A 288,358-nucleotide genomic window follows, 5' to 3' on the forward strand; every position below is an offset into this window, starting at 1 on the left:
AGATCCCAATGGAGAGGTGGCAAGATGTTCCACACTAATCTGAAAAGAGAAATTCTGAGGGAGCATGACCATATAATAGTCTGTGAAATTGTTCCCAACCAATACCTGGGCTCCCATATCTAGGAGACATCTACCCTATTTAAAGATTTCTATGAAAATGGTAGGGGAGTTTGTTAAATATAAGGATTTTTGTATTTTTTAAATTTGATAACAACTTTACAAAAAAAAGTTACTTGTTGGAAGGTATTTATTGAAAAAGAACAATTTTTTTCGATAAAATTTCTTTTCTATGGGGACATATCTTTATTTTTATTGTATTATCTCCTATCTAAGAGACATCTGTTTAATTTAAAAAATTCTTTGAAAAAGGTTGAAAAATTTTAATAAATGTAAAGATTTGAAATTTTTTTCTCTCTAAATTTGCTGACAACCTTATATAAAAAATAAAACTTAGATCTCAGGAAGGAATTTATTTAAAAAAATAATTCAAATTTTTTTCTGCTATGGTGACCTTATCTTTATTTTCATTATGTAATCACATACTTAAGAGAAATCTGTGTAATTTTAAAATCATTCTTGGAAAAAGGTTAGGAAATTTTGATAAATGCAAGAGCTTCTGTAATTTTTTTTTTTTTAATTTTTTGATGATCTTATAAAAAAATGAAATTTAAATTTCTCGAAGAAATTTATTTAAAAAGAAATTAAATTTTTTTTATCTGGTAAAAATTTGTTTCTATGGTGACTTTATTTTTATTGCATAGCATAAGAAATATTAAAAGTGATTGAAATAGTTTTATTAAGCACACTTTAAACGAATTTGTTTAGAAATACTTTTACAAAAGTATAATTTCTATGCTCTATTGATATTAATAGTATGGATGTGAATATGTTTCCTGATTGAAATTTCCTTTTTTCCATCTTCTGACATAATAAAATCTTATAGTTTTTCAGCTTCTGGCTTCCTTTTCACCTTTTTTTACACCACTAATTGCTAGTAGTTACATTTTACAAATGATACTCGTATTACTTTCTTGTCAAATGATATTACTTCAAATTTAAATACATTTTCTCGAATTATACAAGGTGCCTCGTGATTCCTACTGGGATTAAATGGTTTATTCGAATTTCATTCAAATTCATCCGAATTATAAGAGATGTATCATTTAATGGTAATTTTGATCATGCTTTTTTCTCAGAGCAGTAATGGGAAAAAACTGGCAGTAAAACTACTTAATATACAGGTATTTAAAAAATTTTTTAGTGGACATGTTTGCGAAAAATGCAGAAAATAAAAAGCTCTTCGGTAAAAATTACAGAGTTTTTTGCTGTACCCATAAAACTAGAAACACTGTAAATTTTAACATTCTCTGGTAGTTTTAACCATGCTTTTTTTCCCAGAGCAGTAATGAGAAAAAACTGACAGTAAAACTATTTAATATACAGCTGGTTTAAGAGAGTAATAAAATACTCGTGATTACCATGGCCTATTAATCGATACATTTCATAATTGTAGCAAAATACTTTATTCTCGGATGGTTTTCCTGTTGGTAAAACAAAAGAAAAAAAAAGAAATTAATAGGTTGTACTGTCTTTCGAACGCGAGATGCGCCCTCGTCCTCACTGAAAGCAACTTTATCAAGAGCTCATCTCGTTGTTACTAAACAGTACTACCACTTTTTTCTCCTTTTCTCATTTCCAGATAACGTCAAGTCAATAGGTGCGTTCTGTATCTAAGATAAAAAAAAAAATTGACAGGTATTTATGTGTAAATGTCATACTGCTTTGCATGTTTTTTACTATCTTGATAGCCAAAGAGATGAACAACACAATTTAATGCAGTTGTAAAACATAAATAAAATTATTTTCATGAAATTTTGATTTTGTAATTTGAGATTTTGTGGTAGTTTAAATATTCGTAATATTGTAAAAAGAACGTTTTACTCTTTGTGATAAATGTTCATTGCCATAATTATATTTTATTTTATTTTATATCCGTCGCTGAGCAGCCGGAGTTTACAATTATCAATGTCCAACTACGTGGCCTTGTGATTTTGAACTCAACCCCGAAGACAAGGGAACTCCTGGTTCAAGTATTGGGCAAAGTAGCCTTCGCGAAAGACTTTTCTGATGGAACTAACCATGCGTTACATGCAGAGAAAAGTCACAAAAACATTCCACGGTTAGCATGATGGCAAGAAACTCAAACCCATGATCCGTCTACTATCGAGGATATTTTGCGTTAGCACTGTGGTCAGTGCTAGCCGGGTGCAGAATTTATATTGACCTCGCCGGGATTCGAATCTGGGTCACGTCGTTGGGAGGTGAGCTCCCTATCTCGTGAGCCACTGCGACTCCTAGTATTACATCAATAATTTAGAGATTCGGCAATAGTTTACGCATTTGCCACTAATTTATAAGGCTTATCATAAGAGACATCTATAAGATCAACATCACCCTATCTTAGGCATTTAAGCAATTTTCGATCTTCGCTCTTCAAGGGTTAACAAGATACGTTTATAATTAAAATAATATTAGAGCTAGAAACTAAATAGTTGCAAAATTTTTGTTGTAAAATGTCCTGATCAACATCAATATAAATGCTATCAAATCAATACGTACAACGACTTACGTTCGTTTAAATAACTTAGAATGAAGCTACCTAATCACAATTCATATAGTTCAATAGTTGCTCTGCAAGTAGTAAGGCCTTGTTTTAAGGCATACTAAATAAATCAGAACATGGGGGAAAGTGAGAAATTGATTACTTTATGTAAGATATTTACCCCCCTATTCCGCTAAAGCACACCTCTGTTACCTCAGAGGGTATAAAAGGTGGGTAACCCGGGAATATTTGATAACCGGAACACCTCTATTAGACACTACAATCCAACCCTTATCTGTCAAGTTCTGAGACCCCCATATATCAAGACAATTGGAAAAGCCTTGATGTTCCAGTAAAATTTAGGAGAACATTTCATTACTTTTGAGGAAAGATATTTTATAAGCGTTTTTAAAAGGTTGTGATTCATTTTTTATGAGCGAGATTGGACATGTAGATGATGGTTTGAAATAACAGTTATAAAATATTTAATTCGTTAGAAAATAGGTTTAGTATAATTGAAATGATCGGGGCAACGTAATGATAAGCCACATTTTCAAACTGCAGAGGAGAGCGTTGTTTTTGGAAAACACTACCATTTCGATGATGGCAGTAAAATGTTTACGTATATTGTGGTGATATCTATAGAAGAAGTTCCGGAAACTTGTAAAGTACTTGCCTGGAAACAATATTAAGGAATAATTCGATATTAATAAAATGTTATTTTCTTAGAAAATATAACTAACACAATTGGAGCGCTTAAGATTTAAAAAAAAAAAAAAACAAACATTGTTTTTAAACTGTTCTAAGATTGCGTTTTTATTTTTGATAAATATTATACTTTAATGCAAAAATACCATCTTAGGAAGAAAAAAAAGTGTGGTTTATTATTATTACATCAATCCTTTCAGTTTAATTGTACATATTTACATCGTTTTAATGTGAATAGTATTTTCATTAACCATTGGTAGTGGCAATAGTATCTAAATATCTATCACTGTCTTGTGCTGTTATTTAAGAGAAATTGTTTAAAATCCGAATGAACCTTTCTGGAAACAATTCTAAGGAACAGTTTAGCATTTAAAAAATTGTTTTCGTAGAAAATATAATTGTAAAAATTAAAGGGCAAAAAGGCACGGGTTTTAAAACTTTAGAGGAGAATTTAATTTTAAAAGAGGAGCATTAGTAGAAGTTGAACTCTTTCTTTTTCTGTTTTTGTGTTCTAATTTAGTAGAAATTCTGTAAACTCATAAAATATCTACATGGAAACAAAGGAAATCATTTATTCTTTGAAAAAAGTGTCAAAAAAAGTCATAATTTTGTTATTTAACTCAAAGGGGGGTCGGGTCAAGCCTGTAAGAGCGAGTCGTCTATATATTATGGCTGCTGGATTGAGAAGTAGAAAGAAGGATTTGACCTTGCAGGCAGTTTTATATCTTTTTGGACAAATTATTTAAATATAAATAGATCTTAGTAACGTAGGACAGATCAATTTCTCAGGATACTAAGAACAGATTATCCTATTTTCCAAGATAATTACATCAAAATTATTACTTTTTTGTGGGAAAGGTTTCAATTGATTGCGCGTTAGATAGTAGCTTTATATATATATATTATAATTAGAATTAAATTACTAGTTAGAATTACTATAACTAATTACTTATATAACTAATTACTTATATAACTAATAATTATACCTAATTTATTGTAATTGAAATTTTAATTAATTTGTTATTTAAATCCTTATTGGTATGGGAAAAAATTTAATATTGTAAGTAAATTGTTAAAAATTATATTTTTTATAGGTTTATAAAATTTTGGACACAAAAATTATGTTTCAAATTGCAAGTCTCATATGTCAGCGACTTTATTTTCTTTTATATATCGTTACGTTATTTTTTTTTATTTCCATTACTTATCTTCTTTTCCTAAGAAGAGCCGATGCAATCATAAAACATCGCACGTCGTCTTTAATTACGATGGTGGCTGTTTTATGTTATGTTCTCCATTCACACAAATTAACAAGATAAAAAGAAAAGAAAAGAAGGAAAAAACAAATTCGTAAACTGCTTTGGCCAATCGTACATAAAAAATTAGAAGAGAGAAGAAAAAAAGAATAAACAAACAAGTAAAAAATTCGAACAAATTCGCCAAAACGAGTGTTTTTGATTCGCCTAGTTTTTATCACACTAAATCTAATTAGTTAATTTAATTATGTGACGAATTTCTTCAATCGTGAAGGGATCGTATTTAAAGGCAATTAAAAACATGTCGTCTGCAGCATTTAAACTATTTTTTGGTCTGCTTAAACTAATTTTTTTTTTCTCTTGCTTTCATAACAATATTTATGAATAAAGTTTCTTCTTAAAATAAATCTGTAATGAATTAAAATATGATGTTATTTATTTGCTGCTTTGGTTGCGCGTGTTTATTGCAATTGAAATTTAATCTAGTTATTAAACTATAATAAATAAATAAATATTTATGTGCCGCACGTATTTAATTTTTTTTATACTATGGTGTATAAAGAAAAATAAATGATTAAGTATGTTGAACACATAAATAATGTTTATTTATTTATAATAGTTTAATAAATAGATAGAGCGTTTGCCTCATAGTGAGGTGAATCAGGTTCGAATCACAGCGGTGGCTAGTTGGTACGAATTCTGTTCCCGGCTCAGACTAACTGCAGTGCTGACGTAGAAATATCCTCAGTGGTAGATGAATCATGGGTTAAAACCTTTTTCCGTTGAACTAACCGTGGGGGGTTTCCGTGGATTACCTCTCCATGTCACGCAAATGCAAGTTAGTTTGTTCAAGAAGTTCTCCGAAAAGGCCAGTTTGTCCCAATGCTTGATACAGGAGTTCCCTTGTCTTCTGGATTGGGTTCAAAATTAAAAGGCTAAGGAGTTGAGCGTTAATAGTATACTCAGAATTAGGTCGGCTGAATTGATTATAAAATAAAATAAAATACACTATTGTTTAATAGATGAAATATTTCTTAATAAGAGATGTATAATTGCACTAAAATTTAAATATGCAAAAAACTAAAACTAAAATTTCTTGCGCTATTTTTTTTAAATTTATGTTTTATAATTTACGCTTAATGCACTGTATATTCAATTTTTATACTTTGAATTGTATATTTATTACTTAACATTTAACAGAATAAAAATTTTAATTTACTTACTTTGCACTATGCATGTGAGGCTTTCTAATTATTATACTTTAAGTATTAACATGAATACATACTTTATATTAAGCACGTCATAATGGAAAATATTCGTTTTATAGTGGAGAATAATATAAATTAGTATTTGATTAAAAAAAACTAAAACTAAGACAGGGAAAAAAATTATCGAAATTTAATATTATATTTTTGAAATTACATGCACTGATGGGTAAAACTTGTTATAAAACATTTATAAAAGACGTGACTTTTCAATTATCTATGAACAATTACATATTTTATGTTTGTTTATTAAATAAATTATACCTAAAACTTGAATTTATGAAGCTCAACAAAACAATTTTTTTAAAAAAAATTGTGTTGTACTTTTTATAAGAAATATGGCGTGCATGTTACATGGTTACTATACGTTACGTAGTGCTTTGTTACATAGGGTATATAAAATAATTATGTTAGAGAATGAATTTAAATATATTTTTCCTCTTTCAGACATAAAGTAAAAATTGTTTTGAAGGGAACATTTAATTTTTTAAAGAATTTATTAACACAAAAATATCATCCGTAATTTTTAAAGTTCGGCACAACTAACTCGACGAAACTCGATTTCAGACCAACTCGAACTTTTATAAACGAAAGAACCCCTAAAAGTAAGTATGAATTCATCTGTAGTTTATGTATGTATAACAGCTAAATCTCGAAAGCAGTTTACATGCACATCACTTAGATAATCTGCAGATTATACCGTTTATTAATCCGTTAAAATACTAAATCCGTTAAAAAACTAGATTAATCCGTTAAAATGCTAAATTAATCCGTGCGGAATCAAATTCTTTACCCAATTTACCTATGTAATGTGCTCATCATCTATTTCCGTATCATTAAAGTCAAAAAGCTCGTTTCTTTCATTCAATCAATTAATTTGGTGACTGTTTGATTGTATTTAACTTGATTCTTTAGACATTGGAAATTAAATAAATAACATCAAATAATGTTTCAGACCATTTGATTCTTTGTATTATAGTTTTTAAGGGGATTGATGATTGATTATATCAACTAATGTAATGACTGTTTGAATGTAGTAATGTGATTTTCAGACAGAAAAAATGTGTTTCAGACAGAAGCATTATGTTAGTTTAAGCCTTCAGAAACGATTCTGTTGTTTTAGAGAAAAATATTATTTTAACTTTAACAAATTACTAATGGGTAATGTACAGATTATCTAGGGAGTTTGCAGATTATTTTGATAATTTGAGAAATGAAACAATTTTCTGACATTTGACGGTATTTCAGAATGGTTTAGTGTAAAATGATGCAACGAAAAAAATTATCATAATTTAATGACAATCAAATTTAATAATGAAAAGCAATAAAAGCAAACATTAATGATGGTGTGACATTTTCTTGGCTTCCCAATAAGTCTTCCATTCCTATCGGTTGACTATCATACAAATGATGCATGATCAGCATTGTTGTGAATAATTACAGAGCCCCCTGTTGGTCAGACAGAAAATCTGAACACGCAGATCAACCTGTTTAACTAAATGATCTGTAGAATAATTGCTTTCTACACTTTAACGGTACTACTATATGTTCTAAAATTTTTTTACTGAATTCAACTACTATGTTATTCTTCCCCTGAATCTTTAAATACTTGAAGAAATAAATCTCCATGCAAGTTGCACTTTGTTCCAATACGTTTTCATATTTGTCATTCAATCACAATCATTATTTGAATCAACAATTCATTGGAGTACTATTCTAGTGAAAAAATCCTGACCCGGAAACAGTTCTGTTTTCTCACATTGAAACAGAGATCCTCTGAGAGGCCCAAAAAAGCAATTACCACTCATAAACAAGAATATACACATTCAACTAACGAGTACCCGATAACCCCGTGACATTATAAACATCAGATTGTTCCACTAGATTTGACGTTTAGTACCTTGCCAACATTTTTACTACCAATTAAATAAACTAAAAAACGAAAAAAGGAAACGCACCGGCACACACAGGGAACTCCCGGTTTATGATCGCGATGACAAATTCACTGTTTGGACACTTGGCTTTCTCATGCTTTCAGAACATGCTTCCCACACGAGTTCTATTATTCGAAACAAAAGAGACTGTCTTCCATCACGTTCTCGAATGTGATGCGCTTTTTGCAAGCCGTCCTCCGACACCAGTTTTAAAAGGCTTCTGATGGATGAAAGGAAGTTGTCAAGGAAGAAATAACGCCATTTTGTTTTTATTGTCGGCAGAGGAAAGTGATGTGGATTAAAAATAGATACGATACGGAAGGATGACAAATCCGAGGTACAAATGACAATGCCGTATTCCATTGTAGTTTTCTTTAATTTTCAATTTCATAAATTAATTTTCAGTTTTCATAAATTTATTTAAATTTATTTATGCGATTCCGTGACGCATGTCTCGAGGATTGTCAGCGGTTCCCGAAATGTTTTTCGCGGAGCCCTAGTATTCCGTGGAAAGAGTTCTAAAAGTTCGAATATTTTCTTACCAGTAATAACAGTATTCATATCCAATTCATAATTCTTAATTTATTTAATATTTTGCTTGTTTACATGAGCTTTTTCATGTAAAAGGCGAATGAAAAAAGCAGCAAAATTTGAAGCTTATATATGGGTCATTCTCATGAAAACTGCCATTTTTCAGTTTATAAAATCCCCAAAAAGTAAAGTGAATAAAAAGCTCTGAAACTTTTTATATTAATGGAAATATGTAATGGCATTATAAAGAAAGTATATATCCTATAAATTATACTTAATATTTAAAAAAATTAATTAATGTCCCTGTTTAAAAAGTGAGGGAATGATATTTTATTTTAATACATGTTTTTCTCTAAGTTACAGCTACCTCAAGTTTGAAAATGATAACATACTAAGTATATCTAACATTTGTTATAATTTAGCTTTATATACTTAATAGTTTTTAAAGGTTTGGGAAATAAAATTGGCTGGCACGATTGATCAAAAATTTTTTTTATAATATACTCATCTTGAATCATTCCCTCACTTTATACACTAGTGAGGGAATGACAAATTTAATAAAATTTAAAAATAACAGTTAGGCCTAATTAATTTCTGAAATCAATCACATACCATTACATTCATACAAGAAAGCAACATATAATTATCCACTTTCTCGATGAAGTTGTATTTTATTTTACTCTAAAAAACGACACGAGGGAATGACAAATGTAAAAAATTTTACCTGGTTTGATTCATTCAAATTTATTCCACATCAAAGCTTCTTTAAGTTGAAGATGGAAACATACTGCAATTTTGTTCTATGATGCCAATTTTTAACTGCTAAAGTTTTTATTAAAATATTTTTATTCTAAGAAGATTGCAGGTGATAAGAACATTGTTGTGAGGGAATGACGCGAAACACTAGGGACAAAGTTTAAAATAGTACTGTGTTAATATTTTTATCAGAAATTAAATTTAAAATTGATTTTCTGAATTCTATATTTCAATAGTCTGAAATAAAAAACACGAATTTGTAAATTTTTTATTTTTATTTCAGAAACAATTTTTTCTTTTTTTAAATCAACAGTGAGGGCAAGTGAGGAAATGACATATTGGTATATTTTAATTACCTAAAATAAATAAAAAACAAAAATTGATAATTTTATTTTTATTCTTTTGTTAGCCTGCATTCTGAAGGACACTTTCCCTGAATTTTTTTTTTTTCGTAAGTTGTAAAACAAACATAAAATATACTGGGTCATGAAAATGACTGTTTTTGTGAGAATGACCCATATATATTTCTTTCTATAATAATGTATTGAATTAATTATGAAAAGATTGCACATTTGTAAAAATTTCATAAGTCTTTTTCATTGAGCTTTTTAATCAAAATAAAATAACTAAATTTAAGAATGAATAATTACGCTTTTCAGATAACTATTCTCATCGTTTATAAAAGTTCTATTTTAAAAATCGTAATTTAGCATAGTTCATTCACTTACAGCATATGCATACACCAAGAAAAAATTAATAATATTAAATATTCTACTCATTAAATAGTTTGAAAATAATTAAAAGTCCTTTTTTTTTAGTTAGTATATTCACAGCTGCTAATGAACTTTTTGTATTATAAAGTTGGGAGTTAAGCCAAAAGAAGCTCGATTATTTTGGATTCCATAAATGAAACAAAATTGAGAAATGCTGTTATAGATACTTGAATATCGAGGATTTTACTTTTATACTTAAATATCTGTTCTTGAGAGATAATGTTCATCGTATAGGTTCTTAAATATTGAATCTCTTCAAAGAAAAAAGCTCAATCTGTAGATTCTTGTATAGAAAATGTCCTCGAGGAAGAAGCTCTACAGATTCTCATATGTAGAATGCCCTCGAAACCACGTTCTTTATATTAAATAAATAATTCCAGGAAACTGAAGCGGTAAAATATTATGTAATTAAAAAAACTTCATTCTTTTAAAAATACATGAAAAGGAAATAACAGTGGTCATGTCTTAAGCTCTTCAAAAATAGGTGCCCATTTTCAAGATTTGTAATATTTAAGCAGTAGAAAAACTAATTAGAAATATGCTTGATACTTTAAGCCAATTATTTGATACTTAATTTTTAAGAAACTCAAATCTAACTTTTTTCATTAGTTGCCAAATACGATTCACTAAAGAAATTTTTTTTAAAAAAATTATTGTGCATGGGTAGTATAAAAGAACTTCCTTAAAAACTTATATCTTGAGATATTTTAACGAATTTTTTTAAAAACTTTAAATAAATAATTGGGTAATTAATTTTAAAATACTCCATTTTTTAATTTTTTTATATATAAAGTTATAGAAAAAAATATAAAGCAAAAAAAAATAGCTTTTTATAAAAATGTCCATATCTCTATAAATATTTATTCTAGGTTTAAGAAATTTTATGCGGTTATTAAAAATAACAGCTTAAGTAATCGATACAAGTTAAATCGTGTTGCTTGATTTTTTTAGCATAGGGTGCTCAAAAATACTTATTTTCTTTCGTAATTTATTGTCGGTCTCCCAAACCTCGATCAGCAAACCTGAAAGCTGAAATTTTCTTTGCTAAGTATGAAAAATTGCATAAACTACACTTAATTATTGTCATAAAATAAACATTTAAGCATAGAGAAATTTAGAAAAATGTCAAAATCTCAAACCGTCTCTTCCATTATCGTAGGATAGTTTGTATGCATATATATGTATTAAAGATGGACATGTTATTCTGATTTTCTCCAATTATATAACATTAATCGTACTAATGCCTAGTTACATTATGATATATTTCTTCCATAGTTGTTGTAAATTGTACATGATTTACATATTATAGGCCATTTTTTTCCGCTTTCTATTGTACAAAAACATTTATATAGTATTACCAACGTTAGTTAACTTAGTTAGTGCTTAACAAATTATACACCATCATTTAGTTAGCAAGTTATTTTTCTTTGTAAGGCCTCATTGAAAACTAAAGCAAACTAAATGAATGAATACAAATTATATTCCTCATTCAACTTTAACGCACTAATATTTAACTTAAGATAGACTATCATTTATTTTATCCTCCTTTGCATCATCGTTTCTTTGTGAGAATTCATATTTTACTGCTTGAAAAATTTATCAAAAGTGCTCATTAGCGAAAACTATATAGATTTTCCATTAAATTTCAATATCCCATTCACGCAATTTTCTTTTATTAAGAAAAGAACTGATAATTAACAAGAAAATAAATTAACGTAAAAAATGATAAGGATAATTAATGGTACGACGAAAGAGAATTATTTGGCGCTTTTGATCAGAAGCATTTTTTTTTCTTTTACCAAGGCTTCTATGATTTCTATTTGGCTTAAGATTACTTGATGAAAGGAGAGAAGATTATATAATATATTTTCTAGGTGTTGATTAATTGTTTTACAGAGCAAAATTAAGCTGAATTCATATTTTTATTAATTAATTTCATCCTTCTATTCTCGCCAGCGGAGACGGTTTTAATTAGAAAGCAATAATGTTATAAATTTCTTCTAATGTTTTAAGTTCTTGTTCTATAATTTCAAAATATAGAGTTGAAATATTATCCCTTAAATTGATACTGCTAAGAAATATGTATCCCAATTTATGATTTATTGTATACTCTTTTATTGTTCAAAAATAAAAACTTAAACTTAAAAACAACTAGAAACTTTTTCTGAGGAACTTTAAATTTAAAAATGGGGTTTCCAGATAAAACTTTATTTTTTCAAATTTTAAAAATAGGTAAGCGTTTTATTTAAATCTTTTCCGTGCATATGGTAGGATCAGAATCAAGAATTTTGCAAAAATGGGGATACTTGTGTCCATGTTAAATCCTGCATAATTTTATTAACGGAAGTTGTATAGCCGTAATATTTTCCCCGAAATGGAATTGCATTACCCCTTATTGGTAGCCTGACGATCTGTGCATGATCCGCACTTTGCGGTAGAATAGTTCAACGAGGACTGATACCGTGCACCGTCGGTCTCTTCGCAGACTGACCTAATTGGTCATTTACCTTGTCACTTACAGCAGTCAGTGATGCTTGACTTCGATGATCTGAGCCATGCCCTTCAATCAGTCAACTGTAGACGGAATTAGGTTTTATCATACGCTGATATAATCCAAAAAAATTTATACCAATTGAACATTTATAATTTATTTAGATTTTTGGCGTAACGCTTATGCAAGTAAGAAATATTACTGAATCGAACGGAAAAAAATGGGTTATTTGGGTTTTTCCGCTTAGTTGGTTTTAAATGATTTTACATGCATCATCATTTCATACTGATAGTAAATCAGGTTAGATATTTCTAGGATAATTGGTGCCTTATACTGAGAAGCGCTGACTTTAGGCCGCTGGGATGGATATCGAATGCGGCATGTGAAGTAGAAACAATGTAACTCAAGAGCATCAAAAACATGGGTAGGGTCTGGAAACCTGATTGGCCATCCACCTTCTAGAAAATCCTAAACAAGACAAGTTCACGTAGACGTTCACGTTGCTCATTACAAAGAATTGCATCTCTTACGTAGCAAAAATAGGGCTCGATGAACAATTAAATTTCCATATTCAGTGACAGTGAATCTTCAGACTTCCTACTGCTATTCAACACAACAACCGCCCCAAGCCATCATCCTCACTTATAAGTCAATTTCTTGGACATGAGGAGAAGCTAGTCTCTGGTTTACTCCTGGTTTATATTATACATGGAAAGAAATCAGATAACCATCTAGGGTCTGGTGATAGCATTCTTGAAAAAGTGAAACTAGTTACCACCGAAGCACAAAAACTCTCTTGATGAAGTCTCAAAATTCTCTTATTTTGAACCTCAGAGTATTTTTCTTAAGTTTGGTATACAGATACATAAAGTTGTCTTACTTTAATCTTTTAAAATTAAATCTAAGAAACTGAAAGTTAGAGTAGTAGAGGAACCTTAATAAAAAGAATCTGTAAATGCTTTCAAGTTTATTCATAAAAAGATGATCTTAACATCATATTGGCATAATTTAGTGGCAAGTAATAACTTTTACAAAGAATTAAACATTAGGAAAAAAGAAATATTTTGGTGATGACAATTTTTCTGATTTTTAAGTCCCAACAACTGTATAAATCATTTCTCGCTCACTCAATAACATTATAGAAAGGTATTTTTTCTTCTTTTTATCGATTTAGGATCTAACTAGTGATAAGAAAGATGTGAGCTTGAATGAATATCATTGGATTGTAAACAAGTGGCATTTAGTAATTTTCAATATTGTTTAGATCATTTGTTCAAAAAAAATTTTTTTTAATCAAAGACAACTTATAATGAATGAGTAAAATTATAAATGAAAAAGGGAATAAATGTGAGATCGAAACAATAAAGGAATGATTGAAAGAGTGAGTTATTGAAGAAGTGAGAAAATCAGAATTGAATGGAACAAACTAATCTATGAATGGGTAAATTTAATTGACCTGTTAGTAAATCAGCTAGTCATTGAATGTATGAAAAAATAGATATGAGGGTCAGTAAATATTTTAATCAATGAATAGACGGATCTGTTTAAAAGTAAGGAAAGAAAAAACTATCCGTTCTATGACGAATAAGTTGTTGAAATAATAAATAGAAAAGTGAATGATTGAGTTAGGGAAATAATTAAAAATAGGAATTGATTGAATAAGTAAGCATATAAAAGAGTGAGTGAATGAATGAGCTATCGGAGAAGTGAATGAATGGAATAAAAGAGATGAAAAAGACAAACTAATTTGTGAGTGACTGAGTTGAATTAGTCTCTTAGTAAATCATTGAATATATGAAGAAATAAATATGAGCGTTAGCAAATATTTTAAGGAATGAATATACGAGGAATTGTCTAATGATAAATAAATAAAAAGTATCTATTCTATTATGAATGAGTGAGTGAAATAATAAAAAGAAAAGTGAACGACAGAGAGAGGGAAATAATTAGGAAAAAAGTGTATAATTGAGTGAGTGAGCGTATAAAAGAGTGAGTGAATGAGTGAATTATAGGAGAAGTGAATGGGTGGAATTAGAGATGAAAGAAGCAAACTAATTTGTGAATTTGAATTTGTGGATAAATTGATATAGCATATTAGTAAATCAGCTAATCATTGAATACATGAGAAAGTAAATGGAAGGTTTAGTAAATGTTCTAACCAATGAATACGCGCATCCATCTAAAAATGAACAAATAAAAAACTATCTATTCTTTAATGAATGAGTGAGTGAAATAATAAATAGAAAAGTGGATGATTGAGTGAATAAACTCATAAAAAAAATCGTTCAGTGAAATGAGAAGTGAATTAATGAATGAGTGAGTGAATTTGTTCTACAACAATCGAAGATCGTAATTTTTTTTCTGGTTAATTTGATCAACACCTTTTTATGAGGCACCTTCTGTATTAAGTTACATTTAAACTGAAAACATGATACAGTAATGAAGGAAATATGCTTACTTGTTATGGAATAACCTTAATGTATCACTATTTGGTAGTTCTTATAACAAATAAAAAAAGGAAGCATCAGCATAATAATGAAAGATATTTCTTTAAGAAATTACTTGGCGGGATTAGAGACTCGTTAATGTTCCCTCTATAGATTCACAATATCGTTTATCCATTAGTTTCAAAATATACAAGCTAACTTTCCTTCTATCTGAATATCCGGCGCATTAGTCAGCTTTTGGTTTTCGAGCCCCATTATCAGTCAAAGGAACAATAATATGGACGTTAATGCCCCCTTCTCTCATTATAAGCCAATAATCCTTTAGTCGCCACTGATTTTCGCCTAATTATCTTTGGGATCTTAAAGGCTGAGATAGGAAAAATATTATATTTGACGCAAGAATCGATTCTCATTTGTGCTATTTTCCATTTAGAATAAAACTTGCCGAAATGGCTTATTTTAATGAACTAGTTTGCATTTAAAATAAGATATTGTATTGACTTTTATGGCAAGTTATTCATTATATTAGAATTTTACTGAGTGCATTGAATCGTTGAAAAATTTATTTTCCTGTTTAAGCATAAAATTACATTAATTGTACAAAATGATGGGTTGGTAATTATAAAGAAAATTTAAATGTGAGTTTACAATCGTTTAACACTAAGTGCAAATTGCAACGTCATTTATTCCAAAACAAACAAGGAGCTGACACGACGCGTATCGGTGTATGCGAGACAGCTGTTTTGATTATCGATATTTATCGATTATGCTTAGGTAGCATTTAATCGCTTCCAAATGCAGAAACCATTTATTTCATTTTTCATTTTGCACAATCATAGCAAATAAGCTTTTCCATCCGTTATGGTAATCCAAGCATTATTTTAATTGGTTCAAAGCATATTTCGAGTAATTATTCGATTGCCAAAAGGTATTAAATGAAAGTTTAAATTCGAAAGTTGCCTTTTGCATGCATAATGGGATATATTAATTTTCCTAGAGATAGTTCAACGTCGCCTTCGAAAATGTGTTTCGCTTAAGGTTTAAAGATGAAGTTCTAATCAAATGAAAGAACACATTGAAATATGTTAATTATATCTGCATGTAATCTTTCAATCATATTTGATAGCATATGATTTCAATCTGTGTTTTAAAACATCGTTAGTTTTTAAATAAAAAAAATTTTGTATTAAATTTTTACGATTTTTTATTCTTTGATCGTCGAATTCGGTTTTAATGAATTTGAAATTTCATAATTCGAAAAGAAAGGCGTGTGTTCTTAGATATTTGTATTTCTCAGTGCATTTGACAGCATCTATAATTTTCGATACCCTGTAGACGAGTTTTACAGACGAGATGTAAAATTATTACGAGAGATGTAAAATTATATTCATAATTTGTATTGAATAAAACATATTTATAATCAAAAACTTGGTTATTAAATGATTTAAGAAAAGACGTTATTATTATTATTACTAATCTTTTAACGTTTTTTACAAACAAAAATTTTAAAATTTAAGCGTTGGTTATTATTTATTATTTTTATCAACAATCATACTTGCGTAATAAGATTTAATGTGATCGATGTCTCTGTGATTACAGCTTTACAGTGTTCACTTTCATCACAATATCCATTTTCAAGTCATGTTTTTTTCATAATTAATTAATTTTTTATGAGTATTCATCTGAAGGTCTGGACTTCATAGATTTTATAATTTTAATTCCAGATTCTTTTCGTTTTACAACATATTTCTTCATGATTTTATAACTTTAATTTCGGAAAATCAGTGGTGAGCTGGTTAGTAGAGGTAGTAGAATAGGGGTAGAGGGCCACAGGGTTACATGCATCCAACCAAAAGAGAACATCTATTTGACCCCTTGACCACTAAGGTCATTAAAGTTTCAAATCTATTACAATAATCGCAATTATGGAATTAAATTTTTAGCTCATAAATCTTTGACTTAATCAAAATATTTTAGTAATAAGAAACTATGGTGTTCAAATAAATTTAACAGTGACGTTTTAGGTCTTTAAAATTTAAATATTCTTTACATTGAAGAAAAAGTTAAAAATACTCTGTCAGAAATTGAAATATTTCTTACCCTGGAAGAATTTTCATCGTTACATAGTTGCACACAATAGATTTAATTTTCAAGAATAAATATCTTTCCATGTTTTATTTTTTAATATTCTTTTTCCTCTTTTCACCCCCACTCTTAATGATAACTATTTTTAGGGACATCTAATCGAAGAATGGCCCCCGGCCAACCCAACACACCTCTGCACGTCTCTGTAGAAAAAAGTTTGCAAATATATCTTCCTCCTAAACGAGTGAGCATGCCCAGTTGCAAATCATTGTAAGTTAAGAGTGAGATTCTGAAGAAGTTAATAAATTCCGAAGAAAATCATGAAAGGAAATATATTTTGAAATCGTTGTTACATTATAAAAAAGAATCCTATAAAATTACGGTCAAAAAAGGCATTCATGGTGATCGTAATTTTTACCGTAAAATTTACTAAATCACTATAATTCAGTAAATATTACTGTAAAAATTACGGTATAAAATTTTACGTTAAAAATGGTTCTTATGGTAAACTCTAAACATTACTGTACTTTAAACATCTTTAAGAGAGTAACTAGACTGCACATTAAAAAGTTTGGAGAAGAAAGCTAAAAGTTGCTATTTAGTTCAAAGTGAGCTGCACAGAATTAGGATGAGGGCCGCAAGTAGTCGTGGAAAATAAGTTGCTATAACCCTATCGAGATGCCGTTTCGTAAATTTCAACAAAACCTTTTTCATTTTTAAGTGATATAAATCATAAAAACAAAAACAAACACTGCTAAAAAAAATTTTTTTTTTACCTAATTAATCAGTATCATGATCTTGACGCTACATCCCTTGTTGCGGCCTGGTCTCTTTTAGGATTTTGGATCATCTTTTCTGTTGGTGGCATTTTTCTCGTAGTTGGTAATTTTGAAAAGTTTCAGATCTTTTTAGGATGTATTTAAACTATCGAATTCTCTTTGTTCTTATATATGCAAAAATGCTTAGTTGGAATGAGAATAATTTGAAAACAATTGAACATTGAAGGCTATATGGGTATTCAGGTGAATATATCTGGTAAACAAAAACTCACCTGGTTCATCTTCATCGGTAATTACAAACACTTGTTTACTTACAGGTATGAGGATTTACCTGTAATATAAAGTCTATAAATAAAAGTTTAAAACAGGACAACAGTTTAAGGAAGAAGCTAAAGCGTTAAAAATAAAGAGACGAACTTTTGGACTTTTAGAGAAAATAACTGTTAATTATAAGTTTAACAATAGAAAACTACTCTGTAAAAAAATCCGTATAAGATATCGGTGTAAAAGTACTTTTTACCTTAATTTTTTTTTTTACCGAATCATATTACAGAGTTAAAAAAACTGGTAAACCTTAATTTTACAGTAATAATTACCATAAAATTACGGTGTAATATTTTACGGATGATGCACCCAAAGTGCCTGTACTTTATACCGTAATTTTATGCAGATTTTTTTACTGTGTAGTTTCAATAACTAAATAAAGTAGTTTCAATACTACAGAGAACAAAAATATAAATAGAATCATTTAAATAAATGGTTGCACTGCAGAAAGAAAGGTGTACTAGTTAATATACTCAGACGCTTTAAATTAATAATGTAAAAGAATTATGTTGTGACTCTAATTATTCGAACTAATAAGGTTTACTTAAACGCAATTTTCAATATTTATTTCTAAGTACAAAATTTAACATTATTTTCATAAAGTAAAATTTATTATAATGTGAGTATAAATTAATGAAATATAAAGTATGCAAACATTGCCTTAACACGATCTGTCTCCATTAAGAAGAAAACCCATTCTTGCCTCGGGCGCATCCTCTTAATTCCTTCGAAAAGTTTAATTAATAAAATTTAAGCGTTCTTGAATAATAGCCGAGAAATATCGGATAAAAGATGATAAAATTGAAGCAGCAATTAGTTATTAGAGTAATGATATTGATTTTGGTAAATTCATAATGAAATAGTATTTGATTGTGGTTAGGTTTGTTAATCAGATATGCTTTTGTCTTATTATATAAATATATTATTTAGATAAATATTTACGTTTCTAAAGGTAAAAATCAATGTAACATTAGTAGTGAATAAAGCGACAATGAAAGCATGAAATGTGATTCATTACAACGTTAATAACCAAAATTATAGTAGTAATAGTATAGTAATTTTTGTGCTGTGTGCGTGATGTTATATTAACGTAAATAAAGTACAAATAAAGGCACAGAAGAGGACATACTATAGTTTTGGTTGCAAAAGCAAGAATCTTCTTCAGCATCGAAACCTAAAAGTTTGTTTCGATATACTTTTCCCCTTGTTTGTGTTTCTTCCCTGAGTATAGTTCTAGTTTTTATAAGCGAAACTATAGTATGTCCATTGGATCTTTATTCCATTGGATCTATTCAATATGTTTCCGACTAATAATTTTTTATATAATAATTTTAATGAAATTTTAATAAAATTTTCAATAATGTTGAATACTTTCAAGAGGCGACAAGTAATTTTTTTAAAAATCTGGAAAGTAATGGTTTTCCTTTTAATTTTCGTTATATTGAATTTAAAATTAAAGAAATAATTAAAAATTATTAGTTTTATTTTCTTTTAATACGGTAAGATCGAGTCTTAGATGAGTTACCCCAGTTAAGCATTACTGCTAACGATGGCAAATGCTTTCTTGCTCCTTTTCTTTTCTATTTTCCTCCCTCTGCGTATTAAATTAAGGGGCGTTGTTTTTTCGTTAATTTCAATTTAGTTGAGGATTTGTAATGTGTTGTGTTCCTTGGTTTTGGGATTTATTAGTTTCAAGTAAGTTTTCGAACATTGTTTTCTGTTGTGTTAGTTTAAATATTATACTTTTGTACTTGTATTTTGTATTATTTTCTCTCTACCTGGACTTCTTGCAAAATCTTTTGGGTACAGAAAGAGCAACATAGGCATTTGTCGTGCTCTCTTGATAGAAAAGGTTTTGCATTTATGACTTATGGGACTGGTACCCCCTGACGACGTCTGCTTCGGTTCTCATATTTATATTTTTTCATTGTTTTCTTCTTTAAAATTTTCTCTTGGTTTCAATTTTCTTATGGAATTTCTGCTGCATAGCGCAATTTTCCACTGGAAGTGTAGTTTTTAATTGCTTTCTTAATAATTTGAATTCAATTCTTATTTTAAGACAACATTGATTATTACAAAAATTATTTTGTTGTGATTAAATTCTATATGCCATTGATGCCTATGCCATTATATGCATATTCATAAGACCAATTTACCAAGTCTCAGTAAATAAAGGCACTGAGCTGTCATTGTGAATGACTGAGGTTCGTTTCTCAGCTGTGGCTTAAAGCCCACCCAGCTTCAGATTGGTAGGTATCAACTTGTATGGGAAGTAAAGGCAGCCGATGAGAAAAGCTGGTCAAATTGCCACAATCATGCCGTTGGTCACGAAATTGTGAAGCTTAAACCTCCTTGACCCTACTGGCTGTTGTACTGACCTAACGGGCAGTTATGGCTTACTTTAAGACTGATAACAGTTATTTTGTTTATTATGCTTTTGGAAATAATTAAATTTTTCATATATTTTTTACCCATTTATTACTTTATTTTATTTATTTATAAAGTCTCTTTTTTTTAAAAAAAATAGACAGATTTGAAGTGAAGTAGAGAAATTTGCTAACTTTCAAATTTTTTTTATTAACGTTGGAAAGCAATTAAGTAAATTATAAAGTTATTTGAGTTGAATTTATTTTATAAGATTATTCATACAAGGAAATTTTATATTTCTTTTGATTGGTGGTTTTTGGTTAACTTGTATAAATAAAAAGATAAAAGATAACTTGTTATGAATAAAAAGATTACTTCAAAAAAGATAACGAGATAAAATTTTCTTTAAAAACTATTTATAAATAAATGCTTAATAAGCCTTATTGTGTTTAAACAATGAAAAAAAATGAGTGAAAAAATGTTTGAATTCTTCAATAAAACTAATGCTTGATGAATTTCTATCCTATTAAATTATTTTATCAGTTTTTTCAGTGTTTTGCATAATTCCTCATAATTCCTTATAATTTCGGCATAATTCCTTATTCTAAAGCATATTTTATGCTTTTGTAGAAGGTTTGGTATAATTATTAAAAATAAAACAACATTGAAATTAATAGGGAAAAACTTCTTTTAAAAAACGATACACAAATGAATGTTCTGAACTCATTAATAATTAAATAACGGGAAAAAATGATTGTAATAACATTTTGAATCTTTCAATACAACTAATGTCTGATAAGTCTCTTTCAAATTTAATTATTTTATCAACTTACGAAATACCAAAAATGTATTCATAAGACTACCCCACACATGGTTATTTTTTAAAACATTATTGAGTCGAATTGTTATTCGATTTGATAAAGTCTTATATTTATGGCAACAGCTGGAATCTTCAGAACTTCCAGAAATTTCCGGGCTCTGACATTTTAAGTTAATTAAATTGAAGTTCCTTTTGATCTTTGGGAACAGCTGTTATAAAATACTTTGTCTCGCTTTGTACCACGCTCCAATAATTTTAGCAGCTTTTGTGAAAGCGCCAAGCTGGCCATTTTTTGTATCAAAAGAACCATTTTAATTAGCGAATCTTTCTTTCACATTGTTGTAATATGCATGGGTACGCCTCAGATTTTCAAATGAAAAATTCAATTAAATGCGTTTTCTTATGCATACTTTTTTTTATTATAGCTTGAAATAAAATTCATTTATTTGTTAATGTAGTAGCACTTAAACAATTCGATGACCCCTTAAAAGTGCCAAATGTAATAGAAATAATATTTTTGTGGAATAATTTTAGTTAGATTAGAAAACTTCATAATGTTTTAATGTTTAAATGTTTTAAATATACATCTGAAAATAAATCATTGTGCTTGCTTTGAATAAAATATTAATTATAATATAAAAAGGAAACTTTCATTTTTAATTTTAAGAAATCAAGTTTGTATGTAAAAATAGAGGTTAAAAAATACCCTGTATATATTTGGTTAGTTTTTTTAAATATAAAACTATATGGCGTATATTCACTTATTCGTCATAAACTTTTGTGTATCAAGCCCTAGTAACAGCTAAGTTTCATTAAACATATTTCATAATAAAGCTATAATATATTCATATATGATCATTCAATAGAAATTACATATTTAAAAAAAATCATGAATAATATAAAATAACAAATAAATATAAATAAGAGAATAAATATCTGTAACAAAACAAATATAAATAATTCTAATATAAAAAATTAATTAGATGAATAATTTTCCAATTTGAGAATAATTATTTAATAATTTAAAATAAATTGGGGAATAATTTTTAAATGATTTCTTTTACTAAGAAAGGAAGAGAAAGAAAGTTAAGCAGTTTGATTGAGTTTTTTCTTAATAATAAGTTATACTTATGTTGTTTTGTTTGCATTTAAGCTTAGCTTTTGAATCATGTCATTTCATGTCTTGAAAATAAATATATCTTACCAATTAATTTGGAAATATGCTTAGTTTTTTAAAGAAATACATATTTCTAAGAAATATAATCGAATTCTTACATTGAGAAAAAAAGTGTAATCAAAACTACCAGAATATGGTAAAATTTACCGTGTTTCCGCCTCTGTGGGTACACCAAACACCTTGGAGATTTTTATAAGAGAGCTTTGATAATGATTTTGATAAAATTAGGAGTAAGGTATGATTTCATAATATCTGATAAGATTTGGAAAAATTTTATCATAATATTTTAAAGCATAGTAAGAAAATCATTTATTCGGTTGAATTTACTTTTCAATTTTGTATTCCTTACTAAATGTGAGGTAATAAGAATTTTAATTTTGAAAACCAGAATTTTTCAGCAAGCCGTTATCATAAGGGCGAAAAAATTACCAAATGAATGATTTAAATACCGTATATTTTGGTTTTATTAACCAGAAATATGTTTTTTTTTTTTTTTTAAACCAGAATTGTCATTAACATTTAGTACGAAAATTTTACTAGAATTTTGTTCCCCGAGTAAAAACAAACATTTTGACACCGAAAATAAAAAAAAAATTTTTTTTTAAAAAAATAAGTAAAATTTTAGAAAACAAACATTTTGTTCTTATAAAATGAAATGAACTAAATTTTGGAAAGCATTTTAAGAAAATAAAACTAAATTTTGGAAACAAGTTTTTTTTCTTGTTTGATTTAAAAAAAAAATTTTTTTTAAACATAGAACATCAGAAAACGAACATATTTTCCTTAAAAAGTGGGTAAATCTCTGAAAGCAATAATTTTCTTTCAAAAATGAACTAAATGTTATGAAATACAATTTTTTGAAATTAATAAATCAAATTTTAGAAAGCAAATATTATTTTTTAAAAATTTAAATAAATCTTAGTGTTAAACATAAATCTTATACCGTATTTTATAAGCTCAATGTGAAATCTAATATGTAACATTTCATAAAATATAATCTTATTCATAAAAAGTTTGATATTCCAATAAGTAGTGCAGAATCTTTTATGATCTTTTATACAAACTACCTTTAGAGATGAAATTTCATCGAAAGAATCTCGCCTTTTACGATGCTTTCAAAAAGACAGCGTATCTCGAAAATTGGATAGTCAGCTTTTTTTCTTCTTCGTATTTTAACACAGTTTATTATTTTTTTCAAGCTGTGAAAAAAAAAAGTTTTTCGCATAAAAAACTCTGAAGTCGGTGAGTTAGTCGGTCTCAAAACGACTATAAATTTGGCGGCTGTAATTGGGAATGACATTTACACTTCGTAATCCAGACAAAAAAAATCTTGCCAAGAAAAAAAGATGTCCTTACTGGTCATTCTGGGGACATAAATTTTTAAGAGAGAGAATATAGTTAGAAACGCAAGGGTTAACATTTGATTTGTCTTATAAATAAATTTTATAAGCAGAATGCTATACAAAATTTGATTCTTAATTTTTTAAACTGAAATTAAGCATATATTATTTTCAAAAATTTTTTAAAGAAACTATATTTTAGGAATTTTACAGTTGTATTGTGACACCGAAAAAATTATCGATATTTTATTTTATTGTTGATACTATCGTGGTTTTTAGCATATGATAGTATCGGTTGATATCGATAGTTTTCCTTCTGTGGTGTCGACGGATAGTATCAATACTTTCTTTTCATTTTGTAGAAAAATTTATAAATCTTATTTTTATAAAAGTATAAATATATTTCAATGAGCCTTTTCATTTACTCTCAACAATTCGTGGGGCTTTTTAAACACACAGTCCTCTGGTCTAATTTAGTTGCCAAGGACGACTAGTTGATTATGGCTCGCTGAATCTTGTACAGTGCGCGAAATAAAAAAACGTTCACGTTCTGTTCTAGGAATCAATTCTTATGTTTCGGGGGGGGGGGTGACCTCAAGTATGAAAATTTATTTGTGCAGACAGTATTTAAAGTTACGAAATTAGACACCAAAACGTGCTTTCTCGTAAAAACGTAAATAAACTTTCCATTTTCTGCCGGATTCAGATTTCGCAATCGTCGCAATCTGTGAAATATGGCCACAATAGTTTGGGAGGGAGAGGGGTCCAAAGTTTGAAACCCTGAATATTAATTTTATTCTTTACATGACATTGCAAGAAAATTTATAGCGAAGTGAAAAACTTTTTACATAATTATAAAATTCATTTATCCATAAATAATTCCATGTGTAGTAAATATTTATATTTGTTATTTTATTTAAAAATAGTCGAAAAATTTTTGAAACAAAATCAATCAATTGTTAGTCATACAATATTTACATTATTTTGAAAAAGGTAGTTTTAAAAGGCAAAATACAAAATTTGAGCCCAAATCGGTCGAATAGTTCCTGAGAAATCAAATTTTGAAAAAGTCGTATTTTTTAATTTGATTTTTCAGGAACTATTGACTGATTTCACTCAAATTTTATGATTTTTCATTTAAAAATTAATTGTACATTAACTCGTTACAATAGATCTTCTAATACAGACTTCGATTTTCGTACGGCATATATCAAAGCATTATTCATTTTTTGTTTCTTCAAAACACATATCTGATTCAACTGTAATTCCCAAAAAGCAATCGAGAGTTACTGAATTTTTTCAACACTTTAAAATAGAATTTTTTTAAAAAAAATTAAATATTGGCATTTAGTTAATAAAGCATTGCTTCTAAAAATTTAGCTGCATGCATATCATATCGTAATTTTTTAGTCAAAAATTTGTTTGCCTTTCATTCATCTGATTGCCACAAAAGTGTTAGTTTCAACTTTTAACCTGCTTACATTTCTGCATACCAAGTTCAACCCCCCCCCCCCGACGTATTTCAACCATGATTGCTTGATGATGATAACGAAATAGAATATTCTAAACAAACTTGTTCAGATAACAATGGGGAACAATTTTTTGTCGAATTTATACAAATACTTAATCTTACCCAATTCGGGTGTGGGGATTTCAAATATTAAATTAGTTTTTCTCCTAAAGCTGCAGGTTTTTTTTTAAATGACATTTTTGGCCTATTTTTGGTCGAAATGTATATGATTAAAAACGTTATAAATAACATGGAGTCACGTGATTGATGCGACAAACTCTTAAGGGAGTTAGAGCACCTCATCAGGATAAAACTTGCATTAGAAACAAAATCCGGAAAATTCATCGTGCGCCACTAAGGGCGCTTCTCGATTATGACCTATTTAGAAGCATACGAAGAAACAATTTATAGGAAAGCTATGACTTTCTCGGGATGGGTTTCTATTCCATTTCAATCCTGAATATGTGCCTCAACTCCCCCAAAGTCTCAACATTTACGTTTTCCAAGTGTTCTATATAATGCATTTAAACTTGTACATTTCGACAAAAAATAGACTAAAAATGTCATTTAAAAAAAGACACTGTAGCTTGGAGTTGTAAACCGATTGCAGATTGAAAAATCAGCGACATTAAAGTATCTGCTGAAAAATTTCATGTAGTAGAAAACAAAAAATATTTCTTCTCCAGTGTAAATTACATTTACTATAAAACAAAACCTTTTTTCTGAAAAGATCGAATGTTCACTTAAAAATTATTTGCTCTCTTTTTTTAAATCTTCCTAAGATAGACGACTGAAAACTGCTTTGTTGAAACTCACGTATGAGAAATATTTTAATATATAAGTGCTTTTTTAAAATATTTGTGTTTACATAAAGAAGGCATTGCTTTTAAACATACAGCTGTAAACATAACCACCACCCACAAATTTAGCTATTTTAGCCACTCTTCTGTTTCGTTTGCAATACACTTTCTCGCTACAATAGATCTCCTAACACAAACAAACTCCTATTTTCGCACGGCATACATCAAAGCAACATCCGTCTTTTCTGTTTCATCAAAACGTGCCTCCGATTCAGCTGATTTTCCCCAAAAAGCAATCGGGCGTTGCCAAGTTTATACCAGCCTTCATTCTGCTTATAAATGCCTTCTACAACATCTTCAAGGAATTTTCCAGTTGTTTGACAGAATGGCAGATAACAAAGCTTTTACCGAAGGCCATTAACAAAAGCCGAAATACAACATCTCAGCAGTTTCGAACGCCAGCAGTGATTACCTGGCTGCTGCAACTTGGGCTTTCGTTAAGTGAACTATCTTTGCACTCAAAACCCATCTAAACGCTGACAAACAGTTTCCGCTGAGATTGAGGAATGGTAACTTGCCAAGGGAAGAAATCCTTTTCTAAACTGAATTGAACTGGACTACAAATTTCACGCCTCATACGTTACGTTCTTCAATCTGGCGGAATGTGCCAGAGAAAAAAGAAATGGTATTTCCTTGCTTTTATTGCTGTTTCTGTTTCTAAATTTAAACCTTGTAGTTATGGCAAGATCTGCTGTTGAGATCTTTATTATGAAAAACGTGAGAGAAACTCTCAACATTACCTATTAATTGATAATTCTAATAAATACAATCTTTTCGTGACAGCTCGTTTGAATATATTCCTATTGCTTCTTTCGAAAAAAAAATTGCTTGCTTTTTTTTTTTTTTTAAATACAGTAAAGCACCAATTAGACGTTTCTCATTTATTCGTCGTTTTCATTTGTTTGTGATTTCGTCGCAGTAAAAGTTCATTCTTTATCCAAGCGATCGTTCGTATATAAAATCGTTCGTATATAATCGTTCGTATATAAAACAGAAACATTAGCATAAATAATTGGTTATACGTCAGTTTATTTCGTTTTTTTTTTTTTTTTTTTTTTTTTTTTTTTTTTTTTTTTAAGAAGGGGAAAAAAAACATAAATATTTGACTTTCATACAAGAAAAAATCTGAGTGAGGCTATAAAAATAAATTTAAACCTCAAAGATTTTTTTTGTGGCATTGATGTCGAATTGTAGAGATTTGAGTATATACAATGCCAGTTAGGTATGATTTTTTATTCACTTTTGTAGAAGATGCTTTGTTTTAAATTTTAATATCTACTATCGTTATTGTTTTCTATAACAATTAGTGGGGGAGAGTGGGGTCAATTGTAACAGGGTACGATTGTAACAGAGCAAACATTTCGAGTGTCGGGTTCTACATTTGGTCTTAGGTAGCGCACAAGGTGTATTTAATAAATCTACATGTACACCCCTGCTGGTAATCATTATTATGTACCTTTGAAAGAGTTACATCACAAAAGATATTTTCACGCTACGTAAGTACTTTTTCTGGTATTAGAATATTATATTGTAACAAAGTAATTTTGTTTAAACAAATAAAAATTATTAACCGAATATGTAAGTGGACACCTTAATTAACAGTTCATTAAGAAAAATTAGTTTTGTTAATTAACTAGCATTGTTTTTAACAAATGAAGCTGAAATGGCGTCTTGGGGACGATTGTAACAGCTGAAAATAAATAATCTTATGCTTACAAACCATTACTTAACTCTTTAAGAACCACCAATAGTTTCCTATATCATTTATATTATGTTGCATGTGCATTATTTTATTTGTCACCTTTCACAGCATAAATTAAAATTTGTAACCCCTTAAAGTTAAAAGTTTAACCCTTTAGGTCTCTGCTCATTATTATTTTTACTCCTAAAATATCACTACTATTTTGATCAATAAAAAAATATATCACAACTATGATAATATGTATAATTAACTATGTTTTACTTGAATTTATGAACTGTTGCAATTGATCCCGTAAGTGGGGACAATTGTAACAAGTGCACGACTGTCAAAAATTGTTAATAACTAGTATAATAACATTTAAAATAAGGTATTTATTTTTCTTCTAGTAGAGGATAGTCTACTTTACTCGTCTGTCAATTAATACTAATAATACATTGGATTTTTTGTTAGTTAAAAATAGTTAAGTAAAAAATGATACAATTGACCCCACTCTCCCCTACCAAATTAAAATAGTTTCTACTAATTTGTTTAATTTAAACTTAACAGCCTCTTCATTATTAAGATGATTCACAATGGTTCCCTGAAAGGAGTATATACATGCTCTACTTTATTTCATGCAACAGCTGAATTGAAGTGAGCAAAATACGAGAAAAAGCTATAACTTCAATAAAGCGAAATGAAGTAAATAAAGCCCAAATAAAAGCACAAAAATGGACATGTTCATTTTTAGATTGAGTGTTGTTTAATATCAACTAGCGCCTCTATGAAAAGGGCACAAAAATCAACGTGAAAAAAGCCTTAGTTTTAACTTGATTCAAGCTACCTTTTTTGGACTCCTAAAAAAGATACAAAAATTGAGAATTCTTTTTTTGATTTCAATAATTTTCATCTAGGTGGAAAAATATTGTCAAGCTGGAGATTTTTTAAGAATTGGCAAATATTTGACCTATTCGTACTTTTAAAGGATCAAGTGATTTTCTTTCAGCAAGATAGTATTTGTTGTTTTTGCCTTGCTTTGCTTTAAATTCAAGTGCCTCGAATTGGATTACTGCAAGTGATGTGATCGTAGGTAAATCGAGGCATTTGTCGATACATTGCCAATCAGGTTCGACACACAGACGTGACGTTGCTGAAACTTATTCAATAAAATCACATGGATCACAATCAATCTGATTTAAATCACGTGGTTGGGCATAATCGCTTCACTTCTGTTTGAACTGTAACTAACCGATTGTAACTTCCTATATTTATTTAATTATACTTATGGAAGATTTCGAAAAACGCAGGAAAAAATCACTTCGAATGTTGAAAGCAATGAAAGAAAAAAAACTGATATAAATATTGAAAAAAATATTAAAATCTGAACAGAAAAGCAAAAGGGATTTTACAAGAGTTTTCTTTCTTTTTTAAAAAAAATCTATCACTATTATCACATAAATACAAATTAAGTTGTCGAAAATCATCAGAATTTGTGGCTTAAGATATTTTCAATTTAGCATTGAAAATAAATAGTTTAATGGAACAATTAATCTGCCCACTGTTATATCACAGGAAAATTTACGTTATAAATGTTATTGCATTTCGTTATTTTTTTGGCCTCTGTTATAACATGCTTTTGGATCTGCTGTGTCCGAGAATTTTTGATTTTTAAGCAATACAAATATGTACAATTTATTGAAAAATTCACAAAGCAAAAACACTCTTATTTGCTGATTATTATTAAAAATCTGTTATAAATTAAGGATTACAAACTATCCCTTTTATTAACAAAATTAAGCTTAATGTCTCCTTCTAATGGAAAGGGAATTTTGATTCCTGCATATCAACTTACGTCATGTTAACTTCATTTATTCAGTTACCAACGAATATTTTCTTTAATTAAAACGTGTTTTATTAATCCTAGTTACCAAATTTTAAATTTCAAGATTATAAGAATTTTTAAAATTTAAACATGAAAAAAATTAAGACTTTGGAAAGTTTTAAAAATAACTAAAAATTTAAAATTTAAAATTAAATAACTTATTTTAATAGAACATATTTTAGTGAATAAAATGAAAAAAAAATTATTCAAAAATATTAATTGGTTACTTGACAAATTAGGAAATTCCGGACATATTATTTATTCTACGTAGACTAACGTAGATAAAAAAAAAATTATTGCTGAAGGAGATCCTTAAATGTTCTTGTTAAGACTTCTGTAATCAGAAACATATTCTTTACATTCACCCCTATAATAACTGATAAATTTACAAGGCATTTGTTCTAAGATTTATCAATATGGCGATTGGGATAAGAGTTTAAAGCTGATATAACCAATAAATTATAAAGCGTCCGTTTCGTCATTTTTTTTTATTAAGTAAATCTGAAGATTTTTCTTTACGCACATGTTTAATAATTGAAATTAAACTCACCAAAACTATAAATTAGACTAAACATACATTAAACTAAAATATAGAGTATCAGCTTAAATTTTAATTATTTATATTAAATAAAAAAATTATCGCATATTAGATAAAGTGAATATTTTCATGACTGATATACCAATTAAGCATGCCCAATTTAGTTATTTTGTCCATTAATTTGTTGGTGATGCCCAAGTTTTTGTTTTACTTTGACAAAAACCTATCAAGCGTTTTAAAAAAGCGTTTTCCACGATCAAAAACAGAGTTAAACATAAATTTTTTACAGTAAATTTTCTTGGAAAAATGATAAAAGTGAAACTTGGCGAATCAATACGTTTTTTTGGCAAGCTAACGTTATTTATAACTAACACACTTTAAATCTGCTGATCTGACAATCCTCAAACTCAGTTAAGCATTATATTAAAATAAATGTTTTTTTTAACCTGCACAATGCCTTCTATTGTTCTAATGCAATTTAATCACCCTGATGACACACCCATATATTAAATCTTGACCTAAACTGGTTAGTTAAAAAAAGATTGATATAGAAATTAGCTTAGGAAAACATCAATTACCTCCACCCTAAAAGGTTTCTTGGATCAAGGCCAGTAGAATACAATCAAATGATTAAATTAACAGGAAATAAAAGAACCTATATTAATGGATTAAGCGTGTTAAAAAGGTTTTTTATTGTTAGACACTTTTGTCTTTCTTTTCCTACATGGGAAGTGAGAAAACGGGGAAAAAAAGGCATTGGGAGTTTGAATTGGATGTCACAGAAAAAGTTCCGTTGATATAAAGTTAAATTTTCCTTCCTATGCTTCTTACAAATGAACTAAATACGTCAGATTTAATAAATGGTTTTTGTTTAGGCAAGTAAAATGATTTATATGTTATATTTTTTAAAAATTACGCCTGGTGTTACGCATAAATGACCCAAATAATTTGAAGAAAAAAAAAGCATCTCAAAGTAACCTAAAAAATATTACGTTGAAAATATCGAAATGCAAATGAATTAGGACAGGCTTACTTTTCTACAAATTTTTCTATGTTTTAATTATGTAAACGAAAGATAATTTGTCATGAAAGATTTCTCCCACTGTTATGGCGTCTTCATTTCACAATTTTGAAAATATTTAAAATGAAAAAGATTGATTAACATATGCATTTATGCTTGTTAGCTCCTTATATTTAAAAAAACTATAAGTTTTTCATTCATTACACTTACTATCGATTAAGAATAGCATTTATTTTTTTAAAAATTATTATAAATTACGAAAAATAAAATTAAATTGAAATAATTTTTGTTTCAATTTTAAAGGGAGCTCATGTTTGTTATTTAAAAATAATAACATTCGAAAAATTAACCTCATAAATATTCATACATGTTGCATAGATCAATTAGTTAAAGTTACTTAATCAATGTACATTGAAATTCGATTACAAAAACTCTTTGAAGTTAATAACTTTGTAATGAAAGCCTTTAAAGTAAGCTTGTAATTAAATTCTATTCATTTCGAAATCCCTACTAATTCCTCAATAATTTATTTTAATAGCTCATGTACAGCTTTACAACATATCTTGTAAAGTTGTGATAAATTCTCGAATGAGGTAACTTTCTTTATTTTAAATCCTTATCCTTATCAAATTTTAATAATGATCACCTTTCAAGCATTTAATCGACTTAGTTAGATAAAACAACTCAGAATTAGTGTTTAAACGCGGTTGTTTAAACTTTAATTCCCACTTCCTTTTAAAGATCTCATTATTTTAATTAAATTACTTTTTATTATCTAGAAAGCTTTCACTTTCCATAAATCGAAGTAAAAATAACTCAAACATTCTATTTTATGTTTAAAAGATGTATAATTAAGGAAGTACCTGATAATAGAGACATTTTAAGTTAATATGTTATGCTTTGTCATTCAGCTTATTTAAGATTATATCTAAAGCTGTAACTAAAAATTTATACAATCTATCTAAGTATTTAGTACCTAATAAATTTATCAAGCACGTAGTATAAGAATTTTAATTTTGTCTACTTATAAATATTAGAAACTGTGTTTTAAAAATAATTTAAACGATGTTTTATTAATTTTGATATATTTATAGCATTAAAAATAACATGATTTTAATGTGATTATACCATGATTTTAATGTGATAATTTCATGATTTTAATGTGTTAAACTGCGAAAAATACTGATTAAATCTTTCATTGCTTTTGAAACGGAACTTTTTCGCATAATTTTATTATAATTACTTAAATCATAACAAATTAAATTCTAGAAATTTATCTTTTTAATTTCAGATGTAGATTAAATCGTAAAAATGAATGCCACGTATTTTAGGAATTTGTCAATTCAAAATGGAACTATTTTTTTTTTTTTTTTTTTTTACCATCGAGAAATAATCAATCGAAACTAAGAAGTTCATCTTGACCATCGTAGCCATGTAATTTTGAGCCTTAATCTGAAAACAAGAAAACTCCTGATTTAAGAGTGTCTTTTAAGCCCTAAATTAAGTGACAAAATTCGAAAAATCCCTACGACAGTTGAACGATGGCCTGTTTAACTTCTTTCTGATATTTATAATGTCTGAAATATAGTTTAGAACTTTTTTATCCATAAAAAATGGTTTATCATTAAAATAAAAATTAATTCTGTCGTAGCCTCTTTGTAAACTATTGATATCTGGAATAAATTAGTCAATTGAACAGCTGCATCCCCCATTTCTGCAATATGAAAATTAAAAGTATTGAAGAATAATATATAGAGGAAACAACATAGAGACACATAACTCACACTTGAACAACACATAGATGTATCGTGATATATCAATATTTTATCAACGCGAAAACTAAAGTATGTTTCCTCGATATATTCTTAACACTACTTAAATATCGTGTGATAAATATCGTGTAAACGATAATATCACACTCAATATCGATAACGAAAATCATTGAATACGATAACATCCTGATGATTATTGTAAAACAAAAATATCGTGATAACTGTATTAGAATTTCTACCAATTTTTTTTTCTACAACAATTATTCTAATTCAATTTTGCAATCACAAATTTAATATTATATTAATTTGGTCTATTTTTAAATTTCAGAAAATTATAATTTTATAAGTAGTTGAAGTAAAAATTTTCTTACCTTCATTCAAATCGTTCTTTGTCCTTTTAAGCAAGAATAAAAGTAATTTTTATTAAAACCTACAAAAGAACATCCAAACATTGAAATATGTTTACAAAATTGTTAATTGCACATTTTTATAGCCTAATACTTTCCAAAAGAAATCGGCATTTCATCTTATATCTTGGATCTCAATAAATCATGATCTTTCCATTTCACTTTTTTTTTTATCAAAGATTTGTGAAGAACAAAAAGCATTATAAAAAGAAAAATCAAAATTTAACCGAAAATCTAAGATAGAAAGAGTTATTCAAAGTCTCTCTCATTATTTGAAATAATGGTTTTTCAGATAATAAATATTGTTCGCAACAGCTATTTCTTTTATATTATTATAATTTTATAATTATAATTATAATTTTATATTATTATAATTTTAAATTTTATTGATCTTCAACTAACTTTCTTCTTATTCAATTAGTAAAACTGGTACTAAATATCAAAAGTGAAGAAAAGCAACAATTTTGTGAAGATAAAAACATATCTAAATTACTCCACTGCCTTTTTCGACTCACAAAAATGTGCAATTTGATGTAAAATTTTCATCGAATGCATTTTCATTTTTTGTAATTCTTTGTATTAATTAGGGTCAAAATAAGAGAAATAAGGACAAGTGTGTCCTTCGGCAAGTTTGGACTGAAGGCTTACTTCCGAACAATAATTTTCCTAATGTGCACTTATTTGCAGTTATTTAGATCTAAGAGAAGCGCTAATTCATCATTAATTTACAAAATCAATTATTGATTAATTTTTGAATATGAATAAAAAAAATAAAAAATTTCGAACTACTTCTTTGGATGTTATATTTCAGTACAAATATAATTCCAATAATCTAACGAATATTTTTATTAACTATTAGACCGCTTTTTATAATTAAAAAATACCAAAATATATTTTTTCTTGTAATTAGAGGGTCAGAAAAAAATATTTATAAAAAAGACACTGGTGCCCCATCTTCTCAAAGCTTTAATTGATTTCAAATTGCAAATTATTAATTGATTGAATTGATAAAATATTTGATTTGAGAAAGTATTTGAATTGAGGAAATATTGAAATTGAGAAAATATTTGAATTGAGAAAATATTTAAAGTGAAATAATTGATAGCAATTATTGATAGAAATTTTTAAATCATTTGATACTAATTGAGTGAATTATTATTTAATTTACGTGGAAAAATCTCGACAAACTGGCTATTTTTTAAATAGATTAGTATTTTTTCTCTTAATAAAGCTGTTTGCCCTTTTTTTAAAGTCCAGAGAGATCTTTTCAATAAGCTAGTTTATATAGTTCAAAATTAAAACTTTGATTCGTGTTAAAAGCACTTAAACTGAGGCCTTCTTATTTTCCTCTCAATAGAACCTCGAAGATTTTCGACCCTTATGTCATAGATTTTTTTCAGTGTGAGTAAATTATATTTACTGTAAATCTATGAAAAAACAAACTTTAAAAAATTTTATTCTTCTTTTTCCTCTCCATCAGTCTATCGCAGATACATATCTGAAAACACTTTTGTGTCCAAAGGAAATACCTTTCAATCACTTCTTCAGTACTCTATAAAGAGGGGGGAGGGAGAATCAGAATAGAAGTAGCAAAAGAGAAAGGAAGCAAAAGACATTTTTGTGAATGTTGTTTTGAAATAGTACATTTTGAAGGGTTTGTGAAGAATGGGACTATAGTTTGACATTTCCTTCTGTTCGTAAAGTGGATCCACTTAAATCGCACCTGGAAACTCTTTTTTTACTTCAGGTGATATTCATCAGTGCTTTTGGTGTCAATCATTTGAACTTTTTCAACGAGATACATTTTTTAAACATGCTGTTGACGCATCTGTTAAGTGAATGAATGTCATTGAGGAATGAAATTCAAATATCTGATTCGTAAATGGAGGATGAAAACGTGTGTGTTGATTTCTCAGCTTGTGTGGGAATTTTATTACACCTCTTTGTGTAGATGATGTAACTGAAAATGTTCTAAAAAAGATATTGTTGTTTATTATAAAACAGCATTCCACAAAGCTCTATTGTGATTTTAACAAAAAAGACGATTCAGATATTTTTTTTTTAATTTAAATTTTTACCATGAGAATAAAAAATTATTATTTTTCTTTAAATAAACATAAGTACAATAAACACATTTTTTTAAACTTTTTATTACTATTTTATACTCATTGGTAAAAAAGAGATAGCTAAAGTATTAATTCTTTCTCATTTATAGTATTTGAAAGAAAAAAGAGCACTAATGCAGACGAACTTAACCTTGACTTAAGTTTGATTAACTTTAGTTGAGTTTCATGGCATAAGAACTGAAATAATATAATATATGGTGTTCTAAACAATACGCAATCTAATTAAGCTGAACAAACGGTGTTAAAAAACTGAATTTAAAGTAATGAAATTGGAAAAAGAAGAAAGGTTACTGGATTATCTTAGGATCATGTGTTTATCTGAAATAAGTGAATTCCATATAATTAAGTTTTTGCTTAATTTTTATAATTTTTTTCTGAATTTCAATTTTTAATATAACCTGATTTTATATTTAAATGTAATGTTTCTATTTTGAAAAGATTTTTAAAAATCTGGAAAAGAAATGCATAATGTTTTAAATAGATCCTACGGTCAAATATTTCCAAGAGAAAAAAAATGTATACATTTATTTTTTAAAAACATTAAAATACCCTATTTAAAATAAATTCCAGTTTTGCACATTTTTTGAAATAAACGTCGGATCTACATATTCACTTTTTTTAAAAAAAGAAATATCTTTGAAGTTGGTTTAGTACTGTGTTGTACTTCAAAAGCCATGAAAGCTTTAAAAAAAAATGAACATATCTTCTACCTAAAAATATTTCTGACTAAAAAAACAGATAATCTCTTTTTCGTCCCTTTTATTCTCTGAAAGTGATGTTGCCAGACGAGAGAAATAAAAAATAAAATCCGAGAACAAAAGAGAGGAGCCATATTTAAAAAAGGGCCGCCATATTTGTTGGAAAAGCGGCTGGTTGCCATTATAGTGATGACAATCTATTATTCAGTGGCCGAGAAGTAATCCATCACTTTCAGATTCGGGCCTAGAAGCTCTTCCGCATTTTGACTTATGGTAAAGGTTTGCAAAAATAAAAATGAAATTTAGGGAAAAGGGGGATAGATCAAATATTGCGAATAATTGAGTGCATCTTCCTGCTGCTTGCAAGTCTATCAATGAACTTACTTAGTTTGAACTTACATTTGAAATGAAAAAAAAAAAATTCGAATGCATGAGGGGAGTTTATTTTCTATAAATATGAATCATTTATCAGAATAAGATATTTAAACTAGTTGAGTTTTACCATACCTTAAACTTCCTTCTTTTATTCTTTCTGTTTAAGACTTTTTTTTATTGTTAAAGAAAAAAACACCTTTTATTTGTGATGGTTTAGGTGTCTCTCTTGAGTTTGAAGTAATCAGTTTAGTTGAATTTTAAAATACCTTAAACTTCTTTCTTTTATTCTTTCTGTTTAATGTTTTTTATTATTAAAGAAAAAAAAAACGCCTTTTATTTGTGATGGTTTATATGTCTCTCTTGAGTTTGAAGTAATAGTTACTCAAACCATTGTACTAAGAAGTAAGATATATGAACTATTCATATGTTTCCATACCTTACCCTCCTGCACTTTTTCTTTCTACTTATTTTATTTTATTTATTTATTTAATTTAATTTTTTTTTCATTACTATTAAAGAAAGACACCAATTGTTTATTTGTGAAAGATTCTTGTTTAGAGTTTGGAATTATAATAACTCAAACCAATGTTCTAAGGAGTTAGATAAATAAACTATTCAACTTATTCTTTTTTTCTTATCTTTTTTTTTCCTTTTATCTTTGAACACATTTTATTAATAAAGAAAGAAACCAGTTGCTTATTTGTGAAAGATCTAAATGTTTGTCTTCATTTCGGAGTTATAATTACTCATATTATTGTTCGAAGGAGTAAAATACATAAACTATTCGACTTTTTCCATATCTTACCCCTCTATCTTTTTTTTCCCTTTTTTTTATTTACTACTTTTTTTCAAAAAATTTTACATTTTTCTGCTAAAGAAAGAAATAAGTCTTTTATTTGCAAAAGGTCAGTATGTCGCTCTTACGCTTGAAGCAGTAATTAATCAAACCATTGTAATATTTACTGGAGTAAGCTGCTTAAACTGCTCGAGTTTTTCCGTATCTTACCTTTCTGTCTTTTTTTTATCCATTCTTTTTTATTCTTTTGTTTTGTTAAAGGTAGAAACCAGTCGACTATTTGCAAAAGTCTATATGTATGTCTTTAGTTTGAAGTACTTACAGCGCAAGCCATTGTTAAACATATCAAAGTAAGATATTAAAACTCTTTGAGCTTTGCTCCATCTTACCTTTCTGTCATTATTTTCTCTTTCTCTTTTTACTTCTTGATTTTGATGGCTAAGAAGAAATCTGATGGCTATTTGTGAATGCTTTTGTAGACACTGTAAAATAAAATGTGTCAAAATAGCTCAGGAACAAATAATAGTCGAATTTGAAAGTAAAATATACATTTTTGAGCAAAATATATAGTCTTAAAAGTGATGTGGTGAGAGAGATGTTCGTTAGCTGCGCACCAGGATTTCGAACCAAGAACCCCCGAGTTGGTAGTGGGATGCTCTAATCCCCATAGTTGAACCGTACACTGAAGTCCAGAGTGAGTTAGGAAGCTTTATATTGCGGCTACCATCCTGACATACATTGCATTCGCTTTAAAGTGTTTAAGATATAACAAAAGAAGTAAAGAGTGAAATTAAAATTATTGATGTCTTTGCTAAGTTATTGGGACCATATTTTCTAAATTGCAATCTCTTGTACCATTGAAATTGGAAATCAATATGCCTTGATATACCATTTCGGCGGTCACTATAATTCTTCAATATAAGTCACTATAATTCAATTCATTTCACTTCCTAATTCACCCTGGGCTCGGGTTGACTGTATAACTATGGTGGTTAGAAAATACTACTACGATCCTGAAGGTCATCCTGACGGCAGCTAACGAGCATTTCTCCTGCACATTCATCAACATTACTTTCAAGACTATGCAATTCGCTCAAAAATGAATATATGCTGTTTCAATTTTGAATACATGGGGTTTCATAAATTCGATTGCTATTTGTTTCGGTTCTATTTTGACAAATTTTTCACAATTGTTTTTACACAATATGCTTTGAGTTTGAATCAATAATTACTCAAACCTTAGTAAATTTTATGTGATTATGATAATTAAACTATTTTTGTTTTTCATATTTTTCCTTTCTGCCTGACTTAAATCCTTTTTCCTTTCTGCCTGACTTAAATCCTTTTTAAATGCCTGACTTAAATCCTTCCTTATCCTTTTTTATAAAAAGAAACTAGTCATTTTCTCGTGACAATCCTTTTGTCTGCCCTGTGTTTGAAATAATAATATCACAAATCATTGTGATATTTATCGAAATAAGATGTAAGTCAGCCAATTTCCATATTTTATTGTAGCTATGTTCACGTTTTATTGCAAGAATTTTTGCTTCCTAAATTTCATTTGAAATTATTTTCTACACCACTGCATATAAATGAAGCAAAAGTTTTAGTGAAAAGTTTTAGTAGAATTAAAGTTTCAGTTAGTCGTTAGTTATTAGTATTAATTAAAAGTTAGTAATGTCTCCAGTCTGTTCCAGATCTCTCTCGGTAAAACTTTCAAAATGTTAGCAAATTCTGATAGTTTTAGTTTTTAACTGGCTACCACTCTATAAAACATTTTGCTAAAGGCGTAGTAGTTCGCAGCCCTGAGGATGTATGAATTATTCTGAGTTTTTCCATATCTTACCATTCTCTCTTTACTCAAACTCAAACTATTACTCAAACTATTATAATATTTATGGAAATAAGACATTTAAACTATTCGAGTTGTTCAGTATCTTTTATTTCTATCTATCTTTTATTCTCTCATCTTCTGCTTTCTCCTATTGTGGAAAGAACCCTGTCGTTTATTTGAGAAATTCTATGCGTTTAACTTTAGTTAAGTAATAATGATTTAAATCGTTTTAATACTTGTCGGAATGAAGTATTTAAACTTTTCGATATTTTTCCATATCTTACCTTTCAGTCTTCTTTTCCATTTTAGTTTTATTTTTCGTTAAAGAATGAAGCCAGTCCTTGATTTTTGAAATTATTTAAGTCTGTCTTAGGTAATAATGACTCAAATCATTGTAGAAATGCATTAAATGCTGCAAACGAAAGATATTTATAACTTAGATATATAAACAACTACATTTAATGGCTGTTAAATGCTAATTTAATTTAAGCTTATTAATGCACTATTTGAATACCCTTTAAATATGAGTCAAGCAAGTGTATAACTCCTATTTAAAAAACTTTGTTTGTTGTAGAATGCAAAGACCCAAAATAAGCAAACTATTTCTCGAAAAAAAGGCAATTGAAATGAGTTTTCTAATAACTAATTTTTTAAACGTTCCAGTAGAAGAGCACGTATAGGAAAGATACACTGAAAATTCAAGATACATTTGACAAAAGCGTATATAGTTTTTACTTCAGGTTTTCTGCAGAAGAGCTTAATTATTTTTTGTATTACCAAATCTAGACCATGATTTCTCAAATGTGGGGTTTTATTTCAATAAAATTACTTAGATTATGAAAAATTTCATTAAATTAAATTAACCTAGCAAAATTTAAGTCAAGCTAATATTATTTATAGGGAACTTTTTTACCTTTCTTTTGTACCATTTAAAATTCCCTGGTTCGTTATGATTAAGACTCTTATTCTACTATAAAAGGATTTGTTTTAATCTTTTTTGATTAACTTTATATTTATGGCGGTCATTTTCCAACAGTTTTGAAAACCTTTATGTTTATATTTTCTGCCAATAGCAACATATTTAAAAATGAAATTTATTGTTATAATGAAATTGATTTATGAAATCAGATTTTTGTTGTGCATTTTTAACGTCTCATCCTACTCTTCATTTGCTGTCTTTTAACTTTATTTTAAAATAAAAGTTTTATTTCACAGGATGACTTATCCGATCCCTCCAAAAATAGCTGAAGATTGGAAGAAAGAAATAAAGACAGAAATGTATCGTTTAGGAATCCAACTCTCTTATTATCGTTAAACTTTGAAATTAGTTACAAAACCCATTAAGAGATGGCACCGCTGATTTCTGTGATGGCGAAACTGTTTTCTGTTACAAATCAGGCTATTTCAAGTGAAAAATAAGGATGTCTGTCAGTTTAGTTGTTTTTGAAAATGGTGGTAACTATGTAAACATTGTTTTATAGATTTTCTTAAAATATAAGGTTTTCTAAAACTTTTTCTACTTGAGACTTCTTTTCATACAATAAATCTTCGCTTGATCAGCGCATATCAGTTCTAATTTTGCATAATATGAGCAATAATCAAGCCTTAACTCCAAAATTTTCGTTTCGGACAAAGTACTAGAAAATTATTTTTTGCCATTTTTGATGATTAATGTTTGAAGCATAAGTTATTGAAAACATTTTTACAAATAAGTTTCTTTTTAAGTACGGTATTTTACTTTAGTTTAATAGTATATTTGTTACCGGCAAAGTATGAAACGCCGGCATTCCGTAGAATGATTAGGCATTGTATATAATTCCGGATGTTTTTTGGCAAGGTGTGAAATATGAAAAGTATTACATACTACATTTCCCTCGGCATTGTATATAATGCCTAGGCATTCTATAGAATGACAAATGCTATTTAGGCAAAGTAAGAAAAAAAACGTCCTGCTGAGATTATTATGTAAATGGCGTGCATTTCTCAAAAATAAAAATGATATTCTGAAAAAATAATAAGAGTGCCATTAAAAAAAAAGAATTTAAAAAAAATTCAAATGCCCAAAGAAGCAGTGGGAATTTCTTTTTCCGAATTCATTTCCATTTTTTTAGCTTGTATTTCGAGATAGATTTTAGAATTTATTTTTCTTTCGATAGCATTTTCAGTTTTGAAACAAATATTGCACAAAATATCCATTTCATCACCCTTACTAGCATAGCCACAGAGGATTTTATACTTTGCCAGTTTCTCATTTGGCATTCTATAGAATGCCTAGGAAATGTGTGAAATATAATTCGTTTCGTGCATTGCCGGCCAGTTTTAGACATTATATACAATGCCTAGGCATTCTATAGAGTGCCGGATTTCAAACTTTGCCGGTAACATAAACATGAAAAAGATGGGAGTGCGTTGAAATTAATGAGTGGTAGTGTAATTATCAATATATTGCTCGTATTTCTTTATTTTCCTCCTATTGCACGTAAATGAAAAAGATGAAGGAAAAAAAAATACATCAATTAGGTTATTTATACATTCAATTTTTAACAGCCCAAAGAAGCATTATTATAGAAGCGTGATTATTTTGAAAAAAATAATTAGGCTTATGATTTTTAAACTTTGTTAGAGATTGCACCGGGTTTGCACCTGTCAAGCCGGAAACATTACTTTATTTGGCTAACTTAAAAAGTTGAAGTTAAGGTTAAGGATAATTTCAATCAAAAGGCATAATTTAAAATTTACACTAGTAAATAATACTGTAATAGAGTTTTAATTTCAAAAAATAAAACGAAAAACAAGCTAACAACAATTTCAAGATATCAGATGAAAGCCTTTGCAGAATAGGATACATCCTTGATGAGATTCATTAAAACAAGAAGAACAGCTGGGATATGATTGGTAGTTTATGAGAATTTCCATTACATGGCAGATGGTCAATGTCTACAACTTGTTCGAAAGAGAATGGGGTTTCGCTTACAAAATGTCTAAAATTCAGGATAGGTAGGGTTAATTATCCTGTCACCTGAGTGGGATATTTCAGTGATTTATAGTTAAGATAGAGTGAGCATAAATGATAAAATTGCAGGCCTGAGAGCAATTTATATGTTCAACACTTTCACTCTGTAAATTACGTGAGAGTAACTGATAGCAAGATGTAATAAAACGAAATATAATTGAAACTTAACACTGCTTGTTATAATAATTGGGCAGCAATATTGGAAAAAATGGGAATTTAAATATTGAGACTTCACTATATATCCCGGTATTTTTCCAGTAAATTAATTTATATTATTTCAATATTGCAAAATTTTAATGATTTATTGTTCAGAAAGCGTTTAAATAATAAAACTGTAGGTCGGGGAGCAATTTATGTATTCAACACTTCCACCCTGTAAATTACATAGGGAATAACTAAAAGTGTAATAAAATGACACATAATTGAAACTTCACACTGTTTGTTTTAGCTAATGTTCAGTAGTGCTTAGAAATATTGAAATTTTAACATCGCGGAATATTACTTGGAAATATCTATAAATCGCGATACTTTTTATGTAAACTAATTTAAATTATTTTTATATTGGTTAATTTTTTTGGTATCCAACTCATGCAACTGAATAGCCTATTTGGTCTGTTTTATCGGTATTTTATCGGTATTCCTCACTTTATCTTTAGTATTTGATACTTATTACAATTAAAAATGCTCACATAATTAGAATTTAGCATTGTTGATAATATTGATTGTGATATTATCGTTATCAGTAATACTCCTGACATCATTGCATTCGATATTTAGCTTTGAAGATTATAATTACAATATTATCGTCTTTGGTGATTAGCATATACTTGATAGAAACACTAAAACATGATAATCATGTATTATTTGAAGATAATTCATTTTATGTATCGCTATTGCGATATTGAGAAAATATTGATTATAATTATTATAAATTATTATTAAAATAATTATTTCAATATACGTCGATATATCATCGATCTTTAGTTTTTTAGTGGTAAGTTCAGAAATCGAGATTCTATTGTTTTTTTTTATACAGAACTATAAGTAAAATTAAGTGATTATAAAATGTCATTGTAAATAGTTTTAGTGGAAAGTTTATAAAATGTCATTTATAAACTTTCCTTTAAAATATTTCTTCTTCTTTAATTTCTAAAATTTTATTTCAAAAAATTTTTTCTTTGTAAAATCAAAATTTTATTTTCTGCATTTATAATTCAAAACTCAATTCCTCTTCTGGCAGAAAAGAAATTCTGCTTCCTTAATCTTAATCTAACGAAAAATATATGAAAGTTTTTTCTTTTCTCTTTTTTATTATGAAGTAAATAATTAGTTTTAAATAAGTTTTATTTTGTAAATTCTACTTCCTTTAAGCTTATCTAATGAGAAGTATATGAAAGTAGATTTTAGAAGTAGAGTAGAAGTAAATACTTCCCAGTTAAGATTAATTTTTATATCACAAATTCTGCTTCCTTCATATTAAACTAACTATAAATAAGAAAAACACGAATGCAGTTTTTTTTAAAATTTATTGGGCAAACAATTTATAATTTAATACAATTTATAATTTAGCAATAGTAATTTTTATTTAGCAGATTCTACTTTCTTCGTGTTAACCTAACAAGAAATAATTGAATGCAATTTTCTTATATTTATTAATTAAATAAGCAATTGATAGTTAGCAGTAATTTTTGATTCTCAGATTTTAACTTCTACCATAAAAAATCTTACAATAAATATTTAAACACAGTTTAAGTAAATAGTTAACATTTTAGAGTAATTTTTTTCCTATTTAATCGTTGAAATGTGTTCTACAAAACCTTGTAATCAAATTTTGCGTATTTAAGTTGTAAATACTTTTAAATCTTTTTCTAAACTATCATAGTCGAATACATTTCTAACAATAATTATCCAAAATACATATTTTTTGGTTAACAGACGTATTTTCTACATCAGTGCAATGGGATACCTGCAAGTGACGTAGTGGGGGTATCTCGATCTGATTGGTTGTTGAAACGTGGCATTTAATTACATTAGCAATTATTCTTTCCATTCTATTTCGAGTAGGCCAAGCAAGTTAAGAATCAATTTTCTTAAGTGACACATTCTAAATTCTTTCACAAGGATTCTTTCTCAAAGATTTTAATTCCTTCACTACATATTTGCACAGAGACTTAGCACAAAGACAGGCACGAAGCCCTGTTGAACATAAGCAAACTAATTATGCATTGAAGTTGCCAGATACGCATATAAAAAATATATCACAGTTACAATAAAATGCATAAATGAATAATAAATCTAAGTTAAATAAAGGAAGTAAACGAGAAAGAAGTATATTTCAACTAATTCGATGTGCGATGCGCCACTGTATTTCATTAACTTATCGTAAATTAACATTCTAACTTATTCAGAGAAATTTAGCTCAACTTTAAGACGCCATTTTTCTGATAAAGATTATCTGGCGCTGACGTCATAGGTCACATGCGTGAGTATGGAAGATCTTCTTTTTAGAGTGCAAGTACCTAATTCTGTCTTTTGATTCTTTTTACTGCAAAACCTTCTTTTTTTTTTTTTTTAATGCAAAACTTCAATTCTCATTTTTTCCATCAAAAATTTTTTTTAACGAAGCATTACTTACTTGAAAATATACCATGGGAATTAAATATATTGTACGCATAATTGTTTTGAGGAATTTTGGAGTAAATTAGTCAATACTAGATTTTCGCTCCATTCATAACGAAAATTAAAACCTTTATGCGATGACAATAAAAATTGTTTCGAAGCAGTTAAAATAGTTCTTTGACAAGGCACAAAACGATTTTAAATATGTTAACAACTTTAACTTTACGTTAACTTTAACAACAGCTTGCCTTAAAAGAAAAGAAATTGAAAACGATGTTTTTAGAATATATTTTCTCTTAAGCTTTGTTATTGTGAATGTGCGTGTATGCTAGAAATTTAGGACCAGAAAAGAAAACCTTCCCATTTGAGCTACGTTATTTCCTTGTTTAATATAAGTAACGTACTTATAGCCTACATTTCAAGAATAATCACATATATTATTGACAGGTAAATTTTATCTTGTTCTCAATTTATATATATATATCATAATATTATAAATTTTATAACAATATATTTCGAGCTATAGTGAATGCTTGGGTAATTTTTTGCCTTTTTACATTGAGTTGACTCAGAATGATTGATCCCCCTGAATTTAAAATCTAACAGCCGAATTTATTGTTGTTTTCTGACCTTATATATTAAAATTCTCCGAAAACTTTAGTATTGCCAAACAAGTTCCAGTTTGTAGTAGAAAGCACTTTGAGCTTATATGTATTTATTCTTTTTCTTTTTGAGTTATTCTCGGGAAAAGCTTTTAAAGCCACTTTCTTCACTTTTCACTTCAAAAACCTTTTTATTGCACCATAAAACCTTCCATCATGCACAGCTGCTCAAAAACTATAAACAATACACAAATTCCATGCCAAAAATTGATCATGTCAGTCCTTTTTAACTCCCATCGCAGCGACTACAAAAAACCGTTGACACCAAAAAATTCAGAAAAAAAAAGAAAGAGAGAGAGAGAAAAATGGTTTTTACACGAACTTCACAACGCATTCTAAAAGCAGAAAACTGCCAATAACTCCGGTCCCTAACACTGATCACATCCAAAAAGCATTTCGTGGACATGAAATATTTCCCACACTGAAAAGCATTAAATTCCTCATGGAATGATTTATAATCAGTTAACCCTTCGAGTTTTCTGTAACTATAGTCCAGGATATGAAAAATGATGGCATTTTTGGATAGAAGGACCCTGGATGGAAATGGGACCTAGAAAAAGGGTTCGCAAGAGCAAGAGCATCCCCGAGAATAATTTCACATCGAAAGTTATCCATCACTGTCAAGAGGTAATTTCTTTTGCTAGCGCCTGAGAAAGGCACACGCACGACCATCTGCCGATGCCTGAATTTAAATTCTTTTTTTTTTTTTTTTTAAATAAAAAAAAAAGTGGGAACGGCTAGTCTTATGGAGAAGTTTATTTCCTCATATGCAGTTTTGGACAATTAGCTTTCATCACCAGAGTCAAGAGCTTACAAATGTAGATGAAGTTGTCAAATTCCAGATGCATAGCTTTGATTCGTATTCTAAGTTTTATTTTAACCATTTTTTTTTTCAACTGGCTCGAGTAAAACCTCTTTTATGAAGTCAAATGAAACTTGAATAAAGTTGGCACAATTCGGTTTATTGTAAAATGTGTGTATTTAAAGATAACTTTTTCGGCACGGAAAAAAAAATCTTTACGTTCTCTGCAACAATTCTATTTAAAAATAGTTTGAATTATTTTCAGTTATATCTTATTCGCAATGTCCTGAAAAGCGTCATCAATCCCAGAACTTTCAAGGTAAAATATTTTGGCATTTTCTAAAAGCTTATGCTAAGAGAAATTGGTTCAGCGTTGAATAATACCTTAATGAGGTGTTAAATTCAGTTATATTTCCGCTCAACTTGTACATAATTTCTCTAACGAAATTGACGCGATTCAACTTATTAACCTAAGATAGCAGAAAATTTTTTCAGTAATTTGGTTCAACTGTCGTTATAATTTTTAAACGTGTATGCGAAATAATGTGTTCAAGTATTTTTTCGGAATGCGAATTTTCGGAACTAGAAGCGATTCCATGAACTTTTTGCAAAAATAATTCATATTTTCTGAAAGCTTATAGTACATTCTAAAAAAATGGTTCAATGTTGAATAGTACCAAAATAAAATGTTAAGTTGAATCATTTTTCCGTAACTTGTATATAATTTCGTGTAATGAAATTTAAGATGTATGATTCAATTTAGTAACTTATTAACGTTGCAGGCAAATCTGAGCCATATTTCAATTAATACTTTTTGTAGTTTTTAAACGTGTATGTGAAATAATAAGTTTAAATGATCATACGAAATTCTAAGTTAGGGAATCAGAAACGTATTTATTCCTTGATCGTTCTAGAAAAAATATTTCGCATTTTCTGGAAGCTTATACTCAGTAAAATTGGTTCAACATTGAATAAAAATGAAGGGTTGAAATGAATTATGTTTTTGTTCAATTCATATAATTTTACGTAATGAATGTATAATTTTATGAATAATTCAACTTGTCACCCTATTAAACTTGCAGCAAATCTGAGTCATATTTGGCACAATGCGCTTTATAATTTTTTGACATATTTGTGAAATAATGTGTTCAAATGATTCTAATTTTTGGAGAAATTTTAGTGACCTATAAAAAGTTGTATAAGTTGCATTACACGCGAATCTTAAAATTTCAATTGCGTTTCACACCACTATTTTATTTTTTATAAGTTTAAAAAGTTTCACTTTTGCTCAAACCATATAAAACGATAAACTTTTTAAAAATAAAATAAACCGTAGAGATAAAAAAAAAAATACGTTACGCAATATAGAATTCAATTATGTATAATCTCATATAAACAATAAATGACATCAAATGAATGGGTTCAGCTGCTTCAATGGAATGAGATTAAAAAAAAAACCTGATTTTCTGGGAAATACTTTTGAAGTTCGAAGATTTGTATGTGTAGCATTTCACACAATACGTATTGAGCACTATAATTTTCCAAATGTTCGAATTTTGGTGAGTAATTTTCGCATTTTATTTTTCTTGAACTTTCAGAAAATGTTTACAAAAAATTGTTTTTCGGACACGTTCTGGGTGGTGTTCCCATACTATGTAGATTTCGTAGAATGCCGTTTGACTCCTTTTGCTTGCAAGCAGCCATTGAGATGTTTTGTTATCTCGAATTTCGAATCTTTAATTATTTAGAATAACTACAGTGATTTTTGATCTAAAATGTGAGAATTATTCCAGCGCTTTCTTTTTTATCAGCTTCACGATTATTTTCTTTTTAAATAATTGATCTCAAAAGGATAGACAATCTTAAAGTTTTCTTTTCTACGACAATATTTTTTTATAAATATCCTCATCCTCCCCCCCTCCCCCCAAAGTAATTTCAAAGGGCAACATTAGAGTAAGATCAAGAAAAGCTGTACATGATATGGCAACTCTTAATCCAGCTGAATAATAAATTTTAGTCACTTTAAAAGCAATTTTTATGTTCAAAAGCTACCATTCCTCTACGAAATCTTTTTTTCCATGCCTCTATCTGCATAAAAAATGTACCAGCGAACCATATAAAAGAATTTTAATAGGTTATAATTGAGAAAAATAAAAGTAAATGAAAAGTGCATGATTTTGTTTTGGCTCCTATTTTATTGAATTTTTAACATATTCCATACTCACATAGGCTCAGTTTATTCATTTTCTTTCATAACCCATTTTCAAGCTCCACCTTGATTTACAAACTACATTTTCAGCCACTTTAGTCATCTAATTACCTACTTTACAAGACGAAGAACCTATTACTTGAGTACAAACTTCGCAGAAACTAAGTTTTTGGAGCAAGAAAGATTCATTCACAGTTAAGAAACAGAGGGAAGTGGGTTTACTTTTTAGTACATCCTCCTTTTCCATGTACGCGTTAATTATGCAACCACCTGGACTTAACGGGTCTCCCATTAGGTGCATTTAGCAGTGTCAACATGGGTTCAGCTGCTCCTGAACTTCCCTTTGAACCTTTTAATTCAGAACTTGTTAAACAGAAGGCGGTATTTTTCTCACTTCTGGAAAAGTTCTTTGTGTTTTCATCTGTTGTTTACAGTAAATAATATAGGACGCAGAAAAAGGGTTTTGGAGATTAATTGCTTTTAAATTTGTATGAACATATTTAGTGTAGTTGCAGTAAGTAATATGGGACATCGAAAAGGATTTTATATTTTCGAGATTTAATGTTTTTTAACTTGTGTGAATGTATGTAGTGTAATAACAGTAAATAATGTAACTCGATTAAATGTTATATGGCACGTAGAGAATAAGCTTTTTGAGAATAAATATTTTTAAATTTATTTGAATGCTTATAGTGTATTTCGTGTAAATAATAATATTCAGTAAATACACAATGAATAATATGGGATGAAAAAGCAGATATTTGGAGAGTAAATAGTTATTAATTTGTGTGAATATATATTGTGTAAATGCAGCCAAGGTTACATACAGGACAAAATTCTTTTTAGTAAGGGGTGTCAAGTTAATAGTCTTTTCAAGCCCCTGCCTAAAAAGACTAATTTTCTTATTTTAGAATTTTTTTAAAAAATGACTTTCCAAAATGGTTTTTCTTAGATTCTTGAAATATCATTTTTCTTAAATTTACTAAAATATCCATTTACAATTTTTTTTCGTAAGAATTTTAACTAAAAACTAAATAGGTGCTGATTTACATTTTTGTTAATAAGTACTAAATGTGAGGTATTCTTTCACTTAAATTGTGGAATATTGCAAATATATATGAATACAAACAAAATGAAACTCTGTTTTCAAAAATAAATAAAAGGCATCTTTCTTCTTGAAAGGAATTTCAATTGGATCCGGCCTTAGGAATTTCAACTGTCCTGAACCCGGGGACAATGGACAATTACAGTCAATTTTTAAAAAAAAATCTTAATGCATCCTCAAATAGCCTCAAAATTCTCAGAAAACATTTTAAAACTTTTCTAAGAGTGCTATTTATGAAGTTATTTTAAAGAAAAAAACGCTTACTTTCGTTTCCGTTTGAAACGGGGAGTCACTTGCATATTTAGGAACTGACGTCACACGTGTCACACGTGACGTCACACGCCACTACATTCTTACTTTCGTCTGAATTTGTATAATTAAATCCAACTAATTTAGATGGTGAATAACTATTTGTATAATAAATTGTGCCCAAATGCAGCTTAATGAAAATGTGGGTTTAATATAGCGCATGTTATTCCATTAAATTTCAATGGTATCCACTGAAACATTGTTAATAGTGAACGAAATTTTCTAGTTCTGATTATTTAAGATTTTTTAGTTCAGTAAAAAAAGTGTTGGAAAGCGTTCTGTATGCCTGGTGAAAATGATAGGTTATAAATACAAAATAATTTTGTTCTTTCATTCTTTTTAACCACGTTATTCTTAATTTTAAAGAATATTTCAAATTCATATCAGATTTATTTTCATGTTAAGTGAATTGAAGGTTGAATCAATTTTTTTTTTATATAGAATAGTTTTAGATTTTGAAATGCAAGAAAGCTTAAGTTATTGATATTATTTATTTATTTATTCTAGCGTGAATACAAAACAGCGAATTGCCTGCAACTGTCCCTGGACCCGGGGATAGCAGTAGTCTTTTAAGAAAACTTGAGATCCCAGCAAAACTTTAAATTGAATTTTACCAAAATTTCCTAAAATTTTAAAGTTAAAAGAAAAATAATAAATATATTCCAGTAGATTTTATTTGCATTATTTAAATTGCGTTAATAATCCATGTATAAGAGTACTTGAATTCAAGCATATGCATTTACTTAGTCCTACGTTACAGAAACAGGAATTAAATTTTATAAATGCATACAAAATTAATTTTTCATCATAGCAAAGTTCCTATTTACTCAAATAATAAAAATATTGCGAAAAAAATATCGACATTACTGTCTATTTTTTAATTATTTAATAAATAATAAAGAATATGCCTTAGAATTTCTTTTCATTTTGTAAAAGTTTATTTTTTTATTATTATTCTTTAGCTTTAGTGAAACAAAAACGTCTAGCACTAAACTTATGTGGATAAATTAAGTAACATTAAGTGAAATTTTATGTCTAAGTAGATTGGGGTGTAGTATCTAAGTTGTTGCTACACATTAATTTGGACTAAAAAAAGTTAATAAGCAAAAATTAAAAAATCCTTTAAGAAATTATGCTTATGTTCTTGTGACTAATTTCATAATTAAAATTATCTACCTCACACGTTTGAGAGGAGATGAGCCGAATCTGAAAGAAGTCTTCGGGTGGGCTCGGATTCATAAAAAGTTTTCATATGCTTACTTTCTTAGCACGTTCAAATTAAACAAATATACAAAAAACTGTTAAATACAGTTATGATACAGTTAAAAAGAAAAAAATATTATTTGCTGTTAAAATTTAAGAAATATTATATTTGTAAATAAGTTAGCTCAATAATATATTTTATTTGTTCCTTGTCTTCACAAGTTTTGGATTTATATGTCTCTGTCATGCTAAATTTTGTCATATTTCAGACAAAGAAAGATTATTAGCGATCTCAAGCTTGATTAGACTAGAACACTCACAAAAAATCTACTAAGTGAACTTCTTGGAAACGGGCAAATTCAAAAAAATAAAAAATTCAAAAAAATAAATAAAAAAATAAAAAAAGAGAGAGAAAAGAAAAGAAAAAAGCCTGCTATCTTTGCTTTGAGTGACCTCGGACACCCGAAAATGAGGCTTACACGGAAATAATATCAAGGGTAATAAAAAATTTAGAAATCAAAAAACTTTTTTTTCTCTTCATAATTATAGATTTTAAGGCGTTGAAGTCAAATGTGCAATTTATTTTGAGCCTATTTGAATGTTTTCCAAGTCATTCACGAAGGGAGCTACACGAAGCAGAAAAACAAAAAGATTGCAACCACTGTGTTACCCTGATTTTTTTAAAATCATTTCTTAAAAATTATCGTTGTTTTAAACGTTTTTCGATTTGTACATTTTTTTAATATTCATGTTTATTTATTTAAAAAACTAGTTAGACCTTTAACTTTCAGGGCCTCAGAATTTTTCTTTTCGTCTTTGTTAATAATAATTTTATGATAAAACTATTATTGCCTCAAGTAAACTTCATAAATAGTGCTTTTTGAAATAAATAATAAATCTTACAAATGAATTTTTAGAAGTCTATAGATGCTTTATTAGGTACCTAGTACAAATATTTCGTTTCTTACATTATTTTCAGCATTCTCTTACAAACTCTTACTCTATCAATTAAATTCTAACACTTTATTCATAGTTTAGCTAAATTAAATTTTGAATATCTGTATGATGTATTTCCAACGAAGGCTGTAGGTTTTTAAAAATTTGGTGCTGCTCAAAATTTTTTTTTTCGATATTGTGATTAAGAATTATGCATGCCTACTATTAAATTAGGGCTCTCAAGTGGTATTATGCGCAGGGCTCCGAAATCTATATATCGGACCCTGATTGTAACATTTTAGGTATGGAAGCTTCATAAAATTTTGAAATCAGTTTACTCTCATAGATAGCGTAGTTAAGAGCTGTAATAATTAATAATAAAGCTAACACGTTTTTATTAGAAATCAGTTACTCATAATATTGAGAAAAAAATGTGCAAATCAATTTTTAACTTAGTCACCTTAAGGTTACTTAATAACTATGAGCTACATGCGGGAAAAAACTGCTGTCACATAAATGGGTAAATGAAGCGAGATTAGTTGAGAATGAATGAAATTTTCACGATTCGTCATTTATAACAAAGTCTTTGGGGGGGGGGCAGAGACAATTGTCCGGATTCCTGAACTACTGGAGACGGGTGGAAATTTGATAAAAGTTTTCTTAAAAGCAAATTTTTTTAACCTAATTTGAAAGAAAAAAAATCCACTTTTTTTTTTTGAAATACACATACCTATGTGCCAGAATTTTATAAAAGAACTTTCTATATTAGTGGTTTTAAAGTGCAGTGCTAACCAGGGTTTTTTGATAAATGCTAGGGACCGTGTGACCTCCTTGAAACGGAACACTTTGTGGTGCAATAAGAGCTAGATTTGATTTTTACTTTAACATCTAACAGGGCATCTTCGAATTCTGAGTGAAACATAGTTTTTTCCTCTAAAAACTTGTTCTTGGGAGACTGCTGTGTTCATCTTTTTACTTGTTCAAGTCAAAACACATACCAACTTTGAAGTCTGTAACATCGTTACTCTGCTAGATTCTTCATTTTTAACTCTTGAAACATCTTTATATTTATTGTAATAATTGTAAAATCATATACTTATTTGGCTTTTTTCCCCGCAGAATATAAAAAGTTTTAATAGAATATATATATATATATATATATATATATATATATATATATATATATATATATATATATATATATATATATATATATATATATATATATATATATATATATATATATATATATATATATATATATATATATATATAAAGTATAAATTAGCATATTTGACATGATGCAAAATTGTTCGTGTGATTTTCAAGTAACATTTTAGTGAGAAAAAAAAGAAAACTTTATTCCTCTACTGATAGATTAATGTGTATTTTTCTCTTAATAATTATTAAGCATTTTTTGCATGCAGTAAAAATAATTTTCATTAACCAGAAATTTTTCAATAATAAATTAAAAATTAATTTATAACCATAATAAATTTAATACAGATTTGCAAAAGTGATTGTTACTTTTACGAACAAAAAAGAGAAAACAAGCAGAAAAGCAAATTATTTGTATATGTTTGGATTTTATTGTTGTCAAACATATTTTATCGATTTATTGATAATATAAGATATATAATATGTTTTAAACATTAAATTAAAATGGGCGCTAGTTCAGAGCTCTTAAAACATATCGACTGTTACTACCTATTTATATTATTTTGAAGCTAATGAAGTTATTAGCTATAAAATGCAGATTGTTTGTATTTTTACAATTATAAATGGTAAAATTAGGAAATTTTGCAAATGGCCAGTGGTCAGTCTTAGCATTTTCATTAAAATTCGCAACATTTTCGATAGCATTTGAAGCATTTTCAGCAGCATCTTTTGAAATAATTTTAATTAAAAATTAACCACTTTAAATTGAAAATTTTAAATGATTAAAAAAAAGTTTTTAAGGCATTTCTCAAAATTCGGCAAAAAATAAGGGTTTATTTTGAAAATAAAGAAAAATTTTAGGAAACATGTGTGAAGGAAACTAATTTTCAGAATATTTTAAAATATTCATAATAATTCCATTTTCAGTAAATATAATAATATTAATATGCAAATCGAGTATATTTTTGTCGGAAAACGTAGTAATGGAGCGGAGCCTGGTCATCAATTTTTTCTAATTTCTTTATTTCTTTTTCGCGAATTGATATTCCTCTGCATTGGGAGTTTTCTAGCTCTTTTGATGTACAAGTGATTCGAAATCATGAACGAAGTAAGCAATATATGTTGAAATTTAACTAACTGAATGCACATGAGTTTAAACTTGAATCAAGCACTGGACGTTTTTGCATGACTTATTAACTAAGCATCTATGAGTAGAAGAATTTTATTAAATCTATTACATTATAGATAGTTCATCAGCTCAGGACAACCGTTTCATTTTAGCTTAATTTCTTTTTTTCTGTCTCTAACGATAAAATTAACAATTTTGCTTGTTTCTTTAGAGAAAAGTTACCATTAGCACTGCTTGAAAGACATGTAGCGCCATCTATGACTTCACTTTTTGAGAGGTACTTTGCTTTAACTGTAACTGTTTGAAAGTCCATGTCAAAATTTGTTTACATTTTTGACGTTTCCTTATTATGGTTTAAATTTCTGTGATTGCCGGGCTATTTAATGTAAGAATTTTAAAATTTGTTTGTATCTCACTTGTTTCTCGAATCTAAATCCGCTATAAAGTTTTAATAATATCGTCCATTCATCGCTATAAGTATTAGCATTTTCTTTTTCCAGTGTTTCCGTTCGACACTATGATTTTGTCTGCTTATTTTATAGCTGAAAGCTTTTCTTTTCAAAATTTATTTTTAAATTTATATATGTTTGTACATGTAAATGTTATTTAAAATGCAAAAAAGCTTATACGTTTTTTTTTTCTCTCGTTGATAAGTTTATGTTTTGTATTTTGTTAGTTTTATTCAATGCTAAGATTTGCAGCTTTGTTTAAGTTAGTTTTTTTTATATTTTAAATCTATTTATATATTTTACCTTTCATTTATCCTATTCTCCATTTTTAAATTTTTTTTCGTTCTATACTTATAGCGAAAGTCTGCTTTACAATTTGCATTGCTAACATTGTACTTCTAATGTGTGATATTTTCTTATGTTATGCCAGTATTTTATTTATAAATGTTACCTGATACATGTATATCTGATAAAATTTACACTATTAGTTACTGAAATCAATAGACGTTTTAAAAATTAATGTGTATAATGTTTTTGATTACTGTCGTAATAATGAGTTTCTTTTTTAAAATTGTCTAGTTTTAACGTTTGAGATGTTTTAAAAATTAATGTGTATAATACTTTTGATTACTGTCATAATAATAAGTTTGTTTTTTAAAATTGTCCAGCTTTTCTTCGCCTTTGAACGGGGGGAATATTTCCCTAGCGTGATCTGTGACAGAATAATTGCTAAGTTTTGGAAACTACCGGGCAGCAACCCTCGAGAAACCAAAAAAACATTGCAGAAAAATACCTACTTGAAGGTTATAACTCTTAGCCAGCCCCGGGCAAACCTCTACAGGTTTTATTTGAAAAATTTTTATGTTCAAAGTCAATCTGGCTCCTTTGCGATTGTAGTTGGCGTGGCTGATGAGGATAGGGAAATACATCCAAAATAGGTTTTGCTTAGTTTACTTAAAGGCATTATATAGAAATTTTTTCCCTTGAAACTTATTTTAATGAAACGACAGATTTTTTTAAAGCATTATATATGCAAATTTTGGTACTGCAAATATTTTTAAATATATAGTGTTATTGCTGTCATTTCATAATACATGTATATGAATATTTTTTAGGAACTTCTAAAAGCTATGCAATTAAAAATTGAATTATGTGGCTAAGTTAAATTTAGTATCTGATATAATGAGTCATATATGCTTTACTTTCATTGTTTTGAGTTATTTTATTACAATTGATAAAGAATTTATTATTATGTGCAGATATATATATTCATTAAAAATATTTTCATGTTCCTGTAAAGTCAGTTGTTTCAAAATTTATTTTCTAATAATTGATATTTGATGTAAAATTATTATAACCATCTAGATATTTAAATAGCACTAAAATGTATAATCTAGCAACAATATTAAGTGTTGGCAAACATAAGAAAATTTTTGTTAACTTTTATTAACAGGTTTTATTATTAACCTGCCGAATAAAATGTACGCGATTCACTCCCCAGTGCCACCGATTTTCGCTCAAGTGCGCTTTGTTACGCGGTGTTTTGGTAGGGTAAAAAGATGCACGCGTTGCAATTTAAAAACAGCTTACTTTCACAAGAGAAGAAAAAGGAAAGGTTAAAACTTAGATGTTATATGATAAATCCTGAAACATGGTTGGACACATAAACCAACGTCACAATCATTGCACTGATAGCGGGATTCACGACAAATATGCACGGGAAACGAAAGCGAAAGAAGAATAAACCTGACCTTACTCAAATAGAAACACACAAGCAATAAATACGGTACTTTTCCAACACATTCCTTCCCCCTCCTCCGAAATTGGTAATACATTCATTGCAAACACTTTCAAGGTCATTTTACTGCATTCTAAAGTCGTTGGTGTAGTTCTACAGTCGAACCCCGCTATAGTGAACCTGGGATATAGTGAACACTCGGATGTAGTGAACTTTTTTAGCGGTCCCGTCCGTATTCCTATTTAAATAATGTTATTTTTAACGCTTATAGTGAACAGCTTAGAACTTAGAAACTCGGTTATAGTGGACTCAAATTTCATTTCTTTAAATATCTTTTTCAGTCCTCCATCTTTAAACTTGTAGGTGTTGGGACTGAAAATGAATGCATTCCTATAAAATGTGTCATATTACTCACCTTTATGCTTATCACTTTTAACTATACTGTAATAAATGTCAAACAGATAATTTATCTTATACTCCCCCCTCCCTGAGAAGCCTCGCTTTCTCTCTTTTCCCCAAGCTTGCTCTACAACTAGTTAACTTGGCCACCTGCTGAATTTTTGGAATTTTTTTATCTGTTCAAACCATATTCTTTACAAATCACCCCTTGACAATCAAAAAGGGGAACAATTTAACTCATTCTACAGCTGCTCTCTTCATATTCTTTCATTATCTATTTGAGACAAGATTTTTATTTCAAAAGCAGTGAAAATGGCAAATTCTCTAAAGAGAAAAGCGTTTTCGATAGACGACAAAATTAAAATTGTAAAGCGTATTGATGATGGGACCAATCAATCGACACTGTGTAAGGAATTTTCCTTGTCAAAATCTACAGTTTCAAACATTTAGAAAAATCGAAGTGCAATTCTTGCGGCATACGACAAAATCATGGTTTCATCGAAAAAACTGCGTGGAGCTGAAAGAGAAAACGTAGAAGATGCTTTGTTAAGATGGTTCGAAATCTTGTTCAGAATGTAAAAATCTTGCATTCTTTGCACATTGTAGATAAGAAAATTGATGAACTCAATTTAAAATCAAATTGTGTTCAGTAAAAAATCACAATTTTTTTTCATAAAAAGTGAAAATAAAACTAATATTTAGCGACGTAATTACTTTTTCCAGCAATTTTTGCTTTATTATCTGTTAATTAGTTAATAATTTTTTAAATAACTTATGCAAAATTGCAAAGCCGATTTTCAATCATTCAACTGTCTTATGCAAAAAATATTATTCAGAAAATTTGGATATAGTGAACCATCGGTTATAGTGGACACATTACTGAGTCCGCAGACGGTTCACTATAGCGGGGTTCGACTGTATTTATAGCAGCGCAATGCCAAGCATCCTACTTTGGGAAAGCTTATATATTCGCCTGTGGCAGTTAATGCGTCGTCTGGCCAAGACATCTATATATGCCCGCGGCAGTTAAGCCGTTAACTGGTTAAATCTTATTAGCAAAAACCGGTTGACAGATTTCTTGTAGTTCTATTGCAAGAGTCTCATTGCTATCTGTTGATACAGCGACAGTAACTCTTGTAATTTCTTCTATTTTAAGATCGTGCCATAGGTTTCATGAATATTATGTATGAATCTTATTTTAAGGTTTCCACCTTACTTCATGAAAACTTCTGTTATTATCTGTAACTATTTTGATTTTTCGTTATCTACATTATCTTTATCTTATTTTTATACCCAAACATAAAAATAATCCTTTTTTAGCATTAAGATAAATATTTTTATTTCAGGTGTTATATTTAATTTGAGACATGGGTACTAGAGTTACACCATCTGCAATACATTTTGCTGATAAAGCACTTGCAGGAGTCCCACGATTGTTAGATGATCTGCAACGTCTGATTGAAGATCGAGATACTGCAGACATTGTTTTTATCGTTGGAAGAGAAGAAGTGCCAATCTATGCCCACAGACTTATTATGCGAGCAAGGTACTTTTTTTGCTTTCTTTAAACTTAAATATTTAAAATGTAATAATTTATAATTAAAGAAAAAAGTGTCTGGGTCGCGCAGTGGGTTTGTCGTCGGCCTCCTGAAGCCCAAGTCTGCGGGTTCGATCCCCGGCCCAGACACCGGATTTTCGGGAAGCAGAAAATCCTCAGCGGCCATGCCGTATGATTATGCGACATGTAAAGGATCCCTGGAGTGCCTTATTGGCTCTTGGCATTTCAACATGACCAACGATATCTCACCCATTGTGGTGGTCCTGAAATAGTGGATATCACCTCTGGAGAACGCACTAGGTCTGTTCATCGGCAAGACCGATTGTGCAGCTCATTAGAAATAAAAAAAACAAGGTTTAACTGAACGGATAAAAATACTGCTGATTTTCCATTACTTTGCCGAAATTGGATTTTGATTTGAATTATTGATAAGTCTAATTTCCAGATTAGTTTTGATCTTTTTTTTTTCACGCATTTCATTTTGGTACTTCTAAAAGACCTTTATATTTTGCAACATTGTTTCAACTTGGGAAAATTATTATTTTATTTTGCAGATAAAATTGTTTGTTATAAAATTTGAAACTTTACAATACTTTTATCAACTTAACAATATTTTGAAGTTGATTCTTATTGTTTACATGATTATTGAGTTGTGGAAAATATATGTTTAAATGTTATATTGCATAAAATTCTTGGCGGTTTGTTGATTTGAAACCAGTAAAATCTGGTTCAGACCATCATGTGATAATAATTAGTTGTCCAAATTGTTTGTAGGATTAGCAACTGATCACTATTAATCATAAAAAAAGAATAGTTGACTGATTTGGTTTGATGTTTTGGTCTGTGTTTCTCCGTTATAATTTTGAATGCTAAGCATTCTCTCTAATTTTTTTTATTGAATTTTGGTTTATTTATTTATTATTACTCATAATCAATATCATGTTCTATTTATGATAAATATGTAACTTTCAACATTTCTATTAAACAAAGTAATAAAATTTCAGTATGTGTATATAAAACTTAATTTTTAAATATTTCAAAAATTTTAAATATTGTATTTTGAAAACTTTCTTTGTTTTATAAAATTTTGAGTATAAGAAAATCTAATTAGAGCATGAGAATTGGATTAATGAAAATGTATATGTGCTTTTGAAATCTTTTTGTTACTGGTCCTTTATAGCAGCGACTCCTTATATTCTAACTTCTGTTACATATAAAATTTTATGCAAAGTTATGTTACTATTTTTTTTAAGAGATGCTCAGTTTTTATGAAGAAACAATTTTATATTAAGTATCTGTATGTTTAAATATGCTAGATTACTCTTTCACATTTTGAGTTAAGAGTTAAAAGTTAAAATTTATCAAGGCAATGTCTTTTTAATTTTACACCTAAAAATAAAAAAATCGTTCTTCTAAGTACTGTCATTTTCAGCTATTTGTCTTTTAAATTTTTTCTAACCAAAAGTTCCGATCAAATTTTTATCACCTTTGAACCAACCAGCAGGATGTTTGGTTTGCAAAAATTTTTTTCTGAAATTACACTAAGTCAAGAAGTTAACGGAGTATAATCAAGTCAGAAATAATTTAGTTTTAAATAATCAATTGTCATAAAATGTTCCAGTGAACATCAAAACTATGACATTAATAAAAGTTTATTTGTCTATATCTTAATCAGAGGTATTGTGAAGCTGAAACATGCTGATATTTTTTTGTAATTTCTTTTTTCCCCCCGCAAGAATGTTTATTTAGTCAGTAAAATGAAGGCTGTTGCATTTACAAAAAAAGAAACTGCTGAGGATGAAGTTTTAAAAATAATCAAATTTTTATTTACAATTTCTAATTTAAGTATCAGTTCCGAATCTGATGAGTTTGTTAAAAAAGGATAGGATTTCAATGACTTTCACCTATCAAGCATATACAAAATTAAGAAAAAATTTATGTTTGTCCCATCATTGTGGTAGTATAAAGTTAAGCCTAATTAATTCTTATTAACTTCTAATTTCTGTTAACTTATTCTTAACTTTATTCTTAACTTCTAAATTCTGTAATATTATTTTATTAAGTTCTCTTGCTTATGTTGTTTTGATTTCTCTGTCTTAGAATTACTTAGAATTGTCTTAGATTACTTTTAGCAATTATATTTTAAATTTCTTTGGATGTAGAAATATTGTTTAATGTTTGATAAGTTCAATGTCTGATATGAACGTTGGGTAACTGGACATATTTTTTAATTGTTAATTTCTTTTCATAAAGAATAAAATTAAAAGTTCACAAAAGATAAATGTATGATCGGATAAGGGCTAATCATGCAGCATTATTGTAATCAAAATTGGGCATCTTAATTATATGTCAATAAGTGTCATAATCTAGTAGAGCCATAACCAAGTATCAATACTTATGACATATTCTGGTGGGCACAGTTACTAATAAACAATCTAGAATAATTTATCTTTATTCAAGAATTGTTGTTTCGGCTTATCTTCCAACTGTCTGGCAAAGTCAGCCAAGATCCATTAGACCGTTAACCCTCTGAAAATCAAGAGCCAGAAGGGGAGAAGTGTGTAAGTCCTCCCTGGAAAACTTAAGCAGACCAGAATGTGTTGGGCAGAGGCCTGCTGAGCTTGACATTTAGAGCAGCGTGCAAAGATCCCCTGCCCTCAAAGAACGAGAAACTCCTCTTGTGTCTTCTTACCTATCTTGAAAATGCTGTTCGTTAGGCTCTGTTACTGTCAAGAACAAGCAAACTACCCGACATTTTGCCTATGTACCTATAGGAGCATTGAGGGGTCTTCCACTCCTTTGAAAATTCAGATTTAATCTAATTGATTAATTTTGATATTTGGTAACTATCAGAGGATGTGGATATCACCACCTAATGCAGTGAAAGGTCAAGAAGTTTTCATGACTTTGAGAATCTGAAACTGTCCAATAAAAAATCATATGATGACTACTAAATCATCTTTGAAGAATCAAAGTGAATTCTTAGGGATGTAATGTTGCACTTCAAAATTTAAAGTTAATTAGCATTAAATGAAAACTTTTCTAAAAAAATTTTTGCTTCAAAAGAGATTTTTTTCTCAAATGAAAACTTTGTACAAATTACAGTTACTGCTAGAATTCAGAAGCTTGATCAAGTATGTAAATAATAGGATGTCATCCATCCTGACACCATAAGAGATCATTAAAAGTAATATCTTTGTTTTTTACAAAATGAGGGAAATAAAATCTTGAATATTGGAAGATTATAACACTATTAATTTTCTAACTCTCCAATATGTCTGAACTTAACGGGCAAACTGATTTTTCATTTAAAAAAAAAATCTGATCTTTAAAATTATAATGGCAGTTTAACAAAAATGATTTAACTCAATGCTGCAACACAAAACATCTCTCATCCTCTGTTGAAATGGAATGAAATATCGCTCCAATGACTTCAAAAAAAAAAAAAAAAAAAAAAAAAACGATTATATACTATTAATAAATAAGCTTCTTGAGAAAAATTTTAAACAATCAAAAATTTATGACTTCTTTTCATTGTGAATAATTTCTATATTTCACATGAAATGTACAGTACTTAAATATAAAATGAGTCGTTTTTTTTAAAATATATTTTCAGTCTCTGTATTACAAACTAAACTAAACTGACAAACTAAATGTACTCTTAAACTTTGACTTAAAAGAACACAGAAGACATATCCAAGCAACACAAAAGATATATCTAAAATCAAGACATTAGCTGATCTTCTGCCCCTCTACATAGTTGAAATTCAAATCACAGGTTTGATTTTTTTTTTCTGCTAAAATCATTCAACACTGCTCTTCATCTTCTGAACTTGATTTTTGGGAGTCATTCTATATTTTGAAACATTCTTACAAATTAGTTAATGATCTTTCCTGTATTCCACCATTTTCCAATATTTGGAAATCTATTTTAGTTTAATCTGCTGCACCTTTGGGCTCCCGCCAAATCCTTCCGCACTCGTTTCTTATCTCCCTTTTTTATTTTTTTGTGCAAGCGTGTTTCTGTCCCTGTTGGTAAAATTACTTTGCGTGTGTTTGTCTTTTTGCTTTCTTTACCATCATTTGAAACTCTGAGGCATGGAGGAAGGTTTTTATTAATAGAACTGAAACTATAGTATGTTCATTTTACTTTTATTTGTGCTTTATTCATGGTTTTTGTTCACGTTTTTAGCACAAAATATATCTTATCATTCGTTGAATCGGTTAATGTTGTCAAAATCATTGTGTCCCAAAGTGATCACATTAAGCAGAGACTACTATACTGCATATTTATTTATGCCAAGTGCATATTAATATTTGTTACCTACCACTTTAGATTTCAGAAAAAAAGCATTGTGCTGTGAAATCAGAACCAAGCATAAATATTATATTATCAATGATAAAACTATGTTAGTTTTGTGAAATAAATTTAAATTTATGAAACATTTGTGCTACCATTTTATTTCTTTTTTATAAAGAAGAACTGTCCTTTCAAAAAGCTACTAGGTGCTATTGAGTTAATATTTATTTTATTTTGTTCGATGTGATTTATGGATAATAACAAAATTGCTGTTAGCCTGACTATGGTATATTGAAGGCCAAATAATAATAAATGATATCAAGTGTAAGTGAAATGCAATAATTAGTGGTAAAAAGGTTTGTTATCCTTCTTATAATTGTGCTTATGTAATTTCTGGACTCGTTTAAGAAATTCTAGTAGACTTGAAATTCACTATCAAGCAAGTTACAGACCAATTTTGAAATTAATTATGATTAAAGTTGCATTTTGTTTGCTTAGTATTAGTTGATATTATACTTTTAATATTTCAATGCACTTTTGTCACCCCAACAGATTAATGACAGTAGTTTTGTATTAGATTACACATTTATATTGTTATATAAAGTACAACTACAATTGATGTAAGTTTGAAGGTAAGGTCAAGGACCTATTATCTTATTGACAAATAGGGCCTGCACACAGTGTCTGAATAGGAACTAAATGTCTGTCATAAATATTTATTTTAACAATATGTTTTTATTCTTTCTCTTCTAATTCATCAACATTTAAGATGCATACTTCTACGTTTTTAAACATTATTTTGTTAATTGTTTTAATGAACAAAACTTTTTCAGTTTCTATGCTTAAGCTATATTTGTATCATTATATAATTAAAATTTTAAATCCTAAACTATTTTTAAAAAAAAATACTAATTAGTATTCTATGCAAGATTTATAATTTAGATTTTTTTTTACAGAGAAAGATATTTTAAAAATTAGTACAAAGTTGTGCTCTAATATTTAGAATTTTTTTTTTAAAAGAAAGTGTGACTTTCTGTTAATTGAGAATTTCTAAATTTGGAAATTAAAAATGGCACATTTCTAAAAGAAGCTCCGAACCGAAGTTCAACACCCGGGAAAGGTTTTTTCTGTGACATCTTTACTATTTATTAAAAAATATTTTTATTTCAACTTTTTTTTGCACTTAATTTCTTGAATTATGCGTTGTGTACGTGAGCATAATTGAGAGTTAATTGTTCAGCATTACTTACATTCGTGATTACACATCTATGTTAAAAACCAATATGTTTCTGGAAATAGTTTTTAATTTGTTAATAAAACTTAGAATGTTTTACAAACAAAATTTTAATACATTTTGGTGTGTATGGTTATGAAAATGAAAGATAATAAAAGTAAATACTAACACCCTAAAAGGAAAATCCGAGATTGAATGAGTTTAATTGATCTCGGATAGCGGGAAAAGCAATTTAAAAGCATCATCAAAAGCGATGAAAGGGCGTGCTCTTAAATTTATTTCTTGGCGAAAAATTATTAGATTCGATCCCATCTCCACCCAACTTTGATAAATAAACATTTTAAGCGAGTTCAATCGAATAAATATCGAATTTGTCTGCACATCAACACCGCATCATGTCTTAAGAAACGATGTTATAGATTTTTCTTCCCCGCAGGTCACCTTCAGAAGTTGAGTCCTTTGATGGTAAAGAAACCTTAATGACATTTTTGCACGTCAAAAAGTCCCCCTTTTTAAGCGATCTCCTTTCCAAAAGGCGGGAAGGAATGGCATTAGCTATTCAAGAATTGGACGTTTGAGTGGCGTCCTGTGAACAAATTGCATAATCAATATGCAGCGAGGGCTTGGATTATATGGCATTCACTTGGCGATGTCCTGTTCCAGGTCTGACAATGTAATCCTTACTTCGGGTCTTCTGCGAAATCCACGTCATGAACTTCGCAGGAACACTTCAAAAATTTATTTTTTTCATATTTTATTTCAATGTGAGATCCAGATTTAACTCGTATGCATTTTTATCTTTCTGTCCATTTATTGGAAAACGTGCACGGAGAGTCTTTGCTTGTCCGTTTTTTTCTTAAGTCTGTTCGTTTTGTGACTGGTTGATCGATAGACAAAGAGGATTAGGGCTGTTTGAAGTTGCCATTAAAGAAGTTAATAGTTTTCTTTTTTGGATCTTCTTTTGATAAGTTCGCACAAAATTGTTTCCACGGTAAGCTGTAATGTTATCTTATAATTTTAATTAATCAATAGAAAGCGAAATAAATTGGTGTCTGACAGATTACCAGGTTTTGATCAATGCGTTAAAACCATTGGTAAAAACCGGCATGGTAAAAAGCCTTTCTGTCACATTTGTGGCAGAAACTCAGAAAATGACAAGAAAATAATTATTGGCATACATTGCATAAGAAAAACAAATGTTAACCCAAGTACAGTTTGTGTATATTATTATGACCATTATTACTCAAATATTACATTGTTTCCACTCTGTAGTAGTCAATACCTAACAAAAGGCAAGATGTTGTTTGCATTTTATGATTTTTTTTATTAAAGAAATAGTTATTTACATTTATGAGTCAGTGAATCTAACCAATTATATTGCTTCGTATATACAGCAAAGATTAAGATTTTGTTAGTTTTTACATAATGGGATTGTTAACTGTTGCCACACAAATCAAAGCTTAAAACGAAAAATGTTCTGGAAGTGGCTTTAGTTACGTTAAAAGGTAACGATAATAAATTATTGAATTGTAGAGTATAATGTAATAAAAAACTTTAACTATTTTTTACAGTAAATTTTTAATTATTATATGAAGTTTTTACAATGATGAAATGGAGTTACATTTTTTAGTCTACTTAAATAAAAATGTCATTTGGTAAATTGGCATTTGGCTAGAACTGTAAAAGATGAATTTTAGTTTCTGCCCTTTTTTTTCCGTTTATAACTAGTTTCTTCCTGTTTTTCCCGGTTATAACTAGTTTCTTTCGCAAAAAGCCAACCAAGGTAGCTAATAGTATACATTCTTGATACTCTAGTAAAAAATGCTCACAAAATGGTTTAAATTGGAAGTTTCAATATGATAATATGCAGCAAGGTATAGTATTGTATTATCTAGTCAGATAATGTAATCCTTAATTTCGACTTTGGGCATCTTCTGCGAAATCTGCATCATGAACTTCACGGGAACGCTTCAATTTTATTTTAAAATACGATCCAGCTTTTACTCGTATGGATTCTCACCTGTATGTTTGTTTATTGGAAAACGTACACACACAAGTGTTTTGCGTGCTCGTTTTTACTTAAATCTTATCGTTATGTGATTGGTTGATTAATAGAAAAAGACAATTAGATCTATTTGAATTTCAATTAAAGAAATTGATGGTTTTCTTTATTGGATCTTCTCTTAATAATAATGCGCGCAATAGTTTATTTAGTTATCATGGTAATGCTATCTGGTTATTTTGATTTATCAATCGTAAATGAAATTGGTACTCTTGTAATAGGTGTTCGCAAATTAGTTTAAATTGTGTGTAAGCTGCCTCATGATAATATGCAGAAAGGTATAGAATACACTTGGCTATGTCCTATACCAGGTCTGGCAATGTGATCCTTACTTCGGGGGTTATACGGAACATACGTCATAAACTTCGCAGAAGCGCTTAAATTTTTTTTAGTGTATTTTCATTCAATTTCGAGATTTTGCTCTCATGCATTTTTGATCTTCCTGTGCATAAAAGGAGCATAGGGATGCTTTTACCGTAATGTGAGCCGTCGATCGATATCATTAACAAAGTTATATTGAAATAAATAGCTTTCCTTCTTTGATACTTTTATAGTTACGCATAAGTAGCAGTGTTTAAATGCAGTATTATTCTGCTATATTAATCAATCAGTGCAAGATTAAATTAGTAGTTAGTAGTAGGAATGTAACTAATAGTGATTTTTGGCCAAAAAAATCGACCAAATACCGAATAGCAATATTTAAAAAAAAAAAATCATTAATAGATATTTTTTTATACAGAAATAAGTTTAGTCATTATGGAAAAATAATGACTAAACTTAATCTAAATGAAAGATTTAATGCTAAAAATTTTAATTCAACTTAATCTTAATCTGAATGTTAAAAAAACATTGCTGTAGTTTTAGGAAAAAATGAGCATAAAGGAATAACGTTCATTAGTAACGTTCTTTAAAAAAAGCTGTCATGATAAAAACACTGATAAAAAGAGGAATCAGTTAAAAAATCATTAGAGAAACAGAAAAAAAAAATATTGTTCTTGGTTCTGAAATTTAACTTTAAAGTTGGGAATCACAGTATTCTATGTTACTAGTTATCTGTCTTACTGTACAAGAAAAAAAGTGATAGTGAACGAATTAAGTCTATTCGAAACACGCCGTTAACATGCTTCGCTTTAGTTAAAAAAGAAAAGAAAATGTTCTCAATTTTTTTAAACTAAGTGTTAAAAAAACGAACTGACTTGTCTGAATGCAATTAAAAATCCTATGAAGTAGTCTAATTACAATTCAACAAATTTCGCTTTTCCATGTATCTTTCAGAATATAAATTAAACAAGTTTTAGAACTTAACAAAGATGCGTAAAAAAAAACTATTTCTAATTATGTAAATTAAAAAGTACGATTTTAGATTATTCGTTACTTAATCTTTTAAAATTCCCCCCCCCCCCACCATAAAAACTTAGTAGAAAAATAATTTCCCAAATAATACTTTGAAGAATATTCGGTCAACCGAATATTCTGCAAGAGGGCCGAATATACCGAATAGTGGCCGAATATTCGTTACATCCCTAGTTAATAGTTTTCCTTAATTTATATTCTTGTACTAAGTACGTAGGAAATCAGCTAAATAGTGTATGTAAGGAGGTATCGTAAATTTTTAGTGTATTATCTGGAATCAGTTTGTTAAAGTTATATTGAATCACTCTATGGAAGTTGAAATAAATTAATTTATAGTTTTCCTTCATTTATATTTTCCCATTGAGTTTGGACTGATAAATAATTTGAATGGTAAACTGCAGTGTGATAATGAGAGGTTGTTTATCTTAAATATTTACGTTCATTTTAATTAATTAATCAAAATAATATATATTAGTTGTTGATAAGCTGCCATTCTCTGATACTCTAGTAATACGTAGGAGCAAAATAGTTTAAATAATAGGCAACTGTATGACAAGTTTTACGCTTTAAGTATTATCTGATTATTTTAATCAATCGGTAGGAAGTCAAATGAATTTTTTGGACCTCATAATGTTAATTATATTTTTTTGCGTTTTTCGGCATATCTCGAGAAATTTTCAAAAATTTGATTTCTCAGGATCTATTTAACCGATTTTGCTCAAAAATTGTATTTTGTCTTGTAAAATTGCTTACTTTAAAATGATGTAGAAAATTTTTTGTACTTTAAAATTAAAAACGTTTTTGTCTATTATTTAAAAAAAATAATAAATATTTACTAAAATTAGTTTTTGCTTGGAATTATCTTTGGATGAACGTATTTTATAATTATAGGCAAGAATGTTTAGATTCACTAAAAAAATTCTCGAGATATGACGAATTACGGTAAAAATAAAATTAACGTTATAAGGCCCAAACTTTGGATCGTTCTCCTGAACAAACTATGGAGACCATATTTCTCAAATTGCAGCTACCCTTTACATTTTCGGGGTCAGAAATCAGAATCAGTCGAAAAAAAGGCATGCTTATTCAGAATAAATCTGTTGTTGTGCCTGATTTTGCAACGTAAAATATCTTCGCTAATTAATTTGCATATTTGTGGTCACCCCCCTTACCCATTAAGATAGGCCAATAAGATGTACCAAGGCGTTTGCCCTTGTTTACATACATCACATTATACATACTCTAGTTTATTTTAACTGTCAGATGTTCCTATAAATATTACCTTATCTCTATCAATTGCTACCAAACAATAGTTCTAGTGTCACAACAAGTTTTATAAAATTTATTGTATATTGTTAAAAAGTATAAAGTGTGTTGGACAGCAGTAAGATTCAAATTTGCTTAATGTCTGGATAAGTTGAACCATATTATATTACTCTGTAAGCTTGATTGCCAGAATTTATTTTCCAGTTTGAACGAAAATATGATTCAATTTAACATCTTCATTACCTTATTTAACGCTGAATTTTTTTATATTTTTTGATGGCATCGAAGCTCTCCTATAAAGTTTGATAAATTATAACGATATTTTTTGTGACTGTTTTATTTTTTAAAAATCATACTCTCTGCCAACAACAGAAAGTGTCATGGGTTTTAGAAAATTTTTAACTGTTAAAATTGTGCATAATCGAGTAAAAGAAATAAAGGTTGTTAATATTAATTTAAAAACAAAATATTCAAAAAATGCTAAATTTTAGCTAGTGAAGAACACCCTAAAGTAGTTTTACTATGCACGAAGTGTCTGCGTTTATTTACGTAAATTTTTTTTAAGCATATCTTTTATACTCAAAGAATAAAATCGATAGTAATTTTACATTGACTTTGTGTATATGTATAAATTTATTAAATAAATTATTGATGACAATAAAAGTTAGTATAGAAAATTTTTTAGAAAAGAATCAGGCTGATATATATAAAATATATATTGTCTTGTTTTAGTAGAAATATAATGGGGTAATCGAATAGACATTAGTAACAATTAATAAATATAATGGTGGATTTTTAAAAAAATAAAATCTCGCTAATTGAAATACGTGCACACAATAAATCTCATTTCCCCCCTATTTTTTTGTAAACATTCCTTTGTACCATTATTTTTTTTAAAAATCACTAGCATATATTTTTAAAAATTATATTAATTTAATATGTATTAAAATTTTAGATTCTTCGAAAAAAATTTAATTGCAGCCTATTTTCTAAAAATCATCCTTGATAATTTTAAAAAACCAAAAAAAATCAGGTGCCAATACAAAGCAGCACTTTGCATTTTTGAAATTTTTACTGTCTTTTTCACTTCCTCCTATAATTCTAGGTAACATTTCAGTTTAATTTTTAATTAATTTAGGTTCATAAATATCAAACAAAAGTGTATTTCGTTTCTCTTCATTCGAACGTTTTTTTAATTTTATTTTGACTCTCAATTACTTTGTCTCTTAAAATCACTTGTAACATTCATCATAATAATGATATTAATTTAGGAATTATTTCCATTGTTTTAAAACAAGCGCTCTTTTTCCCGTTCAATATAAAAGTACCTTTATCAAAACATCGAGTGTAATGATAATAAAATTTTTCCATTTCATAATCAAATAAAAATATTCGGAACTTATTTTTATACTATCTTTAATGTATGTTTTATCGTTATTCGAAGAAGTAATTGGATTAAATTCATTTTTAGCAAATAGTTTCGCTTTCGGAAGACATTTAGAGCATGACTGCGTTCTTTCTAATAAAATTTATTTGAATAGCTCATTCAATACTGATATATATATATTCTGTTTATTTATAATGCACTTTCGTAAATTTATATTCTGATTTTTATATGAAATTTCCGATGTGTATTTTTCGCTTTCTTTTCGTTCTTGAAGTAATATTAAATTAGGAAATACACTTGTAAAATATAATAGTTTCTTTCATCTTTAATTGAAACTAATTTTCTGTCTGACTGATATCCAATGTCCAATTGTATTTTGTATTGTCTTTTTTTGGATTTTATAGAAAATAGAAGAAAATATATTTATTTGTAGATGAGCAAATAATATAAAATAAGAATTTATTTTAAAATAAGGAAAACGCAGAGGCAAACGAAAGTTTGCTTTAGATAAATTACATACCCTTACATTTTTGTTTTTTGAGCTATCTTATCAGCCAAGTTAAGTTCAGCTGCTAATACGTATTTTATTTGAAAAAAAAAATCAATTTCGAAATTTTTTCCTCTAAATTTTATCAGATTTAAAGAAGGGGTTGTGGCTTATCATCCAAAAGTGATACTTCTATCAGGAAAGAAGATAATTTCTGTCTCAAATATCTCAGAATTAGAGCCGATTTATGTATAACCCTTTTTCGAACTAACAATCTAAAATATTGCAAAATTTTCATCAATTATATCATATATTTGTGTGAAAAGTTTGTTGCAATAAATGATTTGCCGCATTTTTGAAACCCGGGGTTCGTAATATCGATCACGACAGCTAACAAAACAACCGGCGTATAAACAGTAAGGTTCACGTGTCGTAACTAAAAGTTTTCTTGTTGGTTGCTGTGTGGAACGTTGGAGAGAGAGGTACCAGTTCAGGCGCTACCCACGTTGTCTGACCGGGGCAAAAATTTGTGTCATTTCTGCCATTGCTGTTAAAAGATGGACGGGGCAAGGTGCTTGGCCATAGTTTGTTAGGGTGTGTATTGTACTGTAATCTAATGGAAATTCGAGGGGGACTTCCACTAGATTACAGCACGCATGATGTAAAAGCGATGCCGATGAATTCGATGTTAATATGTCTTTAAAAAACATGACTTTTCACTTTATTTCATTAAGCCAGTCCTTCACATCTAAGTAATATTTTGAAAAATCGGTTTATTACTTAAGGAGATATTTGTGCTTAAATTTGCATTTTGAAATAGTGTTGGCATTGTTAGGTGAAAAAATTGATCACCAAATAACATTAGCATTATGAACTGATAAATAGTCATGTGACATGTGCTTCTTTTAAACCTAGAAATCTATTTCTTGACAAGTAGTGAAAACAAAATAATAAAACCTGCACTCGAAATTTCTCGTTCCGGAGATGGTGAATTAAGTATCACTTAAATTTATAAACTAACTGGTAATTTTACGGTATTTTAATTTTCTACAACATCATTTTCTCGATTCGCCTTCACCATGTAGATCAAACATCGCCATAAAACTCTGCAAAATGACTGCAAACTTAATATGGAACTAAGTTTCCATTCAAGTTGTATCATAGAATCGAGAATCAAGAAGTATGATTTTTTCAATTTAGTACCATATTTAGGTTCCTGCCAATTTGATCGACATTCAGTTATGCTTCAGTGCTTTCCGAAATTTCTAATAGTGGGCTTTGGTTTTTGATAAATTAGCTCTTTTTTTCATAAATGGTCTCAGTGAATGGAATTAGCTTACTTTATTTCTGTGGTGATCATATGTAGTGCACGAAAAGCCAATATTCTCTTGTGAAAATACTCATTAGAAAAACCATTCTAAAGAGCTTGTGCAGTGAACTTCTGAGGTTTACGTTTCATCTCAACATCAGTGGCGTGATTCGATTTTCATTTCTAACTTCCACTCAGTAACTTACCCTAAAGGTAACGTATTTAGCGCCAAGGCCCAAGCTTAACGCGTGCCACTTGTCGTTCGAATGGTTTAAAGAGAAGTTACCACTAAGGTGGCACTGCCAACCAACTTCCACCAGTAACGACAGAGGCGGTGGGTAATTGGAATCATTGGCGAAAAGGGAACACAAGCAATTAGGAGGAGACCGCCCTAATGGTCTCCAGTACGCGCAGTACCTTGTACTAGGTACCTGCTTCACTAATCTCTACTTCTCCAGGTTCCACTTAGGTGGAAATCCCTTTAACGACCGGGCAAGGGAGTCTAGGAAAGTAACGATGGTCCAAAAGCGATTTCTTTTTCTTCTAGTCCACTTCTTCCTTTTGTTCGTGGGGAGAGAGGATTGCTAACGATTCTATGGCACTGGTCACAAAAGAATAAGATGGTATATTTCTCCCTTTGGCTTTAGGCCGATGAGATGTTCTTACACGCGCAAATGATTTTCTGATGACTTCTTAACGCCATCGTGACTATCTAGTTGGTTGTGTTACTGCTTTATTGGAATTAGTTACGTGTTCGTTCGTCAAAATTCTTAACTTGTGCTTTTTTTTTCTCAAAAAGAAGGCTTATAAAGTAATTAGTTTTTTCTTTTGCGCGTATTGTTTGAGTTATAGGATTTTTTAGGAATTGGTGGTTTAGAAAAAAAATATTAATAACAACTAGGGATTCGGGGAAAACGATTTGGTTGATTGAAATTGTTTTGGTTTCTTAATCCATGTTTTTGGTCCTTTTTACCTCGCAAGTGTTAGAAAGAGATTTTAAGATTTGTTAAGAGATAACGATACATTAATAAGTTAGATTTGTTACGTATATTGATAAATAATTTTCAACCTAATCCCACAATTACTTATAATAATAAGTTTATATAATGATGATATGGACTAATCTGCTATAGCCGTGCGTGTTAGGACTATGGTTGGGTTTTGTAACAAAATATGCGATTTTGGAATTGGTACGTAAAAAGTCAAGTATAAACGGAAAGTAAATGCTAGTTTAACATTTGTCTTAACTTTTTTTGATTTCAAATTTAAAAAAAAAACTTTATTATTTCTGTTCTAAAATTATTAAAAACCTTAAAACTATTAAAAATTGAGAACTTGAAAAAGAAAAACATCGATAAATTTAGTGCAATTAACTCTTTACGGGTGTATTATCCCTTCCATTTGCCCGCGTCAGTATGAAACTGTTTCATAATCTACCCAATCTGCTTCATGCAGCCACCGTCTAATATTCCATTGACCTACATTAAATTAATACCACTAAAAGCATATTTTGAATACGCTTAATATGTTTTTAAGGTTGATAGCATTTTGATTTATAATGCTTGCTATATCTCCAATTATATTGCGGTATATCACTTTAATAAGAAAATCGGAACAACTGCTTACCGACATGTAATGTGCACACTTCTCGGCACACGGTGCACCGTTCAGTGGCGTCTCTACAGTGAAGCTGACTGACGTAACGAAGAGGTTAATTTTATGTATAATTGTCTTACTAGTCGAAATTGATGCATGTTGGATGAACATAATTTGTATTACGAAATAATAATAATTTTTTAAGAAGAAAAAACGCTGTAACACAGCGCAACTTGTAAATTACTATTTTGAATTTTATATCTTCGAAGCCTATCGACTTTTGTAAATAGTCGTGTTCAATATTATAAAATCAGAAACATTTGGCATTGAGACATTTAGCAGGAGGTAATTCTTTATTATTATTATTATTATTATTATTATTATTAATCTTTTCTCCTTGATTTTTTTTAAAAAATTTATGTATGAAAAGACACCCTCTGAAAATCGTTTAAACTGAAAACTGAATTCGTTTATTTTTTTAAAAAACAAAAAATAAAATGGAATCAAAATAGAATAAAACGGATATCCAAGAAAAAAAATGACTTTTTTTGCATGTCATTAACAGAAAAACACTTGTTTTTTTCCACCTTAAAAAAATTAAACGTTTAAAAGGTTAACGAATTATTTGTATAAGTGCACTGAGCGTAAACCTTCTAATACCTGTCTGAATCTTCATTATGGATTTCTGTGCATACCAATCATTTTCATCCAAACTTTCTTAACTCTGCTATACCATTCATTATTTTATCTCAAAGACACCTTACACCGCTTCCATCAGCCCGAAGAACAAAAGACAGCCATTGATAGACTGAAGCAACCACTTGTGATTTCAGAGAGACTGGAATTGTGCATCAAGGGACAACAAAGAATCACTACTTCGGGTGCGTAAGATCGCTTTTCAAAGAGCCGGGGAAGCGGAAATAGCAAGGTACCTTTTGGACGATACATTGAATTGAAATGGGATCTTCTGGCTCCTTTGCACCTGTTTCAATGAAAGCTTATTCGGTATTCCGACGATGGAATCTCGATACAATGGTGGCCGAATGATAGATGAAATGCTTCTGTTTGGTGGCGATTTGTTGGAGGGGTGAGGATGGCAGAGGGATTCCTCTACAGCGCATTCCTCTTCGCCGAGATTGCATTAGTTACTGACCCTATGCGGGTAATCTTTCTCTCTGGAATTGATTTCGAACGACACGCTGCAATTTGAGATCCGCTTAGTCTGATTTGTTTCTGTGCAATCCCGTTTTTTGTATTCATCTCACTCACTATTTGATTATAGTTTTTGTATAAAATATAATAAAGAATTCTATGTTAATTAGAAATTAAAATTTTTTTCCTCCTTGCAGAACTTAGCCATACTATGTGCTCACATTTTTGTGCAATTCTGAGTGTTGTAGGGTGAAGAATTCTTTATTTTGCATTAGTTAATACTCATGCGGTTTAATTTTTCTCGCTGTCATTAATTTTAAATTTTTTTTTTTTTTTTGAGATCCGCTTTGACAGATTTATTTGCGTTTGACCCTTTCCGGCACAGTGTAGCCAATCAGGCAACACTAATTCAACAACTGTAACAAACCACTAGAAATGTGGAATCAATTGCTTTTAAACGTATAAGCGACCACTATTCTTTAAGAGATAGAGCTAAAGTATGTAGCGTCATTTGCGATGTACTATTTAAAGTCGCGCTTGCCTATGTCCTACCTGACTAAAATTTCAACCGAAATTTGCTGTTCCGAAAAGAGTTACAATATCCTACTGCATGAGGTGAATGTCTCATTTCGCTTTCTGTTTCAAGCTCGCACACTTTTTGATTATTATTTTTGTATAAAATGCATGACGAATTTTTGATTGGCCAGTTTAAAAAGTTTATTTTTCGCCCCATGCTATTGATGTGACAACAATGTTGGAAAATTCTGAGGGCTGATAAGGTAGTGAATCTCGAGATGGCATTAGTTATGACCTTTCTAATTTCAAAAAGATTAATAATGTTATGACCCATACTGAATTACGAGGTTTTATATCTTCGCTATTGAAGTTCTCCAAGACGATGAATTTACAATCTAGAAAATTTCTGAGTGCTGGAAAGTCAACAATTTCTAAGACTTCGCTAATTACAATCTATACAAGCATTGAAGTGTTTGCAATTTGAGATTGCATTAATTACGACCCTTTGTGCTAGATTTCTGTTTTTTGCGTGATATTTATTACTTACAGTGTTCTATTGTTATTTGTTTCAAAATTTTTTTTTGAGTGCTCCTTCACGTTATTGTATTGATATATTTTGCTATGCCTATATTGATATAATATTAGAAAGCACTCCTTTTTGCGGATATAATCGTGTGAGCTGATGAAGAGATTATATTTTTTTTACGGATTTCTATAAAAAACTTCACTTTTTATTTTTATATTTTGAACTTCATATATATAAATGAAATTTATAAATAAATATAATATGGATAGAAATGAATATGGGTGATATAAGTGTTTTATATACGACAAATTATTTATAGTCATGAAAGTTGTGATCTACGTAATTTCAGAATGGCTAATAATTTTGGCGATTGCATAAGTTACGACCCATCGCGAGTTACGAGGGTTTTTTCCACGCATTCGAAATTCGTCCAGACTATGTTGAAAAATTCTTAGTTCGGAAAGCCTAAAAATTTCTTTGTATAAAAATTAGTGTAGCACAGAATTGTAGATCCGCGTAGCACAGAATCTTAAGACGGAAGTAGGCTTAACAGAACGGAGGTGGTTAGAAATTATGCATCTTAAAATCATTTAATACAGTTCTTAGAGATTTCAAAATTAAAACATAGTTATCCTTATTACGCAATTAAATACATGTATGCATAATTTAAAGGCGAATTTCTGTTGATGAATATTAGTGTTGAAAATAAACTCTCGCCAGCTCATTCCAGATAGTAAACAAATTACTTGCGATATTCTATGAGGCGTTTCCTCAATTTTTGATGTTCAATACCCGCCAACATCGGTGTTTTCTGAAGTGAAAATAATTCTCGTATGGGGTGAAAGCATGAGATTTTAGTGTAAGATTACATTTCACCCTTTAAATCATGAAAAAACGCTCGATTTGGTGTTCAACATAATATTTACAAAAATATTACACTCTAGTTTTTACAGTGTACTTACAATGTTTTAATTACGATCTTTGAAGGATAAAAGTTTTGAAATTGTATTTGTTGTAATCTATATAAGTAATCGTTTCCACGGAAACTGATTTTGAAGATGCTTTATTTTCACATTTGCTTAGTCTGATTTGTTCTGTGGTCTATAGTTATCTCTGACTGTTGGATGTGGTGTATCCCTTTTGTATTCATCTCGCCCACTTTTATATTATAAATTCTGTATAAAAACGGAAAAAAGGTATCCTGTACTCGCCGAGTTATTGATTGGAAAGTTTAAAAAAAGATTATTTCCTCACTATTGAAGTTCGCCACGATGATGAGGTTATCATTTAGATTTCATTTTGGAAATTGATTACACGATTTATTCTGAACGTAAATACGTTCGAAACATATAAAATGTAAGCATGCACAAACAGGAGAAATGGTGCTTGTCTATTTTAGAATTCGCTTTAATGGTACTTAGTTAAACCTTTTACCAGGGGCGTAAAATGTACTAGTGAGTTTCTATTTTTAATTATGATAGCGTTGTGAAAACTAATCCCAGTATACTTCTCCTTTGATGTATTCTCAGTCGTTCGCTGTGAGCAATATCGTTCGTGCTTAAAATTTATGTGTTTGAAGCATTCTAAACGCATTTTCTCTGATTGCTTATAAAACTAATTTGTTCTTAGCTATATTGAGCTTTTATAGTACCTTTTAGTCTTCGGTATTGCAAATGTCAGCGGTTCAATTGAAATATTGACCTTTTCAGTTATTCTATTTTGAAATATTATTTTGCATACATTTTTAACACTTAAGACTTTTCAATTTTTCCCCTACTTGTATGTAATTGTCTGTGCAATAATTTCTGAATTTGAAGTATAAATTTTTTATTTTTATTTATGTATCTTTTGCATTCATGTTAGAAAATTGCAATTTCAAATTACAGTAAGTTGCCACCAGTACTGGCTTTGTAGTCTCTCAGTGGCCAAGGCAATTTTTTGTTGTTGTTCTTGAATTAAATATGTTTTTATTCTTGAAGTAAGTATGGTATTTATGGTTTATTTAAAAATTTGTTAGTAAATTATTTCAGAAAATCTTCAGTCATTATAAGTCATTTTGTGTTTGTGATTGTATTTTTCTTTTCTTTTATTATGAAAAATATTTCAATTAATCGTAAATATTAAACGTAAGCTAATTAGAATATTATTTTAAGATTTACACTCTTAAAACTTAACATTTAACTCAGGTATCTTAGAAATGCAAGAGTACTTTCACGTTGTGAGGAGCGAGCCACCTACAGAAAGGTTTATAAATTTTAAAAAAAAAAGAAGAAAAATCAAAAACATTCCCTTAAAAAAATATTAAAGTTTTTAAATGGCTACTGCAATGTGATTTTCAGTTAATTTTGTGTTTTTGCTTTTCTAGTAGTCTGTTTAATTGTAAATTCAACTGATGTTTTTCTGTTTATGAAATTTGCTTTAATTATTCATTAAGACATCAAAATAAATGTACTGTTTGTCTAAAACAAGAACTCCTCCAGACATTCGTCTGGACCTGTGGCGGTGACTAAGGTAACGAGGTATGACTATTTCAAGAAGAGGTGCGGGGTCACTGTTTTGGAGTGGTTTCAGATCGGGTCGGCGGGAGAAAGGGAATCTTTTTCTTCGGTCTATTGTATTAGTCCTAGAGTGAAGCTACCCTCCCTAAAATGCACCATTCTTGTTTCCATAGCACCAGACGGCCTCAGACTTTGTGGCGGAAGGAGTTCTTAGATTAGGCAGACTATACCTCCCTTAAAATAAGAACCATATATCTATGGTTTAACGCGAGAACAACCATACTTAGTGTCTAAAGAAAGGTTGTAATTGACTAAAAATGGAATCAAACTTTAAAGTAATTGACTGAAAATCGCTTTCCTCCTAATGCCATATCAACGAGACAATGGTAAACATAGACTTTTAATAATTTGACCAGGGTCTGTATATATATATAAAATAAAATTTCGAACTTTTCTCTTTCTGCTACCGTTTGTGTTTTGTTTTTACGTCGAATCAAACGGAAATTATAAATAAAAATAATAATAGTTTCTTTTTTACATTGAGAATGGGGCTTCTTTTTTTTTTTTTTTTTTTTTTTTTTTTTTTTTTTTTTCTCAAAATTAATTTTTCGTTTATTTTTCCTCTTGTTAAATGCTGTATCTCAAAATATTTTTGGTCAAATTTCTTCAAATTTTGCAAGAATGTCTTCTATACATATGTCTAGGGAATAGAATACGGACCAGTTGATTCAACTTTTATTTTATATTTTACAGCTAAAATAGAAATAACTAATTGCAATTTTCGGCTTTTTTTTATCAATTAAGTTCGATATTTGCTGTAGAGTATCTAATATTAATATTATATCCAATGTACGTAGTTTATTTCGTAAGTTGAGTTTTTATGAGTATTATTAAGCAAAGAAAATGAAAAAAATAATACATTTCAACAAAGCCATGTGATTTTGCAGAGAGGTTGGTCTTTGGTGATTTTGACCAGTTTTCCCCCCATTTTTCAAAAAAGAAATTTTTTTTCATTTTCATTTTTCTTGTACCTATGCCATGTTTTACTGTGTAATACCCACGTAAATTCAAAGTAAATTCGAAATGAGAAACTTTTTGCCCCCGGAGGTATTTGGGTAACTTAAGACGCGTATTGCATTGCGTGTTTAGACGCTATTTTTAATTTTTGATATTGCAGTATAAACGAGACGAAAAGAAAAGATCAGTACATAGGAAACGTGAAAGAAAATTCTCCTTACTAGCCAATAGAAAATAACTTTTGCTTTTATTCAATGTCAAGTAAAAACCGATATCGAAAGCTTGGCTGAATCATTCTAGCGTGTGCGCGTTCTATATCAGTTTTTTTTCTTTCTCACTTCTTTTTATTCTCCGTTCTTTTCGCGCGAGTACGCGGCATCGAAAACTTTAAAGTTGAAAATGAAGAAGAAAAAAAAGAAAAAGAAGAAAATAAAAAGAAGAACGACGACGGAAGAATAACACAAAAGCGGAGGAATAGATGGAACGCAACGAAGCATAGCCCTCAGATATTGGAGAAGAAAAGGGGAGTTTTGCGAAAACAGCATCAGCCAGTCTTAGAATAATAATAATAACGAAAAAAAAAGAAGTTGTAAGGAAAAAAGAAAAACGAAATCCGATACTCGAGTTTGCAATCAAAGCCCGAACGTGCAGCCACTCACGTGCGAAACTTACACCCTACAACAGTTGGAGAAGATCTGACAAGCAAGAAAGTACCAATATCTATATATTTTTCCGTTTGCTATTAAAATAAGCGAAAGGACCATGAACAAACCGAAATGATACGTCCAACGTGTCGAAACGTGTCTTTTTTGTGTCCTTCCAACCGAAAATATTCGAAGACAATGCGTTTCATATTTGGCATTCGAAGTTACTTCGATGGGATCTTTTTTGCAGGAGTCCCAATGGAAATTCGATAACGCGATGTGATGGAGATTCATTCCTCCACCCCCCCCCCACATCTGAAAGAAAAAGGGGGTGTGGAAGAACCTTCAATCTAGCCTTTAGGCCGAGCAATCGCCCTCCCTTCTTATTCAACGTGGATGGAAAAAGAAAGAATGCGCTATAGATTATTAAATTTCCAGGTGAAGTGTGGGAGGGGCTTTGACAAAGAGTGCGGCCTGCTTTACAATGTGTTCGAAGATAGCGTCCAGTGTGTTTCTTCCCTCCCTTGTCGAACACGGAGGGGGACCGATGACATATTTCGTTTTTCTGTGATTATTCCAATGGTTTATTATACTATTTTAAATATTTTTTTTTCTTTTATCGGTCTGGGCATTATTTAATTATTATTTTTGTAAATACCTTTAACACATATCCCTCTGCATGTAGAAAAAAAAATCGTCATTTCGCAATTAAACACAGCAGTCCAATGACAAAAATTCGGCATTTATATATTACAGTAAGTAACTGATTATGGAAAAAATAAAGCCTCGTCAATGACAGTACAAATAATGTCGGAGGGGCGCGTGTTAATTAACCCTAAATAACCAAACATTCGTCCAAGATCCTTGACAATTTTGCGAATTCGAGTTGTTCCTGTTACAAGATTATAATTAAAAAATAAGAGCTTTCATTTTTTTTCTTCAAAGAATCTATAGGTATGATATGGTTTTATTGCCAGTTTTGTCTTCTCTTTCCCCGGGTTTAAATAGCTTTAACATTGCAGTATATTAAGGTTACCGTAAATTTGAACGATACTTATTTTGATTGAACTTATTCCAAAATTTGTACTTCTTATACATTACTTCTAGTCCAAAAACTAATTCAGATCTATAAAAATAAATAAATGAATAGATAACATCTCTGATGCTATACCACTCCCAAATATTTACAATACTTGGCAGTTTGATGCATCCCAAACATAAATAGAATTTTTTTTAAATTAATTATTTTTTCTTATTGAAACATTTCTCATCGTTTACGATTTAGAATGAATTCAGTGAACTTCTGTCGGGTACATTAGTCTACAGACTTAGAAAATATTAGAACTCTGTGCAAACACAAAATCTCAATTAAAAAAACTTACTGCACGCATTTATTACCTCCTGAAACTAGTTTCAACTCTTTCGTCGCCACCCCATTTTGGTGAAATTCGTTTGAAAGTCACATTTTTTTCTAAAAAATATTTAATTTTTATAGAACTATGTATTGATTCATACCATCAGTTTCAGAGATAAGTTTGGTAAAAAAGAAAGTAAAAAAAAGAAGAAAAAAAACCGAAAATAGAAATCTAAAAATCCTATGTGCAAAAACGCTTTTTAAATAATTTAAAAATATCCGGAATTTGAACAAAAAAAAAGTATGTAGGAGGCATTTATCCACAGAATGTTATCAATGTTTTAATAAAAGTATCAACGCGAGATTTTATTTATTTATTTAAATAGTGTGAATATGAAACTATATGTGGAATTTTTAAACGACGTGAATATGAATCTCAACATTTAATTTTAAAAATCGCGTGAATACGAATCTTGATGTTTGATTTTACAATCTCGTGAATACGAATCTCAACTCATACGAATTTAATTTTAAAAATCGCATAAATACAAATTCTGATGTACAATTTTTAAATTACTTGAACGAGAATCATAATAGTGGCTTTTAAATCGTGTGAATACGAAACGCGATATTTAATATGAAATCTTGAAAATACGATGTTGCGATCTTAAATCGCGTCAATAGGAATCGCGATGTGTGATTTTAAGTCATGTGAATGTAATTTTAAATTGCGTTAGGATTGGTTGGACAAATCGTAAAAATTAATATTTTTTTTCTTTTCTCAAGAATTTGAAGAAAAAAAAATATGCGTTTTTTTTTTTCTTCCTTTAAGAAATAGTAAAAAATACGCGTTGGTGTATGTATATGTGTATATTATACGGATCGGATAGTCCATAGAGCATTCTTGCTTTTGTGGTGTTGATGATGTTAGTATTATATGATTACGATGTTTGACACAACTTAATAATATAATTATGCCTCTGCAGAAATGCTCTCATTTACAGTTTATGGAGTTGAAGATGAAACTTGTTTCTCAAAAGAAAAATTAACTAAAATATTTTTTGAAGGCTCGTTATACAGGGATTTTTTTCCTTTTGTTGCATTAAATTTTCATAAGCTTTGCACCGAATACCTAAAATCTAATACTTTAAGGATTTAATGTCATAACAATAAAAATAAATAAAATAAAATAAAACTGATAAACAAGATGACGCTAATAGGTATAAAAGCATTATTTCATTTATCCTTTTCTCTTTTAACCCTGTAAAAATGTCTTCCTTGTTATTCTAAGCTAGTGACAAGTAAAACTACTTTTCTCTCTTAACGTTTTGGGAAGCTCGATTATCTCGATTTTGATTTTTAATGTATGTTTTTTTTTTTAATTTTCTCGTTAATTGTTTAATTCATTTTAATTTTGAAATTTTGATATTAACTACTATTACGTGCAAAATAGAATGGTATGCAATCAAAAATTCGACCTCTCAAAAATTTGGTTGATTTTTCTATCATTTTAGAAGCCTCATCTCAAAAGAACAAAAAAAAAAAAAAATGCTTGCTAACTTGTACGGTCGTTGAAAAAGATTTTACAAAGTGGTAGTAAAACAACAATTAAGTTTGGAGGAATTATCTAAAAACAAATTTGTTAAGACATCTATAAGCATACTTAGCCAACAATTTTTAATCATTTTTTAAAATTATTTATTCGTCGTGGTAGCTTAAGATTTTTTGAAACTTCTAACTTCAAGATTTATTACGCCAAAACGCTAATCTTGCAGCCATTAAGAAAATTATTTCTCAATGGCCGTAAATATTGGCAGCTATTGAAATGACTTTTTATATGAACTTTTGAATCATTCACTAATAGTGGTAAAGAAAATAACTTAAATCAAATTTTCTAAACAAAGAATCATATGTTAAAAGGTAAAATTTGCTAGGAGAAATATTCCCCAAAGAAATAGAAAATTTCCAACCCTGTATTAGTTAACTAATTTCCATTTTAAAATTTTCGTTTAAATTGTTCCATTTTGAAATTTTCATGTTAAATGTTTAATTAATTTTAATTTCTAACTTTTCATGTTTTTTTTGCGTCTTTTTGATTAAGAAAAAGATAAAATTGTAAATTTATTTTTATTTAATTTAATTTTCCTCGTATCATCCGAACTTTTAGTAAGTAATTTAATACTGATGACCCCTTTTTTTGTTATTTTTTTTCTATATGAGGTCATTTGTTAAATTTTTCTTGTGTTTTTTTTTTTTTAGCTGTTTTACATGAAATTATATTTTAGAATCTTTACTTTCAATTTTAAAAGCAGATTTAATAAAATATATAGTAGCCGCTCTTAAAATGGAAGAGACACACCAGGCGTTATTCGAAAACTTCAAGGAATTCTTTTTGAGAAAAGGAATCATCCCCATATAATTCTGCATTCAACATTATTAGAGAGTATTTAATATAACATAACTACGCTTGCCTGTTTTGGGGATTTTGAAAAATAACTTTCACGCGTAGTTTATGTTCAAAGCATTATACGAATATGTCTCTGTAATTTTTAAATAATATGAAAGTAAGTTTTTACCAATGTAAAATCTATCAAATGTATTGTATCAAATTACTTATCGCATTATCTTATTGTTTTAAACTTTTGAGTAGAGGATTTTAAACATTTCTACTATTCTAATAAAGCATCCACTTTTGTTTTTATTTTAAAAGTGTTGCACATTCTTAACAACATGCTTGTAATGTGTTCTATCATCTGAAGTTTTTAAAAACGAAAAATACTCATCAAGAAAACGAAAATAAAAAATTAATCTAAAACTCCAAGATGTTGAGGGAGAAATCTCGTTACTTTTTATCTCCTTCCTGTCTTTCTTTTACCCCTGTAAAAATGTCTTTCTTGTTACTATATAGTAGTGGCAGTGAAACTATTTTTTTTTCGCTTGCTAAACAGTTTCTTTAAGCTCGTTTATATTCCTTATGATATTCTAAAATTTTTCTTTAGGTCAAGAATTTTTAAATTTTATTGTTCTAAATTTATTTATTAAGATAAAAATTTATTGTTTTATAATTATATATTTATAGTTACATATTTGTATTAAAATTACATATATATGTATATAATAATTATGTATATTATTATAATTATTTATATTATTATAATTATATATATTTATATTATAATTATATATATTTATATTATAATTATATATATTTATATTATAATTATATATATTTATATTATAATTATATATATTTATATTATAATTATATATATTTATATTATAATTATAAATCATGCCGTTAAGCTTTATTACTTGTCAAACCGACTGTTTCGGTGAAGAAAAGTGATATCCATAAGTGCCAAAACTCTTAATTATTTGGAATTTTGAAAAACAAAAAATTTAAAAGGCAAGAAAAATTTTAAAAGAAAAAAATTCTTAATTTTCGAAAAATCTAGCTGTTTGGTGTAGAAACTTTTAATATTTTCTAAATCTCAATTATTTCATCACATAATTATATTCGTTTATATGTTTCTAAAATTTTTATTAAAATAAAATAAAAAATTTAAAAAAATTTATTTTTATTTTTTATCTACCATATGTGAATCAATTTTAATGTACTTGTGTTAGATTAAGCCTAATTTTGTAATAATTATCTTTGTATGACTGTGTTAGAGTCGTAGCCAAATTTGAATTTCACGATTGTGCTGCAGTTTGAATCTATAAATTCTGCTACCGGTGAGAACATGAATATGTGTCACCCCAGAACTCAAAACCAGCGGTTCTCAATCTTTTTCGACTATGGAACCTTAAATGAGAGACCTTCTTTTGGTAGAACCCCGAGACTTAATGAATAAATTTGATTAGCAATTGTAGCTCTGGGTAGCCAGTAACCTGTGTCACCCCAGAACTTAAAACCAACAATTTTTTTCGATTATGGAATCCTAAATGAGCGACCTTCTTTCGGTGGAACCCCGAGTATTAATGAATAAATTTGATTAGCAATTGTAGCTCCGGTAGCAAGTAAATTCTGCTACTGGAGAGAATATGAATTTGTGTCCCTCCAGAACTCTAATCTAGCGGTTCCCAATTTTTTTTCGGCTATGGAACCCTAAATGAGTGACCTTTTGACGGAACCTTGAGATTCAATGAATAAATTTGATTAGCAATTGTGAATATATTAATCAACGATCGTCTATTAACTATTTCGAAAATATTTAATGAAGGAAAGTTTATGAATTATTTTGAAAATATTTAATGAATGTATGAAATATGAATTTTTTTTTCATCGAATCATTCTATCAATACTTGTCCTCTAATTCGGATTTTTGTCATAAAGTTGAATTTACAGGTCGGGAGCGGCATCTAGTCTAGTTCATAATTTGATTTTAATGTGTGCAATAAACTGAAAATGAAGGACAATTGCTAATTCTGAAATCTGATTTTCGTTGAAATAAATTCGTAAATTGGGGAAAATGAATCTTGAAAATGGTTATCAGCAAAACTTATTTCCTCATTGTTACTTTTATTCGATGCGAGGTACTGATGCAATTTATGATAAATTCATTCATTATTCATTCAATACAGTTATTCGAAATACCTTTTTTTAATTTTACTTTTCTTTTTTCACAAATATTGTATTTAAATAGTTTTATTAAAATAATGGAAATGTTTAATAAAATAGGAAACTTAATTAAATATAAATTTAATTACAGGTTCCGAAAATCGAGACTGATTAAATATGTTCTAACTCTCTGAACCCCTGTGACCCTTTCACGGAACCCTAAGTTTCCGCGGAACACCATTTCGAAATCGCTTCTCTAAGCATTATGATGATTTTTATTTTATTCAATTTTATAATTATAGCACAAGTGCATATGAATGCGCTCATTTTTTTTTTTGAAGAAAACCGCAATTTTAAAAAACAGAAATAAATATTTGAATAATTTGTAGTTGTGAATATATCTAATCCAAGTATAATCTAAACATCGTAACCTAGTATTTTGCCTTTTCCCCCTGATTTAATTGAAATTTCTCCCAGTTTTTGTTTATATTTTAGGAAATTCTCTTAAGTGGGAGAAAACAAATCTGTATCAACATAGATCTTTTACTTAGTTTTGCTTGATTGAGTATTCAAATAAAAGTTGCATCTAAATATCAAAAAGCAAGCCTTATTTATAGTTATCAGTTTTCTTTTTAAATATTTTTAAATTTTTAGTTTTTTTAAATTTATTTTGAACTCTCTATTTTTAAATTAATCAGAGAATATGTTATCACCTGTCTAAAATAAATCCGGCAATACTATTCAAAAATAAATTCAAAACATAGTAAATCTTTTTATTTTTAAGTCCATTTAGTGTCAATCAGTGATGGAAAAAGCTTGAATTAAATTTGCAGTTTTCAATGTAGTATTTGTTTTTGTATTTGCTACGAAAATGTTTAATGCCTGTGTTTAAAATACTTTAGGAATGTTTATCACAAAACTGATATTATTATTTAAAATTAACTGATTTTTTTTCATCTTGGCAGCTACGTGTATCTTTTTTTTTTTTTTAGACATTGACAGGGATCAAATTACAAATTTAAGAATTACGAAACTGGAATACATTTGTTTGAATAAGAAGTTTGGTCTTGTAATTCTTAATCATTATTCGTCTTAGTAATTTCATAATGATGTAATTGTTGTTGGAAATATTTAGAATTAGTTCTTGATTTTATCCAATTCATAGATTATTTATTAACACTAGTGGGCTGCGCCCCCTGATCGTTAACGCTCGCCAACCCCTGAAAATTGCTTCGCAATCTTATATTATTAATTATTAAATTTTTTCAAAAAATACGTTTGTTCTCGCTAGTCGATTTTAAGTCCATTTTATTATTCATTTTATCCTTATTTTTAATTTTTTTTTATCATTATTTAAAAAAAAACATTAAAGGACTTTAAAAGTAATAAAATTGATTTTCGTATTCGCCCTTTTCTAAAAACAATAAATATTAATCATAGTTAATTTCCAGAGTTCCTTATCAAAGTCTATTAAACATTAAAAAAATATATGAGATTAGTAAATTTAAATACTCATTAATTTTGAAGTTTACATATCAGTTAAATAATTTTTCTAACATCAGTATTATCTTTTTAACTTTTATGATTTTTATTTGATGTTGCAATTAAAACCGACATAAAAAATCGTTCATTCTACAAAAATTGAATGAAACAATTACCTAAATGCATATATTTTTCGATTTATTGAATTAAGATTTTTTTCCTCCTCTTATAAATTTTTCTTTACAAACGCTATCGACTTAAACTGAATTTTCTTTTAATCTGTGTTCTACTCAGCAAAAAAGGAAGTAAGAGAATAAATGATTTTTTTTCCTTTCAGTTTTTTTCTTTAATATAATTTAATTTCTCGTTCGTAATCTTTTCCGATATTGATTCAGGTTTGTGGAGTGGGTAAACTAAAGAGCGAAAAAAGATTAAAAAAATATAATTCTTGAAGGCACCGCACATTCTTTAAGAGGATTATTTGTGAAAGAGATGCTTTTTCCATATTTCATACCAACTCTTGCTATCCATAATCCTGTCAACGTTGAATGAAATAAGTTTTGACAGCCAAGTTCATTTTCTTGGCTGGATACGAAACCAGCGAGTTGAAATTTTCCTTATTTTTTCTTTTATTCTTTCACAGTGCATAAAGTTTTCTTGTAATGAAGAATAAATGCTTTATTTAAGCACAGGATAATTTAGTTATGCTTTAAGGATCTTGGCTTTATAATTTTTCACGTACGCATTCTATGTTTTAATTATACTATTTATGTCTGGAATATGAAATGATTTATAAAACATTGTGATTTATGATATAGTTTGTTCTTATTTCATTGTGTTTAAACAGTTAAATAATTTTTTTTTGTTTTTCTATCATTGTTTTGGGGGATTGTAAAAATAATTATGGTTAGTAATTACTTTTGGAATTTTGTTTGCTTGGAATCTTGTTAGAATTCTCTTAACATTTTTCATTATATTGCCTTAAATGAACAAAAGATTAATCTATCAAGGCAGGAAAGAAATTGAAGAAAAAAGTGTAAAGATTGCCTTTTTAAACTATGGTTGCACAAAATTGCAACACTTTTGAGTTTATTTTTGGAAGCAAACTGCATCGTCCCTATTTCAAGGTTCCTTCATTTTAATTTTATTTCACATTCTTTGTTTTTGAAATGTTTTAATAAAAAGAAGTTCAGTCATGAAAATCCCGTTCATGTAGTTCCTGAACTAACAAATATAACTGATGACGTGTGTTCGTTTTGTAAATTCATTGTTTGGAACTGTAAACAAATCTAAGAGTGACAACTACTCTGCTTGCTGTAAAAAATTTCATGAAGTGGTGGAGAATAAAATATTAAATTTTACTGCTTTCTGGTAAATTTTGATAGTACTTTAAAAGTCACCAGTCGAGAAAAAAGGAATAAAGTGGCATTTTATATATGTACGTGTAAATTACTTACATTTCGTGGTGGCCAAAATCACTTTAAATCAAGCTTACGAAATAAAAAGCCAAAGATTAATTTTGCCTCACTAGATAAGATTTTCTACAACTTGGCAATGAGATGTACCTGCAAGTGACGTAGTGTGGGTATCTCGATCCTGATTGGTTGTTAAAAGGTGGCCTTTCTATACGTTAGCAACTGTTCTTTTCCTTCTATTTCTAGTAAGCCAAGCCATTCAAGTATCAATTCCCTTAAGTGACTCATCCTAAATTCTTTCACAAAGATTCTTTCTCAAAGATTTCAATTCTTTCACTATATTCTATATATATTATATTATATATATATCTTTCTATATATTCTATATATATTATATTATCTATATCTTTCTATATATTCTATATTTGTTATATATTTTGTATATAATTCTTTCACTACACAGAGATTTAACACAAAGACAGGCACGGAGTCATGTGAAACATAAACTAACTATGCTTGTAAATTGCCAGGTACACAAGACAAAAATATATCGCGGTTATAATGAAATATATAAACGAATAATAAATCTAAGTTAAGTAAAATAAGTAGACGAGAAAGAATTATATTTCAACATATTTGATGTGCAATACGGCCCTATATATAATTAATTTATTGCTGATTAACATTCTAACTTATGTAGAGAAACTTCGCTCAACTTTAATACGCCATTTTGCTGATAAAGATTTGCTAGCGTCATGGGTCAGATGTGTTGGTATGGGAGGTCTTCTTCTTCTTGAAGTACAAGTACTCAATTCAACAAACACGCCAAGAAAAAAAAAATGGAATCTCCAAACTGAAGGAACCAGAAACCAATTTTTTCAAAAGACAAAATAAAACATCAAATATCGTTGTTCCTCAGCTTCACTGATCTCGTACTAGACTCTAAATGCTACAATCACTTGCCAACCTGCTCTCACACCGTTGATTGACTTATTACTTGATTGACTATTACGTTAACTGACTAAAACTCCTGCTGCAAATTCGTTTGTTTTATCTGATTCTTTTATTTTATACATCAGTGATTATCTTAAAGCAAAAGTTTACAATGAAGCTTGTCTTCAATTGTTATAGTCCTAACTCTTTCCTTTAATTGAGTATTTGCAATTTGAGAGGAAGTAAAGTGATTATGTCTTACCACGTGATTTAAATTAGATTTAATTGGGTATCTATAAGCAAGGTCACGTGTGTGTGTCGAACCTGATTGGCCTCTGAAGCGAAAAATGCCCCGATTTGTCTACGATGACGTCACTTGAAGGTATCCAATTGAGTTACGGAATGAAATTTATGATATCTTTCAGTTCATAGTTTCCTTTAGAAATTTTTTTTTATTCGATTAAAAGAATGTAAAAAAAGTCATTAAAGTCCCTTTATATTTTAAGTAAATTAATATGAAATTTTTTTAGGTGCTGTTAAATCTAAGTTAAATAGTTAAAAATCGGTGTAAAGAAAATGGACGTCCTATTAAGAAAATGGACGTAGCATAGTAAAATGCATGTTTGAAAAATGCTCACAGCTCAAAATGGGCGTTTTAAAAATTATCATAGGTCAAAATGTACGTTTGAAAAAGTGCACACTGTTTAAAATGCGCAATAAGGAAACTGGATATTGTATTAAATTGACCTTTTCAGTGGTCCTAAGTTATCTGTACATTACTTCTGAAAAGCGTGTTCAATAATCTGCTCAGTTTTTGTCTTTCTTTTTAAAACAATTAATAATCATTACGAATTGTGGGGTCGTTTTTTTATGAACTTCGATTGCTAAAAGTTTGTTAATGAACTGCAATAGAGTATGGTTCGGAATTTCGTCATAAAGTCTCTAAATAACACTGGTTAAAAAATGTTTTGTTGCATTTATATAAGTATCTGATCTTTTCTTAAAATTATTAAAAATATGATATTAGTTTTGCTCCTAAAGTTACTCTTTTTAAATTGTATTTTTAGTTTACATCTTGTCGAAATGTACAACTTTAAGATTGTTATATATAACAGGGGGTCGCGTAAATATTTCGGTACGGGAGTTTGGGCACGTTATCAGGATTAAAATTGCATAGGAATCCATGCCCGAAAATATCGTCTTACGAAGCTAAAGAGTTCTCTAGACATCTTCCGAAGCACGCGAAGGAACTGTTCATAATAAAGTAGCACCCCTAGTGGTATATGACGATATTTCCGGGTATGGGTTTCTGTGCAATTTTAATCCTGATGATGTCCCCTAATTCCCTTATAAGTTTGTCGCAATATTTATGCGACCCCCTGTTATATATGACGTTCTTAAACTTGTACATTTTGACAGAAAAATAAACTAAAATTGTAAATATTTTTTATTTACAATTTTAGTTTATTTTTCTGTCAATTATATATTTTAATATCTGTCAAATATATATATGTTATATTTTTTTAATCTTTTTTCGCTCTTTAGTTTACCTACTCCACAAACCTGAATCAATATCGGAAAAGATTACGAACGAGAAAAAAATTAACTTGGAGAGAGAAACCGATTGCAGAATTGAAATCAGTGTTGCGAAAGTACATAAGATCTGCTAAAACATTTCATACCACAAAAAAAAAAAAGAAATTTTTCCTCAGTGCAATGTAAGATATAAATTCCGAATTGTCCGTAACCACATTAGTTATAACAAAATATTATTTTGCGCCATATTATACAAATTAATTTACCAACCTTCGATATTACTTTATTTTCCCTTTTATTCCTTTCGTTTTTCCAATGAAACTTTATTTTACGTATTCATTCAGCATTCGGTTCAAACTTACCGAAAACATTTTTATTTACTTATATTATATAAATTCCCGACGAATGGTTCACAATCCACGCCATATTACCCCCTCGGATGTACTCGGAAATGTTTTCTCATCTTCTGATCTTTTTAATGTAAAAATAAATGACCGTGGTCGGAGATTTGTTTCACGCTGATGCTATCGGTATAGAACAAATACATGATTACGCAGTCAAAAAGGCTAGAATGTATCGATCATAAAAATCTGATGCTCTTTTCGCATTGCCTCCCAAATCTTCTAGTTAAAGACGTAAAAAAAGCGAGAATCTCTATATTTCCGTCGTTTTTATTTTCCCTCTTGGCGGAAAAACGATGTTTATAACTTTTTTTCTTCTTCTCCTTTTTCTTTTCCCTTTTCATTCTCTGAACTCAATTTTTTTCTCCCATCCAAATATCTTCTATTGCATTTTTTGTTGTTCTTCTATTGCTAGGTACTGCCCTTTTGCCGTAGCAGATTTTCTTGGGGGATGCAAGGCTTTTCTTCTTTTTTTATTTTATTTTTGATTTTAGAATTTTTTTATTCTTTTCCCCCCTCTTCTTTCTTTTTTTTACAAAAGGAAAAGACCTTGTTCAAAGGACACTCCAAGCTTCTTGGTTACTTTATTTTTGTAATTTTTTGTAGCTTTCGTGCGACTGTGTTTTGCGAGATGTCTTTAAAAACGACCATGTTTTGAAAAGTAAATAAAGTGACCGGCTTTAGGCTGCTTATTTTCCTTTTTTTTCACCTTATATTCTCTGTTGTATCGATTTAGATTTTGCAACCTATGTCTTTAAAACTTTTTTCCTTCCTCTACTTTACGCTCTGCTTTTTTATAGATAATCTTTAACGTATATGGAACTGGATTTGTTTTATTTTTATAGTAAGAGTTTTTGAATTTTTGACAAAATTAAGATTTACTGTAATCTTTATATTCGCGCGCATTTTTATTTTAAATCCTTTTAAAGAGATAAATATCTTTCTTTCTTGGAAAATGTAAGCGTTTTTCGTGTACCTATTTTTTTTTTTAAGTCAAAAAGCATAAGAGGAGCATTTTTATTTTATGATTCTTCTTCTTAGTACTATATAATTTTAAATTCTTCAACAACATTTATTTAAAATGTCATGCTATTACATTATTTAAAATTATTATTTCTCATTATTTTGAAAAAAAAATAGTAAAAGGTTTATCTAAAAATAAAAAAAAAATAAAAAAAAAATAAAAACTGAATGCTGCAATCTTAGAAAAACCAACTGTAATATCGGTACTATGTATCAAACTATGAAACAGCGTTGCCGCAACCTTAATAAGATGTTCGATTGAACCTTAGTACGAGGGTTGCTATTTATATTTCTGGCCTTGGCAACAGTAAGTGCTGCTAGGCGATCGCAGACGATTTTAATCGAAAATTTGATATTTTTAAACATAAATTCAGCAGAAGATTTACCATTATAGCTTCATTTGTGTTGTTGACAGTAAATTGAAAAGTTCTTCTCTTTCAAAAAATGGAATTGAATCGTGAACATTTTCGCGCCATTATTTTTCATAGCTTTCGACGTGGATTGTCAAAACAAGAGTGCTTCGATGAACTTAATTCTTTATTCAGCGATAAAGCGCCATCCTACAGCACTGTAAAAAATTGGTATAGCGAATTTAATCGTGGTCGATGTTCGATCCAGGACAAATCCCGTGCAGGTCGTCCAAAATCCGTTGTTGTGCCAGAAAACATCGATGCTGTGCGTGAACTGATAAAGCAAGATCGTCATGTGACATACCGTGAGATAGAGGCGTCTTTGGACATTAGTATGACTAGCATCAATAAAATATTGCATGAACATTTGAGGGTAAAAAAAAAAATTTTCGCGTTGGATCCCGCATAATCTGATAAACGCTCAAAAAAAGGCTCGAGTCGATTGGTGCAAGGAAATGTTGGAAAAATACGTTCAAGGTACATCAAAGGCTGTGTATAACATCTACACAGGTGAAGAATTATGGATCTATGCATATGAGCCGGAAACAAAACAGCAATCAACTGTATGGGTCTTCCAAGACGAGGCAAAACCAACAAAAGTTGTTCGAGGAAGAAGCACATCGAAACAAATGATTGCCCGTTTCTTCGGCATCAACGGTCATGTGGCAACAGTGGTGTTAGAGCAACGCAGGACGGTCAATTCTGAATGGTACACCACCATTTGTTTGCCAGAAGTCATCGGAGAAATTCGAAAAAAGCAGAAGAACAGGCGAATCATTCTTCATCATGACAATGCGAGCTCTCACACATCGACTCAAACAAAGGCATTTCTGACGGAGCGAAAGATCGAACTGATGGTCATCCTCCGTACAGCCCTGATTTGGCACCCAATGACTTCTTCTTATTCCCACACATCAAAAATAAATTACGTGGACAACGATTTTCGACCCCCGAAGAAGCGGTTGATGCATTCAAAACGCATGTTTTGGAGTTACCTCAATCGGACTGGAAATAGTGCTTTGAAAATTGGTTCAAACGCATGCAAAAGTGTATTGATCATCATGGAGAATATTTTGAAAAACAATAAAACCAATTTCGATCCTACATATTTGTTTTTTCATTATTAGGCCAGAAATATAAATAGCAACCCTCGTGTCATGTAATTAAGTTTAATAAGATATTCAGTTTAACCATGTTATTGTTGAAGTTAAATCTTAGTATCATGTAAATAAGTTCAATAAGATGCTCAGTTGTACCATGTTTCTGTTTAAGTTGAACCTTACTCTTATGCAATGAAATTTAAGAAATTCGATTATATGATTCAAGGTTGCAGCACATTGAACGATATTATAGTGATTATTAAATGGTTGTAACAGTCGAATATGATAGTTGAGTACAGGGCTTTATTTCTAGGGGGAGAAAGTGTGGGAAGCCCTAATACTCACCAGCCAAAAGTGCAAACTTTTCATGTAATTTTTATTTCAATTTTTATGTATATTCTTAAATTCAGGCATATTCAGCACATTAAATATTTTTTTTTATCATATAAAATTTTATTTCTGCTGAATAATAACCCCAATGACTTCATGTAATGATGGAAACACAGTAACAATTAGACATACTTCCAATTATACAACGATAGATATCAAAGAGATAAGTAGCCTATAATTTTCTTTGGAAAACATAAGGTAAATATAAACTTTGAAAAAAAAAATGGATAAAAACGATTAGCTTTAAACTTAACATGTAAAAATTTGTAGATATGTTAATATTCTTCAGAATCTACATCACCCCGTCGTTCCATCTAGCATGTTAAAATTCACTGGAAAAAAAAAAGTAAGGGGACTGAGTATCCGTGCGTCCCCGTGCAAATTAAGCTCTTGTTTAGTAGTATTAGGTAGTAAAGTTACCTTTATTTGTGTTGAGTTTTAACTTATAATGCTCAGCTCGCAGTAATAATAATTTGAGTAATTATTATTATTTTGAATTTAACTAAACTCTTTTCATAGTTTTTTTGTATTTTCAGAACATTTTCATAAATCATCTTTGATTTAGATTCAGTTATGCTAAAAACAAGTTGATAGATTCAAAAAATAATCTTTTAACAAATGAAATTATTATTATTTTTTTTTTAAATGTGAAACGTTAGCTGACTTTTCTGTGTATTTTAATTTCATCCTCCGATAAACTGGGCAACTAAGACGCCCATGACTTGATACCTAAATTGTTTTAGGACATATATCTCACTCCTATCTATATTAAACAACATCAAGCAGTTTATCTCCTGTTCTTAAGTAATAATGATTAAACAGAATTATTTCGTCTACATTTGTTTAGTTTCACGAAAGTTATTTTATTAACTACTTTAAATTTAGTTTAATGTGTATAATAATATGAGAGTATATACAGGGTGTTCAAAAAGTAAAAAAATGGTAAATTATGGTCGAAAATGGATGGAAATTTTTTTAAATCATACTTTTAATGATAGTTACATAGATACTCAACCCCAGCTCTCAACTCCTTGGGCGAAGTGAAGCAACTTAAAAGTTTTAAATAGGACTCTTCAGTTTGCTGGTTTCTATTGTCCTGAAATTAGTACTCCAATCCGTTTTGGTTTACAGGCGGTGCTGAAATCTTAAAGAAAAAAATTGTAAAATTGAGTTATGTTTCGAGAAATACAAGCTAAATAATAAAAAAAAAATAGACGTGTTTGATATCTATATATATTTTTTTAAAAAGGAAAAAGAAGAAAAGAAAGAACGAAAACCCTACTTGACTCCGCCCCTACCTCATTGGCTGAGGCGATCGTCATTAGGTCGAGTTAATTGTCAAAATATTAAGCATGTGTATTTTTATTTGTTCGATCTGGTGCCTAGTTCTCGATCTAATTGACCGTTCCCATACTTTTCGGACACCCTATGTATAAAAACAAAACATCCTTTTTTTAGACAGGTTTATTTAAAGTTAATTTTTTATAATAAAGATATTTTTATTAATACGAGAAAATCTGCATAGCTTAGTTTATGTCTTCGTATTTTTGTGCCAAATTTTTTTTCAGGCTTATTAATTGGGATGATACAGTTATCATCGGATGTGCCAATAGTCCGTTTCGTTTCCTTTAACTGAAAGTTATCAAAAAAGATCTTCTTTTTCACCGGATGTCTAGGTTTTTCTCGCATTGTTATGAATTTTGTATCTCCTGTTTCCGTAACGAATAAAGAAAATGACTAGCATTCGATCGACTTGATTCCGGAGTCATTCATCAAGTCTGGCGATGACGTTTTGGCGATTTTCTACCATCCATCGAACATCGACCCGATGTCGTTAGTTTCTTTTCTCGTCTTTTGTACTTTATTTTTTTTCCACTTCTCTAGACTTCATTAACTGTGTCGATATTTTTTCTGGCGCTTTCTCTTAAGGCCCTGGCGCTCTCAAGAGCGGAAAAACTGAATTACTTTCGATTTTTTTTCTTCCCCTTTTGACGGGCTTCTCTTATTTTTGACGCGTAATTTTGAATCCCAAGGAGTGTTTCATTCACTAACTTTTTTTAGTCATTTATGTAGGAGGAAAAAAAAATTAAACCTGCTGTTAGTTCAAAGATGGATGTGCGAAAGAAACCTTTAAAAACTATCGAATTTTCTTTCCAAGTATAGTTAGTTGTAAGAATAATGAGTTATTCCACTGTAGAAAAAGTATTTTTTCTATTTTTTTTTGGATCATTGTTTCAGCTTAACTTTTTACTCCGCGTCGTTAATTGGAATTAATTACATTCTCAGTCTTTTTGCTATATAGTTTATTTTTTTAAGTTGAGTTTTTTTCTTTCAGCACTCATTTGGTAAAAAGTTTATTCCAGAATGAGAAAAGACTAAAAGAAATGTATCAGTGAAGCATAAAAAGTTCGGTGAATTAAAAATCTTTTTTATATTCAAAACTGAAGAACGCCTAAAAAGTAAGAAAAACGCCTCATTGTGGGAAAGTATGAGTATGACGGAGGTCTTACTAGAGGTCGTGAAACTACGACGTTCTACGGTTAGAATCGCCCCATTCTGCTCTCTAGATATCTAATATCCACTATATCCACTGTTGTATCTAATATCCACTACATCCACTATATCCATCTATATCCACTGTTTATTTTGATTATATTTTGAAATTAGAGCATGATTTAATCTTACAAAGAATAAGGAACAGAAACAATTGTTTAACATAAGGTAAATAAAAATTTATTTTCATTATAATAACAGGGTAGCACAATAAAATTAAACATTTTACATTTAATTACAATTTATTAAACGAGTGATCTCTGCTCCTTCTTTGCGGACGCTCCTCAAGCCTGTAAGATTACTTTAATTTAATAACAATTAATATTAATAATTCGTTGTAATAATGAATAATAATTAGTAATAATTATTGATATTAATTAATAATAATTTAGTGTATATATGGTTTGCAAGCTCGCTACTAAGTTAAACCCATTCAAATGTGCTTCAGCTCAAGATCTTAAGAATTTAAATCGATTATTAAAATATTTAAAACTAATTCCTGTTTAAAAGATTTAAATTTTTTTTTATCAATAATAAGTTATTAAAGTAAAATTGTTTAATTTGAAATAAATTTTATGCAATAAAAGATTTTAAAGGGACAAAGCAATACTCATACTTTTGGAAAACTATTTTTATTAAATATTTACAACTTTGTTAAAATCACAATTATAAATTTCTGAACTTTGAGCTATTACCGTAAGCTGTAATACTGTAGTTATTATTGTTTTAAATAAAATTATTATTGAACCTGCATATATATATTTAATTGAAGCATAATATACAACACTTTATTTGTTGAGACACAGAAAAATAATTTAGTGTGTAGATGCCACCGTTTTTGGTATTGAGGTAAACTAAATGCATTTTTAAGTACAGAACTGCAGTTATCGTGTAAAATATTATCTAAAATATCCAAAATAACAATTGTTTGAAAGAATGATGACGAATAGTACTGAAAATGTTCTTGTTTTTTGAACGAAAAGTTTTTGCGCTGAATCCATTTAGTTGATTCTAATGGACAAGAAAATTGGGCTTATCAGTAAATAAACAAATTATTTTAATTTAAATTATTTAAATTATTTTAATTACTCTTTGAAGAGCTGAACACAGCGACTGTACCAAAATGGCGTATCACATAAGCCTTTGAATTATTTAAAAGTAGTGGTGACCATTAAAAGACTACCACTCGAAAATATTTATCCGCTTTCCGGAGCAAGTTAGCATCTCTGCATGCACTGTGAAAATTGTTTGCTTACTTCAATACCAAAACTATACACCAAAATGTACTTTTTACCTTCTAATTCTAACTAACTTATAGCTCAATTTCTTTCAGCTTTCGCTGTAAAAGCGAGAAAAGAATTTTCATTCTTAAATTTAAGAGCATGTATGTTTATGACAGCTCACATGCTTGATATTTCGATTCATTTTTCGCTATCTCAGAAAAGAAATGAGACTGTTGAATACATATATATATATATATATATATATATATATATATATATATATATATATATATATATATATTTGTTTTAGGAACTTACTATTAGTGTTATCCCATCGCTTCATAATTATCTCACACGCTGGATAATTTTTTTCTTCCTCAAATAGTGGTAACTAAGTCCTATTATATAAGAGTTGAAAAAAAATATTTATAAATTTGAGAAATTATTCTAATAATATTTTACTTCATCTATATGGTGCATAATTCAAGGTTTACATTTATTTGGTCTTGTTTGTTTGGTCTGGACCTGAAATTATTCGTTTTCAAATGAAGTTATGTATAGATGTCGAATTCCGTATTCGTAGTCTCCAACTGGTTAACAAAATATTTTCTTATTGATAACAACATGTATTTTTTAACTTATGTTTCTCAATTTTAAAATTTAAATCTTAAATTGTTTTACCTACCACATCAAAGTAAGAATTCAAACATATATATAATGTGTATTAGACATTTATGCATTAAAGTGTTTAAAAAGTAACATAAGTTTTAGAAAATTCTCAATACTTGATGTATTATTACTACCACTATGTAAAATCTTACTAAACGACTGTACAATTGGGCAACTTCGAAATTTTTTAAAACATTTTTTCCTCCTTTCCTAGACTAATAGTTGAAGTTTTTATCTGTTCTCAGTACTATTTCTATCCGCTAGGCATACTTAGGTTTTCTTTTGCCTTTTAAAAAATTGGTGAAGAGCAGTTTGTATACTCTAGCAGCTGATGTTTCTTATTCTTAAGATCTATGTTTGATCGGGTTTCTTCTTTTATCTCCTTATGTTTTTAGACTTCTTAAAAATACAATGTATATATAATCGACCATTTTTGGCCACAATCGAGAATTCTTTTAAGTTTTTAAAATTGAGAACTCACCCTGTTTGCTGTTTTTATACACTTCGATTACGATATTACGCGGCTGTTAATACAGCTTGACATCTTCATTAAAGTAGTTAAAAAAGCTATATACGATATTTAAAACTTGTAAAGTCAACTACAATCCGTAAGAAGAAATAAGTTTGAATAGGACCAAAAATAGGCAGGGACTAAGTTAACTCAAGCTAGTAAATTATAAGCTCGTTATTTCAAAATTAAATTCTGACACTGGAAAAGTTACTTTAATTAGCTAATTAAAAATAGAAACTGTAGAGAATAGAAAAATAGAATTAAAAGCAGAATTCTGAGAAATTGTAAAAGTTTTTTATGGAAAATATTTTTATCCTCGTCTATCTTATAAATAGAAGCAAAATAGTAAAAAATTACTGCATGTTGCATATAAAATGTTTGTCATCTAATGTTTTTCTTTTTAATCTCTAAAATTTCTATTTGATTAACAAATTGTCAGATAACTAACATCATTTCATCAAAATACCAATCATAATTTTAACGAATCTTCCTGTTTAGTAAACACAAATGTCTTGATTTATTAAATTTTAGGATCCTATTATTTTCGTAAGTCTTGATTTATTGCCTACTGTACTGATATTATTTATCTTATTCAGCTATTTGTTATCATTCTTTACTACAAAAGAAAAATCTAGTTTCAATTTAAATGTTTATTTTTATTTTAGTGTGGCTCAAATGCAAAACTTGCCAACTTCACTTTTAAACAAATAAACAGTAAAACGTAATTAAGAAAATAAAGAAGAGAATAAGAAAGAATAAGACAAAACTCTTCCATACCTACTTTAATATTTATTTTAATTTTACTTAGTTTTATTGAATGACCAGTTTGTAGGTTTTGCATCTGAGTTACTCATTTTGTCATTTATGTTTATTTTCCAATCAAAAACGTTCGTATTTGCGTTAAATAAAAAAAAATTCATCAAGTTCTAGAGTCTTGCTAACCGTAATGGTTATAGAAAATTACCGGGTGTCCCGAAAATGGTCGACGATTTAAAAAATGTTTTGAAAGAAAAAACTTAAAGAACTACCAATGTATAGCTAGTTGAGTTTTGCTTCTTTTTTTCCATTATTTTTCGATTTTCAAATTAACTCGGGGCTCTGTTAATTGAAAGGAACTATAAAATAACTTTTTCAAAATAACCGCAATTTTCCTGCAACATGATGCAGTTTAAGGAATAAGATAACTGTCCCGTACTAACATTTTAATTGGAATGGTCTAATACAGGGGTGGCGAACCTTTATACACCAACGTGCTATTTTTTCCAAAAAATTGTTTAATGAGGTCATAGACGTGCCGTCAAACAATTTTCGTGATTATTGGGAAAATAATAATGCTAAATACTATCGACTCAAAACTCTTTAATTACATTGAAAAAAAAAATATTTTGCAATGCCTCAGTTATACGCGTAATTCAACTTAAAGTAACATCAGTGTGACTTCTGTTGTTGCAGATTAGATGACAAATAACTTATATTAAGTTGTAAGATGTTAGTCAAAGCAGGACTGTTTATTTTTTTTTGTTAGTTATTTATTGTTAGCTTGTTTTTTATGGTTATTAATTGCTTTTTTAGCATTAATTGTTATTTTTTTTCATTAATAATTGTTTATTATTTTGCGCGTTTTTTATGAATTTTAATTTAATTGTTACATATGCTTCATAGTGTAATAGCATTTGAGTAATAACAATTCATAGTGTAATAACAAATGTGATCGATGGCGTGCCCAAAATATTGTGTCGGGTGCCATAAATGGCACGCGTGCCATTGGTTCGCCATCCCTGGTCTAATACATAGCTGGAAACATTATTTTATTGTTTTCAGTCAGAAGCGCCATCTGTTTTTGATTTTTGTTAATTATTTTGAAGTTTGTTGTAAAATACTTCGTTTCTTAAACAAACAGAATTCGGTACACCTTATCTGTTTTCTTTCATTTTTCTTTGACTGATTTTTGAAATCGTCAGTCTTTTTGAAACATCCACTATCGTTTCCAAGTTGAAATTTTTTGTAAAAGAAAGCTTAATTTATTCTGATAACAAACTTCTCTTTACGTTTTACCCAATTGGAATTAACTTCAATAAAAAAAGCTCATGTCACAAATACTTTAAATCTTATCTAACAGATCAAATATTCGATGACAGAATTCCATTCCAAACAATGCATGGACTTCTCAAAATAAAATAAAATAAGAAGGGGAAGAAAAAAAGAGTTATGTCGTAAATGTTCTGTTGATGGTCGAATCCAAGATGGCGGTTCGATTTTAGAGTTCCGGTGCCTGATAAAAGAAGAATATTTCGCTGGGAGCCTTTCGAATCTCCTGTGTGACTCCAAGAGGCGAGGGAACACATGTACTCAGGAGCTTCCAACTTCCTTTTTCTCTATCATTCTTGTTTGTTCTCCGAGTGTGTTTGCTATCTGTCTTTTCCATTCCATTTCTGGAGATGGTTATTTTTTTGACTTCGCCGAGAGAGAGTCAACACTCTGGATCAACAGAGGCGAAAGATGCCTTGAGGGGGGGGGGGGGCTTCACGTCACCGACACGATGAAGGGGGGGGGGCTTAGAGGAGGTCAATGTTGAATGCTTCCACTCGAAAGTACGCCCTGAAAAGTGTGCATATTGTGTTTTTTTATTTGATGAACTGGAAGAACTATTAAGCCAATGTTATTCTTATCATGTAGTTTTTTTCAAATGTTTTGACGGCATTCTGTTCTTTGAAGACTCACTGTTTTTAAGGTCCGTTAATAGTCTTGAAATTGCACTTAGTTTTAATCTAATGTTTTTGTTTTCTTCGGATTTAGCCTAAATATTAGTAAAATAATTGTTGAGCTAGTGCTGGCTCATTGATTGAAATTTATCAAATTTGTATGTTAAAAAATGCATTAAAAACATTGACGTAGGCTTACCGTTTCATCTCTGGAAATGGTTATTTTCTTTTTCTCTTTGAAGAGAGAAACAATAATGAGGGTTGGGGGGGGGTTGGTAGAAGTCAATGTTAAAGGCTTTCACTTAAAAGTGCGTTCAAAAAAGTGTCCATATTGGTTTTTTTTTTTTTTTTTGATAAACTGGAGGAACTATTAATCATATGTTATTCTTATCCTGTAGTTTTTCTCAAATGTTTTGACGTGTAGTAAATGGTGACTGATGCACGTTAAATCTGTCGAGTCTCAAAGTCCTCCATGTTCCCAAAACAAATCAATACCTCTGGGGGTGCTGATCCAGAAGTTTCCTTGTCTTCTGGATTGGTTCGAAATTACAAGGCTACGGAGTTGAACATTAGTAGTAAACCCAAAATTGGGTTGGCTGTTCAATGACGGATGTATATATGTAAAAATGTTTTGGCGGTGTTTAGTTCTTTGAGAACTGTTTCAATAATGTTGATTGTTTTTCAATAATGTTGAATTTGTTTTGATCTACCGTTTTTTCTTCTGTGGCTCTAGTCTAAATATTATTAAAAGTAGGCATTGTAAAAATGTGCTGACTCATTGATTAAATTATTTCATAATTACAAAATGTATCATTGTTTAAAAGTTATTGACTTACGCTTATATTGTTTCTTCTATTCATTTTCTGGAAATGGTCCATTTTTCCCCTTCACTTTTGTGAGAGAGCTCTAGATCAACTAAGGCAAGAGAGGCTTCGGCCGGGGGGGGGGGGGGAGGACTCTCTTCAACAACATGACTGGGGAAGGGGGGGGGGTTAGAAAAGGACATCCTTGAATGCTTCTACTCCGAATCGCATCTTAAAAAGTGTACAGTCCGCAAAAAAAAAAACGAATCACCCTGAATAACTTTCGTTCTAATGATCGGATTTTCACGAACTAAGTGTCAATCTTAATGGTTCTTGGGGGTGACCTCAAATATGCTAATTAATTAGTGCTAACTATTTATTAAGTTGCGAAATCAGACACAAAAACGTACTTTCTCTGAATAAACATATATTTTTTTTTAAATATTTGGAATCTAGACACTTGAATTAGGGGGGGTAGACAAAATTTCAAAAAAATTGGGTGGTAAATTGGGTAGCAATAAAGGTTTATATATTTGGCGATAGTCCAGAAAAGCGCCAAAAAAAGTCGCCTGCGCAAATGAATATTTTAAGATAACCCATTGACTAATTCAAAAGAAGAATGCTTAATTTTACTAGGTTGCTAGGCAACCATACTATGACTGTAAAAGAATTGAAATAATGTTTTGTGATTGCTCAGAGAGGTTTAATTCATTGTTAATAGAAAATCTCTCGAAGTTTCTAGGCAATAGACAATTTTTAAGCTGATTTCTGTCTAAAAAGCAAAAAAAAAAAAAAAAATTATTTTAATGTCCTTTGAAAAGAAAATTTGAATCGATTTATAAATTATTTATGATTTTCTAAGTTGTTAGAATTTAAATACATGAACTTTTTATCTGATATTGTTTAGATTATGCTGTTTTTGCTAAATTTATTCGAGTATTTCATACTAAAATCAAATTGACATAACTTATTACAGCTATATACAAAATTTTAGGGATAATAATTTTTACAGTTTTAACCCCTTGGGGACGGGTGATTCATGAAAGCATTCGTACAAAATCAGAATCAGGATGTAAATAAATAAAAAACGGTAGCTTAAATGCAGGCGTTGCTAATTTCACGGACTTACTCTGCCTTGAATTTAATCATATATGTAATCAATGCTAGTTCAAAGTATAACTACATAATTTAATTTTGAACTAAGTAATGGTGAATTAAATAAATCAAACAATTATAACCCCGCCCACAAATAAACTGCTAAAGAATTACTTTGATTACCAGTTTTATCTTTTTACCCTGGTAGATACTGTTTTATGCTGTCACGTATTTGTGACAGTCGGCGCGTAAGGGTTAATCGAGTCTTCTAGGCAAGAAAGTTTGAAGATGAAAAAAAGTGCTTGAAAAATCAAATGTAAATTGTATAGTAATTCTAATGCACATTCACAAGGTTTTCTGTAATTTACGATATTTCTTTTTTCTATAACTCAAGGAATTGCTGAATGTTTAGTGGCATTTTAAAGATATTGAAATATGTTATGTTTAAGAATAAGATACTGAAATAATATGTTGCATATTGTATGATTCGTTGTTTATAAAATCGCTTCATTCTTCTAGATATTTAGGTTACATGGTTTTCTTTGGATAAAGATGATTAGCAAATAGCATCCTCGTGTTTCGATGCATTCTGAAACTTACGTTCGCAAATTCACCATACAATAGCGCAGCATATTCTTCTTCAATTACGATAAGCTACATTTACCACCAAATACTGCTACTATGATTATTTATGTTTTCTTATATATATCTGATACTCTTCTTTTAAACAGAGCTAGTAAGATCCTTAAGATACTGAAATGGGGCCCAAAGACTTAAAAGATAAAATATTTAATTTCATTAACTCAAAATATCCGGTCTCAAAATTTTAATTTTTAAGTTAAATATAACTTTTACAATATTGATGCTCTTACGTTTTTAAAGACCACATTAATCCTGTTAAAATATTAAATTGCATATGTTTACTTTAACGAGTGTAAAATCCTTATCAAAATAATGATCAAGACCCAAATGTAAAACAATATAATTGACGATAAAAACTCAACTGGCTTCAAAACATATGAAGAGGGAAGTAAAAGTCGACATGCTTCGACCGTTCAAATATATAATCGTCCATTCTCAAGACTTGTCAGGCTTGAATAACTTGTGACTTTCATTATTGGACGCTCAAAACATGTCTACTTTTATTATCATCTATTATTTTTTTAAATCAATGAAGTTTTTATATTTTCGATTCAGTTTCTTGGGATTATCCATTTAGTTACACAACATATTAAATTATTTCACTCTATACTAAAATAAGTTTTGAAAAGGTATTTTTAATGTATCGATGCCAAAGTATGTTCTACATATATTTTAGGGTATGCTTTCGGAGTATTTTGATCGAGTTTATTTTTACACCCTTATTTGCTTAAAATTATTAAATAATTTGCTTAAAATAAATTATTCAAGCTACATGATTTAATGCTTTTATAGTATAATAGTAAACGGGGCTTCCATCGCATATTCTTAACCTTAATACCGTTATCATTAAATAAATGGAATAAGCTTAGATAAATAATAAAAGCTAATTCTTTCCTTGTTTTAATTTTCAAGGAAAAATATGTTTCGATCAAACAGATTTCATTCTGGAAATAGCGAAATTATTGAGTAGGTCCCTTGGAGCAATATCATTCTTATCCTCTTTTGACGAAATATAGGAAAAAATAGTTTTCACAGTTTACTGCAAAAAGTATGTTAGCCTTCTCGCCACGTTTTTTTTTTATTATTAAAATAAGTTCGGAAACTGCGTATTTTTATAGCATTTTTTAAAATCAGATGACTCTAAAATTGGCACGGCTTCGGAATCTTCTAACAAATTTCAATTTTTAGTATTTCCTACTAAAATAAGGCATTTTCCTGATAACAAATTATACTACAATAATATCTTGGGAATCATGCTAAAGTAAAAAATTAAACAAAATAGTTTAGTATATTATCAGGAAAAAAATCTACTTGGTATCATAAAGAAAGAGTAAAAGATATAATGAAATAATTAGTGAATCACACGTGATCAAATAATTAAAAATTTAATTTCACAACTAAGATGTTAGGACGACACTTAAGATACTGAGATATTTTAAGACGTTTAAAAATTTGGCTACGTATTCCACAGCTTTTTATGTTCTGTATCTTTATACTCTTTGTAGTGACTTATAAAACATCAAAACTATTTTAGATAATCTCTGTTGAAGTCACGAGAAACAAAAACAAAAAAATCAATAATTTATACTCTTTTTTCAAAAAAAATAGTATGCTTAGTAAATAATCAGCTGTTTTGCATTAAATAATTTTAAACAGCGAAATGTTTTTAATTTCTTAACAAGGTTTTATATTTAGCTAGCAGACAATAATTCTTTTTAAGAAAACTTGACTATAATTTAGAAAGGAACTTTACTTTAAAGAAAACCTAAATTAAAGAACAAAAAAAAATGATTAGTATATTAATGAAGAAATAATAAGCGTAAAAGGGTAAAGAATAAGATTCTTAAAAATGTCAAAATTTACTTAAATAATTGGTAAAATAGTTCTGAGAAACACTTGTGAAACACTTCCGGAAATTTCTTTTAAGATTAAGACGATATAGGGTAAACCAACCAGTGATGGAACACACCCCAGTGAAGGAACATTTCATAGATATTTTTTTAAAAGTAAGATTTTAAACGTTTTAATTTAGTTTGATTGGTAACAGTAGCTTACTACCTAACAATAGAAAGTCATCTAACAATGCATTGAGTTACCTGGTCTTAGAGTCTTCTCTGAAAAAAGTTTTGAATTTGTTAGTATCTGTTCAACGCCTTGTTTCTTTGACAAAATTATAAGGTCAGTGTTTGTTGTTATCCGTTTAAACTACAATTAATTGCATATAATAATGCTTATTTTTTCTCATTGTGAAAAAAAGAATTCAAAATATGGTTATTGAAGTTACGTTTTATTTATTTTAAGCATCATAACATAAGCAAGTACTGAGATTAGGGGGTGTTTATTAACTGGATTACCGAACGATGAAAAGCCAATGAATAAACAAGTGTTCCTTTACTGGGATTTTTTCAAGTTAATGAAAATAAAAGAAAAATTTTAATTTTCCTGTACTTTTAGTCATATTATACATCAAAATTATGTTAAAAGTACAAAAATCAACTTCTAACCAGTGAAGGAACAGACATGTTCTTTCACTGGGAATAGATTTCCCAGTGAATGAACAGTATGTGTGAAATATGATTTTACATGGATAATTAGTAGTTCTGTGATATAGAGGACACCTTAAATTCAGTTAAATGTTGTATGAATAGTTCCTATAACAATTTCATTTCAAAATGCAAATTTAATTGCTAAATTTATTTAAAGAATTATAATAATAATTTATTAATTATTTATCGTTATAGATGTAGTGATTAGTTATTACATCATACCTTAGACACCTTAATAAGCTATGTTTACTGACTAAATATAATAAAAGCTTGAATAGAAAATTTCTTTGCAGGCCTTTGTGCTAATAATTAGCTAAGTTATTATCTTATTGCTGTCTTTAACGACCAGACGGGAACTGGTAGGAAAAATCCATTTAAAGACAATCATCCAGGTGAAAAATGAGTGAAGTTTTTTTTAAGGTGACATCCACCGATAACTCAGTGCAATGCGAAGATAATTTCAATAGGCAAAACTTCCCTTAGAGAATAATATTCGAAATACTGGTTTTAAGAACTTTAGATGAAGTAGCCCTGGCATCCTTTTAGAAAGTGATTGCATTTACAATGCGAACGAAACAAGAGTTGAATACTGCCCTTAAGCGAGAAAAATCCTTGGCTCTAAAAATTATAAGGATTTATATTCTTAAGTACCTAGGAAAGAAAAAGTACCTCGATTGGTAGTTTTGACCCACTAAAGAATTCTTTGAGATATTACAGAATCAGTCCCTGCTATATATTTCATTGGAAAAAGCGATTCATGAAATGAAACAATGACCGCAGCAACATTTTACAAATATATTGCAAATGTTTCTACCCATGCCTAATTAAAAATGCTATCAAATTCCTTATTTTGCTCGTTTTGGATAAGTATAAATCACATATTAATTTGAAACTGAGCAAGTTATGTTCATCAAAACAAATTTTCTGGTTTAGTTTTCTACCCAATTCAGGGAAATCTCCCGTTAGATCTTAAAAGAATTGTAAAGCAATATGTCGAGAAAATTTTACATCCATTTTTAAATAAGAATTTGAGGCATCAACTGATGAAATTAAAATGCTTTTATGAAATGCGATATTTTTCCACTCGATGTAAAAAACGTTGACTTTAACAAATGCATGCAAAACAGACACCAAGAGTTAATGAGCAAGACAACTTATCAACAAAATACATGCTTCGAGAGTTACGATGCATTATTTCTTCAGAAGCTTGAGAGGGAAATCTCACAAGTTATGTTGCAAATTTTTAAAGGAACATTGACGACAGAAAAGCTTAATCTCCCAAATATCCAATAGCCTGTGCTTTTCTCAATATTGAAGAATTTATTTCAAAAAGAACATTTGGTTAATCAAATTTTGGCACTGAAGCTGATACAACTAACATTGATAATGAAAGTATCCTGAAAACTGATTTTGATATAAGTCCTCTTGAGGCATTGTTAGTTGCAAAAACAATTGGTTCCATAAGTAAATGGTAAGTACTGCTGAAGACACTCTAGATATTAGTCAATGAAAGATGGATTTGACTCAAACTTCGAAACTCCTTTTTCTCATTTATTATCCAGTGAGGAATTCTAGAAATGGTATTGGAAAATCAAAAGAAATTTCGAAGATACATTTACATTGGCCAAAAATTTGGAAAAAAGAAGGTTATATCAAAGGAAAAAAATTAATTTTTTGCATTAACTTCAGAAAAAGAACGAAAATTTAAAGAGATTGAAAGAGCTGAAAAAAAAGTTAAAGCAGAAAATATGACGAAGAGAAAAAAAATACTTAAAAAGATTAAAAAATAGCTTAAAAAATATGGGGAAAAGAGTAAACAAAAAAGTGATCTAATTATAATAATAATAAAAACATCTTCGGATTACGTAATGATAAACATTCATAATTTAGAACAGACTATTAAACTGTGAGAAAAAAAATGAATTTTTTTTTTTTTTAAAATTTTGTATTCAAACATATTTCACTTTCCATTCCATGACGGGAAAAAAAGTAACATTTTCCACGTGAACTGTGGTTATAGGTTGTAATTCCAAGAAAAATCTTGTTTTTAGACATTTGTGCGGCCAATGGATTCCTAACGAGCATCAAACATTTTCTAACTTAAGGGTTCATTCACTGGAAAATTTAGTGTTTATTCACTGGTAAGAACTGTTCCTTCACTTGGTTATCTTACTACTTATTATTTAAACCACCAAAAGCTTGAAACAATATTATGTAAGTTATCTAATTTTTTTTTACATAATTTGTATTTAATAACAAATATGTCGACACCATCATTTAGCTAAAATTACAAATTTTGAAATTTTTATGATTTTTTCTTAAAGGCAAGCTAAGCTTAAGTGTTCTTTCATTCGTTAATTTACTCTGTAAGATGTTGTGAAATTTGCGATGTTGTGAGAGATACTTAAAAAAGTTGACTACGTATTTTTATTAATATTTATAAAATATATATTCAAGAAATTGATAAACATATTATTCCAAATCTATGCATACGTATGCATATTATTGAAATTGTATCAGTTATTGAAAAACAAAATCAAAAAATAAAAAATAATCACATTAAATAAGCACAATCTGGTGTATAATCATATTCTATCAGAAGATCATATCATATCCTATTTTATAAAACTAGACATTCCTTGAATAAAGTGTTTTTTATACAAAGTGTTTTATTCAAATTTCTTTACTAAATTGGAAATAAATTATTAAGCGACTAAAAAGGAAACATTGTATTTTATAGTTCGAAATAAGTAAAAATTAAAAGATTAGCAAACGATTATTAGCGAAAAAAATATGAATGAAATTTTTCACTACGCGCGCGAAGTCAAGTTCCTCGCAAGTTTATCACATTTTAATATTAATCGCCCCATTTAATCATTTCTTTACTGTCGCCAAATTATTTTTTTAAAAATAATTAATTTTAATTTTTCTCAGCTTCTAATAAATGAAAACAGTTGAAACTTTAGATTTTTCAATTAAAAAATATGTAGATTAATATGGTATAAAAAAATTCATACCTTATAATTCAAAATTTTTTCATCCTCAATTTAATTAAATAATAAAAAATAATTAATAATTATTAAAAATTATTTTTTTCATGAAATTATCTTTGGGTAAATGAGTTTTATGAGTGGGTGCAATTTTATTTAAATTGCTTTATTAGTTTTGAAAATATGACAAAAAACGTAAAAAGTTAAATTAACATTAAGGGGTACGAACTTTGGATCGCTCTCCTGACCAAACTATGGGGACCATTTTTCCCAGATTGCGGCTACCCCCTATATTTTGAAGGTTAAGAATCCAAATATGTGAAAAAAAATGTATGTTTATTCAGAGAAAGTGCGTTTTTGTGTCTGATTTCGTAACTTAATTAATAGTTAGCACTAATTAATTAGCATATTTGAGGTCACCCCCAGGAACCATTAAGATTGACACTTAGTTCGTGAAAATCCGATCGTTAGAACGAAAGTTATTCAGGGTGATTCGTTTTTTTTTTTGCGGACTGTACATATTGTGTTTTCTGAAGAGCTATTAAGTATTTGTTATTCTTACCATGTAGTTTTTCCCGAATATTTTGACGGCAGTCAGTACTTTGAGGACCGTTCCATTGGTTGTAAAATTACATAGTTTGGATCTAATGTTGTTTTTTTTCCCCGTGGTTGTAAATATTACTAAAATATTGTTTAATTCTTAAAAAAAGAAAGAAAAAAAATTTGGTTTGAGCTTTAAATCCTTTTGCATTAAAATAAGTACCATTTTTAGAAAAAAAAATATTGGCCCATGTTTATTACACATATTTTGCTGTTTAAGTTTTGCTTACAGTTTTCATCTTGTGTTATTTTCCTGTAGCCTTAAATATATTATTAAATAAAATAATTCCTTTCGCAAAAATGTTGGAGGTAATATCTAAAATAGTGTATTTTTTCATTATTCAAATATTAAAAGCATTGAAACATACTATTTCAACAATATATTTTAAATATATTGTTGAAATAGTATGTTTCAATGCTTTTAATATTTCACTCTTTGTGGAAATTGGTTACAATCTCGATCTTATGCTTTCCCCCCCCCTGTCGTTGTAAATATTACTAAAAAAACATCAAAAGAATCTTTCTCTGTTTAACACAAAAGCATAATTGCTTGAAGCCGTTTTTAATTGTTGTCTGTGCATTCTTATTGATCAGAAAATCACAAGGCATGCTGATTAATAAAGAAGATCCAGATTTCTTCCCGGTCAGCGTAAATTAAACAAATGTATTTTTGCTTGTAAAATATTTCTTTACTGCATATGGTATTGACCGGTGCGCTGTTACGCTGGCGGTAATCTGAATTATTAGAGAGCTTTTGCTTAGCGTTTGGCTTACGTTAACCGTAACACTTAACTTTATTTTCTACCCTTTAGGGATATGGATACTATATGTAGAGAAATCATTGCATGCACTATGAAGCACAAATAGCGTTAACGTAATAGCGTTCAGAGGATCTCTCTATTTATTTATCATTCTTTCTTAGTATTTGCTGTTATTACCTTTTTGATTTTGATTATTATACCAAATGAAAGGCTTTAGTGTTCTTTTATAATAAACCTTTATATGACGTAACTTTCTTATAACGCATTATTTTATGATGAAATAATTTCAAACGATATCTAATTCATTAACTGTTTTAGAATGATTAAACAGGGAACCAATTATATTAACTTTTATAATAGGCCTTATGTAAATCCGCCCCCAATTAACATAAGCGATTGGAATAAAGAAAAATTTGTAAAACATATTATTGGAAATTAATTTTACACACTATTATTAAATTATCTCTTTGTTAAAAAAAAAAAAAAAAAATAATGAATTTTTTTTGTGCAATCTGTGTTTTGCTGCTCTATGCATGTTGTGGCGGCGCTTGCTTTAGGAACGAGAAATTATTATTTTGGGAACGAGAATTTATGAGAATTAATAATTTCTGAAACAAATTATTATAAAAAGAAAAAAATTCTGGACTTACTTTAAATTTTCCAATTTATTTATTTATTTATTTTATCTATTTCATTACGAGAGTTGAGATTCTTTCGCATATACTGTTGTAAAACTCACCTGATGCTTCTAAATTTTTAGAATAAAAATTTTTCCCTTTTAATTATTTTAAAATTTTATTGCAGTTTGTAGTTTTTACTTTATGTGATTTTATAGTTAAGATAAATAAGTTTTCAACAACTGAATAATAATGCATTCTAAAACATATATAAATGAACAAATAAAATAAAAATATTATAAATAAAGTAGATAAAATTATGGGGAAGGGAAATTTGAATTAGGGGAAAAAGTACTAAAAGACATTCACAAAAAAGAGTTAGCCTGTGGCACCTAATTGTCATAATTAGAAGTTTGGTTGGCAATTATTTCTTAGCCACACAAGAATTTAATAAATAAGTTTTTATAAGTTAATTAACATCTGATTCGGGTTGAAATTGTTTTCATTATTTGAAGACCTTGGGGGTAAAAAGTGATAACCCAATTTTTTTTTTTTTTTTTTTTTTTTTTTGTATAATTCGATTTATGAACTTGCATTTTATAGACAATTTATCTTAAATATATTTCAAAATTTTATGACTTACTGTTAAACATTTGTTGTTTAGTAATCGCAAATCATTTTTTTGCAGAATGATTGCTGCGGATACAGAGAATATATGTCATTTTCTTTTTTGTTTACTAACTACTTAGCATAAATTTTTTTTTCATTCTACTCATTAAAATGTGTCCTAATAAGCTTTATAGTTGTATGTAGTTTTAAAACTATTTCAAAGTTCAAATTTTAAAAATCAAACTTAAATTTTAAATTTGACAGCTAACATCAATCAAAAACCGTTTCATTAATTATATTGAAACAATAAAATAATCAAAAATATTAACTAGGTATTTAACAAATATAGAAATTCTGGTTAACATAAAGCAGAACCCCCCTCCCTTTTCTATCTGAAAGTACATTTAAGTTTTTCATTTTATGGGTATCATGCAAAGTTCTTAGAAAATATAAAACAATTGCACAAAAAACGGATAAAGTTAATTTATTTCAATACTCAATTTTCCCATTTAAGCAAACTAATACTTTTTTAACATTGTCTTGGATTATATTTTTAAAATAATTCAGTATTGTTTTATTTTGAATTTATAATCATGCTTTGCGTTTTCATAACTGTTAAAGTAAATTATCTTGTACCAGTAAAGCACATAAAGCTCATCAAATATGATGATATCTTGAATATTATACAAATCGATAATTACTGAATACGATATTATTGTAAATGTTGCTAAATTTATTTGGGTAACATAATATGAATAATATTATTTGGGAAATAATCGCGATATATGGTTGTTAAATATGTATATATTTTGACAATGCATCACGATATTTAAATTTGTATTTATCAGTCATGGGTATTAATGTTTGTGTGACAGACAACTCGAAAAAATAGTCGCCTTGCGCAAGCAACGCTTAGTCCTATAAGAGATACGTGGAAGGTGAGATGTTAGACGCCAACAGCGGATAGATGCCTTAAACGTACATAAATTATATATTTGAATAATCCCATTTAAGAAAGTTAGTTACGTCTCAACTTCTGGGTCTCAATATTAAGAAGAAAAAAAATTTAATTTTAAAAATTTAAAAAAAAAAAAAGAAGTTCATCTGGGCTAAAAGTTCAATAAAACTTGTTGGCAAGCAAAAGTTCGTTTTACTACTCATTAAACGTGTTAGATAAATGTTAAAACTGATTTGAACTTTTTAACGTAAACTTTCATTTACTTGGTTCACTAGCTTTTCAGCAGCTGTTCAATTTGTTTAAGAAATTTTTTTTTCTGTTTTGAATTTGTATATTCTTTACACTTAAAGAAATTTATAACAGTTTAGGTTTGTTCCGCTGTGGTGAAAAACCTATTGCAGGTTAAATTCGTTGGCTCGCGAAAGAAAGTTTTAATTGCTAACGCAAAGGAAATAAATTATAACAAATAAGTTCTCAGTTTGATTTTGACAAATTTGCTCATATGTTTTATTATCCTTCAAAAGCGCCACTGAGCAAGATAGCATTTTTTTTTATGTTTGGATATTACTTATTGAACATTTTATCTACAAATTAACCATGATGTACATTTTGGTCAAATCCAAAAAATACCTCATATGCCCAAAATCTGAAAATGCGAATATGTGAGAGGCAATTATTTAAGTTATCTCTTATTTGTGTAATATGAGATAATACTTACATATTGTCTTAATTTCTGAATGCATGATTGATTTTGAGAAACTTGAAGTTCTTCTGATTTAAAAAGATGGACCGCTGGTCAGCGAAGGCCACTAATATATGATATTACTGTTGAAAAAATCTTGGTAATTTGACTCAAAAATAAGCTGAAATGATTTTCTTACCTGATTTTAATCTTTTCCGTCTTGATATCTATAAGCTTTTAGCCCTAACCTCAGCTAACCATATCTTACTCGTTTACTTTGACCATTAAGGATCTTTTTTGTGCATTGATTGTCATACACTTTCTCCATGTGTACGTACCATGATTTCATGTAGTTTATTAAATGCATTTCCCCAATGGACAATTACAGTCAATTTTTTTTATAATTTTAATGCATTCAGAATCCCTCAAAACTCCCAGAAAACATTTTATTACTTTTCTAAGAAGGCTATTTATTTAGTTAGTTTCAATCAAAAAACGCTTACTTTCGTTTTCGCCTGAAACGGGGAGTCACGTGATTATTCACGAACTGACGTCACACGTGTCCATCTGCCGTTCGCTTACAATAGCTGTGCTGTGAAAACCAATACGTTCTTGCTTTCGTTTAAATTTTCTAATTAAATCCAACCATTTTAGATGGTCTAAAGCTATCTGTATAAAAAATTGCGCCTTAGTATCGCTTAATAAAAATTTGGATTTGATATAACGTATTTTTATAATGTTAAATTTCAGTGGTACTCACTGAAACATTGTTAATACTTGACGAAATTTTCTAGCTCGGAATATTTAAGATTTTTTAGTTCAATAAAAAAAGTGCATGGTATTGCTTATAAATGATGCGTTATAAATACAAAATAACTTCGTTTTTTCATTTTTTAACTATAATATTAATTTTAATGTATACTTAAAGTTCATTTGGAAGATTTATTTTCATCTTAAGTGAAAGAAATGTTGCATCAATTTCTTATGTAGAATAAATAGTTTTAGATTTTAAAATGTAGGACAGCGTAAGTTACTGATAATTTTTATCTATTTATTCTAGCGTGAATTCAAAGCATGTAATTGTCTTCACAGCAGTAGCCTCTTAAAAAACTTGTGATCCCAGCAAAACTTTAATATATATATATATATATATATATATATTCCTGCAGATTTTATTAACTTTACTTTAATTGCCTTAATCTATGCTATAAGTATTTGAAATCAAGCATATGCATTTATTTAGTTCTTTATTGCAGAAATAGGAATAAAATTTCATAAATGCATATAAAAAAAATTTCGCCATAGCAAAGTTCCTATTTACTCAAAAAATAAAAATATTGAGAAAAAATTTCAACATTACTGTTTATTTTTTAATTATTTAATAAATTATTAAGAATGTGCATTAGAATTTCTTTCCATTTTGTATAAGTTAATTTTTTATTTTTCTTCTCTAGCTTAAGTGAAACAAAAACTTCCAGCTTAATGATATTCGCTGAAATTTTTTGGATAAATAAGTTAATTAGATATGGATAAATGAGAAATTTAGTGAAATTTTAAGTATAACTAGATTATGGTGATGATGATGGTCTGATATATTTCAATGGACTAGATTCTTGAAAGTGTTGATACGTTTTCGGCTATACCGTATGCATAACCTGATATTTTTTTAAAACTATTTTAATAAATTTTTTAAAATTAAAAATGTATAATGCATTAATTTTACTATTTTAGAATTCTTCATTGCAAGCACTGACAAATAGCTTGCAAAAATAAGGAGAGAAATTAACAATAACCATACATCATTAATACTATATTGCAGAAAAAGGAATTAAAATTTATAAATTTAAAAATAAAAATAATTTTGAACTGTAATGGAATTCCTATTTAAGCTAGGAATAATAAATATAAGCGTTAATGTGTATTTAAATATTTAATGCATAGTGAAAAAAAAGAAGATAACATAAACTGCATTAGTAAATATTTACTTAAAAAGAAAATCCTTCAACTCTAGTAATAAATAAATAAATTAAAGAAGCAACATTAAATTACATTATTTGAATTTTTGATCATTAGCACATAGATTGTAACGATGATGGACTGATATTTTTCAATGGACTAGATTTATGAAAATACTGATTTGTTTTAATGCAATAACGAATTATAAAATCATTCATCCTATATCAAAATGTATAAAATTTCTATCCAATCTGCGACTTATTTTAATTATGTAATTTGGTTGTAATGAAGCATTATTTTAATTTAAAAGTAAATGGAATAAAATAGTATTTTCTATGAACTTTAACACCACTGATTTCAGCCGAAAAGAAATGTTGATTGGCTGTAAAGAGTTTATCATTCATAATCATTTCTTCAGATATTTTAATGATAAATAACAACGTTTGAAGTTTTAAAATCTTTCTTTCATTTTGCACACACTCTCAGAACCGTAAATTTAATTCACAAAATTTTTACTGATAATTTACAAAGGATGTTCATACGATATACGTGATATCAAAACTAAAAGAGCATTGAAATAGCCTTAGCGGATGGAGACGGCACGTTTCACTTCGGCACATTTGACGTCATAACCAATCAGGGGTCGTTTTTGATTGCATCACTTACGGAGGCCTTTTGGGGCAATTTAAATGTTTAATAACTAAATAAATTAACATTTGCCGCAAAAAACAATCAGAGTTTTAGTTTCAGGGGAGAATTTCCAATAAGTTAGGTATGAAAATAAAAAAAATTATGATGTGCTGTAATTGTCCAAGTGCGCTTTTTCAGAATCGATATTCTTATCGATATATCGATTCATAACTTAAAATATAGCCTGCGCTAATTAATCAACCTTTTATAAGATCACCCATCAAGCCATAAAGATTGAATGTTTAATATGTTAATTAGTATTCGTTCATTATATTCAAAATGATTCAAGGTGTTCCGTTTTTTACTTTACGCCCTGATCATACAAACGTTATTATATTTTGCGTGTCAAAGTTTGGCTAGGTAGTTTAGACTAACTTATTATGTATCTGCTTAAATAATATCTTTTGCCCTGAATTAAATGTAAGCTTTTATCACTTTTATTAAAGCAACCATACATTATTTGTGTAGAGCATAAAATCCTCTTGTCCAATCGTGGACGGTGTTTGTTCTTTATTTGAATTCAAGTTCTTCCTGGGGTTTTAGTATTCTACAAACAGAAATCACTGACTCATGAATTCAACCATCAAAGCTTTTAATCTAATTGCTCCAAAAGACCGTCTAAACTAACATTTGCAAGTAGGGCCTCTTATTGCGTGTTGCTCATTCCAATTGATTCATTTATCTTGTTTGATGTCTGGAAGTTTTGGATGGGAAAACTCTTGTATCGTGTGAGTGGCTGAATCATCAGTGGCGGCGGCACGCCACTGTGCCCTGTCTTAATAGAGTGCATCTTAGAGTGATGTCTTGTAAGTGATTGCAAAGATAGATGATAAAGTGTTATTTGTTTTCCTTTCTTTTGTATGTTCCCTAAAAATAATTGCAAATATGAATTATAAAGTGCATTTTAGAGTGGTTTATGCACTGAATATGATTGCATGAATTACAAGATGAATCGCAGACTGATTTATGCCCTGAATATGATTACAAATCTGAATTACAAAATAAGTCTTTGAGTGATTTTCGCCCTGAAAATGTTTGCAAAGATAGATAATGAAGTGCACCTAAGAGTTATTTGTTTTTCTTTCTTTTGTATGACTAAAAATAATTGCAAATATGAATTATAAAGTGCATTTTAGAGTGGTTTATGCATTGAATATGATTGCAAATATGAGTAATACAGTGAATTTTGCAGTGGTTTAATTTATTATGGATTTATTAGCTATTTTGTTTTTCTAGACGTTGATGGTGAGCATCATTCAGTAAGTTTCATTAATTGTCTCATTTTCTGATTACCGGATTTTCATGAGCTTCTGACTAGTTTAGTTACTCGGTTATTTAAATAAAAAATATTCGAAAAATCCTTTAGTTAACTTAAATATAACCATTCAATCGAAAACAGTTGTTAAATTGCTCTTTTGTTAATAAACTTTTTTTTTTTTAAAAATCGCTCAATAAAAAAAACCTAGAAGTCAGATAACGTTAAAATGTTTTTGTAAAAAATAAAATTTTAAAATTTCGAGATATTTTTTTAAAATAAATTTTAAAAAGCAAATACAATATCATACATCAAACAATAAAAATACCTCTCAAGATTTTTTCATAAGAGTATGACTTATTAATTGTAAAAGAAAATGCTTGTTTTTTATAAATACTATAATGATTAATTTGTCAACACTTAATGTTTATAATTCAAACGTAATAAAAATTATTTTTAAAAAAAAGCCTAACATATACTAAACTCGCACAAAAAGTCTGTAGATTTGTAAAAGCACACTGGATTAGACGATACCTTAAGTCAAAATTATTTAATTAATTTTTTTTAACTTCCACTCCTGTCTCAAGATAGTTAAAAATTATTTTTGAAATTATGGTCCCAGAGCTAACTTACTGAAGGAAATACGAAATGACCTACCTAAATGAATGATGATTCATTTCCCAGATCATTTAACTCAGTGGTTCCCAACCTTTTGTGGACCATCGCCCACCTTTTGGCGTTGGCTGACACGTATCGCCCCTTTCTCTTTTTGCTCAAAAAACCTTCATTGTTGCTTGTGAGCAACCAAACACTGAATATATGCAATGTTATTTGATTTTAATTTAAATTGTAATGCAAATAAGGAGGCACATTTATCCTGTCATTTTTATTAATTAAAAAAAATGTGCATCTTTTTTTTATCAAAAAGAAATGATATTTAAAACGGAATAATCAAAACAAAAGTACATTTTTTTTAATTCATATTTTAATGTAATCAAGAAGAAGTTAAAACGTTAACAACTAAAATTTGAGAAAAAAAATGAAGAATGAGAAAGTACATTTTTACCACTTCAATGACTGCCCTGTGCTTGGTGTATTTCAAGTTAAAGCTTGAATGTCAGGTTTTATGCTCCTCAGATTTAAACGCGGGTCTCCTTTGAAGCAAATGTCCAACCTTTCTCTTTGCATTGTGAGCAGCTGGAAGACAGAACTAAATCCTGTCTCTACTAAATATGTTGACGGGAACGAGATAAGAAGCGGCTCAATTTGTTTCCACAATTGCGGATAAGTGTCCATAAGCTTTACCCAAGCTAACTTGTAACCGTATTTTTTAAAGACGACTTTAGCCTCACAGTCATACTTCAAATCTAAAATCTCAGTCTACAAAGAGAAAGTGAGCTTATCCACAACTTCAAAAGAGAAAGGTTCGAAAATCCAATCCGGAATTTCTAATTTCATTAAATCTTTAAATCTTGATTCCATAACTGTTCAAGGTGATCAGTAAAAATTAAGATTTTATTTTCGAGAATCTCGATATCTGCCATTGAACACTTTTTAAGAGTTGGAAGTTGCATTAGCTCTTTGCGACCAATGTTTGACTTGTAGATATCAAACTTGGCGATGAATGAAGATATGATTCCCTTAGCCTTGATAATGTTCATTTTATTTCCTTGAAGTTTTACGTTGATTTCCTTCATTTTTTCAAGACTATGAGTGAGTACAGTTTCCAACTTGCGTTGCTTCAAACTCTCACTTAAAACAGGATCAGTGGTGTCGAGAAACTCAGTAACCGAATCCAGCAATTCGAAGAAACGGCTCAGTTTCCTTTTGAAAGCCTTCTCGCAGCTGTATGTAGCAGCAGAAATTCGAAATCTTCATCATTTTCATGGCAAAGTTCTCGGAGCAAACGGTTATTAGGAGAATTAGCTTTTTTTTTTATTGATGCCAGAAATAACCAATTTTTCGCAGCCAAAAGTTGACAATAAATGACATAATGAATGATGAGATATCTTCCGGTACTTCTTTTTTAAGGTGACCCAGAAACCCAGTATGACAACCAGACATGGTTGGAGCACCATCTGTTGCACAAGTACTTACATTTGTGAGGGGAATTTCTTTTTCCTCAAAATAATCTTTGACCAATTTAAAAATCGACGATCCTTTTGTATCTGTGTTCAAAGTTCTTGTAAACAACATTTCCTCGTTAATCTCCTTACTCTCATTTATGAATCTCACGTAAGCTAAAACAGCTTTGTTATCTATCACAGTTGATTCATATATCTGCAACGCAAATTTACCTTCTTTCAGAAATTTGATGAGTTTTGATTCAACGTCGGCAGCCATCTCATTAATACGCCCGGAAACAGTATTATTGCTCAGAGGAACAGAGTGACTTATCAGATTTCCGCCTGAGATGCCAAAACGTATGACGAAAACGATCCTGCACTTGAATTTTTTTTAATTTTTAGCTGTCATAATTCTTTGTCTACACCAGAACCATAGGTTTCATATATATTTTCAATTTCAATCTCAAATAGATTTTATTTTTAATATTATTAGCAATTTTTATCTTTTGAGTACTCGTCGCCCCCTGATCGCCCCCCTAAGGATTATCGCCCCCTTGAGAAGCTTTGGGGCGATCGCCCCCAGGTTGGGAACCACTGATTTAACTCAATATTATATAACCTGAATAAATAAATATTTACTTCTGAACTAAATTAATTATCTCTAAAATGTTTGCAGTTGGGAAAGTTTTAATTAATAAATGTTTTGTAATTATGAAAAATGATGTAAAGTAAAATATAATACAACTTTGAGTTTTACTATAAATTTATTAAACCAAATATAGTAAAGGTAAATGATGAGATGAATTGGTTATATTAATAGGCATGACAACTAAAAATATCCTCCCTACGTCAGAGGAACAAAGAGAGACCACATGCTAGATGTATAGAGAAGCTGCTGAACAATATGATGAATTTGATAGGTTTCGAGTACTGGTGTTTGATAGATAGTGATGGAATAAACTGCAACCATGACCTGAGGCAACCATGGTTGACAATCAGCTGTAGTGCTGGTAGAAGAAGAAAATTTAATATGTCACTCAGTAGTGTTAATACGTATTCATCGATTGTTTTTTATTTTATTTCAAGTACACGCAGCAGAAAGTGAATCAGGTGCTTAAATTTAAAATTTAAGTGGAGTTATACGATTTTTAAAGTGAAGTATTCCAATAAGATTTGATAGTGTTATCAAAACGATTGATCTATATTTAATACTAATCTATATTTATTTGATATTCCATAAAAAAAAATTTCATTCCATCTCTATGTTTCCTGTATCAAATGCTTTAAAACACTAAGATGTTAAGAAATAAACGTTTCTTTCGAAAAGTTTTTAAAAAAAAATGGAATTCCCTTTTCCTTCACTGAAAAAAGTATTTGAGGAATTTAGCAATTTAATAATTGGATTTGTTTTTAAAAAATCCAATAAAGTAAAGGGGAAAAAAAAGAAGAATAAGTTATTCGCTTTAAAACTTCTTTTTTAATGCTTAGCATTGTTTTATTCTTTCCGGAATTTAGGATATCCGGTAAATATATATGCAACATTGTTTAGAATGTGAAAGAAATAGGCGCTTAAGAATGGAATGAAAAAAATGGAATCTTTTCGTTTCATTCTCACTTTCGAAGCTGATCCTTCCGACTATTTCTTTTTATGAGTAGCATCTGGAATAAATTTCTTCATCCTCTTCCTTAAAAATGAGGAAAGGAAAGAAAAAAAAAAATAAGCATCTCGCTTGGCCATTGCTATCCAAGAAAAACGGAAGAAAGAAAAATGAGCTTCCGAAATAACAAAGATGCAATAGGAGAATGGAATTTCTGGTACCCCCCATTTTTTTAGCCCCGTCATTTTCTCGAGAAAGAAAGGCGGTTCGGGCGAGATTTCCATCAAAATTTCATTGAGTTCTCCAACCTATTTTCTCTCCTTGGAATGGAGTAGGTCTCTGCATGAAATTCGAGACCATGAGACGGGCATTCTATTGTTTTGTTTTCGTTCTTTTCCACCACCCCCTTTCTGATAAATGATAGAATAAATAGTACTTTTCAGCAGGCAGAACTGAAAATCAGGTTCTATTGCTCAGACTTGTCAGATAGGAAATCGGGATGATCCCCTCGATTGCATTTTGAAATTGTTGGGTAATCGGCTTTCCGTCCATTCGCGAAATTTTTTTCTGAATATTTAGGCTATAAATTCGATTTAATGACCAAGAGCTTCATTTTTTTTTAGACTGTTTTGAGTGCCAAGTTTTCAGATAATGAATTTACTGCAATTTTGGCTGGAATATGCGGCACTATAAAAATTTTTTTGGGAGGAAGTAATAGTTCCATATTTCTCAGTCATGGTACCATTTATTTGAAATTCGAAAAGTGTCTGGAACTAACAGTCAAAAGTAAATTAGTTTATAAATCTCGCTAAACTAGTTTCCAAGTTCTTGAATTAAGATTTTTCGATAATTTTGACTCGAAAATTTGACGTTGATTGAAAAACTTAGGAATTAAGTAAGAGTTCTATATTTATCAGTCATGGAGTTATTTATCTGAATTTCAAACAGTGTCTGAAACTAACAGAAACAAACAATCTAAACTAAACTGCAAACGAAAGCAATTTTTTCGGTTTTTTTTTTCTTGTCAGCTAAACATTTTGTTGACTAAAACTTTCATATTATGCTGGGTTTAACATTTAACTATAAAGCAGTACTTAGAATCATAATAGGGTATAAATGTGCCGAATCCTTAATAAAACGCATGATGTAATATTATTGTATTAAAATATTGGCTTTTAGTACCTTGTGGAAATAGTAGCAATAACTACTAAAAAAATGATCGAAAAATAGCTTCGATTGACGATTATTCAGGCACAAATAAAGTACGTCAAAAGCTGATAAGCCATAAATTGTGCACTCCTAGTAAATGGAAAGATATATCATTAGTTTTAGTAAAATATAGAATTCATTTGATACAAGAGTGCGTAATCGCTAGAAAGACAAGTTAGTCTTTGCAAAATCCTACAGAATTTTTTTTGGAGACATTTTTGGAATTTCGAAAAAAAATCACCTTTTCTCCAAGAATTCAATCTTTTTTTTTCCATTACAAATCTGTCTAAAAATATGTACTTCTTCCTCCTAGTATAAATATAATTTACAGTTCGGTACCTCATAACGTAATAAAAGCAATCATAAATACTATTTTTTTTAAAACAAAGCATCAAATTATTTTTCACGACCAGGTCGTTTGTTTTCTGAAGACTATTAAAAAACTTTAGTTCAAATATACATATGATTTCATCACTAATAGGCAACATCTAATAAATAGTTTTTCCTATTTTATAATCATTTCTCTGAAGAACTTCTAACCATCACGAAGATTGCAAATAGCTTCTGCTTCCATCGCAGATATCGACTGAAAATTGTTTTGAAGATGATAAATCTTCCGACATGTATTAAGAAAAACATTAGTCCGTTAATGGTCCCGCGATATGTCGAAGGTTGAGAGAAGAATACACAAACCCCATTTTCGGTAAGAGCTTTGGCATCCATTTTGCTTCTTGAATTCGTTTCTGCAGAGAAGAAGAAAATATGAATTCAAAAAGGATGCCAAATCAATTATGGCCGCCAGACCTGCAGCTCCTGCTTTTCGTCAACGGAATCGCACTTTGATGGATTTCCTGATGCCGTTGAAAAACAGGAATGGAATAATAATATATCTGTTTTTTTTTTCTACCTTTTTTTTAAAAAAAAAAAATTGGACATTTTTTTTTGTCTGTTCTTTTTGTTTGCTGCATCTGAATGAAGAAAACAAAGTACATTTTGATCGATGGGCCCTGAGTTATTTTAAAGTAGGAAAAAAAAATAATGCAAAATAAGAATTCTTCAAAACTTTCAATTTTTTTGGATCATTAATCTTGTATCTCTTGGGTATAGTGGTCTTAAAACTTTTTTTAAACCTCTGTATTTTCCATTATCTTTTTCTAACTGTTCGCATTGTATTTGTATCATTTCAAAGGACTGGCAGTGCTAGACTTAAGATCAAAAGTTCCTATTTCAAACTATTGTAAGGTTCGGGGTAATACTGTGATAAGCCACATGTTTTCCGAAGTTGTTGCTTTTACGTCAAACAGTTCTTTAGTATTGCTTCCAGAGAGTTACTTCCGGAATTTCACCTAAATAATCCCTCAACACATAGATGCATCTTGTTGCTTATTACCTGTTCATTTTTGCACTTTCTCCTAGGAGGATTTTATCAAGTAGCAATTAAATGACAAATTACTATTGACAGAAATATTTTTTTATTTTGTCAGAGTTTAAAAATATCTTCATATCATTATCACCTATATATCTGGTGATTAGATAACCACGTGAGTTTTAAATTTAACTCGATTCAAATTTTTAATCACTTTGTTATACATTCAGATTCACCTCAGGCTATGCCAGGAGAAACTTAAATTGCGTTTACTTTCTCCATTGAATACTATCTCTAACTTTTAATTGAAGTGTAAGCCTTCTTTTACTTTGCGTCAGCAGCAGCACAGTGTGAGTCTTGGCCTTCCTAAGAATTTTATCTCTAACTACATTGATTTTTCAGCTTGTAACTTTTGCAAACCGGCCAATCATCTGAGTTTTAGCCTAACTGTTATTTCTTATCGGAGTAGAAACTCTTTAAATGTTTCTATTACTCTTCAGGTGTTCGGCATATTTTGCTTTTTTGAGTTCTGAGAAAATATAAAGTGTCTGTTCTTAATATAGTTTTTATAGCTCACTCTGTCTTCTTTTCATCCAAAATCTATTGAATCTCACCAGAAATGCTTTCGAAATTTTTCTTTCAAAAGCAGCTACTAGTTTTTTTTTTTGGGGGGGGGGGTATATTTTGGCTTTAAGTTTCCGTTGATTGCGTTAAAATATACTTATACAATTGTTATGTAAACATATAATTATTATTTTGGCTGCTATCGCAAGAAAATTGACTCTATATACTTCTATAGTTCAAGGAAACGTTGATTAAAAAGTCAAGGTCTACCATTGAGTTTTGCTGTTTCATTGTTTTTGTTTAAAATCTAATTATTAATAGTTCTGTTTAGAACCGAATTGAAGGTAAATTTAGTGTATAACATGGATTTGGCTTTTATTTCATTAATCTCAGTGAGACTTAATTAAAAATGACTTACTAGTTTTTACCTGAAATCCTGAACGAAAAACTCAAAAGTGCATTTCTTTAATCCTTCAATATCTTCATCTTTAGGTTGAAAGTGCGGGTAATCGCGTGAACGATATTGCGGTCAGAGGTGTATTGACATTAAGTTTTGGCTCAAATATGTCCTGACGTCTAAACTCAAGCAACTAAGAAAACAATGTAAATTATGTACACACTAACACTTCTCATAAACACTTCTATAGAAATTATGTATTTCTCTCTAATATTTATTCAATTCTTTTCCTTAATTTGATTATGTTTCTTATTTTGGGGAAACTTCATTTTGTTCAGCAGTATTATCAATCAATTTAACTGAGATTATCTTGTTTTTATTGTCATACCACGATGAGCGACTCTGTGAAACTCTTCGCTATTGACGATCGTAAATTTAAAAAAAAAAAAAGAAGAAAAAAAAAGGAATAAATAGGCAGAAAGAAATCCTTTAAACGGAATAATCGGTTTTTCGGGGGATACAACTTTGATGAAATAGAAAGAAGAAAAAAAAGCATCAAAAACATCCACGGTGCTTGTGCTGTAAGGTCAATTCGAAGTGAAAACACGCTTCCGCGATTTCTATTTTCTTCCTGTATCATAACAATGGAAAGCTGGTAAAAAAGAAGGAAAAAAAAGAAAGGCAGAAAAATTCTTTTCAACCCCCTCTCGAGCCTTAAAAAGTATATTTTTAAGAGGAAAAAATGATGGGCATTGGAGGGGGTGGATCTGCGTCAGAAAAATAAAAGAAAAAAATATATATATATTGTGGGTGAAGATCGTTCTTTTGCTGTCGATGTTCTGAGAAATTGGATTTTCGCCATCCTCTCCGCGAATTAATGCGAATATTCGCTGCCAAACTTCTTTTTTTTATTCTATTCGAAAGGGTTTAGCTGAAGGCAAATGTTTTGTTTTTATATCCTCTTTCTAATTGAAAAGTCTCGAATCCATGAGAAGAAAAGAACCAGGGAGGCTTTATGCGATATTATTGGATTGTTAGGAATAAGAGAGGCATTATATAAGAACGAATTGCATGGGTGCCATTTTTATTTAAACTTTTGTCTTATGGCTCGTAGTCTCTTCGTAATATATTTTAAGCTTAAGAAGAAATATTTGAAAAGAATCTGAGGTATGTGAGATATTGCTTTTCTATTTAATTTTGATAAAAATTTGTCTGTTTAGTAGTTCTTGTTGTTCTTTTTCTGAGGCATTTTTTATGGTGACTGAATTGAGTTGGAAGAGCCTTTATAGATCAGATTAGGACCTCCGTTTTTTATTTACTTCTTTCTCATAGAATATTTCAGGTTATGTGAAAAGCATTTATTTGAAATATATGTCACACTTACTAAGTTCTGTACCTTCTAAGAATTATTTTCTCAAGTCGTAGTAGAGTCAGATTTCAAAAAGTTCTTTGACGGCAACACTATTTTTTGTATTTTTCCAGAACTTAAAACTCCCCATCGCGTGATTGGCAAGCATTTATGAGCATGCTTAATCTATTCATATTTAGTGATGGTTAAAATTATTTTAAATTAAAATTATAAATCCAAGAATGAAACTGAAAAAGTAAGCTTTGCCGTCACTTTAAATATAAATATTAAGTATTCCAGAAAACCCGTGAGAATTGGCTGCTGTGATACATAATTAGTACGATCGTATAACGATTGTACTAAATATAGATTGACTAAATAATAACGGAGATTTTTAATAGATCGCATAATATTGGTTAGCTTGAATGTTCTTCAGTGTGAAGTTTAAAAAAAAAATTGATAAAAGCACATATAGCGACACAATCAGATAAACGATCGTTTCGATTCTATCATGAAGCACCTTATTCAGCGAACAAGTTAATGTAGGAAAAAAACTTGGTAAAAAAGATTGGCTTGGTCAAGGAACAAGATAGTGTACAACAGCTAAGAAATAAGAGAAAAAAGTACTTTGTTAGAATGGAGTTAGATGTTATAAGATGTTGAAATTAAAATAAAATAGATTTTTTAACATTTGGAAAAAGAAAATGAGATACTGGAGAGGTCATTAATTGTATAATTTTTTTTTAAATATGGAATAATTCACTGAATTTTCTTTTAATTTCTAAATCTTGTGTTCTCACTCCTTTACCGCTGTGACGAATATCTGCTACACCAATAGAGAAGATGTAATCATTCACAAAAATTATGAATATGTATTGTGTTGCAGGCAAATCGATCGGAAACGAAGGCCTATACGAAAGTCTAACAATTATTTCCAAATCGAAATATTTTGTTTTGTTATTTATGTAAATTAAATTTGATTGCTATTAAATTTACTCATTGTACCGTTCTACACTGAATAACTTTTCAACAATCTTCACATACTTTTTATTGTTTCTTAAGCAAGTGTTGTTGCTTACGTGTTTTTTTTTCTTATCTTTTAAGTATTGTTAAATATGGAATGGAAAATTCTCTTTATTTATATTTTCTCTTATGTTGTTAATACTTACAATACATATTATAAAAAGAATGTCCCAAAATTTGAATTAAATAGAAAATTAATTAATTTAGTATTACCAAAAACAAAAGAAAGAAAGAAAATAGTTCGATAGCTGGCAACTTAGGTCAGTAAAAGTGCAACACTACACAGAAGAACAATGTGTTTTCATTGTTGAACAATATTCCAAAAATCCAATACATGAGACATTTCCTACTCCCGTGCTTTTGTGTTTCAATATTCGGAATTTGCTGCTTAGATCACGTGATTTAACACTATTGGATTGCTTTCTATGAAGTTATTTGAAGCAATGATTTACGTCAACAAGCCCACATACAACCTGTATTCAAGGAGGGGATTCAACGCTGCTTCAGCGTATTTTAGCCACATTGATGCAAAATGGTCATGGAAAATTTTGACAAAAGGGTGCACAGGTGACAGCAAAGCCATGGAAATCGTATGCTCGATGTGCTATTTTTAACCCTATCCTATGTATTTCATGTGTCATTATAAAAAGTGCTTTCGAAAAAAAAGTTGTTTCATATTTAGTTCAAGTCTTGCGTTAATTTTGGGACACTCTTTATTGCCCATTATATTATTTATTATTATAATGTGTGCTCCGTCCCCTATTCGACATTGCTCCCTGATTTCCAAAGACTCTGCAATCTTATATAGTTTGCTTTATTCACCAAGCTACCTATTTAGACTTGTTTGAAATATGTTCTAGTGCTTGACGCCATAAATAATTCCAGATGCTAACTATAGAGATGCATTTTCATGTTAAACTTAGTTTGTAATTACAAAAAAACTTCAATAAAGGAAATTGTTTGAAATTCCAATTATAGTTGGAAGTGTTTAAAGATTTTAATTTGATACCAAACCACTTTACCTTACAAGGCGATTTGCTTTAAATGCAATACAACTTTTACGCTTAAATACTACTGAACTTATGACAACGTATAACAACGTGAAATAAAATGTTTTATTCACAAACATGCTGAAGAAACACACGAAAATAAAAACATCTTGAAAGGCTTTATCCCAATTCCCGGAATTCATCACCATTCTCGAGATCTTGCGTGTCAACGAAGGTCGTTATCTTGGCGAAAAGAAAGCATAAAAGTTGAGACGTGAAACTTGCAATGGCACCAATCCTTCCGGAAAAGGAGCATCATTTTCGAAGGCACTTGGCGATTAGAAAAGGGGTTATTAATGAGTGTCTTCAAAGATTAATGGCCGCTGTCTTCGAATCGCACTTTTCTTTCTCAGGTTCTGTATTTCATCAGCTTGGCTAGTAAGAATGATCGCTTATTTGACTAGGCTATCCAAATTGGAACTGAAGATACTATCTTTCAATGATTATATAATTTAATTAATAATGGTTAAATGATTTAATGATTGTTGCATAATTTTTTTGTGCATTAAATTTTTTTTTCATTGATACTAAATCTCTTATCGTTTCGAGGTCTAATGAAATGACTAAAAATATGATAAATATGTTATTAAAAGCATCTTAAACTTAATAAAAAGTAGTGATAAAATAATTATATCGGGGAAATAATTTTTTTTAGAAAATTTCATTTAAGAGTTTATGTATGGAATGTTTAGTTATTGAGATAATTGTTTGATTGTTAAGCTGTTTAGATGAAAAATGAAATTGTTTAGATAGATTTTAATTGACTAAACCCAAAAACAGCGCGAATTACAGCACAAATGAAAGTACATAAATGGAGAAAAACAGAAAGAGTACATAAAAGTACATACTGTAGTTTCAGTTCAATGAACAAAAACCTTTACTCAAAGTCTGAACGTCAAATTAAGGACATTTGACATTTTAGACGCTGATGAAAGTTCTTGTTTATAGGACTGAAACTATAGTATGTCCATTTATGTTCTTTAATAGAATTGTAATAGAATATAATAGAATAGAATTGTTCTTTAATAGATTTTGATAGAATTGATGATAGCAAGCAAAAATTAGTAATATGTATGCCAAGAAATAAAAATCAGGTTATTTTATAGCTTAAAACAAATTTTTTAAATAGAAATCAACACCAACAACGAGACATCTTGTTGGTAGACAACACAACTATCGCTTTAAAAAACTGGATAGTGAGGGAGAAATATGACTACAAGTAAATCATAGTTTGTTTTCTATTACAAAATAACATCAGCCATGAAATTTTTCGCAGCTTTTTAGTTAAGATAGAAAATTGTTTAATATACATTTGTGTCAAGAGATTTTAATCATTTTAGAATGAAAATGTTGAAACTTTTATTTTTTGAAGTTATACTTCTTATGCGACTTCCAACAAGGTTGCGTTAAACGTTTTACGCTACATTTTTATTGGCCGGGAAATCACGTGGTAGGATCCAGTTTTCCCTCATTCATTTCCATATTGTTTTGGTTCTCACTAGCATAAAAATAATAAAAGTATTGTTTTTCTATTCGCGATCGCAACGCTCGAGTACGCCGTCTAGCGGGAGCCTGTAAATATCGGACATTAATTTATCACGTTTTCATTTAGTTCCATCAAAGTCATTGACTGAATCAGACGCCATTTTTTAGCAGCAAATAAGAAACAAAATTTCCCTAAGGAAAAGGCCGAAGAACTTGAAAAAAATCTCCAGAATATTAGTAAATCTTTCAGGAACAGAACACGCCAAACATTTGAAGAAAAATTCCCCAATAATTTTTAATTTCTATTATCAACAAACTTGCAACTGATGACTTCCGATTTCGGATACTGTTACAGATGTGTGTATTAAGGTAAAATGCATTTCTTCTGTCTTCAATTCATTACGAATTAAAGTGAAGTCAACATTGCTTTCGTCATTCCAGTGAATAAATATGAATTCAGAACATACAGAATTGTAATAGTTATAGCATATTCTTCTTCGTTATAGAATAGTATATATTTCTGTATCCATATAATTCGGAAAACAACAATAAAAAATTATCCAAGTTACTTGAAATAGTGCCATTTGTGCTGATTCTTAATTAATTTAAATCGTTTTCTTGGTAAGTTTTTTTTAATTTTGAAAGAATAAGTTCAACTAGAATTCAACTATTCTGTTTTTAGCTACATATTCAAATTCATATCAATTATAAAATTTTGCTGTGTAGTATGTTATCTAAAAGTAATGAAGGTATAAACTATGTATCTATTATTTGAGAATAAAGTTTTCAAGCAAGGAACTTATCATTTTGGAATTCTCCGGGAATCATAAATCAGGTAAGGGCAATGATTTTTACAATAAAAAATTTGCTTGTAAATATTTTTTTTTCATTTGATGATGGTTCTCTACAGAATGGTTTTTTACGTCTGATTAAGAACTATAAGAATAATAAAAAAAGAAACAATATGAAAGCTTTTATTTCAATGTTAATAATTCTTAAAATCGTTTTTTTTATCCTAAGAATTCTTTATTTTCCGTTTTTTAGTTTATAATTTTTTGATAAAAATTGTTCTCAAAATACTTTTGAAAAATTAAATGGTATAACATTATGTGTTTATGTATACTTCTTGTATTTTCCAATGTTTGAAATAATATGATTCAGAAAAGTATGGAATAAAAATTCGGTACTTTCGATGTATTAACGCCACCGCCGCTACAGATTTGGCGGTTTTTAAGTGCCGCCAATCTACACTTAAAATTTTTACGACAGTTCATAAAATAAAACACTTTATTTAAAATCAAAATAGTTAATTGGATTTCGGTGGAAAATGAGCCGATATAGAGTTTAGCATAGATTCAAAACAATCATATCGCCATATGAACTCTGATGAATAAGATTCCAAATGAAATAACATTTCCAAAACGTACGTTTGCCAAGATAAAGTTTTATATTGTGGGAATTGGTACATTTTCGTTTTTTCGGTCAAATATTTCCCTCCTGAAAAAATAAAATTGCATCTTGTTTTGTTTTTGGCAAATCCCAAAGACGAATATTCGTAGCACTAAAAATGGCGACAAAAAAGAATTGTTTTTTGTTTTTGTTTCGTCAGCATTCTTTATTTTACGTTTCTTAGTTTCTAAATAATGATTTTTATTGAAACTTGAAATTTTTTGATAAAAATTGTTGTCAAAAAACGTTGTTTACAAAATTAAATTTCATAAAATTATGAGGCTTATGTATACTTTTTGTTCATTTTAATTTTTGAACTAATATGATTCTTAAAACTATAGAATGTAAAGTTTAAATGGGCCTTTCATGTTATATCATTAAATTTAGTAATACTATTTCTCGGGCATTAAGTTTTAACTCTTATAAGAATATACATATTTTTTTCTGTTAATGTACAAATATTTTTCCGATGTGTTTTGGATATTCCTTCTCTAATAAAAAGAGATACCATTTTGTTTTCGGTTGTACAAGAAAGAAGATCAAGCATTTTTCTTTTTTAAATTTAATAAGCCACATTAAAGAAGGAACGTTGCAATGCTACACGCTACATTAACTGAATGACGGTTCATATGGAAATCGCAGGTAAGCGTCTCATACAACAACGCCCCCTATAGTTCGTTGCGATCGCGAATAAATATTTTTTGAAGTTTGTTTTGATACACATATAATTTAACAGGATAGTATTTTTTATTTTCAAATTTAGTGGATAACAATTGTAAAAAATAAGTGAAAACAATCCCACGGACAATGCGACGGATTTAAGGTTATGTCAATTTACGTCTCTTGTGAATATCAATTGATTGTTAGGTTTTCTCTTTTGAAATTACATTATGACGCATTCACATACATTATTAATACAAATACATTTTCTATGGCGAGACGATGAAGCAACCACAAGCACTTCCACTGGTTCAAGAGGTCTACGAGGGAAAAATGCACAATATTACCGTGATTACAGAGCACGGAAGCGAGCGGAGCAGGAAAAGGAGTCGTTGAATAGAACTAGTGATCCTTCTACGACTGCTGATTCTTCCTCACCACCTTAAAAAACAACGAAAACCAAGAAATAAAGTTTTGTCTTACATTTTCTCATTAAAAGACACTTTCTCAAAAGCTTACTCCCTATTAAATGAGACACTTTATCATTGTAGCAATCAAGCAAAAAGGTAATTGGATGAAGGATAAATAGGCATTGCCTTCAAAATAGCGCCAAATGAAAAAAAATAGGTTGATATTTATGATCAACTAATTTTGTGCCAAATAATTTCAGCATATACTTTTTTTGATGTTAGTTTTTATAGATAGAAATTAATTTGATGTTAATTTGTTTCGATCGAAAAATGTTTTATGCTAGTTTGTACTGATAAATCCTAATTGATTTTAATAAATAACTATGTTTTATTTACCTAAAATCTTAGGTTTAGTAAATAAAACCAAATCTTCCACTCAACATTTCCACTTTACGAGACAACTGTCAAGAAATATAAGATAATTTTACCTTTTCTTCATTAAAAGTCACTTTCACAAAAACTTACCTTGATTAGAAAGGTACTTTATCATTGTGGCAATCAAGTAAAAAGGTAATTCGTTGGAGATTAAACAAGCACGACCTTCAAAATAGAGCCAAGGGACAAAAATACAATTATTTGTAATTAAATAATTTTGTACCAGAAAATTTCAACAAATACTATTTTCGATGCTCATTTTTAACGATGGAAATTTATTTTATGTTAATTTGTTTTGATCGAAAATTGTTTCATACTAATTTGTAATGATAAATCCTAATTGATTTAGACAAAAAACCAACTATGTTTTATTTATCTGAAATCTTAGATTTAATAAATAGAAGCAAACCTTCCACGCGACATTTCCATCTTTAACAACAGCAATCAAGAAATAAGCGATGGCCTTACCTTTTCTTCATTAAAAGACACTTTCACAAAAACTTACCCCTATTAGAAAGGTACTTTATCATTGTGGCAATCAAGTAAAAAGGTAATTGGTTGGAGGATAAATAGGCAGTGCCTTCAGAAAGACGCCAAGTGACAAAGAAAAATATTCACAAGTAAATAATTTTGTACGCGAAAACTCCATCGAAAAATATCCAAGAAATCGCCAATTTAACATACGCTTTCTTTATTCTGCTGGTTAAAAGAAAGGATAACTTGGCGAAAGTAAGAAATCTCATTAAGAAAGAAAGAAAATGAGCTTGATGTTGCAGAAGGAAAGGTCTCCTCCCCTTTCAACGAAAGACTAATGATACGCGGTCTTGTGTATATTGTGTGTGTTTTTTCAACCCCTTAGTTTTCTTTTGTTTTAAAGATTATCTTTTTTTTCCCCCGTCACTGCTCCCCATATGCTGTCATTTTAATGACATTGTAGGCGTTGAAACAAAAAGGGAAAAAAATATAAAGATATTGCATTTTTGGATAAGAGTGCACCTGATTTTTTTCCTCCTTTCATTTTAATTCTTGGAAGAGAAGAAAAAAAGTACGAGAAATTAAGTTTCTGAATTGTAATTGAATTTTTTGTGTTTTTTTGGAAACCTTTTTAATAGTTGTTAATGTTAGTTTTAATACGTAAAATTAATTTGTGTTTTTATACATGCATGTATATATATGTATAAATGCAGATTAAAAACTGCGGCGTGTTTTAATTTTGGTCATATGGGTAGCTTTATTAATTATATCTTTATTAATACCAAATTTTTGTAAGAAGTAATTATTATTATTAACGCTTCGTAATTATTATTAAATTATATTTTTTAGATCCGTAAATTACATTTATTTCCTACTATTTCTTAGCCCCGTTAGTGTTACAATTTCTAACTCTGTTCTTCCTTACCATATAAAATGTTAATAATTTGGCTGATTTTTTGATGCCTGTAGATTTGCTAAATTACGTTTTGCAAAATTTTCGACAGAAATCTATTCTGATGAAAAATAATATTTTACTTATGGCACATTTTCAAAATACAATTACAATGAATGTTTTTCAACGTTAATTACGAAAGAAAATTGCATTGTTTTAAAGAAAAAATATGTAAATATGTAATGCAGAAAAAATATTAAAATACATTTCAAAAATTCCGAAATTTGTTTTGTTTTCAATTACAACTGAAGTATTAATTGTAGTCTAGAAATTGTTTATAAAATAAGTGCCTTATTTTTTTGTAAAATAGTGTTTAAAAAGTGATAAAAAGGGCATCGATTTTTTTTAAATTTTTTTTAAATATTTTTTTTATAACAACATTATTTTATAAAGTGGAGGTTTTCCGGAATCACACGCCATGTTTAGTTTTAAATTTTCGACAATATTAAAATACATTTTGATTAACAAATAGATCTTCAGCTATAGATTATTTTTAAAACTTTTAATATCGATTTTTATCATATTAAAAAATCTTTAATTTCGGAAATAACTCTATTTTATTATACTTTACAAAATATCTTAATTTCATTGTTTAGAATTTCATTTATTTGTTTATTTTGACAACATATCTTTACAAACACGATGTTAATCCCATGTTTGGAAGAAGAATTTGAAAACTAAATTTGTAAAAACATCTGTCCGACTGTTCTGAGACGAACGACTTAGTGACAAGTCTCGTGTTAAACAGATTCGATTCTCCATCTAATTGTCATGTCTGCGGATCTATGCAAATGCGCGTTCTTTTGGATTTTGTTAGCTTTAAAATTATTTCCTTGGACAGTATTTTTTTGAGAATTATTCAATTAAACTAGCTTAGTACGACCTAAAATGCTAGTAGAATCGCCAAAATTACAATATTACGCTTGTTTACCAGCACAAGAATCGTTTATTGCTAAATAATGGATAAGATTTCAAACATGTACTTGTTTATTTATGCATTTTTTTCTGAAAAAAAGTTTTTTTTATTCGCTTGAATTCTCCATTTTTTTACAAATGCGTAATAATAAACTATTTAATAACAATACCCATTAATCACTAAGTGGTACTAGCCATTTGTGAATTACCTAATAAAATCTTATCAAACTTCTACGTAAGGGGGTTTACAGAGATGCCAACTTGCTCCGGACAGCAAATATATATTTTAAAGTGGTAGTTTATCAATTGTGATTCTTGGTTTAATAAATTCAATTTAGTAGATTTTTATCCAACACTATTTCTAAATAATTCGTAGGCTTATGCAATTCACCACTTTCTAGTACTTATGTCCTGCTATACCTTTCAAAAAGCAAGCAAAAATTCGTCAAATATTTGCTAAATTTACTTTGTAGTTATTTACCGTTTTATTAAATATTTTGGCGTGTCCGGAGCAGATGGCATCTCTGGGTTTAACTACCTTCTGTATTAGAAAAAAATACTTTAATTAACTCTTAATTTTAACTTTTAAATTAGGGATGCAGAAGTATTTATAAGTAAACAATATCATTACGACTTTTATTAATTTGATCCAAACAATAAGGATATTAATGTGGGTAAACTGGATTGTGATTTTCCGACCACATGAAAAAGCACCGACAACAATAGAAATATCTATTAGGCCATTATGTTTTTATGTTATATAGAGATATATCAATAATTTTAGAATAAAAAATTTTACTAATTTATTATTAATCTATATGATTTAAAATTCTATTATTTCCATTTTTCTCTGCAAAATTCTTTCGATGCAAATTTCGATTCTTTCTCTTAGGTGCTATTTTTATGCTTGAAGAATGCATTTTTTCTCTAAAACGTCACATGCGCCTTAGCATTAATTGACATTTTTGTCATTGGCTTATCTATTTAGCTATTTCTTTTTGTCTTTTCTTTGCTCAGAAAAGAAGACAAATTCTCTTTTTTTTATGCTCAGGTTTTCTAATTTAGTTTCTCCTTTTCTTTAGTCTTAAAATATGCATTGGCTTATTTCTCGGTACTAAACAGATTTGGCGTAGATTTTTATTGCCAACCTTTCCCATTAGGCGTACTTATCAATATTTAATTCTACAACAAGAGTAACGAGCTCCTTGTAATGCTATCTTAATTAACAAAACGCTATTTGCTAATGGGTTATGAAAGGGGAAGCGAAACTGTTTCTTAATAATTTAACAGTCAATCGTTTGTGTTGAGTATTTAGTTTAATGATGTAGTCATAATTTCTTTTGTGAACTATTCTTGTTAGATGAAAGAATTCTCTTTTTCTTGAACTAATTAATGCCTTTGTGATAGTAACATAAGTTATTCTAAAGAACATTAGTCTATTTGAATAAGTTAATGCCTCCCATTTATTTCTCTTTTCAAATAACTCTTATTTCATTAAATTTTCATTGGATTGGATTAGGAATCGCATTAACTTTAAATATGCATAGTTCATTTAGTGAGAGAAGATGTTTTTATTGAAGCTAATATAATATGACGAAGTTACGTCCGTCTGAGTTGTAAGTGTAATTATATTTAAATGAAAAAAAAATAAATTATTATTAAATTTTCTTTTATGAAAGATGTTATATTTCTTTAGGCTGTCTATTCAGCTATTCCTTTTAAAGTTAATATTTAACTAAATTTAATTAGTTTTTTAAAATCGATGTTTTATTATTAATCTTTTTGTATGTAAATGAAAGCGTACTGTTTGTGACTTGTGGGATTTATTAAAAAAGAATTGGCGCACGATATAAATTAAATTGTTCTATGTGTGTTAAAGTTTTATGTGTATTGAATTTGTGTTTTGTCTGTTTCTTCTAGTCCAGTATCTTTCTAATAAAATTAATTTATTTTTCATTTGAAACTGATGTTTTTTTTTAATGTATAAAGTTTCTATTATGAGGCATTCTTTTTTTTAAAATTATGATTCGAAAATAAATATTATTAGGATGTTTATCATTAATATATCTACTGTATATGTGACCAATGCAAATCATCAGGGATCGACCAGATTTGAAGAGTCCAAAAGTTATGCTGTGCTATCTTAAAAAAATAAAAATGGTACGAAGTCTTTAAAATTTGTCCAGTGTGTGATAGTAGGAGATAGTACCAAGATAATACTAAAATTATTAATTATGTAAGTGGCAATTGCATAAAGACCTACCTAGCGCGAAATTCGCTAAACGTGAAATTATCATTAAGGAGTCGAACTTTCGACCACTCTCCTGCCTAAATTATTGGAACCATATTTTCAAACAGCAGCTTCCTTCCATATTTTTAGGGTAAATCTGTAATAAAGAAGAATATTCTGAGAAAGTAGGTTTTTGTATTTGATTTCGTAACTAAAAATGTGGCCTGCTCTAGTTTTAGACGAGCTATTAAGGTTGATTCTTGGAGCCCGAAATCCGATGTTGTTGTCTTATGTCATTACGGGAAAGTAGATGCACTTCTTTGCTTTCCAGTGGCGCCATCTATGGCCGAGAGTTCGACTTCTGCCACACACATAACCTAAACCAGGGAACGATCAATCTCCAATTCAGTACCCCCCAGAGGTATTTATTTGTTATGAGAACATGGAGGGCTTAGTGACTCGACTGATTTAACGTACATCAATCACCATTTACTACATGAGGAGTCTTCGGCCGGCGGTGATCGAACTCAAGACCTCTTTACACGGGCCCAACGCCCTACCAACCAGGCAATTCCGGCCACTGAAATCCGATTATAAGATCAAAAGTTATTCAGGGTGTTAACTTTGCATTCTCTACATATGCTTCATATCATTTTATATTGAGTATATCTATAGTATATCGCTTCCTTAGTAGTATATAGAAGTAGGAAGCAGGACATAAACCAAATACGTTGCAATAGAAAATATCAGAAAAGAATTTTTTTTTTTTTGGTTAACTTATGAATAGTTTAGTATAGCTTATAATAACTTTTCAGACAAATTTAATTTTGTTCAGCTGTTGTTATACAAGATATACTTTACTTCCTTTTGCTTTATTTATTTGGTCTACATTTAAAAGGTTCAAAATAGCCCTTGATAACAATTCAGACAAAAATTGATTTATTTTTTCGGTCACTATACAAGATAGTCGGGGTGATCAGGTTAAACGTTTTTGCACCCTTTTATTTTATAAAATAAATTCGGTTTTTGAAGAGGTAGTATAGGTCAACAACTTACAAGGCTGATCAGCGTACAAAAGTGGTCAACTTGACAGACTTCAGTGCATACCTATTAAGCACTCTTGATCAAAATCTTAAAAGGAAATTTAGGTTGCATTTCTTCTCCTAAATATCGTTTCGCAGTTCGTTGCCTTTCATGTGTGTCTGATTTAATACCATTTGTAATTATTATTTTTATTTTAAGGGATCACAGTACCCAAAAAATGACAAAAATACCAAAATTTTTTTTATTGCTTATAATAAAACTTCAAAGTATTTCAAATGTACAGAAAAAAATTCATCTCTCTGTCTACATTTTTAAAAAAGTTATGAATGATTTTAAATTGTTCTAATACAGAAACTTGCTCAGCAGTCTGACTTTAAAGTGCTTTTTCGCATAGATGATAATTTTGTGTCTTAATCTTAATTAAATCCCTAAGGAATTTTTTCTATTCAAGATAAATCTTTGAAGTAAACCTTTTTATCTTGAGTATAATACACTTATTTAAACTGTGCATGGAATAAGCATTTTATGAGGTATTACAATTTTTACGGCGTGTATATATACCTAACAGGAATTTTTACCCTCTTTTTTCTACTTTTTTACAAAATAATCTATAAAAAATATTCTAACTGGTATATCAACAAATGAATGCACAAAATTATTAAGATAAATATTGCAAGCACTATGAAAAAAAACTTTTTTTGAAAATATGTTAAAATAAAAAAGCCTTAGGGATTTAAAAATTTTGAATTTTTTCAACTTTTTTTAAAATTTTAAAAAAATTAAGCAGTTTAATTACTTTTTGAAGATAAATTATTGATTATAACTTAAATGAGCATGTAAAGCATCCTCAAAATGAATGATTATACCTTTATTTTAAAAAATTGTTGCAAAGGTACTGTGACCCCTTAAAGTTGAAGTAATGATTTCAAATCTTTGCTTTGTTCATTTTTAAAACAAGTTTTTATACAGTAAACTGTTTACGTTAAAGATACAAAACGCACTCATTTTGCAAGATTTAAAGTACATTCACTTCAATTTAGCGGACACTTACATTTTTGAAAAAAAACGGCAATATTTTTCCCTCCTGAAAAAAATATAAAATTCTAAGTGCTCCAAGAGTCATTTTACCGATCTTGCTTTACGAGTTTTTCCATCCGCCCTTGTCCGTATCCGTGAATTTGTTAGCAGCTCTCGAAGAAGGGCATTTACCGTTGTTTTTCTACTGCATCTAAAAAAGAAAGTATGCCTTTTTCTTTTAAGCTTGAAACAAAAACCTCAAGAAATGAAAAACGACTATCCGCAGCGTCTTGAGCCAGCAACAACTCATAATGAATGCCGTTGGGTACCTGCTCGCACCCGGTCATAAAGCTAGATTAGGGAGACCTCGGGAGTGAATGCTGGGCCCCTTTAGATATTAGCGGGCCTCGCGGGGGCCCTATAACGTCCGAAGAAATGTTTAATGGCGGGGGCTGTTTCCGCAAATAAAGAGAGATGGCCTCAGATTTTCTGTCTCGGTCTCCTAAGATTTTTGGTTGGTTTTTAAGGTGGGGATGTAGATGAAAATCGAACGATGTCTTGTGACAAAAAGGAATGACGGCGGTATTTCACCTGGTTACGTTTTATTGTTGAGTGAGAAGTTCTTCGAATCATTCCGTTCTTTCCATACCAATTTTAAAAAAAACAAAAAAAAAAACAATACAGTGAAATATGAAAAGTTATTTTTTGTAACTGATTAGCGAAAATTTTCCTGAAATAGAATCGCTAAGGGGTAGAAAATATGATTACCGCACAGAGAAATAATATGCACATTAGTAGAACGCCGATTATCCATCCTGACGCTGATTTACTGAATTGTCCAACTATCAAGGACCCTATTCCCACCTTCTTCTACTTTTATTCTTATTCGAAAAAAAAAGTTTCTGTAGAAATGTCTGAATTTGCATCACTCCTTTTAAACTAAATAAATAATCCGTAAAGTAATATCAACTAAAATATTTTTTCTTTTTCCGTTTTTAGTAGTATTTAATATATTACATAATTAAATAAATAGAATGACTGGACTCGCCACGTAGCAGGTTGGTTATTTTAAAGAAAAAAGTGGCGACTTCAATTAAATTAGTAACCGGCCACTATTTTTCTCATTTTTTAAATTTTCTTATTTATTTATTGCAACTTTGAGCAGAAGTAAAGTGATTATGCCTAGCCATGTGATTTAAATCAGATTTAATTGAATACCTGTAGGTGACACCATGGCTTCTGATCCGACAAATGATGAATCGATTTACCTATGATGACGTCACTTGTAGGTATCCAATTTAAGATTCCAAGTGTAAAAAAAATATGAGTCACATTCATGTAAATACAGATAGAATTTGCAAGGCCAGTGGCTGGCGAGTTTGGCTTTTTTCAAGGGTCATTAGAAACAACAAGTCACACGAAGAATAGCTTTTTTTCATTTTTTTCTTTTAGGTTTTAGTCTTATTTAGTTTACAAATTTTTGTGCAACGACAAAATCTTTAAAAAAACTTTTTTTAGTTAGTCTCTTTTTGATTCTTAAAAGTTGTCCTTTTTTTTTTAATTTCATAACTATGGTTAAGGCAGAAAACGGTTTTCATATTTAATGCAGTATTTCAGATATTGTTAACATCTGCCTTAGGAAAAATCAGCCTGAAAAAAATTTTTTTTAGCCTGTACTTTTAATTCAAATAATAGAAATTATTTTAATACTTTATTATTACTGCTGTTTTTACTTTTATATTAAAAAAAAAAGGATGTGGGAGTTTTCTGTATGCTTTAAGAATATGTTTAATAATACTTAAAGTTCATCTTTACTGTTCCAAACTTTCTTTTCAATGCCTTAAAAGTTTTTTTCAAAATAATTATGTATATTTAATTGCACTCATAAAATAAAACATAAAGATAAAATGAGTTTAAATTTCAAATTCCTTATTTAAAGTTTAAAAGGACTGTTATTTATTTACATATTTTCCCAAATAGTTATTACGTCACTAAGGCAATTAAGATTTTAAATTTTCTTAAGATCCTAACAATGGTGTGAAAAGAAAAGCTTTATATTTAAATTTATTAATTATCAAATTCGTATAACCTTAACATTAGGACCTGAATTGAACTGTAAAAGAATTTTGACCTGAAATTGGTAATGATAATTAATTTAAAAGTAATTCAAGCGAATGTGAATTGAAGTGTAAAACCATGAAAACTCAAAATTGGAAAAATTAATCAAAAGGATCTACTGAATCGATTGCATTAGTACATTATGTAATTGACAATCGATGTTAGTATGTTATATAATCGATTGCATTACTATCTCTTATAGAGCAGAAAGCTTTAAAAAAAAATTTTCGAATATAAAATCTTACACCTCTGACCGGAATTGTGTTCTCTGTAATTCCCAGACTGAAAAATGTGCAACGAAATCTTTTTCCCGAACTTAAACCTAGCTTTCAATTTTTACGAAACAAATCTTGTATTCAAAGTGATAAAACTAAACCCAAGTACTATTTGCAAGCACATCCAGAGACAAGGGTTCGTATCTAAAGGAAACAATACGTCCTGAATGTTGATGTGAACTTTCATTCAAGATAGGAAGCACCGTATCTTGGGGGAGGTAAAAGGTCAAGCAAATAAAACGTAGAAGCCCCCCCCCCCTCAACCTCGTCACCAAAATGGCGCGTTCTCTTGAATGCAAGACGCTCCAACCAAGATGCAATTTTCTTTTCACGCGTTCCCGAGACGGCCATACATCAAAAGCACCTTTCGGTTGCTATGGAAACACCCTTCCGTTTCCATGGTGACCGCATCGCTCCTTCGTCAGGTGTCAGCCAGCTCTTCCGCTTCCTTGTCTTCCTCGTCTCTTGTATAAAGATAATCACTAAGCACAGAAAAGTACCTATGTTCTACTATTTTCCTTCTAAATATTAGTGGTGAAGTTTTGTGGAGGAAAAGATAAGTTTCTGAGTGAAATATGGAGTCGGGGCATTATATTTTATTTCTTTGGATAAATTTCTCAATTTTTGGCAGGGTTGTTATTTATTCCAAGATCCCCATGAATCGTAGAAAATTGATTTAGCCCGCCGCTTTAAGCATCAAGAATTATTTATAAAAGGAATCTTTGGTAGTTTTACGTAGCGTATTTTCGCTTGATAATAAATGGATATAAAAATGCGCATGCAACTTTATTGAAATATTGGCAGAAGGATTTCTCGGTTTTTATAGACTGGATTTTAAGGATTATTGGTAAATTTTTTTCTCTCCATAATATTGTGTTGTTCGCTTAGTTTGATGCTGAAAGTTATGAGAAATAAATACTTATATCTTAACTGATAATTTGAAATTTTTATCCAAGTTAAAGTCAGGATTTTTGTTTAAAAATTCAAAATAAAAAATTCTTTCAGTTAGAAATTCCATATATGATTTAAGAAAAAATTAAAAAATTTTATTTGAAATTCCTTGTTTTTTCCGTAGTCCAAATCGTTTGAAGTGTTAACATATGGTGCATATAGTTGACATGTAGTGTATAAGTGTTGACATATAGTGCAAAAACTTTGTTTTGTAAGTTAGACAGTAGAATTTAAGAAACTATTTATGATAATTAAAGTTGTCTGAGCATTCCAATTCGTTTCCATTCAAAACTGCGTAAAGGTTAGAAACTAATATTGTAAATTCAATAATTCATGATAACTGAAGTAAATTTATTTACCATGAATAAGAAATAAATACTGAGTATAGTCACGCTAATTTACTCTTGTAAAATAATAATCTTGTGATTTCTTTTATACCTTTAATTCATTTGAATCTAATATCTTTTTTGCCTATCAAACATTTGTTGCCTGTCAAGAATCCAAAAATTGCAATTTTTTTTTGTTTTAAATTATTTTTTTCTCCATATATTTGTCCATATAAATAAATATTATTTTTGACATTTTTTTTTCGCAGTGCACTCTTTTAAATGGTTTTGTTGAGCTGGTATAGTTGAAAGTTAAGTAATTTTAGCTACTGTCCAAAGAAGACAAGTTCGATAGAATGATAGCTCAGTTTTATCCTAAGGACTGTCCTACATGCGTATATTCCTAAATCTATTCTAAATATACTTTTATATCTCCGAGAAATTACGCATATTATTTATTTTTTTGAGGAAAAATAATGACTTAATCTGGTTTAATCATAAGAAAATAATTCTCTGCACAGTAAATTAAACCTATCTTAGATAGCAAAATAAGTTTACCATGCGTGTCAGAACGAATTTGCTTCAACGTTGCGGTTTATCAGATGGACAGATATGTTAAAGCCATGTGCAACTTAAAGTCATGTGCAACTTAAAACCTTATGGAATTAGCTGCCGTAACAATTAGTAATCTTTTGAAAGCCATGACAAAAAAAAATTCTTGTTAAATCTCGAGAAATTGCTGAGATAGCAAAATAAATTTTGTTGAAAAAATAAGCTTGCTTAGAAACTAACTTATGTTTCAATAGTGTGTAGAAATTTAACCCCTGTGGAAATATTCTTGTAAAAAATATACCATTTTGTGGAAGTGATTGGACCATTTGATCATAATGAAAGCATTTTGTATATGATGTATAAATGTTTGGTGTATAAATTTTAGAATTGCTATTCCAGTTCCAATTTTCATACCGTTGACGTTGGGGAACGGAATTTTTGTTGTATTCATACAAATAATTGATCTTGCTTAATTCGAAGTGTGGGCATTTCTAGTCTAAAATTAGCTCTGCTCCTGAAGCTTCAGATTTTTTGGAACGACATTTTTAGTCTATTTTTTGTTGAAATTGACAAGTTTAAAAACGTATAAACGTGTTATATAACAGGGGGTCACATAAATGTTGCGACAAACTTTTTGGTGAGTTAGGGCACATGATCAAGATTAAAATTGCATAGGAACCCATTTCCGGAAAGGTCATATTTGGCTAGAGGGTCTTTCCTATCATGACCCTTTTAAAAGCAAGCGACGAAACAGTTCATAATAGCAAGCGCTCCTAACGGCGTATGGGTTCCCAGTAGATCACCGAAGTCAAGCATCACTGGCTACGGTCAGTGTGTGGGTGGTGACCACTTGGATCAGTCTGCGTAGGGACCGAGGGTGTGCGGTATTGGTCCTCGTTAAACTGTGCTATCGTAAAGTGCTCGACTGCGCGCGCAGGTCGTCGGGCTACCGAAGCGGGGGTGCCATCCCCTCCGTAGAGGATCAAAATTGTGATGGCATGTCTTTGGATCATCCTCCGGGATGTTTCCCAGACCGTCGCCAATAGCTCATTGTGCAGCTCTAGTGCGACATAAATTAACAACAACAACAACCTAACGGCGTATGACGATATTTCCAGGCATAGGTTTCTGTGCAATTTTAATCCGGATTATTTTCCTTAACTTGCCCAGAAGTTTGTTGCGACATTTATGTGATCCACTGTTATATATAACTGCATTTTGTACATTTCGACAAAAAATAGACTAAAAATTTCATATTTAAATTTTAAAAAATAAATCTAGCTTGGAAAGTGATTGCTGGTTTTAAATCAACGATACAAAAATATTTCAGATCTGTTAACAAATCTCATGCAACAAAAGAAGAATGTTTGTTCTCCAGTGTAATTAATTACTACCAGGATAAAAGGCATTTTACTACCTGTAATTTATCTTAAGTAAGACTAGTAATTTTTGTCTTATTTATTTCCTTTTTAAAGATATTATGAAATATGCATGTAATTTAACCATGCATTTATGCATGACTAAATAAATTCTATTCTTTAAATAGTCAACAAAGCACAAATAAAGTCGCAAAAATGAAATGCGTCTATTTTTGTGCCTTTATATTTTAGTCACGTTGTTTTGTTTAGTCATTGGTAGCGCAAAATATTACTTTTCTTCATTTTAAATAGTATTTCTCTCATGTTCCTCATTCTATTTTTTAAGAACATTACAGAGAGTACCTCTAGCTTACCGCACTTTTATTTGCGTTCAATTTGTTAAACATTTCTATCACAATGTAAGGAAAAAGCAATCAATCCTTCCTGCTTCTCCGACATTATGAATAAATCGTTAATCATTTCACTCCACTTCCTCCAAATTCTCACAAGAATTTAAATCTTCCCTCCAATTATCGCTTGCACTTTTTTTTTCTTTCTTCGCGATCGGCTGCTCTTTAAAATTCCCAAGCGATATTGATAAGCGGTAGAAACTTCAGTACCAGAAGAAGACCTAGCACGATGGAAAGCTTTATTGAGCGATCAGACCAAAGAAGACGAATTCGCTTCCAATGGCTCTAGTTTTTAAACGGCATCGAATTCGTCCCTTGGGAAGAGTCATCTATCTCGGCGCCTTTTCCTTATTTTGTATCTCCTTGGGCTTTCTTCTCCAAGGAGAGAAGGCGCTGCTACACCCACCTTACAGAATCGGGCCATCTATTTCAATTTGGCCCGCTACCTTCATATTGAGGGCCATTTATTTCGTTCTTTTGGGGGGTCTCCAATTGGGTTTTCTTCCTCTTTGCCCACGAGATGTAGGGATTTTTGCCTGTAATCCTTTGCCTTTTTTTTTCTTCTCCCCCCCCCTCTTTCTTTCTCTTCATTTATTGGCGGAAATACGGCTTCCTAGTCTTCTCCTTTCTTAATTGGGGTTGCTGTAGACTATTTTCTTGTGCTGCCTGGTGCAAAAGAAAGGAAAAGAATAGATTCACTGGATTGAATTTCCTAATAGTGATCTGGGATTTCAGGTTTATTTTTTTTCATCATCTTTCATTTGTAGATTTTTTTTCAGTGGGCGTCATTAAAATGATCCGTAAATTTGGGCTTCAAGATTCGGTATTTATTTTGTATGATAAAGGATTTGGAGTTTAATTAATTGCTTTCCTGAGTTCTTTTTTTTATTTTTTATTTGATGCATTGAATTAAGAAAATAATTTTTAAAAAAAAACTGATGTAAGCGTGTTTCTTGACAGTTTTGTTTCGAATCTTTTTTCTAACTCGGGAAATGCATTATTTTAAGCTCCATGAAACTCTTTTTTTTTGCAGTTTAATTACGTTTTAAAAACACGAATGGCTGTTTTAGGATTAGTTTCCGTTGGTTTGTTTTATTTTAATATTCAGTTTTTTTTCATTACGTTTTGTTTTTTAAAACTTTATTTTATTAAAAACAAATAGGAAATTGTGAAAACAAATAATTTTCAATCTTACATCTCAGAAATCATTAAAAAAAGTTAAGGAAAATCTAGTTTATATTTAAGTTATTTCCTTTAATTTAAATAAATTAATCAACGTCTTTTTGTTGACCAGTTTATATTTTAAATTATTTCAGCATATTTTTCCTTCTCTTTCTTTTTTGAAATGAAATGTGGCAGAATGTTTGTGTATAGTTCTGTCAAAAAAGAAGAAAGAAAAAGCATTTAAGATACTTCCACCATCATTTTTCACCTTATATTTTATTTGTTTATGTAAGTGAACTAAAAATTTATCGAAGAAACTACATTCGCACAATCGTATCACTGCATTCTTTCAAATTATTAATGTATTTTATTGTTTGTTTACTAAATAATGAAAATTCTGAAAGTGTATCATCGTTGTGACTGCCTTAAACCCCATTTTTTAATCATAATTCTTAACATTAAGGTTTGAAATATTTTATTAATTTTGTGAAGTAAAAAATGCATTACTTATTACGTAAGCAACCTAAGTATGATAATTCTAGTAAAATTATACTTTTGCATTCATTATATTTTTTTTGAAAGAAAGGTATACACTTTTATGATATCCACATTTACTAAAAGAAAAAGGAATGCTATTATTTTTATTCATGAGCATTCTGTTAAAAAAAATCAAGAACGTGTCTCTTTATTTTTAAAGCAACAAAGACTCCTTTATTACAAAAATGTGAATTAATTTCTTTTGTGAGAAAAGTTTCTTCAAAGACATTAATAAACATCCAACTCTGAAATTATTTTCTTAAAGCCCTGCATCATGATGTAAACAAACAAACAAAAAAAGTGAGTGAATAATTAATCATAATTTCCGATAGCACTTAGCTAACACAAACAAAGCTTGAATAGTTAAAGCTTTTTTTCTGTCTGTTGGTCCTTTTCTTTGACGATATGCTATCTCTTTTCATGTCATAACTTTTGAATAGGAGGTAGGCCAAGAAATTCCATTAATTCAGAACCTCCAACAAAGAGATTAATTAGGAACATGTTTTCCCGCAAGTGAACAGGAGGAAAAATGGGAACAGGAGGAAAGAGTAGGTGGATGGAGAGTGGAGCACCTTTTGCAAAGATCTGCACAAATCCATGTGAATATTTAAGCCTCGTCCAAACAAGTCACTCTGTTATTATTTTCCACCAACTTTTTCTTTCCTCGTTTTCTGGAAGGGCGCGAAAAGTAATCAAAGATTCATAATCCCTGCCTTGCACCAAACTAATTGAAATCTCGGAAGCCCGAATGCAGGAATGATTTAATTCCTCAGACCCGGATGTCTCCCGAAATCTCATTACGCCTTCGAGATTTTTCCCGTTTTTTTTTTCCTCACTCTCTCACTCGATCCCGTTTTCACTTTTGTTCGCTTCTTTTTCCTTCCTAGTTGTATTTCCGTTGAATAATATATTTTTATTTCTTACGCTTCGCTGTTTTAACTCAAATGCAAGCGAATGATTATTTTAATGATAAAAAGTTTTCTATTCCTAATATCAACATGTAGGAAAATTGGAATTAGAGGAATTTTGTTTTTCGGGTACTGTTGCGGCTATAAAAGCTAGAGTTTGAAAACAAAGTTTCTTTTTTCAAAGTATAAATTGACAAATTCAAATTTGTGAATACTGAGTTCAGTTTTTAAATGTTCCGAATTAAACATATCAAATACATTCTTCAAAAATTGAACATATAGATGAGAGTCGCTATTTTTATTACAATTTTTTGATAACTACTTCGGAATTCTTAGAACGAAAAATGAAAGCAACCTCAATAGCACAAACTATATGGACTAACTTTAATCATCTTTAATTAGTTGAAAGAAAACTCTAGTCTTATCACAATTTTTCTTTTCTTTGAGTTTCAATCGATGTATTATAGGAAAGTAGGCATATATTTCCGAACATCTTAGTTTTTATACTACGCCTTCAATAGACTTTAATCGTTTTACAAAGTATAAAAGAGCTGAAATCTTTTTACATCTTTTAAACTTCATCACAATGAAATCTGTAGGAAAATGAATTCAATTTTCAGAATTCATATTTTCTTTTATATTTCTAGAAAATGCACTATGTTCTATTCCTGCAATTCTTTTATAATCTTTTTTTTTTTCCATCTTGTTGAGTCTGATGTTTCATGAGTGAACTGATGTTCTCAAACAGAAGTGAACTCTGCCCTTATCTTACAGTCTAGAATATTTTTAACACTAGAAAGATGAATGATTTCAATTTATTAACTCCTCTCGTTTTTTGATGCATTGTAATTCGAAAATCAATTTATACTGATAGTGTTAAGTATTTCTGACTTTTCATAATAATTTGATCTAATTTAAATGCATATTCATTCATGTGTTAGATTTGCAAACGTATATATAGAATCTTACGCTTAGAATCAAGGGAGGGGCTCTTTAGGTATTTTGGTAGGTACCCTTAACCACGGGTAGTTTCGGATATAAGGTACCCCATAAACCAGGGTAGTATCAGATATTAGGTACCCCAGTTTCATTAAAAAAAAAGAGTATTTCTATATATCTATAACTATTATTTATAGAGAAAAGGAAACTATTTCGAAAAACGAATGCATATGTACTATTGAAATGTTCTATATAGTATTCCGTTTAATAAACCTTATTTGCTAATCAAATCGAATAAAATACCATGAAGTTTCGATGATTAAATCTCTACTATGTTTTTATTTAATTAATTATGATTATATTAAGAATATAATTATTATTATATTAATTAATATATCTATATTAATTATATTAATTATGATTATATTATTTAATTAATTATGTATATTTTAAGATTTTGGATGTCTAATTGATCTAAAAATATAATCTGGGAAAGAGCCAAACTGCCTCTTTTAGTCTTTTTTTTTTGTTTTTTTTTTTTTTGTATTTAGCTATCTTAATTGTTGTAATTATAAAATCTCAAATCTTATTACAACTAACTTATCAACTTAATCAATCCCTTTGCATGCAAAACTCTCTACAAAAGTTAGCAAATGTTTCAGGAATGCATTTTGCATCTATCCAGCTAACTTACTTTTATTTTTTATTTTTTTTCTGGTTGCATTTGAAGGACAATCAGCTTAGTCACCTACCTTTAAAATCAGCATAGACACCTACTTTTCGCAAATTAACTTCGCTTAAACAAACCAAATGGAATAATGTAAACCAATCTGAATCTTAGGAATTTTGGAAAATTTTAACTCGTATTTTACTTCGAATTCATCAACTAGATTAATTTCATTTAGTTTCCATTCAAAAGATTTATTCCCTAATCAGCCTATTTTTCAGAATATCATTATTTTCCATCTTCCCAAATAACACTTTTTTATTGTTATTTTATTTATTTATTTAATTTGTAGAAAAAATTTTTTTTTGCTTTCTTGGACAGTTTGAGACTTTCCGAATGAAAACAGATATCTCGTTTTCCTCTCATCTCAATTAGTGCTAACTCATCAATTCCTTTTAGGTTTTACTCAACAAAAGTAGACATATGTTTTAGAATATTTTTATTTTTCATCCACCTTGATAATATCCTTTTATTATTATTATTTTTCTGGTTGCATTTGATAGAAGCTCTGGTGCTCTAAGAATGAAAACATATACTTTACATCAACAACACAAACAGATTGGACAATTTTAACCATTTGTTGCATTTCTAGACTGTATAAACTTCTATTTCACTACTAAGTTGTCAACTAAATCAATCCCACTTAGGGTCCATTCTAAACATTTTCCCATATTAGCCTATGTTATGTAATCTCTGTATTTTTCATCTTCCCAGGTAACACTTTTTTATTATTTCTGCTTGCATTTCTCAGACGGCCTCGAGCTTTCAGTGTGGAAACTGATATCTCGCTGTTATCACACTAATCGAATGGATTTAGAACATCTCAACCCTTAAGAGTGCTAACTCATCGAATCCTTTTAGGTTTCCTTCAAAACTCTACGAAAGTAGCCTTATGTTTCAGAATCTCTTTATTTTCCCAGATAGCACCTTTTTATTATTTTCTTTCCATGTTACGTTTCATGGACGGCTTGGGGCTCTCAACAGATACTTAGTATCAACCACGCAAACCGAATGGAATGATTACAACCAATAGTTTCAATTCTGGACTATAACTTTATTCTTATATTACTGCGAACTTAACTAAATCAATCCCATTTACTTTCCATTCAAAACATTTTCTTAAATTTACCCAGATAGCACCTTTATTTTATTTATTTTTTCTTCCTTGTAACGTTTCTTAGACGGCCTGGGGCAACCAGAATAGAAACAGATATCTCGCCTTTATCTCGCAATGCATTTAGAACTTCGAAACCCTTATTAGCGCTAACTTATCAATTCCTTTTAGGATTCTTTCAAAACTCTACGAAAGTAGGCATATGTTTCAGAATCTCTTTATTTTCCATCTTCCCGGATAGCACCCTTTTATTATTATTTTTTCTATGTTTCATTTGATGGACGGCCTGGAGCTCTCAGAACGGAAACAGACTCTTCGCCTCAATCGCACAAACCGAATGGAAGAAAAATATTGCTTCTGCAGAGTCTATTAAACACGCAAAGGTGGTCTCCGGTATGCTTCATAATCCAGTGGTTTGTAGTGGGAGATCTGGGCGACACCTCGGCAGATTCATTTCCCGCTCTCCCATCGAACGGAAAAAAAAGGGGAAAAAATAATAATAATCGGAGCATATGTTGGTGGAAGCTTTTAGCTCTCGTAGATAGAAATAATATTTTCTTCTTGCTGAGTTTTCGTTTATTTGTTGAGCGTGTTTTTCTTGCTTGAGAATCGCTGCATGTCTGATTGCATGTTTTTTTTTTTGTTTTTTTGTCCACACCTTTGGATGCATGATTCTTTCTCTTTAGAACAATGAATAGTGTTATATTAAATATTTTATTTAATTAGTTTGAATATGTTGACTTGATATTTTAAAGAAACTAATGTTTTAAATATGTTTTTTTTAAACTGCAATTTAAAATTAAAATTTATCTAAATAAATTTTTTTTAAAACAATAGTATTGTTAATATGGTCAAAATATGAATTCACTGATATAAATCAGACTATTTGCCATATAAATAAAATTTTAAAAAATGTATAAAATTAAATTTAAATAAATAAAATAGAAAAATCAGAAATTCAATATAATTCTTTTCTAAGTACATCAACTATCACTTTTATGTTTCAACACACTGTGTAGTCATAAGCAGACCTTTAAATTGACTTGAGCCGATTATTAATCCTTCCTCCCGCTGGCTGCACTCACTAACTCCCGTATTCATAATTTTTTTTCTTCTTGAACATCAGTATTTTCCAGTTTCCACAAAAGCACAGAACAATTTGTTTTCAAAATATACAATTATTGTAGCTTTATGTAAGAACATTTTGTTAATTGTGACGAAATTGACGATTACCTCGATTTGAAAAATAATCATCTGAATTTTTAAGAAAAATTAACTTAAAATGTACAAATTGTGTGAATCAATAAAAAGAAATAAATAAGAAGTAGTTTTACTAGTTGGCAATATTATAACAATTCAAATAAGGAATGGTTTTTATTACTCTTTCTTAATTTTATCTTTTTATTTTTAAAAGTTTCAATATAAATGTTAAGATTTTTTATTCTTTTATTTTATTGAAGATTTAAATGTTTCAATATAAATGTCTGGCAACATGTAATATACATCCCCGCTATCTCTTATCTAGTTTTGATTGACATCTACGAGCTTATAAGATAAAGATTTCGAAAGGGAAAAATCAATTTTCTACAACACTACTTTAGTAATCAATGTTTAAAGAAAAAGAAAAAAATTTAAAAGAATCAGGAAAAAACATTTGAATTTATAACTTTCGAACTATAATTACGAATTAAAAACTTTCGAACACATTGAAATTTCGAAACAAACTCGCGTCATATTTACTGAAGAAAATAAATAAATAAATAAAATAAAATAAAAATAGCACGTTAAGTTGTAACTTCGTAGTTGCATTTCAGCTGGTGACAAATCGACCAAACATGGTATTTTTTCTTACAAGTTTGACAGTTAATAATTCTCGAATGTTTCTGCAGTCCATCGTTATTTCAAATTTTGTAATTTTAAAGTTTTTGCACAGCAAAACAAAATGTTACGTAAAAGGAAATAAATATACAAAAAGGCACTTAAAATTTCCATAACTTTCAAACAAATTAAACTAAAAAGAAAAACAAAACTGACTGTTTCAGCACGTCAAATTTCAACTGCGTAGTTGTGTTCCTGTAGTCTGCAGAGTGGCCCGTTTGGTATTTTTTATGTCAAGTTTAACAGTTAATAACTCTCGAACTAATTGAAAAATATTTATTTTTTATTTCATCGTACTTTTTCAACTGTTTTCTGCAATCCAACATAATTACAGTTTTTGCGTAGCAAGACAAAATGCAACGTAAAGTTGAACACCCAAAACGTTGCCGTCAACCTTTGCGATTTTTTAATGTAGTGAGATTATATTTACGGACAGTGGAATATAATGATTTATTATTCAAATTATCTCTAATGTTAATACTCCATTTTTTACAATATCTACACGTTTAAAATGTTTTATAGCATTTATAATACATTAATGCATTTAAAATTACAGTTTTATTTATAATTTTTAAGAAATTGTTCACAAATTATTCATACATTTAAGATAAATGCACATCCAAGAAATGTTAAGGAAAATTAATGTGTCTTTTGTTAAAAAAAAAAAAAAATTGACTTTTTCTTAACTGCCGTGAAACTAACAACTTATCTATCTTCTTATATCAGTTCAAAAAAAAAATAATAATAATAAATAAATAAATAAAGTTCAAAAAATAATAAAAAGCTTATAAATTCAATGTTTCTCTTGTTTGCTCGGTTGGGCGTATACTATCGAAATATAAAATAAGAAACCTCTTTTATTTTTGGTAAAGGTCATACACCCCCACAACTACCTTTTCGAAAGGGGTTTTTGAAAGGAAGAAAGAAGGAAGGAGAAACTGATTAAAATGGATGAAAAGGGGCAAGCAGTAGACGTCCGTTACCCAGTGATGGATCGACCTGATGGTCCTTTGTTTGCTTCCAGAGCTCGCAACAGTAAGAGAACTTCGTGGTTTCCAGAATGGAAATTTATATTTGATTTTGAGATTTTATTATGTGCTCACTTCTTTGGGCTGACTTTCTTCTTGCCTGGAAAGGCCATCAATGGATTGGAATTAAATGAATAATCTTCTTCTTCCACCTCAAGAAGTTTTTCTTTGGACTGGAACATCTTCAATGTTTTTCTAATCATTTCTTTCTTCTTTTTGCTGAAAAGTTGGCTTTATTGTTTTCTGGAAAGTCTGCTTCGTGTCTGAAGGAGTGGTTTTTACTTTTAGAGTAAACTATGATGGATGGTAATGATTAGTTAGAATAAACGACCCTTCTTTGACGTTTGAAATATAGACTTTTTTCTTCTTCTTTGAATGCTTAGGTGTTTAGTGATGAAAATAAGGTCATATCTTTTACTTTTATTTAAAGGGAAAAATACGTATTATCATTATTCTACCTGGAAATTAACTTAACCTTCATTAAATATTCTCCCAACATTTGTCAGTTTAAATTTTAGAGACCATTCCCAAAGTGATTTGGCAAAGGTCTATGGTGGCTTGGTCCATGGCAAATTTTTTTGTAAAACATAAGTTGTGGGGTAAGAGGACGTTATACCTCGAGAGAAATCTTTCGTCACAAATTCTTTTTCACTTCTATAAGTAATTTAAAATTTAAAGTATGGAAAAAGTGACTTCAAGCAAACCTAGAGTAAGCTATGAAGTTTCAAGTGCTGAAAGGAAATTTTCAAAATATCAAAATGAAAATGAATTACGAGATCAAATTTAGAATTAACTGCACAATCAAACTTAGGATTACGCAGTGTAGAAGTTCTCTTCCAATAATTTGTTTGCATTTTGATATTTTGACTTTTTTTTTTCAGCAATTGAATTGTCATGACTTACTCAAAGATTGCCTGAACTCACTTTTTTCTGTTTTTTAAATTGGTCATGGAGGTGAAGGAGAATTTGTGCGCCCACGTGGTAAGGCGTTCTTTCAAGCTTTGTTGTATGAATAGCGGCAGAAACATTCAAAATAACATTAATTTATTTACTTAATCTGAAAAAGCATGATTTCAAGCTAGTAAGTAAATTTTTCAGACACTTTCAATCATATTTGAAGAGTTGTTTTGAGCGAAACGAATCTATATTTAGAATGTTTTGACAGGTTTAATCACGCTCTTAAGAAGGCGTGCCTTGCTTCGAGGGAAACTTTTCGTTGCAAATTCCCTTTCACCTCCAGAACTAATTTAAAATTTTAAGTATAGTAAAAGTGAGTTCAGACAAACCTAGAGTAAGCCTTGAAGCTTCAAATGCTGGAAAGAAATTTTAAAATATCCAAATGAAAATAAATTAAGAGAAGATAACTTAGGATTACGCAATGAAGAAGTTCTCTTCCAATAATTTATTTGTATTTTGATATTTTTAATTTTTTTTTCAGCAATTGAAACGTCATGGCTTACTCTAGGCTTGCCTGAACTCAATTTTTCTTTCTTTTAAATTTTAAGTTAATTAGAGAATTTGTGAAGAAAAGTTTCTCCCGTGGAGTATGACGTACTCGTATAAGTATGCTAAGGCTGAAAATTTTGAAACAATAATTTTTAGAAATAAATTTATCTTATTCAATAGTAACATCACTATTATGATATATATTTACTTTCATGAAAGTACTACTGCAACAGTGCTAGTTTAATTTTTGGCATCGATGATCCAATTCTTTTGATAAAGTGCTTACAATAACAATGATAGAGATGACAACCGATTGGTCAGAAATATGATAGAGAGATGGTGGGAAATTATAGAAAGGAGAGGGGGAAGTGGGATTAATCATATGGTGTTGGGGAATAACAGTTATTGGTTGTCATGGTGACCTTTCAAGACCATGATATTTGCTTCTGAGATCTGCAACCTTGCTTCAGGGAAAGCTGGCTTCAGATCCACTCAAGACTTAAAGGGAGGGAGGGAGTGAAGAACATATTGATTTCACGTTCTTATCCTTTGAGCTGTCTGATTGTGCCGAAGCCTCCAAAAGTATTCAGGTTATTTAACTGAATAAGAAAAATAATTACTCATTTTAGAAACGATTTGTAACACTTTTTTTTAATTAAGGAAAAAAAAACTTGCAAACTTATTTTTTTTTGTATTAATATGAAATGAATAATTCCAAGAAACTGCAAATGGTAAGATGAAAAAGTATTTAAATTTTTCAAATTCTACGTGTTGCAAAAGTTATGTTGACGATACATCTGTCTAAAATAGAAATAGATATTAATCTGCGAGAGTTACTCTCTATTGTATTAAGTACTTGTTCTATTGTACTTCTAAAGGTTACTCTCTATTACAAGAGTTACTCGATTTACCCTGATTTCTTTAAACGAAGAATGTAATTTTATCCTACCTTTTTTAAATGCTCAAGTAATTAAACATCCTGATTATCTTTCCACCTCTGGCTATCACAAATATTTTGCTGTTTATTTACCCCTCTTTATGTTAGAATTATTTAACCATCGTTACTGCCAAAAACTTTCTTCATTTCTTATTTCGTTTTCCTCGCACTTAACATTTGCCTCTTTCAATTCTGAAAACTTCCTCTGCTCCCTTGCTGTTAACCATGCATGGATTTCAACTTTTCTGTAGTTTATTAAGCTCTTGTTAAACTTACTAGACCTAAACGGCCCCTCTCTTTCTGATTTCTATAGTTAACTTATTACCATGCTGTTTTTCTCTTATGTTTTCTGCAAATTCGCTAATACCCTGTGCCGTTTTTGTTTTAAAGTTGTTTTTTACTTTAGTATTGACAATCGCTAGGGCATTTACTGCATGCTTTGCCAATGCAACCCATGGAAACTAGACGCGCTTAAAAATTTAGAATAAGGAAACACAATATGTATGTCCTTCATCGAGAATTCGATAAATCTTCTATTGCCGCTCATAGTTGGGTATAATTTTAATTTAGATAACGACAAAATTCTTGCCACCATTTCACATCAGCTCATCGTGATATTTTACAATCTTGTTTGGTCCGTCTTAATATTCATTCTACTTGAAAATATATCCTGATATGATTTGCTCCTTTTAGCCACCTTTGTTCCCCTCGTCTATCTCGGTTTTTCGTGTGTTCTTTTTCACCTTATTTTCCTTTTCTGTTGGCAATCTTGCGTTTTTTTTCTTTTTCAAATCTGTTCTATTTTTATTTTTCTTGTCTGATGGTTCTTAAGAATATAAGCACCTCGTTTTAAACGCTTGTAACATGTAGACTTTTTCTATCTTAAGTACTTTTGAAGCAAATGATGTTTTCCATTGATAAGTATTTTTGGTAATAGTTAATGAAACATATAGTATAATAATATGAGAACATATTAAAGACCTATTGGGTGCATTTGAATTCAATTTGTCTCAAATTTATTAATGTGTAAAGATAAACCGTTATACTGTTCAAGTTAATCTTGTTGGTACTTGATTACGCGATGCTATGGTTCAACTTGAAAGATGCATCATTCAATTTAACATCACTTTATTTAGGCAAGGTCTAACCTCAAAATATTTTTTTCAGAGAAAGCGTTAGCATTCGCCTATTGTGAACTATCACAAAATTCGGAACAAAGGATATTTTTTATATCCTTTGAAAAGAAAGTTTAGATCCTTTGCAAGAAAGTTTAAGTACAACTCTTTCTAATTAAAATTGGATCAAGCTTAATGGTATTACGTTAGAATCCTTATAATTTAAAGTTGCAATTTTTTTAATACTTTTTTCCCTTTTAAAACTTTGCAGAACTTAGTTTGGCAGGTATCTAGGCACATACGCATCACATTTAATTTTTTAAAACCTTATGTCTGGCGCAGTATGTCCTATTTTTTGACCTTGTGCCACTAAACCCCACATTCAATTCAATTCAATTAATCACATTTAATCAAAATTTTAGATGGAATTCATCGTTTGCCCATTTAGATTGGTTTTTACTACTCCATGGTATCCTAGTGTATAGACCTTCTATATTTTCTTTTCTCTTCGTTTTCTTCGAACTTTTGTTTTTGCTTCGAACACATTCTCTTTCCATTTTGCTTAGTCTTTCTAATTTTCTAGTCTGTCTAATTTTGCAATTCTTTCATCTGGATTAGCTGAGCTATTGCGTATCTGATACTTTAAGCCATTAAACTGTGGATTGAGTTAATCTGCTTTCAGATGTCCCAAAAATGACCCACCATTCGAAAAATCAATTTAAGTGTAACGGAAAGAAATTAAAATGTACGTCTTTCTGAGTTTGCCGCGCCATCTGTTACCACCTTGTAACAACATAATTTTGAAGATTAAATCTAGTTTCCCTAGCAGAACCATAAATTTCTGCCTCTAATTCACTTTTCTCAATTTGTTTTTCTTCAGTTGACTTTTTCCTATATTTTTTAACAACCGATATGTTGCTTTATAAACCTGTTATTTTTAAAAATAAAAAATTAAAAAAAGGCCAATTTTTTTTCCTTTAAATTCAATTAATATCAAATAATTTAGATTGCTAAAAGATAGAACAAACTCGAGATCCATTTATTTCTCTGCTTATTCTTCAGAAGCTTAACGTCATACTCATTTGTGTGCAAAGTGATGATAAAGCCGCGATCCTCATCATTCTTTCTACATCCTCATTTTCGAGTAGTGAAGAAGGGATCCGTTTATTGCTACCTTAACGGCAGGGCGGCCACCCTCATTTCGTGGCAGAGAAATTTGTACTTATGCGCTCCACTGATTTGCCCCAGCCTTTGATCTTCTATGATGAAGGCTAAAGCTGTTAGAGAGGGTAGGGCAGTGGCGTATTCGAAAGCAATATTGGATGTCTTTTAACCGAAAAGCAGACGATTGGAATGTCTCGAGATCCTACGGTCCGCCGAGCACCCACGGATCCGGAAGGAATAGTTTCCCGGATTTCAATTCCGGGAAAAGAATCTTGGTGACGCCGATTTATATTGACTTGCATCTCAAGTACCGACGTTTGATTCGGGCTGATGGCGTTCTTTGATGTTCTTATTCATTTATTTAGTGTTAAAATTATGACGTGATAGTGTTCAGTGTTTCTTTGTAGTGGAATATTTAATGTTTCAAAAAATTTTGACGCCTAATTTGTTTGCGGGCAAAATTAAAGTAGAATAAGTAAATACTATTCAAACTAAACAATCAAATTACATGATTAGGATTTGCTAAGTATTACTATGCTTCTCGGCTTGGATGTTATTATTGATTTCTTTAGTGTAAAAATTATGATATGAAAGTTTTCAATTCTTTCTTTCAATTAAATATTTAAAACATTAAAAAAATACTGATGTAAATTTTTTGTATTAAAAACTTTTGCCTTTTTATCCATTTCTCCCCCTCAAGATATAAAATTAAACCTATCTACGAGATTTTATTTTATTATTCTTTTAAAAGTTAAAACTTAGTATTGTAGTATCAGATTCCATTATGTAATCGGTGGTCATGTTATAAACTGCCGCTTCATTGTTAACGTTTCATGCTTGCACATTAAGTTTTTTTAATTTTATACAATCAGTTCTATCTTATTCTTTTTTCCTGTTTCTTTCCAATAGTTATCGAGTATCACATAGCACGTGAACGTGTGTAGATTCTTTACAAGTTATATATAAAATCGGGACTGTTCTGTAGCATTTAACATACGTGAGCTCCCAGGATGCTACGTGAAAATGCAAAATCTCTCTCGCACATCCACTTGCCTTGGTTATGAGTTCTTTGTAGAGATTGTGCGGAACCTACGTATGAGAGCGTACAGGATGCTGCATGTGAATGGAAAATCTCACTGCTAGACAAATTACCCAACTTTGACCTCTATACACAGCTGTAGGCATGTCACAAAATTTCCTGTTATGAGCTGCAATTCAGATTGTTCATTCAAGGTTTCACTTGTTAGATTTTTTTAAAAACGTTGCACAATTTTTTTAGAGATGTTAAGTTTTTATCAGGTCAAAATTTTGACCCCGAATCTTTCCCAAATCTTTGACAGCGAAATCGATCTAAAGAAGGAATTCATTTCAGTCAAATTCGTTGAAAATGGTGAGTGCTTTTAGCTGTGTGAGGTAGAACAGAATCTTGTTGCAAGGTCCATTTTTTAATCCCTTAGTACTTTTGTGACCAAAGATCTTCAAAATAGGGGTGATTCATAAGTATACTCAATGCACTATAAATCAAGAATGTTGCCTGATATTATGTGTTACCAACAATGGAATTGTATGGAAGTATTTTAAGTTTTGTTAAGGATAGACGTAGATTTTCTGTGTGTGACCCTTTAGTCACACAACTCACATCGAGCCGCCGGTAATTCACTTACACCCAAAAGCGTGTTAAAGTATCTGAATTAAGCCCATCAATCGTGATCAATTCCGTTTAGTTTTCCCAGATGACGGAACATTCTACGTCACAGGGAAGGTAAACAAGCAAAATATTCGCTTTTGAGAAACAATTCTCCTAAGGCTCTGTGCAATTTTGGAATTTTATGGAATTTTGGTTGATGCTGCAGCTTCAGGACGCCATTGACAACTTCATTCTCAAATTGAATGGTACACCACCACACTGGTCAGCCTACATGATGAATATCTCCCTCACCCATGGATTGGACGAGTCGCGGACTACGACATGACTCTTACCCAATATCCTTCCAAAACTCCTGGCCTAACCCCTAACATCTGTTATTTCTTCCTGTAGGGTTATGTTAAGTACATGGTATTCTTCCCTCTCTTTCCTGTTTATCTCGCAAAAGCTGAAACAGCGTATTACAGCCATTGTCAATGAATTTGATTCAGATACCTTAATATGCGTTTGGGAAGAAAGGGATTACTGGTGTGTCTTGTGACTGTGGGGTCACACATGGAACATATGCGACTGTCCCTTACAAAACATAAAATAATCCCATACAATTCTATTGCTGTTAACATATAAACTTTGTTCCACTTGTCTTTCTGTAAAAAAATGTAAAATATTTTATAGGAATGTCATAAAATAATAAGTGCCACAAAGAAGAATGTAAATTTCGTTTTGGAATTGCTTTTTCGATCGATTTGTCTTCTGATTCAATTTTTATTCTACTATTCAATTCTAACATGATTTCTACTTATTTTTCATGTTATATAAAAAGACTATTTGTCATCTACTGAATTTTCCGAATTGCCTTCGAGAAACTTTTTATTTACTACAGCAAAAGAAAACATCGGTTTATCTCTGACTGGAAAATGTTTAAATATATTCCTATAAAAGTTTCATGCATATTTCGAATTTTAAAATCGGAAGTTTCGATTCTTATTTCTATACTATCTCAGAATTGGATTTCTATGTAGAAAATTCGATTCGAACTAAAATGTATTTTAATTTTAAATTTTCTTACATCACTGGCTATAAACATTTTCATCACAGAAGTTCTATTTGTTCACCACTATTGAACTCAAAAGAACTAGATACTAAAGAATATGTTGGATTTAAAAATGTATAAAAAGAATATTACTTTTTTTCCCTTCATAATCTGATTAACCTTTTACGCAGATAAAACACCGGTTTCCCTTCTATATATTTCTTTGGCTCCCTAATTACAAGCAAAAAATATACTTTGGTATTTTTTAATTACAAAAAACCATCTAATAGTTACTAATAATAATATTTATTAGATTATAATATTTTTGGGAAGTATATTTGTCTTAAAATATTTAAAAAAATAGTTTGAAAATTATTTTTTATTTATATTCAAAAATTTATGAATGATTGATTTTATAAATAACAGAAATATCAATGTTGACCAACTGTTTCTCTTAAATCTAAATAAGTGCAAATGTGAAAAATTATAATTTCGTAGTGTTTAGGAGAATTTGCCTTTAATGTAAAAAAAAAAAAGTCATAGGTGTTTCCCGCTGTATTTCATAACTATAAATTATTAAAATGCTCTATATAATATTTTTAGCATATTTTGACCTAAATTAATGCAAAATAATGAAAAAAGTATGAAAAATTTTTTAATAAAAATTCTGAATCAAAGGGTTATGGGCTTAGTAATCCGTCGGAAAATTTTATCTTTAGCAAAATACATGTTGCGTAACATGAAAGTGCCTTGGTAATCTCTCTTACGTTTTATTTCTTTCCTACTTCATAGTAAATTTACGTCAGATATAGTTTATAACATTGTTTGTTATCTTGTGTATCTGTTATTGCAAGCTTCTTGAGTTTGGAGCTGTATATTAGCTTTCGACAATAGTTCCATAATATAATTCGGGTATAGCTTGAACTTGTGTGAAAAATGTAAGTGAAATTTTTATGTAGAATCAAAATGTATATTTTCAAACTGAATTATAATTATATTGAGATAATTTACAGAAATACCAAAGTATGATAACAAAAATTTTAGTAAATAATTTTTCTCACTTTTTTTTATCAGTTAAATTTTTTCTAGTTCTAAAAATATTTTATAGTTATTTTTATATATGAATTTTAAATATTTTATAAATATTACATTGTTGTCAACAAATAATTTGTAATTGAAAGAAATTAAAAATTTAATTAATAAATTTATTTTGACTGCTTCCGTTTGATTCTTAACATGTTTTGTTATATTTTTGATTGCATAAACTTATCGATATCTAATACTTTTAAAGTAGCTATTTTTTTGTGAATGATGTTAAAAGTTATATTTTTTTAGAAAAATAAAACTAGGCTTTACGAATATCAAAGCATCAGTTAAATGTTTTATTTTTCACTTTTTCTCTTTCAATATTTCAATTCATTAGAAATCTACAACTCAAAGTAGTTAATAATAATTTAATACATTTATTTTATTGAGATTTTGTTGTATTTTCTTATTGTCAGATTCACTTTAATGCATTTAAAATAATTATTTTATGCTGATGATAAAACGTTGTAAGAAATAAACCACATCCGGGGAAATAGAAGTGCATTTCTTTCATAATTTACAAAAGAACAAATAAATAATGACAAAAGATTTCATTGTATAAAAATCTTATAAAAACAGTTAACTTTAACCGTAATTTCTTTCTTTAGCTAACATTAAAGGTTAGAAGAATGTAATACATTGTAAATGTGTTATGCACCATAACACAACCATTTAGCGACCAAATTGTTATAGAGTTCGTGATTTCCTCCTATACGTGTCGTCTTGAACGTGACACGCCTTTCAATTACAAATTCACATTTTGGGAAATATGTTCCCAGAATATTTTAATATTTTTCATTTTCGCATTGGGAACAAACTGAAGAATGCGAAACTGCAATTCATTAAAAATTGTTTGCGATCGTATTATTACGTTACTTTGGTTTATACTAATGTTAAATAATGAATAAATTCCATATTAATTCTCTTTAATATTATAATTAACTTACGTGACATCTCTCTCAATTACAAATTCACATTTGGGAGAAATGTTGCTCCCAGAATATTTTAATATTCTTCATTTTCTTTTTGGAAACGAATTGAAGAATGCGAAATTGTAAATTCATTAAGAATTGTTTGATTTCATTCTTTCAGATTTCTTTAGGTTATTTTAAAGGTGAAAAATTAAAAAATTTTCTTTGGCAATTCACTTTATTACTGTAATTATTTACATGACGCGTATCTTCATTAGAAATTTACATTTGGAAGAAATGTGCTCCCAGAATATTTTAATATTTTTCATTTTCATATCACTAACAAATTGAAGATTGCAAAATTGTAATTCAGTAAGAATTTTTTGATATCGTGTTATTACTTTGGTTTATTTTAATCGTCAAGGGTTTATGAATTTCATATAGCAATTCACTTTACTGTAATTTATTTACATGACATCTCTTTCATTTACAAATTGACATTTAAGGAAATGTGTTCCTAGAAAATTTTAATATTCTTCATTTTCTTATTGCGAGCGAATTGAAGAATGCGGAACTGTAATTCGTTAAAAAATGTTTGATTTCGTATTATTATATTCCTTTTGTTTATTTTAATGGCAAAGAATTAATAAATTTCATATTACTTCACTTTAATATTGTAATTCATTTACATGACATGTCTATCAATTACAAATTCTCATTTGGGAGAAATGTGCTCAAAGATTATTTTAATATTCTTCATTTTCTTATTGAGAACGAATCGAAGAATGCGAAATTGTAATTCATTAAGAATTGTTTGATAAAGTACTATTATATTACTTTGGTTTATTTTTATGGTGAAGAATTAATATGTTTGATATTGTAATTCATTTGCATAACACGTCTCTTAGTTACTAATTAATCTGGGATCACATTTGCGAAAATGTGATCCCAGAATAATATTCTTCATTTTCTTATTCAGAACAAATTGAAGAATGCGAAATTGTAATTCAACACCATATTATTATATTACTTTGGTTTATTTTGATAGTGAAGAATTAGTAAGTTTCATATTGTTATTCACTCTAATATTTGTAATTAACATTCAAAACTACTTTTGAAAAATTTTTCGTAAGAATTATTACTCAGTTGAATTTATTCGTTCTAGACTTTTCTCTTTTACTTATTTTCCTTTCCCCCCCCCCCTTTAAATTTTACTATCCTATCGAAACAATTTAATTTAGCCCTTAAGCAAAATGAATTCGAATTTATACTGTAACTCACTAAGAAGTGTTTAATATACGACTGGTGTATTACTTTGAATGATTTTGTATATTACTTTGAATGAAATTCTACATTTGTAATTAAATTTAACATTTCAGTTTATTAACATTACAAAATTACTTAAAAATATTTACATAAGAATTTAATATTTATTAGTTACATTTATTTGTTTGTTATTTTTCTTTTTTACTTTTGAACTCGTTGCCTTTTTTAATCTTTCTGTTTTTATTTCTTACAATGTTATAGAAATAATCTAATTTTATTCCAAAACAAAATGAAATCGTGCATAGAATTCGATTTCATATCTTTTTAATTTGCTTTTCGAATGATTTGAATAAACTTTGTTTTAGAATTTAAGTAACTTTTTCAATAGTTTAATCAATCGTAGGCTCAAAAACGTTCGAATTTAATAAACGTATGAGATAATTTAAAGTGTAAATTATTGACGCACTATTTATTTGAGTTAAATTTTTTCTCACTTAATAATTATAAATATTTGCTTAAATAATTTTCATTAGATTATAAACTTCGTTCTGACCTGCGGGGATCTCACTTTAATGAACTGGACTCAAAGTGGTGCAAATTTTTCTGATTCCAGCTCCGACACATGCAGAATTTTTTTCGTTTTTAACTCATCAACTCTGACTCCGCAAACTTTAGTTAAAATTCCTAAATATTGAATTACCGATTGTTGTATTTGCATTGTTCTGTGCAATTTTTTTTTAAATTCCAGCAAATGCTATTTAACAAATATGTTTTGAGATACAACAAAATAAACTATATTTATTTATTTTTGGCTGCAAATCATTTGTTTCCTATTAAAAATTTGTTGACTTAAATCAAACTTTTAGTTTTCTTCTGGTCAGATTTTAATAGCAAATCAAAAAAATGACTTATATGTCTTTCTGGATGATTGAGCGCCATCTAGTGCTTTATTCCTAAATTAGAAAATTTGATAGGAATATTTCTAATTTAATACTGTTTCAATCTGTTAATTTATTTTGAGTGCCTGTATAACAATAATAACGGTTTCTAGGTTTGCCAATATTTGAGGTTTAAATTCTAAACACTTGATTAGAACCAATGCTCATAACTCATCTCAGTTATCGAGCATTTAGTAGTTAGTGTATGGTAAAATTATATCATGCCTTTATTATACACAAACTTATGAATAGCTGGGATTTAACTTCACTAAATTGTATACCAATTCTGCAATTTTAAGATATATTAAAAATTTTTTTTATTTTTTTTTAAATATATCTGATGTTTACTCGAAAAACATTTTTGCTCTGGAAGGTAAAAAGTTGTTGGATTCGTAGGTTATGTAAAAAAAATAGGTTTTTGATCTTCTGAAAATTATTTAACTTAAACTTAATCTAATAACAATTATTCATTATATCTTATGAAAATAATTATGTGAACAAAAGTGTTAACACGATGAATATTGTTGCAATTATTTGAATTATAACTTATGAAATTCTTTTATAACATTTGAACATTTTTAAACCTAAGCTTGGAATTTTTGAAAAAGAGCACAAAATATCATTAAAACTATTGAAAAATCGATATTAATGTGTGCATAAATAATAAGATATCTTTTGATGCATGAATTCCAAAATTAAATTTATTTATTTAAGTTGCAAAGATAATTTTAAAAAATGTGCAAATGAATGTAATGTTCATTTGTAATAATTTTCTAGTTGATGAGTATTCACTTGACAATTTTCTTCAAATAACATTTTTATGTATGTTCGAGTAGTCTTTTTTTTTTTAATGGTTTTGCCCAATAATTTCAATATTTAATCTATCTGTTGTATTGAAGTCTATCTATTGTATCTTTATATAATTAGTTAATTTTTATTTTGTAGTATAAAATGTAATTTTATATAAAATACTACCAGCCCTAATTGTGCATAAAAAAAATTTATAATCTGAAACATCTATATATATTTTTTTGGAGTAATTGTATTAATGCTTTCGTAGGATTCGATGTAAATTTTATAAATTTGAGTCTACCATTTCAACTGTCAACCATACGGCTCTGGTTAAAATGTAGAAAGTTTTTAAAAACTATTTTTGAAAGTATTTACTGAGTAAATACATTAAAAGGAAATTAAATAACAAAAAAAATTAAAATATTCTCAGCTCACATTTATAAATGATTTAAATACCTTCATTATAATCGTACTCTCACATACATATTTAGAATGCATTTTTGGATTGGCAATACACCAATCATAAAAACGCAGAAAATTTAAGTCTTAGTTTCCCAATACACCTTCTAATTCAAAACTATAAGAAATTATCGTTGTATCTATTACAGAGTAAATGGTTCGAAACTAATAATTTGAATTCAATAATATTTGTTTAATAGTTTTTCTACATGATTTACCGCGTACGATTATAAAGGGAAAAATATTTAATGCAATCCAAAGAATAATCATTAATCAGCTTACCATTTAAAATCTTTTTTTCTTTTTTTTTTAAAGTTTTTAGCTTCAAAATATTTAATTTTTATAATTCCAAAAATTTTGTTATCAGCTATTTACACTCATCTACTCGCTCTGAATTTTCCAACGAAATAAACTAAAAAAAAAAAAATAATCTTTGTTAAATGTATCGTGGATGATTAATCTAGGCATATCTTTCTATAAAACCCGTCAGCCATTTTTTTTTTCTCTTGGGAAAATATGCTTAACCTTCAAAAATTCTAATGATTAATTAGTTGGGAAAGTTGAATCGAAAACCAAGCGCTGCTGAGTCATAATTACACTTTTCGAACGAGAAAGATGTTTTCGTCTAAAGAAGATTTTAAAGTAATTGTAAAATTAGTTATTTGGAATGGTAATTAGCGTAGAATATTGTGCAGAAAATTAGAATTTTACTTTTCTCTTTAGCCATGCATAATTTAATTCTTGCTAAGCCATGTTCCATCCGGAACTTGCATTTCGCATGCCAGAGAGATTAAGCGAGTTTCAAAATTCCATTAAAAATACGCTATGCATCATTAATTAGAAGAAGAAATTTTATTATTTGGAATCTTAATTTGGAACCTATTCTATCCAGCTGAATCACCTGAGTTATTAAAATAAAATTTGTTTTATATTTCTGCTTTATAACCTTAAACTTAATAATTATGCTGTGTTATTCATTTCTTATTTTATTTTAGTTATTCATTTCTTATTTTATAAATGTTCTGTTCCGACAGGTCATTGTCCTGTTTAGTACAAACTGTTTGCATTGAGAAATCAATAACCATGCAATAGAGAAATTAACGTAAATGATAAAATTTCATAATTGAGATTTTTTATAGGTTTAGCATTCTTTCATAATAAGCTACATATTGCAAAAAATATATATATTTTGAAAAATTATTTTTTTTGATCAGTTTCCAGAAATTCTATTCTAGCGTTGCAACATGAAAAAAAAAATAATCAAACCACTTTTTCCAAATTCTATCCTGAAGAACTTACGATGTTTTTTCAAATGAACGGCAGTTAACATGCTGTAAAGCCAAAAATATTTTATCTTCCGTGCTGACTTTGTGCATGCTGATAACTAAATAACTTTGCCAACATATGACCCCTTGGCGATCATACCATTTTAGGAAGCAAAATAGAATTTTACATGAAAGTACTATAAAGTATACTCTCAAGAATAGTGATATAAATTATTATCCATCTACCGCAGCAAAGGCTAAAAGGGTAGAATTTTGAAATAGCTACTCCTATTTTTATTTTTTTTTCGTGGAAAAGTAATTGATGTGTGTTCAATTCAATATAACCAATAATTCAATAATCAGCTTCGAGGCTCAGTGGATTTTTCAAATATTCAAAAAATCAATCATAGACGTTATCAGAAAAACATAACAATTACACATACACACGCACGTACACACACACACACATTTTATCCCGCACCTATGGGGGCATTACCCCATACCCTAAAGGAACATTTATCGGTAAATGGTTAAGGTTGAAAGACAAGAGAGAGAGAAAAAAAAATAATAGCAAATAGTAACTAAAAACGATTTTGAAAAAAAGGAGACGAAAAAAATCGATACAAAATTTTAAAAAACCCGCAAAAACTGATTTAAAAAAAATTATATTTTTCTATTAGTTAGGGCATTTTGATTAGAAAGTATTCAGAGCTAATTGGTCAAGCTTAGTAGTGATTGGTGCTCACCATTGCATAATTTTATCATTTTTTTTCATGAAAATTACTTCAGGATTTCCTCGCATTCTTCTAGAAAATTAATCAGGTGGGTTGCCATCTGTTTCAATTTAAGATTCATCTCTTCAAGGCTATGAGGAATTCTAGCTTTGATTGTTTAAAGTGCTAAGATGTGGTAAGCGGACATTGTATTGCATAGTGACACACTGTTCCTACTCCTCCATAGGCACATATGTGTTGTCAGTAACCAGAGAGAAGCGTTTCAGTCGCTTTGGTAAATGTCCGAAATATATACTAGAAAAAATATATACTAGGTCTAGTATACATTTGCCTGGCATGCCCAGCATCAATGCTTTTTAGATTCAGCACCACTAATATCAAGGAAAAGTCAAACTTATTTTTGCAGAGAGAATGATGCCAAGTTTTCATAATATCTTTGCTTGCGATCTCAAAGCTCTGTGTGCGGCGTGACGTCATGAGGAAGGAAATAATAGCTTCAGCTCTAAGAGAGGAATGAACCAGCCCTTCTCTTTTCTTTAGCCCTGGTGTGCAACACTCTTCGGCTCAGAATGTATGAAATAGAGGTAAAATAAACATCAAAAAAGGGATTAATAAGGAGTATATGACTAACTTCTAAGTAAGTGATTTTATACTGGAAACATAAAATTTCTAAGTTCCTGTGTAGATTGTTGTACTACGTTTATTAGCGTGTTCTACTGACGCAACATGCAAGTTCTGATTGTCTTTCTAAAAGCGTTTTAGCCATACTTATTCATAAGGTTGAGACATACTATACAGAGTGATCCTAAAATGTTTGGCCAAAATTTACAAGTGGTTAGTGTTATTAATTAATCTCAGTCATTAAGATGCGAGTTCCATCCAGTCGCATTCCGAGAAACGACTCAGACATACTATGCAGAGTGATCCGAAAATGCTTAGCTAAAATTTTTAAGAGGTTATAAAGGTTACATTACTAGAAATCTTACACTACAGTGAGTGTCCGGAAGCGTGAAGAAACGTGACCAGTTCATTATTTGATTCCCAAAATGCAGAAACTTTTTGAAATTGATGTTCAAGCTTCTGATCTTTGTGCTGAAGCTTTGTGTATGAAGCTTGCTTTTTATGGTTTACTGCAATTTTTGTTTTACTAAGTATGCTTTCAATTAGAATTTTCTGATATTTGCGTTTTGAGATGAAGGCTTAGCCTCTAAGGTTTAGCTTACTTGAAATTGTAAAAGAATGATATTATAAGTTATAATTAATCCAAAGATTTCAGGAAGGAAACTGTTATTCAACTTAAAAAAACCCAAAGGGGCAACAGAAACATTTTTACTGAATCGTTTAAATGCTGAATGCGTGAATGAAAGTCCAGCTTCTTTCGTAAGCAAATCTTTATTTTGCTCAATTTTGAAATCGATAACTGCTCGAATGTTTTGGATTTCATTTTCAATTTTATCGCAGACATTAACGAAACTTATTAATTGACCTAATACAACTGCCAAACTGATTGAAAACGTCGCACACTGCAAAGTATTAGCACGAGGACTTGAAAATCCATAGATAAGAAAACAAATAGACATAAACCAATATCCAATCAAACACACAATCGAAGTTGCAAGCAAATCATTGACTTGCTTCACGGCATTTGATATTCGCTCATAGTTATTGATGATTGCAGATAGTTTTTTTGATGTTATTCCATTTCTAACAGCCACTTTAACTGTGTTACAGTGAGATTGAATAATATTATAGTTCTCCAGCTGAGTTAAATAGCAGATGACACCAGCTGCGTATGGCAAAAAAATCAAGAAAGCGAAATTTGAAGAAATAAGAAGAATCTTTACTGTTTTAATGTAGGGCGGATCGAAACTGGTGGAATTTCTTTGGCCAAAAATTCCAATGCTAAATAATTTCAAAGGTAATGTTATATCAATTTTGTACACAGAGTCTTGAGAAAGAAGTACTATGTAATTAATGGAAAGTAAAACGAATAAAAACATCACTGACCTATTCGATTTCTTTCGAAAAGGTTTTATACGATGGTAGTTAGCAATTCGGCGTATCAGCTGCGCTTTCTTAATAATTTTTTTCAAGATTAAACGAAGATTTACTGATAGAACAATAACTATGACCATTCTAAGGATGTTCATTACAGCAAAAATGAGGTTTTTCCTTGAAAGAAGGAATGCAGCAGTTGAAACATATAAGACGGACACTATCCACAAAGAGTACAGAACTGCATAAAATGCAATGCGTGCTTTCTGGATAAAATTGTATTTTAGAGTTGCATCTTCTTTAATTGCGATTCCAAATATCTTTAACAAGCCAATAAAAAATTTCCAATCGTTTGACGATTGAAGCATGAGATTTTTAATCATTGCCAAAAATAGTTTTATGATTTACAATTTGTGTAAAGTTAATGTGAATACTGTTGTCATTTATTGAAGATTACTTAAGAGATAAGTATTTGATTTCCAAAGAAGTTAATTATGATTCTCTATTAAAGAAACTCAAATTTTCTAAGTATCTGTCTCTAAATTTCATTGTCTTTTTAAAGCTCATGCATTCAAACTGCGTTGCTAATTACTGTAAGTTCGTTTTTGATTTGCCCGCAAAAGAAAATGTAACACAAAATTTCATATATAACTGCGTTGCTAATTACTGTAGTGAGTAAGATCGTGTTTGATTTGCCTGTAAAATAGATCGCAAAATTCCATTTATAAACATTTATAAAAAAAGAATTTTCGAACTCTGTTGCTGATTTCTGTATTGAGAAAGACCGAGTTTATCCATAAAAGAAAACGTTTTTCAAAATTTTATGTATATTTAAAACTGCGTTTCTAATAGGGAAAAAGGACAGCGCTTTTAAATTATCTGAATGAATACGATCAAAAGTTTTGATTCTGTTGCAATTTTAACAATGATAAAATTTTCTTTGTCATTCAAATCTCTTTAGGACTCTTTTTATTCTGCCGTTTTTATTAAATTTGATAAAGAATTTCACTCACTTATCATGCCATTGTGGGAAAACTATTATTATGAGCTATTTTCCTAATAATGAATATAAAATCAAAATAAGCATTAAACTTGAAATTTAATATCTTTAAATTGTATCGAATTACCATTGATCAATAATTTGTTCATTTATATCTCAGTTGTTATTGTGTGAGAAACAAATTATATATAGTTAAAATAATTTTCTATAATAATGATTTCAATATCAATGGGAAAATTTTAATTGTAAAGAATATAATATTATAGAAGTACTTCATGTTTTATAAGGCATTATAAGATAATATGAGCAATAATATGGTTGCCTAGCGTTTTGAAATACTTATACAATACGGCAAAAGTTTTAAGGAAAAAAGTTTCGTAAAATAAATAAGGAAGTAAAATTCAGGAAGTATTGTAACATTTAAAAGAGAGGTTAATACAAATCATGCTAGATTTTAGTGATTTCTCAAAATTAAAGTATTTAACTTTTGTTACCATAGCAATGTTTAAAAAATTTTAAGAATGGTTTTCAGTTATTCGGGGAAACATAAAAAGATAAAAAGGAGTAACATTTTTGAAGACACAATTAAAACCTTTATTTTACGCTTTTTAATGTTTTCATAAACGTAGCAAGTGCGTTTCATTTATAACCATTAGATAGTTAGACTATACACTAATCAATCATGTATATATATGTTCCTGAGAATGATTACAGTCACGCACACAAACGAATAAAATTTAAGGTTTGGATTTTAGTAACTAATAATGCAACCTATAATTTATGTTTGTTAAAAACATAAAATTTGTTCTTTAAAAATGGTGAACCAAAAATGTCTTTCCAACAAGTACAGTGTTTACTTTTTTTTTATAGAATTAAAAAAAAATCATTTTTGAATGACATTCGTTATAAATACACTGAGGTTCTACTGTGATTTTTGGAAGACGAATTTGCGTATTTCATCGTCGAAATTTGGTGAAGACCAAAAAATATTGTTTGCTGCTGAGACGTTTACTTATTTAAAATGTTACAACACATCAATTATGATATTTTTAATGCACAGCGCGAACGGGGCGGAGCCGATTAACTATTTTGGTTTGATGTTTATGTTAGTCTCAAAAATAAAATTTTCACCAGAGTAAGAAAAGAGGTTCAAGCGGTTCTACTACGTATCGAGCTTTGCTTTGTGAATTAATGAAGAAGGGAAAAACGTATCTCTCTTTGGAAATTGTTTTTGGTTAACAGTTAACAGCTCGGTTAGCAGTTAACTTAGCTGTGTCACGAAATCAAAATTTGACTAGTTATCCATTCCACCCTAAATACCGTCATTTTACTCTCGAATCAAATTATTTCCATGAGTGATAAACGTGATTTGCTTCCGATACAATTCTCTTTTCATTTTTTTATAATTTGTACTTCACTCATTTTGTTATCGACAATTTGAAAGTGATCGAGCGGATGTAAAAGTGAGGAGTTAGAGCTGCAACCCAAATTGCTCATGGCCAAAAACGTAATCCTAGAGATGTTTTGCACTTTCACGCAGCATCCCGTAAGTTCACGTACGTAAATTCTGTTTTGCGCAGTACCATACCGAAGTACGTGACAGCTACGTATGCTACCTGACAATGTAGAATTTCTCAAAAAAATACATATTGGTCTAAATGAATGGCAGATAAGCTATAATATATACACCCACTCATGAACGATCGCTATCACATGTGCCAACCAAACTATTTATTTCAAGTGTCATCAAATTTGGAATATTGGAATCGGCAAATTTGGAGTGTGAGCATCAGATTTGGAATGACATTTTTAATTCCACCCGTATATACCATTATTTTACTCTGCGAATCAATTTATTCCCATGAGTGTGAAGCATGATTTTCTTAATATTTCTCTTTTTGTCGCTTTATAATTTGAATCTTATTCATTTTGTTGTCGACTATGAGGGGCTATGAAATTGACGAGTTAGAGCTGCAACCTAAATAACTCATGCCCAAGAACATAAAGAAGTTTTGCACTTTCACGTGGCATCCCGTAAATTCACGTAAGTAAATTCTGCTTAGCGCAGTACCATACTCAAGTACGTGACAGTAGCAGTCACGTATTTACCTGAACGCTACCTGAAAGTGTTAAATCTCGCACAAAACACGTGTAGCTTTAAATGAATGGCAGATAAGTTGCAACACATGCACCCACTCTCATAAGATTGCTTATACAAACCAAACTATTTATTTCTAATGTTGTGCGTTAAAGTTGAAAATGTATGTATACTTCCACCCTGTTTACCATTATTTCACTTGGCGAATCAAATTATTTCCATGAGTGATAAACATGATTTACTTCTTATAAATTTCTCTATTCGTTACTTTATAATTTCCATCACATCCATTTTGTTGTCGGCTATGAGGGGGGTTTGAAATTAATGAGTTAGGGCTGCAACCCACTTGCTCATGCCCAAGAACATAATAATAATACAAACAAGGCTTAAATGAATGGCAGATAAGATGGAACACATACACCCACTCATCCAAGATTAAATCAAAAAGCTTTTCCCTTTTTTTGCTCCTCTTTTCCTTTCAAGAACTCAAGCAACAACTTATTGCGTGTTGCGTTAGAAAGTGAATAACTCCGAAAAGAATTTCGGCGGTACTTTTATACTTTGGTGCAGGGAATTACTCTTTTAAAGGATGTAATTTGGAAATTCTTGGCTTTTGTACTGTTTCCCCAACGCCGCCGCTTGGTAAGTTGAAAGGCAAGGCTTTATTACGCATTAATGAATGGAATAGCAATTTGCATTTGGTCTTGAGGTTACTAATTTTACCATTTGTTGGCGATTTGGTTCCTTTGGCGAGAACGCTTAGAATTAAGTCATCGAAAGTTATTGTTATTTTTTAATTTTAAAAGCTGGAAGGATTATATAAATTACTACTCTTTTTCTAAAACAAATTGCTCTCATTAATTTCAGTTTTCATTCCAAAGTACTTTCTTTACCTTTTGGATGAGTTTTGAATAGCTTTTGAATGTTAGCCAAACATTTCCTTTCAGAATCTTTCTTGTACTTTTTGTTTTTATTTATTTAAATCAGAAAAATTCATTGGAATTATGATTATCTGCTAAATGGGTCGTTTTTAAGATGGAAATTTAAAGGCTTTTAGAAAACCTAAACGAAATTTGATATTAAAGTTGTAAAGCCTATTCTGAATGCAATTATTTAAGTCAAATAAACTAACGATAGTTGACTGTATATATGCGTACAACATACTAGCCAGTGCTAAACCTATAATCTCAAAAAACATAGTTTTATTTATTTATTTATTTATTTGTTAAGTAAGTGCTAATAGTTTCGTTAGTAGTTGAAAATTGTATGGAAAATTGAACCTAATGCAACAATTTATTGCGCATTACTTTAGAAAGTGAATTAATGAATTTCGGCGCTACTTTTATACCTAGTGCGGGAAGTTGTTCTTAATGGATGTAATTTGAGAACTCTTAGATTTTATACTATTTCTCCAATGCCTCCACTTGGTTACTTGAAAGGCATGGCTTTATTACGCATTAATGAATGGAATATCAATTTGCATTTGGTCTTAAGGTTACTAATTTTACCATTTGATGGCGATTTCGTTTCTTTCTCGAACGCTTAGAAGTAAGTCTTCGAATAATATTTTTTTTTTTTTATTACAAAAGGGGAGTGGATTGTATACGTGGCGGCAATTCTTTTTCTTAAAACAAACTGCTCACATTAATTTCAGTGTTTATTCTCAAGCTCTTTACCCTTTTTGTGAGTTTTAAATGTTAGCAAAGCATTTTCTTTCAGAATCTTTCTTGTAATGATTTTTTATTTATTTATTTCAATAAAAAAAGAAAATTTCATCGGAATTAGAATTTCTTGCTAAATGGGTCATGTATAAGATGCCTACAGAATTTTTTTTACAGAATCTGAATAACACTTGGTGTTTGTTAACTTGTAAACCTTAATCTGAATGCAATTACATAAATCTAATAAAATAACGACAGTTAACTATATGTATGCATTATATACTAGCCAATGCTAAATATATATACTCAATCCTGAAACATTTTTCGTTAAGCAAGTTAATGGTTTTAAGTTTTGTTAGTTGTTTAATATATTTAGTACTTTCGTTGCATGGAAAATTGTGCAGGTCATTGCTATTGCTGTCGTTAAAATTGTTTCAACATTATTTCATTTTTCATAAGTTTAGTTTTTTTTAAAGTTATTTATTTGTTATAACTGGTTTGATTGGTTTCGTTCACCTTTACAAATGTTATTAAACCTTTCGTGTAAAATTGTAATTGTACTCTATTGATTTTAATCTGACTACTGATTAATTTAATCTATCTAAATTTATTGATATCTGATTTGGATTTTTTTTTAAAATAAAACTTTTAGTTGAGATTTTTTATAAAGCTAGAATTTAGATTAAATTTTTTTTACTTGAATCCAAAATTTACACTAAATATGTTTTACTTTGTAAATGTTCCATTTTATTTAAATAACTGCGATTGATCTGATTTTGCTTTGCACGTTCTACCTTCACTAACCACTCGAATGTGTGGAACGAACCCTTAACCGTAAAGTTGATTCTAAAACTCAAAATAAAACGTGTCATGCTTGAAAATTTTAAACTAATCAGAATTTTATCAATTAATATAAATAAATTGCAGTTTGATCGACAAATATTTATAAATGTTCGCTGTCATTCAAAAATATGCGTAAAGAACTAAGGCGGATAACTAATGCAAACTTTTAGAGCAGTTCTTATATTGGAGAAGGAATAAATGAGATACATAATGTTAGCGAAAACTAAGTTCAGATCCGTTAAGTCAAGGCAAGTTAAAATTATCTTGGTCGTGATTTAAGGATTTTATTTATATAACACAAATTCGCAAAGTATAATTATGTATTAGCTCATTATCAAAATTTTATTATCAACAATGTTTCTGTCTATATACAAATACTCTACTGATCAACTGACATAATTTAAAAATCTTTGCTAATTTTATTTATTTTTGATTATAATAAATATTAACCGGATTATATGGAGTATTCCGCCTTTGCTGTGTTGTTGTTGACGTATGCCTGTTTAGGCAGAGGGGGTGCGATTGTTCTTGTTTTCGAGTATGCCACACCATACGTCGCACCCGTTTATAGGGGGGACCCATTCATTCATCCACAGATCGTGATTTTGACCTGAATCAGAGAACGATCGATCTCCAATCCAGTACCCCCAGAGGTATTGATTTGCCTATGCTATATATTTTTAAAAATCCTCCTCAAAAAGAACTCTCATTGGAGGTCCCGATTTGATATTAAGCGATAAAAAAACGCTTTCGAAATCTAATGAATCATGATAGAGGAAGGTAAGTGTACTGAGCATCAGAACGTGTTTCGTTGCAAGTTGTTTCAAATAAGCACTTTCAAGCTCCTTTCTGTTTTTTTTCCAGCAATCACACTGGTTTTGATATTATGTATAGCCGCCTTTCCCAATAACGATTCATCACATTTCGGTAGCGTTTTTATATTTTCCTAGCTTAAAAATTTATTTACGACCTTTCAGTTAGCCTACTTTATTGCTTTCATTTTTGTGAAGAATTCCAAAAATTACTGTTATAATAAAAAGTAACTGTGGTCATTACAGAACACCCTGTATTAACAACACGGCTATTCTACATGATTCTATTTACATAAGTATTTTCGTATTCAATATAATAATTTTCAAATAATATTTACTGTTAATATTTACTGTTATAATAAATATTAACTGTGGTCATTACAGAACACCCTGTATTAACAACACGGCTATTCTACATGATTCTATTTACATAAGTATTTTCGTATTCAATATAATAATTTTCAAATAATATTTATTGTTAATATTTACTGTTATAATAAATATTAACTGTGGTCATTACAGAACACCCTGTATTAACAACACGGCTATTCTACATGATTCTATTTACATAAGTATTTTCGTATTCAATATAATAATTTTCAAATAATATTTACTGTTAATATTTACTGTTATAATAAATATTAACTGTGGTCATTACAGAACACCCTGTATTAACAACACGGCTATTCTACATGATTCTATTTACATAAGTATTTTCGTATTCAATATAATAATTTTCAAATAATATTTACTGTTAATATTTACTGTTATAATAAATATTAACTGTGGTCATTACAGAACACCCTGTATTAACAACACGGCTATTCTACATGATTCTATTTACATAAGTATTTTCGTATTCAATATAATAATTTTCAAATAATATTTACTGTTAATATTTACTGTTATAATAAATATTAACTGTGGTCATTACAGAACACCCTGTATTAACAACACGGCTATTCTACATGATTCTATTTACATAAGTATTTTCGTATTCAATATAATAATTTTCAAATAATATTTACTGTTAATATTTACTGTTATAATAAATATTAACTGTGGTCATTACAGAACACCCTGTATTAACAACACGGCTATTCTACATGATTCTATTTACATAAGTATTTTCGTATTCAATATAATAATTTTCAAATAATATTTACTGTTAATATTTACTGTTATAATAAATATTAACTGTGGTCATTACAGAACACCCTGTATTAACAACACGGCTATTCTACATGATTCTATTTACATAAGTATTTTCGTATTCAATATAATAATTTTCAAATAATATTTACTGTTAATATTTACTGTTATAATAAATATTAACTGTGGTCATTACAGAACACCCTGTATTAACAACACGGCTATTCTACATGATTCTATTTACATAAGTATTTTCGTATTCAATATAATAATTTTCAAATAATATTTACTGTTAATATTTACTGTTATAATAAATATTAACTGTGGTCATTACAGAACACCCTGTATTAACAACACGGCTATTCTACATGATTCTATTTACATAAGTATTTTCGTATTCAATATAATAATTTTCAAAGCGTCAGAAGTAGCCATCAATGTGTTGAAGAGTGATTAGTTATTAGGTATTAATAGTTCAGTGCATATAATTGCCCAATTATGGGAAACTTGGAAATAATGGTACTGAATCATAATATATTTAAAAGCGTAAAGAATTAAGTAAACTAATAAACGTCATATATGATATGTCTAACTTCTGAAGAAAACCAGATCTATTAGCCATTACAATTCAAACAGTGTTAAAAATTTTATAAATAGCGCAGTATTTTCCATTCTTGGCAACCCCAGTACCAGAGGCAGCATAAATTAATTATCGAGCGTGGCAAAAGCGAAGCGGTGTTCCTTATTATTCCTGATTAATTACCGATGCACCGTCGAGAAAGCAGATTCCCTTGGTGCCAGGGCACAAAATCGATGGGGGGTGGCATTCCAAAACCCTCCCCCAACTTCACAGCTGCTTCCGACCGCTCTTTTGTCCATAACTTTCTCTTCCCATTGTTCTAATTTCGAACAGAACACCGATTTAGCGCCCTTCTATCTCCATCTATGACAAATGCATGGAATTGATACATTTGCCAAACGAATTTTCATTCGTTATAACTGTTTGTCGTTCGTTAAACCGTTGCATAATGAGTGTTCTTTAATAATTCAGCTGATTATATTAGTATATTGAAAAGGATGGTGTAAATTTAATAACGCTCTCACTAAGTTCATTTTCACTCAATATAGTTAATTTGGATATGGTTGTGCTCGCATTTTGTTTACGAATTATGCATATGCAAAAGTTAAGTCTATCCTGAAATACGTGATTTAAGGAATGAGTGATGGATTAATTCATACGGAACTTAGGAAGTGTAGTTTAAATAAATATGTATACAAAACTTGAATATTGCTGTATGGCATAATGGCATATTGAATAACAAAAACTGAATTCTAATTTAATTTAAGGCCTTTTATAAGCATTTCTCCATAGAGTGCGCAATCGGGGACTTAAAACCCGAAACTCAAGTGAAGTGATTATGCCTAACCATTTGATTTAAATCATACTGATATGGATACCTGTAAGCGACGTCATTGGCTTATGAAACGATTTACCTACGATAACGTCACTTGAGAGAATCCAATTGATGTGTAAGTGAAGTTTGGGTTTGGTAAGATTATTTCCATTAACGTCTGTCAGCATGCAGCACAATAGCAAAAATATTGTACCAGTTTTCGTTAACTTAAGTATTTCAATCCTTTTAAAGAAAAAAGTGTGTGTTTTCAAAGTTTCTATCTCACTAGAAAATAAACGACAACATTCTATTTCTGTCAGTGTTAAGGAATAAAAAAAATAACAACAATATCAGAACGCCATTTACAATAAAAATGAGCAGGGAAATATTTTGACTCGTCTGAAAATTTTGTTTATATCAAAATTTAAAAAGTATCAAGCAAATTAATTTTCTTATAGTTGTAGTCTATAAGATAATTAGATTCTCATTTCATTTCTGAAAAAAAAAGTCTAAAATTTTTTTTTCGTTATAGATTCGTTTTCAAAATCAATTTGCATAACATTGAAGCATAAAAAGAAATATAGAGCTTAGATTTATACTTTAATTAATAAGATTAGTCCAGAAACTAATATAATTTGAATAAACCCCTTTTTTAAACGTGTGTAAATAAATTTAATAACAATATAAGTTTTTTTTCTGTTAAAACTATTCCTATAAAAAGCTTAAACTAAAAGAACGATTTTAATATGGTATTTTAAGCTGAAAAATATAACAGATGGATCGAAAACTTTTCAACATCTCCCCTAGTTGTAGATATTTAGTATATTATATTTGCTAAGTTAATACAAGCATTCTATGTTGAGAAATTGATGACGGAAAAATGGCAGCGCATCCACACCTCTGCCTTCATTTATAACATTCCATTTTATTCGCTCACTGTTTTGAATTTACTTAGTTAAATAGACATTGCTAAATTAAATCACTGTTATCCGTGATTCTGAAGATGGATGCCATTTGTTTCTAACAACGAACGAAAGGTAGATAATGGTTTTTAAAGTATTGTTCTTTTCCAATTTATCTGCTTGGGCATAAATCAAAAGTACGATTAAGATTCTAAATTCCGATATCAGCCTAGCTGTTTATCCAAATTTTTATGGATGCTATTGATTGGTGATTTTGTTTAGTTTACGTAGAACTTCATCTTATAATTTATTTAAAGCAATAATATCTAAATTATGCATTATTAGTTCCTTATTTTCTCCACAGTATTTTAATATTACATCAACATAGTTTTTTATTTATAAAGAACCTAGTATATTTAATTTATTTTGTGGATTTATTTTTCGAAATATAGGTAAATGTGTTTACAACAAGCGAATTTTATTTCTTAATTTATAGTATTACATAGATTTTCACTATGAAAAATTAATTATGATTCTTAACAAGTAATGCAAAACTGTGAATAGCTTTTTTGCCTATCTCATGGCTGTAAAATCCAAATAGGACTGTGCACTTAGTGACGATTGGGCTGATATTTAGTTTTTAATCTTTGAAATTATAAAAGAATAAAGTTAATCAATAAAACATCCATTGAGCAATGAATAAAATGTTTTAATGATCAATGTAATAAATGATTCTATCATCAATGGAATAAATAACAGATAAAATTACAATACACAGAAGTAATGTGAATAAGATCTCTATTCATTAGTGGATTGAATGATTTTTTTTTCTTTCTTTTAACGAAACAATTAGTTACAAATGTCGACAGTAGCAGGCCAAAATAAAATTCGCAAATATTTTGTTTCAAAAAAAAAAAAAAAAAAAATTTAATTTGGTACATGCTGTTGTTTTATGTTTTCAGAAATATAAATGAAAAAATAAATAACCTTATAAAAAATGGTCATTAAGAATTGTAAAACATGGCTTGTTATGTTATTACCCATAGAATAAGTTTTCTTTTTCTTCAAATAAATAAATATAAATTGAACAGAAAAAGTTCTGACTTGTCATTTCTTCACAAAAAAATTAGCTTCACATATAAAAACTAATAATAATATTAACTTTTAATTATTTTATTGATTTGCAGGACTGCTTGTTGTTTCATAGTTAAAGTAGTAATTTCTTTTCCTTTTTAGGTGTGCTAGTTTCCAAAATGTGAAACGAGGTGAAATGTGCAAGGTACCAGGATCAACTGTCTCACCCTCACCACCTGGTACGCCCACTCCAATCAGGTTACCTCTCGCAAAACCTGATGTTTTTAGAGAAGTCCTCTTTTATTTATATACTGGAAAGGTAGAATTTTCTTCCATTACTTTATGAGATAATTGAGATAATTTTCTTTTTCAACTGTGTTACTTTAATTCATATGACATTAATGGGAAATTATTAATTTATTTTTAGTTTTAATTAATATTCTTTATGAGGAGGATTTCAAACATAATAAAATTTTTAGGAAAGTGCTGTTTTTTATTCTATAATAAATTCCAAACTTCAAAAAATTTATTTATTATTTTTTATGATGACTGGAAATATCCTACTGTTACATGTGAAGAATAACTTGAAATCACCATTAACTAATTTTTTTAAAAAAATACGCGATAAAAATGCACACATTAATTTAAAATTAATAAAACATTTTTAAAAGCAACTGCGTAAGCTAAATGTTAAACCATAAAAATTTCATATACATTGAATTTACTGTTTCTGATAGTAAAAAAAAAATAACATTGGATGATCTCTAGTGACATGAGACTCGTTTATCTATCTTTTTTCGCTGCAAATATTTTAAAACCATCACGATTTCCGTATATCTGATCTATGTATTTTACTGTATTTACTGAGGATAATTTAAACTTTTGATTGCTTGAAGGTAAAATGGGAAATTATTATATTTACTCTATTTCCTTAAAAATGAGTCTTCATATGCCATTACTGTATATTGTGCTGATTAAATTAACTCAATGTGTTTTGTTAATTTACCTTGTATGTTTAAATTGCCAGAGAGTAATCTCTTCTAGTTTATTATTTTTTTTTTTTTAGCTCATGTTGAGCCAATTGTTGAGCTTTATGTATGAAATTGCACTAAAATTTCAATGCTATACACTTCTTCCTGCGTAAGTGGGGGGGGGGCACTGTTTTAAAAAACTGTTCCAGCGGAGAACGCTTAAAAATCTTCTCCAGAACTTAACTATTTGTTGGTATTTTGGACAACATCTGTGATTATAAATGTAATGTAACGTATTCGATAGCATAAGGAGACTAGTCCTGTTTTGTTTTTAAACCAAGAAAGCGCGTTAACAAAAAAAAACAGTTTTTAAAAAATATATATATTTTGCTGATTGATCAGAGATTTTGGCGAGTAAAACAACCTCGGTCAGCACAATTTCTCTTGCTAGTTTTATATTTATAACCGGTGTTGACCAGCTGACCCGATTTTGAGTTTATGACTATCAATAGTCAACTCCGTAGCCTTGTAATTCTGAACCCAATCCAGAAGACTAGGATTCTTGATTCTTGTTACAGGGTCCTACACGGTCAGGAAAACCTGCAAAACCTGCAAAAGTCAGGATATTCTAAAATTAAGCTAATAAGTCAGGAAAAAGTCAGGATTTTTCTTACATATTCATAAAGTCAAGATTTTTCTTACAAGTTCATAAAGTTAGGAAAATAAAAAAAACTATAGTTCATTCAAAGACTGACAGGCAAAAATAAAGTTTTAATGAAAAATTCTGTATTTCAAAATATGTAATTTCCTCATAAGAACATTCCTCTTTCCCTGGTAGAACCTGTCCTGTTAGCAATTTTCCTCTTGTTTATCCAATGATAAGGAATTTTTGATAGGGTTGCTAGGTTTATTGCTCTTTGTGTGAATAACTGGTTTACAGACAACAGTTGAGAAAATTTCCTCTTTCTTGCACATGGAACATTTGTCTTAACCAATATTTACTTTTTTCAGTATTTTTCAAGATACGTTTAATTTAAGTTGAATTTTCTTCTGAAATGAAATGATTAATTGAATTTTTAATCTCCAAAAACAGCAGAGCTTTCAATATGTAAAGTATTTGTTTTTTGTTTTGACAAAGCACTGAACAAAATTGCACAAAAGGGACAAATGGATCTGCACATTCATTTTTGGTGTGATTCGAAACAACAAGTTTGCACCCGATATTTGAATTCTGCATTTCTTCAGAAGTCTACTGTAGAGAATATGCTGGAAATTTTTAAAGCCTGTATTAATCCACTTCCACTTGAGAAAATATTTCAAGTAAGCATGGATGGTCCTGCTGTGAATTGGAAGTTTTTGACACTTTTAAAATCATGCATTGAATTAAATGAAGATGCTTCTAAGATGGTGAATATTGGATCATGTGGCCTTCACGTTATCCATGGTGCATTTCAAATAAGTCACAATAAAATAGGATGGAAGGTGACCCAGTTTCTGAGAGGAATATACTATATTTCCAAAGATAGTCATGTTAGACGAGCAGAGTATACTGACATATCTGGTAGCAACATTTTTCCAAAAACGTTCTGCCAAATCAGGTGGCTTGAATATCTTCCTTGTGTGGAGCATGCCATATTAATTTTTGACAACATTAACAGGTACATAGAAGAGAAAAAAAATTCTCAGTTAGCCGGAATCTCAATAAAAAAATGTAGAAGACTGTGTTAAGGATCCGATAATGCTACCAAAATTAGCATTCTTTAAGCTAATTTCTGAAGAATTTCAACCTTTTCTTTTAAATTTTCAGACCTCCAAACCTCTCAGTCCATTCTTATATTCCAGTATAACTAACACATAATCTTTTGTGCGTTGTGTAAAAAAGTCGGTTATAGACAATGCTGCAACTGCAAAAAAAAAAAAAAATAATAATAATCTATACATAATAATAAACGCGGCTGTGTGTGTGTGTCTGTAATCACAATATATAGCCCCAGAAGCCTCGCCCGGGCACGAAACTCGGCCCATAATTGTGTTTTGACATAATGAAGAAGTATTTTTTTTCTTTTTCAAAAATTTTGATTAGTTATTTAGTTATCAGTCATTTTGTAAGTCTATTCTTTTCGTCTGGTTTTTCGTCTTCAAAAAGCCATATTCAAAAAACTATTAAAAAATGCATATACTTTTCCCCACTCTTATAAATGTATGCTAATGCGAACCTCACAATTGAAATATTAATTTTCGACAACTTAAACCAATAATATACGAAGGAATTAATAATTTAATTGTAAAGTTCGCATTAGTTTACATTTATTAAAGTGGAGAAAAGTTTAACTTTTGTATTAAAAATGTGGCAACATATTCGATACGTAAATAGAACGCTTCGCTTTGATATATTTGTCGCTGTTCATAATTGTTATAATAAGTTTTTCTTCTTCTTTCCACTCTCTATTTTTTTTTCTTAAGCGAAGACGATAATTTTTATAGCGATATTGTAGTACTTTGTACAACTAAAAATTCTTTTCACAACACTTTAAAAATATTTACTTTATTTTCTTTATATATACAGAGAACAGTCGGCAAAGAATTCGATTAGGTTGAAAAACATTTCGCTAAAAAGGAACGAATTCCAAAAGAAAAAATAAACAACTTAAAGAATAAAAATGCTGATGCCAGCCAATTTTTTGAAAGTTAACTTAGAAATAACAAACCAAACGATGTTAACAAAATGACGTAGAAAGCGCAACTAGATCAAAATTATACAAGCACAACTAGATCAAATTATAATACCTGAGTGCTTGACGTAACAGATATAGAAATAGAATTGGGTATAATATAGCCTACGTCACAGGTTGTGTTGTTCCTACTAAATTTAACCCATGAACGGCATTTTCTGCGAGCCTAACTTCAAGCCACAAATAAACAAATGAAGTGTTCGATCGTTTAAATAGCTGCTGGCCAGATTTTATTGCATTATAAAGAAAAGTTATTGAAACTAAATACAACTAAATAAACAACAACAACTAAAACAAATAACAACAACTACTAATAACAATAACTAAATAAACAACAACAACTAAAACAAATAACAACAACTACTAATAACTATAACTAAATAAACAACAACTAAATTCCATTTGTTTAGCATTGCGTCATATGTTGTTCCTACTAAATCGAAGTAGTTGTGTTTTTTTCATATTATACCCAATTTGATACCATAAAAAATTATATAGAAATAGAAATTGATACCATAAAAAATTTATTCGTTTTCGTGTTCTTTTCATGTATTTAGCATTTTAGTTTTTTTTTCTTAAGCGTTGTAGCTATATAATTTCAAACATCCTCAAGAGCTATAACACATCTGCAGCAGAACTGGATATGAAGACAAAATTGCTGGACAGGAACACTTTAATTGTCCCCTAATCTTCAGATTTCCTGCTATGTTTTAAAAAACTTTATTTGTGAAAACCTTCAGCGTGGCGGACAGCTGGCCGCCTTAGGCGGCTAGTAAATAAATAAAAAAGCAGGTATTGACTTAACAAGCAATGACAATCTATTAAGTGTTAATAATGTGAATATAGGTTTTGCAGCAAGTAAATATCTGAACATGATAAAAAAAATTAGTGAGAAAGAAAAGGGATATTTCAAGTTAGAAAAAAGTCCATTGTTGTATAGTATGACTCGTGGCATTTCAAGTTTAGTTCTAGAATTGATCATTCAACATCCATCCATTGCTCAACAAAGGATAAATACCTGTCTGGAAATTCGCCATGTTAATGACTGGGTAGCTGAAACAACAGCAGAAAAAGCAAAAAAGGAATTTTTACTGTTTTGCGTTGCTGCCAAAAAAAAAAAAAAAAGGAAGAGCAAAAGAGTTTCTTCAAGTTTAATCCACAGCAACCGAGTTTAGATAAATCTTTTACGAAATATTTGCACGGAGAAAAGAAAATTTGAAAATTTGTGGGAGGTTATAAAAATTGTTCTATCCTCTCTCATGGTAACGCAACAGTCGAAGGTTTCTTTTCAATCAATAAAAGCTTATTGGTTGAAAACCTCAATCTAGAATCTATTATTTCACAAAGGCGTGTGTATGATTATGTTTCATTTATAAATGGAATAAAAAACATAGACATTAATGAGAAAATGCTAGATGCTGTAAAAGGATCTAGAACAAGATGGAAACATGCATTAGAAGCCAAAGAAAAACGAAGAGAATAAAAAACTGAAATTTCTAGAAAACCAATAAAAGAAAAGATAGATGATTTGAAATTAAAAAAATCTGAATTGACGAAAACTGCTGCAACAGAACTGGATGTTCTTGGTTCAGAAATTGTCAAACAACAAAATATGTTGAGAAATATTATATAACATAGGAGCCCCTGAGTTTCTCCGGAAGCTTATAGTATTATAGAAATAAATTTAAAAATACTGAAAAAAGAAAGATATTTTTGATTTTATTTTTCTCACAAGTTGCACAATTTTTCAAACTGAATTTTTATTTGTATATAATTAACTTTTCTTGACTTTTTTCCCCTTTATATTTCAATATTATCTTTTGAAAGAAATGTCAGTTTGAAGTGAATTGTTGATTTTTAAAAATTAATAATTTAATATATCAAATGTTCTAGTATGTTTTAAAAGTAAATATTATTTGAGGATACTGATACATATCTCGCAGATTTGATTAACCCTTTATATCCTGACGACACTCATGCATTTGGTTCCACTTAACAATAAATAAAATAATATTTCCATAATTTTCCATAACAGATTTTCTTTATCTTTTTATTTAAATTGTTTTCGTATCTAACTACAAAAACACACTAAAAGTTTGATCTAATCATGATAATTAAAAATATGTTTCACAAGTTTTCTGAAAATATAATTTGGGATATAAAGTGCTATTATGCAATTCCACTTTAATATATAAGTGTTTATCCTATTTAATATATGATACTTATGACTAAGTAGCAGATTATTTCTAATTGAAACCGCAATGTTAAAAGTTTTGTTGGCGGGTCAGGAATTTTATTGTAAAAGGTCAGGAAAAACCTGCAAAAGTCAGGATATTGTTTTCTCAAAATAGTGTAGGAACCCTGTGTTAACTTTATCTGGATCAAGCATTGGGACAAAATTAGGTTTAGTGAAGAACTTTTTGTAAAAACTAACCCGCATTTACATTGCATGGTGAGGAAAACCACGAAAACCTCCCTTGGTTAGCCCGATGGCAAGGGGGAATCTAACAAATAACTCGTCTACCTCTGTGGCTAATTTACGTCAGCACTGGGGTCGGTGCGAGCTGGGAGCCGAGTTCATATCAAGCAGCCACCCCTGGGATTCGATTCTGGATCACCTCATTGGGAGGCGAACGCTCTATTCTTCGAGCTACTGTGGCTCTTTCTTGATAGTTGGAGAACCTTGTGAATAGGTTTAATAAATAAAATCTTTAGTTCTATTTTCTAAAATCAGTAAAAATTGACCAACCCGCTCACCTACTGGGGTGTCTATTTAACTCATACATCAACTTTTCAAATACCTCACTAATAAGAGCATCAATGATATTTCAAAAATATACATAACATATTTTTAATTAACTATTTTTCTAAGTTTATTATATATTCAAGCAAATAGTTATGTACTCTTGAACACTTGAAAATAGATATTTTTTTGAAGGTCATTCTACAAGATTGTACTGTTTTTGAAACATTGTCCATTTCACAAGAGCTTGGAATAGAAGAGCTTCGAATGTGTTGTGAAGACCATATCAATAGCACTTTAAACGTACACAACGCCTGTACCTTTCTACCTGCAGCTTTAGAAATGGAGAACAGAGTGCCAGGTTTTCTTTTTTTATTTATGCTTCTTTTTTTACATTTATTACTCCGATTACATAGTTATTTTAAATTTAAAACTTAATTTGTGGATCTGATTATGTATGGGAAAAGAGTATCTATGAGACTCCACTTAATATGGATTTGTAGAATAATTGTGAAAAGTAAAATAAAAATTCTATGCCATTAGCATTTGAAAATTAATATATAAGTTAGAGAAAAAACAAAAACATTTCCAAGCCAATTAGAAATCATCATTGAGATCAGGAATAACTGAGGAGAGATTAAAAACATTCAACTTTTGCTTGAATTGTGTCTTTTCTTTTGTAAACTGCATTTAATCTTTGTCTTCAATTAATTCAAAAGGATTTTAATATCTTTGACCTTAATGGTGAAATGGTCAGACATTAAAAATCTTCTTTGAACTTTGCTATTTTAAATGTTAGTTTTTAGCTTTGCTTGTGCATATTTTTATTGCATTTATTATTAGGATTTTAAATATATATAAGCGTTAGAGTTGTTTATTATAAAACACTCAGAAGTTAAAATTGTGTTATTCATATTTTAATGGAATTGGAACATTCTACAACTCATTACAGTCATTAGATACTTCAGTAGAGTATTCTTAAAAGTGCATTTAAAAATGTTAACACAAATATTTTAAAGTTAATTTTTTAAAGTAGGTGAATGTGATAAATAATGTATCAGCAGTAGGCCAATGTATATAAAAATTTTACCACAGCGTTACCACACAGATTCTCATGTTAACTACAATTCTCAGTTAAAAGTTACTTTTTTCTAAAATCAACAAAAATTTTTGGTATATGCAAGCTTTTTCCAATATAACCATCAATTTGTTATTTTTATATTTTAATTCTTTTATCATGATTTTATTTAATCAAAGAGATATTATATTTATTTAACTAAGTATAATTTGGTAGATAAGAATAAGGTAGCTTAGGATGACCAGACAGAGTGTAATACAGTTATTATTCTAGTACAGTACAGAACCCGTTATCCGGAAATTAGTAAACCGGAAAACCAAAAAACCGGAACGAAATTCGATAAATTTTCCCGCCATTTTTTAAAAAAAATGTTTTTTTCCTCATAAAATTTTATGATTTTTCTTTCTTTTTTTAAAGATGTTTACCTTACCATCATTTTAGAAATAATTATTAGTGTATTACTTCATCGTTTTTTCTTCTTTTTAAGATTATTTCCAAATAATTATTTTTTTAGTTGGGTTTAACAATAAAAAAACGGCTTTTTGTAGCGATTCAGAAAACCGGAAAAATCAGTTATCCGGAATAGTGATGGTCCCGATCGTTCCGGATAATCGGTTCCCTACTGTATTACCTAGATATAATAATAATGAAGTGTAATTCAGTAGATTAAAAAATTTGTGTCCGTTTTCTGTTTTGGACCACAGAAGTCAACCAGTTTTATATTTTGGACACATCTTTTGTCTAGTTTTTAAAAAACACACTTCATGCGTTTTATATTTTCTACCATGAAATGATGTTTTGGACAAGATGTTTATTTTTATTTATTTATTTTTTTGTATCAGTGGAAGGCATTTTACTAACAAAACACTCTTTTTATCAATAAAAAATAGAAAGTGCCTGAACAATTTCTACGATGCAACAAATAACAAGAAAAGTTAAGCTTAAAACATTTTTTTTTGCAAAAAATCATGTAAATTTTTAAATAATTAAATGCTTAACTAATTTAGATTTTAAAGAGTTATATTTTATAATAAATTCATAAATTGCAAAATGTTTTACTTATTGCTTGAATCATAAAACCGCTCGGCCAATTTGTATGTTTTCAAATAAATAAAAAATCGTCTTTAAACTGAGAAATTTTTGCATTATAGCATTATGTTTATAAATATTTAATTTCACCTAAAGAGTTTTTCTTAAAATTTTTAAGTCTTTCAAGGAGACTAATTACTTTAACCAAGTGATCTTATCTAACTTTGAAAGTCGTCACCTTTTCTAATTGCTAACTTTTTTGCATTACTCATCAATTATCAATTTATTACTTCCATAATGAATCGTAAATATGTTCAGATAAATTTACTTATATAATTCTGTTTTATGTATTTAAAAATGAAATTCTTTTAGGTAACAAAGGTGGCCGCTCATTTGCTGATAGATGTACTGCATACATTGGTGAAAATGCTTTGGAATGTGTTCAGACATCAGCTTTTTTGAATCTTTCAAAAGAAGCATTAATCCATCTTGTATCATCTGATTACGTAAAAATTATTCTTCTTTTTATTTTTTTCTCATGCTTTTTATATATGAATAATTTTATTCTATTATTCAAGTAAGGAGATAATAAATTTTAATGATACACGTAAGATCCCTTTGTAATGTCTGTTATGTCCTTCTGAGGCTAACTATAACTAATTTTTTTATTGATTGTTCAGAAAATTGACTTGTTAATATCTTTTTGTGAAATCAGTTTTTAGTATTAATGATTTTTGGAGAAACTAATTTCATATTTGTGTGAGAAAACTTTTCAATTCACTTATAAAATTCTCAAGATATAACAAAATAAGCCAAAAGTAACATTAAGAGGTCCAGACATTGGTCGCTGTCCTGACCAAACCATTGGGATCATATTTCCTAGATTGTGAGACATTCAAAGAAAGTATGTTTTTATGTTTCGTTTCATAACTCTCATTTAGCTTGAGTCCTAGTATGTGAAAATGTGTCCAAAAATATTAGATCAAAAGTTATTTAGTTTTTCATTTTGCATGTGCACGGTACAATTAATTTTTATTTAAAAAAAATAACTAAAATTAGTATTATTTTATTTATTTAATTATATATTAATCCAATTTTAATGTAACTGATTTTTACTATAGTTAGCCATGGAGGAGGAAGATGTCTGGAGAGCTGTGCTTGCTTGGGCAAAACATCAATCTGGTGTAACACAGCCCACTGCTCATTGGACAGAAGAGGAGAGAGCTAGAATAACTCAAGTATAGTATCTTAACATAATTAATGTAGTTATTGTATAATTAAGGGAAGTAATTTATGATTTTAGCTGAAGAGATGCTAGGAAGTCTGTTAGTTATATGGATTCTCAATAATGCATTTTAAATTTAGAATATGACCTAAACTTTTTTTTTTAAAAAGGAAGAAAACTATGGTCTTTTTCTTTCTTTGTTTATTGTTATTCTATTACCTATTCTAAATGTGTCATATTTTTTAGCATTTTTCAATATGTTTATTTCATATTTAGTCTACTTTAAGATTGCATGGTAATGCTTGCAAGATTAAAAAAACCATATGCTTTGTTTGCAATTATTCCAACTTTATAGTATGGTTGTATATAGGATAAAGTTTAGGTTGCTTTTAAAATATGATATATTATTCTTAGCTTAAATTAAAAGTAAAATACTTCTAAGTGATTTATACCAGTATATTAATTTAATCATATGATAGGTCCTATTTCAGTTAAATAAAATTTCCTTAATATATTTTGTTTTTAATTCTTTAATTACCGAAAAATTTATAAATCATTGTATTTTGCTTCTCAGTAATTAAACTATTTAAACTTCTAGCTATTAAGGAAAATTGTTTTATTCTTATTTATTCTTTAATGTCATGTGGCAGTTTTATATAAATGTTGAATTGTTCCAAAACGAACTCAAGTTTTCTGAATTTAGAAAATTCAAATGTCATGCTGCCACCTAGGGGGAAAGGATAGAAACTTTTTCTGTTTCAATACACTTTTATCTTTTTTAGTACATTATTGCTTTTTATGGTATATTGTTATAATGTGTTAATTAGTTAACAATTTTGATAATAAAATAGTTGCCATTATTTTCTGTTTTCAGTAGATGTAATTATTTTTTTTTATTTCATTTATAATATTACAGTTATATATCAAATAAATTTAGGCAAAATAAAGTCTATTAAATTAAAGTGTTTCTACATAAAGCCAAAACAGAAGTACTAAAAAATACATCTATTCTAAAAATTTTATATCTCTCTCTCTCTCTCTTTATATATATATATATATATATATATATATATATATATATATATATATATATATATATATATATATATATATATATATATATATATATATATATAAATATATAAATTTTTTACTCTAATCATTCATATCTGTCATTGGGATGTGGAATTTTGAATTTTAAAATTTTTTGCAGTAAAACCATTGTGCAGGCATAAGCTGTTAATGTATAGAAACATATCCTGGTTTATTATGCCATATTTGATCCATCTAAGATTTTTGCAATTTTTCATTCAATTAAATTTTAATACAACTGAATCTTGTTGTCACAAAAGTATCAGAATTCCCTCCTGATATGCTATATTGCCATTCGAAGCATTTTTGTGTAATTGTTTTAAGAGTTTAATCTTATCAAATTTGAAATTTTAGCAAATGTCTGGTGTAATCAACCATGTTAGAATTTTGCTGATTGATAGCCAAGTTTTTGCAGAAGAAGTTGAACCTACCGGAGCTGTGCCAATGGAATTATCTTTAGAAAGGTATATAATATCTCCTTATTTTTTATTGGTTTTAAAATTTCAAAATTTTATAACTATTTCTAAATAATTTTCTATAAACTTTAAGATTCTATAAATTAGGAATGAAGGGGAAAAAAACGAAGCATTACTACCTCTTTGACATATATTGACATGTTTTGAATTAATCATAAAATATATTTCATACATTGTTTATATTTGTTTCAATTGTAAACAAACATTTAAAAAAAATTATTTTACAGTTAAACCTTGATTCATCATTCTCGCATCCCTTATTTTTCATATGCGTCCTGTTGTTTTAACACTCTTGCCACAAATGTTTTACTTATAGTGTTATAAATATCTATTTACATGATTTTTAAATCTAGCAGATTCCCACATTTATTACTATTCTACTGCCATTAAAAAATTCATTATATCTGTTTTGAGAAGGAAAACAGACATTCCTGATGCTAATGATGAAGATGACAGTTTTGGGGAAACTCCTCTAACATTATGTTTGATGTTTATGCATCAGTTGATATAAATATTGAAACTTGTATTGTTACTTGTATTGAAACTTGTATTTGGTTCTAAGAAATGATTGTAGAAGCTGAAGAACTACATAGTGATACTGATGAAGACTGTGAAATGGAACCACAACTAGTTGCAACATTTACAGATCATCCCCTTGGTTTTTGAATTAGTTAATAACTTTCTATATTCACACAAACGTACAGAAAATGAAAAGCAATCTGTTACAAATATCATTAATATATTGTTTGCTCTAATAAAGAAGAGAATCTTTAAAAGAAAAAAATTTCCATATTTTTTAAATAAATAAATGTGTTTTTTTTTTTATCTTTCTTTTGCCACGCAAATATTTTTGCATTAATACATGTTTTTTTTTATACTTATTGTAAATTAAGTTTCAAATGTATTACTTCTTTATTTTTCAGACGTTTTCATTTCATTATTTAACAATTTATGTTGACCATTTTTCATTGTTTTTTTTTTTATATTTATTGTTCTCTATGAATGGCCTCAGGAGAAATGATTGATCGAGGTTCTACTGTATTTGTTTGTTAGAGTTATTATTAAATTCATTTTTTTACACTATATTTCATTTGTATTGTTTATTATGTAAGCAAAAACTTATGTGTTCAACTTTTAATTGTTTTTCTTTCATTGTTGATTTAAATAAAAGAATACTGATAGTTTTCTTTTCCCTAAAAGGAAGCAATTTTTTTTTCTCTCTGTTCTTGTTCTTAAAATTTGAGATTTTGACTGTGATATTAAAAATCAATAAAATTATTCATAATAGTTTATTTACCCTTATGTTGTATTATTTAAAAAATGTTTAAGATTAAAAATCTTTTAAGTTAAAAACCAATGAATAAAGGAATCTTTGATTAAAAATGTATTTAGTTAGGAAAATTATGTATATTCCTAAGTTTGCTGCTAACACACAAAAACTTTTTATAAAAGGGAATGAATTGTCATTGTATGAAGTGTAAAAATTTAAACATTGTTTAAATGCTTCTCAAGTTCTCAAAAATTACAAATTGTAAGCAGGTGAGTTAAAAATTCAAAAGTCATTATCATTATTTTTACCTAAAAATATAGGCAACAAATAGGTCCAGTAAATGTTATTTATAATTGTCATTAATAGTGGTTCTAACTTTAAACGAAAAAATTATTCAGAATTAACAATAGAGTCATAGAAAATCTTACTTCTGCCGCTTAAGTTTAAAGTTTCTGGGGGGCATTAAGCGATGAAGATTTTTTTCTAAAAAAGAAAATTTTATTAAAAAAAATTTTTTTTTTTACTTTCTAATTATAAAATATTTTATTAATAATGTATTTATAATTCCAGTGCTTTTATTAAGCATCTGCCAGTAATCATTTTTCATGACACTTGGTTTTTAAATACTTCACAGTTAACTGATGTCTTTGATCCTTTTTACAAAAGATGCTTATCTGGAGTTTTTGAAACTTAAACAAAAATTTCATGTACCCCTACTAATTCTCTTTAATTTTCTTTACGGTTACATAAAAATCAAATTGTATTTTGTAAATGTACACATTACAGCTTGATAAAATTTAAAATGACAATTTTCAAAAAAAGTTTTGAGTAATGTAAATTATACTTTTAACAAAATAAAAAGTGTTTTTGTTATTTACTTTTTTTTAAAGATTAAGCTACTTTCAAAAAGTTTATCAAGCATCTTTTTAGTCTGTTTAATATATTTTCTGTTACATTCTTCTGAACAATTTTAATTACTAATTAGTTTTTAAAATTCTACTTATCCTGAAACTCAGTGAAAACTCTATTTAAATAAATTTAGAAATGCAATAATTGTTTTTAAAAAAAATTTTAGAATATGATACGCATAACAATAATAAAAGGAATGAATAACAGTTAATACAATGATTTTATTTTGATTGATCGTATTTTGTGATTCTTTATAATATCTGATTCAACAGTTTGTATTTTCATATTTAACTAAAATTTTCAATTATCTGGGCCAACTTTACTGAATTTTCCAATTGGTATTATTGAAAATTCTCTTTTTATATATTTCAGAAAATTCCCTGAAACATTTCGAAAAAAAATATCAAAATATATTTTTTATTCAACTTAGTAATTACTTATTTAATTGCTGAAGCAAGCAATAAAGTGATATAAATTATGAAACAAAGTGATAAAACTCTCTACTTTTAAATTAGTTAAATAGTGTGTTACAACTATCTGAAAAGAAAATTTTGAAATGTCATTGTCTATTGAAAATTCTCTTTTTATATATTTCAGAAAATTCCCTGAAACATTTCGAAAAAAAATATCAAAATATATTTTTATTCAACTTAGTAATTACTTATTTAATTGCTGAAGCAAGCAATAAAGTGATATAAATTATGAAACAAAGTGATAAAACTCTCTACTTTTAAATTAGTTAAATAGTGTGTTACAACTATCTGAAAAGAAAATTTTGAAATGTCATTGTCTATTGAAAATTCTCTTTTTATATATTTCAGAAAATTCCCTGAAACATTTCGAAAAAATATATCAAAATATATTTTTATTCAACTTAGTAATTACTTATTTAATTGCTGAAGCAAGCAATAAAGTGATATAAATTATGAAACAAAGTGATAAAACTCTCTACTTTTAAATTAGTTAAATAGTGTGTTACAACTATCTGAAATGAAAATTTTGAAATGTCATTGTCTATTGAAAATTCTCTTTTTATATATTTCAGAAAATTCCCTGAAACATTTCGAAAAAATATATCAAAATATATTTTTATTCAACTTAGTAATTACTTATTTAATTGCTGAAGCAAGCAATAAAGTGATATAAATTATGAAACAAAGTGATAAAACTCTCTACTTTTAAATTAGTTAAATAGTGTGTTACAACTATCTGAAAAGAAAATTTTGAAATGTCATTGTCTATTACAGTTCGAAATTATGAATTTAAAATTCAATAAATGCAATAATGCCTATTAGTGTACTATACTTATTATATTTCATTGACTATAAATGTGTCTAAAATTCTCTCTGTCTAAAATATTTTAACACTGCATAATACAGTCAATTCGAAATAACTCGAAGTACGATAACTCGAATATTACTATAACTCGATTTTTTTATGAGGTCCCGAGCCCTTTATCTTCAATTTCATGTTAATTATTCTCTTTTACTCGAATTTTACTCCCTTTAACTCGATTTTTTTGAGATCTTTTAAAGCAAGGAAAAAAACCTAGGAGCTGATATCTTGCCCCTTCCCTTGCAACACACACACAATGTCTTTCGCACTCTTCATGGAGAAGCTAAAGCTGTCCCTCTTGAAGTATGTGAACAGTGGTTAAATGAAACATTACCAAATTTACTTCAAGGATACAGTTAAAATGATGTTTTCAATATTGATGAAATGGGTTTAATTTTTAAATGTCTTCCAAATAAGACTATGATGTTTAAGGATGAAAACTGCTCAGGGGGTAAAATGAGCAAGGAAAGTTTGACTGTCCTAGTTGGAGGAAATGCGTCTTGGACAGAGAAATTGCCCTTTCTTTTATCGGAAAATACCGAAATCCCCGAAGTTTCAAGAATTTAAAAACATATCCTTTGGACTACAAGTCTGACAAAAAGTTTTGGATGACATCAGTTTTACTTGAAGACTATGTAAGAAAATTGGATCAGAAATTCTTCGCTAAAAAAAAAGTGATACTCTTTATGGATAAATGCACAGCGCATTGTGATCTACTTAATGTGAAAGCAGTAAACTTGCAGTTTCTCCCGCCAAACACAGCAGAAAAGTTGCAGCCGATGGACCAGGGTATCATAAAGTGCTTCAAACAGTCTTATCGAAAATGGCTTGTCAGAAAAATGATCTTAAATATTGTAAGCAATTAGAAGATTTGCAAATAATAAGCATTAATTAAATAATCCGACAATATTTTGAAAGTTCAAAACCGAAACTAACGGTAAGTCGAACTTCCGATATGTCGAAGTTTTTCGTCAGTCCCATCAGATTCGAGTTATCGCGAATTCACTGTAGTTGGCATGATATTTAAATAACTCTGTAAAATCTACAGAATTTATCCCTTTTTGTGTTGCCAGCTGTATTTATGTTCATGTTTGAAACAACTTTATTCATTCTTTTTTTTCCATTATAGAAATGAATTTAATATTTTATTAGATTTTTCATTGCTAATAAGTTTTTAAAATTATTATATTTATTGTAGTAATTACTGTAATTTACCATTAAATAATTTTTAGGTATAGATTGTTTTAGGTGTTTTTCAACTTTTTATTAAGTTAGTGGTTTTTTCCAATCCTAGTTCTTAAACAGTAATTTTTGTATTGAAATCTCGTTCACAGGAATTTATTACTTTTTTATTATTTTAACTTTTTTAAAATGTATTGTCTTTCATATTTTAATAGCTCAACTTGAGAAATTCACTCTATAACATATTCAAATGTATATATATATATATATATATATATATTCAACTGCTTTGGCAAATTAGTACAAAATTTTCTTATTGGATTTTATTTTCCCTATTGAATAACATAAATATCATTTCATTAGTTTATCTAAATAAATTAAAAATTCTATGCTACTGTTTCAATTTTCATTTACATTGCATTTAGTTGTATTTTAAAATTATTTAACTGATCAAAAATGTTCACCTTAAATAAAAGTATTTACTAATAGTACAAATTTAAAAATTTCTTACTTACTAAAACCATTTTCTCGGTTGATTCAATAAAATTAGTTTGTCTTTTAATGTTGAATGACTTAAGTTGTGTCTTTTAATTTTGATCTGTAAATACAGGGTTTGACCTGTTTTATATGATTTAATATCATTTATTCAGTTTATTTAATAAAGTTTGCTATTTTTTAATTACAATGTCCCATCAATGACAATTAACTATTAATAACTAATTAGCTTTTGGCACATATATTTATGTAATATAAGATATAAAGATCCTATGTATCCACAAGTTATACCTACTTAATTGATAGACAAGATATGCTAACAAAATTTGCAAATCTTTTATAAAAGTTATAAGTAAAAAAATATAAAAAATTAGTTTCCATATTGAATATTCCGATCCTTTCTAGGAATTAAAATAATTTAGTTTGACAAAAAAAGTTGCTTATGACTCAAGTCCGATAAATCCATTATCAATATTTTAAATAAACGAACGTTTTCGTTAATCTATTTAAATTTTTTTTTTTTTTAAAGATTACTTTTGTTATGGTAGACTCTAAAAGATGTTTTGTTTAATTTTAATATTCGTTGTTTACTTAAATGTTTTTAACAGACATCTCAATCCCAATTTCTTTATTCCGTGAATAAAAATTTCATTTGATAATATAGTTAAAAAACAAACCATTTGTAAGTGCAATTTTTTTAATATTTAAAATCAAATAAATATTATCATTTAGCACACTTGATTTTATACTTTATCTGAAGTATATATTGACTTTGAAATATATGTTAGAGCCTCATTTATAAATCATTTTAAATCTCTAAAATACTTACCATGTCTTATTCATCAAATCAGATAAATTTTTACATGCAGTTATAATGCAGTTGTTTTTAAGCTCTTGCTTTAATAAACTACTATTAGGTGCTACAACCAACCCAGAGATATTCAGACATTAGTTCATTTTTAATGAAAAACATATGTTGTAATAAAGACATTTTAGCACAGAAAGAAAACAGAAATATTAATTATGAATTTTGATATTAAATGCTTTATTGATTTTAATTTGTTTAATTTATTTTTCTCTATTTTATTCCTTTTTATTTTTAATTCTTTTTTAAAACAACTATATTTTCATAATTTAATATTTATTTATTTTTGAATACAATAAAGTCTTACAGTGCGACTTTCAGGAGAACTCCTCCAGACACCCGTCTCGTGTCATGGTAGGGAATATGGTTACGAGGGAAAGACACTTCGAATAGGAGTGTGGGGTGGCTAGTTTTGTCTTAATCCCGGCATTGGTCAGCTTGAGAAAACCAATTGACACATTTGTCCGTCCATTTCACTCCCATTAGAGATGTGCTCTTGTTTGTTACCATAGTAGCAGACAGCCCTAGACATTTTGTCTGGAGTTCTCCTCAGAGCCGTACTATACCTTGCTGTTTTCCTCTTTTATCGCTGTTTGATTTATATTTCTTTCATTATCTTTATTATTTAGCCTTGTAATATTACAAGATAATGAAAGAAATGTAATCAAAATAAATAATTTAATCAAAAATAAAGCCTTGTATTATAATCAAAGTAAAGTCTTGGAAGTAATACAAAGCTTTACTAAGTAATTCTTGTAAAAAAAAAAATTTCTTTCATTATCTTGTGTTACCTATATTACTAAACACATCTGTATTAAATAGTGACTTTGTTTTCAGGTCTAGTGTTAATCTCAAATGTCTAGTCTTTAACATATTTGTTAAATTAATAAGCTTAGTAGATAATGTGGTTGATTTTCTACAGATATCGGTTTGCTGCCTTACCCAATAAATTTTCTCATTCTGAAGACAAACGAATTCAGCCTCGGACATCTCTTAAACTTTTCCAAGGATCTCAGTTGTTAAGTGGAGAGAAACTTCACCTACAAAGAATGCTCAATGCCTGGTTTGGAAATTCGAAGCAAATGTGGCGTCTCCTTTACAGAGCATCCACCCACGGTTACACGGCTGAAGCATTTCATTATCACTGTGATGGGCATAGTCCCACATTTGTCATAGCTCTGGTGAGAAATTTGTTATCTTAGTTATTTACAATGGTAGTTGTATTTTTACTCTTTTTTTTATATATATATATGTTTATTGGAATTATTTTTTTTTCTAAATTGCACCAGTGATATTTATGCATTTAACTATCAGTAGTGTAAATACATAGTAAATTTTTTAATTACAGTTAATGCTTGAGTATTTGTAATTTAAAGTAATTGGAATTATTAAAAAATTTTTATTGTTATCTTTCAAGTAAATATTTTACATATGAAACGACAAAAATTTTGTCATTAAATAATAAAAATAGATATGATTTTCCTCTCTTGTGCTTTGTTTCCATTTTGAAATTTCAGTTTTAATTTTTTTTATCTGCAACTTTAATAATCATGATGGACAATTCTTGTAATTTTTTCTCCATTTATCATTTTCTATAGTAGATAAGTGTTGACTACTTTTTTAGATGCAGCATAATTTGTACAAAATAAGAGATTTTTGGCACCTAAATATTCTCATCTGTAATTTGGTGATTTCTCAATTGCTAATAGTCAAGTTTTTACTGTAATTTGTTTAGCTTCCACTCTTTTTCCTAATGATTGTTTATTTTGTAGTTTACCTTTCCTTCAATTATCTGTATTTTAAATTAATTATACATTATTCACTTTTTAAATTGACAAAGTATGTAATTTTTAGAACTAATATACTGTAATCCAACCCCCATATGAATGGTTTACCAACTGAACTGTATGTTCATTATTTGAACTATGATTTACGTAATAATGGAGACTCATGACATGGTGAATATCTGTAATAAATCTAAAGAAAGGAACATCAGCTGAATTTACTTTAAGTTAAACAAAAATGATACAGTTTGTAAATAACAAAATTTCCAAGAAGCCAATGAAGCAGAAAGTGGTGTACATCAAGAAATGTGGTATCCAAAATTGATGCTCCTTACGTATGCGCCATTGTGTTGATTGTAAACTTTAATTGATCTGCAATTAGCCTGGGAAACACAATTGGTTAGTTGAAAAAAAACTACACTAGGTGGCCATTATACTCTGGTCATTGGGGAGCAGCTAGGTCATTGAGTGCTTGGAGCATCACAATACTGTGTGTAATATCAGTTACATTTAATAACTCTGTGCAATATTTAGTGAATGAAATAATGATGCAACAAGTTTTTTGACTACGAAAAAAAATATATTACTTATCTTCATGTATATTTTTGCTTGATTAAATTTTTACAAAATTCTTTCTTATTACATTATTCCCATTAATAAAGATTAATTAAATGCAAAAAAAATTTTTTTTTTTTTTTTTTTTTTTTTGCAAAGAAACCTGTTTCTTACCCAAACTGAGTTAGGAATAGAAACTTGGAAGATTACTTTATTTAAATGAATACATATAACTAGAAAAAAGTAATTGTATGGTTGTAACTTTTTCAACACTATTTAATTATAATGACAATTCATATTCAGAAATTTTTCATATCTTGTTTATTTCCTTGATGATATATGTATGTAAAATACTATTGTCAGAATTTAAAAACCTTATCGATTTAAAAACAATACTTAAATTTTTGTTTAACTACACTTAATAGTTTATTATCAACTTTAATTGCTTCACTTTTATGCATATAATGTAAATTTAACTTAATTTTGGCACTTAAATAACTATTCATTTGTTGTGAATACAAACATTAATTTTTATTTTTTAAAGCAAGCTACATAGATTTGTCTTTGTATTTTGAAAAACTGAATTGGTAATTTTCTTAATTATTTTTTTAAGTATTATGAAATTTTTTTTTTTCAGTTGCGAAAAATTATGTCTGATATTTTGATGAGTGAATTATGTTTCGTGACATTTCTTTGATGCTCTTCTTATCCTTTTACTTTGGTGCAGTTTGTATATAGTTTCCTTTAACAAGCACCTGATCCTTATTGAATTGTTTAAAGAAAAATCAGTTTCATGCATGGAATATCGCATGGAAGTTTAAAATAATGCTAGTTAATATAAGGGATAATCAAATGAAAAGTGAACAGGTTTAATAGCATTAGAAATTATTCAGTAGCATGTAACTGATTAACCAGTTTGCATGAAAGTATTTAATATGAATGTAAAGTTCATCTAAGAAAGATGTGTCCAGAATAGAACAATGTGAAGATTTTCAGATGGTGATTAATCTATTCCTTTGCTCATGTCAAAATGCTGCCAAGATGACAGGAGCTGTAATTCTTTGATTATCTTAAATCTTCATTTACCACAACAATGGATTCATAGGTGATCATAAAATTTTCTTGCACAAGTCATGGTGGATCTGTTATTCATAAAACGCCTGTCAAGAAAACTTACACGTTTGTTTTATCTCAGACATTGTTCAGTATAAACAACAAACATTTCATAATAAATTTCTGCGTCATGGTTCCTTTGGCCACAGAAAATTATATGATTGAGTGTTCTGAGAACATCCGCCTTATAGCACTATTTTGCATTCACTTTAAATGCTTTCATGCAAACTAATCTATCAATTATTTGGAATTCATAGTGCACTTCTCTTACCTTAATTTATAATAGCTGCTGGCTGTAGCTACTGAATTCATGATGTGATCAGACATTTTCAATTTTGATTTAGAAATTTTTTTTAATTACGGATTTTAAGTTTCTTTGGTGCTGTAGTAATTTTTATGACTATTTATTTATATTTTTAACCTTTATGACCTAATGTCATCTTGATATTCTGCACTTTTGCCATTAAATCCAAACCTATGTTTAAAGCTTTAAAAAAATCATATTTAAAAAAGGTGTTAGTTTCTTTAATTTTAGTAAACATCTCTCTTATGCTTGTTGTGTAACTATTTTGTCTTTTCACTTATCCTTAGAATTGTCAGAAAGTAATTGTAAATACTTGCTTATGATCTAACTGTGCATGCTACTTTAACAGTTTTTAAAGCAATTAAAAAGAAATATAATATTTTCTTTTGATTAAAAACAAAAAATAAAGACTAATAAAATGTGGAAATAATGATTTTTCCTATTTAATTGCATATGTTGAAATAAACCTTGATTTTTTTGTTAATTAATTTATTAATAATAATTGTACTGTTTTAGATTATTTAGTTTTAAATTTATTTTTTCTGTATTTTTTATATTTTCTCAGTACTTCAATTTAAATCATACTTGTTTCTTGTGGTATACATTTGGATGCTGTAACCTTCTTTTCAAACATGGCAGTTTCTTTCTTACTGGAAATTCAAGAAATAGTGTATAAAATTATTCATTAAAAAAAAAAAAAGAAATGTTTAAGAATAGGAGTTTAAGAAAGAGTTTAAATTCTACAGAAATTAGAAATAGATTTTTTTTGGTTTATCAGAAGTACTTTGTTAAACCAAGGGCAATCAAAAAAATATATTCAGCTAAAAAGGAATTATCATTATTAGCAACATAGCACATGCGAAGGGAATTTAGATTTATTCTTTTATTTAAAAATTCATGTCATCAAATTTCATGATATTGAGTTTCCACTGTATAACTAAACGTTAATTATAGTCAAAATTGACTGAAATTTTCATTTGTAATTATAGAGTTAAGCTATTCAGTTGTAAAATTTTACAAAACTTACAAATTATGAATGCATGTAAAAGCTTATAGTCCAAAAGATATCTTGTTTTTACAAAGTTCATTAAAAAAATTTAAAAATCTTACAATTAGAAAGGAATTTTATTCATAGAATTATTTGTTTAAACACATAATTTTTTAAATTCAAAACACTTCAAATTTGCGGACTTCAATATGAAGTAATAATTTTATAAAGTTTGGAAAAATGTTTTAATTATATTTTTATAAATAGGAGGACAACAGCGTGGAACATAGAATTACAAGAATATTTGCGGATTTATCAATTTGAAAATGCCTGGCTTATAACTGTATAAATTAGTATTTGATGCTTGTAGCATGTATCTACCCTTTGATGGAAGATTTTTACTTAGCATATTTTTTATACTCTTTCTTTAACTTGTATTAATTTAGGTTAAAATATGTGATAAATTATATTTAGCATTTTGATGATTAATGATTAGGAAATACAACATGGAATACCAGTGTCTTTTTCTCCATTAAAAGTTTCTTTCAAACACAACTCACTTCCAAATAATAATTTTGCAGTTATTTAGATCTAAGAGAAACATTTACTCGACTTTAAAATTTCTTTAATTAACTAAATCAATGTGCGATAAATTTTTGGATGTGAAGGGGGAAAAAATTCAAACTACTTTTTTTTATATATATAATTCCAATACTATAACAAATATTTTTTTTGGTTATTATTAAACTGTTTTTTATTATTAAAGAATTCCAAAATGTATTTTTGTTTGTAATTAGTGCATCAGAAAAGAAATATATGAAAGGAACACTCGTGCGTCCCATCTGCGTCAAAGGGTTAAACTAAAATCGCCATTTTTATCAGTACATAATTTACTGACTTTATCACTCATGACAACCATGTACTTTTTATAGGATATTAATGAAATTAGTGTAATTTAAATTTCTGTTTTAGGGCTCCCATGGAGAATTGTGTGGAGGATTTAGTGATGTTCCTTGGGGTAAAACTAGAGGGCGTGGCCGATATGTTCCATCTGATAAGGCATTCCTTTTCACACTCATCAATAATTCTGATGTTCCTCCAACCAAGTTTGATGTTGTTAAGAAAATGTTTGCTATTGCACATCACCCAGAGTGAGTAAAATTTTTTACATATTTATAATATAACAAAATCTCTCCCTTGAATGGTTCCAAACATTAAAAATACTAAAAATTTCCAACATGAGTAGTGTTCTGAAAAAGTATGAAATTTTTTATTCCGTTTTTTATGTTTAGTGCACTTATTATTAAAATGTCTGTAATTTTTACTTGTAAATTATGAATTTTTTGTTTTCAATATTTCTCAATCAAAATAATTAAGTTAAAGGAGGGCAATAGTGATATTAAATTACGGAATTTGTGTCTAAAGAATTTATCATTCTGTCATTCAATAAGAATGTTATTAAAATATGTTAGACCGGCTTTAATAAACTTTACATTAGTGCCCAAGGAAAGTTTGAAAAAAAAATTCTTTTTACTTAAGTAATGTATGCTTGGGAACTTAATAAGTATTACCAATGAAATAAATTTTATTCAGATGTTTAACTAAGTCGTTAAGATGATCAACAATCAGGACATTAAAGTTCTTTTTTAATTTACAAGAAATCCAACGTTTTCAAAGTTCTTCATCAATAAAAAATAGTTTGCTAGTCTCCCTTTTCTGTCTTATTATTCTACCAATATTTAGCTTAATAGGTGTATATTTATGTTGAGAATGGTGGTAATGTTAGATAACTTAAAGATTGGCTCATTTGCTAGGCAAAAATTATTTTGCTTGATAACATTGCAATTTGCTCTTTTTTTTAAACTTGCAACTATTATGCAATATATTAGAGATCACATTTTGTATCATAACTGGATATTTAAGTCTCCGTATTTTCCATTTTTATTACTTTATTTGTACTCTTTATTCTTTGTTCTGTGTTTATGTTTAACCACTAGTTTTAATCAACTTTTTATAAATGCCATAAGAAAATGCTTCTGTACATTTATAATTTTTTTGCTTGTTGTAATTTTTTTGTTAATTTTGTTATAATTTTCTTGCTAATTGTTTTGCTAATTTAATAAGCTTGCAAGACAGAAATGACTAGGACAGCATTATGAAAAAAATAACAGAATTGATAGATTTCCATTTAAAAAAAAAAACTTTTTATTTAAGAATTTTATCTGAACTAAAGGGAAAAAAATGTTTGGGTATTTAATAATTATAAAAATACACATTTTTATAAAACTTTATCTATTATATCTTAAGTTACCAGAAAAATCTTATTGTTAAAAATGCTTAAAATTCGATGTTTTTGATTAGGTTAAGTAATTTATTTCTTTGAATATTATTAAAATTTTGCTGTCAGTAATAACAATTTAATTTTCGGTAAAAAATGCATACTACTTTTTAAGTAGTGAAACTGAAGCAGTAAGATATTACGTGATTGATTAAAAAAATATATAAAAAGTAAATAACAGTCGACAATGGGTAGCAATTGATGATTTTTTAACAACAGATCTATCTATCATGTTCCTTAAGTCCGCATCTAATTTAGTTTATTTATAGGAGGAAAATGAATTTATATTCAAATTGATGATGAAACTGTTAAAGTTTGATTTGGAGAGATTGGTGGAATCAATAACAGAAGGAAAACTGTGTTCTAATTGATTGCTTTACGGTTACTCAGCTCATAATTGAGTCGAGCTATTTAAACAAGTGCATGTAAGGCAGCTAACTTTTGGTTGTGAGGATGGAATGAAACCGCAAATGGTTTTCAATAAACAGTAGTGAGAAATTTATCGCAGTAATGAGTAATAAAAACATCTCAAGGAAGTAAATATTTATTATTTTTCTGTTCAAACGCAAATTGTATGCAACGAACTATTGAATTCATAATATTGAAAATATGATCAATGTTAGCATTATCCATTAATGGAAAGCAATTGTGACATATGCTTTATAAAAAAGGAATTTTAATAAATCAAAGAGTTTCACTTCGAAGCTGTGCATATAAAGGCAACTATTTAGCCATCAATCATTCAATAAAATATACTTTTAAAGGTGAAAGTGGACTGTTCTAAACAAATGTAAGATTTACTATTTCGTCAATTTCAACTTGGCTGAAGTGGCATTCTTGTAATCTTTTTTTAAGGCTATTAAGGGCATAGTGGATAATTATTGTGATTAGTGAATAAGGATTTTACATAGAAATAAGATCCTTTTGTTATCATTAGGTTTGAACGTATGAAGCTCGTTAACAAAATCATACAAGTTTCTGGCAGTAAATGAAGTCATACTGGATGTTTGGACGAAATTGAAACCAGATACTTAGCTAATTTATAAGAAATTGTGCCAATATTAAAAACAATATATCTAAAAGGAAATTTTAGATAAAGCATAATAACCTAGAGCATAGTGTGGATTAGTTGGTGTAAGAAAATATTTTCAATATTAGGAATAATTACTGAAGTTTTAACAGCAGATTTTATTTTATTCAAAATCATTAACACTTGGATCTTTAGATAATAATATATATAGACCTTTATTTAATTTTTGAGATTCGTCTAGATATTTATCTCTGTCTAGCACTACAATTCCCCCTCCCCCACCCTGTATCGGATTTGGTAATAATAATATCTGCGTTTGACATCAAAGATTTTAATTCAGTCTCTTTCAATAGTTATTTAATAAATATTTATCTTTCAATAAGAGCAATCATCTTAGGTATTGAGGGTTGGGAGGGTAGACTAAGGTTGTTATTTAATATAGGCGCATTGAGTTAATTATTATTTAGCATAACGCAATAGAGATTGACATTAGAATTTTAGTTAACAGGTTGGTGGTTAAGAAATAGCTCCAGGAGAATTTTTAGAATTGAGAAATTTATTTGATTTCTTTTTAAGAATTAATTTATGTTTTGAGTAGCAAATTTAGAGTAATTATGAATGTTTAGACTCTAAACACATAAATTAATTCTCTTACACCTACTAATTCCCACGGTGCTTTAGGTTTAATGCTTTACTTAAAATTCATAAGGGTGACACTCTTTTCAGACAGATTGTTTCGAATATTGTGACCACTTCCTATATATAAGCTAAGCATCATGTTTCAAATTTGTTGCCACATATTCTTATTAATTCATTTACTGTCAGAAACTTGTATAATTTTTGTTAATGAGCTTCATACGTTCACAAACCTAATAATAAGAAAATTATCTCTTTATTTAAAATCTTTGTTCACTAATGTTCCCCTTAATTGCTTTAAAAAAAGATTATAAGAATTCCACTTCAGCCAAGTTGAAATTGATGAACTAGTAAATCTTACTCGTGTTTGTTTAGAACAGCCCACCTTCACTTTTAATGGTAAATTTTATCAAATGATCGATGGCTTAGCTATGGGTAATCCTCTCTGCACTTTCTTAAGTGACCTCTAAATGCACTACTTTATTAAAATTCCATTTTTATAAGTAATATCTCTCAATTGTTTGCATAGATTGACAATGCTAACATTGATCATGTTATCATGGATCCTTTTATACAATTTATGTTTGAGCAGGAAAATAATAAGTATATACCTTTCTTAGACGTTCTTATTAATCGTAATTTCTCACTAATCTGTATTGAAAACCATTTGCAGTTTCACTCTCTTCTCATATTCCATCCTCCCAACCAGCTAACTTACCCACACTTGTTTACCGTGCTTCTAAAATTAGCTCAAGTAGTTATCTCTTCAATGATGAACAAAATTCCCTTAAAGTTATATGGTGGATTTCTTTCTAATATTATTGATTCTACCTATAGAAAATTAATCTCACAGTCTACCAAACTCTCCAAATCAAACTTTAGCAATTTGATTGTTTTCCCTATTATCTGAAAATCAGTTCTTAAATTGATTTGATGTGGCTCTTGCACAGATTTTGAAAAAAAATTAGTTAAATTCACTCCCACCTGTAAGTAGATTAAATTTCACAAATATTTAAGAGCTAGGGTATTTATCAAACTAAATGTACCTTTAAACTTCGACTTAAAGAACACAAAAAATGAGTCCAAAATCAGGACATTAACCAAAAGTTTCTCACTCTACACATTTAAAATTCAAATCACTCATTCAACACTGCTTCTTATTTTCAAAATTGTATTTTTTGGGGTTAATCTATATTTTGAAAAATTCTATTAATTTAGTTAACGACCTTTCAAGTTTCCCAGTGTTTTTTCTAATCTATGGAGGTCTATTTGAATTTAATCTGTTGCACCCTAGGTTTTCTGCTATATCCCCTGCTGTAATAAGAAAGTTTTGTGAGCAGGCTTTATGTAAAAAGTTAATTTTCAAAAACTCAGAATTTTTTACTAAAGAAAAATACACACTGTACTCTTCTCTTTCAAATATATTGCCTATTAAGATAGCTCCTCAATTACTATGAATGGTCTATAGTATTTCTTTGTTTTATTTTTCAAAGTTGTAATAGGAAGAGTACCTATATTAAATTTTCTACCATTGAGTTTCTCCTTCAGGATCAAAAACTGCCAGAAATCACATGGGGTGAGATCTGGACTTAGAGGGGAATTAACTGTACCGTTAATTAACTGTTTCTAAAACTGTTTTACCTAAACGTTTGCAAAATTTTATGGCAAAGTGAATTTCTTTTTAACTCAGTTTCAATAGAAGGCAAATAAAAACAATTTTTTGTGCAACCCCAAACTGTGGAAAATAAAATTGTCTACTCCATTTTTAAATGTTTAGTTAGCAATGTAAAAAAGAGGCCTACAGTTTTGTTATTTAGTTTTGCCATGTTGCCACTACATAAAAAATAACACTCAGTTATCAAAATATATGGAAAGTTGGCTAGTACATGCATAATCTGGGAACATTATTTTATTTTCATTTTGTTTTCTGCAATATTATTAGTATTCATAAAAAAGCAATTTATTTTATGCTTATAAACTTTATTTAAAAAACAACTAACTGCACACACATATTTAAAGGGACTTTTCTGTATAGCCATAGTAACAGAGAGCATGCTAATCTGGAAGAGTTCTTATGATAGCAGGACGAGAGCAGTTATAAATTATTTAGAAAAAAAAAATAACAATACTCTCAAATGAATAGGAATGAAAGTATTTACCTGAAAATCCTTCATCTTAGTTTTAAAAAGCTATACAGCAGGCTGTTGGTCGATCTGTATGTTCGACTATTACCTGGCCATGTCCTTAGCTCCGAGTCATATCGTATCCGATAAATCAGTGCAAGCTCACCAGGGCTGGAGCTGAGTAACAAGAACAAATCTTAGTTGAAGCTGGTTGATTTTTTAAGATCTCAGATTTGAGGCTCACTATTCAACCTTCTGTCTTCAATAGTATTGCGAGAAGGTTCAAAATCATGGAAACTTGGAAGTTTTCTAGCACCAACTAGTGTGCTTCAACCAAATGATGCCTAAACCAGAACGCTGATTTCATTTTTGCTGTTATCTTAAATGAAATTAATCACTCTAATACGCAGGCTACAAAATTTAGTTAAAATTTCATAAAAGACCAATGTTTTAGTTTTTTTTTATTCCACATGTTTACGTTGTAAATATTAATTATTTTTAAGGCATTGATTACCAAAACAATATTTATTCCAGTTATGGTCCTATATTTGGTGCTGGGGCTGACTTCTGCATTTCACATAATTGTAATGCAAATCTGGAAAGTTACTCCAACTTGCCGCATTCTTATGACGGAGAAAATGCTTCCTGCACTCTGCTGATGGGCGACTACAACTTCACGGTCATCGATTATGAAGTGTTCACAACTCTTGGAAAATAATGTCTTTTTATTTGTTTGAAAACGAGGGAATCTCAGATGGATTTTACATCTCTCTCTTATATTTCTATAGGTTGTACCTTTTTGAGCTATTTTAATTGTTTTACTCTTGCATGATAATTCATATTTAATGAGCAGTTGCATCATGTTGAGAGATATTATTTTTTAACTTTAGAACAACAATTACATTAAAATAGATTGAAACTATGTATTTTTTTATCATCTTGTTGTGATTATAATATATGTGTTGGTCAGTTTTTAATATGCTGTTTACAATAAAATATATCAAAACATCAAAATACATATCTAAAAAACTAAAGTTTTCGTTCTGTTTGTTGACTTGCTTCGTTTTAAGAGTTATATCTATTCAAAAATATGTCATTTTTATACCTATTTAAAAAGTCTTAAAATTTAAAAATTTGATGTCAGGTAGTATACCAACTAGAATGCTATTCAAACTTAAATTTTTTTCGTTGTTTTTATGATTTAAGTAATTAAAGTCTAAACACTGTATATTATTTCAAATGTTTTAAGTGTGCTGAAACTTTTTCTGTTTTTTATCCCTTTATTATTACTTTCTATCGAAAAATTATTACAATTTTGATAGCCAACCATTTCAACTACTTATATTATGTATTACTGTTGTAATAGAGATAGATTATGTGGACCATATGAATTTGGTTATGGTTTTAAAGTGCCTTTACTCTCTTGTGATATATTTACTGTGTAATGTGTCTTTGAACTTTTATTTTTATATGGGACTTTTATACATTGCTATTTTTATACAGATTGTTACTTTTTTATGCACATACAATAAAAAAGTTGTTTTTTTCCCCTACGTATTGGAGTTTTTATACAATTTTATGAGAGACCCAAGTTATGATAAATTGGAACAAAGTTATTACTACAGATTTGAAACATTACAACTAGGAATAAAAAGATTACAAAAGCATTTTTCTAATCAATAAATTATGCGGGTATGTAATGAGTGTTTAATTTTATTGAAGAAACGTTGCACCACATAGTGAATTTAGGTTTACTTTTATATCTTCGCTATGTGGAAACCTAACTCGAAAAACAAAAAAACTCTTGTGTCAACTATTGTACTATACTACGCTGCAAAACCTGTATCCCATGGCCTCCAAAGCCTTTTAACTTGGCCCCTGAATTGTCGAAAATATTAATAAAAATATAAAAGTTAAAGAGTAACAGAAAATTATTGATCTAGTTTACAGAATTTATCGAAGTATGAGAATGTGACTCTTTCAGTTTCATTATGAAAGTTCTATTTATGCAAAGGGTTCATAGTTTGCAGTTTAATGTAATTATGTATGAATTTGAAGGGCGGGATAGCCTGGTAGGTAGGACATGGGGCCATAATAGTCTTCTGCCATAATTTTTCTGCAAGATTCAGAAGGTGAATGTGTGAATTGACATTAAACAAAAAAATGTATCATAAATGAATTATTACAATTTTATTTAATGAAATTGATAATAATGTAAATTGACTTTTTATATCATTATCAATTTCACTAAATGAAATTAAACGAAAAAGTATTTTTTAAAATCACGTTATTTTGAACACAATTAATTAAATTCTGCGAATAAAAATACCCCTTTTTATAAAAGTTATTTTTTCATATATTTGCTATTATTTATTAAATTTTTATGTTAAGTTTATTAATTCATAAGTAATAAATGCAAGAAAAGTAAATTTTCATTAGTACTATTTATTTTCGGGGACCTGTAAAAATCCTTTCTCCATAGTACCTACTTTTTTACATTAAGTACTTATCACAACTAAATTAAGTGTGAGTTAATAACAACAAGCTGTAAACTCACAATACAAATAAGCTGTTGTAAACTCACAACTAAATTGTTGTGAGTTTACAACAGCTACTCATGATTGTTTGGTCAAGTTTATCTTATCTATCGCCAGCTATCTCCATGCTTATTCTGAAAAAGGTGCAAAATGTCAATATTGAGAAAAGCCGCAATTCTGTGAAAATAAATTGCGTTTGTGATCTAATTTTTTAATATTTAAAAACTTACTCTAATGCTGTATTATCTCGGCTAATAAATATTTGAAAAAATTGAAAATAAGACAGTGATTTTGATAATTTTTATCGAAGTGGAAAAATGTTATCATTTTTCCAAATGTCGCCGATTTTTTAAAAACTTTGATAATATTTATGTTATTTCTCCATTCAAAAGCCGTTCTTCTTTTAAGATGATTGTTTTGCTTCAACTGTAAGACACATAATCTGTGATTTCTTTATTTTCCTTGGCCAAAGAACTTCGAAAAACCATTGGTGTCAATAGTAGTTTGGTGACTTTTTATGACTCTTCAAAGGGGAATAGTGCTTTTTCATTCTAAATTTTAAAGGTTTGTGGGTAAAATATTTTAATTATATCAAACTTTAATATTAGAAATATGTTATGCCTAGTGTTCATTTTTTTATTTTTGGAATTAATTGTTTTTTGCTTTTACACAATTATTAAAAACTAGTGTTTTTTTTTTTCTCAAAAGAGAGAAAATACTCTTCAGTAAACTTAGTGTTTCAGAAAGAGGTTAAAATTTAATGATTTATCAGTATTAGGTAGACTTTATTTAGGTAATTTATTTTTCAGAAAAGAAATTAAAAAATCGAAAAATTTGTGATTTAAATTATAAAATTTCATTTAAATAGCACCAATTTCGTTTTTTTATGATAAAAAATTTTAGTATGTGTATTTTAACTGACTGTGAATTCTTTGCTGCAGTCTGTTTAATAGAAGCTCTTTCTTTTAAGCAAATCATATTTTATTAGCTTACAAAAGCCTTTTTTAAAATTTATTGCATATTTTCCTATATCTTTAATGGTGATTATGTCCCTTTTTTAATGGTGATCCCTATCTTTAATGGTGATGAGAAGCCCTTAAGACGCTTGTTTTTGATTTTCGTTTTCCAAAAGCCATTAAAGGTGATTTTTTGTTAGGTGTTTTTAAAAAGTGCGGAAATTTCCTTTTCCAAAATAAGATTTTTTTTCTTTACCATGTAGATTTTCGTCACAAATTACGCAAAAAGCGCGGTTTTCAAGGTATTCCTTTTAACGTTTCACAATTCATTCACCCAAAATCCTTTTCTGTGTACCATCGGGCGGTAAAATATGAGAGTGCAAATTATTCAACAAGTTTAATTAAAATTATATTTATATATTACAGGTCTGTAAGTGTTTAAACTGAGCTGGAATCGGTGAGAAGGAATCTTGCACTGTCATGCTGCTGTATTTTTTCACAAATACATTTTAAAATAATATTCAAAAAACACTTTGACAACTATGCAAGTAGTTTATTTCTTTTTTTAAAAGAATCATGCATTTAATTTTCTCATTATGAATATTGAATTAATACTTAGTTTGAACCAAGAATATCCTCTTTTATTTTTTTAACAAAACGCTTCATTTTAGTGTGTAAAGAAATTATTTTTTTCTCAAGTCAAATGCTAGTGAGAAAATGTTTCGCTTTTCCGTTTCTTGCTCCAAGAAGTTTAGATAAGTTGATTTGAGTTCCTCTACATCTTCCAATGTGCAGATTGCGTATTTTAACAGTTTCGTTCTCTTTACGAACTCAACAGCTGTTGCGCGGGCCTCTTCACCGCAATCCTGGAGAATCTCTCCGGTGGTGCAAGCAAATACGTGCGCTGTTAACCTGAAAAGGATGGTTCCTTTTTATATTTAGATTTTAAATCAATGCCCACTTCTAATAACTAACGTTAAATCATTGCTTTGTTCTCCTTATAGGGAGCTATTACTTGTGCAAAGATGTGAAAAACTGCATAATTTGCAATTGTTCGCTTAATAGCGGAATATTCCAGGGGTATTTTGTTTTCCGGGTGTACCCTAAATTTCCGGATTTTCGTACCATCCTTCCAATGCTAAAAACTAAAAATACTGCATATGATTTTTTTCGAGAAACTCAAGACCGTTTGTTAGCGGACTGTAAATCAAGAACTTATAATCCGAAAAATTATTCCCGGAGTTTCGCAATCTTAAATGTAAATTTTGATGCTTTTGCTAAATCTAATTAACGAGAAGTTTGCATACTTGATTCTTCCTCCATCTGGCGGATTTTCGCCATTTTGAATATTTGGAACTGCGCTATGGAAACGGCTAGTATCGCGATTCATAATCACGCGATTTTAATATTGAACATTGATTTTAATATTTACCTGATTAAAAGTTACACGTTGCGATTCGTATTCACACGAATTGAAAATCCAATCTAGTGATTTGTATTTACGCGTTTTTAAAATCAATATTTCGTTTCGTATTCACGCGTTTTTAAAATCCAATATTGCGATTCGTATTCACGCGTTTTTAAAATCCAATATTGCGATTCGTATTCACGTTTTTTTTAAATACAATATTGGGATTCGTATTCACTGGTTTGTAATATATAACATCGATTTTTGTATTTATTCGTAACTTAAAAGCAACGCATTACTATTCGTATTCACTTGATCTAAAAGTCATGCATTGCGATTCGTATTCACGCAAGTTAAAAGTTCTATATTTTTTAAGTTATTTTTGTGTTTTTTAAAAATCATAATTCATATTCACGTGATTTTTAGATCCAATATCGCGATTCATATTCACTAGACTTAAAAATCCCACATCTTGATTTTTGTAAAAGCAAATTCTTTTTTAATTAGTTACGATAAACGTATTCATTATTGGTAGGTAACTTAAGTGTAAAAAAGTTCAAAAAATTATCTCAGTTCAAAAAATTATGTTAAACATAAAGCATATACGGTATATAAATGGATATAGAGTTTTCGCACATCAAATTTTCAGGGTTTTTCACTTTGTGTAACAATTACCCCTGATATCCGCAAAACATTATAAACATGATAAACTTGTATTACCAGATAAACTTGTTTTAAAGGTTTTTTTTCCCCATTTAACTTAATCTTTGTTTTCAATTTTATGCGGACCCAAGTTTCATATACCAGTATTAAATTTCATGAAAACTGCTCAAGTTTTTGATCCAAAAAAGTGGTAAACTTACATAAATATGACGACTGTATTCTAAAATATAACAGGAATTTAGCTATCGAACTTAAGTTTGGTGCGCATAAATAATGTTTTAAGTTGGGCTTAATCAGATTCTGGAATTCAAAAGTTATCTCTGAAAGATTTCCAGATCTTAAAGAGAAGCAAGGTAAGTGCCTCTCTGTGTTGTCTAAATCAGTGCACTGTAAATGGTCAAATTTTTAAAACCAGATTTTAAAAAGTTTGAAAGACGACTGTTCACTTTAAAAATTATTAATTGTTGCGAAACTTTTTGGAGATAAAAAGTGTATTTTTTAAATTGAGTTTTTTTTCCTATTGTTTCAGTTTTTTCTAGATTATCCCTAACCAGTTTACATAATTTTAAAAATATTATAGCATAGTTTGCTGGGCGCAATCATTTACAAAAAAAAAAAAAAAGTATGCGAGTTTTGTATACATTTTTATTAATGATGAATTTAATAAATTTTTGGTTTAGTGTAACAAAACTTTGCAATTCAGAGAGCAACTTGGATTTAATAAGGAAAATGTTTTGTTGAAAATTCATAAAATTTTTGGAAATTATTTATTGAAGAATAGAAGTCAGTAAACCATTGAATAGATTTTTTTTGTGCCGTGATGATTCAGGGGATAGAGCGTTCACCTCCCTATGAGGTGAACCGAGTTCACATCTCAGTGATAACTGGTTAATACGAATTCCGCACCCGGCTTGCACCAACCACAGTGCTGACGTAAAAATGTCCTCAAATTGTAGACGAATTATGGGTTTGAGCCCCCTTGCCGTCAGACAAACCCGGGGAGGTTTTCGTGGTTTTCCTCTCCATGTAACGCAAATGAGAGTTAGTTTCATCAAAAAGTCCCCCACGAAGACAATATTTATTTTGGGTGTGCGTAGATAATCCTTCAATAGACTATTATTTATGGTTTTGCAAGATTATTTTTTGCTTAATTTATATTTTATGAATAAAAAGTAATCTGTACTCACATGCATGCACTTTGTTCAGCTGTCAGAGTATGCTCATTTTTATAAGCAGTAGTGAGAGCTGAAGCTTCTGTATAACATAATGCTTGAGTCAGATAGCTCATAGACACCTCCTTTATACAGACTATATTTTCAGCATAAGCTACAATTAAAAAAAAAATACTATTACTATTGATCGAATAGTACATTTGCGCACATTTGTCTTAAGTCAATTAAATGTTATTATTTTAAAATAGATTCGGAAAAAAATTAATAAAAATTTGTCTAAATTGGATGATAAATAATGTTATTTAAGTTGAAAACAATTGAAAGGAAGCAAAATTAGTTTTTACAGGTTTTTCAATTTTTGCCAATAAGGTTTCACAATTTAGTATATTTTTTAAATATTTTATTTGAAATATTCATAAAAAAGAATCAATTTTGTTTTCAAATCATAAACCACAGTAGTTTTTAAATTTTTTTTAAAACTTTATTTTGATTTTTAACCATAGTCCATTTTGTCTCCTATTTTTTAGATAATCTATTATATCATATTTTGACAATAAATAAAGAGATTATAGAAGAAAATTTTAAGTGACATTTTTAAAAATTTAGGCTGTTTTGGGAAACGTAGACTGGTTTATTTGCACCGTATTAGTTTATTACCAATTTCGGTCTACTGTTATTTTATTTATTTCCTACATTTTAGCTTATTGTTAGTTATTAGCTATTGTTTGGCCTATTTATTGCCTATTTTGGAGATCTCAGTGAATGATGGCAGTGACAACCTAAGTGTTTTTTGTTTTGAAAAATATTCTAAAATTGAATTTCTGGCTACAAATAGTAACATGTAAGTTACATGCATTATATTCTTAAATTGTCATTTAAAATAAAAACGCCCGCTACTTTTTCACTGAAATTCAAGTATTTCAAAATTTCCCATGGAGTTTACACGTGCACCTGGTCTTACTCCACTAGTCGGATAAAATCGGGTACCGGGCAAGTTTTGTCATTTTTTTTTCCGTGGATAAGTTGAGCGATGCTTACAAAAGAAACTGAAATTACCATATCTAAAAATCGTAAGCACTGAATCTGTTTTGAGTGTTCAGCTTAACGTTACATTTTGTTTTGATGAACAAAAATTATAAGACTTAGAAACTTGAAGTAACCAAAGAGTGTAGAAAAATGTACGGGGACAATGGAATAAGAAAATTCAGCACTCGGTTGTTAATTCAATTGTTATTAACTATTAAACTTGTAGGAAAGAAGATATGCGGGCAGCAGGAATCAACTACAGATTTGAAATTTAACATGCTTCAAGGGCCATTTTTATTTATGGACCTGACTCGAGATTTTTTGTAAAATTTAAATTTATTCGAAAGTTAATACAATTTTAAGAGCTTCCGTTTACAAATTTTTCTCACTTTTCTTACGTTACATTTTATTTTATTGCGCAAAAACTAAAAGACGTAGAGACTTGAAATTATGAAGGTGTGTAGAAAAATATACTAAGAGTTCGATGGAAATAAAAAAAATTCGATTGTTAGTTCAAGAATTATCAACTGTTAAACTTGAATTAAGTAAAACCAACTGATCGAAATGGCAAAATGGTTGTTGTCTAATTTTTTTTGGAAAAGCAACTTTCTTGAGTTTTCACCTTGGACATCTTTAACTGTTAATCCTGAACTGCTGGGTACACAACTTCGCTGACATATTTGAATGCAGCTCAGTCACATTACGTGTAAATTCTTTTGATGACTGAATAGACATTGAACAGCCAATCGAGATCAATATTAACATATTCAGATTGGTACAATGGTGTTTGAAGGAGATTGTAAGCTGCATCATTGCTCTTCGGTAGGGTTCAATTCTCTCAATCACTTTGGTACTTCAGTGAGGGACGGGCTTCATGCTTGCGTTTGTGAACGGAATCCTTTCGTTTTCCCGTTTGTGTGTTACGCTTAAAGGTATTCCCGTCTGCGTATTGACAAAACATACCGTAGATTGTAAAGGGGTTGGCGAAAATATCTATCGGCGTTGAAGGAGCGTTTCGCAAATCGCCAAACAGCTGTGTGCTTATGTTTTTGTTTTGTTTTCGGTATCACGTATCTATCATTCACCAAGTTATATATGGGTGTCACATTTCAAAATTTCAAATAAGCTGATCTTCATTAGATTCTTCTGCATTAAATGAAATATAAAGCGTATTTTTTTGTTATAGCTCCGACATAATCGTTTGTATTTGTTAACATAATTGTGTTTATTAGCGTTTTTTAGAAGATCGTAATAAAACTAAGATAAAAAAAAATATATATTATTACCTCCATAGCCCCCTTCTGTATTTTCATAACTTTCATTAAATGTATACGCGTATTTCGAGTAGTGAACTTCTTTACCTACTCATCCACTTATTAAAATTAATAATTTCTCAATAACCTCTAATCCTTTATAATGAAATGATTATTACAATAAAGTTTGTTTACTTAAAAGATTAAAAAAAAATTATTGTTCAGCAGTGACTTTGTTACTAATTCTATATTCATTAATTAAACTTAATGGTTCTGCTCGATAACCATTTACAATTTTTTAAAAATTTTATTTAATTTTCAGTTATTATGGAATTCCTTAAATATTTTTCGACGTAGAGGTTATTTAGCAATAATGCGAAAAGCTGAAATTTATAAATGTATAATATTTATAAATGTTTAAGAGAATTATTAGCAGCTATTTTGTACTAATTATTTTAGTTGAAATGTTCATTATACACAGTTTTATAAAAATAATCGTAAAATTCATTGAACGATGGAGACATTGACATTTTAAAATGCAAGTAGAATTCAATAATCATTTCATTTTATAACTGTAAAACGGTAGATAAGTAACTTCGTTATCAAGTTTTACATGATACGAGAATATTATGCTATTGCTTTATAATGAAAGAACAACATTTTAAGTTCTAAACTTTTGGTGGAAAAGAAAAAAAAAAAACGAAATTTTTTTCCTGTCATCGGTGTTAGCGATAGAGAGTGTTTTATCGTATAAATGTTAAGTCAGTACTGTTCCATTTTAAATAAAAATGCATTTCGTTCCGGAAAAAAAATTACTTGAATTTGTCAATAGAAATTCCCTAATTATTGTAGCAAGAACTTTTAAATTTCTAATCAAACTTTCCTCTATTATAATTTTGTGCAAATAATTATTATTAATAATATAAATGACTATTAAAAGGAATTAATTGAGAATGTTCAATTTCAATAAATTAACTGTTTACGCAATCAGATTAATAACTTTTTTCATAATTTACAAATGGAGAAAAAGTCTTTTACAGTTTAAAAGTGAAAAGAAAAATAAAGTTGAGATTAAATTTATAAAGTAAGCATAACTCGAAGGAGGTTGAAGTAAGGGCATTAAAATCAAAATTTCAAAAGAAAAAAAAATCACCTTTTAGTGTACAGTGAGCAATAAACGAAAAATCTAAAACTAACTTTTGATCTAATGATCAGATGTTTACGTTCTAGGACTCAAACTTTAGATTTGAAATTTCCTTAATTCCCTACCACTATTGTAGATATTTACTTTTCACCTAACTTGTAAAATTGTAAAGTTTAGAATTTCTTACAGAATCACTCAGACGAAGTGATTGTGTTTTATTTAAATATTATTTAGAAAGAATTTTTCTAAAAGTATTTCTTTTAAAGTTTTTATCAAACTTTTGTTTTTTATTTATCTATAGTTATTGAAAGTTAAGTTTATGATTTTTAAGTTGAAATGAATGCCGCCCTGCTTTGCATATTTCAAATATTATTTCTAAAGAAATGTATAACTTAACATTAAACACCCAGGACCTTACAATTGTAAATCAAACAATCACTACATTTATTTATTAAAAAACACTCTTATGACCTGATAATAAATTGATCTAAATCTTAAATGTGAGTTTTATAACATATAATTTATTTAAACTCAGCACATACATCTAACCTCTGTTGTCGCCAATGTCTCAATTTTAAAATATAGTTTTTCTTTTATAAATTTTCTGATATTTTCATATAAAGGATAGTATTAAGTTCGAGAATTAAAAATTTGTGCCCAAAAAAGTTGCTAAAAATTATTAATATATGACAACAGGAAGTTTTTAATTGAAGGTTGAAATTTTTTTTAATTATGTTATTTTTTAATTATATTTTTAATTACCAAACTCATATAACAGTATTTAGGAATCTATAAATTTATGTTACGTATGATAGTTGCATTATAACCTGTACGCAATGCGTGTAAATAAAATATATTTTTAAAATTGTGCATTTTCTATTAATTGCATTTATTATTCTTATATTGAAAAGGTATCAAGTTATCTATGACCTCCATAATGAATGAAGTATTTACCGACTTTTATATATATTAAGGAATTGAATCAATTTTTCACAAAGTTTAAAATCTCATCTCATTCCAAAAAAAAGTTATTTCATAAAATTATACAAAAAAGTAATTTAATATATATTTTTTTTTATAATGAATACTTCTAGTAATGAAACAAACGCTTTCAAACTTTATTTTAAAAATATTGATTATTTCGTTTACAAGAAACTATTACTTTAAAGCGTGATAACATTTTTGAATACTCTATTTTTTTTCTAGTAAATAATATGTCTTTGTTAATTTCTAAAAATATAATCTTTATAAAAAAGCTTACATTATTCTTTTATAGAGAATATTGATTTCATAGAAAATATCACTAAAATAAAACAGGTTATGTTTTCTTACAATAAAAGTTAAATAGAATTAATTCTTCAAAATAGCGTTTCAATAAAACATAGTATTAAAATGTTACGTTATTTTTTGTGATTGGTTCATTAATAAATTATTTTTATTTCTTCGCAAACACAATTCTTGTAAAAAAAATTAAAAAATTGAAGCTGTTTTATCAAAAAACTAGATCGTTTTATAAAATATAAATTATAGCGCTTAATAAAATATGAATACAGTGAGTGTATTTGTAAAGTGATCTTGACAATAAAAAGGTGTTATTTTCTTTTTTATTTTCTCTGCTAAAAGGAATTAATGAGTTATTTTTATTCATAATGGCTAGTCGAGGAGAAGAAGAAAATATCGAATTACACTGCTTAGGTTAATGTAATTTCGTTCTCCCACCACATTTACGCGTAATCCATCGCCAACTCCACCTGCAATCGCCACGTTTACAATCTACGGTATGTTTTGTCAATACGCTTCCCGTCTACGTTCTTTGGCTTTTTCAGCCTCGGTAAGTTTAGGTCTTGGCATCGTGTTTTCTTGCTTTAACTTTTGGGACCATGTCAATCAGTTTCGACGCTCTTTATTTGTGTTATTGAACTGAATTAGTACTTAAAATGATCCAGTTTGAACTGTAGGTTAGAATTTCTGATTCGTAATTAAAACAATAAAATCATAAATATCGTTCAAATGATGAAATTCTCTTTTATTCAAAACTCAAGAAGTATTTATGGGATCTCTCTGGTCCCATATCTCAAAAATAAACTCATCAGCTTAATGCATAACAAAATTAAAAGTTAAAAGAATTCTAAAAAAAAAGTATCAAACAGCAGCGGTCGCCATAGCAACGCATACAATGACGACGCATGCTTACTGTTTACTATTACCCTTACTTATTGTAGTTGAAAAGTGTGATGGCGCCATCAGATCCAAATCAAGACCCATTTCGCCAATGGGTGAAAATATAAAAATTTCTGGCTATGGCCAAGAATTGTACGTTTGCCGCACCCATACGTCAAACCCCTTAATAGGGCGAACCCATTCATTCATTCATCCACAGATCATAATTTTGACTTGAACCAGAGAACGATCAATCTACAATTCAGTGCCCCCAGAGGTATAATTTGTTGGAAGACTTTGTGACCCGACAGATCTAACGTGCACCAGTCACCATTTACTACACGAGGAGTCTTCGGTTGGCTGGATTCGAACTCGCGTTCTCACGAGCGTGAGTAAAGCGCCCTGCCAACCGGGCTATCTCGGCCCTACAAGTATTTCTTATTTTTTAATAATAAATAATCTTCCAAATCCTTAATCTAATCTAATAACTAATTTTCTTTAATAATAAATAATATTCTTAATAAATAATCACCCAACCTACAGCAATATTAAAAAAAGATTATTAAAATTAAATGATAATCAAAAAGTTATGCCGAAGATGTGAAATAAGGAGCGATTTTACAGAAACCACCGACACACTGTCATTGCAGAAAACTTTAGCTATCAATTTTATCTTTAAAATGTATAAAATATTAATTTTCTATGGACGGAATAAAACCGTCCCGTTTTGATTAATAGTGATGCTGCAAAGCATTTCATCCATTTTCCAATAAATTAAACACATTTAATGCATTTTTTCAGTTCCTTTAAATATGTTTTTCCGGCGGACTTATTTAGAAACTTAAATGCGATTAATTTAATTCACTTCCTCTTTATTTGTAGAGCTTGCGCTTTGAATACTCCAAGTATTCATTTTTTCTTCCTTATTTATTGTTTAGATTGGAAGTTTAGATTCCTTTTGAATTTCAATCATTTTCTAAATTGAAAAGCTTTCTAAGTAAGGAACTCCTTAAACTGTTTCATTTGTATCGACTGATAAATTTGATTATAAAAGTGTCAATTAAAACAATTACCCAATTGTTTTCAGTTTTTTTCTTCAGATTATTTGATTCATTAAATTCTATTATTCTCACTTGTTTGGAATTTTAGAAGTATTTTTATTTCAAAAGAATTTTTGCTGCAAATGTTTGCGAATTTAATTTACGCAATTTAAAACCTTTTTTGTCTTTTATTTTTTGTTGTTTGAAAACATTACAAAATAAATTAGTGAAGAATATGTAATAAATATTCATTATAAGAAAAAGCATTGTATTATAAGCGACATTTTTTTAATGATTAGTTAAATTTAATATAGACTTTTGAAGGTATTTTTTTTTTTTAACTTACGCTTTACGGTTCAGAATTTTGCAGACATTTAAATTAATTTCGAATTTAATAAGGGTGCTGGGTTGAACCAAGTTATCATATACTTCTTAATACTAAATAATACTTAATTGCAGTTCGATAAAGTGCTTGAAATCCCAATGAGGCAACCAGGTTCGAATCCCTGCTATGACATGTCTGTATGAATTCTGCTGCCAGTTCGCACAGGACCACTGCACTGACTAAAATATTTCCAGTGGAAGATAAATTAGGGGCTTGCCTTCTGACTAACTATGGAAGGTAGTAAAGATTTTTTCCCCCACGTCCCATCAAAAGTCCTCAACGATTCCTAGATTATCCAAATACTTGATCCTGAGCAGCGATGACTCAGGGGATAGAGCATTCCAATGAGGCGAACCGGGTTCGAATCCCAGTCGAAATGAATTCCGCATCTGGCTTGCACCGACCACAGTGCCGAAGAGAAACATCCTCAGTGGTAGACGGATTATGGGTTAGAGTCCCCTTGCCGTCCGGCTAACCGTGGGAGGTTCTAGTGAGTGGTCTTCCTCTCCATGTAACGCAAATGCGGGTTAGCTCAATCAAAAAGTCCTTTACGAAGGCAAATTTCTTCCAATACTCGATCCAAGAGTTCCCCTGTCTTCTGGATTGGGTTCAAAATTACAAGGCTACGGAGTTGAACATTAGTAGTCGTAAACCCATGAAATTGGGTCGATTGTTCAACTACGGTTACATGGGGAAAAAATACTTGATCCAGGAATTCTCTTGTCTTCTAGGTTGGGTTCAAAATTACAAGGCTTCCGAGTTGAACATTAATATCCGTAAATCCAAAAATAGATCAGTTGCTCATCGCTCATTATAAAAATTATGTTGAGTTGATTTTTCTGAAAGTGTTGGTGAAGATAGTGTTAGGATTGATGTTTTATGATTACTCAAAAGTTAGGGAAATTGAGACTTTTCACATTATTAGTCAAACTCTAAGCATGTTGCAATTTATCTCAATGTGTCCCAAATTGCTAAAAATATGTTTTCTTCCCTTAAATTCGTCAAATCTGCTCGCGAACAACAAACTAATGGCAAACACATTCTAGAAAGCATTTCTTACAGTAAAAAAAGTTTTAGTTTCATGTTAAAATACGGCATTTTATTAAATTGATTTTTAACTCTATTTTCAATCACAATAAAATTACTTTAACAAATTGCAACAGAAATTGTTGTTCAAACTAACAATCATCTCTACATTGTCGCCAAGCATGCAAAGTATTCGATAAAGATCAAAGGTATATGTTAATGACAGGAAATATATTTAAACCAATAGCGCGCAAAATAAAATAAAAATAATAAAAAATTAGTTTTATTTAATATCATCACAGTGAGGCAATTTTTACTAATCCGTTTACAGTATTATTCCTTTAAGTTAAGCTGTTTGATGATTCCTATGAGCAGAAAAACTTGCATGACTGGAATTTACGTCTAAGAAGTCATACTTAAAGCTGAAAAAACAAGCGACTATTCCTTTAATGGCTTATGAAAAAATTCAAATATTAAATAATTAAATTATTAAATACCATAGTTATTTTTTTCAAAATGTGATTTAAGTAAAACCTACCTCTATGGAAAGGCGTGGTATTATCGCACATATCCGTAAGGAGCCCTGCAATTCCCAAATAGACATTCACCGCTGCTCGTATTGTTTCATTGTCTGAATTCAAAAAATCGTGAAGATCTTCTCCTAAACAATTATTCCATTCCTGCATTTCACACTGCATCACTTCTTTAATAGATCTGTAATGACATATTATTGATCTATCAAGGAGTTTCCAATTACAATACATACAATCCATTGGCAAATAGTCGCGTTTTGTGATCCCGAGTCCAAAACTTTTAAAATTATCTCCTCAAATCAGTCAAGTTTCAACCTGTAATATGCGTACGAATAGTGGTGTGGGCCATTAGTAAAAATATTTTAAGAATTTTCTGAGATCATCCCGAGAACGAAACTTTTAACATCATCGTAAGCAAACGTTCCAACCGCTGTTATACGCATTATTAGTCCTGCGAGGTATACGTAAAGATCTTTTAATGATTTTTATAACTACATACGCTTGTATTTGATCATCACGAGTCAGAAATATTTAAAATCATCATAAAAAAGCCAGCATGCGCACTAATAGTCGTACAGCTACGTAAAAATCTTTTAATCATCTTGTTCTTGATCATCACGAGTCAGGTACTTTTAAAATAATTTCAATCATTGATATAAGGGCCGGGTAAGCCTGGTCGGTAAAGCGCTGGGCCCATGTCCAAGAGGTCGTGGGTTCGATCCTCGCCGACCGAAGACTTGCCGTGTAGTAAATGGTGACTGATGCACATTAAATCTGTCGAGTCTCAAAGTCCTCCATGTTCCCACAACAAATCAATACCTCTGGGGGTACTGATCCAGGAGTTTCCTTGTCTTCTGGATTGGTTCAAAATTACAAGGCTACGGAGTTGAACGTAAGTAGTCGTAAACCCATGAAAATGGGTCGGCTGTTCAACGACGGTTATAAAATAAAATAAAATCATTGATATAGAATTGCCTGTCACAGGTACAGATCTTTCAAGAATTTTGTAAATACATGCATCTGCTGATAGTAGATTTTATATCAACACGAGTGTGAAACTTGTATATCATCATAGACATTCCAACTGGCGATAGGCGCACTATTAGTGTCGCTAGACATACGTTAAGATCTTTTAAGGATTTTAATAACTACATACACCTGTGATATAGTATCAAGAGTCACAAACTTTTGTAATCACCTCCAACGGGTTCTAACCAGTTACGTGCGTACTAAAAGTCTTGTGTGGTATATGTGTTGATCTTTTCATTATTTTCTAACTACATACATCTGTTGAGAGCAGCTTTTTATTACCATGAGTCAGAAACTCTTAAATCATCATAAATAAAGGTTTTTTTACCGATTTTACCCGTATTAATAGTGATTCGAGGCATGAAAATTAATTTATTAATATTTTTCCTAATACATTTACCATAGCAACGCTATACTATCAAAAGTCGGAAGCTATTCAATCACTTTGGACACAACCAGCTGTTGACGTACTTGTACGTGAAAAGCTAACGTGAAAGAAATCTAAAGATTTTGATATTTATAAATTTTTTGAAAACATTTAAATATAAACAAAGCTATTTTGATTGCTAATGTGGATATTAATGTAGTATGATTATGGCGACTTTGTTATTATTAGTTTTAAAAAAATCTGCGGTTTTGTTTAAAATCATCACCCGATTAGATCTTAGCTGATTTAAACCTTATTCCCTTTAAATTTCACATTGTTCAAACGAGTAGTAATTTCTTAAATTTCGTCATTTTTGAATTTTTTTTTATGTTACAATATCCCTTTAGAACAGTGTTTCCCAAAGTGTGGTACGCGCACCCCCAAGGGTACGGGAACAGTTTAGCGGGGGTACGCGTTCTTATGCCGAAATATCTTACAACAAACGAAAATTTCAAAATATTTTATTTAAAAACAAAGCTAGCCATGAAAGTATTTTTGTATTGGCTATTTTTTTCCGGGTTAACCGTTAATAATTAGTAGTGTCAACAGCCAGTTGTGATTTTTAACTTTTGCGCAATTTTCTTTAGCACAGCAAAAACAATATCATCCTTCTCACTGATGCAAATAAACTTATTATCAAAACTTTGTACCGAAAAAGAAAAATAAACATATTTTTAAAGAAATGCATTCATTTTTTTTATCAGTGGTACACAGCGTTACGAAACATTTAGAAAGGGTACACAAAAGTCATAAGTTTGGGAAACACTGCTTTTGAATAATTGAAATGAGAATTTAATAAATGTCAGGAAATGTGTACATTAGTGTGCATACTTACGGGCACATTGACACCAAACGTTCTGCTGTAGGCAATACATTTTCTATATCAAACAGAGAATGTTCGGTTGCTAATTTATGGCACTTTTTGAAGTCGCATATTGATACCAAAAAGGCAAAAGAACCTAAAAAATAATAAAATTCTGTATATTAATAATAAGAAAGAAAGCATTTTTTTAAACTTATAAATAGCATATATATTAAGAGAATAATCAAACTAACTACGCCATCTAATATTTTGGTATAAACCATTTAAAATAATTATGCATTTTGTTTTCACTTATTCACGCGTGAAATTTACTTATGTCATTTTATTAGATACGAATAAAATATCTCAAGCAAAGAAAGTTCATTTACGCATGTTTTATTGTTGTTGTTGTTGTTAATTTACGTCGCACTAGAGCTGCACAATGGGCTATTGGCGACGGTCTGGGAAACATCCTTTAGGATGATCCGAAGACATGCCATCACAATTACGCATGTTTTATAATAGATGCGTATAAAACACATAAATCAAATGTACATTTTGATTCAAATTATATAAGTTTATTTTATATATGTTATCTAATAGATATGTTACCGTTAAAGTATATAATTCAGTTATTTCATAGAATAACTTGGCATTTCATGAAATGACTAGGCAAACCAGATAAAGTACATAATACATGAAAAATTTAATATTTTACCTAGTTATTCTACAAAATAATTATAGTTATTCTATGAAATAACTAGTTATTCTAAAAAATAATTATAATTATTCTATGAAATAACTAGTTATTATAAAAAATAATTGATGATAGACTGTTAAAGGGGAAAATAAACAATTTCAAACTTATTTTATAAATTAATTGATCATAAGTAGTTATAAACTCTCAAAAAATATATTTTATCCCAATTGCGCATGATTAATTGATGAATAATAGGAAAAAGCAGATGATGATTTATTCTTGCTCATATTAATAATTACGTCTAAAAGCAACGGAATGAAGCGTGCACACACACACACACACACACACACACACATCACTGCAAAGCAGCTGCAAAACTGACGAAAAGCAGCTAGAACCAGTTTAAAGAACTTTCGACTTCCGTGTTTCATACTTTAATAATCAAGTAATCGTTATTCTATAAAACACCTAGTTAAATCGTAAAATTCAATAATTTTATGTACTTTATCTGACTCGTCTAGTTATTTCATGAAATACCTATAGTTATTCTATGAAATAGCGAACTTCACACTTCAACGGTAATAGATACACACAGGTAACTTCCGTATGTTATCTAATATGTTATCAAATAAATACATATATTTAACTTCATGTGTTATCCAACAGATACTCTTAAAACGTTTACACAAATTATACATTTTAATTCTAATTATGCATTTATTCAATTTCTTTATGTTACATGATAAATATACGTATGAAATATATTAAACATATAAATTTTTACCTCCAATCATAAAAAGAAGAAGAAAACCCAATTTCAACATTTTAAAAAAAATATTGATAGGAATAAAAAATATAAATCAAAGTTCAGCACTTGAAGAACGAGTGTTTTTCATGCATCTATATATATATACCCTCTGTTTTTTAATTACATACGATAAAACGCTAATTAACGGAAACATATCTGTAGTGATTACTCGAAAAGGGAAGCAGCTTGCTAATATGTTCCTGAAGAATTGATTTTGGCCGGAAGGTTTTTTTTTTAATTCGTGCCTGCAAGTAAACAACTTAAAAACTTACAAATATTTCAGGGCTCTGAGGATGAAGACAATGAGAAAATGTCAAAATTAAAGGGTTAAAAAAAATAAACAAGAAACTCGGGGTGGAAGTTAGAAACAAACTTGATACGAAAAATTAATTTATCTCTAACATTTTGACGCAGATTGGACACTGGTGTCTTTTTATGTATTTTTTTTTTTTTTTGACGCTCTGATCTAGAGGTTCCCAAATAGTGTTCCACAAAACCCTAGGGATCTGCTAGTTTTTTTTTTTTTTTTTTGCAACCAGTGATGAGTTTTGAAGCAACCAATTATATCGGGTTGAGTAAAAAGTTTTCCGCCAAAAAAAAAATCCTGAAAAATGACAAACACATACAAAATCAGCAAAGCTAATGAGAATAGTTATCTCCATTCAAATCAACAATAGTCTGCCAACGTTTTGGCAACTTTTCATTCCCTTCTGCGAAGAACTGGGGGGTGCACGAGTAGAGAAAGCAATCGACTTCATTTATGACCTCGTCATTTGAACGGAAGATTGTGCCATCAAGATGCAGCTGCAGATTTGAAAACAGATAGTGATCCGAAGGCGCCATGTCTGTGCTGTATGGTGGATGTTGCATCAAATCCCACTCTAACGTGTGGAGCGTCATGCCGGTCATTGCACTTTACATGTGGCCAAGCGTTATCTTGATGAAAGAGAATCACCTTCCTTCTGAGCTCGTTTTCTCGTTTTTCGCGAATCGCATCGCTAACTTTGATTAGCATATTGCTGTATATTGTACTGTTGATAGCCTACCCGCTTTTAAGGTACTCCTTGTAGATAATTCCACGACAATCCCACCAGATACGGAGAAGGACCTTCTTGTTAGTTAGCGTTCGTCTTGCAACCGAACTTCCTGATTCCCCGGATGCTGACCACCCTCCTCTACGGCTAGTATTGTTGTAGTATACCCATTTTTCATCACAGGTCACAATTCTGTCCAGAACGTCCTCTTTTCTTTGATCTCTGAGCAGAACCAAACAGGCCGCTTTTCTCTTGCTCTTGTCTTCAGCAGTCAATTCGCGAGTCACTCAACGGTTAAACTTAACTGTTAGATTTATGCGTTTGAGAGTATTTGCTATTGTTTTTTGGCAAATGTCAAGCTCTAACGCAATAGTTCGTGTTGAAAAATTTCTGTCTTGAACAATAATTTGCTTTAAATGGTCACAATCAACCTCAATAGGGCGGCCAGAACGTGGTTCATCTTCAATCTTGAAATTCCCAGTATTAAACTTTCGAAACCAAACTTTTACTGTATCCTCATAAGAAACAGTATTGAAACCTAAAATTTTACACATTTTCTTGTGGCATTCAGTTACACTTAGTTTATTTCGGAACTCATAGTACATAATGGGTCTGATCTGTTAACGTGATAGCTCCATTTAAAAAAAAATTTTGGTGCACAAGATGATAAAGTTTTGACAAAAAAATTACACAGTTGTGTAGTTCCAACTTTCTGCTTTAAAATACAAAAGCCCGTTTCAAAAAAAGTTAACCACCACGGCAATGGCTGCTGCTGGCACGGAGGTATTTCCCTTTGGCGGAAAACTTTTTACTCAACCTGATATTTAGATTTCAACCTATAATTCATAATTTTTATCGGTTGCTTTTGTGAAATTATAAATAGCATTTTTTAAAGGAAAATATAATACAGTCGGACTTCCATTTTGCGAAATTCTCTATTTTGCGATTTTTTTTCGCGGAACCAAGAACATTTAGGAAATTTCTATGTAAAATAATTCCCAAATTGAAAAGTAAATTTTCTATTTAGCGCACTTTTATTTAAGATCCACTTTCTTTATTTCTCAAAATATTTTAGAATATTTCAAACTTGTTAACACATTTTGCGAATTGATTTCCGCAGCCACTTAATCTGTAGACAAAGCAGTAACCTTTTTGTTTACATTTCATACAGGAATTCATGCCAAAAAACAGTCTACGAGAAAGAATAACAGAAATTTCTAAAGTATAGAACTATTATGTTACAGATCGTACTATTCATAACTGGATTCTTAGTCAGCGTGGAAGACAAGGATGATATTCCTTTAAAAGAACTTAAGAAAATGTGAGTGCAGCTAAGAGAGGACCGCAAAATTAACAATGGTGTGAATTGATTAATGATTTTATTTATATTGATTCTGAAGCTGCAACCACAGAAACATTAACTGAATCAAATATTTTGGACAGTGTGAAAAATAAAAACAATACAGCAATTAATTTTGAGGAAGGCGAAGAAGATGAAAACGGAAATGAAGAAATCACCAAACCTTCATATGATAAAATCATTTGAAACAATTCAATAGTCGATAATAATTTACAAGATTAAGGTGTATCAATTGCTATTTTAATTATGTCTAGTGTTTATGAATTAAAAACGTGTTTTGTTTTGTTTAAGTATTTCAAATGGTGATTTTCTATTTAACGAATTTTCCATGTAGCGAACTTTTTTGCGGGATTTAACGACTTCGTTAAATAAATGTTCGCCTTTATTTCTAATAACAATATATTGAAAAAATTATGCTTTTCAAATCAAAATAATTTAATAATTCTTTATTACTTTAATTCTTCAATAAAGAAATGCCTTTTCCTAATACTCATTTTCAACATTTATAGTAGTTCTTTCAAATTTTCATTTCGAAGCAAACCGTAATTCGGCTTATTTTAATTATTTGTATATACACTCTATAACAAAAAAATCAACGCACCAAGGAGTTGTCCGATTGAAACGAAAATTGGTGGAAGAGAAGACAATGTACAGAATAGTAAATGAAAACAATTTCAGAACAATTGAATAATTTATTGCAGAGTTACAGTAACAAGTTCAATAAGGTGTTGACCCGCCTCTAGCCTGGATACAAGCTGCCACACGGCGTGGCATAGACCGATAAAGCTCCCGGATGGTCTCTTGCGGCATTTCCTGCCAAATTCAATCCAATTGTCGAACGAGGTCATCAACATTCCGTGCCAGATGCAATCGCCTTCCCATCATATCTCAGACATGCTCAATGGGAGAGAGATCTGGTGATCTGGCAGGCCAAGGAAGAGTTTGACAAGCTTGCAGACAGCTCATAGCAACACGTGCCGTATGTGGTCAGGCATTGTCCTGCTGAAAAACCATCCCAGGGAGCTGCGGAAATAGCGGTAGCAAAACAGGTCTTAGGATGTCGTCGACGTACCGCTGTGCAGAAAGTGTACCTCTAATGACGATCTAAGGCAGTGTTTCCCAACCTTTTTTGTGCCATGCCCCACCTAAGCCTTTCTAAAATTCTTATGCCCCCCCTTCGTAAAATATACATAATTTTTAATATTAAAAAATTTAATTGTTCACTTAAGAAACTTAAATGGTAGATTTTAAGGAAAAATCACTAGGAAATTGTTAACGAAATACAATAAGTAAATTTTCAAAACATATAATGAAAAAAAAATTCGAAATTAATTTTAATAAAGATTTTTCTATAATATTTTAATTTAGTGAGATCCTTGAGCTTGATGCTTGCTGCACAAAGATTTTATGTTGGGTTCCAACTTGGTTAGCCTCAGTCTCAAGTCTCCTCGTTGTGTTATATCCAGTCGATTTCTTTTTTTTACCAGTAAATCATTTATAGCACTGAACCCACATTCAGCTAAATATGAAGATGGAAATGGTAACAATAATTTTCTTGTATATTTGGTTGAATGTGGGTATTTGATTTCTGTTTCTTCAGAAAGCCATGCCATCACTCCTTTTATATTAAATAACGCTTTTACGGACTCATCATTTTGCATTTCTGCGAGTTCTTCCTGATACCGCATATTTGATATATCAGACAAATCCACTAACATTGGCTGCATCATCCATGTTGGAAAATCAATTTGTTTTAAATCAGAAAATCTTTCTTTTAAATCAGCCGATAGAATTTTCAGATGATCGACAATAACAAGTAAAGCTGTATCGTTTACTTCACATTTTTGGAGCCAATGAAACTGTTCAAAGTTTTTTTTTTTAATAGATTTCTGACATAATTCAATAAGGGTAACGAAACCAAATATCTTCGCTTTTGCATCAACAAGAGTTTTATTTGTGCCTTGAAGTTGCTTATTTAATATATTTAGTTTTTCAAAAATATTGGCTAAATAACTCACAAATGCTTTGCCATCGACTGTTAACAGACACTTCATTTCAGGTTTGTCGCTTAAAAAATCACTAAGAGTATCAAACAGCTCCATAAATCTTTTCAAGCAGTTCCCTTTAGAAAGCCATCTTACTTCAGTGTGAAGTAAAAGTCTCACATGGTCTTCATTTTGTTCTTCACAAAATAGCTTGAAGAGACGCTCACATTTGGCATTAGCTTTAATAGCATTGATACACTTTATTACTGAATGTAGTATTTCATTTAGAACAGGCGAGATGTTTTTAGCTACCAAGTTTTCCCTATGGATAACACAATGCACAAGAATCATTTCTGGATTCTCATCTTTCATCAATTTTAAGCAGCCATTTTTCTTGCCCATCATATTAGGAGCACCATCTGCAGCACAAGATGTTATATTTTTCATTGGTATATTATTGACATCTAAGTAGTTTTTTAGCTTATTATATATATCTTTGGAGGTAGTGGTGCTTTCTAATCTTTTACAGAACAACATTTCCTCCGCAAAATGCCCTTTATCAATATATCTTACGTAAGTTATCAATACTGCCACACTGTCCATCAAAGTTGATTCATCCATTTGCAATGAAAATTTTCCTGTTTTCAGCTTTTCAACAAGTTGTTTTTCAATATCTTCACTCATTTCATCTATTCTTCTGCTAACAGTATTGTTACTGAGTGGCATAGCTTTTACATCTTTGTCATCTTTTTCAAGAACCGTTTTAAGAAATGCTGATATTGACGGTTTTATTAAATTCTCTCCTATGGTATGATTTTTTCCAGATTTAGCGATGAATAAAGAAATTTGATAACTAGCTTCAAGAATACGATTATGAGTTGATGTGTGTGCAGTAAATAGGGATTTTACTGTTGTCCTCTTTTCAAAATTTTTCTTTAAAGTTTGAAAGTAATTCAAATCTGAATTAATATGAGCATTATGTTTTGCCTTCAAATGCGCCTCAAGACGACCTCGTTTCATTGATTCGTTGGTCAAGCATTGCTGGCATAAAAGACAAAAAGGAAACCGCTCATCGTGGACAGCGGGTATGAACCCAAATTTTAAATATTCCTCCGAATACTGACGAATTTTTTTCTTGCTTGCACAACTCATTTTACTATGAGCTGAAAGAAATATATGTAAGATCAATTAAAAACTAAAGTATGTACTAAAATTAATTTAATGTGACATAGAGTAAAAAGTTAAGATTTATATAATATACATTCTTGATTGTCTAAAATTAGGTATTAAAATAAGTTTAAAATTAGGTATTTAAATATTTCATAATTTTAGTACTAATTTTATTACTATTTTTATTTTAATTAATTATTGCTTTTTGACTTAAGAAAACTTTGTATGCGCAAAGTTTATAGTAAAATCAATATTAAAAGCTTAGTAAACAATAACAATAAATATAGTAAAAACAATATTAATTAGTTAATTTTTTTATTCGAATTCATACTAAGCTAGGATTATTGCAGGACAAAAATTATACTTATTTTGTCTAATCGAAACATATGTTTAGTTTGGATTTTAAACAAATTTATATCAAAAGAGTTTACAAATTGAATTTGAAAATGGATATTTAATTCCAGCTTCAAACCTCTCCTTCAAAAATGCATTAATTTCACTCTGCTTCAAAAATTTGTCTTAAGCAAATTTAGACAATTTAAAACAATAGGTATACCCATTTTTATTGCTTGAAAATAAAGCTTTATAAATTAAACAAATAATTTTTTTTGAAAAAAAAAATAACTCATAGTATTTTTAATTGAACCTAAATGAGCATAAGATTTATAAAACTGCTTAAAATTCGTTTCGAGCTCCTTGCTTTTAAAAATTAAACTTATTTTTCATAAAAAACACTCTTTAGCAATAAGTAAAGACTTAAATAGAAAAAAGATTAAGATAAAAATTTTTTTTTATCAAAAACTTCTTTTCAAAAGGAATTGTTTTAACAAAAATTATAGTATTTTCTATCAATCACGATAGATGGCACCACTAAATATAGACATTTTGTATATCAACTGTAAAAAGTATGAAATGGGTACTGCTGCAGAATTATTGCAGTTTACAAACTGCAGTAATTTTGCAGTTAACCAAAAGATTAATAACAGCAGTGAACTTTTTAGCGGATAATAACTATGTATGAAAATTTTAATAATTTCCCATTTAACATGTATAATATTTTTTTTTGGTCCTATTTATTCTTAAATTTCACACTTTCAGTAAAATCTTTTTATTTTAAATATCATGTTATTTAGGCTGGAGTGGAGCTGGACCAGTGGCCAAGTCCTGGGCTATATGGTTAAGGGTTTTTCATAACCTAGGTACATGCTCAGGGCTTCGAGGAAAGAAAAAAAAAGTAATTTTGCAGTGTTTCGAATTCAAAAACTCTGTAGCGGAATAAGCCAAATCACCACAGTCCTCAAGTTGCATTTTTTTCCTAGATTTTCTGCTGTTTATTTTTAGCTGGGGTATACTTTAAAATGCATATTTATTGAAATGTATGTAACACATTTACCACATCACCACCACGAAATAACATATTTTTTCATTTGTCAAAATTTTCTAGGAAAAAATAAAATAAAATACTTACCAATTATATCTATACAATGTATATATTTTTCAAATCAACGAGACTTTTACAACAGTTTTGACTTACGCCTATTTCAAATTAACACGAACTGAATGATGGAGGGAAAAAAGTATGAGTTATTAATACTTAAAGATAGGGAAAGCAATTAAAACTAAGTGAAAAACACGCAACAAAGTTTACATCTTTATTGATCTGTAATGATGCCAACACGAAAAAAGAATATATGGAAATGAACTTTCAGGGTGCGTAGCGTTTGTAAAAAGTACTTAAAGTTGCTTTTTGGGGGATTTCGTTTTTAAAAGCTTTTAAAGGTGCTTTTTTCAGCTGGCGTTTTTATAAAGTGCTTTTTTTTCCGAATAATTTTTTTTCCCTTCAGTGATATCTGGTGGAACCCATGCATTTCACGAAAAATGGGGAGTTTACTGCGTAATCATTCACGCGAACTTCATGTCGTATCCACGTTATGACTTGCGCATGCGTGCACACTTGAAACCGAAACCAGAGTGCTCCAATTCGGATAGAGAATATCGGATCCTTGTGAAATGTTTTTCTTTTTAATTTATTTTAATTTTGTTCTTGATTATTTTATTTTACTTCTAACTCTTTTTTTGACGTAGGGGGTAAGGGTCAAGCTGAATTCACTCGGTGATGAGGGAAAGTACTGATTGTTTCGATATTTTGTTGTTTTTTTTAACACTAAAACTGTTTATAAAAAGTTTTTGTTTTTCAATAATATCATTGATTGAATATGAATTTTTTGAGTGCTTGAAAATTTTTGTAAAGTGCTTGAAAAGTTTTCAAAAAGTGCTTATTTTTGATTCAAAGATTTGGCTACGCACCCTGGCTTTTGTAATCGATAAATAAAGGGAGATGCTTATAGCTCACACGGCGTATTGCTTTCTAACACTAAATGATGCGAAACACTACAGAAGTGGCAACGGGCTATTCAGATGCAAACAACTGCGCTGTTTGGCGAGATTTTAAAGCGTCCGGGGGTCCACACGGAGACTGCCGTCTGCCGCATGGAGGTTAACTTGACGAAGCCAAAAATCCAGTTGATATTGTGGTCTTGTCAAACGAATTTATAATATTTATTGGCCACAATTATTTAAGAATTTTCTTTTAATTTTGTCAACGAAATTTAGCATTGCATTTAAATGGCCCGGAGCAAAAGGGTTAAACTCGTGTCGAGTCCATTTTCGAATTGCCCCCCTTAACAATCAAATTGCCCCCCTGTGGGGCGTGGGCCCCACGTTGGGAAACACTGATCTAAGGGATACTGTTGTCAAAGGAATTGGCCCCCCAGACCATAATGCCTTGTTGAGGGCCGGTGTGGCTTGCAATAGTGAAGGCAGGATCCCCCCTCTGCTCTGTGCGTCTCCAAACACGTCCTCGATCATCGCCAGGACACAGTTGGAAGCGAGATTCGTCACTAAAGACTATACGTCCTCAGTCGGCATCATTCCAGCCTGATCTGTTCAAAACATTCATGCATACGAAATTTCAAAGCAATCGGATGATTGCTTCTTGGTGCGTCGATTTTTTTTGTTATAGAGTGTATGCTACGCCCAAAGCCCGAATTCAGCCACTTCGCGAGTTGGTCAGCCAAATTGCAAAATGGCTAAAAACACTGTAAATTGACTGGCCAATGTCCGATCTTTTCTTGATTTCGGGAATTGGCCGGTCAGATCGCGAAGTGGCATGGGAGGATCAGCCAAAATTGGAAGAAAAAATTATTGGCACGCATTATTGGCTCTGTATAAACATAGCTTCATTCTTTAAAAATTACTAGCTGTGGTACTCGCAGCTAACTGCTGTGGGATGTGGCCATTTGAGACAAAGTAACAAATTAAATTTTTTATATTTGAACTTAAAAATTTGTCTATTTCTTATATTTTTAAATTAGAAGATTTATATTTTAAAATTAGAAGATTTATATTTTTAAATTAGAAAAGAAAACAAAAGGGGCAATATTAGCAAATTAACTTTTTAATAAAACAAATATTAAAAAATTGTGGTCCCACCGTACCACCCGGTATGTGAAAAAACATACCACTAAAATTTTTTTTCTGTGAAGTAAAAGTTATTAGAAATACAAAAGACATCGCGTTTTGGCCGGAACATCGTGGCAACTTCGCGAAATGGCCGGCCAAAGTAGAATATTCACTGATCGTTTCAATTACATCGCACTTTGGCCGAGAGGTATGGCCAAAGTACGAAATGACCGGACAATTCGCGAAGTGGCCGGACTTCGGGCTTTGGCCGTAGCATATGCACCAAAAGCAAATTCATAACTAGACAATGCATAGCACGAAGACACATTTCACTGTCGGGCATAAAACCTAATCTAAGATTATTAATGATAAACAATAAAACATTTTCATTCCTATAATTAAATATATTTTAAAAATAGTCTTTTATAGGCTATAACGTTCAGAATTACTCCAATAAACTTTATTTATGAAGTTGGGGTTACACCGAAAGATGGCTGATTATTTAGGATTCCGTAGTAAAAAAAATTCAGAACCGCTGATTTAATTACAAGTAAAAATAAATTTCAGTATAATTTTCAATTTTAAAAAGCAGTTTAATAGTAACTGAAGAATAAATCTGTTAGATTATCGGAATTATATTTGTGCTAAAATATAAAATGAAAAAAATAAGCAGTTCGAAAATTTTTTTTTTCATTCCTATTCAAAAATTTATCAATAATTTATTTCTTAAATTAAAGAAATTTTAATGATGAATAACTGTTTCTCTTAGATTTAAATTACTGTTAATAAATATGTATTTGAAAAATTTCGGTTTTAAGTAAGTTGTGTTTTAAAGATTTTACCTTTAACGCAGAAAGAGACACCGGTGTTTTATTCTGTATTTCATGAACATTAATTATTAAAATTCTAAATATAATATTTTTCACTTATTTTGATCTAAATTAATACAAAATACTAAAAAAAGTTGCTAAAATATATTTAATAAAATTCTGCATCAATGGGTTGAACAATGAATATAAAAATAAGATATATATTTTAAGTGTTTATATATACGGTATTCCATAATCAACACTCTCGATATATAGTATTTAGAATCCTTTGGCAAAATAAAATGAAGATTTTATGCATATTGGTGCAAATTGATAGCGAAAGGGATGAAAAATCAAAGATGTTATCAAGGTCTGATGAATTATTGGGAAGCCAGAATCAAATCAACAAAATCAGTTTCAGGAAATTTGAACGTATTTCTGATAATTTACTTTCACCCGCTCTCAATTTCTACATTCAATCAAACATATTTTTATATTTCAAATCCAGCTTTTATCAATAGTGATTCCTCTGACTTTTATATTTTTTCTGAATTAAATATTAATTTACGAACCCTAATGTGCACACAATTTTGGTTGAAATTCTAAAATTACATATTAAGGCTACTTACTTCGGAAAAATCCTGCCTATAAAATCGAACACTGACTATAAAATTTTTCACAAATAGCGATATATAACTAAACATTAAAACAGAATCTCATTTTACGTCAGACTAAATGTGGAAGGGTTTCGTTAGTTTTCCTCTCAATATAATACAAATGAGGGCTTGTCAAAATGTTTGGTCTAAGTGACTTCTGGATTGTGTTGAAATCAATTTTACTTCAAATTCAATAAGGAATAGACTTTACAACGTAGGTGACAAAAGAAAATAAATCAGTTTATCAAAAATTATGTTGCAACAATTTGTTTTTCAAAAATATAAGTGATATAATAAAACTAAATAAAAGTTTTATATGTACTTCAATATTGAAATAAAGTCACTAATTTCATTGTAACATTTCATTCATTTGTCTATCCAAATTATGCATAAATTATATGTAAGCTAATGCTTCCTGTTTAAGCACCATTTGAGCACATCCTCTCACAAAATAGCACGCAACTTTTTCTATTCTATTCGCCATACATTTTAAATTTTTTTACAGTATTGAAAGCTAAACACAATTTGTAAACTTGATTTTTGAACCTATACCAGCTTATTTATTTATTTTAGTTTCAATTCGTCACTTTCTCACAGCAATATGTGTTGAGAATGCCTCGATCCCCCCCTAGCGGACAAATACAGAAACATTCAATTACGAACTTTTTCTCCACGAGCGTGGTATAGCTTAGAATTTCTAATGAACAACGTACAACTCTTTTCATCTGTATATAGCTTTCCCTTTTTTATCATGCTTAACTATTAAATTTAATTCTTAAACGTTTTGTGCGAAGTATTTTTCAGCCTAAGTGTAATTAGTTATCTACAGCCCAAGACCTTTGGAAGAGAATACTAGGTGAAGGCAGAACAAGAAGCCGAAACAAGGTAAGATTCCTTGTTGATATATATTGAATCTTTAGAAGTCTTTGTTTAGTATTCGTTATATGGCATCCCTGCCGGGATGTAGTTAACTTTTTTAATTTGAACACTTATTCAATTGAACTGAAAAATATAAATTAGCACTAAATTGAAAAAATAAACAATGGAGGAACGAATAACAATTTTAAAGAAAAAAAGAGGTTTGCTTAGATCGTCTGTTACTAAAGCACTGAATGTATTAGAAAATGAACTTAAAACAGAAGTGTCAGATATCAGTGTTTTAGAAGAGTGTTTGCATTTTCTTCTAGACAAAAATGAATCACTTGAATCGATTAACAAAGAATTAGAAGTTTTGTTTACACCAGAAGAGTTTGAAGACGAATATTTGAAATCGGAAGAGTACAGTGAAAAAGTTGTTCGTTGTAAATTCCGCGCTACCAAGAAAATTCAGGAATTAAACGAAAACATATCGATTGAAAAATCTAAAAATAAGGAATCCTTAGAACTTGATGAGTCTACAAATTATAAAAGTGAACAAAAAGAAAGTATTCGAATTAAACTCCCCAAATTAAGCATTCCCAAATTTTACGGCGAGTTTAAACAATGGCTGACATTTTGGAACAGTTTTGAGTCGGCCATTCATAACAATGACACTCTCGATAAAATTGATAAGTTTAATTACTTAAAAGCTCATTTGGGTGGAACTGCCCTGAATACAATAGAAGGTTTTTCTATTTCTGAAGAAACATATGACACGGCAGTCAAATTATTGAAAGAAAGATTTGCCCGAACAGATATTCTTATTAACGCCCACATGAATCATATCATAAATATGCAACCATTAAAGAACTCACGAGATGTAATTTCTTTCCGAAAATTTTATGATAGCATAAATACACAAATAAGAAGTTTAGAATCTTTAGGATTAGTCTGTAAAAATTACGGAAATGTTTTATGCCCCATTCTCATTAAAATTTTACCGCCTGATTTAGTCTTAGAATATAACAGGCGTGAAAGTGAAACTGAATCAGATATAAAAGAACTTTTGAGCTTTTTCTCCAAGGAGTTAAATTCTAGAGAACGATCTGCAATAATGAATCACGCGGATGATCTTCGACCCCGCCGCTTCTCCGAATCATTTTCTACCAGCCGTAAGCAAAATATTCCCGATACTCGATTCAAATATAATAAATCAGAAAATAAAAATAAATTCATTTCCGCTTCAGAATTAATCTCTTCTGAAATAAATGAAAACATGAATAAAAAATTATGCGGTTTTTGCGACTCCTCAAAACATGAGAGTTCCGTATGTGAATATGCTAATAATTTATCCGTTGAAGAGAAAAAAGATATTTTGTTAAAGAAGGGGATTTGTTTCAAATGTTTAGAAAATAAAAGCCATATTGCACGCTTTTGCCGTTTTAAGGTTGTGTGCAGTAGATGCCAAGGTAAACATCAAACTGTCTTGTGCTTTTCTAAGTTTGACCATGATATTAAAGGTAAAAATAGTCCTAATTCTGAAGATAACGTATTAACGAATCAAACATCATCTGAAACTGTATATTTGCAAACATTGATTGTTCGTATACACAATAAAGGTAAAGAACACTTTATTCGGGGAATTTATGATTCAGGCAGTCAAAAGAGTTACATTAGTAAATTTGTAGCTGAAAGAATGGGATTAGAAAAATTGGGTGAGGAAGAAATTACTCATGGACTTTTTGGAGGATCTCAATCAACAGAACTGCATAATCGATTCGCTTTGCAGTTAAGTAGTATCGATAGAAAATATAGTTGTGAGTTAGTTGCTATGGATCAAAAGAAAATCTGTACGAATATTCCCAGGGCTAATAATTTTGAGTTGCTAAAAGATCTAGAGTCAAAGGGTATATTTTTGAGTGATATTTCCCCAAAAAGTAAGGAATGACAATGTAAGCAGAATTCAGTGGCCTCTCGGGCGCATTTTAAAGATTTTGCCAAGCAAAGATGGACATGCCCGAACTGCTAAGTTGCGAACCAAATCCGGAATCATAATCCGTCCTTTGAAAAAACTCTGTCCTCTAGAAGTCAACAAAACAACTGAAGGAAAATTGACGGAACAACTAAAGAAGCAAGCTCCACCTCAGTGTGCGCCTCTGCAAACTCGTGCTGGAAGACAAGTGCGTGTTCCTGATCGATTTGAACCCTGATGCTGTGACTTTTCCTTTTTTTGAGTTCAGTTAGTCACTCTACTGAACTCAAGGAGGGGAGTGTTGAGAATGCCTCGATCCCCCCCTAGCGGACAAATACAGAAACATTCAATTACGAACTTTTTCTCCACGAGCGTGGTATAGCTTAGAATTTCTAATGAACAACGTACAACTCTTTTCATCTGTATATAGCTTTCCCTTTTTTATCATGCTTAACTATTAAATTTAATTCTTAAACGTTTTGTGCGAAGTATTTTTCAGCCTAAGTGTAATTAGTTATCTACAGCCCAAGACCTTTGGAAGAGAATACTAGGTGAAGGCAGAACAAGAAGCCGAAACAAGGTAAGATTCCTTGTTGATATATATTGAATCTTTAGAAGTCTTTGTTTAGTATTCGTTATAACAGCAATATGGAAAATTGTATTTATTATTTGCCTTTCTTTTGGAGGTAAGCATACATTAAAATTTATTTTCAAATGGTTAAAACAGATTTTAAATGTTTTTTTATCTTTTCAAAACTTATTTTTAGATGCATCATTTAGAATAATAATGCAATATTACAATTAAAATTATTTGAAGAATGGAAATAAACAGCTTGCTGTGCATATAACCATTAAGACTGTACGATCTTTGATGTATTTTTAAAATTTTTCATTAAATATTTTCTACTATTTTTTTTCTTCAAATGCTGACTTAAATGTGTTTTATGCATCAGTTGCATAAACAAATTAAAACCAGAAATTGAACAAAAACATTCTAAAATAGTGAATCAAAATAGCGAGTCTTTGACTACTCAACAAAAATTATTAGAGCTCTGTTCTACTCCATCCACGCTCTTTTCAAAACCTAATGCACTTATGTACTTTAGTAAATTTATAGCAAAATTTATATGCGTCAAGGTTTAGTTTGCCTCCAAAATTGCTATAAATTTCCTGAGTATTCCTTAAAATATTGCTTGAATGTCCAAGTTATTCTTAGTGTTTAAATTTTTGAAGATTTTTGTGATGTATTTTAAGCGTGTAAGTCAATTAGTGGATAATTATAATCAACGTTTAGTACTTATGTAAACTAGTTGCACACAGAGGAGATAGCAGATATGAGTGATTTATTGCAGATCCTTTCCAGATTTACAAATGGGAACAATTTTATGTCAGTGTTAATACAAAATTTAGAACGAAAGCTAAAAAACAAACCATATTGCAGAAAAATAGGGTCAATTTTCAAATTGGCAAATTTTTTTTTGCAAAGGTCATCAAGTCTATGTAAGTCTGAGAACAGGGGATAAAGAGATTTTGTATAGCAATAGTCGTAAAGCTAATCTTTTTTCAACCCCTTAGTGATGCAGCTATCCGTAGGGAAATTTTCGCACATGCGCTGTGAAGCTCAAAAATCCCTGAAACCAGTTACGCTATGCAAAATCTCTCTTTTGACTGTGACATTTAATATTTTTTAGTTCGCTAAATGATATTATCAACATTGTTTTCCTACGTTATTAAGTATTAAAGGATATAGAACGAAATTAAAGGTCGTTACAGGCCACAGAGCGATTAAATATGACAAAGAGGGGGGGGGGACAAGAAATGCCTCTGTGGTCGAGACATTGAAAGCTATACGATGTCAGAAAAATGGAACTATTTTCGAGAATTTCTAATCTATTGAATGATTTATACAAACTGAAGTACAAGCGTTCATAAAAGTAGCATGGAATTAATATTTTGGACTACATTTTAATTTCTTCGAACGGCATAAAGTAAATAGACTACGAAATCGGATCCAAAAATATGGAACATTTACAATGAACTCTTGAATTTTGTAAACTAGAGATGAAGAAAAAAAAGTTTTTTTTTTATGCATTGTTGTTAAACTAACTTTTAAGGTTATTTTTAAATTATAATAAATTTCAGATCCTTTGATAAAAAATGTCAGTAAAGTAAGTCAATTATAGGTATTTACAAGGTTTGTCAATTTGTATTGAGAACGATAATATACATTTAGGAGTTTTTAAAAAAAATAAAATTACAATTAATAAAACAAAATTTGATTACAATTAATTGTAATTAAAATAAAATTTAAAAAAAAATCCTAATAATAAATGTGGTTGCTTGTCGTACTCACTCGTTGTTCGCAGGGTGTAGTCGCTTGTCCTTCTTGACCCGAACTCCAAACTTTCGAAACAAAATAGGTCAAAAATACTTTAAGTATATATATTTTTTATTCTTTCCCTATTTTGAAATTTTATTTATAAAATTTTTATCCTTATGTCTTGATTTTATAGATAACTAGTTCATAGAAACATTATAAACACACGTACAGTGCACACACACAAAAAAAAAAAATCGGACCAACTTGATTAATTTTTTTCCCCGGACCATTGCGAGTTTGGACTCAATGTTAATTGCTCAAAAAATGATTTCAAATAAGCTAATTAATTAGTGCAAGCATTATTTTAAGTTACGAAATCAATAAAAACAAACTTTCTCTGTAAAAACACATCTTTTTATATTGTATTTGGATTTCTGACCTACAAAATAGTAGGGGTAGTTGAATTTGGGAAAAATGATCTCGATAGTTTGGTCAGGAACACGATCCAAAATTAGACCCCGATGCGAAGTTTAATTGCACAACTTTTACAAAATTTGATTTCTCAGTAACTATTTGACTGATTTTGCTCAAATTATGTACTTTGCCATGAAAAATTACATTCTTTAAAGTTTCAGAAAAATTGCATACCTTAGTATTCAAATTTTATTTCATATTATGAAATAAAATCATAAGAAATAAATAAAAAAAAATTTAAAAGGTATTTTTTTGCATTGAAAATATTTGGATATACGAATTTTATAATTGTGTGAAAAATTTTTTTCAATTCATGTAAAAAGTTCTCGAGATAAGGCAAAAGGAGCAAAAAGTAAAATTAGCATTAAGGGGTCCTAATTTTGCTTGTGTAGTCCAAGCTCTGTATATTATATCATATATGTTATTTTATATATATTATATTATATAATATATTATATAATATAATATATAATATATATTATATAAGTTACCGGTAAAGTATGAAATGTGAGAATTATTACATACTTTCCCTAGGCATTGTATAAAGTACCTGGGCATTCTATAGAATGACAAATGCTATTTATGCAAAGTATGAAAAAAACATGCTGATGAGGTTATTATGTACATAATGTGCATGTTACTGTGAATGACCGAAATCGGTGGCTGATGACTTTCACCGGTGAATGTTGACAATCACATAGTCGCTTTGGTGAATGTCCGAAATATTTATTACATCCGATTTGATATTAATTTATTCGTGGATATAATTACATTTATTTGATATTTTAATACTTACTGACGATAGATTAGAAGAAACATCAGTGTTTGGAGTATCGGACAAATATATACCGGGCAATGGCACTTGACCTTAAAAAACATCAGTGTATGGTATACCGGGCAATGGCACTTGACCTTAAAAAAACATCCGTGTAGGATATACCGGTCAGTGGCACTTAACTACGCCTAGTATATATTTCGGACATTTACCAAAGGTCTAGTCATATTAGGTCTAGTTAAGTGCCACTGCCCGGTATACATTTGCCCGGTATATCCTACACTGATGTTTTTTTAAGGTCAAGTGCCACTGCTCGGTATACATTTGCCCGGTATACCCTACACTGATGTTTTTTTAAGGTCAAGTGCCATTGTCCGATATACAATTGCCCGGCAAATACCGAATAAATGTAATTATATCCACGAATAAATTAATATCAAATTGGATGTAATAAATATTTCGGACATTCACCAAAGCAACTAAGTGATTGTTGACATTCACCGGTGAAAGTCGATTTCGAAAAATCATTTCTCAAAAATAAAAATGTTTTGCTGAAAAATACTGAGAGTGCCATTAAAAAACATTTATTCAAAATGTGTAAAGAAAAATAAAAAGTTGTGCAAAACATAATTTATGCCTTTCTTATTAAGGGAAACAAAACTTTCATATGAAAAATAAGAAATTAACCTACTTGTTGCAACATGCCAGGCTTGAATGACGTTTCTTCGAATTTGTCATTTTTGAATGGCATTTTGACGAATCGGAGATGCATTTTATACTTTGCCGGTAACACACACACACAGATATATATATATATATAAATGGCTATATGGTTGAAATTTAGATTACGCAGAGAATATAGAATAGAATACAAACGAGATATTATGCTGGAAATGACTACAGCTTTATGTGCTTAAGAAAAAAAAATCATTATATGAAGTTATAGAGAAGGTTTCGATGCAAAAGAGGAAGAATGTGTGTAAGTAAGAAAACAATTATAACTTACTCTAAATTGTGGCATTTGTCGATTCAGAAGCCAACAGAACAATGAGGTCCAATACACATGGGTGACGTCGTTTATAGATATCTAATAAAATCTGATTTGAATCACTCGGTTAGGCATGATCACTTCACTTCTTTCGAGTTGAAAGAACTTAATTGTTTGAGAACAATTTAATTTTAGAATCCGGTTTCACTTTTTTGATGAAAATGGATTCTATGATGTTTACAACTTTACTGTTTGTTTAATAACGTTATTAATATTTTGAATCAAAATTACGAACTGCAATAACATGTAACTTCCGCTCTATTGCGGCGCACACATTTGCCTACATTTCTAGAGAAGTGTCGCAAAAAAGTGCGGACGAGAAGCACGAAGCACAAAGATTTTTGTATGGTAGTATGCTGCCCTCTAGTGGAAGTTCTACAAGCTTTTAAAATACTTATCTGGTCATAGTACTTTGGAACAGTTTGATGTAAATACTGATGCTTATCAATATATTGCTCCAAACTCTTCGATTTCGTCCCATGATATCTTATTATAAATGTTAAGAAATGTAGAGCAACAAAAGATATTCTGGAGAAATTGCCCAACATTTCTATATCCTAACAGCGGTGACATTTTACTTAATACATTTATCGGTGGCCCACGTCCTATTTAAAAGCGGAAACACTTAAGAAGATATTTTAATTAAAAATAATTTAAATCTGACCTTTTAAATACGTTAATTGTTGTTTCCTGTGCAGATATCAGTGCACACTTTGACATTAGAAAACGGACATCCCTTTCCTATTTACCATGAATGGAACAGTTTTTTTTTATTAAAAAAACCACCTTTTACAAGGGAAAAAAATCCAAGCATTTATAGAAGGGAGCTAATTTGTTAACCATTACTTTGTAGTAACGTTATTATTAATCCAGGATTAACTCATCGACTCCAACAATGTGGAAATCTTTTCTGATACTTTGTATTTCATTCAGTAGTAAGTTAGAATCTTCCTCGTGCGAGTTTTGTGTACTTAAATTTATAATTTTTCTGTCAATCCTTTTTAGGGTATTTTTTCTAGATTAAAATATTTTCGGGAAGGGGTTTGATTTATAATTAAGAATTCAATTTGCTTATTAATAGAACTTAATTTACTTTAAAGACTATTTATTTTCGGTGGAATGGTGGGTGGTATTTTTAAAGATTTGGCTATAAATTAAGAAAATAATAATGTTATGAATTCTGTGTTTATAGCTACAAATAAGCGCTATGAGAAATAATCAAATTAACGAACGTTGCAAGAAAAAAATATCTCCCTAATGTTAGCCTTTCTTTTTTGAGACCTAACCTTTACTATTTTCCAAATTTATACAAACAAGCAATTTTTTTAAAAAAGTTATTAGATGATGACCACATAAATCATTAGTGGAAAACTTGATTTTTTTCGACATTTAAAAACATATGTTGCTGGTGGGAAATGTACTTCCCACAATTGTTAAACAATTACAAATTGTTAAAGTTAAATTGTTTCTCTTAAGTATGGAATCAGTAATAAGGTTTGTGTGGTACAGTTATGAATGTAGTTGATGAAATAAAGTTAGCTGTAAAGGTTCTTTTTTAAGTAAATTTTGTAATTATGGTAATAGAATGTATGATTCTGCACTTCGTGAGAGAATATTTTATTATACTTATTAATAGGAAGTACGAACATAGTTTTAAGATGCTATAGCATTTTATACTCCATCTCTAAAGATAGATTTAATTGAGGCACTTGTTTCGTATTCAAGAAATTGCTTTTGAATTAAATTTGTGACAAATTTTGACTTAGAGGTAATTAGATAAAAAACTATCTAAGCAAGTGAAGCACTGTTTGATTTTAAGCCAATGACGTTTTTATTCCATTCATTCTTGTACAATTCAATCATTCTTACACAATGTTGAAACTATTAAAAATAAAAAATTCATATTTATAGAGTACTATTTTTAATTTAAATCTATAAGCTTGACTGCGCCATCTAAACAAGTGAAAAATTGTCTCGTCTCTTTCACTTCTATTTTATGCCAATTTTGCTCCAAAAATAAATAAATAAAATTTTAAAAAATGCGATATTTATCTATATGACACTTAGGTAAATAAATAATGTAAATAAGTATAAGCACTCATGTAAATAAGTACAAAATTGAGCATGAAAATGTTTTATATTTGAGCTATTAAATATATTGATTTTGTTTTCATCTTATTCGGTTTAGCGTAAAAAGCGTAATTGTGAAAAAACTTCCTTTTTTTCTATAACAATGCCAAATTCGTGAATTGGTATACGTCAAAATGTGTACTGTTTTAACATCAAAAGTTCATAAATTCTTAACTATTTGTCATTATTTTAACTCTATTCAACATAATAAAATACATTAAAAAATGCCTCATTTGCTTAAATATCACTATTTAAATCTAATCCTCGTCTTTTACCCTCTTTTCTCATAAATCTTAGTGATGGTATTTGAAGTGCTCATATTGCGCAACAATTTGCGCATATTATGCATCACCAATGATACGAAATTATATTCTTTTACCAGGAAGTGCACTTTTTTTTTCTAAGCCGCTTCACATAAGTAAGTTTTTCTAAGTTTGTAGTTTCAAGTTAAACTAATAAAGTAAGAATCTAAGTAAGATAATGCTTATCAAAATGCAGTTATAAATAATGCTGGACAATATCAGAATTTTCATTAATTAAAGGACATATTATGGGAAAACATCAATATTTTACGATAAAAATGCTATAATTTTTAATTTAGCTAATTTGCATTCGGCCTATGCATACGTACGGCCCATACATACGGTCTATATGTACGGTTAACATCCGATAAAAATGAAGACCTATGTTCTCATAAGGGTGGGTAACATAAAGATTATCATGGAGTCTTCCCTGGTGAGTTATAAACACAGATTTTAAAAATTCTGAAATCTATAAGCACAAAAGTTCAAGTTCATGGCAGTAGGTAAAATTTTGAAACTTCCACCTTCCTTCCCACAAGAAATAATTGTTTTAAAAATCAAATCAATTTTAGGTATTTAACTACAGGGTGGTCCCGAATTCATGGTACAAACTTTAATGGTAAGTACAGGACATTGTAACAATGATTTATTGTACAGGAATGTATAGTCGCAAGTGACGCGGTGAGGCGTAAACAGAAGAAATAACGGCCGAAAGGAAAAACAAAGATTTTATTGAAAGCGTTGTTGACAAGTGTCATGTTTACAGTAAGTGTTCAAAATTGCGTCCACCAGAAGCGATACATGCTTGACAGCGTCGGTGGAGCCATTGGCGTACACGTTCAAAGATGCATGGTATTTCACGCACACCTGCAGCAGCTACAGATATGCGAGCGACGAGATCCTCATCTGAGTCAACTGGAGTCTCAAAAACAAGATGCTTTAGATGTCCCCATAAAAAGTAATCGAGGCTCGATAAATCGGGAGATCGGGGTGGCCAAGGGATTGGTCCACCACGCCCAATCCATCGAGCACCAAACTGCACACTACTGCCCTCTACCGGCAATGATACCAACCGATCACTCCATTTCTCTTTCCTTTTATTTCCCCTGTTTACGCCTCACCCCGTCACTTGCGACTATACATTCCTATACAATAAATCATTGTTACAATGTTCTGTACCTACCATTAAAGTTTGTACCATGAATTCGGGACCACCCTGTATATGAGATTCTCTTTATAGGTCAATATCAATAAGAAAATTTTTTAACACAACGTTACTCGTAAAACGGCTCTATAAAAGAGCCTAATAGTTAAATACCTGATAGTTTTAATCTTTAACTTACAAAATGATATAAAAAAATGAGTCTCATTATCTAAATTAATAAATGTTAAATTACTTAAAATGGTTGTTTTTAATTTCGTACATACGTATTTTAATAATAGGTTGCATCGCATTCCCGGAAATGTGCACATCATTTCATCGATGTCGAAAATTAGCACCTGATAATTTCTTTCCATCAGCTGAAAATCTAGAAGCTGTTTGCCAGTACGTATATTAAAATTATTTTAATTCGTATATTGAAAAATTACAGGAAGATGTCAAAACATTGCTTATTATTAAGAAACAGTCATCTGTGTTTCATTTAACTATGATTGCATTTTAATTATCGATATTAAAAATAGACAAGTTTATGAGAAATCATTGCTTTTCATTATGACAAAGTATTGATTTGTAGTTAATTTTGCTTTAGTTGTTTTTAAGATTCTAACTTTAAAAAAATATAGGATTATGCAGAATAATTACACATCATTATGAAAAACTGTTGTTTTGTATTTTAATTTACTTCAATTGCATTTTAATTCTGATATTATAAACGTAATGGAAGAAACGTTATTGCTATTTGTTTCATTTTACTTTAATTACACTCTAAATTCTGTTATTTAAAGAGCACAAAATGATGAGAAATTATCACCCATTACTATGAAATATAGCTAAATAATGTTTTATTTTACTGCATTTGCACTTTATATTGTGATTTTAAAAAGATACAGTATATTAAAAAAAAATATTTCCCAATATTGTGAAACATTGTTAATTTGTGATTATTGCTAATGTAATGGCAATTTAAACTCTGAAATTTAAAAGGAACCTTAAAGTTGATTGCTCAATACTATGATAGAATGTAAATTTATTATTAGAATTAATGAAATGACTTTTAAACTCTATAATTAAGAAAATTCATAACAATGAAAAATCATTGTCTATTATTATAAATTACAAATTTGTAGTTAATATCTACACAATGACATTTTAAACACTAAAATTAAAAACGTTGCAGAATGATGTAAAAAAATAACAATTCTCCTAATTTTGAAATATTTTAGCACATTTTCGAATTTTTTTTATAATTGAATTTTAAATTTTAATCTTAAAAAGTAGCAGAATAATGAGAGTCCTATGGAATATTATTAATAGTACACCTAAGTGATTTTCCATTCTTAAAAATATTAGAAACCCTTGTCCATGACTACGAAAATAAACACAAGAACGAAAGAACTATTCGAAAAAATTCAGAGAAATTTTGGTAAATTAAATGTTAGAAATAATTTTTAAAAAAAGCATAAAAATGTAGCTATTAAATTAAATATAATTCGTTCGTCCTTCTGTTGAATGAAGAGAAGGAAGGAATATTAAATTTCAAAACTTGACTGAGTTTTACTCGAAACTTTAAATACACTCTATAACAAAAAAATCGACGCACCAAGAAGGAGTTCTCCGATTGCAACGAAAATTGGTGGATAGGAAGACAATGTACATAATAGTAAATGATTAAAATTTCAGAACAATTGAATAATTTATTGCAGAGATACAGTAACAAGTTCAATAAGGTGTTGACCCGCCTCTAGCCTGGATACAAGCTGCCACGCGGCGTGGCATAGACCGATGAAGCTCCCGGATGATCTCTTGCGGCATTTACTGCCAAATTCGATCCAATTGTCGAACGAGGTCATCAACATTCCGTGCCAGATGCAATCGCCTTCCCATCATATCCCAGACATGCTCAATGGGAGAGAGATCTGGTGATCTGGCAGGCCAAGGAAGAGTTTGACAAGCTTGCAGACAGTTCATAGAAACACGTGCCGTAAGTGGTCTGGCATTGTCCTGCTGAAAAACCAGCCCAGGGTGCTGCAAAAAGAACGGTAGCAAAACAGGTCTTAGGATGTCGTCGACGTACCGCTGTGCAGTAAGTGTACCTCTAATGACGAGCAAAGAGTCCGAGTCCTGTTGAGGGCCAGTGTGGCGTGCAATAGTAAAGGCAGGATCCTCCCTCTGCCCTGTGCGTCTCCAAACACGTCTTCGATGATCGTCAGGACACAGTTGGAAGCGGGATTCGTCGCTAAAGACTATACGTCCCCAGTCGGCATTATTCCAGCTATATCTGTTCAAAACATTCATGCATACGAAATTTCAAAGCAATCGGATGATTGCTTCTTGGTGCGTCGATTTTTTGTTATAGAGTGTATAATCATATTTTACGTATTCAGATTACTTTATTATATAAATTTAAGATCTGACTGGATGAGTGGTTAAGTGATATTTTAGTGAAATCAAGCTTAAATAAATTTTGAGTGACATCTAAGTGAAATAGAGCTATATGTTTTGTGATTAGGAAATAAAGGTTATATCGTGCTTTCATTTTTGCCCCCAAGCTTTCGATTCAGTAAAGCTATAAATCTCAAACACTCATTTAAACTGTTCGTGTCACAGCGTCCGGAAGCTTAGCGTTTTAATTTTTTAGATAGATTGAGACGTTTCCTGATTTTATTCCTCGTTTGTTTATGTTGGAAAGGAATTTGAAGCCTTTTTTGACTTAAAAACATTAATACTCTCTGAGATCTGTGATATTTAATGAGTTGAAGAAATAAATCAATATTCTACAGTTAAATAAGAATATATATTAAGTTTCCTTAAATGTATGTTACTTAAAACCTTATTACATTAAGATATTCAATTATGATTGTTATAGGGATATGCATAAAATATTAGATTGCCAATTGGAAGAACTCGCGAAATGCGCGGATAAAGTTCTTGACGCAGTGTCCACTTCTGATTATGAAGCTGTGGTAGCTGCTTTTAGTATAAATTTAGGAACGAAAAGTTTAGTGGACGATTTATGCGATTCAACAACTCAATATCATAAAGGTATTTAAACGACAACACTTTATATGTTTATCAATTATTACTAAGAATAGTTTAACTTCGATGGCAAATTTAATTTAAATTATTCTTGGATACAGGATACGGGAAAATAATAATAATAAAAAAAAACTTAACGAGACAGAAAAATTTGTTTTTATGCATGCTGGCTAGGTATTCCATATTCTTCAAGATTACTTACAAAGTTTGTCAACAGATGGCGCTTACGACTAAAATTCTTTCTGCTGCCTATCAGACCACTCATCACATATGTAATTTTATCTTTAAGCTGGTTTTTGGTTCTGTTTAAATATTAGAAATCGTCAACTATTTTTGAGTTATTCTTGATATTTCAATAATATTTTAACGTTTTTTAAAATTGAATTATCCAATTTTTTTTCTGATTGAGCTAAACATAACAAAAGACTAGAAAATTGCTGGATCAAATGAAAGGGGAAAAAATTAGATCATTCAACTACACAAAAAATATAAGAGAAATTATTTGAAATCGCTGATTTGAAATTTGGAAATAAAACAATTATTCATTTATAAATATTGTTTTAAAAATAATGTCACAATATAAAGTAGTTTAGAAAAAATTATATTGACATAAAATTTTCCAATGATTTTAGAAAAGAATCCTAAAGTTGGGAATTAAGTGTTTTTCGTAATTCATCTACGTAATATGTGCATTGACGATTTCCATATCGTTAAAGGTCAAAAGTTTGTTTCACTCATTTTATCAATTAATTTTCAGATTATTTGATTGTATTTATTGATTTGATACTTTCGATATTGAAACGTAAATAAACGACATTGCGTTGATTAATCTAATTTTAATGCTATTTTAAACAGCTTGATTCTTTGAATTATATTCTTTATGTCACTGTTAATTGATTCTATCAACTGATGTGTTAACTGCTTGATTGTAGTAATTTAATTTTGTTGGGTATCGAAAAATAAATTAATATCATTACGCTAATTTAAGCATGCAGAAACATAGCTGTTTTGTTCCAGCAAAGATTTTACATTCATTTTAACATTGTGCTTAGAAGATAATGTGCAGATTATCTAGGTGCAATAGACAGGGTAATTTGAGAAATGAAATAATATTTTAGCACTTTAAAGAATGAACCTAGTTAATCTGCAAATTAACTAGATAATCTGCAGAATTACTTATTTCTACACTTTAGTAGCAGCATGCATAATTAATGAAATTTAAAAAGTCAAGAGCAATTTTAAAACAAAATAAAGCTTTGCGCTAGATAAAAAAAACTTCAAATAAATAATATTATTTTTGACTAACAGAAATATTCTAACACGTTTCTTTTGCATCTATAGCTTATGTCCGAAATATTGGTTGCATTAATGACACTGTGATGGATCCCATGGCGTTTACGTCATGTACATCAGAAGCAAATGCTCTTAATGGTTCTTTAAAATTTGGAGAAGATGTAGATGATCAAGAACATCATTGCATGTAAGAACTCTCTTATCGGTACCTGTGTAATATTCCGCCGATCATTGATGGCAAAACCAAAAAACGGCGCCAAACATGATTTTTTTGGTCAGCAATAGAAAACGATTAATCAAAGACGTGGTTATTTTTTCAAGGTTTTATATGAAAAGAGCTTTCTTACGGTTTGGTTAAAATATATCGAATTTAATTAGTTAGTTAAAATTTTATGTTTAGTTTGTTTTTCAAATAATGTGCTAAACAAATTTTATTACTCGTATGGCCTAAAATATTAATTTCAGCATTTTTAAATTTAATTTTTTGTTCCAATTTCCATTAACCCTTTGACGCTTTGACGGGGAGGGAAATGGTAATGGTAACTGCCACTTCACTCCTATAATATAGATCATATAAAACTAAAATTAATTAATTAAATTTAATTAATGAATATTTGAAAAAACTGTTTTAACATCAAGCTTCATCCACTAGAAGTTTCAATTAAATTAATTAATTAAATTTAATTAATGAATATTTGAAAAAACTGTTTTAACATCAAGCGTCATCCACTAGAAGTTTCAATTAAATTAATTAATTAAATTTAATTAATGAATATTTGATAAAACTGTTTTAACATCAAGCGTCATCCACTAGAAGTTTCAATTAAATTAATTAATTAAATTTAATTAATGAATATTTGAAAAAACTGTTTTAACATCAAGCGTCATACACTAGAAGTTTCAATTAAATTAATTAATTAAATTTAATTAATGAATATTTGAAAAAACTGTTTTAACATCAAGCGTCATACACTAGAAGTTTCAATTAAATTAATTAATTAAATTTAATTAATGAATATTTGAAAAAACTGTTTTAACATCAAGCGTCATCCACTAGAAGTTTTTAGAGACATTACGGTTGCTCTTAGAAAATGCATTTGAACTTGAGGGGATGAATAAAAAGTATTTTATTAACGACTGATAATTTGACCAAGATATATAAATATATATAGGAAGAGTGTGAACTGATAGCAGGAATTGAAAAGTGAAACCAAGTTTTATCCCATGTTTAAATAGAGATTTTATTTTGTTTGCTCAAAGATAATTAAATGCATCATTTTTTTTAAACAAAGCAATTTCCCATGCTTTTTAAGTTGCTAAGATAAAGTTTTACTTGAAATCATATAATTACGAAATATCGGGAGTTATGACGCACATGTGAATTGAATAAGCGTTTAAAAACAATGAATCATATAGTCATGAAGCTAACGTGTTTTATGTTTGCTTTTTGGTAACTTCAATTTCCTTACATTTTTGTTAAAAATTATTGCAACGAGTATGCATTGCTAATAGTACACTGAAGAGCCAAAAAAACTGGTATACCTGCCTAATATCGTGTAGGGTACCCGCGAGCACGCAGAAGTGCCGCAACACGACGTGGCATGGATTCGATCAATGTGTGAAGTAGTGCTGGAGATAATTGACACCATGAATCCTGCAGGGCTGTTCATAAGTGGGAGTAAGAGGGGGCGGGGATATCTTCTGAACATCACGTTGTAAGGCATCCCAAATATATTCAATAATGTTCATGTCTGGGGATTTTGGTGGCCAGCGGCACTCTTCTGAATTTAGACACTTCCGCGGCACTCTTCTGAATTTAGACACTTCCGCTGGCCACCAAAATCCCCAGACTTGAACTTTATTGAACATATTTGGGATGCCTTCCAAAATGATGTTCAGAAGATATCCCCACCCCCTCTTACTCCCACTGGTTTATGGACAGCCATGCAGGATTCATGGTGTCAATTTCTCCAGCACTACTTCACACATTGATCGAATCCATGCCACGTCGTGTTGCGGCACTTCTGCGTGCTCGCGGGTGCCCTACACGATATTAGGCAGGTATGCCAGTTTTTTTGGCTCTTCAGTGTATGTTACATAATGAAAACTCTTAATATCGGTCTTTAAAAACCTTTTTGAAAATAAAGTTAACCGCAATCAAAAGGCTCGCTAATCACTATTGAGAAAATTGGAACTCTAAACATTAAAACAGTTTTTTCTTTTTCTTATATGGTTAGGAGAAATGTCAAGTTTCCTTTAGCAATCAGGCAGTTTTCTATATTTTTTATTATTAGTAATTCGACATGTTTCCATGGTATTATTTTTTGTCCCTCACTTCACTATAAATTTGTAACCTCGCATGTTCACAGATTTCATCCTTAATTCTGAAACTTTGTTTGGTGAATTTGAGCAAATCCATTAAGGTCAAGCCTTTCGCACACTCATCGTTGGATTTTAACGCGAATCATTTGAATATGATTTTTGATGTGATTATTAATTTCGTTTTTTGGTAAAAAAAATATCGATTTATATGGTGAAGTTTCAGTTCGCCGGGATCCTATAATTGTTGTCATATCCACTTGGCATGTAATATTTTAATTAAGAAATAAACTGTTATTTACTCCCAACTTTTCTTCACTCGTCATAATTGATGCTTTGATCATTGTTGGCATTCATCTTAAATTGGCATTCTACAAATGGAATTAAGTCGTTGAGCAGAATCGTAATTAAATTTTTTATTTTTATTTTAGAGTGGTCTCAATGTAAATAATACAATACAGGGTGTTTATAATGTCCCGGATCCATTTTTATGTTTAATAACTCATAAAATGATAAAGATATATTAAAATTAATAACATAAATGGTTAGATAGACTCAAAAAGTTTCGCGATCCTTGTCAATGAACTTCGACGTGTGCCCACTTTGTCGCACGGAGAATATCAAGTCGATAGTCAATTTCACGCCAGGTAGCGGCAAGCATGTCGGCATCCACAGAGGCTATTGCGGTTGTAATTCTGGCTTTTAGGTCATCAAAGTTCAACACGATCTTCCTGATCCCCAAAGAAAAAAGTCCAGGTGCGTTATATCAGGTGATCTGGGTGGCCAAGGAATTGGATCTCCTCACCCTATTCATCTTCCTGGAAAATGGTCATTCAAAGAACTACGAACGATGATACCCCAATTAGATGGTGCACCATCTTGTTGCAAAAAGACATGTGGCTGAAGCTCTTCTAGTTGTGGAAATACGAAGTTTTTTAACATGTCTAAGTATACGACTGATGAGACCGTCTATTCTGTAGAAAAGAAAGGCCTAATGACTCGGTCGTGCATTAGTCCACACCACACATTAACCTTTGAGAAATCCCTTTGTTTCTCACGGTATTCATGGGGGTTTTCAGATCCTCATATGTTGACATTATGGCGATTAACAATACCAGAAACATGAAAGGATGCTTCGTTGAAGAACATTATGCCCTTCAGAAAATCAGCAGCATCTTCTATCCTTCCTGCCATATCTGTTGCAAACGCCATCCTCCTAGGCCTATCGTCCGGTTCCAAACCTTAAACAATTTGAATTTTGTATGCATGCAGTCTTAATTGTTTCTTAATAACCTTGTACACCGTCGAAATGGGCATATCCAATTCTCTTGCCGCTGATCTCACAGATCTTCTAGGATTGTCTAAAAATGTCTGTCTGACGCGCTCAGCGTCAAAATAACTTGTGCAGGGACGTCCGGAACGTTTCTTGTCTGCGATACTTCCAGTTTCTAGAAAATTATTTTTCCACCGCAAAATGCTGCTTTTGGATGGAGAATCTTTTTGGTAAATTCTTCTGCAATTTCTCTGTGCTTGCACTATCGATTTCGTTTCTATGAACCACCATAAAATCTGTGCTTTCTCTTGTGGTGTACGCATTCTCCTTAATATCCGCTCGAATAAAACATCACATAGAAGTACTACATAGAACAAACACATCAAAAGTAAGCATAACATTGCAATAGTTGCCAAAAACAAAAGAGAGAAAAATGCAATTAATAAGCAGACGATATTTAGAAAAGTATAGATGTTTAGACTGGAAAATGAAATTATCTGAAATTAACCACACGCGCAGACGGTATTTACAAAAGTAAAGATACTCAAACCTGATAAGGAAAATATATGAGTTATTCCATCAATAAATACCATGCGTTTGTTTATATCTTCATTGTCTTATGGGTTATTAAACATCAAAATGGGTGCGGGAATTTATAAACACCCTGTAGAATTCAGCGCCTTAAATTTTTTTTTATTCTCGAGCTGTCTCAATGTAAATAGCACACTGGAATTCAGCATCTTAAAACTTTTTCTAAAAAAACTGTTTTATGAAAGGATTTGTTATTTTAACTTGCTCTGTAAGCTTATTCTGTCATAGTTTATTGAAGAACTTCTTTTAATAACTTTTTTTAAACGAAACTTTACTTTTAGAGTGAATGCTCTTAGGTATGCTTGTTTTTTTGAAGAGGTGTTAAAGAAGTGTGGAGAAGAAGCATGGACAATAATTGTTGAATCAGAGAAAAGAGGAAAAGCTTTGAAATACTATATTTGCACTCCTCAGAGCATATTGAATTTGAAAACGAAATACCTCGAAATTTCAGATTTGGAATCTAAACTTCGAATCATATTTGAGAAAGTCTTTGACATGAAGAAATGAAGAAAATAAACCATTTTGTACAAGCTTTACGTTTCGAAGACTTCAACTATTTTTTGAAGAAATAAAACTATATTTTTTGTTTGATTGCTTTTTATTAATTTATCTTGGTTATACATAATCTCTATGACAAGAGGAATAAAAAATAATTCAATACAGTACAATAAACTTCTTTGTTAATAAATGAGAGCTGTAAGCTTGCTAACATCATTGGTGTAATCCTTAAAATATATGATAACGCAGAATAATTTATAGTTTCATTTAAAGCAAGGGCTAATTCTAAACCAATGAATAAATTTACTACTTAAGTTCAAGACACTAACACAAATGGTTCTGGGATTATTATGAGAAAGACATTCCTTTTCATTATTATACGTTTGAAATAATTTTCTTTAAATTTCTCTTATTTTATATTTTCTTTTAATTACTATTCGAAACTAAAACTGAAGATTTTCATGACCAGTTATTATTAAAAGAAAAAAAATTGTATATTATCGGGAAAATGAAACTTTTCCTATTCGAGTATTGATCGAATTTCTTTGTTCTTATTCTAGCCGATTTTCTTTTACTAAAAGTTTACTTAAAAAAAAAAAAAGAAATTACTCATTTTAGTCAATACAAGTTACTAAAAACATGTTTATTTTATTGCTATTCAGATTATTGCTATTCTGTCGGGTTTACGCTTAATTTTGAAATTTATCATTTTTAAAATGCCTATTTTCTGACAAATATAAATTTAAGTTGCATATTGAGCGAAAAAAAATAAATATGAATGATTTTACAAGATGCAGTACTAGTGTAAAATTTATGTTAGATTGAAATTTAAATGCATTTTTTTATGTACCTCAATATCAATAAATCGTTAAAAAAATGAATGCACGGAGGGTTGTTATGAAATAAAACTACTGAATCAAAGTGAATAAGGTTTATCAAAACATTCGTTTTTATCATTTTTAAAATAATTAAAAAAAATTAAAATTTTCTTAGTTTTGTAAAAATGTAAACGCTTTTGTACATTTTATATTTATACGTATCCAAAAATTGGAATTCAAAAAATTATTTTAAACTGGAGAAGTCTTGTTGAAAAGTGATCTAATATTTTATTGTTCTGCTAATTAAAAAGCTTTCGAAGCTTTCCCTCTTTTGCATTTACAGGTGCAAAATACGAATATAACAGAAAAAAGAGCTCATGCCCTTGAACACATGACGCTTTTTAATCTGCCGAAATTTGCCGAAAGAGAGGAAGCATGTGACAAAAGGGTTTCAGAAGTTAGGGACGAAGAGAGATGGGCAGTGGTATCAGGCTTGAACAGCAGGCTTGCTCTATTTGTAATACAGCTCTATGGACAGCATAGGCAGGCTGAGTAACTAAATTTGTATTTCTAAAGTTATCCGGGGCTGGTATTCTGATCTCGAAGTCGACAGTCGATATGAGCTTTTGGAAGCAGCACCATGGCTGATATTCTACTTTTCCCGCCCATTGCTCGATTTTCGGTATTCCAAGAAAGTTTTAGTGGATCTTGAGCGCTCTTTTCGATCGACGCAAAAACCACTGGTATTTTCAGTAGAGTAATGGCAAGCACATGGAATGCATTGATAATTAATTATTTTACACGGCTAAGTCTTCGGAGGAGACTGATATATCGAAGCAGAGAAGATGCTTTTAGCCTTCATGACGATGTATTTTTATATTTTTTTCGATTAACGAAAAATCCTATACAGTATTTATGCGTGAAACTAGGAGAGGACTTGGAAAAAGAAGCAAGGCGAGGAAACGTGATTTCAGTAGAAACGCAAGTTAAATTTAGTTTATTTTCAATATTAGGAGCATATTTATATTTTTTTTTGAAAAAATAAAACTAATTTAATTTAATTTTTATTTGCTATATGTGAATAAATAGGTATTTTTGGGGTTGTAATAGCATATTTGATGAACTTAATAGGTAAAATTGTAAATGTTAATTTTTTCTGACTAAAAATTTTGTAGAATTTTTTATTTTCTTATTATTTTATTAGATTATCTAAAGTTATATTGTAAATAATAAATATTGATGATTAATAACCAGAAATTGTCTCAATTTTCTTAGAAAATCTTTTACTCTACTAAGGAACAAGTGTGTCATTTTTAATTACTTTTTATAATCTAAAAAAGATACTGCAGATAGGAATTTAATGTGTTAAAATACGCATTTTATTTCTTTTCAAATTAAGATCTTGTAATTTTTATTAGTTTATATGTAATAAAAAGTTTGCTATGATTTCTTTCATTTCTGAAACAAGGTAGATGAATTTAACTCAGAAGTATTTCCTTTTTTAATCAATATGGAAAAGATATCATTACAAAGTTTTTGAACTTAAATTTCAAAAAAAAAATAAATAATAATTAAGTTTTCACAACCTCACATGATAATGTGAAACTTTTTTCTGAATTCTTTTCCGGAAATTTCAATTTTTTCTAATTTCAAGTAGTTAAATTTGTATTTCTTGTAGGTATTGTTAGCATTATTTCCCGTAAAAAAGATTAGTTTTAAAACTAAATTACTTTTAAGTCCTATTCAACTTGTAATGTGGAATATTAAAATAGAGCTACTATTCATAACTGTTTATTACATTCATAGGTTTTATGTGCATTAAGATTTTTTGCAACTATCCAAAAAAAAAAAGGCACTTACGTACAATCAACAAAATGAAAAAGTTTTTAACACTTTTGTCAGATTTTAGGTTCAAATCAAATCTACAGTGATTCTAATATTACCATAAAAACTGAAAATGGGATATAAAAAAATACTTATGTGAATAATAAAGTATTTTATAACTATGAAACTATACTATAATTCACTATATTTAAAATCTTTGAAAAATCTTTTTTGGACGTAAAACTAATATTGATGGACATGGTAATTGTAATATGTAGTACATAAATCGCTTGACAAATTAATAACTAATTATTTCGAATCTATCAAAGTGAATTTTTTCTTATAGCTAAAATTTTATAGAAGTTTTTTTAAAGAGAGTTCAAAACATTTTCCATGTAACAAAGAGGTGCATATAATGAACTGTAATGTTTATCTTTTCATCATTTGTTTAGTATTTATCAAATTTCGACCGTATAAGAATAATGAAGCATAAAATAAAAAGCTTACTTGAAAATAGAATTTTAACTGCAAGTTATACTTTCTTTTATTATCAACACAAATAAAGTGATATAAATATTATCTTCTTAAATAAAAAAAAAGCCTTCACTCACCTCTATCAAATCGTAATTAAGAAAATTCATAATTTTCAAAAGGCAAAGTGAAAACCATTTGTTTAGCAACATAAAGTGATATGTAGCAAGAATGTTGTTGTCATTCAAAAATTCTGATATTTTAATTTTTTTCTGGATCTTTTCTACTATCCACATAATATTAAATGCAATTAAAAGTTTATTTCTTTTTTAAAAAAAAGCATACATGTGATATGCCAATACGATGTACTCTTGTAATACAATTCTGAAAATCAAAATTTGGTTTCTTAATTGCTATTAGAATAAACAAACCAAAGATCTGATTGCAACTCAATAACACATATTAATAATAATAGTACAGTCCGCAAAAAAAAAAACGAATCACCCTGAATAACTTTCGTTCTAATGATCGGATTTTCACGAACTAAGTGTCAATCTTAATGGTTCCTGGGGGTGACCTCAAATATGTTAATTAATTAGTGCTAACTATTAATTAAGTTACGAAATCAGACACAAAAACGTACTTTCTCTGAATAAACATATAATTCTTTTTACATATTTGGAATCTAGACCCTTGAATTAGGGGGGGTAGACAAAGTTTTAAAAAAATTGGGTGGTAAATTGGGCCGCAATAAAGGTTTATATATTTGGCGATAGTCCAGAAAACCGCCAAAAAAAGTCGCCTGCGCAAATAAATATTTTAAGATAACCCATTGACTAATTCAAAAGAGGAGTGCTTAATTTTACTAGGTTGCTACGCAACCAAACTCTAATAGTAAAAAAATTGAAATAATGTTCAGTGATTGCTCGGAGGGGCTTAATTTATTGTTAATAGAAAATATCTCGAAGTTTCCAGGCCATAAACATTTTTTTAGGGGATTTCTGTCCAAAAAGCAAAAAAAATATTATTTTAATCTCCTTTGAAAAGTAAATTTGAATCGATTTTTAAATTATTTATGATAGTTTTTAGAATTTAAATACATGAACTTTTTATCTGATATTATTTAGATTACACTGTTTTTACTATATTTATTCGAGGATTTTATACTAAAATAAAATGAGCATAACTTATTATAGCTATATACAAAATTTTAGGGATAATCATTTTTACAGTTTTAATCGAGTCTTCTAGGTAAGAAAGTTTGAGGAAAAAAAAAGTGCTTGAAAAATAAAATGTAGATTGTATAATAATTGTAATGCACATTCACAAGGCTTTCTATAATATACGATATTTCTTTTTTCTATAACTCAAGGAATTGCTGAATGTTTAGTGGCATTTTAAAAAGATTCAAATATGTTATGTTTAAGAATAAGATATTGAAATAATATGTTGCAAATTGTAGGATTCATTGCTTAAAAAATCGCTTCATTCTACTAGATATTTAGGTTACATCGTTTCCTTTGGATAAAGATGATTAGCAAATAGCATCCTCATGTTTCGATACATTCTGAAACTTATACGTTCGCAAATTCACCATAAAATGTCGCACAGCATATTCTTCAATTACGATAAGCTACATTTACCACCAAATACTGCTACTATGGTTATTTTTGCTTTCTTATATATATCTGATGATCTCTTTTTAAACAGAGCTCGTAAGATCCTTAAGATACTGAAATGGGGGCACAAAAACTTAAGAGATAAAATATTTAATTTCATTAACTCAAAATATCTGGTGTCAAAATGTTAATTTTTAAGTTAAATATAACTTTTACAATATTGATGTTCTTACATTTTTAAAGACCATATGAATCCTGATAAAATATTAAAATGCATATGTTTACTTTAACTAGTGTAAAATCCTTATCAAAATAATGATCAAGACCCAAATGTAAAGCAGTATAATTGACGATAAAAACTCAAATGGCTTCAAAACATATGAAGAGGGAAGTAAAAGCCGACATGTTGCGAGATTTCAAATATAATCGCCCATTCTCAAGACTTGTCAGGCTTGGATAACTTGTGACTTTTATTATTGGACGCTCAAAACATGTCTATTTTTATTATCATCTATTATTTTTTTAAATCAATGAAGTTTTTATATTTTCGATTCAGTTTCTTGGGATTATCCATTTAGTTACACAACATATTAAATTATTTCACTCGATATTAAAATAAGTTTTACATATGTTATAGGCACAGGTTCTTAGATTGAAAAAATAATAATTCACTACTTTGTAAAAAAATTAATGCAGTAAAAAAAAAATTTTTTTTTGCTGCAAGCCTTAACATTTTAGTTTAAGGTCATAAAAAAATTCCGTTTACAATTGAAATTTCAAAAGTCGAATGTGAAAATGGAATGTCCCCTAGTACCAGGAATCGAAATTAAATAGTAACAAGGACAACTTATTTAAACAAGTTAGCGTTTCCGTCCTACTCGAAGTTGTTTGAAAAGGTATTTTTTATATATCGATTCCAAAGTTTATTCTACATATATTTCAGGGTATAATTTCGGAGTATTTCGATCGAGTTTATTTTTACACCCTTATTTGCTTAAAATTATTAAATAATTTACTTAAAATAAATTATTCAAGCTACATGATTTAATGCATTTATAGTATAATAATAAACGGAGCTTCCGACGCATATCCTTAACCTTAATACCGCTATCATTAAATAAATGGAATAAGCTTAGATAAATAATAAAAGTTAATTTTTCCCTCGTGTAATTTTCAAGGAATAATATGTTTCGATCAAACAGATTTCATTCTGGAAATAGCGAAATTATTGAGTAGGTCTCTTGAAGCAATATCATTCTTATCCTCTTTTGACGAAATATAGGAAAAATTAGTTTTCACAGTTTCTGTAAAAAGTATGTTAGCCTACTTGCCACGTTTTTTTTAAATTTTTTTTTATTGAAATAAGGTCGGAAATTGTGTATTGTGTACACAGCTTCGGAATCCTTACAAATTTCAATTTTTAGTATTTCCTGATTAACAAAATAAGGCATTTTCCTGATAACAAATTATACTACAATAATATCTTGGAAATCATGCTAAAGTAAAAAATTAAACTAAATAGTTTAGTGTATTATCAGAAAAAAAAATCTACTAGGTATCATAAAGAGTAAAAGATATAATGAAATAATTAGTGAATCTCACGTGGTCAGAAAATTAAAAATTTAATTTCACAACTAAGATAGTAGGACGACATTTAAGATACTGAGATATTTTAAGACACTAAAAAAATTGGCTACGTATTCCACAGCTTTTTATGTTCGGTATCTTTATCCTCTTTGTAGTGACTTATAAAACATCAACACTATTTTAGATAATCTAAGTTGAAGTCACAAGAAACAAAAAAAAAAAAAGACAATCAATAATTTATATTCTTTTTTCAAAAAAATAGTATGCTAAGTAAATAATCAGCTGTTTTGCATTAAATAATTTTAAACAGCTGAATGTTTTTAATTTCTTAACAAGGTTTTATTCTTAGCTAGCAGACAATATTTCTTTAAAAAAAACTTGACTATAATTTGAAAAGGAAACCTAAATTAAAGAAAATCTAAATTAAAGTTCTAAAAAATTGATTAGTATATTAATGAAGAAATAATAAACGTAAAATGGAAAAGAATAAGAATTTTAAAACGTTAAAATTTTATTAAATAGTTGGTAAAATAGTTCTGCGATACACTTCCGGAAATTTCTTTTAAGATTAGGATGATATAGGGTAAACCAACAAATGAAGGAGCATTTCATAGATATTTCTTAGAAATAAGATTTTAAACGTTTTAATTTAGATTGATTGGTAAGAGTAGCTTACTACCTAACAATAGGAAGTTCTTTAACAATGCATTTAGTTATCTGGTCTTTGAGTCTTCTCTTGAAAAAGTTTTGAATTTGTTAGTATCTGATCAACGCCTTGTTTCTTTGACAAAATTATAAGGTCAGTGTTTGTTGTTATCCGTTTAAACTACAATTAATTGCATATAATAATGCTTTTTTTTTCATTGTGAAAAAAAGAATTCAAAATATGGTCATTGAATTTACGTTTTATTTATTTTAAGCATCATGACATAAGCAAGTACTGAGATTAGAGGGTGTTTATTAACTGGATTACGGAACGATGAAAAACCAATGTATAAACAAATGTTCCTTTACTGGGATTTTTTCAAGTTAATAAAAATAAAAGAAAAATTTTAATTTTCTTGTACCTTTTGTCATATTATAAATCAAAATTATGTTAAAAATAAAAAAAACAACTTCTAACCAGTGAAGGAACAGGCATGTTCCTTCACTGAGAATAGATTTCCCAGTGAATGAATAGTATGTGTGAAATATGATATTACTTGGATAATTAGTAGTTCAGCGACATAGAGGACTCCTAAAATTCAGTTAAATGTTGTATGAATAGTTCCTATAACTATTTCATTTAAGTATGCAAATTTAATTGCTAAATTTATTTAAAGAATTATAATAATAATTAATTTATTATTTATTTTTATAAATGTAGTGATTAGTTATTACATCATACCTTAGACTCCTTAATAAACTATGTTTATTAACTAAATATAACAACTGAATATCATAATAAAAGCTTGAATGGAATCTTTGCAGGATTTTGTGCCAATAATTAGCTCAATTATTATCCTATTGCCGTCTTTAATGTCCTAACGGGAACTGGTAGGAAAAATCCATTTAAAGACAATTATCTAGGTGAAAAATGGGTGAAGATTTTTTAAGGCGACGTCCACCGATAACTCAGTGCAATGCGAAGATAATTTCAAAGATTCTTCCCTTAGAGAATAATATTCGAAATACTGGTTTTAAGAACTTCAGAGAATCTTTAGGAGGGAAGTAGCCCTGTCATCCTTTTATAAAGTGATTGCATTTACAATGCGAATGAAACAAGAGTTGAATACTGCCCTTAAACGGGAAAAATCTGCGGCCTTAAAAATTATCTAAGGATTTATATTCTAAAGTACCTAGGAAAGAAAAAGTACCTCCATTGGTAGTTTTTCCTTACAGAAGAATTCGTAGAGATATTACAGAATCAGTCCCTGCTACATACTTCATTGGAAAAAGCTATTCATGAAATGAAACGATGACCGCAGCAACATTTTACAAATATATTGCAAATGTTTCTATCCATGGCTAATTAAAAATGCAATCAAATTCCTAATTTTGCTTCTTCTGGATAGGTATAAATCTCATATCAATTTGAAACTGAGCAAGTTTTGTTCCTCAAAACAAATTTTCTGGTTTAGTTTTCTACGTAATTCTTGGAAATCTCGTTAGATCTTGAAAACAAAAGAATTGTAAAACAATATGTCTAGAAAATTTTACATCCATTTTTAAATAAGATTTGAGGCATCAACTGATGAAGTTAAAATGCTTTTATGAAATGCGATATTTTTTCATTCGATGTAGAAAACGTTGACTGTAACAAATGCATGCAAGAGTTAATGAGCAAGACAACTTATCAACAAAACACATGCTTCGAGAGTAACGATGCGCTATTTCTTCAGAAGCTTGAGAAGGAAATCTCACAAGTTATGTTGCAAATTTTTAAAGGAACATTGACAGAAAAGTTTAATCTCCCAAATATCCAATAGCCTGCGCTTTTCTCAATATTGAAGAATTTATTTCAAAAAGAACAATTGTATAATCAAATTTTGGCTCTGAAGCTGAGACAACTAACATTAATAATGAAAGTATCTTGAAAACCGATTTTGAGATAAATCCTCTTGAGGCATTGTTAGTTGCAAAAACGATTGGTTTCATAAGTAACTACTAGATATAAGTCAATGAGAGATGGGTTTTACTCAAACTTCGAAACTCCTTTTTCTCATTTATTATCCAGTGAGGAATTCTTGAAATGGAACTGGAAAATCAAAAGAAATTTCGAAGATACATTTACATTGGCCAAAAATTTGGAAAAGTTTGGATTTTGGAAATTTGGAAGAGGAAGGTTAAATCAAAAGAAAAAGAAATAAATTACTCATGACGAAGAGAAAAAAAATACTTAAAAAGATTTTTAAAAAAAGCTTGAAAAATATGAGGAAAAGATTAAACAAAAAAATGATCGAATTATAATAATAATAAAAACATCATCAGATTACACAATGATAAACATTCATAATTTAGAACGGACTATTAAACTGTGAGAAAAAAATGAAAAACATTTTTTTTAAATTATGTATTCAAACATACTTTACTTTCCATTCCATGAATGAAAAAAAAGTAACATTTTCCACATTAACTATGGTTATATGTCGTAATTCCAAGAAAAATCTTGTTTTTAGACATTTGTGTGGCCTATGGATTCCTAAGGAGCATCAAACATTATCAAAATTAAGTGTTCATTCTCTGGAAAGTTTAGTGCTTATTCACTGGTAAGAACTGTTCCTTCACTTGGTCATCTTACTACTTATTATTTAAACCACCAAAAGTTTAAAACAATATTATGTAAGTTATCTAACTTTTTTTACATAATTTGCATTTAATAACAAATATGTCGAAACCATCATTTAGCTAAAATTACAAATTTTGAAATTTTTATGAATTTTTTTTAAAGGCAAGCTAAGCTTAAGTGTTCCTTCATTGTTTAGTTTACCCTATAAGATGTTGAGAAATTTGCGATGTTGTGAGAGATGTTTAAAAATGTTGACTACGTATTTTTATTAATATTTATAAAATATATATTCAAGAAATTGATAAATATATTATTCCAAATCTACGTATTTGTATTAATATTTATAAAATATATATTCAAGATATTGATAAATATACTATTCCAAATCTATGCATACGTATGTATATTATTGAAATTGTATCAGTTATTGAAAAACAAAATAAAAAAAATAAAAATAATCGCATTAAATAAGCACAATCTGGTGTATTCTATCAGAAGCACGCTTTTTTAAAACTAGACATTTGTTGAATAAAGTGTTTTTTATTCGAAATTCTTTACTAAATTGCAAATAAATTATTAAATGACTAAAAAAGAAACATCGTATTTTATAGTGTGAAAGAAATAAAAATAAAAAGATTAGCAAACGATTATTAGTGAAAAAAAATATGAATGAAATTTTACGCTACGCGCGCGAAGTCAAGTTCCTCCCAAGTTTATCACATTTTAATATTAATCGCCCCAATTAGTTATTTCTTTATTGTCGCTAAAATATTTTTTTAAAAATAATTAATTTTAATTTTTCTCAGCTTCTAATAAATAAAAACAGTTGAAACTTTAGATTTTTCAATTGAAAAATATGTAGATTAATATGGTATAAAAAAATTCATACCTTATAATTCAATATTTTTTCATCCTCACTTTAATTAAATAATAAAAAATAATAAATAATTATTAAAAATTATTTTTTGCATGAAATTATCTTTGGGTAAATGAGTTTTATGAGTGGGTGCAATTTTTTTGAATTGCTTCATTAGTTTTGAAAATATGACTGAAAACGCAAAAAGCGAAATTAACATTAAGGGGTACGAACTTTGAATCGCTCTCCTGACCAAACTATGGGGACCACATTTCCCAGATTGCGGCTACCCCTTATATTTTGAAGATAAGAAATCCAAATATGTAAAAAAAAATACATGTTTATTCAGAGAAAGTACGTTTTTGTGTCTGATTTCGTAACTTAATTAATAGTTAGCACTAATTAATTAGCATATTTGAGGTCACCCCCAGGAACCATTAAGATTGACACTTAGTTCGTGAAAATCCGATCATTAGAACGAAAGTTATTCAGGGTGATTCGTTTTTTTTTTTGCGGACTGTACATATTAGATTTCTAATTACCAGACTTGTAAATAAAATTTATCTAATAGGTCAATGTTTATTATTATCAAAAATAACAAAAAAAATCATCATTTCAGAGATGTATATAAAATTTATTTAATAAATGTAAATATTAAATATTAGTGCAATAAAATAAAAGTAAAGTTTTACAATATTTAATCTCAAATAAATCTCAAAAGACAAAATTTTATCTCAAATAGATGCTGAACCAAAATGCCTTTTTCAACAGCTTGTCGCGTGTGAATTGCATCAGAATGCTTCGAGCATTTTTATTGGCTGATAGCACGGAAGAAACTTCACCCCTACTCTTGTCATGAAGTAGACCAGTCCACGAGTCTACTCCACTGATATTAGCGTTCAGAATACTAAAATTCAAAACAGATGACGGTGTGACGACAGGGGAAGGCGTCACTCGGGGAAGTTCTACTTCGACTAGTAGTTTGTTTGGAATCCGAGCCCGGTAGCCTGGTCGGTAGGGCGCCGGACCCATGTCCGTGGGTTCGAACCCCACCGGCCGAAGACTTCCCGTGCAGTAAAGTGACTGATGCACGTTAAATCTGTCGAGTCGCAAAAGTCCTCCATGTTCCTGTAACAAATCAATACCTCTGGAGGTACTGGATTGGAGATCGATCGTTCTTTGATTCAGGTCAAAACTACGATCTGTGGATGGATGTATGAATGGATCCGTCCTATAAACGGGTGCGACGTGCGGTATGGCAGAAGTCGAATTCTCGACCATAGATGGCGCCACTGGAAAACAAGAACAATTGCACCCCCTCTGCCTAAAACAGGCATACGTAAACAACAACTACATCTGAATCCCCGTGTTTCTTATGTTTATAATTACGCTTTTAAGACGCGCGACTAAATAATTTAAAATCAACTGTAACGGAAATAAAGAATCCGAATTATACTTGTTCAATTGTTAGAAATTGTTTCGATAACAAAATTTTTGAGAAATCATACAATTTTGTAGTCGAGAAACGTAATATCATACAAAACCCAAACCGCAAACCTAATACTATTATTGACGTCAATGATAATTAATTTTGACAATAATTAATAATTGAAGTAAGAAAAAAGCTATATGCTAAAAAGTATATTTAATGTAGAAATGGTACAAATAGCTTAAAAAGAGCATAAAAAGCTGCAAACTATTATTGATGTCAATGATAATTATTTATGGCAATGCATATAGTACTAATTAAAATTAAAATAAACTATTAACTAAAAGGCAAAATCATTGAGAAAATATACTTATTCGTTATGGTGAACCTTAGAAAGTCACCACACAGCAGCAATGATACTTATTTTAATTTCGGCAATAGACACTACTGGCACTATGGTAATTGGTGCAGTTTTAATAAGCACCAAGTATACCCTTATATAGGTATAAAGTATTTTATGAGTAAATTTGATGTCTATTAAAGCTGCATCAATTTAGAGAAATTTTATAAAAATGTTACAGTTTATTACGGCCTTTAGATATATATACAGGAAAAAGTTGCGTATTATGGTAAATTTTAAATATCACTAGTTGCCTCGAGCAACAGCATTATGCCAGACGATATTAAAAACAGTTAATATTTATTTTGATGGGATAAACTACTAAATACGCGTTTTGCTAATGTAAAGCCTCCGGAAAGGAAACAAATATTAATAAATAAAAACATTCAACTTATTTTAGCTTTATTATTTGTGATTTGTCTTTCAGTTTTGTAAATGATTTTATAGTGTTGGTCAAAACTGATTTATTATTGCTTTTTTTCTAACCCTTAAAAAGGACGAGTATTCAGCTAGTAAACACACTCATGAACATAAATAAAGGATAATTCAGAAAGAGAATTCGAAAATAAAAATTTCCCCTGTAGAATTAGTTTAAATATCTACAAAAATAATAAGCAATTTCCCCTGTAGAATAAGCTTAAATGTCTTAAAAAATAATAGGCAATTTGCACGAAGTCATCAGATGACCATGATAGTACAACACTTTGACGAGAAGGTAAGAAAAGGATAAATAAGAAAGAGTCGCAAGAAGTCACAAGTGTTCTTTAAGAAGCTCAGCGTCATAACCGAACAGTCATGAAACAGAAAACGCGTGTGTGTACGCAACAGAGTTACATGATAAAAATGATCAGCAGACATTTTTTAGAACACTCATTTTTTATTATTATTTTTTGATCTGTTGCCATTCGCAACTCTCATAAAAGTAATATGAATAGTCATGTGACATATGATGTTCCTACAATACTCCCTCACCAGTAACTAAGTTACGATGCTTGGCAAGTATGTCAAATTTGTCATGTAATGATAATATAACAGCATATATACAGTTCAAAAATTATACTACATAATGACTCATCATAATACGAAAACATATATACAAGATATTAATATAACATATATACAAATTATACCATTCTAGTTTCAATGCAATAAAAAATATATATATAAAATAAATGTATATGTATCTAACTAATACAGTTTTGTTCTAAAAAGCGAACAGGCTTTTTTATTTTTCTGCCAAATCTAGACATTTTAACATTTTGCTCGGAATTGGCTGCATTTTCTTGTAATTTATTTGATGTTAAACACTCGTTAGGTTTTGCAGCTTTTAGGTTTTCATCGTAATCTGGATTCTCATTTTCAGAATTCAGTAGATAAGCTGGTTTAAGCCTGTCTATTGAAATGCTTACGTTTTTTCCTTTATAACTAATTACAAAATACTTTTCTGTCTTATCCATCACTTTATAGGGTCCTTGATAAGGAGACTCTAATGGCTTCCTGACTCTATCAATCCGCATAAAAACATGTGAACATGAACTTAAATCTTTGTGCACAAATACTTTGTTCTTTTTGAAATATTTTGACTCTAAAGGTTTTAATGTTTCCATTTGATTTTGAAGATTGCTAATTAAGTTTTCCGTGGATGTTGTCACTTTTGAGTTATCAAAAAATTCACCAGGAAGTTTAATGCATTTACCATAAACCATCTGAGATATTGAATAGTTGGTGTCATCGCGTAGAGCAGCTCTGAGACCAAGTAAGACAGTAGGAAGAGTTTCAGACCATTTAATAGAGTTGTGTGTCTTTATTGCAGTTTTCAATGTACGATGTTGACGCTCAATTTTGCCATTGCACTGAGGATGATATGCAGTTGTTCTGTTGATTTTTACTCCACATAAGTTGGTAAGAGATTTAAACGTTTCAGAATCAAACTGTGATCCTCTATCGGTACTGAAAGAAAACACAAATAATTAAGATCAAAAGGATAAAACTTCTTTGAAAAAGACGCGCTAAGAAGCAGCAGAAATTTCAGAAAAAAGTATCAATACAAAACAAATGAAATAAAATAAAATAAAAATATGACCACCGAAGCCGACGTCTTCAGGGGGTACCGGCCCCGGTAGCCATTAAAAACAAAACCATTTCTATTTGAGGGAGAAGCAAAAGCTTAAAATATCTCCCTCAGTACCCCGATGGTTTTGTATAGAGGTCCAGGAAAAACAAGATACATTCAAAAGAATAAACAAATTACGAAAAGAAAATCAATAAAAATCATCAGAAAATGATTTCTGAAAAAATCATTGCACTTACCTGATTTATGATTCCAGGAGAATTCCAAAATGATAAGTTCCTTGTTTGAAAACTTTATTCTCAAATAATAGATACATAGTTCATTACCTTCATTACTTTTAGATAACATACTACACAGCAAAATTTTATAATTGATATGAATTTGAATATGTAGCTAAAAACAGAATAGCTGAATTCTAGTTGAACTTATTCTTTCAAAATTAAAAAAAACTTACCAAGAAAACGATTTAAATTAATTAAGAATCAGCACAAATGGCACTAATTCAAGTAACTTGGATAATTTTTTATTGTTGTTTTCCGAATTATATGGATACAGAAATATATACTATTCTATATATATATAAGAATATGCTATAACTATTACAATTCTGTATGTTCTGAATTCATATTTATTCACTGGAATGACGAAAGAAATGTTGACTTCACTTTAATTCGTAATGAATTGAAGACAGAAGAAATGCATTTTACCTTAATACACACATCTGTAACAGTATCCGAAATCGGAAGTCATCAGTTTCAAGTTTGTTGATAATAGAAATTAAAAATAATTGAGGAATTTTTCTTCAAATGTTTGGCGTGTTCTGTTCCTGAAAGATTTACTAATATTCTGGAGATTTTTTTCAAGTTCTTCGGCCTTTTCCTTAGGGAAATTTTGTTTCTTATTTGCTGCTAAAAAATGGCGTCTGATTCAGTCAATGACTTTGATGGAACTAAATGAAAACGTGATAAATTAATGTCCGATATTTACAGGCTCCCGCTAGACGGCGTACTCGAGCGTTGCGATCGCGAATAAAGATTTTTGTGTCCCTAATTTAAAATAAAAGTTCTATTACTTTAGTAGTAGTCTTGTAGTAGTCTTGACTACTCTTGACTAAGAAAAATAATCTAAATAAAAATATATATTTTTAAAAACCACGTTTTTTGTAGTGAAGAATAATAATTAAAAAATAATAATTTTTTAAAAATATAAAATAAAAATTAAAAAAATCATAGTTTAAAATAAAAAAATTCAAAATAAAAAGTAATATTTTTAAAAACCACGTTTTAGTAGTGGAGAATAATAATTAAGAAAAAAATTGAAAAACGAAAAACGTGGGGCGCATGAAATACATAACAGTACATATACACATTTTCTTACATGCACAGCCACATATATATCCACTTACATATGCATATACAAAAGCATATTCCACATCCACATTCAGATACAATTACAATTACTGATATACATACACATATTCTCAAGAGCACACATACACACACTAATATAACATTACTGTTATGTATTTCATGCGCCCCACGTTTTTCGTTTTTCAATTTTTTTCTTAATTATTATTCTCCACTACTAAAACGTGGTTTTTAAAAATATTACTTTTTATTTTGAATTTTTTTTATAAATTGTATCACTCATAAACCATCATTCTTATTCTTTATCTAGGTTTAATAAACGGGTTTTATGAATAAGTCACGATTGTTTTATTTCTTAACGTTTATTTTGCCGGGGCTGGCATTTTCCGTAATTTATGGACATAAATGTAATCTACCCATAGATGAGCACTAAAAACTTCATAGCGGAGAATGAATGTGAAGCAAACTTTTTATGGCTTCTCTTTTGAGCACTTTAATATAAAAGGTTCGAGAAAATGTTTGTTAGTGAAAATAAAATAGCCATAATAGCACAGATACGGGGGCAAGGAAAATTTTAGCTGTTTGAAAAGAAAGAAAATGAAAATGCTTAGACATAATTAACTTTAAAATATTTTTCTGTTAATTTTTAGGATACCTTTTCACGAAATAATTTATATCGGAATAGATAGTTAGAAATAAGAGAATTTTACTATTTTCGAACTTTTAACGTTCACACTTTTCAATAGAATGCTACTTCAATTTAATAGCAGTCGCTTCCTGCTCATAATTACAGGTCAAAATGATGTTTCCGGATATTAAATACCAATTTCCTCTTTAATTCATAAATTTGAGAAAGTTAACGTGAGGAAATATTTAAGTAAAGTGTTATGCAGAAACCTGTCAGAAATAAAATACTATTCATTGTTAATAGCACGATCATAAACTGAGTAATATACTCTGCGAGGAATAACATTATCTATTTTTTCGTTGCAAAATAACTTCTTGATCGAGCTTCATTTTTAATGCTTCAGTATACTAGGAATTGAAGCAATCTTCAAAAATTTTCTGTTTAATTTGATGGATAGAATTTAATTTACGAAATTTATTTTTATCTGTAATATGTCGTCTATGCAGAAAAACATTGACACCACACGAAAGCTATGAATCTAGTTTATCCATGAATCCTAATTTCAAATTGATCTTAAGTTTTGCAATCAATTTTACATATTCGAGAGCATATTAATATTTGCCGAAGAACCAAAGTTTTATTTGAAGCCAATGAAGAACTAATACAATATTTTCAATTACCTATTATTAAATCTATCATTTTCTTGATTTCAAAAAATTTCCTTTTTTTAAACATAGTTAATTAAATTTTATTTAAATTAAAACAATTATTTAACTTCGTTTACATTTTATAAAAAAATCAAATATAAATATTTCATTCTCTTTTTAACAATTAATGTAACGGCGGACTTTTTAATTCAATACAAATGTAAAACTAATCAACTCACTGTCGCGACTAAATCGGACATCGATTACTCTTTATTCCTCAAGTTTCTTTATTTCTCTTAAAACAAAAATGTTTCAGTTATAGGATTATATTAATTCTTACTGTCTTTTTGGCGATTCAGCTGTAACTAAATAATTTCAAATTTAATATTAATTAAATGGAGTTGTGGAGTTACGCGTTAACATACATTGTTATATTTAATTATATTTTAAAATTAAAATTAGCTTTTTTAATTATATCTAGTATCGTAGAATATTACAATTGTTTTATTCAAGCGCGTTACTATTTAAAAAAGTTTATTTAACCTTTCCTTTTCACTCTCGTCAGCGTGAAGTTTTGCCCTCTGTTTCTCGTGCCCGTGATATTTATGGGGTGGAGGGTTCAAAACCGACGCACCACGAAAGATTAAAGAAATCAACTTTTTATGCTTAGAATTGTGATTATTTCTCAATTCATATACCAGATGGCAGTACCAGACAGTTTCATCGATAGTTTATTTTAAGGCTGCTTTTTGAATGCCCCATCGCAATATGAAATGAAGCTTTTTTCCGCATAATATGCTATTTTTATAACTGTTGAGAATTTGCAACTGTTTATACTCAAGACTGTTAGGTCAAGTTTAGCGTGTCTAAAGCCAGAGCTGTTTACACTTATTTTAAAAATAGAAAGACGTCAATATGGAGAAAAGACCCAGTTTTATGAAAATGCATCTGTGGTCTAAGTTCTTAATATTTAAAAATTTACTCCAATGTTGCATTACTTGGGCTCATAAAAATTTCAAAGACTGGGAATAAGGCAGATATTTTGATTATTTTCATCAGTATAGAAAAATGTCGCCAAATCGGCGATTTTTCAAAAAGTTTATTGAGTTTCAAAATTTTCAAGTTATTTGTTTGTTCTAATGCCCCGGATGGCAAGATTAAATATACAGTTTAAAATCATCGCGCATCACTTCAAATCTAACGCAATTAAACTATCGCTTTCTTATTTTGTTAAACGACAGAGCTTTGAAAAACTTTAAACTGACTGTTAGGTCAAGTTTAACGCATCTAAAGCCAGAGCTGTCTACGATTATTTTGAGAATGGTTCAAAATGTCCATATGGAGAAAAGCCCCAGTTATATGAAAATGAAAAGCGGCTGTGGTTTAAGTTTTTAAATATGTAAAAATTAACTCCAATGTTGCATTACTTGGGCTTATAAGAATTTGCGAAAACTGAGAATAAGGCAGAGAGTTTGGTAATTTTCATCACTATAGAAAAATGTCGCCAAATCGACGATTTTAAAAAAGTTTTAAAATATTTAAGTTATTTGTTTGTTCTAATGCAAGAATATACATATAGTTTAAAATCATCGCGCATCACTTCAAATCTAAGGAAATTAAACTATGGCTTTCTTATTTCGTTTGGCGGCAGAGTTTTGAAAAACAACTTTAAACTAGATGTCAGCACTCATTTAACTTGTCTATTTTGCGATGAAGCCAAGAATTGAAAATGAATTCATATTTTGTACGGCCGAATACTATTAGTTCATAGAATATTCAATCAAAAACTAGGGACTTTTATTACAGTTTCCTTCAAAATTATGCGACGAAGAAGACAAACAGTTTTTTACTTTATTTTAAAACATGAATTTTTTTGTAGTACCTAAGAATTTAAATTTAAAAATCAAATTAACAAACAAAACATAGACAGTGCTCTAAGAAAATGATACGTGTCTATCCTGCCCAATCGATAATACCTACATATATTTTCAAAATTTCCAGAAATTCGGAAAACCAATCTATTTTTATCAGCGACTTTAGAATTTTATTGATTTTTTGAAAGCAGAGAATTTGGAGAGAGAAAGTTTAACAATAAATTGACTGAGACAACTCACTCAAGCTTAATAATGTAGTTTCCTTCTACAAAACAATATTTGTTTTATTTTGTCTAGACTTTATGGGAAAATACTACAAAATAAAACTGAAGAAAGAATGGATAATACATTTATCCGTTTGTTTTATTCTTATAGATTATAGAAAAGTTTCAGTCATGTCACATAAATGTTCCTAACAAAGTATGAAATGCAAGTACACGTCTAGAAAATTTATAAATACCTAGAATATTTCGTTAAAATATAAAATTTTCGTATTCAGCATTCTATAGAATTACTGTGAGCAAAAAAATAAATAGACCACTAAGAATGACTTTTCCTCTAATGATCGGATCCTCATATTATAGGAGTCAATCCTTACAGTCTGAGGAAGTGCTCGTGGATGTGAAGGAACAGTGAGCAAAAAATAAACTGACCACCATGAACAACTTTTCATATAGTGATGTTCATATTCTAGCACTCAAACCTAATAGTCCGAGGATATACTAATACTAATTAATATACTAATTAATAATTGAAATATATACTAATTAATATACTAATTAATAATTGGAAAAAAAAGACTTAACCGAAAAAAGGCATATTTATTTAGAGAAAGTAGGTTTTTTCGTCTGCTTAAGTCCAAAAACTGCAATCAATGCTTTAAAGTAGTGGTGGCTCAGGTGATAGAGAGTTCGCCTTCCAAACAGGTGAATCGGGTTCGAAGCTCAGAAATGACTGCTCGATACGTGTTTCGCATACGGCTCGCACCGATCACAGTGATGACGTAAAATATCCTCAGTGGTAGACAGATCAGGGGATAGAGTTCCCTTGTCGTCAGGCTAAGCGTAGGAGGTTTTCGCGGTTTTCCCCTCCATGTGCTGCAAACGCGGGTTAGTTCCATCAGAGAGTCCTCCAAGAAAGCAATATTTCTCCCAACACATGATTTAGGAGTTTTCTTGTTTTCTTTATTGGGTTCAAAATGAAAGGCTACGGGGTTGAATATTAATATAAAATAATTATTAAATATTATACGGTCATAAAATGAAATAACAATCCAAGCTTTAACTGAACTGTTTAATAAAATCATGAAGAGCGAAGAGTGGCTTAATGATTGGGTTGAAAGCCTGCTGATAAAACTACCCAAAAAAAAGTGATTTAACGATAAGTGACAACTGGAGAGGAATCACTTTGTTAAATGTATGTAACAAGACTTTCACTAGAATAGGGCTGGGAAGAAAGAAAAATGGAATTAACAAAAGCCTGAAAAAAATTTCCAAGTATATATTAACAACTGTTTAAGAAGAATCTTGTGTATCAAGTGGTTCCATAAAATTTGTAATGCAAAAACACTTAGAAAAGCAAAACATAAACCGATTGATCTGGAAATTAAAAAAACGTAAATGGAAATGAATCGATCATGTTCTACGTATGCGAATTGAAAAGTTCTTGTGTATAATTATAAATGCATTCATCAAAAGATAATCCCATGCAAAATTTAACTTTTATTATTTATTTATTATTTTTTATTATTTTATTTAATAATAATCAAAATGTTTTGAAATGTAAAGCATACAATTTTCTACATTCTTTCAAAGAATGCAATTTGGATGGCAAAATACAAAATATAAGCAAAATTGATCGAATAATTTTTGAGAAATTGAATTTTGAAAAAGTCGTATTTTTAAAATTCAATTTCTCAGGAATCAATTTGCTCAAATTTGGTAATTTGACATGTATAGATTCTTTAAAATGATGACAAATATAGATTCTTGAAAATGATGTAAAAAATTGTATACCTTACAATTCAAAAAATTTTCGACTATTGTAAAATAAAGTAATAAAAAATAACAAATACTCACTAAAAGTTATTTTTGCATAGAACTATCTTTGGCTAAATAAATTGTAATTATTGCATTCAAAATTTTTTTTAGTTCGCTTAAAAATTTTTCGCGATTGCGAAATACGTCAAAAGTAAATTTAACATTAAGGGGTCCGAACTTCGGACCGCTCTCCTGTCCAAACAATTAGGATCATATTTCCTATATATTTTAGAGGCGTTTTTTGTCTGATTTCGTAGATTAAAATATCATCTGCACTTATTAATCAGAATATTTGAAGTAACCTCGTCGAGTCATTTAGATTGAGTCCTAGAACGTGAAAATCCGATCATTAGATCAAAAGTTATTTAAAGTGATCCCTTTTTTTAGCACTGTACAATCAGCAAAAATAAATTAATAATTTAACATGAAAACTTTGATATCAATCAAAATAATTTCCGATCAAATGTTCGAATTTTTTCCTATTAATAGATATGATTTTAATGGATTTGTTGATCCCTTTTTCATTTAATTCATCACTTTGAACAAGTTAATCAACTGATTACCTTCGCATTAGATTAGTCTGACACGTAAGTATGCTTCTTCCGAAAATTTTTTTTTTGGATTTTTAAACATTATCATGGTAATAATAACTGATAAATATTGCAATAAAATAAAGAAAATCAATAAAAAAAATCCAACTCCCATTTCTGTTGTTTAAATTTTCTTCATTTTTGTCTTATTCCTAGAATTAAGCAAATTGAATAGCTTTACCCACACTTAAAAAGAGAACGTTTATTCAGAAATAATTTATGTTTAATTAGTTCTGGATTATCTGTAGTACGTAAAATTCAACCTACATAACATAATTAAAGGTAATGGCATCAAACTGTTTTATTTTTCAATTTTATACACAATTTCATTTTAAAAAAGTTTTACAGTTTAAAATTTAATTTCTCTGGAACTTTTCGACTGATTTCATTCAAAAGTTGCCTTTTCTTATTAAAACTTATGTTCCTTAAAAGGATGTCAAAGGCAATGATTTTGATAATTTCAAAGGGGTGTTGCGAGATCATTCAGTTTCTCCACAATGCAGAATATTTCTTGCAAACAAATTATCCTTTTTTTTCATTAATGTCCCCAAGGCGTCAATTAGTATCAAATCAATACAGTTTCACACAACTATTTTATTTTTGAATTCGTTTTCTCCCCAAATCAGGTACAGTTTTGGATATAAAAACAAAAGTATAGCAATTTTTCTCTAGTAACAATAGCCTATTTAATATACCTAGACATGGCTCTAATAACTATAGCTGCTGCCCTTAATATGATAAGAACTTCGACAGACTTTCTAGCATATCCTGTTCCAATATTTGAATGTTGAAGAAATTTTCGCCTAAAATTAATCGAAAAGAAACCTTTAAGAATAAGAAATAAAACTAATCAGGTAACAAGCGAGTCTTTAAGTGTTTTAAGTTTCTTTCCTCACACTTCGTAAAATAATTAATAGTAGTGTTTGTTTCCATAATAAAAAAAAAATCTACCATTTTCAAAAATTTTTTTTGCATCGGAATCTTTTGATAACTTATTTTTTCGGTAATTTCATTCGTCAAAGCTATTCATTGGTTGAAATAATAAGTTTTATAGCTATCTTTAATGTTTTGGATGTACTTATTAGCAGAAGTTAAAATAACAATATGTTTTTACAGCTAAATAACTAAATTTTTGATCAGAAGTAAAAGGGTTTGGAGCAATTTAATGATAAGCCATTTTGTCAAACTGCTATGGAGAGAGTTTGCTATTTCAAATAAGATTTTTGTGTAGTAGTATGCTGCCATCTAGTGGAAATTCTACAAATTTTTAAATGTTTGTCTGGACATAGTAATTTGGAACAGTTTGATGTAAAAATGTTGCTTATCAATATATTGCTCTAAACTTTTCGATTCCGTCTCATAATATATTATTATAACTGTTACGAAATGTGGCGTAACAGAAGTCATTTTGGAGAAATTGCCAAACATTTCCTACATCCTAGCAACCGTTAACATTTTACGTAATACATTTATCGTCAGCCCCACGCCATATTTAAAAGCAGAAAAATTAATCACTCCATATGTTATACTTTACAAGATATCTTAATTGAAAATAATCATCTGAAATGCATTAATTGTTATTTCCTGTGCAGATATCAATACACACTTTGACATTAGAAAACGGACTTCCCTTTCCTATTGACCATGAATGGAACAGTTTTTTTTAAACCACCTTATTCTAGAGAGAGAAAAAAATTCAAGTATATATAAAAGGGAGCGAAATTTTTGATCATTACTTTATTGTAGTAGTTGTTACCAAGCCAGGATTAACGCATCTACTCTAACAATGTGGAAATCTATTCTGATACTTTGCATTTCATTCAGTGGTAAGTTTAAATCTTTCTCGTATGATGCTCAAGACTTGTTTATTTAAATTTATGTTTGCTTCTGTTAACTCTTTATAGGTTAATTTGTTCTAGATTAAAATATTTTCGGAATTGAGTTTGATTTATGAAAAGGAGCTCAGTTTGTTTAAAAATCAAATTACGTTAAAGCAATAAAGATTTGACTACAAATTTTAAAAAAATAACAAAATTCATGAATTCTGTATTTATTGCTGCAAATGAACTCGATGAGAAATTATCAAATTAACAAACGTTGTAAGAGAAAATAGCTCCCTAGTGTTTTCCTCTCTTTTTTAACACCTAATCTCCACTACTTCCCAAATTTATACAAACAAACCATTCATTTTTTTTTAAAGTTATCAGATGATAGCCACATAAATCACAGGAAAAAAACGATTTTTATCGACGTTTAAAAACGTATGTAGCTGGTAGAAATATATTTCCTACGGACATGCAGAGGGTCAACGCTAATTTTCTTTTGTTAAGTATAAAATTAGTAAAAAAGGTTTGTCTGGCGCAGTTATGAATGTGGTGGATTAAATAAGGTTAGGAGTAAGGTTTTTTAAAGTAAAATATGTAATTATGGTAATAGAATGTACGATTCTGTACTTTGTGAGAGGATAATATTTTTTTGTACTTGTTCGTAGATGATATATAAACATAATTTTACGATAGATCATTTTATACTCCATCTCTAAAGATAGATTTAAACATTGCTATTTATATAAATTAAGTAATGTTCCATATGTATCTTTTATGGCCGAATTGAATGAATCGAAATTGTTGGTTTCATAGTCTGGAAATTGTTTTTGACGTAAATTTGATGCAAATTTTGCCTTAGTGCTAATTAGATTAAAAATTTCTGAAGGAAATGAATTATTGTTTTATTTTAAGCAAATGAGGTTTTTTTTAATTCAAATCAAGTAGTAAAGTAAAGTATTTGTATCTTATGTATTTCTTACACATCGAAGGATATCAGCAGTGTTGAAACTGTAAAAATTAAAAAAGTTCATGTTTATTGAGTACTATTTTTAATTTAAACCTATACATGCACTTGACTGTGCCATTGTCTCTTTCACGCATTTTTTACGCTAAATCCAAATAATCTCGAAATTTAGTCGTAGGAAATAGTGCTTTAAGGGAAATAATGATTTTAAGTTATAATTTTTGATCTATACCTGTCTACGCATAAGGCTTTTATAGATTTTAAATGATAACTTCCATCTACTTAAATTTTGATACTATTGGATTTAGCGCAAAAAAATTAAGAAATAAAATAGAATAAAAACAATGAAACATTTGTCCATATAACATTGTCGCACATGTAAATAGGTATAAGTACAAAACTGTATTTTAAAATGTTTCATTACGCTTGAACTATTAAATATATCGTCTTTGTTTTGATCGCATTCGATTTAGACTAAAAAAAGTTTAATAGGGAAAAATACTTCATTTTCCTACCTGGCAATGCCAAATGCGTGAATTGGTCAAAATATGTACTGTTTTCATATGAAATCTTCATAAATTGTGAACTACTTGTCCTAGCAGCGTATGATTATTTCAAATCGATTCAATGTAATAAAAAACATTAAAAACAATGACTCATTTGCTTAAGTAGCAATATTCAATTCGAACCCTCCTCTTTTATCCCCTTCTCTCATAGCTCGTGATGATATTTAAAGTGCTCCAATACGTTATTCATATTATGCACCATCAATGATAAGGCATTATATTCTTTTATCACTAAATACAGTTTTTTTCCTAAGCCCCTTTAATTAAGTTTTTCTAAGTTTGTAAGTAAGGTATTAGGTTAAAATAAAAAAAATAAATTAATTTATAAAAAAGTGTTTCGAAGTTTAGGACCCTTAATGTTAATTTTACCTTATGCACAACTCGCTATATCTCGATAACTTTTTAATCGATTTGAAAAGGTTTTACCCACAATTATAAATTCCAATTTTTTCCAATTTAGATAATTCCATGCAAACAATAACTCTTAGTAAAATTTATTATTTTTTTAAAATTTAATTTAAAAATGGTCGAAAAAAAATTGAATAGTCAGGAATAAATTTTTTGCTTCATTTTAAAGAGCCCAACTTTACATAGCAAAATAAAATAGATTAAAATTAAATTAAGCTATCGGAATAATTTCGATATATTTTTTAAAAAAAATATATATCGGAATAATTCTGATATATTCTCTTCAAAAAAATATTAATCTGAAATTTTATAAAACTAGCTTATATATTACATTATGTGTAAAAACTTATGAAACTAGCAAATGAAATTTTTTTTTAAATGGCCATTTTTAGGCAAAAATTAGGCATTTTTTACACATACGCTAAATTCTGTAAAAAATTTCTATCATCCAAAACAAAAAAAAATCCTCTAAGGATGTTATTTAGATGTCTATCAACTATATTCTGAACTATAAGTAGTATATGCACTTGCTTTTACGATGAGTTTAGGATCAAAGTAGTTAAAGAAGCAAATTTAAAAAAAATTTTGCTCGTGTCTTTGCGAAAAAACATGCATAGAAAATGAAATTCAATTCTTTTCTCATGGTGTGCAGTTCAAAATCATAAGCACTCATGAAAAATTGAAGACAATTATTTTAAAAACAATATGAGATATTGTGTTTAGGGTAGTGTAAAATGTGAGAAAACCTGATTTTGCGATTAACGCATTTGAAAACTTAAAATCAAGTCTATTCTTTATCACCTTGTAGAAAAACTTCCATAACTTTGTAAATAATTGGAGTATAAACAAAAGTAAAATATTTTTAGAACGCTAAGACTATAAGAATTTAATAAATTCAATTTCGAAAATTTTATTCCAAATTATGTTTTTGCCCTAGTCTGATTAACATTAATAAAGTAAGTGATCTATGTAACATAATGTTTATTAACATGCCGTTGAAAATATCTAGTTCTGAGTAATATCGGAATTCCCATTAATTGGACGATATATTAAGAAGCATAAATATTTTACGATATAATGCGATAATTTTTAATTCAACTAATTTGAATTATTTTTACATTGGTCAATAATTTCATTACCTTATTAAGGAAAACACTTTTTTTATAATTTTTAACAAATCGATGAGTAATTATAAAAATATGACAATAGATTTACCGAATGAGTTAATTTCGAGATTTTATACTTGTCGATAATTACAGGGTGTTGTCTTATTCTGTAAGTATCATTGTCAATAGTTATCCAATTATGTTCGATTAATACCATAGATGAAAATGATCCCGCTATTAGCGTGTTGGATAACTATAACGTTATCATTGTTGAAGATAATCTAATTCGTGGCATTTATTGCAGGCAAGGCATTTACGATGCATCGTAAAATATATTCTAAAAAAATTGTTTTCGTGATACGTAAAAACAATTCAGATATACTTCTCATTTCTTGTTCGAAATAACTCTAGTTATTGTTAGTTGTAAGTTAATATTACCCTAGAAACAATTTTTCCTTGGCTCAATATGGGGTTCTACAAGAACATGCACCGAGGGACTAGTATTGGGATGTCTTGGTTTTTTCTTAATATTGATCCTGGAATGGTCTACATAGGGCCTACATTGGCCAATACAGAACCTACATTGGCTAAATAATGGATATAAAATATCGGGTGAATCTGACAATTCTATAAGACTGATATTGGTTGTAAAGTGACTGTAAAATATCGAGTGAATCTGAAAGTTCTATATAGTGTCAATATCGGAAAAATAATGAACCTTTGAACCTTTACTGAGCAAGGACTTATGAATATTGACCCAATGAGGGACTAAGTTATTTTGCTGCTAGGGTAGTTTGTAAGTTAATGTTAGTTTACTAGTTAGGAGTAATGCTACTTCCTTCCAACTTCGTTAATCTTTAAATATGCTCCCAATGATACATGGTCATAATCTCCCCAATGATAAATGGTCATCTACGTACGTCCTACGCTAAATGAATTTCTCTTTATAGGTCAATATCAATACCAAAAATATTTTAACACAACTTTGCTAGTAAAACAGTCCTGTAAAAGATTTTGGGTCCAATAGTTCAATACCTGATAGTTTATTTCTTTAACTTATAAAATAATATTAAAAAAGTTTGGCTCATTACGATTACCATCTAAATTAATAAATATTGAACTATTTGAAAATGGTTATTTTTAATTTCGTATAAATGTATTTTAATAATAGGTTGCCTTGCTGTCCTGGAAACGTGCTCAGCTGACCGATGTCAAAAATTAGCACCTCCCGTTGATCCGGAAAATCCTGATCATCTCTTTCCATCAGTGGAAAGGCTAGAAGCTGTTTGCCCGTACGTATATCAAAAGTATTTTAATTCTTAGACTGAAAACATACAGGAAGATGTCGAACCAACACTTATTATTGTGAAACATTCATCTGCGTTTAAGTTGACTATGATTGCATATTAAATTCTGATATCAAGTTCATGAGAAATTATTACCTTTTGTTATGAAATATTATTGATTTTGTGGTTAATTTTACTTTAATTACCTTTAAAATTCCAACTTTAAACGCATACAGGATCATGCAGAATCATTACACATCATTACGAATAACTATTGCTTTATATTTTAATTTACTTCAATTGCATTATAATTCTGATATTAAAAACTTACGTAATGATGAAAAATCATTGTCCATTATTAGGAAACCTTATTGGTTTCTGTATCAATTTCCTTTAACTGCATTTTAAATTCTGCTATTAAAAACGTATAGGAAGAAAAATCCCTGCTCATTTTTATGAAACGTTATTGCTATTTGTTTTTTTACTTCAATTACATTCTAAAATCTGATATTTAAAGAGTACAAGATAATGAGAAATTATCGCTCATAACTATGAAATATAACTGATTTGTGTTTTTTTAATTTACTTTAATTGCATATAATTCATTCTGATTATAAAAAGTTACAGGATTTTGAAAAATCATTCCCCAATATTATGAAACATTTTTAATTTGTGATTAATGTTAATATAATGACAATTAAACTCTAAAATTAAAAAGGAACGTTAAAGTTGATGAGAAATCATTGCCCATTATTATGATACATTGTAAATTTATTGTTAGAATGAAGATAATGGCATTTTTAAACTCAATGATTAAGAATGTTCATAACAATGAAATATCATTGTCTACTACTATACCTTACTTATATATTGTTAATATCAACACAAT

General features: G+C 29.3%; 5 protein-coding genes across 7 annotated transcripts in view; 3 read left to right on the top strand and 2 right to left on the bottom strand.

The window, feature by feature from the left end:
* The first annotated feature begins 54,561 nt into the window (after positions 1–54,561).
* LOC107437077 (BTB/POZ domain-containing protein 9) lies at positions 54,562–211,782 on the top strand. Of its 2 annotated transcripts, none has more exons than XM_021144206.3 (10): positions 54,562–54,685; positions 58,233–58,432; positions 182,119–182,275; positions 188,598–188,763; positions 190,882–191,015; positions 191,631–191,747; positions 193,181–193,290; positions 200,281–200,539; positions 205,075–205,253; positions 210,764–211,782. In XM_021144206.3, the coding sequence occupies exons 2-10, from the start codon at positions 58,254–58,256 to the stop codon at positions 210,945–210,947; spliced, it is 1,485 nt and encodes a 494-aa protein (XP_020999865.1). In that variant the 5' UTR covers positions 54,562–54,685; positions 58,233–58,253; the 3' UTR covers positions 210,948–211,782. The 2 variants fall into 2 exon arrangements, with proteins under 2 accessions (XP_020999865.1, XP_020999866.1); XM_021144207.4 differs by having other exon boundaries at positions 54,630–54,777.
* Positions 211,783–214,254: 2,472 nt separating this feature from the next.
* On the bottom strand, positions 214,255–229,425 carry LOC107437079 (uncharacterized). The gene is made up of 5 exons (XM_016048960.3): positions 229,275–229,425; positions 227,824–227,947; positions 225,538–225,713; positions 216,981–217,119; positions 214,255–214,634 (listed from the first exon to the last, which is right to left on the bottom strand). The coding sequence occupies exons 1-5, from the start codon at positions 229,312–229,314 to the stop codon at positions 214,406–214,408; spliced, it is 708 nt and encodes a 235-aa protein (XP_015904446.1). The 5' UTR covers positions 229,315–229,425; the 3' UTR covers positions 214,255–214,405.
* A 10,792-nt stretch (positions 229,426–240,217) lies between these two features.
* LOC107437080 (uncharacterized) lies at positions 240,218–259,918 on the top strand. Of its 2 annotated transcripts, XM_071183248.2 has the most exons (6): positions 240,218–240,367; positions 243,245–243,290; positions 251,097–251,199; positions 253,682–253,857; positions 255,193–255,331; positions 259,609–259,918. In XM_071183248.2, exons 3-6 carry the CDS (start codon positions 251,117–251,119, stop codon positions 259,832–259,834), a joined length of 624 nt encoding a protein of 207 aa, XP_071039349.1. In that variant the 5' UTR covers positions 240,218–240,367; positions 243,245–243,290; positions 251,097–251,116; the 3' UTR covers positions 259,835–259,918. The 2 variants fall into 2 exon arrangements, with proteins under 2 accessions (XP_071039349.1, XP_015904448.2); XM_016048962.3 differs by lacking the exons at positions 240,218–240,367; positions 243,245–243,290 and adding an exon at positions 248,004–248,156.
* Positions 259,919–273,281: 13,363 nt separating this feature from the next.
* On the bottom strand, positions 273,282–275,593 carry LOC147814078 (uncharacterized). The gene is made up of 2 exons (XM_087160187.1): positions 275,574–275,593; positions 273,282–274,047 (listed from the first exon to the last, which is right to left on the bottom strand). The coding sequence occupies exons 1-2, from the start codon at positions 275,591–275,593 to the stop codon at positions 273,282–273,284; spliced, it is 786 nt and encodes a 261-aa protein (XP_087016313.1).
* Positions 275,594–282,935: 7,342 nt separating this feature from the next.
* LOC107437078 (uncharacterized) overlaps positions 282,936–288,358 on the top strand; it is an 11,453-nt gene continuing 6,030 nt past the window's right edge. The window contains exons 1-2 of the mRNA XM_016048959.3: positions 282,936–283,139; positions 287,355–287,475. Of these exons, the coding sequence (XP_015904445.1) occupies positions 283,100–283,139; positions 287,355–287,475 (161 nt within the window). The 5' untranslated portion in view covers positions 282,936–283,099. The remainder of the gene's footprint in view (positions 283,140–287,354; positions 287,476–288,358) is intronic.

The sequence above is a fragment of the Parasteatoda tepidariorum genome, chromosome 3 (assembly GCF_982258835.1).
Source record: "Parasteatoda tepidariorum strain Cologne lab strain chromosome 3, Ptep-v5.0, whole genome shotgun sequence".
Classification (NCBI taxonomy): domain Eukaryota; kingdom Metazoa; phylum Arthropoda; class Arachnida; order Araneae; family Theridiidae; genus Parasteatoda; species Parasteatoda tepidariorum.

Bases quoted from the DNA above. Each gene is read 5' to 3' on its own strand.
- LOC107437077 (XM_021144206.3), top strand. From the start codon at position 58,254: ATGGGTACTAGAGTTACACCATCTGCAATACATTTTGCTGATAAAGCA. The intron at 191,016-191,630 runs GTAAAAATTATT...TTTTTACTATAG, and splicing joins ATCTTGTATCATCTGATTAC to TTAGCCATGGAGGAGGAAGA. The intron at 193,291-200,280 runs GTATATAATATC...GATTTTCTACAG, and splicing joins ATGGAATTATCTTTAGAAAG to ATATCGGTTTGCTGCCTTAC.
- LOC107437079 (XM_016048960.3), bottom strand. From the start codon at position 229,314: ATGTTGAAATTGGGTTTTCTTCTTCTTTTTATGATTGGAG. The intron at 225,714-227,823 runs GTAAGTATGCAC...ATGTCATTACAG, and splicing joins CGTTTGGTGTCAATGTGCCC to ATCTATTAAAGAAGTGATGC. The intron at 217,120-225,537 runs GTAGGTTTTACT...TTTTAATTGTAG, and splicing joins TACCACGCCTTTCCATAGAG to CTTATGCTGAAAATATAGTC.
- LOC107437080 (XM_016048962.3), top strand. From the start codon at position 248,117: ATGTGGAAATCTTTTCTGATACTTTGTATTTCATTCAGTA. The intron at 251,200-253,681 runs GTACGTATATTA...TGATTGTTATAG, and splicing joins AATCTAGAAGCTGTTTGCCA to GGATATGCATAAAATATTAG. The intron at 253,858-255,192 runs GTATTTAAACGA...TTGCATCTATAG, and splicing joins AACAACTCAATATCATAAAG to CTTATGTCCGAAATATTGGT.
- LOC147814078 (XM_087160187.1), bottom strand. From the start codon at position 275,593: ATGCTTTTGTATATGCATAT. The intron at 274,048-275,573 runs GTAAGTGGATAT...GTTTTCTTTCAG, and splicing joins ATGCTTTTGTATATGCATAT to TACCGATAGAGGATCACAGT.